The sequence below is a fragment of the Balaenoptera physalus genome (genome assembly GCF_965194825.1).
Source record: "Balaenoptera physalus genome assembly, chromosome: 10".
In the NCBI taxonomy this organism is placed as follows: Eukaryota; Metazoa; Chordata; class Mammalia; order Artiodactyla; family Balaenopteridae; genus Balaenoptera; species Balaenoptera physalus.
This window is the reverse complement of record NC_138889.1, coordinates 22,367,689-22,656,046: the sequence shown is the minus strand read 5'-3', so window position 1 is coordinate 22,656,046 and position 288,358 is coordinate 22,367,689. Positions and strand designations below refer to the sequence as shown.

Here is a 288,358-nt window from a genome sequence, read left to right as displayed (position 1 = left end):
GCATCAGATTCATGAAAATGTATAAAAATGAGGTGTTGCATTAGTTCTTTAAGAGTATTAATAATCTCAATAGTCTTTCCTCAAACTGCTTACAATCTACAGTTTTAAAGATTTAAAATGCATTTAAATAAACCCTGCAGTGAATAGAGAATGAATTACTATAGGAAATAGAATAAAGGAATGGAAAGAGCACTAGAGTTGGAGCCAAAAGACCTGAGTTTGAGTGCCAGCTCTGCCATTCACTTGCTATATGTGGTTAACTTCTCTGATCCTTGGTTCACTAATTTGTAAGGTGATGATGATAATAACTACCGTAGAGAATTAAGAAAGATAATGTACGGGAAAGGTCTTGGTAAACTGTTATATACAACACAAATATCCTTGGAGTTTTTGTATAAAAGCCCGTGATTCAATCATTTGATCATACAGTCATCCATTCAATAAATGTATATAGAGCACTCATTCAATGAATGGATGAAATGGTTCTACATGCCGTGGAGCATCCAAAGATTCAAAAGACCTAATTCTGGCCCTCAGGAACTGAAGGGGACTTTTTTTTGCTCATGTACATAAATAACTACAATATGAACCTGCATATGATAACTCCCTTAGGATTAGTACTAGGGGAAAAATGATGTAGGACTATAGGGCTGAGAGAGACCAGTTCTGATTTAGAGTAATAAGGAAACGCTTCCTACGGATTGCCATTGGGCCAGTTTTTAAAGAATGGGTAGAGTTTCTAAAAGAAGAAGATGGTATTCCAGGTGGATGGAAAAGCACGAGTGAGGGCATAGAAGCAGGAAAGCACACCTTTTAACATTTAACATTTGCCTTCTGTCTAGGCACATGATTTTGCACAAAGTCACTTCATTCACCAGAGTTCTTCCTTATAAATCTGCTAACCCCAAATAGACCATGAGTTCTCTGAATGCTAAGATGTCTCACAGAGCCCATGACAGTGCTGGGTCCACAATGGGGATTCAGTAAATGAATGGCGTATTTGGTGGCATATTTTTAAGGAAGGCTCATATATGCTTTCCAGATGGGAGGGTGGGGAATAGAAAAATCTGCACAGAAAATTGTTTCAAATTAACAAGACTATGGTATATGGTAACCAGTATGATTTCCCACAAACTTTGCCATTATCCCATAAATCCTATGTTTTGTATTTTGCAAAGCAAGAGTGATTAATTTGGAAAGAACACACACACACACACACACCACCAAGAAGAGGAGAGCAAGACTTAATCTTGAAAGCTGATGTGTGGCTTGTGTTTTGGATGCCAGTAATGATAAAACAGAGAACCTTTTAAGCTGAATTCATAGATACTCAGAGAAATAAGCTGAATGCCAATTTCATAGACATTGAAGTTTATGGCAACATCTTTCTCTTGGTTTGGGTTCTTCTTTTTATAATTATATTGCATTGTTATTAAAGAGCTCTTTGTCCTTCCTTGTCCTTCAAGCCAGATAGTTGAGAATGATCCTGATATTAAACCCAGAACACATGGTTTGAATTAGAAGCTGTAGGAAGATTCATCTCCAATATAAAGTCATTTGCAGGAAAAATATTCCAAGATACTGTATGTGTAAATTACTAACAAATGCATTCCCAGTGAATCTTTTCTCTCACTCTTTTGGTTCAGTGAAACAGCAGGAAAAAAATATATTGCCAATAGAAATATTTTTATAACTTTATTTTTATTCACTTTGAGATATATCTTAGAGAACGAGTTTTTGAGAAGAACTCCAGCAAAACATGACTATGTATATTATAGATGATAACAATTATTTTATGGTTTGATTTTGCACAAAAGAAGATAAAATCCATATATTAGAGAGTTGGTATTGATATTTTTGTAAAGAAAAAAATGTGAAGCCATCATCCAGTATTACTCTAGGGAAGTTTTCTGGCCTGAGGGTTTAAAAACATTTTTATTTGTGTAAAAGTACAAAGTAAGATCAATTTTGTTTCCTTTTCATTAAATAGCAGTAGGCAATTTGTCTGCATTGCATTTAAGAGATGCTTGTCTTCTTGCTTTTGGCAACATATGAAATTGTCTTGAAGAAGACTGCAATTGATAGGAAAGAAGACATCTTTTCATATTTGCGTCATATTTTGGATTCTAGAAAGAGTTGCTCTTTAAAAAGACTCAAAATTGATTTTTGACTTTTTGAAAAGCAATCTTCAGTGCCAGAGCAGAGTGATATCAGCCTTGGAGATACAGTGGGAACAAGATGGGCACAGCCCTGCCCTCTGGGTGTTAAATGACCCACTGAGGACTCCTGCTCTTCCCAGTCATAAGAAAATCATGTTCTGTGCAAGGATGGAGAGAATGCAAGCAAGAAAGCCAGCCAAAAAAATAAGGATAACAATAATAACAGTAACAGTTCTGTAAGGAGGCTTGTGCTTCGCATTATAAAATCACTTCCATCTTTACATTAGTCAAAAGATGTGCCTGAAAGCTTATTGCTTCTACATCAGGAGGCTTCAAAGTCAATAAAGCTGATTATTAAATGATTGTACTAAGGACATTCACCATTAATGTAAGTTCAAGTTTTCAAGGATAGCCTTATTGAATATTTTCCCATATATAGAATCCTTCCTGTTGGGGCAGCTGCCTGCATGGCAAGGCACAGGAAGCTGAGCAGAGCATCTAACCTGCTTTTTGCTGTTGATAATATACATATAATTTAAAGAAGACTGCCATATAGAGCAAGATCAAGGGAAACTATGGAACGTGTTTCTTTTATCACTAAACTTCAATTTATGATAAACTGTAGTCTATCTCTATTCAATTCAACCCTGATCTTCTCTACTTCAAAAAGAAAACACTGGCCTTAACTTTCTCTCGTGAAGTCAAAAAAATGCTCTTTGTACCCGCTCCCTGGAGACTGGAATCAAAGGGTTGCTGCTCCCATTCTTCGAGGCTGGCTCTGACTGGCCCCACAAAAGAAGCTTAACAGTGACAGCTGATCCTGGAGAGGTCCTAATCATGATTTCCTCTACCCTGATAACTAGCCTGTGTCTTTTTGCTTCCAATGGCAGAAATATAAAAATAAAATTTCCGTATGCCTTGAAGGCCTCATTTAGAAAATGGGATCAATGCGGATTCTTACCGCACCATGCATGGCTCTCCTAAACATAGTAAGAACTGCTGAACTAGAGAACTCTTGAGTACTTGGAATAAATGGTTGGCTAACACGAGGCTTACACCTCTCCAATAACCTTTCTTTTGGAGATATTTGTTGTGTAATGGCTGAAGTGTTATACAGGAGGTGGAGAAAAAATAGCGTTTAGTTAACACGTTTCTCATATTAATATCAGTGATATCAGTACACTACCTGTATAGACCTGTCCTAAAGTCAAACACTGTAGAGCAGTGCTGATTCAGAAGAGAACAGGATGACTTACTTCAGATAAAGCTGGACAAATCTTTACATAAAAGAAATATTTATAGACCCTAGCTGTTGACTGCTTTTTTAAAATAATAATAATAGTAGTAGTAATAATAATATAATGTAATGTAACATAATATAATTATAGCAATAGCAGCTAACATTCGTGAGCAGAAAATGTGGAACTCACTTTCTGTGCATGAGATCATTTAATCATCACAGCAGCCCTATTGAGAGGAAAATGCTATTATTACCTTCATTTTACATATCAGTAATTTGTCCAAAGTTATGTAGCTATAAGTAATGGATTCAGGACTCAAACCCAGGCAGTCTATTCACTATGCAACAAAACTAACACCCAGAAGAATAAAAACTTCTGGTATTATTTATTATAATTGAAAGAGTCAGGGTAAAAACTAAATAAAAGAAAGCTTATAGTCTGTGGAAGTGGGGAAGGAACTAAATGTAGCATCTCTCGAACATTTCTTCATAGGAGAAGACAAAACTCTTCTATGATTAAATAGGTTTATGAAATACTGGATTAAGCCAAGTAAAACAGTGTTTCTTGCTGGAGTGTGTCTCATGGTCTTAGTATGGAGATGTGCACTGAGAGTCTCTGAAATGGAAAGGTGGAAAGGAGCAGTCATTTAACCAAGAACACTTTTTTTTTTATGGGGCATGTCTGAAGAATTGAACTGATGTTTTCCAACACAGGCTTGAGAAAAACTGACCTAATGCGCAAACAAGGGAAGCAGAGGCTGGGCAAGGGGAAGGGCAGCAGATGCCAAGTAGAGAGCTTATCGGCAAGTGAGCTTGTTCACAGTCAACTTGTGGTTGGACTAAGTCACCTTATAATAGGCATTACTGAAATAGATAACATAATCTAACATAACACAACATAATATAATATACTTCCATTATTGAAAGTTCTGTAGGAATCCAGGAGATCAAGGAATCACTCTTTTGGCAGTTTCTTCTCCAAGGGGGAGGAGCGAGGCTGTTTACCCCACTTGAGCGTGATGATGGCCCGAGTCCACCAACTTACAGCCTAAGAGGTAGCAGCCTGGTACATCCCATGCTGGAGGGGACAAAGCAGCCACAGAAGAGGACTGCAAAGGCCTGGGCCGCTATCCAGTCAGGCTAACGTGGCTTGCTGTTTCCAAGGATCCACGGGACCAATATCAGAGGAGGAGAGGAGGCTGTGGAGAATACAAAATAGCAGCTTTGCTGGACATTTCTGGTGCATATGAGAGGCACCAACTGGAATGTGAATAATACAGTTCTCCTCAGGGCTTCCGGAACTTGTTGAGAGGAATTTAAGTGTGGCTAGAGTCTTCTCAATTCTGAAGCTGAGCCAGTAAAACAGTAACAGTTGCAGATATCATTCTATGAACCCTTAACCAGGTGCTGGGCACTCTTGTTAATGATTTTATATTATTTTATCCTCAAACAATCCTATGATGTAGGCATTATTATTATTCTTATTTTACAGTTAAAGAGACCAAGGCAGAGTTCAGTTACTTGTACAAGGCAAAGAACTAGGAAACCAGAAACAAATAGCAGTCAAAGGAAGCTTTAAAATGTAGTTCCTACACCTCTTGCTTAAACCCTCCTGTGGTACCTCGTCCATCTTAAGCCAAACTCTTTATCCTGGCTAAGGATCAAAGTAACCTGGCTTCAACCTGTCTCTCTGTTCTGGATATCATTTGCTGAGACACAAACTACCTTAAAATTTAGTGGTTTAAAACAACCACCATTGAATTCTATCTCATGATTTAGTATGTCAGGATTGGGCAAGGCTCAGCCAGATGGTTCTTCTGTCTCATGAGGCATTTACTGGAGTCACTCAGTGGTATTCAGCTGGCAACTAAGCTGATCTGGGATGGTTTCCCTCATTTGTCTGGCACCTTGGCAGGGACAACAGCTGGAAGGTTTGGCCCCATCCTCTTCATGTATTTATTCTCAGGGCCTCTCCAGGTGGTCTCTCCAGCAGGTGGTCAGCCGTCTCACATGTCAGTTCAGAGCCACAGAAGGACTAAGATGGAGGTGTCAGCCATCCTAAAGTCTAGGCTCAGAACTTGCCCAGCTTCATTTCTGCCACACGCTGGGGTTCAACACAAACAGTTGGAGGTCACTCCGGCTTCAAGGGGAGGGGAAATAGACCCACCTCTCTGTGAGAGGTGTCTCAAAGAAGGGGTGTTCATCTTTCATCTGCCATACTCTCCAACTTACCTCATCTTCCTCTCCCTCACTCTCAGTGCTCCAGCCTCATGGGCTTTCTTGTTCTTCAAATGGGCCAAGGTTATTCCTCTCTCAGGACCTTGTGTGCCTGTGCTGGGAGTGCTCTTATCCTCAAGGGTCCTTCATGTCATTCAGGTCTCAGCTTAAATGTCACTTCTTCATAGGAGCCTCCGCCTCACCATCTTGCATAGGGCTTCCCTCATTGCCCAGTCAAGCTCCCTGATTTACAGTAAGTCCCCTATATACGACCCTTCAAGTTGCAAACTTTCAAAGATGCAAAAGTGTGTTTGCATGTCCAATCACATGTTAGTTCACACGTCTGGCATATATTGTCACATGAGTGCATCCTCTACAAGTGGTTGTGCTTTTGTGTACTTTACTGTACAGTACAGTATAGAGTACAGTAGTACAGTATCTTTATTTCAAGCCCAGGATGTCTGGAAGCAAGCGTAAAAGCAGTGGTGATGTAGCTGGTACTGCTAAGAAGCTCCCAACGATAACGATGGCAACAAAAGTGAAAATAATTGAGAGAATGGAGTGAGGTGAAAAGATGGCAGACACCGCTCATTCTCATAACATGAATCGTTCAACCATCGGCCCGATTCTAAAGAACAAGGACAAGATCATGGAACATGTGAAGTCTGCTGTGCCGATGATGTCGACAATAATATCAAAGAAACGTGGAAATGTGATGGAGGAAATGGAGAAACTTCCCAGTGTGTGGATGCAGTATCAGCATCAGTGTCGAGTCCCACTCAGCTTAATGCTGGTTCAAGAGAAAGCTAAAAGCCTTTATGAAGACTTGAAGAAGAAACACGGCGAAGAATCAGAGGGCACATATTTTAATGCCAGCCATGGCTGGTTTCATCAATTCAAGGCTAGAGTCAACTTTCACAATGTAAAAGTAAGTGGCGAGGCAGCGAGTGCAGATATGGTAGCTGCCCAGGAATTTCCTGAAACACTTCGAGAAATTACTGATGAAGGCACATATTTACCCGAGCAGGTTTTTTATGTGGATGAGACAGGACTGTACTGGAAGAGGATGCCAGACCAAAGTTACACCAGTAAGGAGAAAAAGTTGATGCCAGGCTATAAAGCAGCAAAGGATAAGCTAACTAACTCTGTTGTTTAGTGGCAATGCTTCTAGCGATATGAAGCTGAAGCCTCTCTTAGTTTATCATTCAGAGAACCCAAAAGCCCTTAAAAACATAGCCAAGGGCTCTCTTCCTGTTGTGTGGAAGAGTAACCCCAAAGCCTGGGTTACACAGGCCATTTCCCAGGACTGGTTTTTCCACCACCTTATCCCTGAGGTAGAGAAATACTGCTTGGAGAAGGATGTCCCATTCAACATTCTTTTGCTGCTCAACAGTGCTCCAGGCCACCCCCCATTCATGGATGACTTTCATCCCAAAGTCAAAGTAGTGCATCTGCCAACGAATACTATGTCGCTCATCTAACCTATGGACCAGGGAGTCAAGAAATATTATTTTACATCATACTTTTCGTCGGGCAGTAAAGGCGAGTGATGAATCAAGAACAATCTTGCAACAATTTTGGAAGGACTATAATGTCTACGAGGGCATAAAGAACATTGACTTTGCTTGGTGTGAGGTTATGGCCATCACCACGAATGAGGTTTGGAAGAACCTTTGCTCGCAGTTTGTTCACGATTTTCATGGATTTGAGAAGGTGGATAAGGAGTCCAAAGAGGTCTTCAGCGACTTAGTGACCCTCAGCAAGAAGCTGGAGCTAGATCTGCAAGAGGACGACTTCATTGAACTCCTTGCTGTGCAACACCAGGAGCTTACTAATGAAGACCTGATGGAATTGGAGGCCCAGAGAAAGGATGAAGAGAGACAAGAGGAAGAAGAAGTAACTGAAGAACCGAAGAGATTCATGATGCAGGAAATGGCAAGGGGATTTTCTTTATTTGAGGAGGCACTCTTAGTTTTTGAGGCACAGGACCTGAACGTAGAATGGTACACGAAGGTTGCAGCAGCTGTTCAGAACGCAATCTAGTGCTACCGTGTCATCTATGATGAGAAAAAAAGAGCTACTACCCAGACATCACTGGATCGTTTCTTCAAGAGGGTAGATAGAATCGAATCCAGCAGGGAACCAGAACCTGTGCCATCAACGTCAGGAATGAGTGAAATTGCAGCTTGCCCTCCATCTCCAATTGCTAACAGTCCTTCAGCTCTACCATCTCCCATATCCTCTCCCTTCTCCAGTCAGTAACTCTTCTTGCTTGTTCACTCAATGCCAGCCCCTGGATGGCAGCTGTTGTACTGTACTACTGTGTTTTTCAAGGTACTGTACTGTAAGATTAAAAATGTTTTCTTTTTTGTGTGTGTTTGTTTTTTATGTATTATTTGTGTGAAAAGTATTATAAACCTATTACACTACAGTACTATATAGCTGATTGTGTTAGCTGGGTACCTAGACTACCTTTGTTGGGCTTACTTACAAACAAATTGGACTTACGAACACACTTTTGGAACAGAACTCGTTCGTATGCAGGGGACTTACTGTATTTTCAGGACATTACTGTCATCACTGTGAAATAATCTGTGTTCTCGTTTTCTTTTTTTCCTGTTTACTCCAATTAGAATGGAAGACCAGGGGAATAGGGGCTTTGTCTATCCTGCTGGTTCACTCATTCTCAGCACTTAAAACCATGCTTGGCACAAAATAAGTCTTTGGTAAATATTTGTCAAATGAAAGTATAAAGCAGAGAATTGAGGGTCAAAACTAGATCTGACTGACTTCAGAGATAAACCAAACTATCCTCACAACCTTTTGAATTCCAGGCGGATATGGTCAGTGTAGGCCCTAGGGCAAAATATTACGTAAAGAACATAGCTCATGGACACAGTGAAATAGAGATTCACCAGCAAGGAAGCTGCAGCCAGGCCAGACTATACTGAAAATTCAAAGAGAATACACCATTCCAGCAAAGCCCAAACATTTATTTGTCTGACTTAGTTTTAAGCAATTTTTGTTTTGACCTTTGGAAATGAAAGATCTCCAAGGTGTGGTGTTGCCTCAAGGCCTCCCGCAGCCCAGGTCTTGTCTCTGGCTAGACTCCTCCAACACTCTGCTTTGCCAGGGCTATACTACTGAGTTTCACCCCGTCCAATCTGGAATTGGGCCACAGCCATGTTTGTGCCGAGGCTTTAGGGAAACATGGTTTATAAACACTTGTTTCCTCTGAGTCACTGCACAGACTTGTCCCTTCAGTACAAACATTCTGTTTGGTTTTATAACTGGGGAAGGAGGAGGTGGGAGCCAAGGCTAACTGGATCATGTTTGAAAGGAAAGGGGAAGTGAGAAAATTTAAATAGATTTTTCTATATTGGTGAGAGTTACAAAGGAACCCTTATCTGGGTTTAAGAGGCATGCACAGAGTTTCATCTTTATTTATTTATTTGCCTTATTAAGAAAAAAACGTTCACAAGTAATTTTTTCCTCTTAAGCCTCCATAAAAATGCTGGAAACATGGCAAAAGTTTTACAAAAACAATTTAAGAACAATTGACGCACGCATAACCTTTTTTTTTAAGTTTATATTAAATGCCCTTTACTAAAGAAAAAGGAATTTTGCTTCTGATTTCCAGGCATTGTTGACTATATTATCCTTTAAATAACCACATATTAGCTTTTATCATTATAAGTTTTCTGTGACTTATGCATTTCAGATCAAAAGAATTAATTCTTTATTTTCTGCCTTTTAAACAAGACATTCTAACTCATAACTTAGTGCCAGGCTTCTCATCTGTAGAATTTGGCTTATAATAATAATACTTTCTCATAAATAACTCATAAAGATATTATGAAACCCAGATATAGTTAAATAATGAATATAAAAATACGATGCCTAATTTATTCATTTGGGGGAAATGTTTCCCACTATACCAAGCAACTCTCAGACACCAGCTGGGTGGCCTACAACTCAATTCTGACACTATCTACCAGGAGACAGCATCGGATCCCACAGGTTAAGGGCTCAGTCCTTCAAGACTGTCTCCCAGCCCCACTTCAGACACCAATAGCAAGTCCAGGTGGTTACCTGTGCTTCTGACTGACTGACTATAGATTGAAGGTTCCAATGACCCCCCTCCTTGAGTTCGATTAATTTAATAGAGCTGTTCATAAAACTCAGAAAATAATTTTACTTACTAGATCACCAGTTTATTATAAGAGCGTATAACTCAGGAACAGCCAGATGGAAGAGATGCACAGGGCAAGATATGTGGGAAGGGGCACACACTCTCCCTAAATATCCAGCGTTCACCAACCCAGAAGCTCTCCAAAACCCAACCTTTTTAGGTTTTCTATGGGGGCTTCATTACATAGTCATGATTGAATAAATCATCAGCCACTGGCAATTGATTTAAACTTCAGCCCCTCTCCCCTTCCTGGAGGTCAGGGGAGTGGGACTAAAAGTTCCAACCCTCTAATCACACACTTGGCTCCCATGGTGGCCAGCCTCCACCCCTAGTTTACCTAGGTACTTTCCAAAAGTCACCTCATTAACTTAAAAAAATCTTAAAGTTGTCTTACCCTTATCACTCTCATCATTTAAGAAATTCCAATGGTTTTAGGATTTCTGCGCCAGAAACAGTGACAAAGACCAAATATGTGTTTCTTATTATAGATCACAATATTTTAGCCAGTTATGTGTCTGTGGGTTTTTCCAGAAGGCTGCACTATAGCTTCCACCACCACCCCCAGACGCCTCCACAAGGCAGGCTGGAAGTACCAGGAATTAACTTTCTCACCCCCACCAGTCTGCAAGCAATGAGTGATGCGAATGAGTGCATTAATACCCCCTGCTCCTTCACCTCTCGAGTGGGATAATTCCAAGGCATGTGCTTTATAATTTTCCTGGAGTTTCTCATGGGAATAAGCTTCATTTACCCACTTTGGTAGCTGGTGAAATAACACACCTCTTCTTCCCTGTCTTCCCTTTTCTTTATCAATTCCTTTTTCCCCTGCTGGTGTTTCATGGGATATAGTATTTGCACTTGAATCCTGGCCTTAGGAATTACTTCCAGAGAAAAATCCACACTGAGATAGTTTTCTTCCTTACAAAGTTATGGTTATAATGCCCAGATGAGTCAGCTAGCTTTGTACAAAATAAAATCTCCATTTTATTACCACATCTAACTATCTTATTAATCTTGGTTATTGTTATTACCTTATAAATATCTAAAAATATAGTAAGAAAATGTATATTTTTAAAAGTTTTTTAATACACACTGCCTCAATTAATTTTCACAAACAGCCCTAAGAGATAGAGAAAACGGAGACTGGAAGAGGTTAAATGACTTTCCAGGAGTTACAGGGTCAGTAAGTAAGAGAATTGGATCTCCTACCTGATGTAGGAGGCCTTCAGGGAAGACTCTGGCTAGGTGGGCAAGTGACCAGAGCTCCCTCCAGGCATATCGGTCAATGGGTCAATGTAGCACAGTGAATTCTAGAATATAAAACCTGGTTGAGATGGGATGTAGGAGAGTGGGGTAGGAAGCCACCTAAAATACTCTCTACCTTGGACTGGATTATTTCAGGAATCTCCATGGAGATGAGCTGATATGTAGATTATAGTAAACAAGAGAGGGGAAGGAAAGAGCTTTGTGAGGACAACAGAGGAATATATGCTGTGGTCCCTGCTCTCAAGGAGCTGGCAATCCTGTTAGGGAGCCAAGCTATGCGCCCATTAAAGAATCAAGAACAGTATCAAAGAACTCTATAATTGAAGGACAAAATATAAAACCCGACGGCAAGTGATAAAATGATTAGTTTGAGCTGGAGTAACTGAAGTTGGCTTCATGGAGAAGATAGCTCTTTAGATTGGGCAGTCTTGGAAGCAATAGCTACAAAGTACATGATAATTACACTAAATAGCCTTATTTGCAAGCCTTATTGACATGAAGACTTGTGGAAAAGTAATTGATCTTGCTCACTGATGCTTCCTACCGTCACTCCCACCCACAGCTTCCTAAGGTATGCAGAGTGTCATTTAATATGTACCCTGTCTTTCCACCATCTTTTCTCCTGAGATCTGAAGAGAACCACAATGGAATGTTGGCTCTAAGACCATCTAGACTTGGCCTCAGACCACAGCTTTGGAGTGTGTTGTTGATTGCCCAGGTACAGGAAAAACTCTTAGGATGCACTCTGGAACAGCTCTTTGAGGCGGAAATGACAAGAATGCTATTGCCCTCATCGATCAGAAGACTTGATACTTGGAATTTACCAAGTGTCTCTTTGGGTTACTATGGAGACCCAGATCCCATCCACCTGAGTTCTCCTTAGCTTTCTCATATGAACACAATGTAGAGGAGCCTTTTCATTGTCATCTGAGCCATCCCAAGACCTGGTAGGCAGCATAGGGAAATGGAAACCCTAGGAGGAAGTGGAAATGCAGAAGCTCTAAAGTGCAGAGATCAGGAATCAAATTTCTGCTCAGCTGAGTGCCCTTAGGCAAATTACATAATGTCTCTGTAAAGTGAGAAAATTATTTACATCTGAAGTTAGGTAGGAGCATTAAGCGAAATAATTCAAGTAAGTATTATTGAGCAGGTTTTACATTACAGATTTGAGATTAGACACTGAGGATACAAAGATTAATTAATTCATTTATTCATTCACTCAGAAAATGTTGACTGAGCACCTACTATTAGCCTAGTGAATAAAACAAAGCTCCAGCTTATGTTGTACTGAAGGACATAAGCAAAAACCACACTTAACCCAATATTTATGTATAATATGTTTACAGCACAATTAATCAGTGCTATAAAGAAAAACAGAGCAGAATAAGGGGGCAGAGACTGATGGGAAGGTAGGGGGAGAGTAAGTTCTAAATAGAGTGGCTAGGGAAGACCTCTCTGAGAAGGTAACATTTAGCAGAAGTTGGAATGAAGTAAAGGAGGAAGCCAAGTAGCTGTCTGGGGGAAGAGCATTCCAGCAGAGGTGTGAGGCTTTGTAAAGCCCTGGGGTGGGGGTGTGCTTGGCATGTTCAAGGAAAAGCTAGACTGCCCTGTGGTTGAGGCAAAGTGAGCAAGGGTGAGTATCGCAGGAAAAGGGCTCAGACAGGTGGGAAAGGGCCAGAGTGTGTTGGGCCTTGGAGACATTGGAAAGAAGTTCTGAGTGTTGTGAGAAGCCACTAGAGGATTTTGACCAGGGGAGTAATGAGATATGGATTTATATTTTCAAAGGATCACTCTGACTGTTGCATGGGACTAGACTGGAGGAAGACAGATGAGAATGGAAGAAGGAAAAGTTAGGACAGGTTAGGAGAAGAATGATGACTAGGACTGGGAGGTAGTGATAGAGGTGTTGAGAAGTCACTGGATTTGAGATAAAATTTTGAAGATAAAATTAATAGAATTTTCTGATGCATTGGAAGTGGGTATGAGAGGACTTCAGAAAAGTCAGGAAGAACTCCCAAGACTTTTGGTCTGAGCAATTGGATGAATATTAGCATCATTCACCATGATTGGTAAGGAAAAGGTTTAAAGGGAAAGGAAGTCAGAAGTTCAGTTTTGTACAGGTTGGGTTTAAGACACCAAGCAGAGATGTCTAGTAGGTGTCTGGATATGTGAGTGTTCAGTGTTGAGGAGAGATCCAGGCTGATGACATAAATTTGGGAGCTATTGGGATACAGAGGGCATTTAAAGCCATGAGCTCATCCAAAAGTTAGTATAGATGGATAAGGGAAGAAATGTAAAAATCAAGCCCCATGGAACGTCACTGTTTAGAATTTGGGAGAAGAGAAGGAAGAGACAAAGGTAAATAAGTCCCACCCTCAAGGAGCTCACCAGTATATAAAGCACCATATCTGGGACATATCAGAGGATCAATATACAATGTTTTTTCTTTCTTTACCCTGGATAGAGTCACTGAACTTTAAGGAGAGGCAGCTAACCATGTGGATTAAAATGACACAACATCTATTTCTCATGGAGCATATCTGTGCTTTGGAGGAAGGCAGCTTGTGTACCCTGTTAAGAATCACGCTCCTTGTCACCCGGTAATTGACAGCCATAGAACACTCTGCATGGCCATCTTACTGCAGCATCTGTTCATTGCAGGGCAGGAGAACAAGATGAAGTGAGGGTGGGAAATGAATTGAAGGTGAAAATGTATGTTCACAGAAAACATTTCATTTTAATTTATGCTTCTTTTTAATGAGCCACAAAATTATGTAGGAAAAAGAGGGACATATTTTATATTCTTCTTGTGTTTGCTCCATAAGGACATCGGTATTGGAAAATAAAAAGTGGAAGTGGAGGATAAAACAGAGCACTAGTTTTGGAGGCACAAAGACTAGATTTGGCAAGTCTCTTAAGGTTTCTAAACCTCACTTTCCTACTTTTTAAAATGGGGGTAAGAATAATAATATCTTTTGCAAAGAATTTATGAGGTTCAAGGCATGATGTGGTGGTTTTAAAATATGTCCAAAAATTCTTTAACACTCTTCCTTCAAAAGGTAAAATCTAATCCTCCTCCCCTTGAATGTGTGCCAGACTTAGTGAATCACTTCTAATAAATCATATGCAATGGAAGTGATGTTATGTGAGTTCTGAGTCTAGATCATAAAAAGGAAGGCTTCTACCTCTTTCTCTCTTATATTTCATGATCTGGGGGAAAACTGCCACCATGTTATGAGGATACTCAAGAAGCCCTATGGAGAGACTCACATGGATGGAGAAAACAGAGGCTTCACACCAATAGCCAATACCAACTTCAAGCGTGGAAGTGGTTACTCCAGCCCCATTCAGCCACCATCCTGATTGCAACCTGAGAGACCATGAGCCAGAAATGATCAGTCAAGATGCCTCTGCGTTTCTGACTGACAGAAACTGTGAGAAATAATCAATGTGTTCTAAGTCACTAGGTTTGGGGGTAATTTGTTACACAACAATAGGTAACTAATATACATGATCACATTAGCCAAAATCTTGCTAAAGAATGAAAGGTGATATTTTTCAACAGTGGTTTGAATATACGGCTGGTTAAATTGAAGTGGAGAGGAAAGAACACTGAACTAGGACTAAAGCAACTTGGATTCTGGTCCCAGGGCAGCCATGAGGTAATTGTGACAAAGGCCTAACTTCACACTTTAGACTCTACTGTCTTCATCTCTAATAGAAAGAGTACTTTCTGGGAAGCCTCTAGCTCTCTGATTTCTCATTCTCTGAAGGCTAATTTGACTCCTGGGGTTATGACGAGCTGTCTCCTAATCAGAACATCATGTGTACACATGAACACTTTCTGCCCCTGAGGCCTTTCTAGTAATTCCGTGTCATGCAGCCAACCAGTCTTATAATCTGTGGATGTATTGGCCAAAATTTACCCCCTCCAACCAGCTTACAGATATAATTGAAATTCCACAATTAAGAATTGATTCCTTGGCTTTGTCTCAGATTAAAATGTACATTCCAGCAAGATCCCTTGTATTAATTTCCTATTGCTACTATAACAAGTTATCATAAACATAGAGACTTAAGACTACACAACTTTATTACTTTATAGTTCTAGAGATCAAAAGTCCAAAATCAGTCTAGAGGTCAAAAGCCCAAATTCAAGGTGTCAGCCAAGCTGCGTTTCTTCTGGAGGCTTCAGGGAGAATCCGTCTCCCTGTGTTTTGCACATTCTAGAAGACCCCTGCATTCCTTGGCTCCTGGCTCCACGTTACTCCAACTTCTGCTTCTGTCATCACATCTCCTTCTCTGACTCTAACCCACCTGCTTCCCCCTTCTAAGGACTCTTGTGATTACATGGGACACACCCCAATTGGAAAATCCAGGATAATCTCCCCATTTCAAGATCATTTACATCACATCTGTAAAGTTTCTTCTGCCACGTAAGATAACATATTCATAGGTTCTGAGAATTAGGATGTGAACATCTTTGGGGGCCATTATTCAGCTTACTGCTTTCAAATTCTTATTTTGAAGTTATTTATCTGTCACTCTCAATTATGCAAGCCCTAGCCAAGAACTTGAAATTAGTCAAAGGAAGCCTTTAAGACACCAAAATATATTCATAAAGTCCATACAATTTAATCATAAGAGAGCTCCCTCAGGCTGTCACTCAAATAAGTTCAATGAATATAGATAAGGCATTTACTATGTATAATATTACTAGATGCTCTAAGGAATACCAAGAACTCTAAAAATTAGTTCTGGTCTTTTAAAAGACTTGCTATCTAAGAAGTATAAGACAAGTGCATAAATATCTGCAATACAAGGCAAAATGTGGTCACGCTATCTCATCTATACCATATTCAGTAGAAAAGAGAACATAAGGAAGACTACTATCAGATGAAGATTTTAAGGAAAATGTCAGGGGGATTGAGGGGAAGGAAACAAAGTTGACACTAAGTATCCATGCCTAGGTAACTAAATAAAATGAAGAAGTCGCCATCAACTTGATCATGGAAGCCAGAACGGCCACAAGGGTGTGGGGGGCTGGTCTCAGACATGCGATGGGCACGGTGGTTCAAGAATTATTCTAGACTATCTAGATCAGGATACCCAGCAGGTATTTGGAAATAAGATATGCATTTTGGAGCCAAAAAGAGAAGCTAGTATTGGAGATATAAATGAGAAAGTCGTTTCTACAGAGATAGAAATTGACACTTTGGAAGTAGGTGAAATACAAAATAAGAGAATTTAAGAGGACCAAAGAAAGAACTTCTAAAAGACAGGAAGATGGAGAGGAACAAGCAAAGGAAAGAGAAATAGTCAGAGAAACAGGGAAATCAGAACAATGAATACCACAAAAGCTAAGGAGGAATTTCAAAAGAGAAGAAAGTGAAAGCAGAACCTAACACACAATTGTAAAGCAATTATACTCCAACAAAGATGTTAAAAAAAAAAAAAAAAAAGAGAAAAGAAAGGGTCAGCACTACAGGCAATTGTAAGATACCAATGTGAAGGCAGAGTTGGAAGAGAAGCTCACTTTTAGAGACTCAGTTCAAAGTTATCCCATGATTGGTGCCACAATGAAGTATTTACGTGGTGGTGACACAAGGAGAGAATGACTAACTTGACAGAGGAGACCAGATGTTTGCCTTAAATTTTAAAGAATGAGCAGGAATTCACCAGACAAAGGCACAGACCCTGAAGAAGAACGTTGTGCTCAGAAAACTACAAGCACTTCATTTTCATTTGAACACAGTGGGGGAAACACTAAAATAAGAACACCATTCAGAGGCAATAAATGAAATAAACACAAGGGCATAGGTAATAGTAAAATAATTAAGAAATTATGAATTTTGACAATGTGCTACCTTTGCTTTCAATATAATGTATTTAATTATATGTTTATATAATTTAATTTTTAATAATGGTTGTGTTTAACAACAACAGATAATTCCTAAAAATGTAAATGACTGGCAATTGCAGAACAGAAAGGGCCTGTTGCAGGCTGGCTTAAAAATTTACAAATTCATCCAATAATTCATTCATTCACACTGATTTCATCTCTGCACTTTGCTAGAGCCTGTGTTAGTCATTGAGAAGATAAATATAAATAAGAGACAACCTTTACCTTGAGAATCTCAGGTTGATGGAGAAGACATACTTGCAAACACACCCTAGAAATAAGTATAATGAATGCTGTAATAGAAATATGTACAGGTCTGACAAGAGTACAGAAAAGGGAATAATCAGTCCTGCTGCACTAAAAAAAAAAAAAGCCATACTCTTTAGCAGGAATTATAATCTACCTGGTAGTAAAACATAACGAATAGGGCCTCTGGCTATGCAGTCAGGTGGACCTGGGTTCAGATACACTTCTGCTGCTTATCAGTATTCAGTGACTAAGTAATCTTCATCTGTAAAATGGGGCTAATAATACCTATCTCACAGGTTGTTGTGAAGACTGATGGAGATGATGTCTACAAAACATTTAGCAAGTACTCAATACCTAGCTTGCACTACATTATATCAGGTGTTCTTATTTTAGTGTTTCCCCCACTGTGTTCAAATGAAAATGAAGTGCTTGTAGTTTTCTGAGCACAACGTTCTTCTTCAGGGTCTGTGCCTTTGTCTGGTGAATTCCTGCTCATTCTTTAAAATTTAAGGCAAACATCTGGTCTCCTCTGTCAAGTTAGTCATTCTCTCCTTGTGTCACCACCACGTAAATACTTCATTGTGGCACCAATCATGGGATAACTTTGAACTGAGGATCCCTTGAGGGTGGGGACCATGTTTTGTTCCTCTTGGTCTCCCTAGTCCCTGACACAAAGTAGACACAAGATAAATGATCAATTAGTGGGCATATTAAATAGGAAAAGATAAAAATTTAAGTGAAGGAAAGATGTAAGATTCTAGAGACTTTAAGTTTTTTAAAAGTTCTTGCCGGGCTTCCCTGGTGGCGCAGTGGTTGAGAGTCTGCCTGCCGATGCAGGGGACACGGGTTCGAGCCCTGGTCTGGGAAGATCCCACGTGCCGCGGAGCAGCTGAGCCCGTGAGCCACAACTACTGAGCCTGCGCGTCTGGAGCCTGTGCTCCGCAACAAGAGAGGCCGCGACAGTGAGAGGCCCGCGCACCGCGATGAAGAGTGGCCCCCGCTCGCCGCAACTAGAGAAAGCCCTCGCACAGAAACGAAGACCCAACACAGCCATAAATAAATAAATAAATAAATTAATTAAAAAAAAAAAAAAGTTCTTGCCATTTGATCAGTAATTCTAACTCGAGGAGCTAATTAGGAAATAATCCTAATTAGAGAAAATGTACAAATATAAAAAGGTTTTTGCAGTGTTATTTACAATGTCACAAACCATAATAAAGAAGGTAAACGTCTAATAATGGAGACATGATTTACATTGAAAATATTTATAACTACTTGACAAAATATTATGCAATCATTAAATATGATGGGTAGAAAAACTATACACTGACAAGGGAACATGCCAATGATATAAATATATGTAGAAAAAGAAGAATGCAAAATTAAAAGTATTATCTAAATGCACACAAACACACATGCATGTGCACATATACACACAAAAAAAGGATTGAAGAGAAATACACCAAACTGCCCAACGAAGCTTGTGTTTGGGAACATAGGTGTTTAGTGATTTATTTCCTTTACTGGAGAAGAGACCATCTCAAAATTCATCTTCTACATTTCTATAAATAATGTATTACTTTTACAAAATTTTTAAAATCATAATGTACTATTCAACATGGGCCCCTGAATTTCCCTAGGAATGTTCAGCAGCCTGGGGGCAGGATCAGAGGAACCTGATGGCTGGGCTTGCTCAGAAGTGAAGCAACTGGGGGATCCTAATTAAAGCACTGTGGGCTTGGCTCACAACAAGGTCCAGTCTGGGTATGGAAGCGTATTAAAAACCAGAAAAGAGTCATGGTCTGAGAAAATGCGGTCAGAGAGGAGACTTTTAAAGCTTTATATCTTGAAAATAAAGTCATTCTGAAAGCCAAGCTGAAACAAATGGATAGCTTTGTTTGGTCTTACTTTAAGACACTATTTTAATAAGTTAATTCATAGAAGCAGTTAGTTGAAGGAGAAATAGTAAACCAGGATGGATGGTCAAAATTGCTGGATACTGGTTCTCCAGCAATGAGAAATAGGAGCTGACTCTACAGAGGTGGCAAGCACAAAGACCCAGAAAGAGCTGCAAAAACACGGGGACCCTGGGAAGGGGCAAATGATATACACTCATGAAAGATATCATTGCATTACATTGCGGTATGAATTATAGCATAGCAACTTGTACTTGAAACAATGATTCGTATACTACAAACATGAACCTAATATCTTCCTTTAAAAAATGTCAAAATCAATGGGAAAATGTAAGTGAAAACACTTTGTAGTATGTAAAATGCTACACAATTGGTCAATTATTATTGTTAATACCCTTAGCATATGAAGATAGTTATACACATAAGGCATTTTAAAATGTATCTATCCAAGCCAATTAATTTTTCATTGGCACTTAAAAGTATAATCTTCATTTATCTGGAAATTTTATTTATGTAGAATGCTTCATTTGCTAATACTGCTGAATAAAAAAGACATTATTGTCCCAAAGGGATGATGTCTCATAACTTAGAACAAATGAGTTATTCTGATTCTTTCCAGAGCAAATTTTGAGAGAGAGAGTGAACATAATAGCTTGAGGCATCTGGGAGAAGGGATGCCACAGATGTGGAAAGAAGGAGCAGAACAAGGCAGTGGGGTTGTCTAAAATCAACTTTCCTTACTCCTCACTTTTTGCTAAGTGTTGGCCAGTGACTGGCTTCCAGGCTGCAGGCCAAATTCCAAAAGGACAAGTAAATAAACAGTTAATGCTAGTTATTCTGCAAATTTGCACATGCCCACCCACACAGCACTAAATTAAACTTTCCCCAACTGAAATCAGGCTGCAGGCAAATAAGAATTGTTACCTATTCTTTCCTCATTAGGTATCCTTACTGTGACTTTGGCTCTGGGGAACATTTTGGTTATCAAGCAAGCAAGTAGTTAATTTGAGCCCTTTTTCTCAAGTCAGATCCCTTCCTGACTACAGCAGCTGTACTTGCTATCCTTGAGGAGAAGTTACAGACAGTAGTGTGGTCAGATTTATACTTGTAGAAAAAAACAAGCGCACGTTCTCTGAAATGTCTTAACTTGGACCAACTTAAACTGGATTTTATTGCTGCTTGATTTCCAGAGGGCCATGTGCCTGACTGCCCAGGGGAATAGATAGTGTTCAGAATGAATATTGAAATACCGAGTCATTATTTGCTCTGGGGGACTGCCAGAGCTGCCTGCTGCCTGGGTTTTAGGGGAGCAGAATAAAGGGTACCTATTTTAAAGACCCATAGTAAAAGTATTCTCCATAATCCTTTCCAGCAAGAACAAAACGAAGCCACTGCAAACAGTGATGAATCAAAATAATATGTATGATGAGAAAGAGCATCTTTTTATTGTGACCAAAATGTTGGCGATGGGGCCTAGGACCAGTCATTCTGAGTGGATCCCTCACTTCCCCTGCCTAAGACTTGTATGCAGATTAAATTAGTAAACAATGAATGTCAAGGGCAGTTTGAAAAGGGGACAGGGAGTACATTATCAGCCTTCCCAACAACCTCCAACCTCCTGTCTGAGTAGCTTGAGCAGAAGGGCAACTGTAGATGTGTAAAGTACATGCTTGTTTTAAATCTCACAGCATCTGAGCTGGCGCCCTCTGAATGATTAATTTATCAAAGGCAGAGGCAGCTAGGCATCTGATCGGAAGAATGGGCTAAGGCTTCCCCAGGCACTTTTCTGAAGGCTGGCAGTTATAAAGGTCATCCTGCTATCGTGGGAAGTAATTTCACGGGCCAGTGGCGATTCTGCCTTGGGTGATGATAGACAAAGTTGCAACCAGTCATGATATTGGGGATCCCCCACTATGTAGTGATGAAGGAGAGTAATTCTGTTGAATTCTGATTACTTTGGAGGAGTAATGCAAAGAAAACTAATTTTCCCCGTGGAGGTACAATGTGTACCATTTGAGGTAAATGGCCCTCACCTGAAGTGGATCCCAGGCTCCTATTAGGAAAAAATATCCTGTTTTCCTTTCAGAAGGTAGCATTTCACTTAATTATAAAAGTATATCATAAAACATTTTTTTAAAATAAGGCCCCCTTACCTAACCCCCTGCCCTTGAAGACTACAACATGAAGTTATGGGTCCCTGTTTGGATGGGACCAAATTGGAATGTTGGGTCAGAGTGCAACATTCACGATGTATAAAAGATGGGACCTCTGATTTGAGTGAAAGCCAACACTGCAAGTGTCTGTAACCATAGTAACCAAATCAGAAGCACGTATTAATGTTAAGCAAAAACAACTGGCAGTTTGCCTAGGCATCACTTAGAAGCATTAACTTCCTAAGGTGAGCGCTGCAAATAAAACGTCTATAGAATGATGGTTCTGCAACAGGCACCCGGTTCAGCAGCACTCATTTGTTCTCCCTGAGAAAACCACTTCATGGGCCTGCCACAGTACTGGGGGCTGCAACAGGGGCTGCAGATATAGAAGCATCACGTGAGAGCAGGGAGCAGAACCCATTCCTGGACTGATTTCTGAGATTCTGTGCCTCTTTCTTATTGAGTGTATTGCAATTACGGATTTACATCTCCCTAATATGGCCTTTATTGTAATCCAGATGCACAAGTCCACCGAAATGTTGTAATTCCCACTGTAAGTAATATCAGGGTAGGCTCAGACCCCTGTAAGGACAAGGCATTGCCTTCCCACAGAATGTATAGGGTTTCAGGGACCCTGCGATGGAAGTTTACAGATCCCCAATCCGATCAGGACTGTCAGCAAGATGTGAGGAACAGAACACAAGCTTTTAGCTTCAGAAGACCTGAGTTCAAGTCTAAGTTTACTCACTCACTTCCTGCATAACTTTGGGCAGCCTGTTTCAGGCTCAGTTACTCTATCTCTCAAATGGGGATAGTTTCCACCTTAATGAGTTCACAGGATTAAATGAGATACTATATCACAGGGTACTTGCCTTGCCCCACTAGAAATAAGCACTTTTTTCTGTGCCCTCATAGCCCATTTTATTACATTTATATCTCTTAAAAGGCACCCTGCAGTTTGGCTCTTCATACTTTTACATATGTCTAACTCATTAAATTATGAGCTCTTTGAAGGTAGAAGTAGTACCTTATATTCATTTCTTGTATCTCTAATCCTGAACCTAGTTCATTTATATGAATTAGCACATTTATATAATTTGTATTATAAGGAGTTCAATAAATACACATTTAACTGAGTTTAATTCAATTGAGTTGAATTGAACTTGCTATCTTATCTTCCCCTCAACTACCACTTCCAGCTGGGAGTATCTTCACTGAGAAGTAGGCAGTGCTGAGCAGCTTGGGCAAGGGGCAATCTGGAATGGATTCAATCAGAGTTTGGGGTGGGGTTGAAGCAGCAAACCATAGCATTGTAGGAGCTGTGTCTGCCATGACTTTCTGTACAGGCTGAGGGAGTAGAGTCAAATCCAAACATTGGAGCCATGCTTATGGTGCCGTTACTATTTTCCTTACCTAGCTGAGATGACCCTTTCAATAGTTCCACTTTTCCTAATTTGTTTCTCAACTTCTAGACCCAGGATGTTTTCTCTCAGAAAAACTGTATCCATTGGATAAGAGGTGAAAGATTGGAAATGACTTTGGGGATGATAAGTAAATTTGTATCATCCTCTTAATACTAATTTTTATATTATGAATTTTTTAAAGAAGATATATGCCCTCTATCTTTCACTGGTGAATCACTGAGATTTTATACTGGAAAGAGTATTTGTAAACTTCAAAAGACTTTACTGAGTTAAGTTGCTATTATAAGAATAAAAGTGTAGCATGGGTTCAGTTGCCTCTGTTCCATCACTTTTAACTTAAAGAATTTGTAAACTTGGATTCAGGTCCTGGAGCCAGCTCCTGTGTGCAGCTGTCAGGAATGTCATAGCTGAGTCCGGGTGTTCTGCTGGGCCATCCTCCCATCCCCAGGATCTCCTCTCCATTGCCTGGGCCACCCATTAATTGGATCTTTGCCTGCCTCGTACCGATTATGCTCTCAAGCATAGGACAAATCTAAACCAAGTTCCTTTTGGTGTTTTTAGGGGTTAGATATTCTTGACTTTGCAATCATGTGGTACTTCATTATCTTGTATGAGCACTGCTTTTGTGGCCAGCATCACCTCAGGAAGTGCAGAGCACCCTGGCTAAAAGTGAGTCCTGGAGTGTTTCCAGTTCTTCTGAAAGGGAAGTTGATGCTGTAGTAGTATCTGGCATTCCAAACTCTGCAATGCAAGAAATTCTATCTTTCAAAAACAGGGGTCATAATAACAGCAAACACTTCTATAGTACTTTCTATGTGCCAGGAACCATTCTAAATTATTTCTGTCATACCTATTTAGTTAATTCATACTAGGACCCTGTGAGGTAGGTTATTTTTAGTAACCCAGTACTATACATAAATGAGTCTGGGGTACAGAGAAATAAATGCCTTGCGCAAGGTTATATAGCTATGCAGTAGTAGTGGCAGCATCCGAACCCAGATAGGAAGGTTCCAGACTCTTACTTACAAGGCTATTCATTGAAAGGGGGTGTAGAAAAGCAAAAGACACAAATTCCAAAATCTCATTATAGCAAGTAATTTCAACTATTTCCCCTCATTAAGACTTTTTCTGTCTCCGGACTTCTCTGGGGCCAGCAGCTGGCCGGCCAGGGGCCCGGGCCCGCGGGCTCAGCCGACTACCATGGGCTCTGGGTCAAACCAGCAGTTTGCAGGTGGCGGCGCCGAGGCGCCTGAGAAGCCACAGGAGGATGCGGCCAGGGCGCCCGTGGAGCCGCAGCTGCTGCACGGCGCTGGCATCTGTAAGTGGTTCAACTTGCGCATGGGATTCGGCTTCCTGCCCATGACCGCCCGCGCGGGGGTCGCACTCGACCCCCGGTGGATGTCTTTGTGCACCAGAGTAAGCTGCACATGGAGGGCTTCCGGAGCCTGAAGGAAGGACGGTGAGGCCGTGGAGTTCACCTTTAAGAAGTCCGCCAAGGGCCTGAATCTCTCCGAGTCACCGGCCCTGGTGGGGTGTTCTGTATTGGGAGCGAGAGGCGGCCCAAAGGGAAGAACATGCAGAAGCGCAGATCAAAGGGAGACAGGGGCTACAACTGTGGAGGTCTAGACCATCATGCCAAGGAATGCAAACAGCCACCCAGCCCAAGAAGTGCCACTTCTGCCAGAGCATCAACCATATCGTAGTCTCGTGTCCACTGAAGGCCCAGCAAGTTCTCAGCTCACAGAGAGGGCCAGCCTACTTTCGGGAAGAGGAAGAAGAGATCCACAGCCCTGCCATGCTCCCAGAGGCCCAGAATTGAGCCACAGTGGGTGGGGGCTATCCTTCTGTGATCAGAAAGTTTTGAGGAACAGGCCTCAATTGGCAGAGTGGAGAAAGTGGGGACAGGGTGGGGAGGGGCAGCTGGCACTGCTGTATATCTCAGGCTGGGGGCCAAAGCGTCACCCCCTCTTCCCTCTTGGTGGGAAGGGGTGAGGCAAAGGAACTCCAATTATACTCTATCCAAATACACCTGAGGGCTTTGGGAGGTAACCCTCCCTGCATGCTTTATCTGAGTCTCCAAGCCCAGAATCTCCAGCTTTTGAAAGTGGCCTGGATAGGGAAGTTGTTTTACTCTTAAAGAAAGATAGGGAATAATATTCCCCATGCTAGAGTGAAAAGATTAAGCATGAGACCAGATTGATGGATCCAACCCACAAGCCACTACCTGCTGGGGGAGGAAATACCTCAGGGGTAAGGCAGGGTTTTCCGCATCTTGTCTCCTCATAACCCCCTCCTGGGATAGAGTGCTGAGAACTGTCCCAAGCAGTGGGTTGTGATGCTAGGCAAAAGGGGGGTTGAGGGAACAGCTGCAGACCTGCTGCTTCTAAGCTCACTCCCACCCCATTCTGGGCCAATACAATTTTATTTATTGGCTCCCTTGGATGACTGTACCTTGGGTCTCACTTTCTCCAGGATGCCAACTGCGCTAGCTGTGTGCGAATGACGTATCTTGTGCATTTTAACTTTTTTTTTCATAATATAAATATTCTTGTTTTGTATTTTTGTGTATTCTAATCTAAGGCCCTCATTCCTGCACTGTGTTCTCAGGTTCGTGAGCAATCTCAGGGATAAGTCGGCAGCAGCTCCGGGTCTGCACAGCGGGAATACTTTTTGTTGCTGTATCACCAGAGGGAACAACTATTTGGAGCGTATAACCTATTGAACTACCTCATTTTTGCCAATTAGAGCTGGATTTTCGGCCATAGTGTCCTCTTTAAACCCCTCCATCTTCAGTGTTTCATGGGAGACTAGGTTTTCACTTGGTTGCCCCATGACTGGTCTCCTTCTATTGAAAGACTGGAAATTGGTCTGAACAGGAAAAGGTGATGCAGAGAGGTTAGGAGAGGCTGGGCCAGGTAAAAGGTGCAGAGAGGGGAAGCCAAGATTAGGTAAAGGTCATCTGTATGTGTGATAAAGGATTCCTGTTCCAGACCTCTAGTCCCAGGGCACAGGGCTCTCCGTACATACCAGATCCATCCTTCACTGGATTGGGCTAGGCCTACCATGCACAACAGGGTGTACTGTGGCCCATGCCCATACCATGCAAAGTTTTGTCACCTAAGTTTTTTCTCCTAACATCCTTCTGGTGGTGATCAGTAATCAAATGGCAAAAGGAAAAAAATTCTTCCCCTCTCCCTTTCTTCTTTACTCCTTACCATGTTTATTTACTGAATCTGAATTTTTACTAGGAATTGAACTCATAATGGAATATGAGCATAAATAATGTCCACAAACAATTCACAGCCTATAGGGGACAATAGACATATAAGTAGTAGGTAATGTATTAGAGTAGAAATACAATATAAAGAAAATTGTTCTTTGCAGAAGCACTGAAGAAGCATGGTTAATTCTGCCTGGAGTTCCAGGAAGACAGAAAGACAAAGAGAAGAAACAAGGATTTGGGAAAAGTTCAGAAGTAGATACGAATTAACTCCCAATAATTGAAAGTCCTTTCACTTTAATAGGTGTTTACACAGAATCTATTATGAAACTAGCATCATGTTAGCGGCGAAATGAATATGAAGAATAATATGACAAGGTCCCTACCTCAATAAGTGTACAATCTTACTGAGGGGATAAAAGCTGTAAAGTCGTCCCTCAGTATCTGCAGGAATTGGTTCCAGGACTCCCCTCGAATCCCAAAATCCACAGATGCTCAAGCCCCTTTTATAAAATGGCATAGTACAATCAGCACTTTATATCTGTGATTTTTGACCCACGGTTGGTTGAATCCAGGGATGTGCAACTCACAGATAGGGAAAACAGATTATATACATAAAATTATCAGAAGTCTATGATAAAGTGCCAAATGCATCATGTAAACAAGAAATGCAATAGAAGATGAGAGAAGGGAGCTGTAAGTATGGAGTTAGGCAGTCACAAAGAATTTCATGGAAATAGGACCTCACTATGTGTGTTCTGTGTACTAACCTTACTATGACTCCATCTTATTTACCTATCTTAATTTTCCCTTCACTGAAACTTTTCCTTTTTTTTTCCATTTTGGTACATTTATTTTTATAAACCAATTTAAATCCTTTTTTTTTCTTTTATAAAAGTGTAAGGAAGGAAAAGAGAGAGAGGGAGGGAGAGAAGAAGAAAGGGAAGAATCTCTATTGGCCTTTGAACCTTATGATGCTCTGAGCCACTCAATCCAATAGCATATTGTTATGTAAACACTATAGTAAAGCAAAGTGGATAAGAACCTAAGCTTAAGAGCTTGACTTCAGGGGTTCAACTCAGCTCTGCCACTTATAGGTGTGTGACCTTTGACAAGTTATTTGTGTCTTGAAAAAGTCTTGAAGAGAGAAGTTGGAAACTATTTTCTATATTTAGATTTTGAAAGTTTTTGTGTATTTTGCTTTTCTGTGCCCCTTATTTCATAAACCACATATTGAGGACCCAGTTTCCTCATCTATAAAATGGAAATAGTAGTAGTACTTTCCTCAATAGGTATATTGAGAGGATTAAATGAGTTAATTACATTAACAAGCTTAGAGCAGCCTCTACACAAAATTATTATTCATTAGTCATTTGACAGTTGTTTCCTGAATATTCACTATATTCCAAGAACTGAGCTACATCTTGGGAATATGTAAATAAACAACTTACAAACCCTGTACTCAAGGATTTCACAATCTATTGGGAGGAACACTAAACAAATAATTTTAATATAGCTTGATATTTGCTAAATTAGCTGCATGCACAAGCATATCTTCATATTTTACTTTTACTAATGTAGCATAAAATGCATTAACTTTTTACTAGTTAAAACTGAGCTTGCGGTCAACTGAAACTTCTGGATTTTCTCATATGAAGCATTGCTTATTCAAGTCTTTTCCTTCCTGTACTATGCAATCAAAAATTTTATATACATAATTGTTTTCTGCATTACATTTTATCTGCTTTAAGCTTATTTTTTCAACTTGTTAGGAATGCTTTAAATCTAAGTGTCATCCCTGCCCTAAGTCTTCCTCCCAGGTTTGTATTATCTGTAGATTTGATGAGCATGCCTTCCACATCTTCACTAGGTTTCTGGAAGAGGACAGACATGGAGACAGCCTGTTGGCACCATGAAATAATTCCCTTCATGCTAGTACCTAGTTATTAATCACCTTTTTTATATACAACCAACTGTAAATTTTAGCTACTGTGTTATCATTCAGGTTATGTTTTTCCCCATCCCACCCCCTTCCTAGCTCCTAAATTGTGAGCTCCTCCAGGTTAGGAACACAAAACTCTGTGTCCATAGGGCCTAGTATAATTCCTGACATATAACAGATGATCAATAAATAGTTGTTGAATAAATGAATGAAACCATCTATTCTATTTGGTTTGGGTTCAAGTTTTATCCAGGATATTCCTTTGCTAAATTGCAATAACTATTCCAGGCCAAGTATGTGATCACCCTTTAGAATCTATTAAGTTATGGGTTAATGTTATTAATAATAATAATTTTAGACATTAACTTAAGAAAGATAGTGTAATGTTCATGGATAACAAAGAGAAAATAGAGCTTAATTTCTGTTTTACTTTTGTCTTTTCAAGGAAAATTATCTCCATGATGAGAAAGATAGAATAAAATGGATGAGGTAGATGCAGATATTCTAAGAAATCATCTGGCTGCTCTCAATCAGTTCAAGTTCCTCAGCCAGGGATTAAAGCCAGGGAACTCAGAAATCTTGCAAGCAAAATCATTGTGTTCATACCAGTGAGCTCTAAGAGAAGTAGAGAAGGGGTCTTAAAAGACATAGTAAGTGAAGGTAAGTAGCATTCTAGTTTTCTAAAGGGGAAAGAAAGTGGATTGGCATTTTGTTTATTTTTAATTTATTCTCTTTGTCCAAATTTGATATCAAGGTTATTTAATATTATAAAATGACTTGGGAATTTTTCTCTTTTTTTCTATTGTCTTGAAGACTTTGTATAAAACTGAAATGATCTGTTCTTTAGAGTTTTGTAGAACTAATAAAATCATCTGGTAAGATGTCTTCAATCAAGGGAGGTGGTTGATTACTGATAGAATTTTTTTTAAATTACAGGACTATTTAGGTTTTCTATTTCTCCTTGAGGAATATGGTCATTTTGTATATGTTTAAATTTTATGGGCAAAATGTAAATATATTATTCTTTCACTAAGTCTGCTATATTGTATTATAACCACTTTTTATTCCTAAGATTTTGTTTGTTTTACCTTTTTTTCATGATCAGTTTCAGCAGAGGCATGTTTATTAATTTTTGGTTACATTAATCTAAATTATTATATATTTATGCTCTGTTTTTCTAGTCTCTGCTTTTATTATCTTATTACTTTTACTTTCTTTAGATTAGCTCTGTTGTTCCTTTTCTAACACAAGATTTACCCTTAGCACATCCAATTTCACTTTTTTTTAATGAAGTATTTAAAGCTATAAGATTCTCTATGCCCCCTATTTTAGCTATATCCCACACATTTTAAATTATATTATTTTTATTATTATTCAGTTCTAAGTGTTTGATAAGTATTTGGGGGGTAAGATTAGTTTGTACTTTAATTACACTGTAGACACATGATATACTCTGTATGATACTGATCCTTTGATAGTTGAGGGTTTTTGTTTTTTGCTTTTGTTTTTTTTTTTATAAATTTATTTATTTATTTATTTATTTCTGGCTGTGTTGGGTCTTCGTTTCTGTGCGAGGGCTTTCTCTAGTTGCGGCGAGCGGGGGCCAGTCTTCATCACGGTGCGCGGGCCTCTTACTACCGTGGCCTCTCTTGTTGCGGAGCACAGGCTCCGGACGTGCAGGCTCAGTAGTTGTGGCACACAGGCTTAGTTGCTCCGCGGCATGTGGGATCTTCCCAGACCAGGGCTCGAACCCGTGTCCCCTGCATTGGCAGGCAGATTCTCAACCACTGCGCCACCAGGGAAGCCCTTTGCTTTTGTTTTGCCTAAAGTGTGGTCAATATCTGTAAATGATCCATATCTACTTGAAAAAAAACACAGTTCATCCTCCTTATTTGCAGATTCTGCAGTTGTGAATTCACCTACTCACTAAAATGTACTTGTAATGCCAAGATCAATACCTATGGTGCTTTCACAGCCATTCGTGAACATGCACAGAGCAGTGAAAACTTTGAATTGCACAATGTGTACGTTCCGACTTGAGGTCAAACTAGGTGACACTCTGCCTTCTTATTTCAGCTCCCATAGTCTAATTATCTTTTCACTGTCTACTTAGTGTCACGTTTTTGCATTTTAGTGCTTTTTGGTGGTGATTTTTCTATCTAAAACAAGCCTCCAAGCATAGTGCTAAAGGGCTGTCTGGTGTTCCTGAGGACAAGAAAGCTGTGATGTGCCTTAAGGAGAAAACATGTGTGTAAGATAAGCTTTGTTCAGGTGAAAGTTATAGTGCTTTTGCCGTTGAGTTCAATGTGTATATTAAATAAGGTGTCTTTAAACAGAAACACACATAAAACAAGGCTCTGTATTATTGATCAGTAGATGAAAAAGTCATGATCAGAGGTTCTCAGAACTTAACTGTGGAAGCCTCGTTGATAGCCTCATCCACCAGAGGGCAGACAGCAGAAGCATGAAGAACTACAATCCTGCAGCCTGTGGAATGAAAACTACATTCATAGAAAGATAGACAAGATGAAAAGGCAGAGGGCTATGTACTAGATGAAGGAACAAGATAAAACCCCAGAAAAACAACTAAATGAAGTGGAGATAGGCAACCTTCCAGGAAAAGAATCAGAATAATGATAGTGAAGATGATCCAGGACCTTGAAAAAAAGAATGGAGGCAAAAATCGAAAAGATGTAAGAAATGTTTAACAAAGACCTAGAAGAATTAAAGAACAAACAAACAGAGATGAACAATATAATAACTGAAATGAAAACTACACAGAAATAATCAATAGCAGAATAACTGAGGCAGAAGAATGGATAAGTGACCTGGAGAAACAGAATGGTGGAATTCACTGCTGTGGAACAGAATAAAGAAAAAAGAATGGAAAGAAATGAAGACAGCCTAAGAGACCTCTGGGACAACATTAAACACAACAACATTCACATTATAGGGGTCCCAGAAGGAGAAGAGAGAGAGAAAGGACCGGAGAAAATATTTGAAGAGATTATAATCGAAAACTTCCCTAACATGGGAAAGGAAATAGCCACCCAAGTCCAGGAAGCGCAGAGAGTCCCATACAGGAAAAACCCAAGGAGAAACATGCCGAGACACATAGTAATCAAATCGGCAAAAATTAAAGACAAAGAAAAATTATTGAAAGCAGCAAGGGAAAAACGACAAATAACATACAAGGGAACTCCCATAAGGTTAACAGCTGATTTCTCAGCAGAAACTCTACAAGCTAGAAGGGAGTGGAATGATATACTTAAAGTGATGAAAGGGAAGAATCTACAACCAAGCTTACTCTACCCGGCAAGAATCTCATTCAGATTCGATGGAGAAATCAAAAGCTATACAGACAAGCAAAAGCTAAGAGAATTCAGCACCACCAAACTAGCTCTACAACAAATGCTAAAGGAACTTCTCTAAGTGGGAAACACAAGAGAAGAAAAGGACCTACAAAAACAAACCCAAAACAATTAAGAAAATGGTAATAAGAACATACATATCAATAATTACCTTAAACATGAATGGATTAAATGCTCCAACCAAAAGACACAGGCTCGTTGAATGGATACAAAAACAAGACCCATATATATGCTGTCTACAAGAGACCAATTGAGACCTAGGGACACATACAGACTGAGAGTGAGGGGATGGAAAAAGATATTCCATGCAAATGGAAATCAAAAGAAAGCTGGAGTAGCAATACTCATATCAGATAAAATAGATTTTAAAATAAAGAATGTTATAAGAGATAAGGAAGGACACTACATAATGATCAAGGGATCAATCCAAGAAGAAGATATAACAATTATAAATATATATGCACCCAACATAGGAGCACCTCCATACATAAGGCAACTGCTAACAGCTATAAAAAAGGAAATTGACATTAACACAGTAATAGTGGGGGACTTTAACACCTCACTTACACCAATGGACAGATCATCCAAACAGAAAATTAATAAGGAAACACAAGCTTTATATGACACAATGGACCAGATAGAGTTACTTGATATTTATAGGACATTCCATCCAAAAACAGCAGATTACACTTTCTTCTCAAGTGTGCATGGAACATTCTCTGGGATAGATCACATCCTGGGTCACAAATCAAGCCTCCATAAATTTAAGAAAATTGAAATCATATCAAGCATCTTTTCTGACCACAATGCTATGAGATTAGAAATGAATTAAAGGGAAAAAAATGTAAAAAACACAAACACATGGAGGTTAAAAACTACGTTACTAAATAATCAAGAGATCACTGAAGAAATCAAAGAGGAAATCAAAAAATACCTAGAGACAAATGACAATGAAAAGATGACAATCCAAAACCTATGGGATGCAGCAAAAGCAGGTCTAACAGGGAAGTTTATAGCTATACAATCCTACCTCAAGAAACAAGAAAAATCTCAAATAAACAATCTAACCTTACACCTAAGGGAACTAGAGAAAGAAGAACAAACAAAACCCAAAGTTAGCAGAAGGAAAGAAATCATAAAGATGAGAGCAGAAATAAATGAGATAGAAACAAAGAAAAAAATAGCAAAGATCAATAAAACTAAAAGCTGTCTTTGAGAAGATAAACAAAATTGATAAACCATTAGCCAAACTCATCAAAAAAAAAAGAGGGAGAGGACTCAAATCAATAAAATTAGAAATGAAAAAGGAGAAGTTACAACAGACACCACAGAAAGACACCTAAGAGACTACTACATGCAACTCTATGCCAATAAAATGGACAACCTGGAAGAAATGGACAAATTCTTAGAAAGGTATAACCTTCCAAGACTGAACCAGGAAGAAACAGAAAATATGAACAGACCAATCACAAGTAATGAATTGAAACTGTGATTAAAAATCTTCCAACAAACAGAAGTCCAGGACCAGATGGCTTCACAGGTGAATTTTATCAAACATTCAGAGAAGAGCTAACACCCATCCTTCTCAATCACTTCCAAAATATTTCAGAGGAAGGAACACTCCCAAACTCAGTCTATGAGGCCACCATCACGCTGATACCAAAACCAGACAAAGATACTACAACAAAAGAAAATTACAGACCAATATCACTGATTAATATAGATGCAAAAATCCTCAACAAAATAATAGCAAACAGAATCCAACAACACATTAAAAGGATCATACACCATGATCAAGTGGGATTTATCCCAGGGATGCAAGGATTCTTCAATATATGCAAATCAATCAATGTGATAAAACATATTAACAAATTGAAGAATAAAACCCATATGATCATCTCAATACATGCAGAAAAACTTTTGACAAAATTCAACACTCATTTATGATAAAAACTCTCCAAAAAGTGGGCATAGAGGGAACCTACCTCAACATAATAAAGGCCATATAGGACAAACCCACAGCAAACATCATTCTCAATGGTAAAAAACTAAAAGCATTTCCTCTACAATCAGTAACAAGACAAGGATGTCCACTCTCGCCACTATTATTCAACATAGTTTTGGAAGGCCTAGCCATGGCAATCAGAAAAGAAAAAGAAATAAAAGGAATACAAATTGGAAAAGAAGAAGTAAAACTGTCACTGTTTGCAGATGACATGATACTATACATAGAGAATCCTAAAGATGCCACCAGAAAACTACTAGAGCTAATCAATGAATTTGGTAACGTAGCAGGATACAAAATTAATGCACAGAAATCTCTTGCATTCCTATATACTAATGATGAAAACTCTGAAAGAGAAATTAAGGAAACACTCCCATTTACCATTGCAACAAAAAGAATAAAATGCCTAGGAATAAACCTACCTAGGGAGACAAAAGACCTGTATGCAGAAAACTAGAAGACACTGATGAAAGAAATTAAAGATGATACCAACAGATGGAGAGATATACCATGTTCTTGGATTGGAAGAATCAGTATTGTGAAAATGGCTATACTACCCAAAGCAATCTACAGATTCAATGCAATCCCTATCAAATTACCAATGGCATTTTTTACAGAACTAGAGCAAAAAATCTTAAAATTTGTATGGAGACACAAAAGACCCCGAATAGCCAAAGCAGTCTTGAGGGAAAAAAACGGAACTGGAGGAATCAGACTCCCTGACTTCAGACTATACTACAAAGCTACAGTAATCAAGACAATATGGTACTGGCACAAAAACAGAAATATAGATCAATGGAACAAGATAGAAAGCCCAGAGATAAACCCACACACCTATGGTCAAATAATCTATAACAAAGGAGGCAAGGATATACAATGGAGAAAAGACAGTCTCTTCAATAAGTGGTGCTGGGAAAACTGGACAGCTACATGCAAAAGAATTAAATCAGAACACTCCCTAACACCATACACAAAAATAAACTCAAAATGGATTAGAGACCTAAATGTAAGATTGGACACTATAAAACTCTTAGAGGAAAACATAGGCAGAACACTCTATGACATAAATCACAGCAACATCTTTTTTGATCCACTTCCTAGAGTAATGGAAATAATAACAAAATTAAACAAATGGGACCTAATGAAATTTAAAAGCTTTTGCACAGTAAAGGAAACCGTAAACAAGATGAAAAGACAGCCCTCAGAATGGGAGAAAATATTTGCAAATGAATCAAAGGACAAAGAATTAATCTCCAAAATATATAAACAGCTCATGCAGCTCAATATTAAAAAAACAAACAACCCAATCCAAAAATGGGCAGAAGACCTAAATAGACATTTCTCCAAAGAAGACATACAGATGGCCAAGAAGCACATGAAAATCTGCTCAACATCACTAATTATTAGAGAAATGCAAATCAAAACTACAATGAGGTATTACTTCACACCAGTTAGAATGGGAATCATCAGAAAATCTACAAACAACAAATGCTGGAGAGGGTGTGGAGAAAAGGGAACCCTCTTGCACTGTTGGTGGGAGTATAAATTGATACAGCCACTATGGAGAACAGTATGGAGGGTCCTTAAAAAACAAAAAATAGAATTACCATATGATCAAGCAATCCACTACTGGGCATATACCCAGAGAAAACCATAATTCAAAAACACACATGTACCCCAATGTTCATTGCAGCACTATTTACAATAGCCAGGTCATGGAAGCAACCTAAATGCCCATCAACAGACGAATGGATAAAGAAGTTGTGGTACATATATACAATGGAATATTACTCAGCCATAAAAAGGAACGAAATTGGGTCATTTGTTGAGACATGGATCGATCTAGAGACTGTCATACAGAGTGAAGTAAGTCAGAAAGAGAAAAACAAATATCGTATATTAATGCATATATGTGGAACCTAGAAAAATGGTACAACTGAACTGGTTTGCAGGGCAGAAATTGAGACACAGATGTAGAGAACAAACCTATGGACACCAAGGGGGGAAAGCGGTGGTGCGGTGAGGGTAGTGGTGTGCTGAATTGGGCGATTGGGATTGACATGTATACATTGATGTGTATAAAATTGATGACTAATAAGAACCAACTGTATAAAAAAATAAATTAAATAAAATTGAAAAATTTTAAAAAAAAAGAATGGATAAACAACAAGGTCTTACTGTATAGCACAGGGAAGTATATTCAATATCTTGTGATACACCATAATGGAAAAGGATATGAAAAAAATTATATATAGGTATAACTGAATCACCTTGCTGTATACCTGAAACTAACCCAACTATATGTCAATAAAATAAAATTTTTTTAAAAGTAAAAGAAAAAGAACCTTGTATTTCTCCTAGGACCAATGATTCAGTATTCACTAATTAAGTGTTGCTGGAACTTTACAGAACACAACTACCAAGAATAATAAGAATCAACCATATATACACTATAATTGTTGGGTAAATATTTCTAAATATACCTATTAAATTTTCTAAAAGGAAGACATGGCCATAGTGTCAAAAACATGGTGGACCTCAGGCTTGCATGATTCTCGCTGCAAAGGACCTCAGTATAGTGAGGGAGCAGTCCTGGGGCATTTCTTCAGTGCTATCTCCTAATGTATAGGTGACTAAAATACACACACACCACCACCAACAACAACAACAATTTGTAGGTGACTTGAAATTGGAAGAGAGAGCAAATATATAAAGTGAAAGAGTTAGAATCCAGTTCCCAAAGGTTTCAGGTTTGGAAACTCTCTCATGACATTTAACGCAAGCCCCTTTGTCACCAGGAGATTGCATTTCATAAGGATGGACTAGGGATGGAAGCATATGGGGGCCTGAGATAACAGGCCCCTTGATAAAGTAGATGCCCTTGCTGACTGCAATAAGCCACAGCTGTTAGGTTAATTTTGTTTTCCAAAAATAAAACTTAGGTGGGACCAACCAAAGCCTAATCAGCCATTCCATGGAAGAACTGCTGCCGAAAACAGACTGACTTTTTTTCCCAAACCATCATTAAGTCGTCATGTGCTTTTCCAGTATTTCCTTTCCCATCACTTCTAACAAGCAAGATGCATTTTAAAAAAAAATTGGCTCAATAATCAAATGTTCCTTTCATCTTCTTGTTAATTTAAAACTGTCAAAAGCCAGTGTTCATGACATTTCAGTCCATTACATGGGAGTGATGATCCACACACTGGAACTGGCTGATATCAAATAGCCAGATATGAATGGAAAATTCTGCCAAAGGATTAAGTAACCAACATATGGGTGAGTGGTACAAAGGGAGTGTGATGGAAGTCGGTTTAGAGATATCTTGTGAAACTAGACTAGTGTTAAGCATTTGAAACTTTCTAGTATCTTTAAATAATCTGGATGACAAAGCACTTGCCTACAGATTCTGACTTTGTAGGATTAGAAGAGGGCTATTTATCATCAGCTGTGGTACAGTCCTGCCCCCTGTGCTCTCCCCTGAACAGTCACACAATCCTTAACATGGGAAAGACTAGAAAGGATTCCAGGACTGTGTTTTGCCTATAAAACTAATTTATAACATTTATCTTGACAAGAGTGGCTGAAGACAGCCCTAAGACCTAATAAGAGTTATTTAGCAAGTGTCATAAGACCCGATGGTTAAATAAATCACTTATTCTGAAAATTAACTTTCTACTCCCCCAGGCATCTATTTCAAACCTTCTCTTCTCTCTTCAAATCTCTAATTTCTCCTCCTCTTCCTCCTTATACCTAAGGATCTTACCTCATACTTCACAGAGAAATATAAATCCAGTAGAAAAAGAACCACCTCGTTGCCTAATGATCCTTCTGCCAACCTCCTTACACCTTCAATCTTTTCCCTTCTACATAAATTTCTCCCTTTCTAATGGATCATTCTCATTGACATACAAACATGACTTAATTAACGTCTCCTGTCTTAAAAAAACAAACTGGACTCCCTTGATCCTACATTTCTCTAGCTCCACTGTTTCTCAGCTTCCCTTAGCAGCAAAACTACTCAAAAGAGTTATCTATGCTCCTTTCTCTACTTAACCTGACTCTCATTCACTTCTTGACCTCCTCTAATTGTGCTTTTGTTCCTGCTACTCATCAGTGACCTAACCTGGTCAGCGTCCCAATTCTCCATTTTCATCTTTTGTGGCCTCTCAGTAGCATTGGATGTGTTACTGAACCTCTTTTTCTACACATCTTTCATACCACAATCACTTGATTTTTCTCCTGGTAAGATCCTCTCCTTCTACCAAATTTTAAACATTGAGAATATATGGGGCTGTGTCCTCCACTCCCTAATCCTCTCTGTCTACACTCTCTAGGTGATCCCATCCAGTTCTATATGTTTTAAGATAAAGGCTGAATTTTTTAGCTCTAGTCCAGGGATTCTTAAATTTCGGTGCCATGAACACCTCTGGCACTCTGATAAAGCCTAGGGACCCCTTCATAGGAAAACGTTTTTAAATGTCTAAGTAAAATACAGACTATTATAAAAGAAATACATTGTGCTGAAACACAGTTATCAAATACAAGAAAATAGATTTATGATATTATAATAAGAGGTTCTACTTCTTTAACTCAATGAGTAATATGATATAGCAGAAAGTGTAATAACCACGATATATAATACCAATGCAGTAGTGAGTATAAACTATATTCAAGATATCTGTATTAATTGTAATGAAATATGAAAACATCTCATTTTTACTGGTGACTATATCACAAGCATCAATAGTATTATTGTGGTTTGTTGTCTACTAACATAATGGATGGGAATACTAAATTTCAATAAAAACCAAATTTAGTAGTACTAAGATAATAAATGATGAAGTGGGATTTATTCTAGGAAAACAAGACCAGTTCACTATTGGGAGAACCAATAACTGTAACTTACTACATTAAAGAATAAAGGAGAAAGTTACGTGATCATCTCAAAAGATTTTTTAAAAGGATTTGATAAAATTCAATATCCATTTATGATATAAAAATAAAACTCTCATCAAACTAAGAATAGAAAGACATTTTCTCAATCTGATAAGGGGCATCTTTCAAAAAAACTACAAGTAACATCATACTAAATGGTGAAATACTGAACCCTTTCCTGACCAGAGAGAAGGAAAGAATATTTACTGTCATCACTTTTATTCAATGTTATTTTGGAGATCTAGCAAGTGAAATAGTCAATAAAATTTTTTAAAATGCATAAATGTTGGAAATGAAGGAATATAACTGTTTTAATTCACAAATGATTGACTTATATAGACAATCCAAAGAAATCTACAAAATTAATACCAAAACTGATAAGTAAGTTTAGGAGGGTCACAGTACACAAGGTAAAAATACAAAAATTAATTGCATTTCTGTATACTAGCAACAATCAATTTTTTTAAATTTAAAAATTATTCCATTTAAAATAGCACAAAAATATGAAATGTTTAGAGATAAATTTAACAAAATATGTATGAGACTTGTAGAATAAAAGATACTAAAATGTTCTGAGAAAGTTAAATAAGACCTAAATAAAGGTAAAGATACCCCATGCTCATGGATTGAAAGAATTGAGATTATGTATTAAAAGATTAATTCTAGTGTCCTTAATTGATTTATAGGCTCAATGCCATCTGAATTAAAATCCAAGCAGGCCTTTTAAAATTTTTTATATTTTTAGAAAATGGGAAGCTAATTCTAAAATTTTATGGAAATAAAAAGGACTTAGAAAAGCCAAAACAATCTTGAAAATGAACAAAATTGGAAGGCTTATCTACAGGATTTCAAAACTTACTATAAAAAGAGTAATGAAGACAGTATCCAACTGGCATAAAGATAGACAAATAGATCAATGTAACAATTAAAGAACCTAAAAATAAGCCTATATATAGATACACATATATATGTATATAGATACACATATATATGTGTATATATATATATATATACACACATATGTATATGTATATATATACACATATATAATCAATTGATTTTTATCAAATATATCAATGCAATTTAAATGTGGAAGGTCTTTGACACAATTGGATAATCATATATTTTTTAAAACCACATGCACACAACCTCTACTTCTCTCTCTTACATCATACCCAAAATTAATTTGAGAAAGATCAAATTACAAACTACAAAGCTTCCAGAAGAAAACATAGGAGATTATCTTTGTGACCTTGATATAGACAGAGTTCTTAGACAAAATGCAAAAGCACTAACCACAACAAAATTCATGGAAATTTAAAACTTCTGCTGGAGGGGTGTGGGCAAGATGGCAGAATAGGAAGACCCTGAGCTCACCATCTCCCATAGCCACACAAAAATTTCAACTATTTACAAAGCAACTATCTATAATAATGAACTGAAGACTAGCAGAAAAGATTTTCCACAATTAAAGATATAAAGAAGGAACCACAGTGAGATGGGTAGGAGGGGCAGAGATGCAGAATAGTCAAGACCCATACTCCGAGATAGCTAACTCACAAAAGGGAAAATAATCACAGTCACAAAGTTTCTCCCCAAGGGGCAAGGAGTCTGAGCTCCACATTAGGCTCCCCAGCTTAGAGGTCCTGCACTGGGAAGACAAGCCCCCAAAACGTCTGTTTCTGAAAGCCAGCAGGGCCTAGGTGCGGGAGAGTCAGAGGGCTCTAGAAACAGAGACTCTGCACTTAAAGTGTGCATGCAAAATCTCTCATGTTCCAAGTCCCAGTTCAGAGGCAATAATTGGAAAGTAACCTGGGCCAGACACTCTTGCAGATCTTGGAGAGCCTCCTGGAGAGGCAAGAGGCCACTGGGATACCCCCTGGGAACAGAGATACTGGTGGTAGCCAATTTGGGAAGATTGTTCTACCATGAGGACACTCTAGTGCTGTCAAGCACCATTTTGGAGTTCCTTCTCTAGCCTATTAGCACCAGGAGCTTACCCACCCACCAGTGAACAGGCATCAGTCCTGGGACCCCTCCAGGCAGAGTAGGCAGTCATGCAGGGACCCAGCATTTTACACTAGCAGGCTGGAACCAGGCACTGGAAGCCCCAGGCCAAGCAGCCAGCCCCACAGAGACTCAGGCCCACCCACCAGCAGGCCAGCAGCCATTGCACAAGGCAAGGCCTAGCAACTAACCAGACCAGGGGCCAGCCCTACCTACCAGCAGGCCCATAGTGGTCAGCCACACAACAACAAAGGCCCATGAAGCCCAGAGGGGGGCACCCCTGGAGCATATAGCTCTGGTAACCAGAGACGAGTGTGCTGCTAAGCTCTATAGAATGTCTTCTACATAAGGCCACTTCTCCAAGATTGGGAAATGTAACTGACCTACCTATTACATAGGTATAAACAGAGAGAATTAGACTAAATGTGGTGAGAGAGAGAAATATGCTTCAAATGAAGGAATAAGACAAAACCCCAGAAGAAGAACTAAGTGAAATGGAGACAAGAAATCTATCTGATAAAGAGTTCAAGGTAATGATTATAAAGATGCTCAATGAACTCATGAGAAGAATGGATGAATACAGAGAGAAGTTTAACAAAGAGTTAGAAAATATAAAGAAGAACTTAAAGGAACTAAAGAGTATAGTAACTGAAATAAAAACACACTAGAAAGAATCAAGAGTAGATTGGGTGATACAGAGAAACATAGAAAACTAGAAGACAGGGTAGTGGAAATCACCTGAGCTGAACAGAAAAAAGAAATAAGAATTTTAAAGAATGATAGTTTAAGAGACCTCTGGGACAACATCGAGCATGCTAACATCCCCATTATAGGGGTCTTGGAAGAAAAACATAGATAAAAAGGGACAGAGAAATTATTTGAAGAAATAATAGCTGAAAACTTCCCAATCTGGGAAAGGAAAGAGAAATTCAGGTTCAGGAAGCACAGAGAGTCCTAAACAAGAGGAAACCAAAGACGTTCACACAAAGACACATTACAATTAAAATGTCAAAAATTAAAAATAAAGAGAGAATCTTAAAACCATCAAGAGAAAAGCAACTAGGTAAGAACAGAGAACTCCCATAAGATAATCAGCTGACCTTCCATCAGAAACTTGGCAGGCCAGAAGTGAGTGGTATGATAAATTTAAAATGATGAAGGGGAAAACCTACAATCAAGAATACTCTACTTGGCAATGTTATCATTCAGATTTGAAGGAGAGATAAAGAGTTTCACAGACAAGCAAAAGCTAAAAGAGTTCAGTACCACTAAACTGGCTTTACAAAAAATGTTAAAGGGACTTCTTTAAGCATTAAAAAAAAAAAAAATGGCCATGACTACAAATATGAAAATTATGAAAAGAAAAATCTAAGGGGTAAAAGCAAACATATAGTAAAGGTAGTAGATCAACCACTTAGAAAGGTTAAAAGACAAAAGTAGTAAAATCATCTATATCCACAATAAGTAGTTAAGGGATGCACAAAACAAAAGTATAAAATGTGATATCAGAAATATTAAATGTGGTGGGGCGAGTAAAAATGCATTCAAACAAGAGATTATCAACTTAAAACAATAATGTATAAAAGTTCGTAACAACAAACCAAAAATGTATAACAGATACAGACAAAAAAATGAAAAGTAAATGCAAATGTAACACTAAAGATAGTCATCAAATCACAAGGGAAGAGAGCAAAAGAAGAAGAAAGAAACAAAAAAGAACTACAAAACAACCCCAGAACAGTGAACAAAATGGCAGTAAGTACATACCTGTTAATAATTGCTTTAACTTTAAATGGACTAAATGCTCCAACCAAAAGACATAGAGTGGTTAAATGGATTTAAAAATCAAGACTCATATATATGTTGCCTACAATAGCCTCACTTCAGAGCTAAAGAAACACAAAGACTGAAAGTGAGGAGATGGAAAAAGATATTTCATGCAACTGGAAAACACAAGAAAGCTGGGGTAGCAATACTCATATCAGACAAAGTAGACCTTAAGACAAAGTCAACAACAAAACTCAAAGAAGGGCATTATATAATGATAAAGAGATCAATAAAGAAGAGGATATTACATTCATTAACATATATGCACCCAATACAGGATCACCTAAATATATAAAGCAATTGTTAACAGATATAAAGGGAGAAATTGACAATAATACAATAACACTAGAGGACTTTAACACTCCACTTACATTAATGGACAGATCACCTAGACAGAAAATCAATAAGGCAATGTAGTCTTTTTTGTGTGGGGGTGGGGGTTAAAAATTTTTTATTGTGGTTAAATATATATGACATAAAATATGTCATTTTAAGCATTTTCAGTGTACAATTCAGTGTACTAATCACATTCACACTGTTGTGCACCCATCCCTGCTCTGTGTTTCTAAATCTTTTCCATCACCCCCAAAAGAAACTATAAACATAAGAATACATCTCCCATCCCCCTCTTCTCCCAGCCACTGGGAAACTCTCCTCTACTTTCCGTCTCTAAGAATTTGCCTATCTAGATATTTCATATAAATAGAATCATACAACATTAATCTTTTTGTCACTGCCTTATTTCACATAGCATATTTTCAAGTTCATCCATGTTGTAGCATATATCATAAATGTATTCCTTTACATGGGCGAATAATATCCCATTGTATGTATAGACTACATTTTGTTTATCCATTCATTTGTTGATAGACACAAGTTGTTTCTACATTTTGGCTACTAGGAATAATGGTACAATGAACACGGAAATCAAAGTGACTTTTCTTTTTTTCTTTTTTTGGACGTTTGTTTTTATTTCTCTAGAAGTGAATTGCTGGGTCATAGGGAAGGTGTACATGTACCTTTTTTTTAAAAAAACATCTTTATTGGAGTATAATTGCTTCACAATACTGTGTTAGTTTCTGTTGCGCAAAAAAGTGAATCAGCCATATGCATATACATGTCCCCATATACCTTCCCTCTTGAGCATCCCTCCCCTCCTCCCTATCCCACCACTATAGGTCATCGCAAAGCACTGAGCTAATCTCCCTGTGCTATGCTGCTGCTTCCCACCAGCCAACTATTTTACATTCAGTAGTGTATATATGTCGATGCTACTCTCACTTCACCCCACCTTCACCCTCCGACCCGTTGTCCTCAAGTCCATTTTCTATGTCTACCTCTTTATTCCTGCCCTGCAACTAGGTTCATCAGTACCTTTTTTTTTTTTTTTTTTAGATTCCATATATATGCGTTAGCATACAGTATTTGTTGTTCTCTGTCTGACTACTTCACTCTGTATGACAGACTCTAGGTCCATCCACCTCACTATGAATAACTCAATTTCGTTTCTTTTTATGGCTGAGTAATATTCCATTGTATATATGTGCCATATCTTTATCCATTCATCTGTTGATGGACATTTAGGTTGGTTCCACATTCTGGCTATTGTAAACAGTGCTGCAATAAACATTGTGGTACACGTCTCTTTTTGAATTATGGTTTTCTCAGGGTATATGCCCAGCACTGGGACTGCTGGGTCATATGGTAGTTCTATTTTTAGATTTTTAAGGAACCTCCATACTCTTTTCCATAGTGGTTGTATCAATTTACATTTCCACCAACAGTGCAGGAGGGTTCCATTTTCACCACACCCTTTCCAGCATTTATAGTTTTTAGATTATTTGATAATGGCCATTCTGACTGGTGTGAGGTGATACCTCATTGTAGTGTTGATTTGCATTTCTCTAATAATTAGTGATGTTGGGTATCTTTTCATGTGCCTCTTGGCCATCTGTATGTCTTCCTTGGTGAAATGTGTATTTAGATTTTCCATTTTTTAACTGGATTGTTTGGGGTTTTTTTGATATTGAGCTCCATGAGGTGTTTGTATATTTTGGAGATTAATCCTTTGTCTGTTGTTTCATTTGCAAATATCTTCTCCCATTCTGAGGGTTGTCTTTTCATCTTGTTTGTGGTTTCCTTTGCTGTGCAAAAGCTTTTAAGTTTAATTAAGTCCCATTTGTTTATTTTTGTCTTTATTTCTGTTACTCTAGGAGGTGGGTCAAAAAATATCTTGCTATGGTTTATGGCAAACAGTGTTTTTCCTACGTTTTGCTCTAAGCATTTTTAGTGTCTGGTCTTACATTTAAGTTTTTAATCCATTTGGAATTTATTTTTGTTTGAGGTGTTAGGTAGTGTTCTTTTTTTTTTTTAACATCTTTATTGGAGCATAATTGCTTTACAATGGTGTGTTAGTTTCTGCTTTATATAAAGTGAATCAGTTATACATATACATATACCCCCATATCTCTTCCCTCTTGCATCTCCCTCCCTCTCACCCTCCCTATCCCACCCCTCTAGGTGGTCACAAAGCACCAAGCTGATCTCCCTGTGCTATGTGGCTGCTTCCCACTAGGTAGTGTTCTAATTTCATTTTTTTACATGTAGCTGTCCAGTTTTCCCAGCACCACTTATTAAAGAGGCTGTCTTTTCTCCATTGTATGTTCTTGCCTCCTTTGTCATAAAATAGTTGCCCATATGTGCATGAGTTTATCTCTGGGCATTCTATCCTGTACCATTGATCTATATTTCTGTTTTTCTGCCAGTACCATACTGTCTTGATTACTGTAGCTTTGTGGTATAGTTTGAAGTCAGGGAACCTGATTCCTCCAACTCCGTTTTTCTTAAGATTGCTTTGGCTATTCAGAGTCTTTTGTGTTTCCATGTGAATTGCAAAATTTTTAATTCTAATTCTGTGAAAAATGTCATTGGTAGTTTGATAGGGATTGCATTGAATCTGTAGATGGCTTTGGGTAGTATAGTCATTTTCACAATATTGGTTCTCCCAATCCAAGAACATGGCATATTTCTCCATCTGCTTATGCCATCTTTGATTACTTTCATCAGTGTTTTATAGTTTTCAGAGTACAAGTCTTTCTCCTCCTTAGGTAGGTTTATTCCTAGGTATTGTATTCTTTTTGTTGCAGTGGTAAATGGGAGTGTTTCCTTAATTTCTCTTATTGATTTTTTGTTGTTGGTGTATAGGAATGCCAGAGATTTCTGTGCATTAATTTTGCATCCTGAAACCTTACCAAATTCATTGATGACTTCTAATTGTTTTTTGGTGGCATCTTTAGGATTTTCTATGTATAGTATCATGTCATCATCAAACAATGACAGTTTTACTTCTTCTTTTCCAATTTGTATTCCTTTTATTTCTTTTTCTTTTCTGATTGCTATGGCTAGGACTTCCAAAACTATGTTAAATAAGAGTGGTGAGAGTGGACATCTTTGTCTTGTTCCTGATCTTAGTGAAAATGTTTTCAGTTTTTTCACCATTGAGTATGATGCTTGCTGTGGGTTTGTCATATATGGACTTTATTATGTTGAGGTAGGTTGCCTCTATGCCCATTTTCTGGAGAGTTTTTATCATAAATGGGTGTTGAATTTTATCAAAAGCTTTTTCTGCATCTATTGAGATGATCATATGGTTCTTATTCCTTAATTTGTTAATGTGGTGTATCACATTGATTGATTTGCGTATATTCAGGAATCCTTGCATCCCTGGGATAAATCCCACTTGATCATGATGTATAACTCTTTTAATGTGCTGTTGGATTCTGTTTGCTAATATTTTGTTCAGGATTTTTGCATCTATGTTCATCAGTGATATTGGTCTATAATTTTCTTTTTTTGTGATACCTTTTTCTGGTTTTGGTATCAGGGTGATGGTAGCTTCATAGAATGAATTAGGGAGTGTTTCTCCATCTGCAATTTTTTGGAAGATTTTGAGAAGGATTGGTGTTAGCTCTTCTCTGAATCTTTGATAGAATTCGCCTGTGAAGCCATATTGTCCTGGATTTTTGTTTGTTGGAAGATTTTTAATTACAGTTTCAACTTCATTACTTGTGATAGGTCTGTTTATATTTTCTAATTCTTCCTCGTTCAGTCTTGGAAAATTGTACCTTTCCAAGAATTTGTCCATTTCTTCGTGGTTGTCCATTTTATTTGCATATAGTGGTTTGTAGTAGTCTCTTATAATCTTTTGTATTTCTGCAGTGTCAGTTGTGATTTCTCCTTTTTCATTTCTAATTTTATTGATTTGCATCCTTTCCCTTTTTTTCTTATGAGTCTTGCTAAGGGTTTATCAATTTTGTTTATCTTCTCAAAGAACCAGCTTTTAATTTTATTGATCTTTGCTATTGTTTTCTTCATTTCTATTTAATTTATTTCTGCTCTGATATTTATGATTTCTTTCCTTCTACTGACTTATGTCTTTCTTTGTTCGTCTTTCTCTAGTGGTTTTAAGTGTAAGGTTAGATTGTTTATTTGAGATTTTTCTTGTTTCTTGAGGTGAAATTGTATTGCTAGTAACTTCTGTCTTAGAACTGCTTTTGCTGCATCCCATAGGTTTTGGGTCATCGTGTTTCCATTGTCATTTTTTTCTATGTATTTTTTATTTCTTCATTGATTTCTTTAGTGATCTCTTGGCTATTTAGTAGCGCACTATTTAGCCTCCATGTATTTGTGTTTTTTACAGTTTTTTTCCTGTAGTTGATTTCCAGTCTCATAGTGTTGTGGTCAGAAATGGTGCTTCATATGATTTCAATTTTCTTAAATTTTCCTAGGCTTGATTTGTGACCCAAGATGTGATCTATCCTGGAGTATAGATTTTCTGTTTGGATGATCTGTCCATTGGTGTAAGTGGGGTGTTAAAGTCCCCTACTATCATTGTGTTACTGTCGATTTCTCCTTTCATGGTTGTTAGCATTTGCCTTATGTACTGAGGTGTTCCTATCTTGGGTGCATAAACATTTGTAATTGTTATATCTTCTTCTTGGATTGATCCTTTGATCATTATGTAGTGTCCCTCCTTATCTCTTGTAAAGGTCTTTATTTTAAAGTCTATTTTATCTGATACGAGTATTGATACTCCAGCTTTCTTTTGATTTCCATTTGCATGGAATATCTTTGTCCATTCCTTCACTTTCAGTCTGTATGTGTCCCTAGGTCTGAAGTGGGTCTCTTGTAGACAGCATATATATGGGTCTTGTTTTTGTATCCATTCAGCCAGTCTGTGTCTTTTGGTTGGGGCATTTAATCCATTTACATTCAAGTTTATTATCAATATGTATGTTCCTATTACTATTTTCTTAATTGTTTTGGGTTTGTTTTTGTGGGTCTTTTGTTCTCTTGTGTTTCCCACTTAGAGAAGTTTCTTTAGCATTTGTTGTAAAGCTGGTTTGGTCTTGCAGAATTCTCTCAGTTTTTGCTTGTCTGAAAAGCTTTTGTCTTCTCCATCGAATATGAATGAGATCCTTGCTGGGTAGAGTAATTTTGGTAGGTTTTTTTCTCTTTCATCACTTTAAGTATAACCTGCCACTCCCTTATGGCTTGAAGAGTTTCCACTGAAAAATAGGCTGATAACCTTATGGGGATTCCTTTGTATGTTATTTTTTGTTTTTCCCTTGCTGCTTTTAATATTTTTTCTCTGAATTTAATTTTTGTTAGCTTGATTAATATGTGTCTTGGTGTGTTTCTCCTGGGGTTTATCCTGTATGGGACTCTGTGCTTCCTGGACTTGGGTGACTGTTTCCTTTCCCATGTTAGGGAAGTTTTTGACTATAATCTCTTCAAATATTTTCTCAGGCCCTTTCTTTTCCTCTTCTTCTTCTGGGACCCCTAAAATTCGGATATTGGTGCATTTAGTGTTGTTCCAGAGGTCTTTGAGGTTGTCTTTGATTCTTTTCATTCTTTTTTCTTTATTCTGCTCCTCGGCAGTTATTTCCACCATTTTGTCTTCCAGCTCACTTATTCATTCTTCTGCCTCCATTATTGTGTTATTGATTCATTCTAGTGAATTTTTCACTTCAGTTATTGTGTTGTTCATCTCCGTTTGTTCTTTCCTTTTCTAGATGTTTGTTAAACATTTCTTGTATTTGCTCAATCCATGCCTCCATTCTAGTTCCGAGATTCTGGATCATCTTTACTATCATTACTCTGAATTCTTTCTCAGGTAGATTGCCTAGTCCCTCTTCATTTATTTGGTCTTGTAGGTTTTTACCTTGCCCCTTCATCTGTAAGATACATATTTTGCCGTGTCATTTTTTTTTCTTTTTTTATGAGTGGGATTGTGTTCCTGTCTTACTGGTTGTTTGGCCTGAGGCCTCCAACATATGAGTTTGTAGCCTATTGGGTAGAGCTGAGCTTGGTGCTGAGATAAGGAACTCTGTGAGACCTCATTCTGATGAATATTCCCTGGGGTCTGAGGTTCTCTGTTAGTCCAGTGGTTCGGACTCAGAGCTCCCACTTCAGGAGCTTCGGCCCAACCCCAGGTTTGTGAACCAAGATCCCATAAGCCACCTGGGGCAGCAAAAAAAAAAAAAAAGAATAACAAAGTAAAAAATAAAATTAGACTAGGAAACTAACAGATATGTTAGGAAGAATATAAAAATAAAAATAAGATGAATCATCAAGTGGAAGGTACATCAGTACCACAATAGTAAAAAAGAGGAGGCGGGAAAAGAAAAAAAAAAGCGGGTACAGGCCTTGGCTGTGGATGGTGGCGCCTAAGCAAGGGTGATGTTTGGGCGGTGGGCGGGGCCAATGCTCAGGACTCACAGGGCTGGAAAATGCCCTGGGGGCTGTGGAGGGTGGGGCTTAGGCTCAAGGAACAGAAGGGGCCCAGGTGTGCCCCCAACCCCAGGTCTCAGAGGGCAGGGGACCTCACCTGGGAGCACAGCAGGCTTCCTGGGCTCGAGTGAGTGGGGCAAACGCCCTTCTCTCCTCTCCTGCTCCTCTTATCTGGGAGGGCCCCTCCCACCTGACTCTCCTGATCTCCCCAACCTACCTCCTATGCTTGCAAGGACCTACGCAGCCTGGAGGGGGCTCTGGAGGGCAGGGGGCCAGCCTGGGAGCTTAGCAGGCACCTGTGCCCAAGTGGGCGGGGCAGTCGCCCTCGGCTCCTCTCCTGCTCCTCCTGGATGGCTCCTCCCCCCTGCCTCTCCTGATCTCCCCAGCCTCCCTCCTATGCCCCCAGGACCCACGTGGCCTGGCTGGGGCTTTGGAGGGCGGACACTGTCTTGGTAACTCAGCAGGCTCCCTGGACCGAGTGGGCAGGGCAATCGCCCTCCACTCCTCTCCTGCTCTTACTGGAGAGTCCCTCCCCCCTGCCTCTCCTGATCTCCCTGGGCTCAGGGGTGCTGATCCTGTCTGGCCTCCACTTCTCCCCCCTCAGTCCCCCTATGTCCTACTGGTTCACTTTGGGGTTTCTCCCGTCTCCTTGGGCGTCAGAGTTCCCCACCAGGGGCTGGCAGGCGCCTCAGTTCTGGGGAGATGCTAACTCCGCGTCTTCCCACACCACCATCTTGACTCCACCTCTCAGGCAATGTGGTCTTAAGTGACACAATAGATCAAGTGGACTTAATAGATATCTACAGAACATTCCATCCAAAAATAGCAGAATGGACATTCTTTTCAAAAGCACTTGCGATATTCTCCAGGATAGATCACATGCTAGGCCACAAAACAAGTCCCAATAAATTTAAGAAGACTGAAATCATACAAAGCATCTTTTCCAACCACCACAGTATGAGACTATATCAAGGACAAGAAATGAAACTACAAAAAATACAAACATGTACAGGCTAAGCAATATGCTACTAAACAACGAATGGATCATTGAAAAAGTTGAAGAAGAAATCAAAAAATACTTGGGAGACAAAACAAAATGAAAACACAATGATTCAAAAGCTATGGGATGCAGCAAAAGCTGTCCTGGGAGGAAAGATTATAATGATACAAGCCTACCACAGGAAACAAGAAACATCTCAAATAAACACTCTAACCTTACAACTAAAGTAATTAGAAAACAAAGAACAAACAAAATCCAATGTTAGTAAAAGAAAAGAAATAATAAAGATTGGAACAGAAACAAATGAAATAGAGACAAAAAAATAGAAAAGATCAATGAAACTGGTTCAAGAGTTGGTTCTTTGAAAAGATAATCAAAGTTGATAAACCATTAGCCAGACTCATTAAGAAAAAAAAGAGAGAGGGACCAAATAAATAAAATCAGAAATGAAAGAGGAGAAGTTACAACACCACAGATATACAAAAGATCACAATTGATTACTACAAAAAAAGTATGTGCCAACAAAGGACAGTCTAGAAGAAATGGATAAATTCCTAGAAATGTACACTCTTCCAAGATAGAATCAGGAAGAAATAGAAAACATAAACAGATTGTTTACTAGTAATGAAATTGAATCAGTAGTCAAAAAAAATCCTAAAAAAACAAAAGTGCAAAATGAGATTAATTCATAGGTGAATTCTACCAAACATTTAAAGAAGAGTTAATGCCTATCCTTCTTAAACTATACCAAAAAGTTGAAGAGGAAGTAATGTTTCCAAATTCATTCTACCAAGCCAGCATCATTCTGATACAAACACCAGTCAAACACACAATGAAAAAAAAATTACAAGCCAATATGACTGATGAACATTGATGCAAAAATTCTCAACAAAATTTTAGCAAATAAATTCAACAATACATTAAAAGGATCATACACCATGATCAAGTTCGATAAATGTCAGGGATGCAAGAATATTTCAATATTCACAAATAAATCAATGTGATACACCACATTAACAACTGAAGAATAAAAATCATATAATCATCTCAATAGATCCAGAAAAAGGTTTTGATAAAATTCAACATCAATTTATAATAAAAATTCTCAACAAAGTGGGTATAGAGATATTAACTTTCAATGTAATAAAGGCTATATATGGTAAACCTACAGCCAATATCATGCTCAATGGTGAAAAGCTGAAAACATTTCCTCTAAGATCTGGAACAAGACAAGGATGGTAACTCCCAATACTTTTATTCATCATAGTATTGGAAGTCCAAGCCACAGCAATCAGACAAGAAAAAGAAACAAAAGGAACCCAAATTGGAAAGGAAAAAGTAAAATCATCACTGTTTGTAGATGACATGATACTATACATAGAAAATCCTAAAGACACCACCAAAAAACAATTAGAAGTCATCAATGAGTTCAATAAAGTTGCAGGATACAAAATTAATATACATAAATCTGTTTTTGTTTCTATACACTAACAAAAAACTATCAGAAATAAAAATTAAGAAAACAATCCCATTACAATTGCATCAAAAAGAATAAAATACCTACGAATAAATCAAACCAAGGAGGTAAAAAATCTGTACTCAGAAAAGTATAAGACACTGATGAAGGAAATTGGAAATGACACAAACAGATGGAAAGATATAACATGCTCACGAACTGAAGGAACTAATGTTGTTAAAATGACCATACAACCCAAGGCAATCTATAGATTCAATGCAATCCCTATCAAAATACTGATGACATTTTTCACAGAACTAGAACAAATAAATAGTCCTAAAATTTATATGGAACCACAGGCAACCCAGAATAGCCAAAGCAATCTTGAGAAAAAAGAACAAAGATTGAAGTATCACACTTGCTGATTTCAACCTATACTATAAAGCTACAGCAATCAAAACAGTATGGTACTGGCCCCCAAACAGACACATAGATCAATGAAACTAAATAGAGATCCCAGAAATAAACCCATACGTACATGGTCAGTTAATCTAGGACAAAGGAGGTGAGAATTACAATGGGGAAAAGACAGCCTCTTCAATAAGTGGTGTTGGGAAAACTGGACAGCTACATGCAAAAGACTCAAACTGGACTACTTTCTCACACCATATATAAAAATAAACTCGAAATGGATTAGAGACTTAAAAGTAAGACCCAAAACCAGAAAATTTTTAGAAAAAAACATAGGCAGTAAGCTCTTTGACATGGATCTTAGCAATATTTTTTGGATATGTCTCCTTAGACAAAGGAAACAAAAGAAAAAATAGACAAATGGGACTACATCAAACTAAAAAGCTTGTGTACAGCAAAGGAAAGTATCAACGAAACAAAAAGCCTGCCCACTGCATGGGAGAAGATATTTGCAAATGATGTATCAATAAGGGGTTAATATCCAAAATATAAAAATAACTCATACAACTCAAAAGGTGAGAGTGGGAGGAGACCTTCAAGATGGCAGAGGAGTAAAATGTGGAGATCACCATCCTCCCCACAAATACATCAGAAATACATCTTCATGTGGAACAACTCCAACAGAGCACCTACTGAATGCTGGCAGAAGACCTCAGACTTCCCAAAAGGCAAGAAAATCCCCACATACTTGGGTAGGGCAAAAGAAAAAAGAAAAAACAGAGACAAATGAATAGGGACAGGACCTGCACCTCTGGGAGGGAGCTGTGAAGGAGGAAAAGTTTCCACACACCAGGAAGCCCTTTTACTGGAGGAGAGGTTGGGTGGACAGGGGGTGAAGCTCAGAGCCATGGAGGAGAGCGCAGCAACAGGGGTGCAGAGGGCAAAGCACAGAGATCCCCACACAGAGGATTGGAGCCAACCAGCACTCACCAGCCTGAGAGGCTTGTCTGTTCACCTGGCGGGGCGGGCGGGGGCTGGGAGCTGAGGCTCAGGCAAAGGAGGTCAGACCACAGGGAGAAGACTGGGGTTGGCTGCGTGAAGACAGCCTGAAGGGGGCGAGTGCGCCACAGCTAGTATTCTCCTGGATAGGTCATACCTTGGGTCAGAAATCAAGCCTTGGTACATTTAAGAAAATTGAAATCATATCAGGTATCTTTTCCAACCACAATGCTATAAGAATAGATGTCAATTACAGGAAAAAAATCTGTAAAAAATACAAACACATGGAGGCTAAACAACACACTATTAAATAACTAAGAGATCAATACAGAAATCAAAGAGGAAATCAAAAAATATCTTGAAACAAATGACAATGAAAACACTACAACCCAAAATCTATGGGATGCAGCAAAAGCAGTTCTAAGAGGGAAGTTTATAGCAATACAATCCTACCTCAAGAAACATCTCAAATAAACAACCTAACTTTACACCTAAAACAATTAGAGAAAGAAGAACAAAAAAACCCCAAAGTTAGCAGAAGGAAAGAAATCATAAAGATCAGATCAGATATAAATGAAAAAGAAATGAAGAAAACAATAGCAAAGATCAATAAAATTAAAATCTGGTTCTTTGAGAAGATAAACAACATTGATAAACGAATAGCAAGACTCATCAAGAAAAAAAGGGAGAAGACTCAAATCAATAGAATTAGAAATGAAAAAGGAGAGAAGTAACAACTGACACTGCAGATATACAAAGGATCATGAGAGATTACTACAAGCAGCTATATGCCGATAAAATGGACAACCACAAAGAAATGGACAAATTCTTAGAAAAGCACAACCTTCCAAGACTGAACCAGGAAGAAATAGAAAATATAAACAGACCAATCACAAGCTGAAATTGAGACTGTGATTAAAAATCTTCCAACAAACAAAAGCCCAGGACCAGATGGCTTCACAGGCAAATTCTATCAAACATTAAGAGAAGAACTAACACCTATCCTTCTCAAACTCTTCCAAAATATAGCAGAGGGAGGAACACTCCCAAATTCATTCTACAAGGCCACCATCACCCTGATACCACAACCAGACAAAGATGTCACAAAGAAAGAAAACTACAGGCCAATATCACTGATGAACATAGATGCAAAAATCCTCAACAAAATACTAGCAAACAGAATCCAACAGCACATTAAAAGCATCATACACCATGATCAAGTGGGAATTATCCCAGGGATGCAAGGATTCTTCAATATATGCAAATCAATCAATGTGATAAACCATATTAACAAACTGAAGGAGAAAAACCATATGATCCTCTCAATAGATGCAGAAAAATCTTTCGAAAAATTCAACACCGATTTATGATAAAAACCCTCCAGAAAGTAGGCATAGAGGGAACTTTCCTCAACAAAATAAAGGCCATATATGACAAACCCACAGCCAACATCATCCTCAATGGTGAAAAACTGAACCATTTCCACTAAGATCAGGAACAAGACAAGGTTGCTCACTCTCGCGACTATTATTCAACATAGTTTTGGAAGTTTTAGCCACAACAATCAGAGAAGGAAAGAAATAAAAGAATCCAAATCAGAAAAGAAGAAGTAAAGCTGTCACTGTTTGCATGCAGATGACATGATACTATACATACAGAATCCTAAAGATGCTACCAGAAAACTACTAGAGCTAATCAATGAATTTGGTAAAGTAGCTGGATACAAAATTAGTGCACAGAAATCTCTTGCATTCCTACATACTAATGATGAAAAATCTGAAAGAGAAATTAAGGAAACACTCCCATTTACCATTGCAACAAAAAGAATAAAATGCCTAGGAAACAAACCTACCTAAAGAAACAAAAGACCTGTATGCAGAAAACTGTAAGACACTGATGAAAGAAATTAAAGATGATACAAACAGATGGAGAGATATACTATGTTCTTGGATTGGAAGAATCAATATCGTGAAATATTACCAAAGCAATCTACAGATTCAATGTAATCCCTATCAAACTATCACTGGCATTTTTCACAGAACTAGAACAAAAAATTTCACAATGTGTATGGAAACACAAAAGACCCCGAATAGCCAAAGCAATCTTGAGAACGAAAAACAGAGCTGGAGGAATCAGGGTCCCTGACTTTAGACTATACTACAAAGCTACAGTAATCAAGACAGTATGGTACTGGAACAAAAACAGAAATATGGATCAATGGAACAATATAGAAAGCCCAGAGATAAACCCACGCACATATGGTCAACTTATATTTGATAAAGGAGGCAGGAATATACAATGGAGAAAAGACAGCCTCTTCAATAAGTGGTGCTGGGAAAACTGGACAGCTACATGTAAAAGAATGAAATTAGAACACTCCCTAACACCATACACAAAAATAAACTAAAAACGGATTAAAGACTTAAATGTAAGGCCAGACACTATAAAACTCTTAGAGGAAAACATAGGCAGAACACTCTATGACATACATCACAGCAAGATCCTTTTTGGCCCACCTCCTAGAGAAATGGAAATAAAAACAAAAATAAACAAATGGGACCTAATGAAACTTAAAAGCTTTTGCACAGCAAAGGAAACCATAAATAAGATGAAAAGACAACCCTCAGAATGGGAGAAAATATCTTCAAATGAAGCAACTGATAAAGGATTAATCTCTAAAATATACAGGCAGCACAGGCAGCTCAATATCAAAAAAACAAACAACCCAGTCCAAAAACGGGCAGAAGACCTAAATAGACATTTCTCCAAAGAAGACATACAAATTGCCAACAAACACATGAAAGGATGCTCAACATCACTAATCATTAGAGAAATGCAAATCAAAACTACAATGAGGTATCATCTCACACCAGTCAGAATGGCCATCATCAAAAAATCTACAAACAATAAATGCTGGAGAGGGTGTGGAGAAAAGGGCAACCTCTTGCAGTGTCGGTGGGAATGTAAATTGATACACTCACTATGAAGAACAGTATGGAGGTTCCTTAAAAAACTAAAAATAGAACTACCATATGACCCAGCAATCCCAGTATTGGTATATATCCTGAGATAACCATATTTCAAAAAGAGTCATGGGGGCTTCCTGGTGGCGCAGTGGTTGAGAATCTGCCTGCCGGTGCAGGGGACACGGGTTCGAGCCCTGGTCTGGGAAGATCCCACATGCCGCGGAGCAACTGGGCCTGTGGGCCACAACTACTCAGCCTGCGCGTCTGGAGCCTGTGCTCCGCAACAAGAGAGGCTGCGATAGCGAGAGGCCCACGCACCACGATGAAGAGTGGCCCCTGCTTGCCGCAACTAGAGAAAGCCCTCACACAGAAACAAAGACCCAACGCAGCCAAAAATAAATAAATAAATAAATAAATAAATAAATAAATAAAGAGTCATGTACCACAATGTTCATTGCAGCTCTATTTACAATAGCCAGGATATGGAACAACCTAAGAGTCCATCGACAGATGAATGGATAAAGAAGATGTGGCACATATATACAATGGGATATTACTCAGCCATAAAAAGAAAGAAAATTGAGTTATTTGTAGTGAGGTGGTTGGACCTAGAGGCTGTCATACAGAGTGAAGTAAGTCAGAAAGAGAAAAACAAATACTGTATGCTAACACATATATATGGAATCTAAGAAAAAAAAAATGGTTCTGAAGAACCTAGGGGCAGGACAGGAATAAAGATGCAGATGTAGAGAATGGACTTGAGGACATGGCGAGTGGGAAGAGTAAGTTGGGACGAAGTGAGAGAGTGGCATGGACATATATACACTACCAAATGTAAAATAGATAGCTAGTGGGAAGCAGCCGCATAGCACAGGGAGATCAGCTCAGTGCTTTGTGACCACCTAGAGGGGTAGGATAGGGAGGGTGGGAGGGAGATGCAAGAGGGAGGAGATATGGGGATACATGTATATGTATAGCTGATTCACTTTGTTATAAAGCAGAAACTAACATACAATTGTAAAACAATTATATTCCAATAAAGATGTTAAAAAAAAAAAAACTGAGAGTGGATGCCAGAGAGACCTGACTCAAAGAGAGCTAAGGTAATGGTTAATATAATTATTTTCAAACTTGAGCATGCACCAAAATCATCTGGAGAGTTTCTAAAACAGAACTTGCTGGACCTCACCCTCCAGATTTCTGATTCAGTAGGTCTGAGGTGGAACTTGATAAACTGCATTGTAAATAAGCTCTCTTTTGATACTCATGCTGGTAGTTTGAAATCACAACTTGAGAACCACTAGGTTAATAGAACATGGCACCCCTATGGGTAATATGAATGGACAGCCAATAAAGATATTGTTAAATTTTGTAAATCAAAAGAAATCATGAATGGATAATCAGGGCTAACAGCCTGATTACCCATCCTTGACTTGTTTTTTAGAGTGAGGCTTATGGGGTCCAGATAATAAACAGGTTTGACTCAGAGTGCATCTACTTGATCCATGGTCATCTCCTCAACATTGGTTCCTTGGCCTATGAAGCAAGAACTATGACACTAGAGAAGGTCAAGTGGAAGCCTCTGAAATTTCTCAGTTGAGAATATAAAATTGCTTCCCAGGAATGGAAGAGAAGATTGCCAACTTAAAAAACCTGAAGGATACAGAAATGGTGCTCCACATTGAATCTCCATTAATTCACTAGTCTGGGTCCTACAAAAATTAGATGGATCCCACACAATGAAAGTGGGATAATGCAAAATCAACCAAGTAGTAGGCCCAATTGCAGCTGTTGTGCCATATGTAGCTAAAACTGAATACCATGGCCTTGGGTACTTGGTATAAGGCTACTAATCTGAGGAATATGTTGGTTTTTTTTTTTTTTACCCTATCTGGAAGGAGGGCTAGAAGCAATTTACATTCATGTGGGACAAACATCAGTATAAAGTTATAGTTGTGCCCCAGGGATGTTAACTATCCTGCTGTCTGTCTTAATACAATCCAAAGGAACCTAGAGCATCTAGACACTCTGCAGAATATCTCAGTGGGCAGAAGAGATCACATTAATTGAACAAAATAAGAAAGAACCTTGGCAAGTACATTGGAGGCCTTGGTAAGATATGTGTGCTCTAAAGATGGAAGACCTGCCAGATCAGTGAAATGTTCAGGAAACTAGTGGGGGAGCCTAAGATATCTTATCGAAGTAAAGTACAAATTATTACATCTTGTCCCTCTGACCATGAAAAAAGAAACATAAAACTTCTTTATTGAATTCTGGAGTCAGCATGTTCCCCAACTGGAAATACTACTCTGCCCGTTTACTGAGTGACCCATAAGGCTGCCAGCTTTGAGTGAGACCTGGAGCAAGCACATGCCCTGCACAGGTCCAGGCTGTGGTGTCAATAGCCTTGCCACTCGGGCCATATGACTCATACAACCCAGCAGACCCTACTGTACCTCTGGTGGGAAAAGACACTGTGTGGAATTTATGGAAAGCAGCCATAGGAGAATCACAAGTAGATCCTAGGGTCATGCCATCTATAACACAAAATTATACACCATTTGACAAACATACTACAATATATGTATCCCAATATATACGGGGCCCTAGTAGAGATGGAGATTTGACTGTGAAACATCAGGTGACTATGAGGCCAGAACAGTCCATCATTCTGTCAGACCTACCAAGACTGGTCTTTCCCAGCATCAATCCATCTTAAGATAGAAGGGGTATATCTGGAGTTGAGCATAAGAATAAGCAGAGAACGTAAGCAAGCTAGTGATGGGGAATCTTTGGATAGTGTACTGGTCATCCACTTTGTATGAAAAGAGCAGTAGGCCAAGGAAAGAATATAAACCCATGGCAGTGATGACTGACTTGGCAGGGGCATGAAGGAGAAAGATTGGGAGATTGGGTACAAGTTTGGGGAGGAGGCATGTGGACAGACAAATGGGAGAGAGTACAAACGGTAAAGATCTTTGTGTCACATGTTATCGCCACCAGAGAGCATACACCCACAGAAGAGGCACTTAACCCCCAAGTAGACAGAATGGCCTAGCCATTTGATGTCAGCCTACCTTTGCCACTGGAAAAATAAGTGCTACTACAATTGGTTTATATAAAGAAAAGCCACAGAGGATACTCATGGGCCCAATTGCACAGGCTCCCAATCACCAGGGTTGATTCAGTTACTACCACCGCCAAATGTTCCCCCTGCCAACAACAGAAACCCATGCGGAGCCCCTGTTACAGCACTATCTCTTGAAGAGATCAATTAGCCGCTTAGCAGATTTATTACAGTGGATTCCCTCCACACTGGAAGGGGCAATAATTCATCTTGACTAGTAGTGCCACATATTCCAGGCAGGGTTTGCCTTTCCTGCCCACAAGGCCTCAAACAGTATCACCAACTGAGAGCTTTCAGAGACAATACCCTGCAAGTGCCATTCTCTGGGCCAGTATGCAGTCTATTTAGGACCCCAGATGACCAACTGGGGATTTTCTTGGTATTCTTATGCACAGTTTTGATGGTAAATGGACAGATGCTACAGCCATAGCCTGAGGAGAGCATGGTGGTTAAAGAGAGCTACCTTGCCCAAGATTATGCCTATGTCTCCATAGGCAGCCCACCTCTAATGACAGTTCTCTGTGGGATTACAAGGGCCCAGCCCCCTTGCCTCAATTGTGGATATCTCTGAAGGTCCAGCCCTTCAGAGTTCCCTGTGGAATTGGTTAAGGCCTCTGTTGCAACTACGTTGCAATTTTACATTTCCATCTGCCCAATCCTGCTTCCTTTACTCCCTCACAGATGTTTCTGAGCACTTTCTGATAATCCTCCTACACACAAATCACAGGATCTGTAGGGATGGTTGGACATGAAGAGAATGGAGGTACGAAGACCAGCTTGTAAGAATCCAAGCAACAGGTAATAAAGGCCTGAGAAGAAGAGGACTGTGTGTGTGTGTGTGTGTGTGTGTGTGTGTGTGTGTGTGTGTGTATGCGCGCGCACTAGCTGAGGTTAGAAGAAGATGCATGTTTGAGCATTCCTTACTGATTTAACATGGAGATTGAGGAAAAGGTAGGAGTCACGTTTTTACTTTTGGGGGTTGACAGAAAGGTAGTAAAACTGAGAGAAAAGAAGAGGAGCCAGTGTAGTGGGGGATGAGGAAGCGTCCACCTAGACCTGTTGCATTTGAGTGTATACCTGAAGGAAATGCCGTAACTTTAATACATTTAATGGAAACCATTGAGTGGGAAGGGACAGCTCCTCAGCCATCCTTGTGAAGAGCTTTTTTCCTACACCAGACCTCGTTAAAAAGAAATTAGTGCGGCTTCCCTGGCGGCACAGTGGTTAAGAATCCGCCTGCCAGTGCAGCGGACACGGGTTCGAGTCCTGGTCTGGGAAGATCCCACATGCCGCGGAGCAACTAAGTCATCTTAACTGAGTGCTACAATTACTGAAGCCCACGCGCCCAGAGTCCGTGCTCCACAACAAGAGATGCCACCGCAATGAGAAGCCCGCGCACCGCATCGAAGAGTAGCCCCCGCTCGCTGTAACTAGAGAAAGTCTGCACATAGCAACAAAGACCCAATGCAGCCAAAAATAAATAAATAAATTAAATTTAAAAAAAAAGAAATTAACGCCCCAAATAAAGTCATTTGCTCCCTACCCACAGCAAATCAAGATTTAATTGCAGTTTTAACCCTTCCCAGAAATGTGACCTTTAAAACAATCAACCTGAAACTTCCTGATCCACACTAGGTAAACTGCATGATAAAACCTTTGTTCCCTTCCCCCACAAAAGAAGATGACTTGACCCCCAAATAACCCTTTCTTTTCTTTTGCTAAGTCTTCCTTGGCCCATCCTCCTTTCTGTAAAAGCCTTCCTTCTTTTTTTTTTTTTTAACGTTTATTGGAGTATAATTGCTTTACAATGGTGTGTTAGTTTCTGCTTTATAACAAAGTGAATCAGTTATACATATAAATATATCCCCATATCTGTTCCCTCTTGCATCTCCCTCCCTCCCACCCTCCCTATCCCACCCCTCTTGGTGGTCGCAAAGCACCGAGCTGATCTCCCTGTGCTATGCAAAAGCCTTCCTTCTTATAGCGCCTTCCTTAGAGAGTGCCCTGCTAGTTGCTAGATGGGATGCTGCCTGGTTCATGAATAGTTGAATAAAGCCAAGTAGATCTTCAAATATACTCTGTTGAATTTTGTTCTTTTAACAGCCTGTAAGTGATGAGGGTGAACTTCACTAGACCACAACTGGAAGGACAGCACAATGCAAGAGGTTTCTCCTCTTCATTGTTCCTACCTCCAGACTTGACGTATGGAATTCCTCCAGCAGGAATGCTTTAAGAGATGATCAATCTTTATAACATTGTTTCTTTCAAAAAATAAAACGGGGGGTTTCCCTGGTGGCGCAGTTGTTGAGAATCTGCCTGCCAATGCAGGGGACACGGGTTCGAGCCCTGGTCTGGGAAAATCCCACATGCCACGCAGCGACTAGGCCCGTGAGCCACAATTGCTGAGCCTGCGCGTCTGGAGCCTGTGCTCCGCAACAAGAGAGACCACGATAGTGAGAGGCCCGCGCACCGCGATGAAGAGTGGCCCCCGCTTGCCGCAACTAGAGAAAGCCCTCGCACAGAAACGAAGACCCAACACAGCCATAAATAAATAAAGAAATAAAATTAAAAACAAAACAAAACATAAAGGGATCAGGTTTTAAAAAAATAAAAAATAAAAAAATAAAACGGGATGGAACATAATTGTATCTACCAGGTGGAGAGATTCGTAAAATAAATAGGAAAATCTTTGACATACGAGACTGTATCTTCAATGGAGAGATACATAAAAATATTTCCCTGAAGTCAAAGTAGAATGTCTTTATTTTGCAGAGAAATTTTGCAGAGAACTATCAGAGGCATACAAACCATATCAGTCTATAAGAAAAAGACTCTATACGAAAACTTGATCAAGTCAGCCTATCCTATTATAAATTATTTTCCTGGTTTGAGAAAACACTGTTTTTTAAATTTAATTATGCAGAGCTCCTCTCTCACATTATCTTTTAAGTCACTAAACTATTCATCTGCAATAGATTTCCTTCCTTAGGAAAGGCAGCAGCAGTAGTTAGAAAGGATATTCTAATCAATTTGCAGTTTACTGCAGAGGAGGATGTAAAGTTCTTGGGTGTGTTTCTTCACTGTAGGCTATTTCTAATGAATGCAGTTAGGCCTAATCTTTTTCTACCTTCCAATCGTAGGTCAGTCCTTCACATACTTAGAGATTTGGCAAACTAATGCTTGTTTGCACACAAGATCTTTTCTTTTCTTTTTCCTTTCCTTTCCTTCCCTCCTTTTCTTTCTCGTTCCCTCCCTCCCTCCCTCCCCATTCCTCCTTTCCTCCTCTCTCTCTCCACCCCCCAGTCCCTCTTTCCTAAACATAGATCTGGATACTTGAAGGGCAGCAAGTTAACTATGACAATTCAGGGAATGTGATTGTGTAGGTGGGGGGACATGTGTCTCCAATTCTGTGTTGGTGCCTGTGTAAACAAGACACATGATAAATGTGTAAAGCACCAGCCAATAAAATACTTAAATTGGGAATCCCCCCAATTTTTCTACTTGTATTTCATTAGCATTTGGGAAGAGTGTTAACATTTGGTTAAGCTAAGTCCTGCTGCTGTTCTTGTCAAGATAACAAAAAAGTGCAGTATCTGCTGTAATTTTATCTTGTCCCCTCAATATCTCTCTACAGAGCAACAGTATGCCTATAGCAACACAGTCTGTGATACAATGAAGCTTTCTTCACTTGGTCTTTTCTTTCTAGAAAGCATTATTTTCTTACCTCGTCCATGGATTCAGTGTAGATGGTGCCTAATGTTTCTTCCTAAACAAAAGACTTAGCAGAAGATATATTACTGCTCTAACTCACACATCCTATGTTTCTTGAAAATGAATGTGTATTTCTCTCTCTTCTTTGCCACGCAGGGTATGCAAACAAAAGACTGTCTGATCACCTCACCTGATGGGGCTAGCCCTTAGCAATGCCACATGTTTAAGTATATTTCTGCAAAATTTAATTTGCTAAAAACCCCATTAAACATTCATGTATACTTTATTTCATTCCATTCCTTGCTGATTACTAAAGGATTTCTATATGTCAACATAAGCATTTTCTTTTCTCATTGCTCTCCTATTCCCCCTCCGTTCTTTGAGTTATGGTGTCATTCAGTAATTTAACATTGAAGTATTTTACCACTGGAACTATGGACAAAGCTTTCAGTGCCTTAATGATTAGCTCACAGAAGAGAGAAAAGTCTTCTCAAGTTTAATTTACAGGAGAGTGAATTCCCATTGTTTCACTCTTATTTGCATACTCTCTTATTTTGTAAGGCCTTTTTGCATGGCTTTGGAAAGATGAAAAGAAGATCATTTCTCTCCTTCCCACCCCACCCTCTCCTCTCAGACCATAGCCAGTGCCTATCACAAGACTTAGTCAAGAAACTGCAAAATTAACTTGAGGCTCCCACCCTAGAGCTAAGGTTCGGGGAAATTCATGTCTGTATTAAACCGAAGATAACAGTAAATACCACCTGTGTCGTGCTTTACATTATTCAACAGGGTTTTACCTACATCTCATATATGCCAAGCCAGCAAACCCTTGAGGTAAGTGTTAAATATATCTGAATTGAAGTGCAGAGCAGTTAAGTAATTTGCCTGTGTTTACTCAGTTGGGAAGTGGAGCCAGGAAGCAAACTTAGATCCTCGATTCCAAGTGGAGTTTCTCTGCTTAATTCCATGCTTTGTGCTAATGGTTCTTACTGATTTTCTGCATGCTGGATCTATCCCTTTATGAGACAGAAAGGGAGAGAGGGATGTTGAAGTCTCTAACTATGAATAATGAATTCATCTATTTCTCCTTGCAGTTTTTTGCCTCACATAGTCTGACACTCTGTTGTTCGGCACTTACATGTTAATAATTGTAACATCTTCTTGGGGAATTGAGTCTTTTATCATACGTAATGCCCTCTTTATCCATAATAACTGTCCTTACTTTGAAGTCTGCTCTGTCTGAAATTAATATAGCTACTCCTACTTTATTTTGATTAGTGTTAGCATGGTATATTTTTCTCCATCCCTTTACTTTTAATCTATATGTATCTTTATATTTAAAGTAGGTTTCTTGCAAATAACGTACAGTTGGGTCATGTTTTTTGATCCAGTCTGAAAATCTGTTTTTTAATTGGTTCATTTAGACCACTGACATCCAAAGTGATTGCTGATATAGTTGGATTAATGTCTACCATCATTGTTACTGTGTTGCATTTGTTGCCCTTATTCTTTGTTCCTATTTTTCTCTTCCATTCTTTTTCTGCCTCTTGTAGTTTTAATTGACCATTTTTTTATGTTCATATTTTCTCTCTCCTCTTAGCACATCAGTTATACTTTTTAAAAAACTATTCTTAGTGCTTGCCCTAGAATTTGCAATATACTTTTATAACTAATCCAAATCCACATTTAAATAACACTACACCACTTCACAGGTAGTGAGTACCTTATAGTAACAAAATATTCTTAATTCCTTTCTCCTGTCATTTATTTCTCTTATAGATAAGCATACATAAGCATATGTATGACATATTCATAAGCATACGTAACCAAATACATTGTTGCTATTATTATTTTTAATAAGCTGTTATCTGTTAGACCAATAAAGAATAAGAAAAAAGTTTTTATTTTATCTTCATTTATTCCTTCTTTGATGTTCTTTCTTTTTTAAAATGTAGAACTGAATTTCTGATCTATATTATTTTCCCTGTCTCTAAAGAACTTCTTTCAACTTTTCATACACGGCAGGTCTACTGGCAACACATTCTCTCAATTTTTGTTTATCTGAGAAAGTTTTTATTTCTCTTTCACTTTTGAATGATAATGTTTTTCAGGGTACAGGATTCTAGGTTGTTGGCTTTTTTTTTCTCTCAACACTTTAAATATTTCCCTCCACTCTCTTATTAGCATAGTTTCTGAGAAGTCAGATGTAATTGTTATCTTTGCTTGTCTATAAGTAAGTTTTCTTCCTCTGGCTTCTTCCAGGATTTTTTTCTTCATCATTCATTTTCTATAATTTGAAAATAATATGCTAAGTGTCATTTGTTGGCATTTATTCTGCTTGGTCTTCTCAAGCTTCCTGGATTCCTGGTTTGGTGTCTGACATTAATTTGGGGAAATTTTCAGTTATTATTGTTTCAAATATTTCTTCTATTCCTCTCTTTCTTCTCCTTCTGGTACTCCCATTATGTGTTTGTTGCACCTTTTGTAGTTGTCCCACAGTCCTTGGATATTCTGTTCTTTTTTTTCAGTCTTTGTTTTCTTTCCTTTTCAGTTTTTAAGGATTCTATTGATCTATCACCTAGTGTAGAGGTTCTTTTCCCAGCATCATCCAACCTACTAATGAGCCTGTTATGGTGGGTTTTTTTATCTCTAGCATGTCTTTTTGGTTCTTTCTTAGGATTACCTACCTCTCTGCTTACATTGCCCATCTGTTCTTACATGCTGTCTACTTTATCATTAGAGCCCTTACTATATTAGTCATAGTTGTTTCAACTTCCTGGTCTGATAATTCCAACATCCCTGCCTTGTCTGGATCTGATGCTTGCTCTGGCTCTTCCAATTGGGTTTTTTGCCTTTTGTTATGCCTGGTAACTTTATCTTGATAGCCAGACATGGTGTACTGGGTAAAAGGAACTGCTGTAAGTAGGCCTTTAGTAATGTGATGGTGAGGTGTGTGGGAAGGGAAGTGTTCTATAGTCCTATGATTAGGTCTTACTGTTTTAGTGAGCCTATGCTTCTGGACTGTGAACTTCACAAGCATTCCTCAGGTTTTTTTTTTTTTTTTTTCTCCCCACTTACGTAGAATAGGATGGCTAGAGTTGGCTGGAATTGCGTATTTCCTTTCCCAGGTCACTTAAGCTCTGATAATACTCCACCAGGCTAGGCTCTGGTTAACTAGTTTTCCCTGAGGGCAGGCCTTATTAAGAAGAACAGAATGCTCCGGCATATTTCAAAATGATTCCTTTTCCCTTCTCCCTGGTGGAAACCCTCAGGGATTTCACTCCAATACTTAGTATGGGAACCTGATTGAGCTCCTGGAAGTAAATATCACAATATGTGAGACACCTCCTATGTCTAAGATCCCTAGAGTTTTTAATTTTCAGAGTTATCCGCATTGAGCCTCCAGCAATTAATCAATTACAGTTCAGGTTTTCCTACACTGGCACTGGTTCCAGTGGCAAGTTTCTGCTTGTGAGTCCTTGCTCCAGTAAGCTGTGGCTCCCTGCCTGTATTTGCCTGCCTGCCTGCCTCTCAATCTTGGGGGCAGCCATTTGCCTTGTGTCCTCCCTTCTTGTGGATCTAAGAAGGGTGGTTTACTTTTCAGTCCATTCAGCTTTTTATTGGTAAGAGCTAGTGGTGACTCCTAAGCTCCTTATAAGCAAAACCAGAAATTCAATAATTTGCTTTTTATTCCTGAATAAGTGAAGACATTTTTCTTCATCCTTTCATTCATTCAACAAATATTTACTGGGCACCTACAACTTCCCAGACTGGGTTCCAAGCACTGGTATTATAACAGTGAACAAAACATCATGCCTTCATGGAACTTGCATGATAGTGGAACCTTGAAGTTGAATACTTTAATAAGAATATATCTTTGTGTTAAGCATTTTATTTTAAATTTACCAAGAACAGAGTGTGCTTTTTTGATCTTAAAATTAAATTTTTGTGTCAAATTTATTTAATTTTTCTGTAATGACATTGGTTCCGGTCATTTTATTTTCTTAAGCACGCAACCTCTCTTTTCATCTTTGAGCTCTTCTTCATTGAATACTGGTTCATATTAAGTTGTTCTATAGAATGCAGCATTTATGAATTTTCTGTTCCTTTATTTTATATTTTCATTTAGGTTGGACTCTATCTTTTGCATCTAATTCATGATTTCATGTTGTGCTGTAGTATTTTTGCATTGTTGACAAGTCATTTGTTTCATCTTGTTCATTCTCTTATCTCTTTTGAGATTTTGTTATATATTCTGTATTAGGATTCTCTGCTTCTAGTTGGGGTGGAGGCCATTCCAGTGAGGGAAGACCCTTAAGCTTTAGATCATTTCTTGAACGGTAGTTATGGAGCCTCTCTGGCCATAAGGAAGAGGCATTATCACCTATTTCTCTCCAGCAATAGTTCCTGCTAATCAACGATCAGAAAGAAGGGAGAAAAAATAAGGATACTTACCCATTTTGCTTCTTTCTAGCTTTAGTGATACTAGGGAGAGTTCTATTTGGCCAGTTCAGAAGTTCATCCTCTAGGATTTGTAGTGAGGTAAGAAATACAGCCCTACTACTCTTTTTTACTACTCTCCAGAATCTTTTTCACCCCCTCAATAACCAGGTTTTGAAATGTTTTACTTAGGTCAATGTTTCCTAACCTTGGATGCAGCTATGGAGCTTTAAAAAATTCTGACATTCAGGCTGCACCCCAGACCAGTTAAATTAGACTCTTTGGAGACAAAATCCAAATACAAGTATAAAAAGCTCCCAAGGTGGTTTCAATGCTTGAGACCCGAGCTTAAGAACCACAGGCTTAGGTTATGCTCCTTTCCTTCTTTGGTGACAGTTGATAATTTTTTTAAAAACCCTTTTTGCTCATTTTGTGATATGCTTTGGGAGAGAAGTTCTATGGTAAACTTCTAACCTGCCATCTTCCTAATAACTTCTTAACAGGAAATTGAATAGTTCTCAATAACTATTTGCTAATTGCTTACATTGTCTTTCTCCTATGTATGATACAGTCCTCTGAAATCCACTTCTGCCTTTCCCTCACTCAACACAGAACTATTTATCATGGGGGAAAAAGCCTCCTCCTCATTCCACTTGTGGGTCATATAACAATCTACATTTTGAATAAAAATAACAATCTACATTTTGAATAAAAATAACAGCAATATCCAGTATTAGGAAAATCATAAATTCACTTATTTGACAAACATTTGTAGGATCAAAAGTCATGACACTTCAACAGGGGGGGCAGGGAGAGAAAGAGAAAGAGAGACTGCATGTACAAGTGTATGTTGGAAAAAGAGAAATGATAGGGGCTTGGGAGATGCATATATTAAACATATGAGTAGGAAAAGAGGATCCAGTGAAGGTAACTTAGAGAATTCAGAGAAATAGGAGAGCAACTGGAATGTAAGCTTTGGGAGAGTAGAAAGCATGTCTAAATTGTTCATTTTGTACCATCAGTGCTTAAGATGGTAGCAAGCACAACTGGGTAATTGATATAGATTTGTGAAATGAATGAATGAATGAGAAGTACAGTGTCATAGCTGCCAAAAGAAGAGTGGCCGGTCATATGCTACAAAGAGTTATCCTTGAATTGATTATAGAAGCTATTTGCATTTGATCATTGGGAAATCATGGAAGGTATCTCATATTTACAAGGAAGGCAATGAAAAAGTGGAGGCAGTTCACACGGATTCCCTTCTCCAAAAGTTGGCAGTGAAGAAAAAAGAAAGTTGGGGGGAAGGGACCGTAGTAAGTGCTAATACACATTAGCAGTATTTCCAATGAAACCCTTCACTACGGAACCCTTTTTTCCCTAAAAGCATCTTAAGGGACTAGTGTTGCACATACGATGCTTTGAAAATTATGCTTTAGAGTAAAAATTCTTTCAGAATGTTCACCTCTAAGTTCTTTTTATTTGACATAAGCACTATTAAAAAATAAGCCAAATTTTTGTTTAATTACCAGTACCATTTTCTGTTATTTTATATTGCAAGTATGCAACAGGTGATTTTCATTTATAATTTAAATAGGATTTAAGGTTAAGAATTTAAGTCTCATAGTTTTGAGAGTAACAACTGGACTAGAATGCTGTTCCACCACTTATTAGTCGAGCAATCTTGCACAGCTTCCTGAAACTACTGAGCTCCCTAACTCTACCATATCAGCAAGACAATAATCAACTGTGCAGCAGATCTAGCAGAGAAACAGGAGTATAATTAAAAGAGCTAGTTTCCACAAATCTCTGGAGAGGATTATAACATAAACATGTAGACAGAGCTAAAAAACATTCAGTCAATTGAAATGCCTAGGAAAAACAAAGACAAAAAAAATTTTTAAACCCAAAGTGATTTGTGGGGGAGAGAAGTGTCACAGACTGTGCTTACCTTTGAAGGACGGGCAAGAACACGAGGCATGTGGTAGACAATAAATGATCATTAGTTAATTAACTTAGTCTGGCTTACAGAGCAACCTAAACTTAGAAGGAAAACACCTTTTTCTTCCTTTTTTTGCTATTTATTAAAATATCAAGTTGCTTTGTAAAACACATTTTTTAAAATGATTAAGTTAAGCCTCTGACCAGCAAGCAAGCTTACCATGGACTAAGCAGAAGGGTTTAGGGTCATATCTAGTTTCATCTCACATGAAATGGATGCAACACAATGTATGATGCTCTTCATTCATAAGGAACAAAACTAAGACAATACCATTAAGTGTAGCAGTTAAGAACATAGGTTTGGGGGTCCTGGGTTTAATTCTGGCTCTTGGACTCAATAGCTATATAATCTTTGACAAGTAGCTTGATATCTCTGAGTATCAGGCTCTTCATTGTATGGTGGGCATAAAGCCCTTAGTTTTGTTTCGAATATTTTGATAGTGCATAAAACGCTTAGCATAGTGGTTGACTACCTAATCCATCTTTCTACAAAGCTAACTCTCAATGAATGGTATTTATTGTTAATAATATTATAATACTGTTCACATCATAAGCATATGGCCTTTGGATTCAATCAGATCTGGCTTCAAATCCTGACTCCATCACTTTTTGGTTGTGTGACTTCAGAAAATTGCTTAACAATTCTCTGAGCCTCATCTTCATATTTAAAGTGAGTATAATAATACCCACATCTTTGGTGATGGTCAAGGTTGAATGAGATAATGTATTAAGGTATACCTAACACATGGTAGGCATTCAACAGATGCCAGTTCCCTTTCTACCACTTTCCCTAGGAAATAACCAAATTTTTACCATAGCATCTAAGGTCCTTCACGGTCTGGTCCCTAGCTCTTTTTCTATCCTGAACTCCTAATATCCTCTATCTCTTCCTTCCTCCCTTCCCTAACTCCCATGTCTTCCACTTCATAAGCTTCCACTCTTAGAATTGGGATTATGTTCTGTAAGGAAACAGCCCCTTTTGAGATTCTAAACAAGGATGATAAAGAAAGCCCCACATCTGATCTTGATAATTAAGTAAAGTCAAAAGCTCTCTTCTATCAAGGCTCCTAGTCACCTCGGAGAGGGCTTGATCTCTTACAATATTAGACACTGTCGATCTTTTCTCTTGTTGAAAACCTCTTATTACTTTGGCTTTGAACACACACACACACACACACACACACACACACACACACAGTGTTTCTCATTTTTCTCTGCCCTGTTCTCTCCGTCTCTTGCCAGTTTTTCATTTTCCATTGCCTTACCTGTTAGTGGTTCCCCAGCATTAGGGACAGGGTGACAGGACAATCATAGGGTTGTTGTGAGCATGAAATGTAATAACAGCTACAACTCAGTTTTAGCTGATTGTTGCCTTGCAGAAATTGAGCTGAGTGCTGCTAATATTTTCTGATTTTTTTCAAGAGGACAGAGATTTTTATGTAAACTATCTGGATCTTTAAGGTTGGCAACAAGTTTGAAAAAAAGAGTGTATACGTTGAAAAACATGCCTGAATTCACTCTGTGGGCCATCTGTTTGCAGCTCGGCTCTAGGATATTTGGATAGCACTGCCAATGATTCTTGTGTGCATTTTGGGGCTTGCAAGGACTATACCTGTGGACTCGACCGTATTCCAAGTGCCTGGCATGTTGTCTGGCACATAGCAGGCGCACAATAAATATACATTGAACGAACACCTTGCACAGACATCTCCCTTTACAGCTAACCTTATTCACTGTTATTCAATCTAATGGTTGGCAAAACATTTTGGTTTCATTCTTAGATTGGTTCCTGTTAAAGGTCTGCTATTGGTATTTCCCAGCTGTTAAATGTTGCTATTCTTAGTACTTTGCTTTATGGTTTGTTTCAAAATCTTCTGGATACATCCTGCTTGTGTCAGACATGGCCATCACACTCCTTCAACTGCCTTGTCATCACTTTTGTTTTTTGGCATCACCCTTTTCTACAACATAACATTCCCAGTGCAGGGAAAATGGTTTTTACTATCTAAGGGATGACAGAACTAGCCTAGGACTGTTTCTTCCCCATCAGAGCATCTTCCTTATTACTGTACAGCATAATGAAGATGGTTGTTTCTAATACTTCATTCATTCATTCCTTCAAAGGTAAGTCATTGAAAAAAAAATCATTGAAAGCATACTTCTGTGCCTGGCACAAAGAAGACAAATAAATATAACCTTCAATTTCAAGGAGCTTACAGGCAAGTAAAACAGATAATAACAGTATAGTGTAATACATGCTATAAGGAGAAGAAACCACACACAGGAGAGATAGTACAGCCAAGTTGTTAAGAGCACTGGTTCTGGAGCAGACTCCCCAGGTTCCAAGCTTGGCTTCACTACTTACCAGCTGTTTTAACAAGTTATTTAACATCTCTGTGGCTTGGTTTTCCAATTTGGAAAGTAAGGTGTGAGGAAATCTACCCTGTAGGATTATTATGAAGATTTAAGTAAATTAGTATGTGTAAAATGCTCAGAATAGTGTCTGATATGAAGTAAGCACTCAATAAACAAGTAAGCACTCAATAAATGTTATCTGTTACTACTACAGAAGGTGCACTTAACCCTGTGTGTGTGATTGGTGTGTGGAGGTAGCTAGGTAGAGTAATAAAGTCAGGAAGATTTCCCTGATTTAATTATTAACATAAGTGTTGAAGATTTATTTCCTCAACAAATATTTATTGGATATTTACTATGCACCCTGCACTAGATAGTAAGTATAAAGCAGTAGGTTGGAAAATATAGAAGGAAAATTTCCCAGGCAATGGAAACAGCAGGTTCAAAGCCACGAAGATGTGAGAGGTCAAGACAAGTTCTTGAAGTGCAAATAGTTCAATGAGAGGGAGAAAAGGGTGAGAGGTGAAAAGGGGTAAGACATGAGAAAAGAAAGAAGTGAGGGCAAGGGTGTCAGATTGTACTGACATTTGTACTATAGCATTTGAAATTTATTCCATAGACACAAGGAGCCAAAGAAGGTTTTAAGCAGAGGAGTGATGTGATCTGTGTTCTTAAATCATTACACTGGTAATCATATTAATCTGAGCAAACTCAGTTTTATTTAGGAAGTGAGACCTCCCTCAAAACTCCTTACAGAAGAGGGGTAGGACGGTTTTCTATGCAAATCAGAACTAATGGATTTTGAAATAAAAGCACTTAGAAATTAAGAAGTGAAAGTGGGTTTTCCATGTATGCAGTATAAATAATACTTTGATTTGGAGCATGAGGTATTTATCTCAAAAAGAAACAGCTGTTAATACACGAGGCTCTGAAATAACCAACTCTAGCCTGGCCCTTCTGGATCCATCTCATATCCTTTTTGCGTGTCATTCATTCATTGAGTCAACAAATATTTATTGTGCCAGACACTGGTCTAGGCACTTGGGATGAACAACAATAAGGAGTCTTGTTCTCTGGAAGACAAAGATAATAAACCTTAAACATAATAAGTGAATTACATGAAATATTCTTTAAAAATTATTGAAATTAAAAAATGAAGCAGAGCAAGAAAACTGAAATCATCCATTCATGATAGGAATCACAATAGCATGATTTCAACAAGGAATGAAAAGAGCTGTAAAGCCCTCTGCAGTGTAAAATTCATGAAAAACTCTAGGGTGAGTGCAAAGTCCTGTCTCTGGACATGGATCTAAGCAGCAGAGAGTCACCCTGAAAACGTGTGTGTGTGTGTGTGTGTGTGTGTGTATATGATTTATAAAATTATATATATATAATGCATGCATGATTTACAAAGCCTGTGTAAGCCTACTTTAAACAATGTGATATGGACGAGGCTTAAATTGGGCTGCAATATTTTCTCCCCACTACTTCCACAATACAATTCCGGGGTTTGGTGGTGGTGGTAGTGTGTGGGTGTGTTTTGGACAGCAACTTCTGCTTGGAACAGAGCTGGCCAGAACCCTATTCTTCTACAACCTGACCTGATAACAGCCCAACCCAGCAGGAGCCTCAATCTGTTATTTCTTACCAGAAAAACAAACAAACCTCTTCCACAAGCTAGTATCATAGAGCGGTGTCCTTCATCACTACTCCGCCCTATGGAGTCCTGACTCCAAGGGAAGAATGCCACCTACCGAATCATCCGCCCCACTCAGCCAGTCCTGCAAAGTGAGGCAATACTCAACTCAGCCCAGGTCGGCTCCAAATCCCCTCCCTCTGATTATTCTTTAGCCTTTAAAAAATTTGCCACTATTTGGGCTGACAGGAAGTTATGCTCTCGGCGCAGATATCTGATAAACACTTCCACATATTGTAGCTTTCTCAATAGCTAAGCCAAATTTCAGAGTCCTCTCTCTGCCGCATTTTCCTTAATTGCGCTTGCACGTCTGCAATGCCCGGGTCTCTGCAGCTCGCAGAGAAACCGCCAGTGCAAATTGCGCGGCGGCTGCTGCCGGGCGGCTGCAGAGCCACCGCGGGCAGGCTAACGTGCGGGACCGCACGACAGGTCAGGCGGCGCCGCGGGCTTCGCATGTGCGCGGCCGCGGCCCTCTGCAACGTGCGACTCCGTCCCCGGCCTCCCGGGCAGGGAAGGGGCGGGGGCGGGGGACCCCTCGGCGGTCGGCCGAGAGCTAGGCAGGAATCGCTGCCACTCTTCTGTTCAGGCTGAGGTCGCCACAGCTGCGCCGCTCCACGCGCTAACGCGGCGCCTTCCCCACGGGCGCGGCGCGGTAAAGGATGGGGTCGGGTGCGAGTGGGCTGGGCAGCGGGAGAGGCGCGCGTCCACGCTAGAGGCCTGCGTTCGTGACACCGCCCGGTGAGCTCCTTCGGGCTGGCCCCACTCGGAGGCGCAGACCGAGAAGGTCGGTCGGGCGCCCGTGCCCTAATATATATCTAGAAGGGCGCGCCTCAGGCTGGACCGGCGCGGGGAGGGCCGCAGCCGGAGGAGGGCGGCCGGGGGAGGGCCCAGCGCGGGGCGCCTGGCGCCGAGGGGCGGGCCCGAGGCGGGGCGGCCGCGGCGCTGACGGGCGGTCGCCGCCGCAATCGCCTGCAGCTGCGGTGCCGAGCGGGGGCGGCGGTACATGGCCCCGACGGGAGGCGCGCGGCTCGCACCCGGAGCCCGGCTCGCCGCCTGAGCTCGGCGCCCGCGTTGGCGCCGCGCGTCCTCGCCCGTCCGGCCGCCGTCCCACGGACATGCCTGCGTAGCCTCCTCCTGGGCTGGGATTTGCTTGAAAGTCCTCTTCATGGAAGCGATGTCCCCCCAGCAGGAGACTCTAGGGGGGCAGCCGGGGCGCTCCTCTTCCCTGACAGGAGTGTCTCGGATCGCGGGCGCCCCCGGAACCAAGAAGGTGAGGACGCCGAGCGGGGCCTGGCGCCCGCCGCCGCCGCGCGGGCCGGACGCCGCAGGGATTTAACACTCGAGGCCCGCGTCATTCGTCCGAGGCCATTCCCGCCTTCCCGTCTCCCAAGTCACCCCGTCACCCCCGGGTTTTTCGCGTCTGGAGTCTCAGTCGCTCTCGGAGCGGACCCGGCAGCCTCCCTCCCCGTCTCCATCCGCCGCGGGACCCGCGCCCCCCTCCTCCCTCAGGCGGGGCGCGCGGCCCGGGTTTGGGGCATCGCCCTTTCCGGCCCCTCCGGGTGCCCGGCCCCGGGGTTCCCTGAGGTCCCCCGGGAGCTCACCGTCCCTTGACGGGGTCAGCTCCGAGGTCGTCAGGGCAGCTGCGTCCGCCCGGGTGCGGCTACCGCGCTGAGGAAGGTAGGCGGCCGGGCTGCGGCGCCTGCGGGGCTCAGCCCCTCACCTGCACGCGGTCTCTCCGCGATATTTTGCTGGGGGTGGCCGGGAAGAGGTGCTTGCGCCCCACAGAACGACTCCCGGTCGACGCCCGGGGACGCGGAGGGCCGGTTCGGCTTGGAATTGGGCTGGGTGGGGCGGGTGGGCTGCGGCGGAGGGGCCTTCGCCCTACGCTTGTCCCCTGGCCCTCGGGGCTCGGCGGGGCTGGAGAGGGGTCGGGTGTCGGTGTGGGCGTGCGTGCGGGCGGCGCGCGTGGCCCCTGACAAAGCTGGGAGGAGGGATGCGGGCAACAACTTGTAGCGTTCCTTTCGGATAAACACGGCCGCCGAGCGGCGTGCCGATTCCGATGGGGTCAGGTTTCTTTGGAACGGTTCTCTCAGCAAGTGCACGTGGCCGCGAGCTGCCGGCCTCTGCTGCTCGGCTCTCGGAGGAATTGATTTGGGTGTTTCTAGCCGTGTCTCCTTTCGCTCCTCCCCTCCCCCAAAACCTGATATTTGGCTGTTTTTTCTCTGTCCTGGTGGTGCCCTTCCAGCTTCTGTGGAAAAAAATTGGGATTAGAGGGATAACCTAACTCATCCTTAAGAAATGTCTTGAGGCATTGCATTTGTATCATTGGAACCTTAAGGGGCTACGCAGGCTCCCCTGATTGTCCGGATCTTACTGCCTTTCATGACTCTTCCCAACAGGATCCTGGGTTGGCTAGAGGTCAGTGGAAGAGTGGTGAGATCGGTGCAGAGTACAAACTGTGTGTGAGCTCCCAGAGACCTTGACCGTGTCGCGGAGCCATCTAGGAGTGTCAGTGAACTTGATGTTGTATCAGCTGTAGTGCTGGCTCAGCCTTTGATGTATGGAGGCTGCGGCTTGTCCTTGTCGCTTTTCCCCTTCAGAGATGCAGGGAGAGAGAGAGAGGGAGAGGGAGGGAGGGAGAGAATTTACTAGGTTAGTGCTGTATGAATGTTCAGTAATTAACATAGGTTTTAAAGCAGTTTTTATTCCTGTAAACTTAAGGAATTGGGGGAAATAAAGTATTTGTATTCCAGAACAGATCTCATCCTTTTTTACTAACAGTAATTAAGCGAGAAAGCATGAGAGTAGCTTGCTCAATCAAGAAGTACTTGTCCAATAAATGAAGGGTTGCTGTGCATCTTAAGCCATTGTCCTTAAGATGCTGTCCTTCGTTATAAAATGTAATGATTTGTCACATTACCAATCTAGTCTTTTCCTTTTAAAATTTTGCCTGTCTCGTCTTTCTACAGCTTTTTACTCCCTTTAGGGCGAGAGTGAGGTTGAAGAAATGTTTTATTTTGCTTTTAATATTTTTTACAGAAAAGTGGATCTCTGCCTGTTTTAAATGTTAGTAAGCATAGAAAATAATAATAATAAAAGAGTATTTCCAAATTGTAGCTCACAGAATCATTGCCATTACACTCTCATGGACCACAATCTTTTTGTATCCCCAGTACTCAACAGATGGATCTTTTATGTTTCATCTTGCCTTTTTAGTGCTTGGTAGTCCTAGTGAGTCATGAGACTTATTTCTTAAAAAGTCTACTATATGGTTGTACTGTTAATTACTAAGACTTGGATCAGTGTTGTTTAAACTGCCAGTTACAATCAACATTTTAAAAAATGAAATAGAACAGAAAATGTTGGCACAGTGGTAAGGGTAAAGACTGCTTTGTGTAACTTTTTTCTCTGTTTCATTTATATATATGTGCATTTTGGGTAGCGATGTAAAATGTGTTTCTTACTGAACGGTCAGAATTTTTTTTTTAACATCTTTATTGGATATAATTGCTTTACAATGGTGTGTTAGTTTCTGCTTTATAACAAAGTGAATCAGCTATACATATACATATATCCCCATATCTCCTCCCTCTTGCGTCTCCCTCCCACCCTCCCTATCCCACCCCAGAATTTTTACAGTTTCCTATTTGTGAAATGAAAAATAACAATAGTACCTAAGTCCTCAAGATAGTTAGGAAAATTCAATGTGAAATTGAGTGAATATTAATATATAATAGCACTCAATAAGTGATAGCTCTTATTGTTTGTACTTCCCCACCGTGTCTGTCATTCACACTACTATGTCCCAATTGTTCAAGCTAAAAATCTAGAATTTGTTTTCGACTACTGGTATTTATTTCCTCAGTCTACAACAACCATCAGAAAGGCCAGTCGACTATCACTTCAAAACATACCTTGAATTTCTCCACTTTCATCTCCACTGCTGCCATTGTAGTCGAAGCCAAACCACCACCATCTCTCACTTGAACATTTGCAGAAATTCCCTAACTTGTCTAACACCTTTTTTGCTTTTCCCTGACCCAGTCTCCATTTAGAAGCACCAGAATGATCTTTAAAAATTTAAATTGATCATATTCCTCACTGCTTAAAATCTTGTGGTGGCTTTCCATCATATTTAGAATAAAATTCAGACTCCTGTCCTTAGCCCTCCCTACTTCATTCTCCTCATCTGCCTTTTCTGCTTTGTTTGTGTATTCTCCAGCCGCATGGGCCTTCCTTTTCACACATTGAGTCATCACATTCATTCTGTTCTGAGGCTTTGGTGTTGCTATTCCCTTTTTGTCTTTTTTTTTTTTTTTTCCACACATCTTTGCAGCGTTGATTCTTTCTAATTGTTCTGATCTTAGGTTCTCCCAGAGGCCCGTCCTGACTACCTAAGTGGAAGTTGCCTCTCAGTTATGTTCTGTACCTTCTGTTTTATTCTCATTTTAGCATTCAGCCTTGCCTTATGTATTATTATTTACTTCCTTGTTGTGTTACCTGACCTTCTCACCAGATTGTGAAAACCATGAGAATAGGGACATTATCTGTATTGTTCAAGGCAGCTGCCTCAGTGCTGAGGACAGTGCTACATATTAGGTACTCATTAAATATAAACTGGGTTACATACGGCAGTGAACAGGGACAGATATGGCCCCTGTGTTCAGAGTTTATGATTTGGAGCAAGATCAGCAAACCTTTTCTTTGAGAGCCAGCTAGTGAATAATTTAGGTTTGTAGACCGTAAGGTGTGTCTGTTGCAGCTACCCACTATGCAATTGTAGTACTAAAGCAGCCACAGACAATATGTAAATGAATGGGCACAGCTATGTTCCAATAAAACTTTATTTAGAGAAACAGGAGGTGAATCCCTGGTGTTGTTTGCTGACCTCTAGAGCATGGCTGTTGACTAGAACTTTCTGCAGTGAAAGAACTGCTCTTTATTTACAGTGTCCAATTTGTTGCTTTGGATAATGCATTATGGATAGAATTCTGGATAATTCTTCTGGATAACATATCCTTGAGCATATCCGCGTTTGGGCAGAACAGTTTTTGTGAAATGAAATGGCAGCACATATTAGAATAATTTCATTAAGGGATGATTTGTGTCATTTTCAAGCCCCCAACCCTTTGGTTTCACATACTAATTGAAAAGTCTTTAAATAAGATAGGTGTTGGGGAGGGAGGAGAGACTTACAGGCACAGAAAATCAGTCAAAGCAAAAGGATTTTAAAATAGCTCCAACATTTAAAAATGTAACAGCTACTATTATACACTTCATTCTGGCTTTTCTTTCTACATTCTCTGGGTCCAAATCTGTTTATAGCAGTTTATGGTACAACACCCCTGAGAGCCAACTTTAAGCCATGTGTGTGTCTTGCAACTGGGGTTTGAATGAAGCATCTTTGTGTGTAAGACTTGGTTTTATTCTTTAATACTGAGAAAAATATTATGCTCATGGTTAAGCCAGTATCCTACTGAATACTTTTCTGATGTTATTCACAAGGTGAGTGGCATAAAATCAGGTACATGAGATTGTTTTGGCTGAGAGCAGTCTGGAATTATCAAAAACTGAATTAGATCAGAAAGAGCCTGTTATCACCGGTGTGACCTCTGAACTTCTGGCTGTACTTTGTTTCTTTGTTTGTAAAATGGGGGTAATAATCCATATTCTGTATATCTCACAAGGTTGTTTTTTATGGGTCAAAAGAAGAAAGAATATAAAAACACTTTCGAAAAAAGTGCAGAAGCCATTAGTAATTTTTACCAGGTGATACCTGTAAAGCAAAAAAAAAAGTTTTATTTCATTGGATTTAATACAAGAACATTTACATGCAAATGAGTGAATGCTATTTGTCTTATTCAATTCAGGTTGCCGTAACAAAATACCATAAACTGGTGGCTTAAACAAAGGACATTTATTTCCTGCAGTTGTAGAGGCTATGAATTCCCGTGATCCGTGTGCCAGCCAATTCAGTTCCTGGTGAGAGCCCTCTTCTTGGCTTCCAGTTCTTGCTGTGTCCTCAAATGGGAGACAGAGTGAGAAGAAAGAGGGAGGGAGGTGAGGGGGAAGAAGAGGAGGGAGAGGTAGTGAGAGAGATGGAGGTGGAGTTAGATATCTTTGGTTTCTTCTCATAAAGGCACTAACGTTGTCATAGGGGCCCCATTCTCATGACCTCATCTAAGCCTAATCACCTCCCATAGACCCCACCTCTTAATACCATTACATTGGGGGTTAGGGCTTCAACATATGAATTTGTGGGGGGCACAAGTATTTGGCCCATAACACTAATCATCAAAGCAGTCACGCTTGACTGTCATAAATATCAAATATTGTAAGGTAGAAACTTGAGGAAAAAGATAAGAGTTTACTGTTTATAATATACGGAAAAGTAAAGGAAATTTTTCAAAAACTTCTTTAAGTAAATGCCTAACTATACATAATACACATTGATTATAATACATGGGGTAGGCATTATTAATGCACTCTCACAGAGGAAGGAACTGAGCCCTGCCAAGGCTGCATGTAGTAAGCAGCAGAGCTGGAATTTGAACCCAGATCTTCCAACTCTATTTCTCTTTCCAACTAGATTATAGATGCATTTTTTATTGTTTATAACATAAGATGTAGGGGAGAGTAGATTTGAATTTTATATAAGCAGTTGAACAAGTCATATTTGAGAAGTTTTTCTCCTGAGAGATAATTTCGTTCTTCAGGGAGCAGAGTCTCTACCTTCTCCGTGTACCACAGAATATTATGTTCACTGCTGCCATTAGGTAAATGTTAGGTAAATGTATTAGTCAGGGTTCTCCAGAAAAACAGACCAGTAGGAGTCCCATGGTTGCCATCTGCAGAAAAGTCAGTGGTGTAATTCACCACCATCTTTTCCTGAGGACAAGAAGAAATGAGATGTTCCAGCTGGACAGTGAGGGAGGAAAAAGGGGCAAATTCCTCCTTCCTCCACTTTTTGTTCTGTAAAGGTCCTCAAGGGATTGAATGATGCCCACCCGCATTGGGGAGGACAACCTACTTTACTGAGTCCACCAGTTCAAATGCTGATCTCATCTGGAAATGCCCTCACAGACACACCCAGAAATAATGTGTAATCTGAGCATGCCATGGACAGTCAAGTTGACACATAAAATTAACCATCATAGTAAATATTGACTAATAGTGACAATCAGTGACACAATCATTGCTATAATTTCTTTGGAAATTTGTGATCTTTATGTCTTGGTATCTGTCCTCTGTCATTTTCAGATGTTTTATATAAGGCACTCATATTTCAGGAGCTCTTTAGCCAGGCCTGCTTTCTACGTTGATGTCTCAGTCCTGCTTGCTGTTGGAAAACTTGGCATATCCTCCAAACTCATAGAACTATATTTCAAAGTTATGTGTGGGTGCACAGAATCCTATGCCTCAGTTGTTTCCACCGTGGAAAATTGTGTGTGGGAAACCCAGCTGAAACTCTCGATTCAGTAAACATTTTAATATCATGAATCTTGAGTGTAGGAAAAAACTTGCTTCCATAGTTATCTTCACTTAAAATGTGAACGCAGCAGTGCATTTTAACGTAGCAAAAGAAAAATTAATTTTTGTGACTCTGACATTCATATATTAGAACAGAATATGTTGTTTTTTATAAAATGAAAGTTAAAGATGTTTTATTTTTACACATTTTTTATACATTTGTGTAAAAAGTAATTATTAATTTTGAATATTGAGTCCTCCAAGTTAAATAGAGAGTTGTAACTTATAGACTGAAAATTCACAAGTCACAGATACCTAGATGGTGCAGTTGCTTTTTGGTTCTGAAATGAAGTTTGTTGTGAAGCAATTTATAACTCTTTCCCTTCACCATTCTTCTGATTTAGGGTTTGGTGAAAGGTCTATGGGATAAGAGGTGGAACGTATTCAGTAGACTGGGAGAAGTGAGACAGCTGATAGTATCTTCAGAAAGTGAAAACTTGAACTTCAATAATTTGGGTGTCTGAATTCTTTCACTGTTCTTATCCTGCCATCCAGGACTTGGTGGTTCTTCTTTTCAAAGTAAAGATGTCTTGTGCCTTATAGGACCACATACAACTTAACAAACATCTGTGATTATAAAACTTGCCTTCTTAGAAGATATTAGTAGCTGAAAATACACTGGACTTCAATTTAAATTGCTGCTAAAACATGTTATAAACTATAGTGTCACAAAAATAAATAGGTATATAATATCAAGGTTAGATATATGTGTGTTTACAAACATATGTACATACACTCATATATACAGTGCTTTGAGGACATATATGTACATTTTATTATTGTGATTTGATGGAGTTTCATGACTCATACCCCTCAGTCTCCAGAGTATTTGGCAAAAACCTCTGTTACAGGCTGAATGTTTGTGTCATCCCGAAACTCAGATTTTGAGGCTGTAACCCCCAGTATGATAATACAGTTGACCCTTGAACAATGTGGGGGTTAGGGGTGCTGACCCTCCACGCAGTCAAAAATCCACTTAGAACTTTACAGTGGGCACTCTCTATCCACGGTTCTGCATCCACATGTTCGACCAACCTCATATGGTTTAGTACTATAGTAAGTATTTATTGAAAAAAAATTCATATGTAAGTGGACCTGCACAGTTCAGATCTGTGTCCTTCAAGGGTCAACTGTATTTGGAGATAGGGGAAATAATTAGCTTAGAAGAGGTCATGAAGGCAGAATCCCCATGATGGGATTACTGCCCTTACAAGAGACCAGAAAGCTTGATCTCTGTGTACCGCATGTGAGGGTACAACAAAAAGGCAGCTGTCTGCAAAGCAGGAAGAGGGCTGTCACCAAGAACTAAATCTGCTGACACCTTGACCTTGGACTTCCTAGCCTCCAGAACCATGAGAAATAAGTTTGTGTCATTTAAATCATCCAATCTGTGTTATTTTGGTATAGTAAGTAGCCTGAGCTTGCTGACTACCTTTATTATTATTTTTTAAGATTTATTTATTATTTATTTATTTATTTAATTTACTTTCGGCTGCATCGGGTCTTAGTTGCGGCACATGGGCTCTTCGTTGAGACGTGCAGGATCTTTTGTTGCAGGGTGCGGTCTTCTCTCTAGTTGTGGCATGCGGACTCCAGAGCACGTGGGCTCTGTAGTTTGCAGCATGTGGGCTCTAGTTGAGGCCTATGGGCTTAGTTGCCCCATGGCATGTGGGATCTTTGTTCCCTGACCAGGGATGGAACCCATGGCCCCTGCACTGTAAGGTGGATTCTTTACCACTGGCCACCAGGGAAGTCCCCGGACTACCTTTAAAATAAACTTTCATTGAGGTGAAAGTTTGCTTTCCTGTTCTATTGGTATAGCAAGTGTTCTAGATCACAGGGACTCTAAGGTCCTAATGTGTGCAGAAAGCCTTCAAGGTGAATGCTCAATTCAATAGTGGCCACAGCAGCAGTTTTTTGAAGCAGCCTAGGATGGGGTGATGTTTAGCTTTTGTTTACTTATGGAAGACTTAGCCACAATGTGGGAGGCTGGAAAGGGATCAGAGGAAACTGCCTTTTGTCAGCCACCAATAATGGGGCTTGTAGGCAACATAGCCAGTTTATTTTATAATTTTGTTTCAGTCTGATTTTCTTTATGCAGGACAAGTTTAGATTAGAAACATCCAACTGACAGCAGAAATAGCTCTATCAGTATGTCACTGCTGTGCTGAACAGCCTTGACCTAATTTTGACAGACAGCTGTCACATGGCACAACTGAAAGGTAAGGCCTGTTTCTGGATGTCTGGTCACTTGTGTGTGGACTCTGAAAATGGAATGTATGTGTGCCCACATCAGCTCATATTTCAAAGATCTGGAAAACCCAACTGCTCTGTGGCCTTTTGCTTTCCCTGTTTACCTTCGTCCTAATTTATACCTAGGAGAGTGTCTTTATTTCCTCTTCTACCGCTACATTCACCGTCTGGAACCTCAGCTTCCACAGTAGGCATTATGAGGTTACAGTATATCTGAATCTGGTCAGATCTTGGCCTGTTTTTTATTCTTATTTGATACACTCTGGTTTTTACTATTATGGTTTTTGGATTTGATCACTGTACTCTTCCCCTCTGCAGGAGGAAAGTGAGAGGTTGCAGAGTTTTCCAACAATGTCTGATACATTCAAGCCTCTTAGCCTTCATGCAGGTGGATGGGCACTAGGGAACCAGAGAACCCCTTTGTCACAGTGTGCCATGGATGTAGAAATAATAGCACTTCGTATGGACTGTGGAGTGAAAAATTTAGTGAAGCCCTGCCCTGTAAGGGAATATTAGGGAGAGACCATTGGTGATCAACCTTGCCTACTCCAGGGTGCTACTAAAGGGAATCATGACAGGAGGTTGAAACTGGTAGCTTTGCCAAAGAAGAAAGTCCAGCCAACCTGAAGGCCCGTAGTGGTACTCCAGAAGTCTGCATGGGTAGGGTAGAGACAGAGGAACAAATAATAATGTAGAAGGGGAGTTCTACTATCCTCATATTTATTACATACAGTACTTATGCACTCTAAAGCATTACTCTGTATGTTATACTATCATGGTGCTTTCCCTGTCAAAGGACTTTCACATATATAATCATATTTGATTCTTTGTGGTAGGTCAAACAGTCATGTCATTTTACAGAGAAGACTCTGAGAAGTGATAGAACCAAGATCCAGAATTTAGGTCCAATGTCTCCTAGCCCAGTGCTGATTCTTCTACATTACATAGATTCTCAGGTTTGTTATTTTATTTCAAAGTTCTTATCTCACAGAAAGAGGAAAGATAGCCCAAAGTAGAAACATTTCTTTCTTAAATTCAGAAAGAAATTATATCCCTTTATAATAGTCTGTGCTGTGATGACATTTGTTTTAATTAAATGCTCAAACATTCTGGCTGGGATGATTATGAGTAAATAGAAGATCAGACTCATCACAGACAAAAGTGACAATAGTGGGAAGCTTCAGCTCATCCAGTGGTCAAAACCTTGTGATAATAGGACATAGAAGCAAGGGGCAGGGGTAAAAATAATTTCCTTGTTCCCTTGCAGGGCCAATGTCTTTGAGATATGTCTCTGCAAATAAATGCTGCAGACATGTAGGGAAGACAAGAAAGAAGTAGTTCATTGCTCACTAAATTGTACAGATTAGCCACAAAGGATTAAGAGTCAAATTTGAGTAAGGTAATTTGTAAATGTGATTAAACATTTTTTTTCTATCTTTGAAAGTTTAGAGTTCTTAAAAGCTTTCCTCAAAGTCCTTATTTTAATGTTATGCTAATTTTAAATGTTTGAAAGTGACTTTAGTACATTTGACTTAAATTCAATTGAAATGCTTGAATTTTTTTCTTCATAAAGTGACTGGAACAAAGCAAAGTATGAAAAATTGTAGTTCATCTGACTTAACTCTTTCATCCTGGTCCTTTCTTTTGATAGGCTTTTTTTCCTTTAAATCTCTATGAGAACTGAGAATGACCAGATTCAGAGTGATTTAGAGGTTCCAAAAATAGTTCTGTATCTCCTGGTTGACATGAAGTTAAAATTCCAGTGAGAGACTACATATAGGTTTTTTTTTTTTAATTTTTTAAAATTTATTTATTTTTGGCTGCATTGGGTCTTCATTGCTGCACGCAGGCTTTCTCTAGTTGTGGCGAGCGGGGGCTACTCTTTGTTGTGGTGCGTAGGCTTCTCATTGCGGTGGCTTCTCTTGTTGCAGAGCACGGGCTCTAGGCGCATGGGCTTCAGTAGTTGTGGCATGCGGGCTCTAGAGCACAGGCTCAGTAGTTGTAGCGCACGGGCTTAGTTGCTCCATGGCATGTGGGATCTTCCCGGACCAGGGCTGGAACCTGTGTCCCCTGCATTGGCAAGTGGATTCTTTTATTTTATTTTATTTTTTTTATTTTTGGCTGTGTTGGGTCTTCGTTTCTGTGCGAGGGCTTTCTCTAGTTGCGGCAAGTGGGGGCCACTCTTCATTGCGGTGTGCGGGCCTCTCACTATCGCGGCCTCTCTTGTTGCGGAGCACAGGCTCCAGACGCGCAGGCTCAGTAGTTGTGGCTCACGGGACTAATTGCTCCACGGCATGTGGGATCTTCCCAGACCAGGGCTCGAACCCGTGTCCCCTGCATTGGCAGGCAGGTTCTCAACCATTGCGCCACCAGGGAAACCCTGGAAGGTGGATTCTTAACCACTGCACCACCAGAGAAGCCCTACATATAGGTTTTTAATATAAATAGTGTTTTATGCGTTGTTGAAAATAAAAGAACAAAACTTTTTTTTCGATAACCTGCTTAAAATTTTATTTTCCTACATAGGCACACTTGCATTACCACCTTAAACTCTCAGGTATTGGTAACGTTAATTCATTGATTTAATACACAGCTATTGAGAATTTACTATGTGGAAATACTGAGTAGGGCACTGGAGGAATAGGGAAGGAATAGTGGCAAACCACAATAGGCAGGTGGGCATATTCCTCAGATCTCTGAGGAATTCAAATGGAGAGCCACTCAGATATTTTGTACAAAAACATGTTGGACAAAAAACAAATAAGTAATTTCCATTTTAATGTAAATTACTTCAGGTGATTGTTATATGAGTAAGGAAAATTATAGCTTCTGGCTATGAACCAGTTTGCTGGGCTGGAACCCAGTGGTTTAGTTATTTGGTAGTTAGTTTTTGTTGCTGTTGTTTTTGTTTTTTTCATTTTAACAGCTTTGTTGAGATATAATTTATATACCATTTACCCACTTAAAAGTGGATTCAGTGGTTTTTAGTATATTCCTAGAATTGTGCATTCATTTCCACAATTTTAGAACATTTTCATTACCACAAAAAAAAACACTGCACCCCTTAGCCATTACATCCCAATTCCCTCATCCCCCAAACCGCAGGCAAGCACTAATCTATTTTAAGTTCCTATAGATTTGTTTATTCTGGATATTTCATTTAAATGGAATCATATAGTATGTGGTCCTTTGGGACTGACTTCTTTTAATTAGCATGATGTTTTCAAGATTCATCCATGTTGTTGCACATTTCATTGCTTCTTTTATTTTATTGGCAAGTAATATTCTATTTTATGGATGTACCACATTTTGTTTATGCATTCATCAGTTGATGGACATTAGGGTTGTTTCCACTTTTTGACTATTATGAATAATGTTGCTGTGAACATTCACGTACATGTTTTTGTGTGGACATATATTTTCCTTTCTCTTGGTTATATACCCGAGAGGAATTGCAGGATCATATGGTAACTCTATGTTTAGCCATTTGCAGAACTTACAAACTGTTTTGCAAAGTGACAGCGCCATTTTACATTCCCACTAGCAGTGAATAACAGTTCAATTTATCCACATCCTCACACTTGTTATTTATTTGTCTTTTTTATTGTACCCATCCTGATGAGTATAAAGTGGTATTTCAGAGTTTTGATTTGCATTTCCCTGATGGCTAATGATGTTGAGCACCTTTTCATGTGCTTATTGGCCATTTATATATCTCCTTAGGAGAACTGTCTATTCAGATCCTTTGCCCATTTTTAAATTAGCTTACTTGTCTTTATTGAATTGTAACAGTTCCTTAAATTTAAATATTCTGGATACAAATCCCTTATCAGATATATGATTTGCAAAAATGTTCTCCCATTCTGTGGGTTTTCTTTTCACTTCCTTAATAGTGTCCATTGAAGCACCGAATTTTTAACCTTGATGATGTCCAATTTATCTGTGTTTTTTTTGTTGTTGTTTGTGCTTTGGTCATATCTAAGAAACCATTGCCTAATCCACGGTCACAGATATTTATGCCTATGTTTTCTTCTAAAATTTTTATAGTTTCAGCTCTTTTAGATCGTTCATCCATTTTGAGTTAATTTTTGTATATGGTGTGAGATAGGAGTCCACCTTCATTCTTCTGCGTGTGGATATCCACTTGTTCCAGCACCATTTGTTGGCAAGAAATTAACTTGCCAACAAGTTAAAAGAATCATCAGACAGATGTTTACCATGAAACTCAATGGTAATGTAAATGTCAACACTATGTCAAAAGATGTAGTTTGCAATGTACAAGGATGATTCTACCATCCAGTTCCATAGCAAATGCTTATATTTCCTTAGTGACAGCATTCCAGTAGAACCCCTTTAAGTAAGTTTGTTTATGTTTCTGTGTGTGGGTTTGGGCGCAGTAGTGTAGATGTGGACAATGAGTGGATTTCTAAATTCACTTAAAACCTTCATCTATTGAGTATATAGTTTGTACCAGGTATTGTATCAGGCTCTAGGAATGCAAAGATAGGTCTGCTACAGAGTAGAATTTCAGTAGTTGTTGAAGGACGGGAGAAAGTTTGGAAATAAGATGTAGTCCTTGCTCTCTAGAAAGGGGCAGAAAGATAATTATAATATAATCTGAAATGCTATAACTGAGGCATAGCTGTGAAGCAAGTTAGGAACACAGAGAATTCAACATTTAGTTCATCTAACTGATTAAAAAAAAGAATTGAAGTGGAAAGCACCTGCAGGTTAGCTGGTAAAGTTGCTACAGTTTTGTGTTATTATTGAAACATGAAAGAAAAATGAAGTATAGGCATTTGGGTCTCATCTTCACTTGTGATCTCCATTCATTTACTCTTTGGCAGAATAGTTTTTTTGCCTCTGATACTGAATATAGCTGCAGAGAAGACAGCTTAGAAAATGAAAGATCTAATTTCTCTCTAGTGCTTAAACCTTGGCAAATGGTACAAAATCAAGAAAATCATTTCTAAAAGATTCATGTAGTTGATTTTTTCCCTAATGTTTAGTTTGTCAATTTAGAAGATTACCTTTTAAAAATTACTCAGTTTCAGAATGGCATCCATTGTTTATGAGGTAATCTCAATATAGACATCAAGGACTTGGGCATTCTGAAAAACCACACTGTGGATTACGATTTTTAAGCTAACAAAGAAACCTACACTGTTTTAAACCTATCTTCTGTTTCCTGTGAGGCAAACGATCATAGTTTTCACTGTCACTGAACAACTGGGAAATTTGTTGGTGCTGGTACAATATAAGTATAGCCTCAGTCTGTCCTGACAAGTTTGTAGTATTGTACATTCAGAAAGGAATCGATAGTCTCCTTCTATTTCCATGTATTGTATTTCACACAGTTGTTATAAACAAAAAGGAAATCCAAGTCTTTATTGCCTGAGAACAGATTCTTTGATAGATATGTGAATTTTTTTGAAGTCACCATTGGTTCTTTGTTTTGCTATACTTTTGAGCAAAAGAAAGGGATATGTATTTTGAATGAATTAACACCTAGGCTCCCATTATATTGACAACTCTTAAGACTTTTTATTACTTACAAGAGAAATGAATCCTATGAATTCTAAATTGATTTTGTATATAATGTTTATTTTCTAGCATATCCAGGGTGAATCTTTGGTAGACACTTAACATGAGAATATCAGAAGTAGAAGGAACCTAAGAGACTATGTAGTCCAAATTTTCTCATTTTCTAGATACAGAAATGGAGGCCCAGAGGGGTGTCTGAATTACCTTAGGCTGCATGTCTCATTAGTAGTGGAGTAAGTCTCAGTACAAACAATAGGACCTCAAATAAAAATAATATTTTGCCTGTAGTTTGATTGCATTCTCTGAATATGAGTCTACTAGATGATGTAGATACACTCAGCATTTGACTTCTCCACACATCTGCCAATTTTATAACTAAGAAAACACAATCTAATTACTATATACAGATATATACAAATGGTACTCTACATTAGGTCTCCATGAAAAACTCCTATTTTAAAAGAACGTTTACAGAAGAAAATTTGTCACTCTTCTTTGATTATCCATTCTCATGTTTAACAGCCGTCACTCTCAGAAAGATTTCCTTGTATGGGAAGGTTTCAAATTTGGAGTCCATGGATCCCTCAAGAATCCATGTTGGGGATTTCTGAACCCCTTGAAGTTATGTTCATAATTTCATTCACAGCTTTTATAAATATCTTGAGGGATTAACCTGGATTCTCAGTCTATAGTATAGCTGCATTTCTTTTCGCCTTATCTTCTTTGGAAGACCCTTGCTATCCTCTGTATTATAACTGCATTACTTTGGAGATTTACTGTTTCCAAATGAAGAATTTAAGATCATTTTAACTTGTCTTAAGGCTCTTTCTTTTTTTCACATTTTTAAATCATTTTTATGGCTGTCTTTTGAACCCCTTCCAAATTCTTTGTAAACCTGAAAGCCAAGGAGCTCAGAATTAGAAATCATATGTTAATGAAGATCTTGTTTAGGCGCTTGGATCTGCTGAGAGTAGTGTCAGAGGATTAGGAGGAGCAGAAGTAAGACTGCTGAGATAGGTCCAGGAATGTGGCCCCTGCTCAGGTAGACTAGGCAGACCCTCAAGGTCAAAACGGATCGAGGGTAAGGGGCCCAGGTCAAGCTTAAAGGATTGGGCACATTTCAAAGTTCAAAGCATAGTAAATAGATCCTGAGTAAAGGGATTCAGGATAAGGAGTAGGAATCAAACCTAGACCTGAAGGTGAAACAGAATCCTGCAGAAAATTTGCATAGGAACAAACTGCCACCTTTCTAAGTAAAATCAACCTAATCTTCCAGAATTGAGACTCTTCATATGGGAACAGGCCGCTGGACTTTGCAATACAAATACTTGTCTCCTAGATTTCCCTTCACCCTGCAACCTCTACATTCACACTGGCCTAAGGATGTTAGATTCCTGAGAGTTGGGTTCCCAGGAGATGTGACTAATGGAAAACAGTAGGATAGGGCTTACGAGCTATAATATATAAAGTAGTTTATCAAAATCACTGGGGTTTGGAGGGATTACAGATTCTTCTGGGAATCTGATGAAAACTGTGGGCTTTCTCTTCAGAAGGAAGGCACCAAATACTATCATGTAAAAAATTTTATACAATTTAACCTGCCCTGAAACTGATTCATGGTTAATAACTCCTGATTGAGAAGTATGGTGTTCTGTATTTCTTACCCATTTGTTTCCTGTTCTTTATTAATCTTTTACATAATTGTTTCTGTTGCTGTCTGAGGTATACTGAGGAGGTTTGGGCATTTAGTTTTCACATGTGAGCCAAAAGATTAATGGAGGGAACAGCAACACTGAGGCCATGGCACAGCTGACAACAATAACGGGAGAGATCCATGGGGGCATGGTGAAATTGGGGGAAAAGAACTGTGCCAAAGAAGTCTAGTACCCCCTTCTCATTAGATGATTTTTCTTCTCTTCCTTAGGATGATCTAGGTTTTATTAAGAAGCAGTTCCTTTATGAATCATGTAATGAGATACTGATACTGAGCCACTTGGTTTTATATGGGGTTTTTTTAGAGCAGCATCCAGTCCCAAGCATGGCTGGCTTAGGCCCTCAGGCAGTGGGTGAGACTTCTGGCCAGGAAAGGGTGAGAGGGTAGAGCAGGAAGAATGCTTTGGTGACACAGCCTGAACTTCACTCATGGCTATTTGTGACTGTATTGTAAATTTTCACATTTATATCCAGTGGCAGTTCCTCTGACTCTATCTAGAGGTGTTAAATCTGTAAGATTGAAAATTTAGGGAGTAATTGTCGGGTTAATTCAAGTTGAATAAAACCTCACCACAAATTTTAGGTCCTGTAGAACAGAGTACCTGAATTATCCAATTAATCCTATATTTATATACCACTTAGAAAAGAAAAAAAAATTCTTTTTTTTTTTTTAAGTTACAGCAAAAAAAAAAAAAAAAAAATCTCTTTGGAAAAACAGATTCCCCAATGTGTAAATATTTAAATTTAAATGTCTATTAAATGTGTAAGAAATCTAGTCTCCATCTTGTGCTTTAACTACTTATCTTCTCCGTTTACTTGATCTCTTCAAATTCTGTCTGTCCCTGAAGCCCAGTTTGGGGCCTAACCTACCAATGAAATAGAACTAGTAGAACCTACTCTGATGACGTTTTAGAGTATAAAGTACATAATCCAGTCCTGCCTTTGGCATAGGGCCTGGCACATAATAAGCAGTAAAGCTGCAGTTGATGATAATGGTTATGAGCTGTTTTCCCAAATACTCTAGTCACCATTTAACCACCTTGTTCTCTGACCATAAAAAATACTTAACTGCCTGTACCACTTTTTGGCACTTACTATCTTAGTTTAGATGTTATAATTTTATTTCCAGAATAAGATTGCAAGCTCCTTGATAGGTAAGGATGGATAGACAATACAAAACTTGCTGAGTTGGATTGAAAATTGGCATTTACTTGCTTTACAAGCTATGTGGTCTTCATTGTGATCTTTTTTCCTCTACAGAAAATGAAAACACTAGCAGAAAGGAGGAGGAGCGCTCCGTCTCTTATCCTGGATAAAGCCCTGCAAAAGCGACCTAGTACCAAGTAAGTGAAAAGCTTTGTATTACACATTTGGTATGTGCTTCATTTCTTTTACCTGTGGGGTTTGTTTGCTTTTTATCAAGACCAGAATTCTCTGTTAAATAGTAGAAAATATTACCTCTGAGTTTATTTAATAAGGCCTATTCTTTATGTGAAACTTAAAGCCTTTTAAGAGCTGGTGATCAATTGCTTTAAAACTGATTCAGAAGTGAATCTTACATCACATGGTACACAAACGTGCATGTTCCACACATTGTTAAAGTTTATTTATGGAAACAATTAGAAATCAGTATACTAAAGATAAGTTATTTTAACCACTATACATGTTTGGTTATGCACAAACTTTTGCTTACTTTTTATCATAAGGTGATGCCTGTGTATGGGTAAAAGGCAAGTTTTTACCAATTTTAGATATGAAGAAAGATAGCCAGATTAAGATTATTAAAAAATTGAGTGTTGATTTCTTTTAGGCATTATTGGTTAGATTAATTAGTGATTAATTAGTGAAATTTAAAGTGGAAAAACAGGCTGTGGACATTTTAAGAGAGTCTTTCATAATACTTAGAAATTGAATGGCTATTCAATCATTAATTTATTCAATAATTTTTAATGGTATTTTAACTCAGAGGTATTTTATGTTCAGAGGAAACCTGTGATGATTTTCCTCTAATATGTGAATCCTTTCATGTAAAGTGAAGTCCTTATCACTTTTTTAAAAGTGAGGGTATATCTGATATTTCTATGAATGGTGTGCTAATTTAACATAAAATCTATGTGAAGGCATGGAATTTTTTTTTCAGTGTCCAAAATAAATTATATAGCCAAATCCCAAAGAGTGAAACTTTCAAAATACCTAAGTCCCTCCCCTCTTAGTACTCAGCAAGTTCTCAGGCAGCTCCCCCAGCTGCCCACAAACGACACACGCTTTAGTCATTGGGTTGATCAGAAAATGTAAATTACTTTTAATAGATGCCTAATCAAAATTTAATTAGGAAGATATTCTTCTGCCAAATGAATGATACAGTAATATACTTCAGTGCCATATATAAATGACTTTTAGATTGTTTACATTAGTATATCTTTGCATTCATGTGGATAAGAAAAGAATGGTTATATCTTCACAGTTTGACCTTGATTACCTAGAAAACTCAGGAGAAATTACTTTTTAGGGGAGGTAGACAGAGGAGGCAGAATTGTCTTTAATTCTACTATATATGTAAAAATAGCTTTATTATTCACTTTTTTAAAAACAGGTAAACAGTTTTAGGTAAAATTTTTTATTGGAAGTTCCTGGGATGAACATGTGTTAAGCTTTTTAATTAAAAGTAGCCCTTATTTATATCAGAGAAGCTTTAGCCCCAAATCAGGGGTCAAATAGTGGCCCACTTACCTGCTAACCCAGGGTGAGGATTTACAACAGTATACATGTAGGTACTGAAAGTTCATATAGACCATTGGTTCTCAACAGGGTGGTACTAACCTCCAGGGGGCATTTTGGAATTTTGTGAAGCAAAATGATTTAGGGGGCAGTCGCCAGAGTTACTAGACATCGCATAATGCACAGGACATCCTATACAACAGTTTTGTGGCTCCTGCATAGTTTTTGAATGTCGCATGTACTTGTGAAGGGGGGGAAAATAACTTTATATAATTATCTATGCCTATAACTGTGTTTTATATACAAATACAAAGTATTTTATATCCTTTTATGTAGATTTAATGAACACTAAAGTTTCCAGAAATGTAGCTACCTTGCATACCAAGAGATAATTGCACTTCGTGTTGTTTGGAATCATTTCAAAAAATCACTTGGCTTTACTTCATTTTCTCATACTTGTTTCATGGAATAGTTTCTTATCATCCTACTTATCTTAAATCTAAATATATTCATTATAAGTAGGTGTAAGCATCTGACTACTTCATTGTCTTTTAATATAGTCATGAATGAGCATATACATATTGAAATACATAATTTATTATTAATTACTTTCATTTCCCTTTATATTACTATCAAGGTATTTTATCGACACTTTTGAAATTCTGTTAAATATCTGTGAATTTTGTTTCAGGATAGAAAAGGAGGAATTGGAATAAATGTATATGCATTTGTCCTTTATATAACAAAGGGACATTGGATCTAGGATTGAGAATGACTGATAGAGATTAAGTGCCAAGTTAGGGAAAAAGCTAACAGTTACCTGACTTACTGGGGTTGTTTTGAGTTAGAGAACCAATATGATAATATACAGCCATGTCCTTCCCCACTCCTTCCTCCCCATCACCTCTGCAATAATTGGTGCTTACATTAGAGTCAGTTTCCCAAATTCCTGCCTCAGAAATAGGGAAATATGATGGTTTTTTGGCAAAATAAAAAAGGAAAAAAGTATATTTAAGTTGAAGATGGATATGTTTTAATCTTCAGTTTATTTCCTGTGAGTTTCTCCAGGTCAGTAGTGTGAGTGCATAGCGCAGGGGAACAGGACCTTCACCTATCTTTTAGAAATAATGCTTTTATGCTATGTAGTATTGGGTGGTTAATGTGTGTACAAAAAAAAAAAAAAGCTATTGGGTGTTGAATGTGTACAAAATATTTGTAAGTAGTGTAATCTCAGGATTGGAAAGAACCTTAAAGGTCATCTAGTCTGGTGGTTTCCGAAGCTTTTAAAGTCAGTATTCTGCAGAGGGACACAGACATCTACATATTTTTCAAAAACTCTTCATAGTTGATTCTGATACACTCTTGGTAGAGAACCACTGTGACAGGCTACAAAAGAATCCTTTCATAAAAGAATGCTTTTAAAAAGGGAATACTGAACCAAAATTTTAAGGAAGTACAGAATTATAATATGTATTTCTTATAAAATAGTGTGGACATTATAAAACCAAAAGCAAAGTCCCCTCTCCATCCCCAGGGGTAACCATGATTAATCATTTGTATGTCCTTCTAAACCTTGTCTATGCAAGTGTGATTAGAATTTTTATTTGCTTTCTGTAATGTTTAAATTCTCACGTTTATATAGATAAATTAGTTCTTTGCATTTTCAAGTCTTGCAGTTTTTTAAAAAAATTAAAGATCAAATCCTATTACAACAACCATTCAAGAAAGTCTTTGAATTTTGACCATCTTTATATAATGTACACTCCTGAAAAGTTACATCAATCAGTTAATGAACTTGCTATTTTAAAGAAACTTTGTAGTGAATTGTTTTATAAAGTAAATCACTTCTTTTTTCAAAGTTGTTAAAAATAACTCAAATTTTCATAGTTGGAATTTTGCTTTTCCATAATTTATACCCAGGAAACAAGGAAAATTTCTGAAGTCTAAGCTGAGCACACCTATTTGAAGTAGAACTTTATGCAACAAAATTCGAGTACCTAAAAAGAATCTTTACTATCTCTTTGCATGTAATATCATGGGAGCTAACCTATAAAAGATTTGTACACAGGGTGTGGACAGACAGCAAAGAAATTGAGTGTTTTATTTATTAGCGTTGCATATTTCTTGAGTTAAATAAAGCCAGCATAGCATTTCATATTTCTTGAGTTAAACCTATATTTGATTTTGGCTTTGCAGTAGAACGTTATTTCTACTGTTGTCCCCTAGTTAAGGTGTTATTTAGTAATTAATGACTTGTAGGTGATAAAGCTTTTGTCCAAAGTTTAGCAAACATCCACAGAGGATTTAATGGAATCCTTTCATTTAACAGCTGTTGCATCTCAATTTTTATTGAATTTAATTAATAAGAGCTAGGTTTAAAAGAGGAGGAAATAGGTTAAGCGGTGACTTAAATGTGTTTATGTGTTAAACACAGTTTTATCTCCAAAATTCTTTGTTCAACCCATCGAGTTCATAAGGAAGGGGCAATTTAGAGATTTTAACTTTTTGGGGGGTTATCTGGACACCATTGATCAGCTGGAGGTGATTCCTCTAAGTAATTATTATATTAGCTGGTATAGCAGATGACACGTATCTTTCACACTAAGAAGGTTAGTGATTTTCCAACATGGCTGCACTCAGCTGCTTTTACTCTCAAACACGATAGTGTTCAGTTCTGTGTTTAAGGATGACCTCACCTCATGTAATAGACATCCTCCTGGTAAGACTCTGGGCACCTATATTAGAGGGCTTAGTTTCCTTAAAAGTAAAATGAGAGTATTGAAGTTATTATCTGTTAAACCCTTCTACTTCTAGTTCTATTGCTATATAATTATGATTTGTTGAAATTCAATACTTCCTACACTTACTCGGACTTCTAAATCATTCTTAATTACTTGCAGTTTCCTAAACACAGTATACTGTCTAGCATTGTCTCAAATGTCACTTCCTTCAGGAACTCCTCTAAGCCTTTAAATAACATTCGTGCTCCTATAGCACCTTGTATATCTTGAACCACAGCACTCATCCCACTGCACTGGCATTACAGTTTATGTCATGTTCCCTTTAATGTCGCTGACATTTGTTAATAAAATAATGCCTTATAAATAATATCTGGTGTTCAATTATTATTTGTTGGATGAATCAGTGAATGAGCAAGTGATTCCATTTCCAAACTACAATAGGAATTTAATAAGTTAGCACAGTAGTTTCTGACTCTCCTGCCCTCCTTTGAGTAGCCAATACATAAAAGACCTTCCTTGTTCATTGGTATTATTTGTGAAATTCTGGCTAGGGAAAAAGGAAGATTACTTTTAACAAAATGATTCTGAGTTATTGTTAGGAAGTTATTTCATGCAGCAGAATACCACAAGAACTCATGTATGTGGTCTGTAAATACCACATATAGTGGCATTCTTGTGGTACTTCTTCATCATTTACTTAGGGATAAGTTCAAGTCATACAAACTTTTCTTCCAGAAATTCACTTGTTTTGATGTGGTATTCAGCCTACCTTGTAGAAAAATACACAAAAATATACCCACTTTTGTTTTAAGTTACAGTGTTAGCACTTTCAAGTTAGTATTCACCCATCTCCATCCTTACCTCCAAATCAATTTATTGTGTGTGTGCTGCTTGAAAGACTTTGTAGTAGGTACTTTACATATATTACATTTTAAATCTCTGCTTATTGCTGCTGAGAGGAGAGAAAGGCAATGCCAAGGAAGTGTTGTGGTGCAGCAGGAAGTGCTTGGGCTTTGGCTGCATTCAAATGCTGGCTCTCCATCCTGATTTTCTGTGTGACCTCAGATAAATTACCTAATCTCTGAGTCTCAGGGTCTTCCTCTGTAAAATATGAATCTAATGCTTTCATAGAATATGAAATGAGAAAATAAGTGAAGATGTTTAAAAGATTGACTTAGTTATTATTAGTTGCCTCTTTCCTTCCCTTAGATATATTTCATTTTCAAGCTTTAAACCTCCTGAATTATCCAGTACCATTTGTTAATGAAAAGCACCTACTTTATTATCACAGCATTGTATGACTAGAAACGAATCATTGAGCCTGGCTCATTATATAGTAGAAATTGAGTCAAAGACTTGCCCTAGGTCACACAATTGATTAACATTAGAGATAGGAATGGAAATCCAGGTCTCTGATCTTGATGGAATATTCTTTGCATTACACAAACAAAAGGAATATGATATAGTATCTAAGAGCATGGATTCTGGAGCCAAACTGCCAGGTTTGAATCCCAATATTGCCCCTTACCAGTCATGTGATCTTGGGTAGGTTTTTAAACCAGGGATAATAATAAACCCTACCTCATAAGGTTGTAAGAAAGACTAAATAGGTATTATATATGTAAAACTTTTAATGTAGTCTCTAGCACATAATCAGTGCTTTTATATTTGAAGGCTATGTTGTTGTTATAGTGGTAATAGTAGTAGTAGTAGTGGAAGCATTAATAACAGAAATAGAAGTTCATATTATCCTGGTAAAGAGACTCTTTGAGGACCATAATAGATGGAAAATTTTAAAAGATGAAAGATGCAGTCTGGAAGCCAGCTAGACTCTAGTATTAAATTCATTTTAGCAAGATAATTATATTTCTAGGCCTGGCCTGAAGCAAGATTAGCTCAGAATATTTGGGATTTATTCCTGGTAGACCCTGACAATTCTTGAGGTCTCCCTAGGCAAAAATTCAAAGTATACCTAGGATGATTCTGGGAAATAAGGGCTTGAGACATGGAGGATTGACCTGCTTTGCTTGGCCACTTGAGATGAAGGGGCTCCAGGAGCGTCATATGTGCCAAAGCTATGAATCAAGATTAGACACATATAGAATTAGCTAGTTTGGGGTAAGGATACTAGGGTGAGAGAGCCAAAGCAGAAGCCATTCGAGACTAGGAAAGCAGCTGTTTGCTAACTGACTTCTTCCTTTTGGTCAGTTCACTCCTGTTATGTATGACTCTACACACACACACACACACACACACACACACACACACACACACACACACACACACACAGACTCACTCACTCACTCATATACACGCTAACATCGTCCTACTCAGAATGTCCCACATTGTGTTCTGCAAATTCCTCATCATTCCATTTCCTTTTTCTCTGTCATGTTAGCATCTAACATCTAATTAGTCTAAAGTGGATGATAACTTGCCATACTTTCAAATACAAGGAGAACATTTATACTCTGGAGTAGTTTACTGAGGATTGGGGTCAAATCTGCTTTCATAAGAGAATGAAAACCTGCTTCTACCTGTGATAAGTGTAAACTTGACAGATATGGTCATTGAAATGAACTGAATGATCTCATAAAGGCCACCGTCATGCTGAGACTCTAAGATAGTTATGGTAACTGTTTGATAGAATTTAAGGGAAAAGTCAATTTAAAAGGGAAGTTACTAGACTTTCCTTTGGAATTCTATAAACCTTCTGTACCTAGATATAATTTTTTGATACAAGACTTTTAAATAAAATTTTAAATTTTAGAGGAATTTAAAAAAACATCTTTAAGACCTTTTCAAAATTACAATAAACTATACTGTTATATTACCTTAGATAAAAACCTGTATTCAGGGTTTTTTTTTAAGAAAAAAACACTATTCATTGTGCTGCCTTGCATTACATGCCAGTTGGCTGTAAATAAGGCCTATTCCTACAGTTTTGGACAATGTGTTCTGAGGTTTGAGGACCTGTAGATGATTCAAGGTATGTGATGAGCAGAACATCAAGTAGAAATTTAATACACGAAGATTACCAGCAGTCTACAGGGTCCCTCCTTTCCTTGCAAGGAACATTTTCCAAAGTAAAAATCAGATGTAAAGGAAAGAGATGGCAGCAATTGCTTTGTAAAGTGGCGAAGCTGGCAAATTTTTACCAAAATGGAATTCATTGCTTTGTTAAGCAAAAGGTTTCCCAGGCCCACATATCACTTTATTCTCTTCAAACTACTTTTCGTATTCTTTAAAAATGATCAAATACATCTGTTCCTGGTGTAGTATGCTATTTTCCTATCGTATTCTGGGAGGAAATCTTTAGAAGATGTAAGTCTCTCCACATTCTAGTGAGCTTTGATAGGGCCAAATTAATTTATTTCTGCACTTGCAGAACAGTGCATCCGTTTAATTTCTTTATTCCAACTATAACCTAATTTGTTAATTGCAGTTATGATTCAGTTTTATCTTTAATTTTGGCACCAGGAAAGCACTGTCTCATTAGTGAATGTTTATTCACTTTTCCTCACCCCTCTCCACGGGGTTAGCAGGCTGTCCTAAGACATCCTTACTATATTGGGCTAAATACTGCCTTACCCTGTACATCTTGAAAGATTTCTCAGGGGAGCTTTGGAATTTCATGATTGACTTTCCTTCAAAGCCTTTAAAAAAGCAGAAGAATAATTGTTAGTATTATTGAGAACCTTCATACTATTATGGTTAAGAAAGTATGGACTATGGAGCCATTCTTCCTGGGTTTGAATCTGGCCCTCCTTATTACCAAGCATGAGAACTTTGGCAAGTTTCATAACCTCTTCAGGCCTCACTTTTCTCATCTGTAAAATGGGGATAACCTCATAGGGGATTAAAGGAGTTAAAATTGTAATATATCTGGCACATTTTAAGCATTATATAAGTTTTTTGTTAAATAAAATTATCAAAAATATATAAATCCTTGTGCTGCCATGTCACATAATGTCTAATTCTCTTAATGTTCAGGTATAGGTTTTTCTTCTACTTGACTACCTGCATTTTGAGTGAAAGGACCATGTTTTCTGCTCTTATATCTGCATATTTAGTGCTAGGTATAGAACAGATATTCTATAAATATTAGCTGAGCTGAATGAGTGATTCTTCCCCTAGCTAAGTAAGTCAACTCTCAGCTGGAGTAGAAAGAGGGATAAGAGTCCACTGCTGCCTGAGAAAGTGACACAGCCAGCGTCGAAAAGCTACACAAAGAAATGCCAATTCTGGAGTGACCAGCAGTTTAATGTTTGTTGATTTAATGCTCACATGTTTAACGTCTCAGCTGTATAATGAGCCACTGCCATTGATTCTCTGATGCATAGCTCCTGGTGTAATGAGAAGACACAGGGAATGGATTCTAGTTTCTGCTCTGTCAGTAATGACCCTGGTGGAGTCACCTAGCCTTTCTTCAACCAGGACTCTTTCCTTACCTTTCAATGGTGGGAGGAGTGGGAGGGTTCAGTTGACTAAATCCTTTATATACTTTCTCCCACCAGCCCCCAACTGTACAATTTTGTGTTTCTTTAGGCTAACCATAACTCAGTCACAAGGAGAATGGAAAATAGTATGAATGCTTCTTACAAACCCTTTTATCACAACTCTTAAAACATGTCCAAGTGTGTGCCTGTCACACTACTAAGAAATGAGTATCCTCCTTATCCTCTTTTAGTGCAGAGGTCAAGCATTTGCTTATGTGGGATCTTTGGTCAGTTTATTGTCATAATGTCATTTTGGTAGCCAGTTCTCCGTAATGGCCCCAATGATTCCTACCTCCTGGAATTCACATACTTGTCCAGTCCTCCCACACACATTGTATCTGAATTGATCTCTGTAACCAATAGGATATTGCAAAAATGATGATTTATCACTTCTGAGATTAGGTTATAAAAGACCAAGCTTCTGTCTCGATTGCTGTCACGGTTTCTCCATCTCTGTAATCATTTTCTCTGGGGAAAGCAATGTCCTAAGTAGCCGTCTACAGAGAGGCCTATAAAGGGAGGAACTGAAGCCTCCAACCAACAGCCACGTGAATAACCTTGCAAGTAGATTTTCAAACCCCAGTCAACTCTTCAGAGATTGCAGCCCTAGCTTTACTGCCACCTCGTAAGAAACCTGAGCCAGACTCACCCAGCTAAGCTACTCCCTGGTTCCTGACCCTTAGAAACTGTGTGGGATAATAAATGTTTGTTGTTTTAAGTGGCTATGTTTTGGGGTAATTTGTTATGTAGCAAGTGATAACCAATACAGTCAGCTTCAAGTCATGAAACTAGCTTTCTAGAACGCGTCTCCTATATATCTTTTATGTATTCTTACTGCTAGAAGTGGAAAGATGGAAACAGATACTGTTCCCATTTATAAATGGGAATGAAAACACTCATTCCCCAGATCATGTAATTTGTTGGAAAAGGGGCCAGTTGACATTCTTTCTTTAAACAGCTTTATTGAGATACAGTTCATACCATTTAATTCACCCATTTAAAGTGTACAGTTCAGTGGTTTTTAGTATATTCACAGAGTTGTGCAGCCATCACAACTTTTAAAGCATTTTCATCCCTCCTAAAAGTAACCCCATAGCCATTAGCTGTTATTCTTCATTCTCTCCCATGTCCCTTCTTTCCCTATCTCTAGCTTTAAGCAGCCACTGACTTCCTTTCTGTCTCTATAGCTTTGCCTCTTCTGGACATTTCATATAAATGCAGTCATGCACTATGTGGTCTTTTGTAACTGGCTTCTTTCAGTTAGCATGAAATTTTCAGGGTTCATCTATGTTGTAGTTTGTATCAATACTTCATTACTTTTCTTTGTTGTTAATATTTCATTATATGGATAGATACAACAGTTTTGTTTATTTGGTCATCAGTCGATGGACATTTGGGTTATTTTCACCTGTTGGCCATTATGAATAATGCTGCTGTGAACATTCATGTGCAAGTTTTTATGTTTCATTTCTCTTGCATATATCCAGGAGTGGAATTGTTGCATCATATGGTAACTCTATGTTTAGCTTTTGGAGGAGCCAAATATTTTCCAAGGCAGCTGCACCATTCCTACCAGCAATACATGATGGTTCTGACTTCTCCACATCCTTACCAATCCTTGTTATTTTCCGTCTTTTTACCTATAGCCATCTTGGTGAGTGTGAAGAGGTATCGCTTGTGGTTTTCATTTTCATTTCCCTTATGACATTGAGCATCTTTCGTGTGTTTATTTTCCATTTGCATATCTTTTGGGTGGGAATTTTCCATTTAAAACTTAGAACATTTTTAATTGGGTTATTTGTCTCTTTATTAATGAGTTGTAAGAGTTCAGTATTCTTAATATTATGTGTGCATATGCAAAGCAAAATACAGGATTGTAGCATTAATTTGTAGCTTCCAAGGCTCCCAAAGCACTTGAGCCTGAAACATCTGGAAGATGAACCAAGTTTCAGTTGTCTAATTCATTTTGTATCCATATAACTTTGGCTTGGTCTTTTTTTTTTTTCCATTGAGACTAACCCTTCAGTTTTTGGAAAAAAATAATTTCTGCAAGGTGAATCCAAAATGGTCCTGTGGCAGGTTTCTGTGATGCATACTCTATAAATTAACATTAATTTAGGACATTTAATAATCCTAACTTTTTTGATAATTATGGTTTTCTAGAATAGCTGCTTTTTTGTTTATTTTCTACAAACACATTTTTTAATAATTATAAAGTTAATATACGTGTATTTTAGAAAATTTGGAAAATGCAGAGAGGTACAAATAAAATTTTGGTCTGCATTCCTAGATATCAACCTTGACACCTTTTTCTGTCATTTGACTTCAAATTTTATGTATTTTATGACTGAATCATCAACATGGTCATAAATAATGCTTTATACGGTAGAAACATTCCATACTTACCATATTTGTCTTATATATGTAAACATTGAAGTAGAAAGAGGAAAACAAAGCAGCTGCCTTAAGGCATGAAAGAAGGCTTCAAAGAAGTGATACAGTATATGCTGAGTTTTAATGGATGAGTAGGAGTTCTTTAACATAGGAAATGGGTGACATAATATTCTAACAATGAGAACTTAAGTTAGAGCTCAAAGTTTCTAGAAAGGAGTGGAGATGGGGCTAGTACAGTAAATAAAGATCAGACTGGGAACAGCCTTTGTCAGGCTGAAGACTTTAGATTTCTGGGTAGTAGGGAAATAATATAAAAAAATCAGTCAATTATGTGATTTAACTTGTGTTTTTGAAAGAAAGCGCTATCAAAGAATTGATTGGAAGAGAGAGATGGGCAAGGCAGGTAGAGAGATTATTTAAGAGACAGTTGAAAATAATTCAGGTAAATGATAATGAAGTATTATACAGTGAAGGGAAAATTTTTAGAGACATTTAGGAATGAGAATCAATAAGATTTGGATGTAAGGAAGTGAAAGGAGTTAAGAATGAAGTTTCTAGCTTTTGAATACTGGATAGATGGTTTCGAACATAGTAAATTTTGAGGTGTATGACAAAGTGTTAGTGTTAGCAATACTGATAAAAGGTATAATTTAAACTGAGTGCTTACCAGGTACCAAGTTCTTAGTTAAGTATTTTATGCATACATTTTGGGGTAATTTTTTCATTTTACAAATAAGGATATTTAATCTTAGAAGTTTAAAATAATTTACTTTAGATCTCACAACTATTAAGTAATGGAGTTTAAATTTAAATCTACTTCTCTCTGGCTTTAAAATTCATGACCTTACCCAATATATTATACTGCCTCAATAAAAGCGATTCAATTTTGAGAATTTCCTATCTCATAAGATATATAAAGAACATTTCTAGAAGCTAAGTTTATAAACTTCATTGTAACTATTATAATCTCATTGTAACCATTAGGTTCTGTCTGGTGTGGCAGATCAGAGATTATCACTTTAAATGAAAATGATAGAATGGTTCCGAAATTATTCTGCCACTTAGCAAACATTGATTTTTATCTAACTGAGGCTAAAAATTCCTATAAATTACAAATTTATAAATTTGTAAAAATTATAAATTATGTTATTCTTTTTTTACTTAATGTTGGATATTTTCTAGTGTAAAGCAGGAAGTTGAAATGTTATATATTTTATTTTGTATTACTTGTTTTTGTTTTCATTTGGACTCGATAATTTTTTTTTTAAACATCTTTATTGGAGTATAATTGCTTTACAATGATGTGTTAGTTTCTGCTTTATAACAAAGTGAATCAGTTATACATATACATATGTTCCCATATCTCTTCCCTCTTGCGTCTCCCTCCCTCCCACCCTCCCTATCCCACCCCTCTAGGTGGGCACAAAGCACCGAGCTTATCTCCCTGGGCTATGCGGCTGCTTCCCACTAGCTATCTATTTTACATTTTGGACTCTAATTTTTAATGTTAACTTGTTTATTGCCTATACCAGAGAATATGGTTGTATGGTATTTGATTTTTAAATTTTCTTTATGATTTGACACATAGATTTTTAGGAGTTTTACATGTATGTTGAAAAGTATGTTACCAGTTATGTAAATCATCAATACCTTCCTAATATTTTGTCCTCATCTTCTGTCACTTGCTAAAAGAGGGGTGAAATGTTTCCCACTTCAGTTGTGAACTTATACATTTCTTCTTGTTAGTCTATTAGTTTATTGCTTTATGTATTTTGAACCTGTATTGTGAGGTCCGTAAAGCTCAGGGTAGTTATATCTTTTTGGTATATTGTAACTTTTATCAAGTGGAAATATCTCTGTTTTGTCCTATTTATTTCTTTTGGGTCTGTATTCTTTAGCTAAGTGAAATGTTTTTGAGATTCATCATTGTTACATTTATTAGAAGTTTGTTCCATTTTCTTGTCAAGTAGTATTCCATTGTATGGATGTACCACAGTTAGCTTATTCACTCACGTGTTGACGGGCATTTGAGTTGTTTGCAGTTTGGAGCTATTATGAAGAAAGCTTCTATGAACATTTGTGTGTAGGTCTTTATGTGGGCATATGTTTTCACTCTGTTGGGTAAATACCTAAGAGTTGAATTACTGAATCATATAGTGTTTGTCTAACTTTAAATTGCCAGACTGTTTTCTATAGTGGTTGTACCATTTTACATACCTGTCAGTAATGTATGAGAGATTGAGTTGCTCACATCTTTCCCAAAACTTAGTAAATGACTGTTAAAAATATCTTTGGTCTTTCTAGTGGGTGTGTTGTTGGTATCTCATTATGGTTTACATTTGCATTTTCCTGAAGACTAATAATATCGTGCATCATTTCATGTAATTATTGCCTATTCATATATTTTTCTTTGTGAACTGATCTGTTTAAATCTTTTGCTCATTTCTTTATTTATAAACCTAGGGAGTTGAAAGAGTTCTTTATATATTCTGGTTAAGTGTTTTGTCAAATATACATGGTGAAAATATTTCCTCTAAATCTGTCTTTTCACTTTCTTAACATTGCTTTTTGAGGAGCAAGAAGTTTTTTTATGATGAAGTCTAATTTTATCAAGTTTTTTCTTGGTTTATACACTGTGTGTCTTATCTAAGAAATATTTGAATGCTTGAAAGTCTCAAAGATAGTATCCTATGTTCTCTTCTCTTAGGCCTGTGATCAAGTTGGATTTAATTTTTGTATATAGTATATAAGGGTAGAGGTTTATTATTTTTCCTAATGGATATCCAGTTGTTGCCATACCAATGATTGAAGAGAGTTTCTTTTGCCAGTTGGATTGAGAAGAAGGGCATATGTTTTCATTCTGGAACCTCTGTCAAAAATCAATTTGCCATATATGTGTAAGTCTACTTAGACTTAATTTTGTTCCATCAATCTATATGTCTGTCCTTACCAGTATTATAGTATCTTGATTCCTGAGCTTTCTAACAGGTCTTTTATGTTTTTTATTGATATTTTAACTCTTTTTATTACATGTTCCATTTAGTCATTGATAATATATAGAAATACAGTTGATTTTTTGTTTATTGACCTTTAATCCCTTGATCTTATAAATTTACTTATTAGTTCTATTAGCTTTTTTAAAAGATTCTATTAGCTTTAATGTAGATTTCTCAGGATATTCTGCATACACACTCATTTCCTATGTGAATAAAGACATTTTTACTTCTTCCTTTCCAATCTGTTCGATTTTTTTAAAAATTTCCTTTTCTTGCCCTAATGTACTGGCTAAAACCTCTGGTATATAGTTGAACAAAAGTGGTGAGAGCAGACTTACTTTTTTGTTCCTCTTCTTAGTTAGGAGAATACTAAGTCTTTCATCATTAAGTTTGATATTAGCTAGCTACAGGGTCTTTTTGTAGATGTCCTTTATTAAATGCAGGAAGGTCCCTTGAATTCCCAGTTTTTGAGTGTTTTATCATAAATGAGTGTTGAATTTTGTCAAATGCTTTTCCTGCAACTTTAAAATGATCATATATTATGATTTTCTTCTTTTAGTCTTAATAAGGTGGACTACATTGATTTTTTTAAAATGAACTTTTAATTTTAGAATATCTTTAGATATACAGAAAAGTTATAAAAACATTACAGCATTTCAGCATATCCTCCAACCAGTATACCCTACTGTTAACATCTTACAGTACTACAGTGCATTTGTCACAAATAATGAGTCACTATTAATACATTGTTATTAACTAAAGGCCATACATAATCAGATTTAGTTAGTTTTTAATTAATGTCCTTTTTCTATTCTAGGATTTCATCCCAGATACCATATTAGATTTAGTCATTATATCTTCCTTAGGCTCCTCGAGACTGTGACAGTTTCTCAGACTTTTCTTGATTTTGATGACCTTGAAAATTTTGAGGAGTATTGGTCGACAATTTTGAGGTATTTTGTAGAATGTTCTTCAATTTGGGTTTGTCTGATATTTTCTTGTAGTTAGAAAGGGGTTATGGGTTTATAAAATATTTTCAGTCCATATGCATGAGGGATAGGGTCTGCAGTTTTCCTGTCTAGTTTGGGCATCAAGGTGCTGGTGACCTCATATAATGAGTTGAGAAGTGTTACCTCCTTCTTTGAAAGGGCATGTAAAGGAATGTCATTATTTCTTTCTCGAATGCTTAGAGTAGAATTTACTAGTAAAGTTACCTAGCATTTGAGTTTTCTTTCTAGGTTTTAAATTATGATTTTAATTTTTTAAATAGATGTAGAACTATTTGGGTATTTTATTCCTTCTTGAGTCAGTTTTGATGATTTGTTTCTCTCAAGGAATGTGCCCGTTTCATCCCAGTTGTCAACTTAATCACAACAAAGTTATACGTAATATTCTTTTATGTTTTTAATGTCTGTAAGTACTGTAATGATATTCTTTCTTTCATTCTTGGTATTTGTAATTTCTAAATTCTTTTTTTTCTTAGATTAATCTAGCTAGAAGCACATCAATTTTATTATCTTTTCAAAAAAATCAGCTTTTGGTTTTATTGCTTTTCTCTGTTGTATGTTCACTTTCTATTTCACTGATTTTTTTGCTTTTGTTTTTGTTTTTAAAGATTTATTGGAGTAAAATTATGTACAGTAAGGTACCCAGATTTAAAGTGTGCAGTTCACCCATTGAACCATCACTACAATCAAGATAATGAACAGTTCCATACCCTTCAAAAGTTTCCTCGTGTGCCTTTGTAATTCATTCTTTCCTGCTACCCTACCAACCTGTCCTCAGGCAATCAGTGATCTATCAATATTGATGTCACTATTAGGTTAGTTGGCATTTCTGAGAATTTTATATAAATACTATGTTCCATTTTTATTGCTGACTAGTATTGCACTATGTGGGTATACCACAATTTATATATTCCTTTTACCTGCTGGTAGGGTTTTTTCCAGTCTTATGATGAAAAATAAAGCTGCTTTATACATTCATGTACAAATATTTACGTGTACTTGTATTTCATAGTTTTTTATTTCTTGGTAAGTATCAAGAAGTAGAATAGCTTGATTGTATGGTAGACGTATTAAGAAACTGCTGAATTGTTTTCCAAAGTGGTTGTACCATTTTATATTCCCACTAGGTTATGAAAGTTATCATTGCTCCACATTTTCACCAACATTTAGTATGGTCATTTTGTAAATGTTCAGCTGTTTTTGTATGTGTGTCATATCTCTGTAGTTTTAATTTGTATTTCTCTGGTTACTAATAAATTTAAGTGTCTTTTCATGGGCTTATTTGGCTTCCATATATTATCTTTGGTAAAGTGTCAGTTCAAATCTGTTTATTTTGTATTGGGTTGTTTGTCCTCATTGTTGAGTTTTATGTATTCTTTATAAATTCCAGATCTGTACTGCTTAGTATGTTAGTCAGTAACCAGTAAGAATTTACATTTAAATTAATTAAAATTAAATATTCAATACTATAAATTTGGTTCCCTAGTCACACTAGCCACATTTCAAGTGCTCACTTAGTCATATATGAATAGTAGCTACCTGTTGGACAGTGCAGATATAAAATAGTTCCATAATCTCAGAAAATCCTCTTGGCAGTGCAGTTCTAGATATAAGTTCCTTTTTGAGCATATGTTTTGGGAATATCTTCTCCTGGTATGTAGCTTGCCTTTTCATTATAATAACACTGTCTTTCAAAGAGCCAAGTTTTAAATTTTGATGAAATTATCATGTTTTTTCCTTTTATACATTTGTGCATTCTGTGTTCTATTAAAATATTTTCTTTTTAGATCCAAGGTCAAGATTTCCTCCTATGTATTATTTTAGAATTTTTATAGTTTTAGATTTTACATTTAGGGCTGTGATCCATTTTGAATTAATTTTTGTATGTCAGATGAGATCAGGGTTGATGTTCATTTTTATTGCATATGGCCAACCAGTTGTTCCAGCACCATTTTTGAAAAGATTATCCTTTCCTCACTTACAGTCTTTGCACCAGTGTCAAATAATCATTTGGTTATGTAAATGTGTGCCTACTTCTGGATTCTATTCTGTTCTCATGATAGTATCACACTGTCTTATTGTAGCTTTAAAATATGTTTTAAAATCAGGTTGTGCAAATCCTTTAACTTTTTTTCTTATTTTTCAAAATTGTTTTGGTATTAGGTCCTATAAGCTTCCATATAAATTTTTAAATCAGCTTAACAATTTCTTCAGTAACACTGCTGGGAATTTAATGATGATTGCATTTCATTGACATCAGTGTGGGTAAGATAGATGTTTTAGCAATATTGACTCTCCCCATCTGTGAACATGGTATCTGTTCATTTATTTCATCTGCTTTTATTTCCCTCAATGATATTCTACAATTTTCAGTATCTTGCACATATTTTGTCAAATTTATCCCTAGGTATTTTATATTGTTTGATGGTATTGTAAGTGGTACAGTTTTTAAATTTCAACTTCCAATTGTCCTTGCTAATATATAAAAAAAATCATATATATAGATATATATATACATGTATGAGAGAGAGATTGTATCTAGCAACCTTATTAAATTCACTATTAGTTCTAGTAGTATTTTTTGGTAGATTGATTAGGATTTTCTACATAAATAATCATATCATTTTTCACTCAATGCCCCTTATGTTAATGAGGTTTCTCCATTTTGGCTGTTGGAAACATGAACTGTTTGCACCCCTCTGAATTCAGGGTATTGTTCTACCTGCCTTTTCCTGGTGATTATTTCCCCAGCCCCGGGTCATTTCCTCACACATATACACTGATCAGTTCTCAGATGAAACCCTTTGCAGATCTCTAAGCTCTGTCTATGGACAGCTCTTTCCTCATTGGTACTCTGAATTCTAGCCACTCTGGCCTCTTCGAATTCTCAACTCCATCTCCTCAAGCTGGGCTGTATTTGGCTTCCTCTTCTCTGCATTGTGGAGCGTAATCTGTCTTTCGGCAGCAATCTGGGACAATCTCAGGGCTCACCTCATTTGTTTCTCTTCTCTTAGGGAATCACTGTTCTGTGTTCCTGTTGTCCAGTGTCTGAAATGGTTGATTCCTTTTTTCTTTATCTTTTCTCTTCTCTTCCCTTCTCTTCTCTCTCTTTTTTTGTTTGTTTGTTTGTTTAAATTATTCTAGGATGATAGGGAACAGAAATCTCTGTTTTGATGACTTCTGCTCTTATCTTTATTATTTTCTTCCTTTCACTTATTTTCAATTTTATTTGTTCTTTTCCTAACTTCTTAAAATGGAAGCTCAGATTATTGATTTTAAACCTTTCGTCTTTTCTAAAATGAGATATTTTTCCTAAGCACTGGTTTAGCTGCATTCCACAAATTTCGATATGTTGTGTTTTCATTTTCATTTAGTTCAAAATGTTTTTCTAGTTTCCCTATGATTTCTTCTTATACCCATGGTTATTGTTTTGTGTTGTTTAATTTCCAAATATTTCAAGACTTTCCTGATGTCTTTTTGTTATTGATCCTAATTTAATTCTGTCATAATTAGAAAACATACTCTGTATGATTTCTGCAACTTATCTATTAGGATTTTAAATGGTATTGTACTGGGTCTATAGAGATCAATTAGAATGGAATTGATATCTTAACAATATTGAATTTTCCAATACATGAACCAGATATATTTCTACATTTATTTATACCTTCTGTAATATCTATCAGCAGTGTTTTATAGTTTTCAGTGTACTAGTATTTTACATATTTTGTCATATTTGCCCCTAAATATTTCATATTTTAATGCTATTTGTAAACAGTATTTTTTATTTCTTTTTTCAAGTGTTTGTTGCCTGTGTGTAGAAATACAACTGATTTTTGTAGATTGTACATTGTCTATCCTGCAACCTTGCTAAACTCATTTATTAGTTTTAGTAGATTTTTGTTGATTCTGTTGAACTTTCTACATAGACTATTATGTTGTCTATGAAAAAGATAATTGTACTTCTTCCTTCCAATCTAGATGCCTTTTATTTCTTTTTCTTGCATGATTTCTCTGGCCAAAACCTGCAGTACAATGTTGAAGAGAAGTAGTGATGGTGGACATCTTTGTCTTATTCCTGATAATAAGAGGAGAGAGGAAATTATTTTCTGTTCCTAGATTGCTGACTTTTTATTGTGAATGAGTATTGAATTTTGTCAAATGCCTTTTCACCATCTATTGCGATGATCGTTTTTTTTGTTTGTTTTTAGTTTGTTAATATGTGAATTGTACTGAATGATTTTAAAATGTTAAAGCAACTCTGCATTCTTAGGATAAACCCCACTTTGTTGTGATATAATAACCTTTGCATAATATAGTAATATAATATCCTAAAACTACTGGTCTGTAGTTTTCTTTACTTGTAATGTCTTTATGTGGCTCAGGTACCAGGGTAATGCTAATCTCTATGAATGAGTTGGGAAGTTTCTCCCCTTCAGTTTTCTGGAAGAGTTTGTGTAGGATTAGTATTCCTTCTTAAATTTTGGTAGAATTCACCTCTGAAGCTGTCTGGGCCTGGAGTTTTGTTTTGTTTTGTTTGTTTGTTTTATGGGAAGGCTTTAACTACATATTCAGTTTCTTTAATAGGACTATTAATTTATTTATTTCTTTTTAGTAAACTGTGGTAGATTATGTAGTTCAAGGATTTTTTCCATTTCAACTAAGTTGTCAGATTTATAGCCATATTATTTTTCATAGTATTCCCTTATGATCTTGTAGAGTCTGTAGTGATATTTACTCTTGAATTTCTTATACTAGTAATTCTAATACTAGTGTACTATATAATAGGAATATTAATGTCTTTTCTCTTTTATTCTTGGTCAGTGTAGCGAAGGTTTAACAATTTTTATCATTATTCTCAAAGAACCAGCTTTTGGTTTCATTAATTTCTCCTGTTGCTTTTCTGTTTTCTGTTTCAATGATACCTACTTTGGTCTTGAGTATTACCTTTCTTCTGCTTATTTTGGATTTAATTTGCTATTGTTTTTCTCAAGTTTCTTAAGTAGTTGTGTTAAGGTCTTTCTTCTTTTCCTAATATGGGCATTGAATAGCATAAATCTCTCAAGTGCTACTTTAGTGGCAACCCACGAATTCTGGTATGTAGTGTTTTTCTTTTTGTTTGAAAACACTTTCTAATTTCCATTTTGATTTATTATTTGATATATGTGTGGCTTAAATGTATAATTTTTAGTTATGACAAGACGTTCTTGGTTCGACTTAAGTACTTTCTTCCTCAGAACTGGAACCAGGTATTTCTCCAAGACTATAATCTAAGCACTAAGGGCATTCACTGCTAGTAGGTTGGTCATCATTTCTAGGTCTTTTCTAGTGGATATCATAAAGAGAATATACCTTCTTTAGAGACAAAATATGTCATAACTGAATATAAATTTATTTCCAACTCAGATTCAGGACTACAGGTGTTTTACTTAACCTAGTCTATGTTGATATCTATGTTTCCTTTCATGCTGAGAATACCACTTTCAGTGACTCTGGGAATGTATGAAATGGAATATCATATAATTATATTATCTTACAATATACACACAACTGTTTCAGAATAACATCAACACTACTACCCTCAATATGATTACTGGAAATAGTTGGATTTTTTAAGCAATTATCTTTATCTCTATGGCATATCCCAGTAGTGATGTACAGTAATATTACTGTTTTTTAAAGTCACTTGGAATAGTTTTTCTCTATGTGATTATTTTGGCTAATTTGTTTTGATTTTCCTTTTATAGTTTTATAGTATTTAAAAACTATACAGTTTTATAAAAGTTTTATAGTTTATACTTTATAATTTTATAGTTTATAGTTTTGTAAAATTTTTTAATAAAATTTGTACAGTTATGTAAATATTTACATAGTACCAGTTGAATCTCTTTTAAAACAAGATATATTGAAAGAAGCTTAGTTTCTGTTTCTGTCTCCTCAACCTTGGTTTTTTCTTCCCTTTACCATTGGTAACTTTTAAAACATTCAAATTTTTATATAAGCAGATATGAATATATATGTATATATCCTCTTTCTTAAACAATAATATATACTTTCCACCCCACTTTTTTTATATAGCACTATATCTGTGTGGTCGCTTCATACTAGTATATAGAGATATTTTTCTTCCCTTTCTACAGTTTCCTGGTAATCCATTGCTTACATATGCCACGGTTTATTCAGCCAGTCCCTTACTGATAAATGTATGATTACTTTGTTTTTACTCTTTGCTGTAATTGATACTCCAGTGATAAACTTGTACTTATCAGAAGTGGGATTACTGTATATAATTTTGCTAGATATTGACACGTTTTCCCTTTGTAAAGTTGTGCCATTTCCATTTTCACCACTGATGTAGAAGAGTTCCTGTCTCTGCCATAGCCTCACTAACAGATTATGTTGATAAGATGTATCAGGGTACTTTTAATATAAATTTCTATTGGTGTGAAGTAAAACTTATATTTTAAATTATATACCATTCTAAATAAATGTAAACTAAATTTTGAAATATTTACTCTGCTCTGAAAACATAATCAGAAATGCATGACAAAACAAAAACTCATCAGTGCAATGTAGAAATATAAAATGTTCTTTACATAAAAATAAATGCTGAATTATTGTTTCAGCTATGTCAGTTTTTTAAAAGTATAATTTGGTTGTGTTAATGATGAGAGTGTCACTGAATTTTTCTTAAACTGAGAAGTTACACCCAGACAATATTTCAATATCAGTATTACAGTAAGAAGTAAAATTTTACTAAACTTTCACATTAACTCATTGGTTTTAAAGGACCTTTTTCAATTAACTTCTGGACGTGAATTCCTTGTCCTCCTGCTGTTGTTTTTCCCCCACTGCGTTTTTCCCCCAGTGTTTTGGATAAACACGTTTTTTATTTATTACATAAAAATGAGCTTATGGTTATGTTTGTGCACCTGGATACTGAAGTGGACTCATTCCTCTTGGACTTAGTAATTGTCTGCTTTTTATGAAGAAGAAAATAAGATGAAAACAGGAAAAGAAGACAAAGGAATCAGTATCAACTTTTTTTTTTAACCTCCCACAAACACTGGATAAATAGGATAACTTTTAAGTGGAACTACTGGTTTAACAATGGCCCTCTGATATATTTGTTTCAGAATTGTGTAAACTTCTGAACTGAATATCAGCAATCTGTAGTGTAGAAATTTGGACTCAGTTTTTACTGGGCTGAAATTTTTTAATCTAATGACAATTAGAGATAATGCTAATCTGGTGGGGGTAACATTAAATTGTTTTCTAACATTTTAATTAGGAAAAATTTTAACATAAAGTTATAGAATCGTACACATATTCACTACCTATACTTTATATGTAATTGTTAACATTTGCCCTATTTGTTTCATCTGTATTCATCTAGGTATTTCCATATCTATAATTTTTCTGAAACATTTGAAATTAAAGTACAGACATAGTGCTTTCACAGAATACTTCCTATAAAACTCCTAAAAATAGAACATTCCTCTAGACAAGAAAACCATTATCACATCTAAGAAATTTTAAATTTTCTTAATATCATCTAACACACGTTTATATTCAAATTGTCCTAATAGTCCCTACATTTTTTAATAGCTGTCATTTTTAAAACCAGGATTTAAATCAAGGTTTACAATTTCATTTGGTTGTTATGTCTCCTTAGTCTCTTGTAATATAGAACAGTCCCTAAAACTTTTGTTTTTAATCCTTAGTCCTTAATTTTTTTAAGAAACTAGTCCTAAATTCTGGATATGTCTGTAGAAGAGCTGACATATTAGTTATCTACGTCTATATAACAAATTATCCCAAACTTAGAAGCTTAAAACAACTAACGTTTATTATTTCACACAGTTTCTGAAAATGAGAAATTTAGAAGCAACTTAGCTGGATGGGTCTGGCACAGATATTCTCATAACGTTGCAGTCAAGATGTCAACTGGTGCTGCAGTCATCTGATGTCTTGACTGATGCTGGAGGATCCACTAACAGTAACACTCACTCATGTGGCTCTTAGCAGGAGGCCTCAGGTTTTTGGCATGTGGATCTCTCTATAGGGTTGCTAACAACATGGCAGCTAACTTGCCCCATCCAAGAGAAAGACACACACAGAGAAACTGACCAAGATGAAAGCTAGAGTATTTTTATAATCTAATCTTGGAAGTGACATGCTGTCACTTCTGCCATATTCTCTTGGTCATAAGGACTAACACTAATACAGTGTGTGGGGGATATAGGGTGTGAATAACAATAGGCAGATGTCATGGTGCACCAACTTAGGGGCTGGCCACTACAGCCCACATTCTGGATTTGTCTGATTTCTTTGTCATTTAATGTGTTCCTTTATTTCTCCCATATTTCCTATAAACTGGAAGTTGTGTCTAATTGCTTGACTATATTCAAGTAATCATTGTGTGCAAGAATGTTTCTTAGATAATACAGTGTATTTCATATGCATCACTTCAGGATGTACATGATGTCAAGTTGTCATACTTGGCTAAGGTGATCTGATATCCTTTATAAAGGTGTTTTTTCCCTTTGCAAAGTATCAACTTACCAGATACTTTGACACTTGCCAGTTATCCTGTTTTGGGGGCAAGAATTTGAATTTCCTGTGATCTTTAACATTAGTAGCTAACTTTTTTGTGTGTTTGTTATCTGCTAAGTGCTTTTAAATACATTTATTCATTTTAACTTTTACAGTGCCATGAAATAAGTGCTCTTAATTATCCCCATTTTAATAGGTGAGAAAAGTTTAAGCTCCTAGAGTTTAAATGTTAAGGTACACAACTAGTAAATGACAAAGCTGGTATTTCAGTTCAGGTATGTCTGACTCAGAGAGCCCATGTTGTTGACAGTACTGCTTATAGAAAGAGTGGGAGCACTTATACATAGTGCTCTTGAAAATACAGGTAGGAACCCAGGAATACAAGGGATAAGCTATCGAGTTTGGTAACTATGCTTCAACTACCTGACATTTTAGACAGAATTCCATAGCTTAAAAACAGAATCATACTTAAACTATTCTAGGCAAATGAGAAGCTATACTATTTTAAAGATTTCTAGAGGCTATTATACTACTCAAGAACTCATTCCTTGGCAAAACTCATTTTCTATTCTAGAAATAGAATTTTGTTGTAGAGTTTCATATATCTGATGCATAGTTGTTGTTAACAACTATAACATAAAATTAAGGTTAAGGCAAATATTTAAATGATTCCAGACAGAGTTTTATTGGTGGGGGTGAGGTAGTAGGGGGGGAGGGAAAAAAACAAGCTTCAGTGGAAAAGGAAAGAGAATCGTTTACTCTTTTATGGTTAGACCTCTAAAGCAATGCTGATAAATAGTGTTCTTTCAGTAGTGGAAGTGTTCTATCTGTGGACAGAAGCTACTGTATTGAGTTATGCAACTTTAAAGGGTAATTGTAAATTCAAGTAGAATTTAAAGTTCCTTTATTGTATTTCTTTATTTCAGATACAGATATTCCTCTTTTTGTACTAGTAAAGAAATGTGGAATCTTAAAAATCATGGAGAATTGGAAAGACTTTTCTAAAATAATCATATAGATCTTTCCACCAGTCTTTTTATTTTATGAACAAGGAACCTTAAGGTAAGAGAGATTGAATGCCTAAGGTTACAAAGCAAGGGAGTGTTAGAACTAGGGCTAGGGCTAGGGCCCAGGTGTTCACTGTCCCCACTCTAGCCTCAATTTTTCTCTCATATCTGACCTTAAAAATAAGAGAGTGGATAAAAAAGAGGCCATTATAATCAAACACAGGATATTCATGAAGAGAATAGCAGAAGTGCTGCTTGTTTTCTAAGGCATTGAAAATAGGCACCTAGAAATGTGGGTAACCTCTTTTAATTCTGAGGGGGAAAGATCAGGATAATTGTTCTTAGAGATTGTGTTCCTGAGGATATCTACTCCCCACTGGTGTAGGAAGTAGAGAAGTAGGGTAGAGCTACTGTTGACGGGTGTGGATAAATTGGCTCTGTGCTCCCACGAGCTAATGAAGATATTATAATATGAAAACAGGCTGACCTGCCGGCACTCTCCACTTGCCCCCAAGTTAAGCCTCAGGATTCAACCCCTTTCAAAAACTTATGGAAGAATAGTTTATCGCTCTTTCTTTTTAGCCCTTCCCACTCCCTGTTGTTATTTATTCACTTTTCTCTCATTCTCACAGTTCTCTCTATAAGCCGGCAACAGTGGTGTCTTCTAACACATACCTCAGGTAACTAGAAGGTATACTGCTCTGTGAAAACAAAAACCTCTGAGGACAGTGGTCCACAAAGTCTGCTCCTGGGAATCACCTGGGAATATGTTAGAAATACTGAAAAAAAGGTCCTACCCCTTACTGAATCAAAAATTCCAGGACTAGAGCCCGGCATACTACATTTTAACAAGTCCTAAATGTGATTCAGATACAGGCTAAAATTTGAGGTTATTCTCTAGATGAAGTCTTATTCTCAGAGGTAATTAAGCCATAGCCAAGTAGCATAGCCCAAGGAGTGAAATTCAGGTAACGTAGTTAATCCTTAAGCAATACTAGAAGGGCAGTTTCCAGGCCTCTTCAGGATTACTGAATGTCTGCAGAGAGCTTCTGCAGACTCTGGTAACCCAAAACAAAAACAAACAATAAATAGCAACAACCTGAGCGTAGAATGTTGTAGCCATGGGCCAAACCTGAGTCCTCCGACAGAAATGGAGTCATTACTGAGCAATATCCATGTTTCACTGTATTGCATTATGTGAACCAGAGTTTAACTCTGCCCTGTAAGTAAGAATGTTTTTTCAGCACATACTTTTTTTTAATCTGCTTTTCCTCCCACATAGGAACCGTGAAACAGACGAAGTTAGTAATTCTTCCTATTGCCAGGTATAAGTTGTTACTAGATGTCTCCAGTAGGAGGGACTCTCTGCTTGAGCTACTTTTAAATATGTTTTCTAGTTTTTATGCCAAGGAGGAGATAGGAACTGTAGTGTCTTAAGGAAGAAGAGGATTATACAAAGGCTACAGGGAGACAGTTGTTTTCCTAAAGCAAGTGACTGTTTAGGCTTCTTAAGGTTTCTACAGAAGTCCCAAATGAGTATTGCTACAGAGGATGTTGGTGCCTCTGCTGTGATGGGGAACCACTGCTACTAGTAGTAATAGCCATTATGTATTGAGCACATGTATTCCAGTTGTGCTTAGCTAGTGCCGTAGGTGGATTATCTCATTTAATCTTCACAACTACTCTGAGAGGTAAGCATTAATACTTCTATTTGACAGACTGGTAAAATACAGTTTAAAGGGCTTAACTAACTGGCCAAAGCCCCATAGTCTTGAAGCAAGCAGACCAGGTTTCAAACTCAGGTCTGTCTGACTCCAGAGTTTATGCTCTTAATCGTCATCTCTTAGCGCTCCCTCCCCACACCTTCAGCCCTAAACACTTCTATGGTTTATTTACCTCTCTTTGCCTTAAATATATTTCCCTTTTGCTTCTCCACTTAGAGAACTACTTCAGGGCTCAGTTGAATTTGTGCTTTTTGACACCTTTCCTGGCCAGATTTTCCTATCTTCCTTCTCCAAGCTCCCCTGACTCTTCACACGAAATTCCCATCATGATTTTTCATTTAAGCTATGTTATATCTCTCTCACCACACATGGTAATATAATCATATCTTATCGTCTCTCTCAATGGCCAGTGACTACCTCACAGACAAATTTAATTTTTTATTCTTTTTCCCATTGCTCCAGCCTACATTTATAGTTCCCTTCTATGATATTCTCAAAATCTCAGAAATTTAGAACTGTGATGGACTTAACACAAAAAAAGAAGAAGATTTAACTCACATCTTTGAGGACCAAAAGTTGAAAAACTATTACATGACTGGTAACTGCTGCTTTCCTTAATAAAATAAATCCTGAGGAGACTATCATTCCCATTATAACAATGAGTAAAAGCCATATAATCTTCATAATTATAACTTTTCTTGAACCCATTAGTGAACTGAGTTTGTAAGACAACCAAGTGAACTAAATTCCAAAGAGTGACAAGTCCCTCTGAAAAGAGATAGGACTCACAAATTGTTTCACTTTTAAAAGAGGTAAGATGAAGATATTGACCATCATCAAAGTGGGTAAGAAGAAATCTACTAAAAGTTTAATGCATTTCTTAAAGGCCAAGTTTGGGCTAAAGTATCAGTTTAAAGAACACAGAGGGACTTAACATTCACTTGTAGGCTCTTTTTCTTGAGCCTCCACTAGTTTTCTCACAAGAAAGATTAGAGGTAGGTCAGGAGACGGAAAAGAGCCCACCTTAGTAGCACAGGCATACAAAAGTTGATTGGTTGCCTCTAGGAGATAGGTATGAAATACTGCCTTCTTCCTCAGAACCTCTTTTCATATTAAGCAAAAGCCTTAAGCCACCGAGGGAAAGACAGAAAACCCTCTCACCCTCAGGGACCAGGTGAAATTCCATTGGTTCCTGGGGAGGGATATAAGCAAAACCCATCTGCCTCTTAGAATTGAACTTCTCCCTCACCTATGGGACTCAAGCAGATATCCACTGCTTCTGGATCATCTACCCATATGAAAAAGGCAGGAAAACTTCTTGGTCCCAGGATTCTGCACCAATACAAACCAAAGGTCTGCTGTCACTGAGGGAGAAGCTGGAAACTTGTTCAAGAGCTATCACAGATTCAAGGCAGAATTTGTCTGCTATAGGGATTGAGGAGGGACAGGAATATGAGAAGACCCTACCTCAGAGGCCCGGGTGCATAGACTTTGCCTAAAATTGAGACAAATCAGAAGGACTGAGAATCCCGCATGCTCTTACCAAGAGCCTGATGCTGAGTAACAAGCAATAGGAGTCTACTGCTAGGACAAGAACAAGAGCTGGCAAGATCCCCACCCTCCCTCCTCCCCCCCAACCCCCCGCCACAAACTGCAGGAATTCAGGGACTGCTAAAAGATGACATTGGAGCAGGAACACTGAGAAAAACTCTCCAGTATTCCAGGCCTCACACTAAGCACAAGGCAATAGCAGTCCATCACTGGAAGAATCTGAAGCCTGTGGTACACTGAGTTTAAAGATAGCAACAACAAAACCCAAACCCAACTCAATGACTGACTAAATTGACCCAACCTCCCATGCTAATGGCCTAACAGAAGAAGAGGCATGTCCATTTATTTCCATGAGAAAACTCTAGATTTCTCAGTCTCTATTGTTCTTCTATTAAAATGTCCAGTATTCAATCAAAAATTTTACAACACATTAAGTAGCAAGAAAAAAAGCCACTGTTGAAAGATAAAGCAGTCAACCGGACTTAGAGATGAACCAGATGTTGGAACTGTCAGATAGGGACATTTAAAACAACTATGATTAATATGTAAAGGATCTAGTGGAAAAGGTGGACAACATTCATGAACGGATGGGAAATTTTAGCAAGGAGTTGGAAACTGAAAAAGAGTCAAGAGGAAATCTTGAAGATGAACATGTGATATTAAAAGTGAGGAATTCTTCAACAAGTTTATCCACAGACTTGACATAGCTGAAGAAAGAATCAGTAAACCTGAAGATGGATTAATAGAAATTTTCCAAAGTGAAACACAAAGAAAACACATGTGAGGCATCCAGGAGCTGAGGAATAATACCAAATAGCCAAACATACATGTAACTGGTCCCATAAGAAGAGAGAGGAAAATGGGGCAGAAAAAATACTTGAAGATACAAATGGCCAAGAGTTTTACAAAATTAATAAAGAAGCTCGGAAACTCTTAAGCTGAATAAATAAACCCAAATCCTTCTACATTGGTAGTCAAAGGAGAATATCCAGGCAGGGAAGGATGGCTGGAACTCTCAATTCAGTGTCTTAACTCTTTACTTGCAAAAACCATTGAGGATCTTTCTCTAGTTATCACTGCTATCATCACATTGGCAGTTTAAGATTCGGAGCCATTTGTACATGTAGAAGTCTTCCTTTAGTGCCAGCATCACAGCAAGGGCAGACTAAATGGGATTACTTAAGCAAGACACAGGAATTCATTTCTCCATCTGTGTTCAATGTAAATGGGAAACATTTCTGCTGTCAGATGTTCAACTGAGGGGAAGAAATGTTCTTCATCAGTTTTCACTATACATACAGCATAGTAAAAGCGCTGGAAAATAGGGAAGTAAAGAAACCTCTTCAATCTCATATTTCCCTTAGGTTCCTTTTTCCTCATCTTCACAGAACATAAGCTCTAGTAGGGATAGGTATTTTGTTTGTCTCATTCACCTCTTAGAACAATGCCTGGTAACTGTTAATATATTCCAGAAATATTTAAGTGACAACTATGTGTCAGGCACTTTTCTAGGCATTTGGTTATATAGTTATAAGATCCTTGCTTTCATGGAGTTTACATTCTAGTGGGGAGATGTGGATAGCAAAACACACAAACAAATCAGGGTATTGGAAATTAGTACCTAGTATGGGGAAAAAAAAAAAACAACAGGGCAATTAGAGAGTGACTAGGTAGGATAGAAGGGCAGGCCTCCCTGAGCTGGACACCTGTTAACGTCCCATGGAAGATAATCAGAGAAATGCTGGGCCCTAAGGGAAATAACATAGCATTAGAAAATATCATTTCTAAATTAGAACTTTTTCTTTCCTCCCTTTCTCCTGGTCATCTCAGTGCCAACCCCAAGGAGCTCCACGTTTTTATAAGGCACCAGATCAAAGAGTGAGAAGTCAGAGTCAGGAATTCTCATCCACTTCAGAGACCTGCCTCTTCCCATGTCACTAGCCTTGACAGTATCTGCCACCTTCAGAGAAGACCCACGACTGTCTATAAGGGGCTTTACAAGACCATAACAAAATAGACATTCATCATCATAATTCATTCAGCAAATATTCATTGAGTTTCCTGTGGCCAGGCACTGCTAGGAACACAGCAGTGAATAAAACAGACAAAACCGTCCTCATGGAGGGCGGGACCCTGATTTTGTTCTTAATATTTGGGGTACTTTAAGCTCTGGTTCTAGAAGAGAAGAAGGCTTGCTCCCCACCTCTCCTTTTGTTTTCTTCTCTTTCCAAAGTCTGTCTACTTAGCTTCCTGGTTATAAAAAGAACAGAGTATAGATAGCTCAAATGCAGTCAGTTTGACTCTGTTTTTTATGGGATATTGACACTCCCTATAGATCTCCAGAGTTGAGGTCACTGGGGGAGCTTTTTCTGAAGAATGAGAAAGATGAAACTTCCATTGGAATTTGTGTTCTGCTTAAAGCTTTATTCTCAAACCTTCTCTGAACCCCTATAGACAGAAACCTCTGGAATTTATTTCCAATATAATTTTATTGGGAATGATAGAAACAGTAGAGCACTTTCCCAGTAACCTCTCTTTCAGTGAGACCTCTATGACAGGGAACATTGTTTTAGCACTTGTGCTGTATGGTCAGAGAAACACCTTTAGCAGTGCACTAAAATTTTCACAGTCTGGACATAAATCAGGCCACATGTGTGTTTGCTCAGCTCTACCAACACAGATGCAATGCGTGCTTTCTGCTTTGTTAAGGCAATGATGTCATTTTAGCTGTGTGAAAAATGACTTTAAAATGTGGTTTGGTTTTAGTTGAGCTGTCGAATTTTATTTTGTCTGGCTTTTAGTTTGTGGGTTTCACACTTGAACATGCACTAGCAGTTATTTATAAGTATTCCGTTTATTACTAACATTTTAAAAGACTTTGAATAAAATATAAATTAAGACATTTGTTACTTAGCATTAATTTATGATCATTGTGATTAATCTCTTGATGATTTGATCATGAGAAAAAAAATTTGAGAATGATGAAAGGATTTTTAATATGATGATTTCAATATGATGGTTCCCATTAGTGTCCAGTTGGTGAGTACTTTAATGTTTCTTGTTTTTCGTTAGTCCAGTTTGGATTTCAGTTCAGTAAACATTTGTTCAGTGTATGCTAGGCTTTGTATTTTGTAAGGAGCAAAACTGAAAGATTCACCCTTGCGTGGGGGTTTAGAATTCCGAAACCACGCTGGGCATCTTAACATATGCTTTTGTACATGTGCACACACCCGAAGTCTTCGAGTTTGAGTTAGAGTCAGTTAATTTGGGCAAGAAAAACAGTTGGTTAAGGCTTTTTCTAATATCTTTTAGCTTTTTCTCACTTTTTGGAATGCTTTGATCACTAGAAGCCCCTATGACTGAAATTGCGTGAAGTCAAATATTCATTTTTCTGGAATTCTCCTCCCTTCGTCTTTTATTTTTATTTAGGAGCATTGATGGAAAAGAATTCCAGAAATAGAGTGATGTGGATATAAAAGTGAGACTACAATCATATAGTAGGTAGGGAACAGGAACATAAAGTAGGGAACAAGAACAAATAAGCAAATGGGTCTGCCTTCCCTCGGGAGAGTTAGTTTCTTTATGCAGTGCTCCACTGGGTTACTGGAACTGTGGTCATCATCCGCCAGAGGAGAGCAGAACCTCTCTTTCCCATTCCTACCCTACTCCAGCTAAAGAGTATTAGTATCAACATAGATTCAGAGAAAAGTGGCTTTAGGGTTTGGTTTTGGTTTCTGAATGATCCAGGTAAATTGAGTGGTTTCTCCACTTTACTTTTGTTGGTGGAAAAGAAACTAAAGACACTGTTTTGTTTGTTTAGCTGTTCATTCCACAAACATTTGAGTCCTCTGTACCAGGCACAGTTCTAGAAACAGGGGATTAGAAATAAGACATGGATCCTACCTTGCTACACAGTGTAAAGTGCTCACTGGGAGCTCCATCCAGTTGGGGAAACTTGGCATACAGATACAAAATAAGTAGAGAACATGAAGGATAATATATAATTAAGTGTTAAGTAGCACATTTGTAGTACTTCAGTCAACGAATAATAATAACACCTGTTATGAGTCAGATACTGCTAATATACCAAGATACAGATTTTTTTTAAAGTTTCACATAATTTCTGTTTAGAGAGAAGAAGGATCAAGTAATGTAGGTAATTTAAACATAAACTATAAAATTTTTCCTGTTCTCAGTGACCTTTTAGCAAATAGTGTTTTCATTGTGACCAATTTCAACCAGAAAAATGGAAAAATAGACAAAGATCATGTACTATGAGAAAAACTAGATGAAAAGTACTGCCAAAACTGCCACTTCTGTCCAAAATTTAATGCCTAATCCAAAGCCTACTTGCTTTTAGGCATCAGGAAACCATTGTTCCAGGCCTGACTTTTAATAAGTAATTTTGTGACCTTTAGCAAATCACCTGATCTTTTTATGCTGAAGTTTTTCTCTTTTGTCCTAAACCTAACTCTCTGAAAAACTCAGATCAAATGCTGACTCCTCTGTGAAGCTTTTTCAGATCTCCTGTCTTCCTCCTGGTCCACCCTCTTCTTCCCACTTCACCACCTACTTGTTTTGAAGGACACTTTCTGACTCCTAAATTCCCTTAACATTTGAGTTATACCTCTTTTCTATGATACATACCACTTGAGGCCTTATAGTGTATCATTTTTACATCTAATTTCACTACTTTCAGTACATCTAGATGCCAACCAATGGTGCCTGGTCAACTTAAGGGATTTTTTATGTTTGTCTTGTTTGTTTTTTGTTTCAGTGACAGATGCCAAAGTTTTACAGGATAAAAAGAGTGTTATATTTCATTCAGGTATTTGCACCAGTGGTGACAGTCCCAGGTGAAAATTATTAATAATTGGAAATTAGACAATTTCTTATACAGCAGTAAATATAAAAATTGTTTCTCTTAACAACTTAAAAATCTGTATCACAACATTTGTTGACAGTATATATTGTATATGTTCCACATAAAGCTTTTATTTTAAGACTTGGGTTAACTTTTGTTTGAAATTGGAAAGTGTATTAGATTTTCATGCTTTCAAGAGTTAATGTCAGGGGACTTCCCTGGTGGCGCAGTGCTTAAGAATCCGCCTGCCAGCGCAGGGGATGCGGGTTCGATCCCTGGTCCGGGAAGATCCCACATGCCACGGAGCAACTAAGCCCCGTGCACCACAAGTGCTGAGCCTACGGTCTGGAGCCCACAAGCCACAGCTACTAAGCCGTGTGCTGCAACTACTGAAGCCCGCGTGCCCAGAGCCCATGCTCCACAACAAGAGAAGCCACCGCAGTGAGAAGCCTGCGCACCCCAATGAAGAGTAGCCCCCGCTCACCGCAACTAGAGAAAGCCCACGCACAGCAACAAAGACCCAACACAGCCAAAAATAAAAATAAAATTGAAAAAAAAAAAAAAGAGTTAATGTCAGGATTAAATATCCCAACATAGGCTTTCTTGAAGCACTTGAGATATATTAAGTCAGCCCTATCTAAAACAAACTGCAGCATTTTTAAGTGTTATTGTTTTTATTCTACCTACAATAAGTAAATTTTAGCACAGTAAGACAAACAACCAGGTTATCTGGAAAGCTCAGAATCTGGGGCACTTTTATCAAAAAGAGACAAATGAGAATATTGCGACTGACAGCAGAGATTTACTTATTTATAAAGCATTTTGTGTTGTGGTATGGGACCTGCAAGCATATTCCTTTGTCTGGAATCTTAATTACTGTTGTCCATAACAACTGCTAGATCCTATTATCAAGGATTTAGTCATATATATGTACATATATGACTGAGTTTGGTAGACAGGATGGTTGTTCAGTCACAAAGATTGGAACAAAAAGCATGTTGGGCTTTTTGGTAGTTTATTCAAGACTTTCATGTACAATGTACTTTTAAAACATATTCTTTTTGAAAACTGAAATAGACTGGCTGTCAAAGAAAGTGTTCCGACATCTTTTCCCTATAACATATTAACTGATTCTTGACTTCAACATTGATTTTATGAAAAGCTGCCAGTGTTTGATAAAAAATACTGCTGCTGAGCATAAGAAAACATACTTTGCATCCTCAGAGGGAAGGCACTTTATTGGCACTGTGGGGAGAATTTTCTGGAATATATGAAAATATCTTCTCTAATTATGATAGCTTTTATGTTCTACTCAGTTTAGTTTTTATCTGTTATAGTGAGAGAATACTGTTAGAACTTTGTAATACCTCTGCCAAATAATGGCTAAGACCATTTTATTAGCACTTCTTTGGATATGTTTCCAGTTTTATTTGGTATCTTTTTAACAATTTTTTCCCAAAAATTGTATATGGTTTTAGACAAGTTATATGATGATTCTTGTGGAATCATCAATTACCTAAAATTTGATGTAAACCAAATTGGAATCGTTTCTTCATGAATACCCACCAGAATTGTTCTTAGCAGGGTCACTGGTGACTGCCGTAATGCCAAGCCCAATGGTCAAATCATCTTCCTTGACCTTTGTGATGTTGGATAACCCCTATCTCTCCATTCTTCCCTGGGCTTCTTAGCTCTATTTACTGACAGCTAGGTTTCTCCTTTCCCAACTTCTAAATGTTGAGGTGTCCCAGGGCACAGTGCTTGAACCTGTTCTCTATCTATACTAACTCCCTACATGAGCTGATCTCATTCATAGTTTTAACATCTTCATTTTATGTCTAACAGTTATTTGAAATTTGTATGTCTAAAACAGATTTTCTTATCTCCACCCCTACCCCCATTACTCATGCCAGAAATCAGTCTATCATCAAATCCTATTAAGTTCTACCTTGAAATATATCCAAAATAGAACTATTTCTTACCACCTCCACAGCTACCAAACCATCATTATTTCTCTCCGAAGTTAGTATATTTCAAAAAGTTTTTATTTAAGGAATTTTAGTCAACTCACTACTGTGATTTTCCTTTAAATTTTCTTTAAGCAAGTATTTATTACGTGCTTCAACTTTTGCCTCCTTCCATTCTGTTCACCATATAGATCCTGTCACTTCTCTGTCCAAACCACCAATGCCTCTTCTTATCTCACTCAGAGTAAAAAAGGTGAAATTCTTTGCATGGCCCCTGGCTACTTCATTGACTGCTATATCCCCAGTGCCTTGAATAGTGCTTAATGCATTGTCGGCAATCATTTGTATGTAAGTGACTGAGCAAATTATTTGTAAATATGGACCATGATTAGGATTTAAAAAATAAAAGTTAAACTTCTTCAAATAGTTTATCCATCTCAATATAGGAAAACAACACATTGGATTAAAATACTCCTTTAATATTCAACTTTATATTTAGCATCCACTAAAAAGTTTATTTTCTCTTTTATTTCCCAAATGATTTAAATTGAAATAAATTTATCAAAACCAAGAAGGTGCTTAAGAATGTATTTCAAAGTTTCTGAGTTTTTTGAGACTTCAACCAACTCATCGGTATGATTATTTTTTTTTAAATGTCTTAAAGTAAGTATTAGGTTGTTCTTCCTTGCTCTGAAATGTATTATGTAGGTAGTTTGGTAAAATTGCACACTTGACCCTTGAACAAGGCAGGGGCTTAAAGGGCACTGACCTTCCATGCAGTTGAAAATCTACATAGAATTTATGGTTGGCCCTCCATATTGGTGGTTCCTCTGCATTAAAGGATTCAACCATGGGTCGTGTAGTACTGTAGTGTTTACTATTGAGAAAAATCAGTGTATTAGTGGACCACCACAGTTCAAACCCATGTTGTTCAAGGGTCAGCTATAAAGTTTCCTGTCAATGCTAAGTCTTCTCTATTACTTATGAATCAACTAATTGAGTCAACTCATTTATGCATCAGCTTGAATATTGACATTTTGTTGTAAGTGAGCTGTAGGTAGTGGATAACTTAAGTCACTGCCTTGAGTACACAGCCTTGAGGACTTTATAATTCATATTTCTTAATTTCTTAATTAGAAGTTATGAAATAATATTTTTTAACTTCAGCAGACCCAGAAATTATAGATAGAACTACCTTTAATCAGGTATGCTCCTTTTGTTCCTTCCAGTATACCATTATATAATTATTACCTGAACCAAACTACTCAAACTGCAGGAGTGCCAAGTTGGCATACTGGTGACTTGGTTCACTGTTGAATCAGTAAACAAACAAACATATAACCATATCACATTGTAATCACTACACATAAGTTTCCTTGAGTAGGTTAAATATATTTGGCATCCTTATCTGATTCAAGAAGGTGAACCAAACCAATTTTACTTAGTTGATAATTAAGATAAACAATATTTTTAAGTCAACAAGCCACACAAGTGACTAAATTGGTTTGGAGGCTTCTCCATGCTTAGTTGGAATCTGTCTGTTCCTACTCATTCTTTCATAATGAAATAGAGCTATTCTTCTTGAGGAGGTGTCATTTTCACTGGAACGTTTCAAGTTCTAAAGCTCAGGTTTTTCTCTAAGTGGATTACCTTATTGTATATAATTTGTATGTATTTTTTTTAAGTTCTCAGAGACAGTGCTCATAAGACCTTGTTCTCTCCTTTCTTCTTACAATGTCTCGACAAGTGTTTTGTACTAAGTGAATTCCTAATAGATGTTGTTGAGCAACTTCTGTGTCGGGGTTATGAAGAAGTTATGTAGTTTACTCACTTCTTTGGAGATAATATCCCTTTGTGTATGGATCTTGCTCTGTTACTGTAACTGTTCATTACAGTAAGTCCCCCACATACGAACGAGTTCCATTCCGACAGCGTGTTTTTAAGTCCAATTTGTACGTAAGTCCAACAAAGTTAGCCTAAGTACCCAGCTAACACAATCTGCTATATAGTACTGTACTGTAATAGGTTTATAATACTTTTCACACAAATAATACATAAAAAACAAACACAAAAAATAAAGAAAATACTTTTAATCTTACAGTACAGTACCTTGAAAAGTACAGTAGTACAGTACAATAGCTGGCATACAGGGGCTGGCATTGAGTCAGTACGCAAGAAGAGTTACTGACTGGAGGAGGGAGAAGAGGTGGGAGATGGTAGAGGTGAAGGATCGTCAGCAGTAGGAGATGGAGGGCAAGCTGCAACTTCACTCTCACCTGACGTTGATGGCACAGGTTCTGGTTCCTTGCTGGATTCAGTTCTATCTACCCTCTTGAAAATATGATCCAGTGATGTCTGGGTAGTAGCTCTTTTTTTCTCATCATAGATGATACAGTAGCACTGGATTGTGTTCTGAACAGCTGCTGCAGCCTTTGTGTACTGTTCTACGTTCAGGTCCTGTGTCTCAAAAACTAATAGTGCCTCCTTAAATAAAGAAAATCCCTTTGCCATTTCCTGTGTCATGAATCTCTTTGGTTCTTCAGTTACTTCTTCTTCCTCTTGTCTCTCTTCGTCCTTTCTCTGGGCCTCCAATTCCATCAGGTCTTCATTAGTATGCTCCTGGTGTTGCATAGCAAGGAGTTCAGTGAAGTCGTCCTCTTGCAGATCTAGCTCCAGCTTCTCGCTGAGGGCCACTAAGTTAGTGAAGACTTCTTTGGACTACTCATCCACCTTCTCAAATCCACGAAAATCATGAACAAACTGCTGGCAAAGGTTCTTCCAAACCCCATTCATGGTGATGGCCGTAACCTCACGCCAAGCAAAGTCAATGTTTTTTATGGCCTTATAGATGTCACAGTCCTTCCAAAATTGTTGCAAGATTGTTCCTGACTCGTCACTTGCCTTTACTGCCTGACGAAAAGTGTGACATAAATAAAATTTCTTGAAAGTTGCTATAACTCCCTGGTCCATAGGTTGGATGAGCGACATAGTACTTGGTGGCAGATGTACTACTTTGACGTTGGGTTGAAAGTCGCCCATGAATGGGCGGTGGCCCAGAGCATTGCCGAGCAGCAAAAGAATGTTGAATGGGATGTCCTTCTCCAAGCAGTATTTCTCTACCTCAGGGATAAAGTGGTGGAAAAACCAGTCCTGGAAAATGGCCTGTGTAACCCAGGCTTTGGGGTACTCTTCCACACAACAGGAAGAGAGCCCTTGGCTATGTTTTTAAGGGCTCTTGGGTTCTCTGAATGATAAACTAAGAGAGGCTTCAGCTTCATATCGCTGGACGCATTGCCACCAAACAGAGTTAGCCTATCCTTTGCTGCTTTATAGCCTGGCATCAACTTTTTCTCCTTACTGCTGTAACTTTGGTGTGGCATCCTCTTCCAGTACAGTCCTGTCTCATCCACATTAAAAACTAGCTCGTAAATACACGCCTTCATCAATAATTTCTCGAAGCATTTCAGGAAATTCTTGGGCAGCTACCATATCTGCACTTGCTGCCTCGCCACTTACTTTTACATTTTGCAGTTTGGCTCTAGCCTTGAACTGATGAAACCAGCCATGGCTGGCATTAAAATATGCGCCATCCAATTCTTCACTGTGTTTCTTCTTCAAGTCTTCATAAAGGCTTTTAGCTTTCTTTTGAATCAGCATTAAGCTGAGTGGGACTCGACACTGATGCTGATACTGCATCCGCACACTGAGAAGTTTCTCCATTTCCTCCATGACTTTTCCACGCTTCTTTGATATTATTGTCGACATCATCAGCAAAACAGACTTCACATGTTCCACGATCTTGTCCTTGTTCTTTAGAATCATGCCAGTGGTTGAACGATGCATGTTATAAGAATGAATGACATCTACCATCTTTTCACCTCACTCTACTTTCTCAATTATTTTCACTTTTGTTTCCATTGTTATCACTTGGCACTTACTAGCAGTACCACCTACATCACCACTGCTTTTATGCTTGCTTCCAGACATCCTGGGCTTGAAATAAAGATGCTGTACTCTATACAGTACTGTACAAAGTACACAAAAGCACAACCACTTCACATGTGACAGTATGCGCCGGACGTGTGAACTAACTTACGTGATTGGACATGCGAATACACTTTTGCATCCTTGAAAGTTTGCAACTTGAAGGTTCATATGTAGGGGACTTACGGTAGTGTCCTCTGTGTTTCACTCTTCCCTTCCATATAGCTATTCTGTGTTTGCTTATTTAATGTTTATGTTTTCCTTGCTCTTTAAATATTAGCATCATTGATATAAAATTGTTGTTCTCACTATATCACTTATGCTGCCTGTTCTAATCAGCATTTTGATGATAATTTAAAAGTTCTTCTTTGTATATTTCTTAGCCTCACTCACTTTGTTTATCCAGCCATTCATTGATGTATCCTATACGCCCTTATTTTAGCTTAGTTCATTTTGATCCTGGTATTATCACTATCACTAAGTTCTGTTTTAATAGCAAGTCAGAATTCAGACTGTATAATATGAACTATGTGATGTGTCATTTAATCATCGATGTTAATTTGGAAGTGGAAATAATAGCACATATTGTGCACAGCCACATCATACACAGTTTTCTTTGGTAATTTGAATGTGATTTTACCTAGATGATGACTATTGAAATGTAATAGTACTTTTTCATGTTTTATCCCATCAATAAGACAGATAATTGCTTTAGACTAGATTTCCTGAAAATGTGCTTTTAATGTCTGAGATGTTTGAGATAGTCATGAATATTTAATGGACAGATTGGTATTGTTGAATAAGATAGAATTTTGATGTTGGTAGTGTCTTGTTTTGTGTTTTTGGCCACACAGCTTGTGGGCTCTTAGTTCCATGGCCAGGGATCAAACCCCAGCAGTGCAAGTGTAGAGTCCTAACCACTGAACCATCAGGGAATTTCCTTGGTAGTGGTTTTTTGTAGCTTCATTTCAGTAGTTATTTCTTTTTGTTCTAAATTACTTCTGGACAAATTTATTCTCTAAGACTCACCAGGGTTACCTTTACACAGGCAATATAGAGATTCCTAACCTGATATAGCATCATAACCAGGTAGGGTACAATAGATGCTAGAACTTGAGTGCTAGGTTAATGAGTTGGGCTTACTCTTTAGACAGTGTACATGGCATGCATTGATAATATACATCAAGAAGATTAATATGATAGAAGGAGGAAGTAAGTAGTATAGATTGAAGAAGTGAGAACAAGGAAGTAGCAAATCCAGTTAAGGAATTTATTACAAACTATAGGAGAGTTTATGAGGATCTAGACTAAGGAAATTATCTTTTTTAGTTAGAATGCCCTTAAACATAAGATGTGATTATATGTGGGGAACAAAAGAGAGAGGAATCAAAAGTAACAATAGGACCTTTATACATTGCTGGTGGGATTGTAAAATAATACAGCCACTGTGGAAAACTGTTTGGTTGTTCCTCAATAACTTAAACATAGAATTACCATATGATCCAACAATTCCACTCCTGGGTATATACTCAAAAGAAAAAAAAAGATGTTCAAACAAAAATATGCACATAAAGTTTTGTAATAGCACTATTCACTATAGCCATAAGGTGGAAACAGCCCAAATGTCCATCAACTAATGAATGGATAAACAAATATGGTATATTCATACAATGGAGTATTATTCATCAATAAAAAGGAATGAAGTACTAATTCATGCTACAATATTGATGAACCTTGAAAACATTATGCTAAGTGAAAGAAACCAGACATGAAAGGCCACATATTATATGGTATAAAATATTCAGAATAGGCAAATCCATAGAAACAGGAAGAGGTTACTAGTTGCCAGAGACTGGATGGAGTGGGGAGTGTGGAATGACTGTTTAATAGGTACAGCTTTTCCTTTGGGATGATGAAAATATTCAGGAACTAGGTTGTCGTGATAGTTGTACAACATTGTGAATATACTAAATGCCACTGAATTATACATTTTAAAATGGTTAAAATGATAAATTTTATTTTATGTGTATTTTACCATAATTTTAAAAAATAACTTAAAATTAAGCTTTTTTATTTAATTTTAAAAAAGAGTAACACTAGGACAAGAATCACCAACTTAAATGCTTTCAGGTCCCTGGGAGGTGCAGGAAACAGAGTAAAGAATTAGCAAGAGAAGGAATGTGGTGAACTGAACAATCAAAATCACGTTTTTGAAACCTCTGTGTGGGCCAAATAAAACATGACTGTGGGTTATGGTTTTCAACCTCTGTTACAGATTGAACAGAGCAACAATGACAGGTGATGTCAAGCAGATAGCTGACAGTAGAACTAGACTCATGATTCCATAAAGGTTAGGAAGAGGATAAATCTAAATTGTTTATCTCATAAGTTCACCATTTAGCGCGATGCCAAACCAACACATATAGAGGCTCACCAGGCATTTGTTGGATGAAAAATAAATTAAAAATAAGTAAGTAAATAAAGGCTGGGCAGTACATCTGTATTCCTTTTCTTAGTCAATTCTATCTCCATCTACCCGCCCCCACAGCTAATCAATTTGCAAATTTTAACAATCTTTATTTTTAATATCTCTTGAATATGTTTTTTCCTATATTTTCTATCCTTTTCTCACTGCCAACTCAGGTCCATGACACTTCTTGACTTAGATTACTGCAATAAATTCCTAAAGATCTCCCTTCCTCTAAGCTTGCCTTCCTCTAGTCTCTTCAACATATTGCAAAACACAGTGTCCTGCTTAAAATCTTTTAGTGCTTTCAGATAAAGGCTAAATGTGCTAGGAGAGACATCTCTAATATGGCCCCTTCCTCGTCTGCTGCTGCTCTTCTTCAGGCCTTCGTCACTCCAGCATTTCTGAACTTCCACAGTTCCTGAAGCACACCATGCATATTATGTTTGGCATGCTCTTCTTTCTGTAGAGAATGCCCTTCAGCCTTCATTGTTCTCTCCATCCTTTAAGACTTCAATTCTTCCAAGAAACTTTCCTAACCAATTTAGTCTCAGATAGGACCTCCTATTTATGTTCCTCCCTGTGCCCTCAATATGCTACATTTTTTTATTGCACTTACCTCACTGGTTTATCAGTGTTTACTGTCTGATTCCCCTATCACATTGCTAGCTCCTTGAGGCTAGGGACCACATCTATCTCCAGTGCCTGGTGCATGGCAACCACCTAGCAAAGGCAACCCTTATCACTACTACGAATAACTAATTTATTATATGGTGATCATATACTCAATATATGTTAAATGAGGATATTTAAGAGGTACGAGGTAGGATGTAAGTGCCAGATATATGAGATACCAATCAAGGATTCAATTGAGAGAAAATTTTCATGGAAGAGATGGTATTTGGAATGAGCAGTGACCAAGTGCTAGGCTTTGAGGTTATCAAGATCCTATCTAGTACTTGTGACAATAATCACTAATTGATTACCACTTATAAACATAGACATTTCCAAGAATCATTCTGAATTTTAGTTTATTTTCTTTTGTAATTTAAGATCAAGCAACACTACCTCTAAAACTGTACCTAAAAGTTGACTCACTTTTACAATGAGCCTTAGTAATAAATATTTTTTAAGGCTATTTTATTTTATTTTTCTATGCAGCAGGTTCTTATTAGTTATCTGTCTTACACATATTAGTGTATATATGTCAATCCCAATCTCCCAATTCCTCCAACCACCCCACCACCACCCCCTACTTTCCCCCTTCATGTCCATATGTTTGTTCTCTACATCTATGTCTCTATTTCTGCCTTGCAAACTGGTTCATCTATACCATTTTTCTGGATTCCACATATATGCGTTAATATATGATATTTGATTTTCTCTTTCTGACTTACTTCACTCTGTATGACACTCTATAGGTCCATCCACGTCTCTACAAATGACCCAATTTTGTTCCCTTTTATGCCTGAGTAATATTCCACTGTATATATGTACCACATCTTCCTTATACATTAGTCTGTTGATGGGCATTTAGGTTGCTTCCGTGACCTGGCTATTGTAAATAGTGCTGAAGTGAACATTGGGGTGCATGTGTCTTTTTGAATTATGGTTTTCTCTGGGTATATGCCCAGTAGTAGGATTGCTGGGTCATATGGTAGTTCTATTTTTAGTTTTTTAAGGAACCTCCATACTGTTCTCCATACTGTCTGTATCAATTTACATTCCCACGAACAGTGCAAGAGGGTTCTCTTTTCTCCACACCCTCTCCAGCATTTGTTGTTTATAGATTTTCTGATGATGGGTATTCTAACTGGTGTGAGGTGATACCTCATTGTAGTTTTGATTTGCATTTCTCTAATGATTAGTGATGTTGAGAAACTTTTCATGTGCCTCTTGGCCATCTGTATGTCTTTGGAGAAATGTCTATTTACGTCTTCTGCCCATTTTTTTGGTTGGGTTGGTTTTTTTTTTATATTGAGCTACATGAGCTGTTTATATATTTTGGAGATTAATCCTTTGTCTGTTGATTCATTTGCAAATATTTTCTCCCATTCTGAGGGTTGTCTTTTCATCTTGTTTATAGTTTCCTCTGCTGTGCAAAAGCTTTTAAGTTTAATTAGGCCCCATTTGTGTATTTCTGTTTGAATTTCCATTACTCTAGGAGGTGGGTCAAAAAAGAACTTGCTGTGATTTATGTCAAAGAGTGTGTTTTTCCTATGTTTTTCTCTAAGAGTTTTATAGTGTTTGGCCTTAATTTAAGTCATTAATCCATTTTGAGTTTATTTTTGTGTATGGTGTTAGGGAATGTTCTAATTTCATTCTTTTACACGTAGCTGTCCAGTTTTCCCAGCACCACTGATTGAAGAGACTGTCTTTTCTCCATTGTATATCCTTGCCTCCTTCGTCATAGATTAGTTGGCCACAGGTGCATGGGTTTATCTCTAGGCTTTCTATCCTGTTCCATTGATCTATATTTCTGTTTTTATGCCAGTACCATATTGTCTTGATTACTGTAGCTTTGTAGTATAGTCTAAAGTCAGGGTGTCTGATTCCTCCAGCTCCATTTTTTTCCCTCAAGATTGTTTTGGCTATTCAGGGTCTTTTGTGTCTCCATACAAATTTAAGATTTTTTCTTCTAGTTCTGTAAAAAATGCCATTGGTAATTTGATAGGGATTGCATTGAATCTGTAAATTGCTTTTGGTAGTATAGTCATTTTCACAATATTGATTCTTCCAGTCTAAGAGCATGGTATATCTCTCCATCTGTCTGTATCATCTTTGATTTCTTTCATCAGTGTCTTATAGTTTTCTAAGTACAGGTCTTTTGCCTCCTTAGGTAGGTTTTTTCCTAGGTATTTTATTCTTTTTGTTGCAATGGTGAAGGGGACTGTTTCCTTAATTTCTGTTTCTGATCTTTCGTTGCTAGTGTATAAGAATGCAAGAGATTTCTGTGTATTAATTTTGAATCCTGCAAGTTTACCAAATTCATTGATTAGCTCTAGTAGTTTTCTGGTGTCATCTTTAGGATTCTGTATGTATAGTATCATGTCATCTGCAAACAATGAGAGTTTTACTTCTTCTTTTCCAATTTGTATTCCTTTTGTTTCTTTCTCTTCCCTGATCGCCGTGGCTAGGACTTCCAAAACCATGTTGAATTAGAGTGGTGAGAGAGGACATCCTTGTCTTGTTCCTGATCTTAGAGGAAATGCTTTCAGTTTTTCACCATTGAGAAAGATGTTTGCTGTGGGTTTGTCATATATGGGCTTTATTATTTGAGTTAGGTTCCCTCTATGCCCACTTTCTGGAGAGCTTTTATCATAAATCGGTGTTGAATTTTGTCAAAAGCTTTTTCTGCATCTATTGAGATGATTATATGGTTTTTACTCTTCAATTTGTTAATATGGTTTATCACATTGTTTGATTTGCATATATTGAAGAATCCTTGCATCCCTGGGATAAATCCCACTTGATCATGGTGTATGATCCTTTTAATGTGTTGCTGGATTCTGTTTGCTAATATTTTGTTGAGGATTTTCGCATATACATTCATCAGTGATATTGGCCTGTAATTTTCTTTTTTGTGTGATATCTTTGTCTGGTTTTGGTATCAGGGTGATGGTGGCCTCATAGAATGAGTTTGGGAGTGTTCCTTCCTCTGCAATTTTTGGGAAGAGTTTGAGAAGGATGGGTGTTAGCTCTTCTCTAAATGTTTGATAGAATTCACCTGTGAAGCCATCTGATCCTGGACTTTTGTTTGTTGGAAGATTTTTCATCACGGTTTCAATTTCGTTACTTGTGATTGGTCTGTTCATATTTTCTATTTCTTCCTGGTTTAGTCTTGGAAGCTTATACCTTTCTAAGAACTTGTCCATTTCTTCCAGGTTGTCCATTTTATTGGCATAGAGTTGCGTGTGGTAGTGTCTTAGGATGCTTTGTATTTCTGCAGTGTCCATTGCAGTGTCTCGTTTTTCATTTCGAATTTTCTTGATTTGAGTCCTCTCCCTCTTTTTCTTGGTGAGTGGCTAAAGGTTTATCAATTTTGTTTATCTTTTCAAAGAACCAGCTTTTAGTTTTATTGATTGTTGCTATTGTTTTCTTTTTTCTATTTCATTTATTTCTGCTCTGTTTATGATTTCTTTCCTTCTATTAACCTTGGATTTTGTTTGTTCTTCTTTCTCTAGTTCCTTTAGATGTAAGGTTAGATTGTTTATTTGAGCTCTTTCTTGTTTCTTGAGGTAGGATTGTATTGCTATACACTTCCCTCTTAGAACTGCTTTTGCTGCATCCCATAGGTTTTGGTTCATCATGTTTTTCTTGTCATTTGTCTCTAGGTATTTTTTTATTTTCTCTTTGATTTCTTCAGTGATCTCTTGGTTTTTTAGTAACGTGTTGTTTAGCCTCCATGGTTTGTGTTTTTTCCCTGTAATTTATTTCTAATCTCAGCGTGGTCGGAAAAGATGCTTGATATGATTTCAGTTTTCTTAAATTTACTGAGGCTTTATTTGTGACCCAAGATGTGATCTATCCTGGAGAATGCTCCATGTGCACTTGAGAAGAAAGTGTAATCTGCTGTTTTCAGTTGGAATGTCCTATAAATATCAATTACATCTATCTGGTCTATTGTGTCATTTAAAGCTTGTGTTTCCTTATAATTTTCTGTCTGGATGATCTGTCCATTGGTGTAAGTGAGGTGTCAAAGTCCCCCACTATTATCGTGTTACTGTCGATTTCTTTTTTTATAGCTGTTAGCAGTTGCCTTATGTATTCAGGTGCTCCTTTGTTGGGTGCCTATATATTTATAATTGTTATATCTTCTTCTTGGATCGATTCCTTGATCATTATGTAAGTTTCCTTCCTTGTCTCTTGTAACATTCTTTATTTTAAAGTCTATTTTATCTGATATGAGTATTGCTATTCCAGCTTTCTTTTGATTTCCATTTTCATGGAATATATTTTTCCATCCCCTCACCTTCAGTCTGTATGTGTCCCTAGGTCTGAAGTGGGTCTCTTGTAGACAGCATATATATGGGTCATGTTTTTGTATCCATTCAGCGAGCCTGTTTCTTTTGGTTGGAGCATTTGGTCCATTTGCATTTAAGGTAATTATCGATATGTATGTTCCTATTACCATTTTCTTAATTGTTTTGGGTTTCTTTTTGTGGGTCCTTTTCTTCTCTTGTGTTTCCCACTTAGAAAAGTTCCTTTAACATTTGTTGTAGAGCTGGTTTGGTGGTGCTGAATTCTCTTAGCTTTTACTCGTCTGTAAAGCTTTTGATAACTCCGTCGAATCTGAATGAGATCCTTGCTGGGTAGAGTAATCTTGGTTGTAGGTTCTTCCCTTTCATCACTTTAAATATATCATGCCACTCTGCTTTGGCTTGTAGAGTTTCTGCTGAGAAATCAGCTGTTAACCTTATGGGAGTTCCCTTGTATGTTATTTGTCATTTTTCCCTTGTTGCTGTTAGTAATTTTTCTTTGTCTTTAATTTTTGTCAACTTGATTACTATGTGTCTCGGCCTGTTTCTCCTTGGGTTTATCCTGCCTGGGACTCTCTGCACTTCCTGAGCCTCGGTGGCTATTTCTTTTCTCATGTTAGGGAAGTTTTTGACTATAATCTCTTCAAATATTTTCTCAGGTCCTTTCTCTCTCTCTTCTCCTTCTGGGACCCCTATAATGCAAATGTTGGTGCGTTTAATGTTGTCCCAGTGGTCTCATAGGCTGTCTTCATTTCTTTTCATTCTTTTTTTCTTTATTCCGTTCGGCGGCAGTGAATTCCTCCATTCTGTCTTCCAGGTCACTTATCCGTTCTTCTGCCTCAGTTTTTCTGCTATTGATTACTTCTAGTGTATTTTTCATTTCAGTTATTGTATTGTTCATCTCTGTTTGTTTGCTCTTTAATTATTCTAGGTGTTTGTTCTTTAATTGTTCTAGGTCTTCCTTAAACATTTCTCACATCTTCTCAATCTTTGCCTCCATTCTTTTTCCGAGGTCCTGGATCATCTTCACCATCAGTATTCTGAATCCTTTTTCTGGAAGGTTGCCTATCTCCACTTCATTTAATTGTTTTTCTGGCGTTTTGTTCCTTCATATGGTACATAGCCCTCTGCCTTTTCATTTTGCCTCTTTTTCTGTGAATGTTGTTTTCGTTCCACAGGCTGCAGGATTGTAGTTATTTTTGCTTCTGCTGTCTGCCCTCTCGTGGATGAGGCTATCTAAGAGGCTTGTGCATGCTTTCTGATGGGAGGGACTGGTGGTGGGTAGAGCTGGGTGTTGCTCTGGTAGGCAGAGCTCAATAAAACTTAAGTCTGCTTGTCTGCTGTTGGGTGGGGCTGAGTTCCCTCCCTGTTGGTTGTTTGGCCTGAGGTGACACAGCACTGGAGGCTACAGGCTCTTTGGTGTGGCTAATGGTGGACTCTAGGAGGGCTCATGCCAAGGAGTACTTCCCAGAACTTCTGCTGCTACTGTCTTTGTCCCCACGGTGAGCCACAGCCACCCCCGCCTCTGCAGGAAACCCTCCAACACTAGCAGGTAGGTCTGGTTCAGTCTCCTGTGGCGTCACTGCTCCTTCCCCCGGGTCCTGATGCGCACACTACTTTGTGTACCCTCTGAGAGTAGAGTCTCTGTTTCCCCCAGTCCTGTCAAAGTCCTGCAATCAAATCCCACTAGCCTTCAATGTCTGATTCTCTGGGAATTCCTCCTCCCATTGCCAGACCCCCAGGTTGGGAAGCCTGACGTGAGGCTCAGAACCTTCACTCCAGTGGGTGGATTTCTGTGGTATAATTGTTCTCCAGTTTATGAGTCACCCACCCAGCAGTTATGGGATTTGATTTTATTGTGATTGCGCCCCTCCTACTGTCTCATTGCAGCTTCTCCTTTGTCTTTGGATCTGGGTATCTTTTTTGGTGAGTTCCAGTGTCTTCCTGTCAATGATTGTTCAGCAGTTAGTTGTGATTCTGGTGGTCTCACAAGAGGGAGTGAGCACACGTCCTTCTACTCTGCCATCTTGAACCAATCTCCTTAGTAATAAATATTAAGAGATATTACTGTGGCCCAGTTTCATGTAAGCTATTATCTAGTTTTAGTGAAAAATGATTAAGGTCCTAAAACTCCTTTTTGCCTTTCTGAAGTGGCTTCACAAACCTATTTGAAAATGGAATGTTAATACATAAGATGCAGGCAGCAGGTTAATTCTTAGACTCTGATTGTATTTGTTAGATCATTTTAGAGCTTTGTTAATTATAACTTGTAAAACCTAATCAAGCTATATTAAGAGGCTAAATAGAAGGTTATCATCTTGCCCTCCTTCCCATTTCCATACTCAAAGAGACTAAAATAAACACATCTACACTGCACTCGGGATAAAAAATAAACAGTTCAGAGTCACATAATTGAGAAATACATTTTTAAGTAGGAAACACTGATTAAGATTGCAGTTTTAAAAAAACAAAGGTTGTTTGTGTTTTTGTTTCCTTCTACAAAAGATTTTTTTCTTTTTAAATTATGTGAGTACTGAGATGTTTATTTTTACTGTAGAGTGCTGTCAGAATGTTGGGGGTTTTTTTAACCAATGCTTAGCTTGCTAAAATCACGAGGCGTCTCTTGCCATACTTATATGTAGACCTTTAAAATGAAAGACTGTAGACATGTACATTGATAAATCTACACTGAAAAAGCAAGATTTTTAACTTCATTGTGAGTTATCCCCCACACCATCATCAAATCTACTTATTTGAAAGTATTATTGTGAGATGGAAAATGAATTATTATGTACTAAAATCCTTTGGAATTGCTTGAAAACACAAACCATTTTTGAAATAACCTAATTAACCTTTAGTCGATGCTAACCCCAAGCCAAAAAAAAAAAAAAAATTCTTTTTAACTCCCTAATTACTTCAGATTAGTCTTTATTTATAAGCATTTAAATGTTTTAGAAGTAATATTATTTCAACTAGGGTCAGCAAACTATGGCCCAGGGAGGCTGCCTGTTTTTATAAATAAAGTTTTTTTGGATCATAGCCACACCTGTTCCTTTAGGTATTATCTATGGCTAATTTTGCCATACAATGGCTAGTTGAATATTTGACAACAGAGATCACCATATGGATGGCCTACAAAGCCTAAACTATTTACTATCAGACCCTCTGAGTAATAGTTTGAGGATCCCTGGTTTAAACGATACTACTATCTAATGGTTTATCATTGTAATCAGAAAGCAGTTATTCATTGAATACGTAAAGCCAAAATGCAAAAAATGATTTTCCCCTTGCAAAATTTTCCTGCCAGGCAATTAAGAAACTAGAGCTATGTAAAATGCTGTTAGCCATTTCTTCATTCATTCATTGCTTGCTAGCCTTGTCCTTGCTCCGTTTTCACAAGAGTAAGTTAAATTTTATTCTTGTTTTCTATAAATTTGAAAATCACTACATAATACAAGATGCTATTATGCCTCCTCCTATTCCCCCACCCCAGAAGATTTTGAAATAGGAAGGATTTTTCTCTGTGATGGTGGATCTGGGTCTTTCTCTCTGTTTAATTCCAATCTATAATATTAAACATAGTAACTCCATTTCCCTTTTATTTCTGAGGACTTCAGTTGATTTATTTGCCTTGTTATTCACTTCTGCATCTCTGCAAATTATATATAGTATGTGCTTAATTAGTAATTAGTGAGCATAACAGAATTCACTTATTTGGAATGGTAACTATAGCTCAAAAAGCACAGGAAATGATGGAACAAATCTTAAAAGTTCACTTTACCTTTAGAAATAAATGCTATTTATACTTAGTTTAAAAACACAGTTGTAGAATTTTAGAATGTTAGAACCAGTGTTAGAGAGTCGGAAGAGAACAGTAGTTTTCAAACTTCAGCGTGCGTTAGAATAATCTGAGTGGCTTGTTAAAATACAAAATGCTCAGGCAACCCTCCAGAGTTTCTGATTCAGTAAGTCTGAGGTGGCCCTGAGAATCTGCATTTTTAAGAAGTTCCTAGTTGTTGCTGATGCTACTTGTGGGGAAACCACACTTTAAGAACAACTGTAATAGAGGAAGGGATGGCTGATTACTCAGATATTACCTCAGAGAGTTATCACGATAGTGTGTGGTTCTCAGCCCTTTAGTATACCCAGGAGAGATCAGACACTGATACCCATACTATTCAAATCCAAGAAACATAGATAAGCCAGAATCTCCATTTATTGCAGCTGCCATGTGAGCCAGATACTTGGAATGACAGAGCATGGTCTCTTATACCCTATACTTTGATGGAGACCCTGACAAATTCTTGTTCTTTGAGCTCCTTTAAAAATTAGACTAATACAAGAAATATCTCTTAGTTCTTGTCATTATTGTTATTACTGTTGCTTGGATTTTACACTGGCTTGTTTCCCTGAGGCCACTTTCATGTATGCTTATCCTTGCCTTTATAAACTATACTTTAGGATAGGGTTGTTTTCACAGAGTTTCCCTCTCATCAGTAATCTTATTGTTTTCTTTTTAATTTTCTATTGACGCATAGTTGATGTATAATATTATGTAAGTTACAGGTGTACAATATAGTGATTCATAATTTTTAAAGGTTATTATCCACTTACAGTTATTATAAAATATTGGCTATATTCCTTTGTTTTACAGTATATCCTTATATCATATTTTATACATAATATCATGTACCTCTTAATTCCCTACCCCTATGTTGCCATTCTCACCTTCCCTCTCCCCACTGGTAACCACTAGTTTGTTCTTTGAATCTGTGAGTATGCTTCTTTTTAATTATATTCACTAGTTTGCTGTATTTTTTAGATTCCACATATAAGTGATATCATACAGTATTTGTCTTTCTCTGTCTGATTTATTTCAATTTACATAATACCCTTCAAATCATTCGATGTTGATGCAGATGGCAAAATTTCATTCTTTTTTATGGCTGAATAGTATTCCATTGTGTATATATATATATATATATATATATATATATATATATATATACCACATCTTCTTTATGCATTCATCTGTTGATGGACACTTAGGTTGCTTTCATATCTTGACTATTGTAAATAATGCTGCTGTGAACATTGGGGTGCATGTATCTTTCGAATTAGTGTTTTTCATTTTTTTTGGATATATAACCAGGAGTAGAATTCCTTGGTCAAATGGTAGTTCTATTTTTAGCTTTTTGAGAAACCTCCATAATGTTTTCTACAGTGACCGCACCAATTTACATTCCTACCAATGGTATATGAGGATTTCCTTTTCTCCACATCCTTGCCAACATTTGTTACTTGTGTTCTTATTGATGATAGCCATTCTGACAGGTGTGAGGTGATACCTCATTGTGGTTTTGATTTGCATTTACCTGATGATTAGCGATGTTGAGCATCTTTTCATGTGCCTTTTGGCCATTTGTGTGTCCTCTTTGGAGAAATGTCTGTTCAGGTCTTCTGACCATTTTTTAATCAGGTTATTTGTTTTTTGATGTATGAGCTGTGTATATATATTGGATATTAAGCCCCTTATCAGTCATATCATTTACAAATATTCTCTCCCAATCAGTAAGCTGTCTTTTTGTTTTGTCAGTGGTGTCCTTTGCTGTGCAAAAGATTTTAAGTTTAATTAGGCCCCATTTGCTTATGTTTGCTTCTATTTTGTTTGCTTTAGGAGATGGATCCAAAAAATTATTGCTACAATTTATGTCAAAGAGAGTTCTGCTTATGTTTTCTTCTAGTAGTTTTATGGTTTCCAATCTTACATTTAGGTTTTTAATCCATTTTAAATTTATTTTGTATATCAGTGTTAGAGAATGTTCTAGTTTCATTCTTCTACATGTAGCTGTCCAGTTTTCCCAGCACAACTTATTGAAGAGACTGTCTTTTCTCCATTGTATATTCTTGCTTCCTTTGTAATGGATTAATTGACCAAATACATTATTATTGACCAATACATTATTAATTAATAATTAATTAATCTGGTCTCTCCAGTTCCATTCACCTATGTGTATCTTTTTATACCAGTATCATACTGTTTTGATTACTGTGGCTTTGTAGGATAATCTGAAGTCAGGGATCATGATTCCTCCAGCTCTCTTCTTTTTTCTTAAGATTGTTTTGGCTGTACAAGGCCTTTTGTGTTTCCATACAAATTTTTAAATTATTTGTTCTAGTTCTGTGAAAAATGTCCTTGGTGTTTTGATAGGGATTGCATTGAATCTATAGATTGCCTTGGGAAGCATGGTCATTTTAACAATATTGATTCTTTCAATCTAAGAACATGATATATCTTTCCATCTGTGTCATCTTTAATTTATTTCATCAAGGTCTTACAGTTTTCAGAGTACAGGTCTTTTGCCTCCTGAGGTAGGTTTATTCCTAGTATTTTATTCTTTTTGCTGTGATGGTAAATGGGATTGTTTCCTTAATTCCTTTTTCTGATTTTTCATTGTTAGTGTATAGGAATGCCAGAGATTTCTGTGCATTAATTTTGTATCCTGCAACCTTACCAAATTCATTGATTAGTTCTAGTAGTTTTCTGGTGGCATCTTTAGGATTTTCTATGTATAGTATCATGTCATCTGCAAACAATGAGAGTTTTTACTTCTTCCTTTCCAATTTGGATTCCTTTTATTTCTTTTTCTTCTCTGATTGCTGTGGCCAGGACTTCCAATACTGTGTTGAATAAAAGTGGCAAGAGTGGGCATCCCTGACTCGTTCCTGATCTTAGAGGAAATGCTTTCAGCTTTTCACCATCCAGTATGGGGTTAGCTGTGGGTTTGTCATATGTGGACTTTATTGTGTTGAGGTTTATTCCCTCTATGCCCACTTTCTGGGGAGTTTTTGTCATAAATGGATGCTGAATTTTGTCAAAAGCTTTTTGTCAAAAGCATCTAGTGAGATGATCATATGGTTTTTATTCTTCAGTTTCTTAATGTGATATATCACATGGATTGATTTACAGATAATGAAAATTACTTGCATCCCTGGGATAAATCCCATTTGTTCCTGGTGTATGATACTTTTAATGTGTTGTTGGATTTGTTTTGCTAATATTTTGTTGAGGGTTTTTGCATCTGTATTCATCAGTGATAGTGGTCTGTAATTTTCCTTTTTTGTGTGACATCTTCATCTGGTTTTGGTATCAAGGTGATGCTGACCTCATAGAATGAGCCCAGGAATATTCCTTCTCCTGCAATTTTTTGGAATAGTTTGAGAACGATAGGTGTCAACTTTTCTCTAAATGTTTGGTAGAATTCACCTGTGAAGCCATATGGTACTGGACTTTTGTTTGTTGGGAGTTTTTAAGTTATTGATTTAATTTAATTACTGGTAGCTGGTCTGTTCAAATTTTCTGTTTCTTCTTAGTTCAGTCTTGGGAGATTTACCTTTCTAAGAATTTGTCCATTTCTTCTAGGTTGTGCATTTTTGGTATATAGTTGTTTGTAGTAGTCTTTTGTGATCCTTTGAATTTTTGTGGTGTCAGTTGTAACTTCTCCTTTTTCATTTCTGATTTTAGTGATTTGGGCCCTCTCCCTTTTTTTCTTGAGTGTCTGACTAAATGTTTATCAATTTTGTTTATGTTTTCCAAGAACCAGCTTTTAGCTTCATTGAACTTTTCTATTGTTTTTTTTAATCTCTATTTTATTTATTTCTGCTCTGATCTTTATAATTTCTTTCCTTCTACTAACTTTGGGCTTTGTTTGTTCTTGCTCTAGTTCCTTTAGGTGTAACGTTAGATGGTTTATTTGAGATTTTTCTTGTTTCCTGAGGTAAACTTGTATTGCTATAAAATTCCCTCTTATAACTGCTTTTGCTGAGTACCATTGGTTTTTGGATCATTGTGCTTTTGTTTTCATTTGTCTCTAGGTATTTTTTTATTTCCTCTTTGATTTCTTCAGTGATCCATTGGTTGGTTAGTAGTGTATTGTTTAGCCTCCACATGTGTATGATTTTTGCATTTTTTTTCTTGTAATTGGTTTCAGTCTCATAGCATTGTGACCAGAAAAGATGCTTGATCTGATTTCAATTTTCTTAAATTTACCAAGCCTTGTTTTGTAGCCTAGCATGTGATTTATCCTGGAGAACATTCTGTGTGCACTTGAAAAGAACATGTATTCTGCTGCTTTCAGATAGAATGTTTTACATGCATCAATTAAGTTCTTCTGCTCTAATGTGTCATTTAAGGCTAGTGTTTCCTTATTGATTTTCTTTCTGGATGATTTGTCCATTGATATAAGTGGTGTGTCAAAGTCCCCTATTATTATTGTGTTACTGTCGATTTCTCCCTTTATGCCCGTTAACATTTGCTTTATGTACTTAGGTGCTCCAATGTTGGGTGCATATATATTTATAATTGTTCTATCTTCTTAGATTGATCCCTTCATCATTATGTAGTATCCTTCTTTAACAGTCTTTACTGTATAGTCTCTTTTGTCTGATATAAGGTAGCAATACTTACATTACTTTCTTTTGATTTCCATTTGCATGGAATATCTTTTTTCATACCCTTACTTTCAGTCTGTGTGTGTCTTCAGATCTGAAGCAAGTCTCTTGTAGGCAGCACATATTTAGGTCTGGTTTTTGTTTCCATTCAGTTACTCTGTGTTTTGATTGTAGAATTTAGTCCATGTACATTTAAGGTAATTATTGATATGTATGTTCTTCTTGCCATTTTGTTACTTGTTTTGGGGTTGTTATTGTAGGTCTTTTTTCTTCTTTCTTCTTTTATTCTCTTCTCTTGTGATTTGATGACTGTCTTTAGTGTTATGTTTGGATTCCTTTTTCTTTTTTTGTGTATATCTATTATAGATTGTTGGTTTATTGTTACCATGAGGCTTTTATGTAGCCGTGTGTGTGTGTGTGTGTATACACAATTATTTAAAGTCGCTGATCTCTTAAGTTTGAAAGCAGTTTAACAACCCTGCATTTTTACCTGCCCCCCGTGTTTACTGTTCGTGACATCATATTTTACATCCTTTTGTGTATCTCTTAACTACTTGCTGTATATATAGATGATTTTACTACTTTTGTCCTTTAACCTTCCTACTAGCTTTATATGTGGTTGGCCTACTACCTTTACTGTATATTTGCCATTACCAATGAGATTTTTCCTTTCATAATTTTCATATTTCTAGTTGTGGCCTTTTCTGTTTAGAGAAATCACTTTAACATTTTTTATAAAGTTGGTTTTGTGGTGCTGAACTCTTACCTCTTGCTTCTCTGTAAAACTTTTGATCTCTCCTCCAAATCTGAAGGAAAGCCTTGCTGGGTAGAGATTTCGTGGTTGTAGATTTTTCTCTTTCATCATTGAAAATATATCATGTCACTTCCTTCTGGCCTGCAGATTTTCTGCTGAAAAGTCAGCTGATTGCCTTCTGAGAGTTCCTTTGTAGGTAAGTTGTTGCTTTTCCCTTGCTGCTTTTCATAAGTATTCTATCTTTATTTTTAGCCATTTTAATTACAGTGTGTTTTGGGGTTGTCCTCTTTGGGTTGATTCTGTATGAGACTGTTTCTTTTCTCAACTTAGGGAAGTTTTCAGTTTTCATGTCTTCAAATATGTTCTCTGCCCCTTTCACTCTCTCTTGTCCTTCTGGCATCCCTGTATTGGGAATATTGGGAATATTAGTGCACTAGATGTTGTCCTAGAGCTCTCAAACTGTCCTTATTCCTTTTAATTCTTTTTGCTGTTCAGCATCAGTGATTTCCACTACCCTGGCTACTAGCTTGCTGATTCATTCTTCTGTATCATTTAGTCTACTGTTGATTCCTTCTAGCGTATTTTTCATTTCAGTTATTGTATTCTTCATCTCTGTTTGTGTGTTCTTTAAATTTTCTAACTCTTTGTTAAAAACTTCTGACTTCTCACTCTGTGCATCCATTCTATTCCCAAGTTCTTTGATCACCTTTACAGTCACTACCCTAAACTTCTTTTCATGTAGATTTCCTATCTTCACTTCACTTAATTCTTTTCTTGCGGTTTTTATCTTGTTCCTTTGTCTGGAACATTTTCCTCTGTCGCCTCATTTTGCCTAAGTTGCTCTATTTTTATATATCTGGTAGATTGGTTATGATTACTAACCTTGGAGAAGTTGCCTTTTGTAGGGTATGTCCTATGTGTTCCAGTAGCACACTCCCCTCTCATCACCCAATCTATATGCTCTAGAAGTTTCCCCTATGAGGGCTGCATGTATCCTTCTGTTGTGGCAGGCTGACTATGTAGATGGTCTGGAGGCTTGGATGGCCCAGGGTCTTGCCTTGTGCAGAGGCTGCCAGCCACTGATTGTTAGGACTGGGTCACAAAGTGGCTGACTGTGGAACCCCAGGGGGCCCCGGGGCTTATGCTGTCTCACTGGTTTGCAGAGTCAGGGTCCAGAAGACTCCAGGGCTATTGCCTACCCACTGGTAGGTGAAGCCAGGTCCTGGGGTTCATGCTGGACTATTGCCAGGCAGAGCTGGGTCCTGGAATCTGGTTGCAGAGCCCAGGGATCCCAGAGTTGGTGTCAGGTCACTGGTTGGGGGAGGGTTTCCTGATACAGTTGGGTATGGGGTCCAGGGTGTCTCAGAGCTTGTGTCAGCCTGCTAGTGGGCAGGGCTGAGGCCCAGCTGGTCTCACAGCAAAGTCTGGCCTGCTGTGAGCAGGCCAGGTACCATAGGCTGCAGGATAGTTGTTTACTTGTGTCTGCCCCCTGGTGGGTAAGACTGGTCTAGAGGCTAGTGCAGGCTTCCTATAGGGCAGTGGGGGACCCAGGGGCTTCCAGAGATGGTGCCTGCCCAATGGTGAATGGAGCTGTGTCCAGGGCCTTCTGGTGGTCAGGGCCATGTCTAGAGGCATGTCTAGAGGTGGCTGTGGACTCAGGAGGTCTTCAGGCAGCCTGTCTGCTGATGGGTGGAACTTTGTCCCCACCCAGTTAGTTGCTTGGCCTGAGGCATCCCAGCACTGACACCTACAGGCTGTTGGGGCTATGTCTTGGCACTAATGAGCGAGAGGGAGCATCCCACAATGTCACCTGCAAGCACCAGCTTCCACGTAGTAGAAGAAGCTTCCAAGAATGGTTGCCACCAGTGTCTATTTCCCCAGGGTGAGCCACAGCCACCCACCCCCTGCCTGTCTGGGGGACTCTCCAAGACCAGCAGATAGGTCTGTCCCAGGCTTCTATCAAATTACTGCTTTTGCCCTGGGTCCTGGTACATGTGAGATTTTGGGTGCACCCTTTAAGAGTGAAGTCTCTATTTCCCCCCAGTCCTGTGGGGCTCCTGAAATTAAGCCCTGCTCCCTTCAGAGTTGAATGCTCTGGGGGCTTGTCTTCCTGGTACAAGACCCCTGGGCTGGGGAACCTGATGTGGGGCTCAGAGCTGTCACTTCAGTGGGATGACCTCTGCAATGTAATTATTCTTCCGTTTGTGGGTCACCCACCCTAGGGTATGGGACTTGACTATATCACAAGTCCACCCCTCCTACCTATCTCGTTGTGGTTCCTTCTTTATGTCCTTAGTTGTAGAAGATCTTTTCTGATAGGTTCTGGTCTTTTTCAGCAATGGTTGTTCTGCATATAGTTGTGATTTTGGTGTGTTTGTGAGAGGAGGTGAGCTCAAGGTCTTTCTCTTCTGCTGCCTTGGCCCAACCTCTCTCATCAGTAATCTTAATTCCACCTTTTGAGTACATGTTAATATAGTTAGTCACGTATACAAATTATAAAAGGAATTTAAAGACCTTCTACTCCAACTGCCTTACTTTACAGTGAGGAAACTGAGGCAGCCAAAATAACTCACCATGTCACACTACTTAGGAAAAAGTCTTAGATTAGCCCACACCCTCCCCTACCCCCATCAAGTCCTAAACTGCTGAGCTCAACTGCCATGGGTGGAGGAGGAATCTGAGTCAGTATGAATGAAGTTCTTTTCCTTTTGAAAGGCTACATGGAATTTTTTAAAGTAAGTGTTTTGAACATACTTAACTTGTAAGTCCCCTTCACTTAATAGCAGTGTGTTTTAACTGCTATGAACATCAGCTTCCAAATCTGTAAAATAAGGGATGATACCTACCTTCAGGGCTTAGGTATTGTTTCTCTCTTCTTCCTCCCTTTCCTCTTAAAGTCACCTTCTAGTGTTAAGCTGTTGAAAAATAACCAGATTTACTGCTTTAATTCTTCACTATTCTTTTCACTCCTCACCTCAAACCCTAGACCATTTGAGTTCTGCCCTCACCATTTTCCTGGAACTGCTTTGTTGAAGGTCTTAATGAACAACTGATGACTTTTTTCCCAGACATCTTCTCAGTCTTCAACTTGTTATCCCCTTCACCAGTTTCAGTACTACAGACCACCACTGCTTTTTATTATTCTTTTTCTGCTGCTTTATTCACTTACTCTCCATCTTGTTCACAGATTCTCCTCCTTTCTTCACCCCTTCAGATTACATTTTTTTTCAGGGATGTGTTTCTGCCTTTTTTCTTATTCTTTGCCCCTTTGGGCAGTTCTAGTCATTCCCATAGTATTTGTATGCAACTGTCTTTGTATGATAACAAATATGACATCTCTTTTAAGTGCTGGCTGCCTGCCTTATCGCCCCATGGCACCTAGTCCCCTGGTAATTTCACACTCAGTACATTTGAAGCTGCACTCATCTCTTCTTCCCCAGCCACAATGTGTTTTCTCTCCTGTGTTCTTCATCTTCATTAATCTCAACAATGTGTATGTGAATATAGGAGACTTAGATTATCCAAAGCAATTTTAAAAAAGAGAAAGTTGGTAGATTTATACTACCTAATTTCATGATTTACTGTAAAGATAGAATAATAAGGCAATGTGGTTCTGGCATAGATTAATTCTTAAAAAGATCAGTGAAACAGAATAGACAGCCTAGAAATAGACCCATGGTCTACAGTCATGTGATTTTCAACAAAGGTACCAAAGCAATCCACTGAGGAAAGGAAATCCTTTTGTGCATATGGTGCTGGAACAATATGGTATTCGTATAGAAAAACAAAATGAAGTTTAACACCTACCTTATGCCATAAACCAAAATTAATTTTAGATAGATCATAGACCTAGATGTAAAAACTAAAATCATACAGAGTTTAGTGGAAAACATAGGAGAGTATCTTCATGACTTAGGGGTAGGCAAAGATTTCTTAGAAAGGACACAGAAAACAAATACCATTTTAAAAATGATAAATTAGACTTCATCAAAATTAAAAACTTTTTAAGTTTTAAGAAAATGTACAGGCAAATCACAGACTGGGAGAAAATATTTGCAAAACATTTGACAGAGGATATATATATGTGTATATATATGTATATGTATATAGGTGTGTATGTGTATATGTGTATATGTGTTTGTATATATGTATATCAGGAGATAGATAGATAGATAGATCCAGGATATATAAAAAAAATTCCTACAACTCAATAATAAAAAGATACATAACACAATCTTTTTAAGTAGGCAAAATATTTGGAGACAATTCACAAATTAATATATACAAGTAACCAATAAGAACATGTGTTCAACATTATTAGTCATCAGAGAAATGCAAATTAAAATCTTAATGAGACGCTACTATATATCCACTAGAATGGCCAAAATTTAAAAGATTGATAATGCAAATGTTGACACAGTTGTGAAGTAACTAGAATTATCCTGCACTATTGTTGAAAATATAAATTGGTACAACCACTTTGGAAAACTTACTGGTAGTTTTTTTCTAAAAATAAACATAACACCTATTCTGTGACCCAGCAGTTCCACTGTGAGATATTTCTCCAAGAAAAATGTAAACATAGGTCATAAAAAAGACCAATAGAAGTTTAATAGCAGTTTTATTCATAATAGCTAAAAACTAGAGAGAGCCCACGTGTCCATCAGTAGGAGTATAAATAAGCAAACTGATATATTTATACAGTGGAATACTGTTCATCAATATAAAGGAATGGATTACTAGTAAACGTAACAAAAACATGCTGAGTAAGAAATATCTTACACGAAAAGAGTACATACTAAGGTTTTGTTAATATGAAATTCTAGAATAGGCAAAACTAATCTTCAGTGGGGAAAAAAATCATAATAATGGTTGCCTTGGGGTTGATGGAGTAGGGATTGACTGTTGTAAGGAACTTGAGGGACTTGGGGGCTGATCAATGAAAAAACTATGACCCTTGGACAGGTTTGCATAAGAAAGGAAGTCCCTTACAGCATGAGACAATCTAGAGGTTTATGGCCAAAGGACCACCATCCAAAAAAGGAGGAGGGCAAGGGAATTCCTGAGGTGAAGGAGATTGGAGTGGGTGACTCTGGAGATTACATGTCTAAATGATGTTGCTCAGTAGCACGGTGGGGAGTCTGGGTCAGAGAGCTCCAAAGGTAGTAGTGACTTGGGTCTTATAACCACAAGGCTCTGTCTTATCAATGGCTAGCAGGTGTGGGTGTAGTTTTGTGGAGTATACAAAGCAGGCAAGCTATAAAATGGTTAAAAATCTGCTTGTTTTGGGATATTTTTTAAATAATTGGGTGTATAAAAATGTTAGTTTAGTTCCAGCAGACTTTGGAGCTAATGGATCTCAGCCTGCAACAAAGAGATAAACAACTTGAGCCAATACATAGAGGCCGTCTTCATCTAATTAATATAACAACTGAAAAGGGATAAGAGGAAATTTTTTGGAGTGATAATAATGTTCTATATCTTGATAAGGGTTTAAATTACACAAGTGAATACATTTGTCAAAACTCAGAAAATATACATCTAAGAATTATGCATTTCATTGTACATGATATGCATGCTGAAGTATTTAGGGGGAAATGTACTGCTGTATGCAGTTTTTACTGAAATGTCAAAAATAGAATGGGTTAATTGAGAGAGAGTTAGATAGGTATCTGATAAAGCAAGTACAGTAGAATTTTAATGGTAGAATCTAGTTTGGGATATACATATGTTTATTATAAAACTTTTAATTTTGCTTTTTGTTTAAAAAAATTTATAATAAAATATTAAGGGCTACCATGTGGAGACAGACTGAGGGACCTGTTAGAAAACTGCCATTGCCTTAAAAAAATTATAGAGCTTTATATTTCTTGACCAAATTTAACCTATAATTTTTTGTAGAAACTCAATCCTATATTTGATCATTTGACTAAAGATCTGTGGTGTTTGATCTGTTACAGGGAAAGTCCTTCTGCTAACGTGGACACATGTGCATTTCTGTCATCATTTTTGTGCTCCAATAGGACTCTGTTAATTGATGGCCGGGTAGAACTGAAAAGAGGTCTGCAGAGGCAGGAGCGACATCTTTTCCTGTTCAATGATCTGTTTATCGTGGCCAAAATCAAGTAGGTATACTGGACACTCTCTCCTGGTTATCATAAAATTGCATTTCCACCAACAAAGGTAACCTTTCTATTCAATGTTCACTGTAAGAATATCTGGCCTCTGTTACCATACTAATATCTGAAGTGAGTTTTATGTTTGTTTTGTTTTGATTTGGTTTTGAAAAGATGTTGCAATTATTTATTCATTCAACAAGTATTCATTTAAGTCCCACTCTGTGCCATGCTCTGAATAAATAAAGGGGATACGGTGAAGAATGTGATGGGTACAGTCCCTGCTTTTTGATGCTTTCATTCTAATGTGTGTAGGGAGAAATGACAAATTGTTCTTAATGCTGTGAAGAAAATACGGTGAAGTGAAATATGGGATATATGTTAGGTAGGTATAGTCGGGGGGAAAAAAAATCAATGAAGAATGAAAAACAACTAGCCATTCAGATATTAGGAAGATGGGTATTCTAGGCAGAGGGAACAGCAGGTACAAGGGTGGTAGGGAAAGTTTGGCCCTTTGGAGGAGTTAAAAGAAGGCCAGCATAATAAGCAGGAAGAGAGTAATATAAATTGAGATTGGAGAAATAGACAAGGATCAAGTTATCAGGACCTTTGTGGGCTGCATTAATTATCTATTAATTATCTATTGCTGTATAACAGATTACCCCAAAACATAACAGTTTATGATTACAAACGTCTTATACATTTTCTCTGAGTCAGGAATCTGGGAATGGCTTAGCTAGTGGTTCTGGCTCAGGGGCCCTCATGAGGTTGCAGTCAAGCTGTTGACCCAGGGTTAGAGTCCTCTCAGAGCGTAACTGGAGAGAATCTTGAAACTTCCCAGATCACTTACATGGATCCTGGCAGGCCTCAGTTCCACAATGGCGGCTTTCCAGGGTTCTTCTCCATGTAAGTTTCTCCACAGGGCTGCTTGTAACATGGTATTGTTTCCTTCAAAGTGAAAGATCCAAGAGAGTGAGGAAGAGAGTGTTAAAGGGAGAGAACACCTAAAATAGAAGCTGCAGTCTTTTATAACCTAATTTTGAAAGTAGCATACCATCATTTCTGATGTAGGCTATTGGCCACACAGATCAACCTTGGTACAATTGGAAGGGAACTACAGAAGAGTGTGAGTATTAGGAAGCTGGGATCATTGGGAGCCATCTTGGAGGATGGGTACCACAAAGGCTATGATAGGAGTTTGGATTTTATTCCAAATGGTTTTAATTAGGGGAGTAGAATAATGTACATATTTTTAAAATATCGTTCTGGCTATGATAGGTAATGGATTAGAGGACAGAAAAGAGTAGAAGCAAGGAGACTGGACAGGAGGTTATTGTAGTAGTCCTGATGAGATATACTGAAGACTTTATCTGGGGAAATGGCAGTTAAAGGAAGGACGCAGACTATTTGGAATATACTTTAGAGGTAACCAAAAGAATTCACTTTTCGCTCAACACTAAATGCCAGTGCAGTTATCATCCAACCTAGAACACGATAGTTACAACTTGCTCCATCCCCCATTCTCACTGTTTATGAAGCATCATAAAAGAGTAGTTTAACAAATCCAATCTCATCAAAGAGATTTTTTGTCACTAGAGAATAGTAAACTTTTTTCTGCTATCCGTACCCTCACACCTAAGTTATGCCATGTCACAAATAAGATGTGGGTGGGGAAGGAGATCAAGATTGTGGAGTAAGAGGGTGCTGAGCTCACCTCCCCCCACAAACACATCAAAAGTACATCTACATGAAAATAAATTCTCACTGAAAACAAACTGGAGACTGGCAGAAAGACTCTTTGGCAACCAAGGCTGTAAAGAAAGATCCACAGGGAGTCAGGAAGGAAGGGAGGAGAAGCAATCAGGTCAAGACTCACATCCCTAGGAAGGGACAGAGAAGAGGAGGGAGATATCATGGGCTTGCAGATCCTCCCTGGGGAGGGAGGGGTTTGAACCACATATTGGGCACCCCAGCCAGCACTAGGAAGACAAGTCCCCTTAGTTGGTTTGAAAACCACTGACTGACAGGAGGGCTGTAAGAAACCGAGACTCCACCCGTGAAGAAATGGACACACTCTTGCTTACTCCCAAAACAAGGCAGAGGAAGCAGATTAAAACTGCCCAGGGCTTTGACAATAGTGAACACCCCAGCCTCGCCTCTAACTCTGGCGCAATTACCAACTAAGATGAAGGCTAATGTTGCCGAGGCAAGTGAGCACTTGCAGGGGATGGAGCCAGCTCAGACCCAGCACTGCAGTTAAATGCGGCAAAGATGTTTATTGCTGGCATTCACAGAGGGCAGCAGATCAGGAGCTGTCTGAAGCTCTGACTGACATGCTGGAGCCGTCCCAGTGTGCGCCCTAGCTGCACCAGGTGCCTGCTCCAAATCCCTCTTGCTGCATCGCTACTCCCCTCTGGGGTGAAGGTACCATGGCTGGGAGAGGGGAGAGTGCATACTTAGAGGAACAGAACCAGCTCATATCTGACCCTCAGGGCTTCTGCTCCAACAGTATGGACCTGACCCTGCCACAAATAGGGTGGTGACAGCTACTGAACATAAGAGAAGCTCTAGTTTACACCTGGCTCTGGCTCTAGGCCTCTGTCTCCAGCCCTACCTCTCACCAAGGTGATAGCTGCCAACACACCCTGGGGGAAGATATGACCCACGCTCAATTCAGATCCAGCTCTCCCACCAAAGCCACTGAGAACACACATACTTGAATAGGAATACTCCCACACAAGGACACTGCTTCAAGACTGGGATAGGTAAGTATTCACCTAATTTCATAGAGACAGAGAAAGTTAAACGAAATGAGAAGAAAGAGGAATTTGTTTCAAACAAAAGAACAAGAAAAAAACCCTGAAAAAACAACAAATGAAACAGATAAATAACTTATCAGATAAAGAGTTCAAAGTAATAGTAATAAAAAAGCTAATTGAACTTGGGAAAAGAATAGATGAACACAGTGAGAATTTTGACAAGGAACTAGAAAATATAAAAAGTACCTGTCAGAGCTTAAGAATACAATAACTGAAATGAAAAACACTCTAGAAGGAATTAACAGACTAGATGATACAAAAGAATGCATAAGTGATCTAGAAGATAGAATAATGAAAATCACTAATCAAAAAGAAACTGTAGGACCACATCAAGCATACTAACATTTGTATTATACTGGTGCCAGAGGAGAAGAGAGAGAGAAACGGGCCAAAAAGGTATTTGTGGAAATTATGGCTGAAAATTTCCCAAACCTGAAGAAGGAAACAGATAACTAGGTGCAGGAACCATAGAGAGTCCCAAACAAGATGAAACCAAAGAGACCCACACCAAGACATACCACATTAAAATGGCAAAAGTTAAAGATAGACTTCTAAAGGCAGCAAGGGAAAAACAAAGTGTCACGTAAGGCAATCAGCTGATTTTTCTACAGAAACTTTGCAGGCCAGAACAGAATGGCATGATATATTAAAAGTGCTGAGAGGGAAAAACCTACAACCTAGGTTACTCTACCCAGCAAGGTTTTCATTCAGAATTGAAGGACAGATAAAGAACTTCTCAGACAAGCAAGAACTAAAAGAGCTCATCAGTACTAACTTGACCCTAAAACATGTTAAAGGGTCTTCTCTTAGTAGAAAAGAAAAGGCTACAACAAGAAGTAACAAATTACAGAAAAGGAAACATACAACTAATAAAGGAAAATATACAGTAAAGGCTGTGGATCAATGACTTAAATAAGACATTATGAAGTCTAAAGGACAAAAATTGTAAAAATCAGCTATAACTAAAATAAACAGTTAAGGGATAAATATGAACTTGTGAAATAGGACATCAAAAACACAAAATATGGGGGAAAGAAGAAAAAATGTAGATTTTTTTAGAATGTGTTTGAACTTAAATGACTATCAGTTTAAAACAAGTAGATATACGTCAACATATATGAACCCCATGGTAATCACAAATAAAAAAACCTACAATAGATACACGAAAACTAAAAAGAAAGGAACACAAACATTCCACTAAAGAAAATCATCAAACCACAAGAAAAAAGGAAACAGAAGAAAAAAAGGAACAGAGAGGAAAACAAAAACACCAGAAAACCAGTAACAAAGTGGCAATAAGAGTACCTATCAATAATCACTTTAAATGTCATTGGAAAAAAATACGTCAAAAAACATTGATTGTATTAAAAAGTCCAAGATCCATCTATATACTGCCTACAGGAGACTTACTTCACAGCTAAAGACACATACAGCCTGAAAGTGAGGGGATGGAAAAAGATATTTCATGCAAATGGAAAAGACAAGAAAGCTGGAGTAGCAATACTCACATCAGATAAAGTAGGCTTTAGAACAAAGGCTATAACAAAAGACAAAGATGGGCATTAGGTAGGGATAAAGGGATCAATACAAGAAGAGGTATTATACTCATTGACATACATGCACCCAGTACAGGAGCATCTAAATATATCAAGCAAATGTTAAAAGAGAGAAAATGTTAAAAGGGAGAAACTGACAATAATACAATAATAGTAGGGGATGTGAGCACCCCACTTACATCAATGAACAGATCATCCAGACAGAAGATCATTAAGGCAACAGTGTTCTTAAATGGCTTAATAGACCAGGTGGACTTAATAGATAGCTACAGCACGCTCCAACCGAACCCAGCAGAATACACATTCTTTTCAAGTGTACATGGAACATTCTCCAGGATGGATCACATACTAGGCCAGAAAACAACGTGTCATCAAATTTAACAGGGTAGAAATTATATCAAGCATCTTCCAATCACAACTGTATGAAACTGGAAATCAATTACAAAAAGAAAAATGGGAAAGTCACAAACATGTGGGGACTAAACAACATGCTACAAAAAAACCAATGGGTCAATGAAAAAATCAAGGAAGAAATCAGAAAATACCTTGAGACAGATGAAAGTGGAAACAGAACACTTCAGAGTTTATGATATGCAGCTAGAGTGGTTCTGAGAGGGAAGTTTATAGCAATACAGGCCTTCCTCAGGAAACAAGGAAAATCTCAAATAAACAACCTAACCTACCATCTAAAGGAGTTAGATAAAGAAGAACAACGAAAGCCCAAAGTCTTTCTTTCTTTGGCTAAGGTATTTTATTTGCTCCATTTTATGCTGAATGTTGACAATGTTTGCCTAAAATTGTTTTGAGTTTATTGTCATTCTTTTCCATACTGAATTAGAGCAAGTATTAAACCTGGATGTGACCTTAGGGACCACTTTTGATATTCATTAGAAAGCTGAATTAAAAGTTATTTTTCCTATAGAATTAGGGCTTTACATTTTTTAAAAACAATGTTTATGAGCATCAGAGTATTTAGAAAGAAGCTGATATTATCTCTGTTAATAGCCATAGAGCACCTATTTGGAATTTACTAAAAGGAAATGAAAGTAGTTATTTCATACCCTCTTAAGCCGTCACTATTCTCATATTTTATTTCCTAAACAAATAGGGAAGTAATTATGAATTCTGTGTAGGTCAAAAAGATGAGGAGAAAAAAAGTTCTGATTATTAATTCATTACCAGTAGAATTACCATCAGATACTTGTGGAATATACCATATTCTCTACCCCAAAACGTATTTAATAGACCATCTCCATCTTAGAATGAAGGGAAATCTCTCTAGAATCCTGTGTATTTCAACGGTTCACTGGAATTCATACTTTTAAATTTCCATTGGAATAGTCTAATACTGTTAGAAATTGAGAGTGAAAAATCTGAAGATACACACTGACCCTAATACTATCCATCTTAATATAAAGCTTTATTGGAATACTTGTTTTAAATATTTTTAAACTAGTACCTCTAGCTTTATGGACATAAATGTTCATGAGATTTCTCCCCTACTTCCATAATAAACAGTCCCATCAGAAAGCCTTGTAGGTAAGGAGATTTGAAAAAGTAAGTCTTAAGATAGTAAAGCTGAAGGAAACTTCATGGATACAAAGTCACCTCCAGGTGCTTTGTAAGAATGGCTATATCCAGGGCTTTTTATAGATACCTAATGGTTATGAGCATAAACAAGCTCAAGAGTCAACCCTGCTCAGGTTCGGATTCTAGCTCTGCTAGTTAAGCTGTTTGACTTTTGGCAAATTACTTAACCTCCCTGTGACAACATTTCCTCACCTCTAAAATATTTGAGGATTAAACTTAACAATTTGTGTAAAGTGTTAACAGTGACTGGCAAATGGTAAGTTCTCAATAAATATTGGCCATTAGAATGGAAGTATTGTTTACACTTTGGGACAGTTCCTTGTTTTTTGTATAATGAGGTGGAAATCTTGGTACTTTATTGATCTAGGGAAGGAATCGTTGGAATGGCTTTTTCCAAATCAATAGGTATACAAGTTCCCACATGGTATTTGAAGTATCTAATATAAAGAGAGGCCTGCATTAAAAAACTCAAAATGTATGAAAACAGATATGGAAACATACTTTTCCTTGGAAAAGATTCATAGTTTCAGTTTTATATTACCTAGATAGCTGCCATCAAGAAATAAGATTTTTAAAAGAAAAAAAAAGAAGTAGGATTTTACTTTTTAAAAAATTGAATGATTTATAACAATAGGGTGAAAAATACTGAAATGAAATATGGAATGAAGGCATTGTGCCTCAAGGCACTTTTCTATTGTACTTATATTGTGTGCCCTACAGGAAGCATAGATGAGGCTTTGAATCTAGATTATTCTTCATGTATAGTTCCTGAAAAATCCCTTTACATTTTATAAATCCTACTGAAGAATTTTAGCTTTAAATGTTCCATGAGGAGTTTTAGGGATACTTCCATATGAAGCATCTTTGATTTCATTTTAGCTTTTAATGTTTCCATAAATGGCTCTGAATGATAGGAAGTACCAAGGTTTCCCTGGGCATTCTCTTTATCCTTACCAGTGCCTTCTAACTCTTTAAATCTCAGGTCCATTATGAGCATTAAATCTGTAAACTAGGTCAAGAGATAGGATAGTGTCAATATCAGGGTTGTAGGGGGGATTAGATAGAAATTATCAAAAAGCAATTTCATTGCCAGCTTAAAAGTAAATCACCTTCTTTGTACCCAGAGATAAATATTAATTGTATCAACTCTACTTAAATATAATACTTCCTGGCATCTTTTTTTTTTTCAGCTTAGTTTAGGGTCTATTTTTAGGCTACAGCTTTTTCAATTTTAGCCAAAATATAAGGGGAAATGGTTTAAAAAGGAAATTTAAAATAATCTTTGCTTCTAAAGACTAGAAAATCATAACCACTCAGTTGGAAATGCATTGTAAATTTCTCTAATTAATTCCAGTTTATATTTTTTAGTGCATATAAAGTGAAATTTTTATAAATATTTTAATAAATAATGTTTATGTTTAATCTTTTATTCAGCCACTCAAATATTTTTGGAAATAAGCAAATTGTAAATAATAAAAGAATTAATTTTTTATAACAGCAGTAAGTTTAAAATTAGGTTTTTGATCCAAATGCAATGCTTAACGTATAGAAAAATAAAGTTGCCAGTTTATGGCTATTTGCTGCCATAAATGGAGGCATGAGGACCAATACATCAAATGTTTCAACGGCCTTTTTGGGCTAAGGTAGCCAAACGTTACAGTTTACTGTGGTAGGCACTGAAGGTAAGAAAAATGAATAAGACGTTCTTTGCCCATGATTAGTGAAAACTGTCCTCTTATAACAAGTATAGAAGTTCTCATAAAATTTAAGAAACAGAATAACAAAAAATCCTGTCTGGTTTTTATCTTTCTAGATATAACAACAACTTTAAGATAAAAAATAAAATAAAATTAAGTGACATGTGGACGGCAAGCTGTGTGGATGAAGTGGGAGAAGGCAACACCAATGCCCTGAAATCCTTTGTCTTAGGCTGGCCCACAGTGAACTTCGTGGCCACTTTCAGGTGAGAACCATAGCTTGTCCTGTATTCACATGGGTTAGCTACTGTGAAATACAGTCAGCTATGTAGTTTCTAGGATGGAGAGAAAAAAAGTTAATTCAGTTTTGTTCCCCTAGTTTTTTAAAGAAAAATATTTTATTCTGATTGATCTATTCTGTTTTGCCAATAAGTTCATTTGTATTCTGAAGCCAATAACTCATCTTTTGGCACACCCAATAAAAACACCTATATGCCTTATGTTTCTCCCAAAGAGTTTTTTATTAAAATATGTGAAATGTAATGGTAAATATTGAGAACTCTTGGAATCATTTACCTTGGTTTAAGCTGTGATTTTTAAAGGGGCTACTGAAACACCTCAAAGACCATGGAAGAGGAATAGAGTGGTCAGAGCTCTAGGACCCCCCCCTCTCCAACATCCCCTTCCCTCATGTTTAGGTATTTTCTTTGTATATTGAGCTTTCAAGTTGGCTTTTTAAACCACTGAAACAGACCTTTTACTGAAACAAATTTTATAAAATACCCCAATTAAGCTTGAATAACTGGTTTACACTCCCAAATTTCTTAAAAACTAGTTTTTAATTATAGAAATAAATTTAATGTCATGAAATAATGTGCTTCCTAAACTGTACATCATGTTCTAATTTGCTATCTATAGAGATGTGACAATCAAAAGCAAATTTATGACTCAAGGAGTGAAAGTCAGTTTCCTAAGACTCACTCCTTGGCTGGGATGGAGTTGGAGAATGTACAAACAGAGAATCTTTGTGCTCTTATCTGAACGTGCTGATTGGCACTTTTCAGTTCAGAGTGAGCATACCAAAACTCAAACTTATGATTTTGAACGATTGCACCCTCAAGTCCAATATTTGTTTTACACTTAAAAGAGCTGGTCTTTATTTCATGCACACATTTTTCTTTCTACTTCTCTTCTCACTACCATCAGACTCCTCAGGCACCATCCTAAAGCCAGATAACTAAATGTTTTAAGCTGTTAATCTTCTAATAAAGGAAAGGCATGCCATTAAATTCTATTATGCACTATTGGCCTACCACAAGATATTAAGAACTTATATGGAAGAAACATGTATTTGTATCATTCTCTGCATATCTTCTTTTCCATGACAGACTTCTCTAGATATTATCAATTCCTATTGTTTAATCTTAGAGTTTACAGCTGAAAGGAAGCGATTTCAAGTGAGGGATGGGACTACATGACGTCTTTAATCAAGGAGTTTCCATAAAACTTTTTTAAGAAGAAGGGAAAATGTAGAAACAAGTTTTGCATACAGTGTAATTCCTCAAAAAGTATAGTACTTTAACTGAGTGATTAACATCACCAGTGATGTTGTGTGAGTATCATCTATGCTTTGATAGAATGTAATGAGGAGCAATTCACTTCTGTGGTATTTCTCCCCCAACCCCATAACCCCAGTCTAATCCTGAGAAAAATATCAGACAAGCCCAAATTGAGGGATGTTCTGTGGGGTTACCTGACCAGTAAGCCTCAAAATTGTCAAGGTCAGAAAAAAAAACAACCAGGAAAAGACACAAAAAAGGTCACTAAGGAGCCATAATAACTAAATGCTATGTGGAATCCTCGAATGCATCCTAGAATAGAAAAAGGACATTAATGGAAAAGCTGGTGAAATCTGAATAGTCAATAGTTTAGTTAATGGTAAGGCACCAATATTGGTTTCTTAGTTTGACAAATGTGCCTTGATAATGTAAGAGGATAACATTAGAGGAAACTAAAACTAGGTGTGAGGTATACAGGGATTCTCTGTACTCAATCTTTGCAACTTTTCTGAAAATCTAAAATTATTTCAAAATTAAAAGATTACTCTTAAAAAAGGAGTGTTGAAGAGTTTGGACTCTGGTACGGCAGAGTGAGGTCTTAACAGACTGACCACTCTATAGATAACAACTGTAAACTCTGAACAAAACACAAACAACAACTCCCTGAAGGTTCTGGAAAGTGAACAAAAGTTGGCAGATTTTGGAGAAGAATTGAAACTTCTTTTTTTTTGTAATTTTATTATTTATTTATTTTTGGCTGTGTTGGGTCTTCATTGCTGCACGCGGGGGCTACTCTTGTTGCAGAGCGCAGGCTCTAGGCACGTGGGCTTGCCCAGTAGTTGTGGCTCGCGGGCTCTAGAGCGCAGGCTCAGTGGTTGTGGCATACGAGCTTAGTTGCTCCGTGGCAAGTAAGATCTTCCCGGACCAGGGCTCGAACCCGTGTCCCTTGCATTGGGAGGTGGATTCTTAACCATTGTGCCATCAGGGAAGCACCGGCACTGGGCAAGTTTTCTGTTTTTAAGGCATTATTAGCCTGAGGAAAGGCTGCAGTCAAATCATCGTGCAGAGCAACTAAACTGATGAAAACCCAGTCTTTCTGGGCTGAAACACCAAAGTACAGAGTCTGGGTCAGCCACAGCCACAGGAACGTGAGGGAGGAAATCTCAAAAAGAAGAGTATCAGAGAAACGAAGCTCCAAATTTTTTGTTTAGACTCTGCGTAAGTCTCTGGCTGAATGCTGAACCACACATGCGTGGAACAGACTTTAAAGGAGCTTGAAGCTAAGGCTAAAAGAATTGAACTGAGGTGCTGCTCAACACAGGTGAAATAGAGTTTGCAGCTTGAATCTAATAAAGTTAGTTGTCTGTTAAAACAAAAACATCATTATTTTGCAAATATAACAAAACTCAGAGTCTCTAAAACACAACATTTATAATGTCTAGAATGTAACCTAAAATTTTTTAACATATGAAGAACCTGAAAAGGAAAAAGATAACAAATAGAAGCCAATCCTGAGATGATCTATTTGTTGAAATTACTGTAAAAGAACTTTAAAGCAGCTCGTACAACTGTGCTCAGTAGGTAAAAGGAAAAGCCAATTGAAATGAATGAAAAGATAGGAAATCTCAGCAGAGAAATAGAAAATATTCTTTAAAAGCCAAATGAAAATTCTAGAACTAAAAATTGTATCTTAAATTTTTAAAAATTCCCTCTGTGGCTTTAGTTGCAAAATGGAAATGAAAGAGAAATGAGTCAGTGAAATTGAAAGTATATCAATAGAAGTTGTCCACTCTGAGGAAGAGAGGAAAAAAAAGATTTTTTTAATGAAAAATACATCAGAGACTTGTAGGAAAACCAAAATGTATAACATACATGTAACGGGAATTCCAGAAAGAGGAGAGACAGGGAACGTGGCAGAATAAATAATGGTTTAAAAACCTCCCAAATTTGGTGAAAGACATAAATGTAAGCTCTGTGAACCCTAAATAGGAGTAATGTGAAGAAAACTTCACCTATTCATGTTATAGACAAACTGCTATAAACCAAAGATAAGAGAAAATCATGAAAGCAGCCAGAAAAAAACAACACATTACATATAGTGGAACAACAATTTGCCTCAACACATTACATATAGTGGAACAACAATTTGCCTCACTGTGGTTTTTTTCATCAGAAATTATGGCTGTTTCAGAGGTCAGTGAAATGACATCTTTAAAGTGTTTAAAGAAGACTCATTAGATTGATCAAGATGGCAGAGTAGGAGGATGTGGAGCTTACCTCCCCCCACAAACACATCAAAAATACATCTATGTGTGGAATAATTCTCACTGAAAACTAACTGGAAACTGGCAGAAAGACTTCTGTACAACCAAGGCTGTAAGAAAGATCCATACGTAATCAGGTAGGAAGGGAAGAAAAGTGATCAGGCCGGGACCTTGCCACTGGGAGGGAACTCAGAGGTAAAGGGAGATTACACAGGCAGAGACCTGCCCTGGGGAGTGAGCAGTTCAAGCCACAGATTGGGCATTCCACTCCCGGCGTCCTACACAGGGGAGACCAACCCCCTTGGCTGGTTGGAGGACTGCTGGAATTAACAGGAAGTCTGTGGAAAACTTAGACTCTGCTTGCACACGTGCCCACACTCATACCCAGAAGCACACACACACACACACACACACACACAAGTTGGCTTGCCCCTGAGGCAGGTTGGAGAGGGCCAATAAAGGATCACTCTAGTGGCTGCCAGTTTCCTGTGACCACCTCAGTGTGCGCCTCAGCTCTGGCAGAGTGAACGCTCAAGCCCCACTTACTCCACGTTGCAGCTCCCCACTGGAGCAAGGGCTGCCATGACTAAAGACAGAGCTTGGACCACCAAAGGCAACTTGGTCCCAGGGTGGCATCTGGGTGGCGTGGCAGTGTCCACTGTTGGTACTTACTTAAGTAGTGCATCAGAAGCAGCCCAGAACTCTATACAACAACCAGTTCACCACTGCTCATGCCCCGATATATGGAGAGAGTTCACATGGACCCCACTTGCCCTGCAGTACAGCTCCCCAGTAAGGTGGAGAGGAGGGAGAAGGACAAAGGGAACTTGGACCCAAGGCTGCCTATGAGCAGATTAAGGAAAATAATTGCAGATTCCTGCACAGGCAACAGATTAGAGACAGCTCAGATATCTGTCTGAGGCCAACATTAGCCAAGGGCCAACACAGGGTCCCCTTGCATCAGCACTGCCCCCTCTGGAGCAAGGCTCCCAGTGCTTGGAGAATTGAAAGCACACACTTAACGGGAACAGAGCCAGCTCAGGACTGAATCTCAGGGTTTCTTCTGCAGCAACTTGAGACCTACTGAGCAGAGAGGAAGTCCTGCCTCACACGTAGCTTCAGCTCTAGCCTATCCATCTCTAGCCACACCCACTACCAAGGCTATAGCTGCCAACACACACTGAGGAAAAATGTGACTTGCATCCACATCAAATCCAGCTCTCCCACCAAAGGCACCAGGCACACACAGTCTGTATAGAGATGCTCCCACATAAGTACACCAGTTCAAGATTATCATACGTAAGTGTTTCACCAAAATTCATAGAGGCAGAGAACATTAAGCAAAATGAAAAGGCAGAGGAACTGGTCTCAATTGAAATAAGAGAAAACCCCTGAGAGAAATAAATAATGAAACAAATAAACAATGTATCAGACAAAGAATTCAAAGCATTTATAATAAAAGTATTAGCTGGATTAGGGAAAAATAAATGAACACAGTGACAATTTTTAACAAGAATCTAGAAAATATGAAAAGACCCAGTTAGAAATGAAGAATTCAATAACCAAAATAAAAAACACTAAAAGGAATAGCAGACTATGTGACCTGGAAGATAGAATAATAAAAATCACCTGATCAGAACAGAAAAAAAAATTTTAATGAGAAAAGTTTAAAAGATCTCTGGGGTAACATTAAGCTTACCAACATTCACATTATAGGAGTCCCAGAAGGAAAAGAGAGGAAGAAAGGGATTGAAAATATATTTCATGAAATTATGGCTGAAAACTTCCCAATCCTGAAGAGAGCAACAGATACCCAGGTATAGGAAGCACAGAGGATCCCAAACAGGACAGGAAGGAGTGACATGTTGTATTCAAAGTGCTGAAAGGGAAAAACTTTCAACCTATGATACTCTACCCAGCAAGATTATCATTTGGAGTCTTAGGAGCGATAAAGGACTTCACAGAAAGCAAAAACTGAAAGAATTCATCAGTACTAAACCTACCCTAAAATAAATGTTAAAGGGTTTTCTCTAAGTGGAAAATAAGTAAGAATCTATATAGGAAAGGGAAAATTCCACTGGGAAAGGCAAATAATAGTAAGAACTGAGGATCAACCACTTAAGTAAACTAGTATGAAAATAAAAAGACAAAAAATTGTAAAAGTAGCTATAACTACAATAAACAGTTAAGGGATAAACATGAAAATGTAAAATATGACATCAAAAACAAACTGTAGGAGGGGGAGTAAAATATATAAATCTTTTAGGATGTGTTTGAACCTAAATGACTACAGTTTAAAATAAGTAGATGTAGTTGTAGGTCAACATATATGAACCCCATGGTCACCACAAATGAAAAACCTACCATAGATACTCAAAAACTAAAAAGAACACAAGCATACTACTAAAGAAAATCATAAAACCACAAGGGAAGAAACAGAAAGAGAAGAAATGACAAGAGAAGAACTACAAAAACTACAAAAAACAACCAGAAAACAAGTAATAAAATGGCAATAAGTACATACCTACTAATAATTACCTTAAATGTCAATGGACTAAATGCTCCAATCAATAGACGTATCTGGCTGATTAGATTTAAAAAAAAAAAAAGCAAGACCCACCTATATGCTGCCTACAAGAGACTCACTTCTGAGCTAAAGACACACACAGACTGAAAGTGAAGGCATGGGAAAATATATTTCATACAAATGGAAAAGACAAGAAAGCTGGAATCTCAATACTCATAGCAGACAAAATAGATTTTTTAAAAGGGTATAACAATAGACAAAAAAGGGCATTATTTTATGATAAAGGGATCAATAAAAGAAGAGGATATTATACTCATTAACATATATGCACCCAATACGGGAGCACCTAAACATGTAAAGCAAATATTAAAAGACATAAAGGGAGAAACTGACAGTAATACAGTAATAGTACGGGATGTTAACACCACACTTACATCAATGGACAGATCATCCAGATAGAAAATAATTAAGGCAACAGTGGTCTTAAATGGCATAATATACCAGGTGGACTTAATAGATAGCTACAGCACACTCCAACCAAACCCAGCAGAATACACATTCTTTTCAAGTGTACATGGAACATTCTCCAGGATAGATCACATACTAGGCCAGAAAACATGTGTCAGCAAATTTAACAGGATAGAAATTATATCAAGCATCTTTTCCAATAACAACTAGAAAACAATTACAGAAAGAAAAATGTGAAAAGCACAAATACTTGGAGACTAAACAACATGCTACTGAAAAGCCAATGGGACAATGCTAAAATCAAAGAAGAAATAAGAAAATACCTTGAGAAAAATGAAAATGGAAACACAACACTCCAAAATCTATAGGATGCAGCAAAAGCAGTTCTAAAAGGGAAGCTTATAGCAATACAGGCCTTCCTCAAGAAACAAGAAAAATCTCAAACAACCTAACCTACCATTTAAAGGAATAGAAAGAAAAGAACAAAGAAAGCTAAAAGTCAGCAGAAGGAAGGAAATAGTAAGGAACAGAAAGGAAACAAATAAAATAGAGACCAAAAAAAAATAGAAAAGACCAATGAAACCAAGAGCTGGTTTTTTGAAAAGATAAACAAAATCGATAAACATTTAGCCAGGCTCACCAAGAAGAAAAGGGAGAGGACCCAAAGAAACAAAATAAGAAATGAAAGAGGAGAAATAACAACTAATATCACAGAGATAACAAAAATCATAAAAGAACTCTGTGAACAGTTGTCCAACAAATTGGCAGCCTAGAAGAAATAGACAAATGTCTAAAAATATACAACCTGCTAACAGTGTATCAAGAGGAAGCAGACAATTTGAGCAGGCTGATCACTAGTACTGAAATTGAATTTGTAATTTTAGAAAACATACTAGCAAACAAAAGTTCAGGACCAGATGGCTTCACAGGAAAATTCTACCAAATATATAAAGAAGAGTTAATTCCTATCCTTCTCAAACTATCCCAAAAAGTTGAAGAGGAGGGGGCACTCCCAGACTCATTCTACGAGGCCACCATTACCCTGATACCAAAACCAGGCAAAGACACTGCAAAAAAAGAAAATTACAGGCCAATATCTTTGATGAATATACATGCAAAAATCCATAACAAAATATTAGCAAACGGAATCCAACAGTATATAGAAAGAATCATACGCCATGATGAAGTGGGATTTATTCCAGGGACACAAGGATGCTTCAGCATTTGCAAATCAATCAGTATGATATACCACATTAACAAATGGAAAGATAAAAATCACATCATCATCTCAATAGACGCAGAAAAAGCATTTGACAAAATTCAACATCCATTCATGATAAAAACCCTCATCAAAGCTGGATTAGAGGGAACATATCTCAACATAATAAAGAGCATTATGACAAACCCAGAGCTAACATCATATTCAATGGTGAAAACCTGTTGTTCCTCTAAATTCAGGAACAAGAGAAGGATGCTCACTCTCACCACTTTTATTTAACATAGTATTGGAAGTCAGTGCCACAGCAGTCAGACAAGAAAAAGATATGAAAGACATCCAAAGTGAAAGAGAAGAAGTAAAACTGTCACTATGCTGATGACATGGTACTATGTATAGAAAACCCTAAAGTCTCCACCCAAGACTATTAGAACTAATAAATGAATTCAACAAAGTTGCAAGATATGAGCTTAATATACATAAATCTGTTGCTTTTCTATACACTAATACTGAACTATCAGAAAGAGAAAGCAAGAAAACAATCCCGTTTAAAATCACATCAAAAAGAATAAAATGCTTAGGAATAAACTTAACCAAGGAGGTGAAAGACCTATACACTGAAAACTATGAAACACTGAAGGAAATTGAAGATGATACAGAGAAATGGAAAGATATCTCATGCTCTTAGATTTGAAGAATTAATATTGTTAAAGTGACCATACTACCCAAAGCAATCTACAGATGTATTGCAATCTGTATGAAAATACCCATGATATTTTTCACAGAACTGAACAAATAATCCTAATATTCATATGGAAATACAAAAGACCCTGAATTGCTGAAGCAACCTTGAGAAAAAAGGACAAAGCTGGAGGTATCACCCTCACAGACTTCAAACTGTACTACAAAGCTACAATAATCAAAACAGCATGATACTGGCACAAAAACAGATACATAGATCAATGGAATAGAAGAGAGAGCGCAGAAATAAACTCACACACCTACAGTCAGTTAATCTACAACAAAGGAGGCAAGAATATACAATGGAGAAAATAAAGTCTCTTCAATAAGTGGTACTAGGAAAACTGGACATCTACATGTAAAACAATGAGATCGGAACATCCCCTCATACTGTATACAAAAATAAAGTCAAAGTGGATTAAAGGCCTAAATGTAAGACCAGAAACCATAAAACTCATAGAAGAAAACATAGGCAGAACACTCTGACATAAACAGTAACAATATTTTTTTGAATCTATTTCCTAAGGTAAAATAAATAAAAGCAAAAATAAAGAAATGAGATCTAATTAAACTAAGAGCTTTTGCATAGCAAAGGAGACCACTGACAAAACAAAAAGACAACCTACAGAATGAGAGAAGATATTTGAAAATATGATCAACAAGGGGTTAATATCTAAAGTATTTAAACAGCTCGTGCAACCCACTATCAAAAAAAACAAACACCCAATCCCAAAATAGGCAGAAGACCTGAATAGACATTTTTCCAAAGCTGACTTACAGCAGGCACATGAAAAGATGCTCAACATTGCTAATTATTTGAGAAATGCAAATCAAAACAATAATGAAATATCACCTCACACCTTTCAGAATGGTTGTCATCAACAAGAACACAAATAGCAAATGTTTTCGAGGATGTGGATAAAAGGGAACCCTTGTACACTGTTAGTGAGAATGTAAATTGGTGCAGCCACTGTGGAAAACAGTATGGAGGCTCTTCAAAAAAAACTAAAAACTACCACAGGACCCAGCAGTTTCACTCCTGGATATATATACAGAAAAAAAAACGAAAACACTAATTCAAAAAGATACATGTACCCAATGTTCATAATGGCATTATTTACAATAGCCAAGATATGGAAGCAACCCAACTGTCCATCAACAGATGAATGGATAAAGATGTGGTGTATATTTACATATACATACACACACACACACAATGGAGTATTACTCAGACATAAAAAAGAATGAAATTCTGCCATCTGCAGCAATGTGAATGGACCTTGAGAATATTATGGTTAGTGATGTATGTCAACAAAAGACAAATACTGTATAATATCACTTATATGTGGAATCTAGAAAGTAAATCGAATGGATATAGAAAAACAGAAACAGACTCAAAGATACAGAAAACAAAGTAGTGGTTACCAGTGGGGAGAAGGAAGGGGGGAGGGGCACGTTAGGGGTATGGGATTAAGAGATACAAACTACCCTGTATAAAATAAATAAGCAACAAGGATATATTGAACAGCACAGGGAATTATAATTATTATTTTATAATAACTCTTACTGTAATATAATCTATAAAAATACTGAATCACTATACTGTACACCTCAAATATAATACTGTAATTCAACTATACTTCAGTTAAAAAATTAAGTATTTAAAGAAAAAGCTTTCAACCTAGAATACTATATCTAGCAAAAATATCCTTCAAAAATATTTTTAAACTCTAAGAATTTATCACCAGCAGAACTGTACTACAAAAAAATAAATGCTGACAGAAATTTTTCAGCCTGAAGTGAAATGATATGAGAGAGTGGCTCAGATCTTTACCAAGGAGTAAAGAACATCAGAAATCATTTATATATCAGGAAATATTAAGAAAATCTAGTTCATGATCACTTTAAAATGCTGTCAGGCTAACAGCTCAAGAAGCAGTCTTTCATAGCCAGTCACTCTAATATCTATAAAGAAACAAAAATGTGGACTAATAGCTTTGAAATCTAAGACTGACAATCAACTGTCAGAATCTGTAAGGAATTCCCAGTTAAGTCAGATTGGGGGAAGAGCAGCCAATAAATGTGAACTTCCCATGCTTTACCTTTGGAAATGGGGTAGACAGCACATCTTGAAAAAGGCTGAAAGGAATGTCATATCTCTATCACTACTTGGACCCTGATTCACAAACCTAGGATCTATATCTGTCAGAAAAATAGGAACTGGACCTTAATTTTAAGATAACTATACAGTAAAATGGGAACGTTGTTTAGAAGATACAGAAAGTATTTAAATCTGACGATGATCTATCTACAGGAAGAATCAGAAGAAAAATATTTTAAATTAGGTACCTAGTATGAATCCTATTCTGCAAACTCAGGTATGCAGCAAAAGCCTGTTTATGTATAGATCAAATTAAAACCTACCTTGAGCCCCCATTTTGCCAGGCTTTTAGGAAATTAAATTTTCTTCTTTACTGGAACCCCTGTTTTCTTAGGGTAGAACTAGGATATGGGAGACTTCTGTGATGTCTTCAAAACAGATGAACAGTCTGACCTTCAGTCTCTTTGTGGCCACTGCTGACATTATCTCTGCTATGCCCAGAGTTGTTCTTTGACATCCGAAATGCTCTGATTCCTTGCCACTTGTGGGCTGCAGGTATCTTAGCTGATGTAAAAACCTTGGTGCCTACGAACAAGCCTCCCCACTTGCTCCTTATAACCATTTCCTCTGGGGACTTTCTGTTTCTTAGGCACCTCAACTGAGTGACATATGGTTCCCAGCTAACTCTTAGGGATAACAGACTCTATCTCCTCCCAAGTTAGAGGGAATCTTTCCAATCTGTCTTACCCTTTTTCTTTCTCTAAGATATACTGCTTTCTTCTCTACTGGCTCTTATCATAGGTGTTTATTAAACTCAGAGCTAACCTTGATTTTGGAGTACTTCCGTTTTTAGTTCTGTAAAAATGCCTGAGATGAATAAGTACTAAGGAAAGAGAAGCCCTGGATTCTTGCATAGAGCAGGAGATGGGGAAAATACAAGAAGATTACCAAATCAATGTCAATGAATTAACCTGATGCACTTCATAATTTGTTTATTTTAAAGTAATTGTATGCTACATATTCAAACAATGGAACACTATACAGCAATGAGAATGAACAAGCTAAAACCACATGCAGTAATATGGATGTCTCACAAATATAATGTTGAATGAAAGAATCCAGATACAAAATAGTACATACTATATGGTTACATTTATGTAAAGTATCCAAACAAACAAAACTATTCTATTTTGTTAGAAGTCAGTAGTGGGAACTAGTGCCTGAAAAGGAACACAGGGAGACCTTCCAAGGTGGTTTTCTGTTTCATAATCTGGGTGCTGGTCACATGGGTGTGTTCAATTTGTGAAAATTCTTCAAACAGTACATTTAAGCATTGTACAGTTTATGTGTCTTACATATCAATTAAAAGTTCAAAAAATACTAAGTGTCTAAAGGGGTAATTTTCTTTAATTGCTTTGAAAAAAGTTTTAAGGTCTAAAGAAAACTCATCTATTTTTCAACACAGATTTTTGCTAAATAAGTGTAATATTTGACATAAATGAACCTAGAAAATCTTCTGTTTATGAAAGGAGAAGACATCAAAGATTGTAAGGAGTTGTGAAAGATGAAAATTGGTCAGTGGCAAAGGAGATATAATGCACTTTCTGATTACCAATTCTGGGAGATTGCTTATGGAGAAAATTGCTAAGCTACAAAGAAACAAATTACAAATATTTGTTAAGTATATTTTTCTGGAACAAGAAAATAACTAGGGTTTCCAACTTCTTTGAGAAGATTAGAAACATGATTTTTAAAGCTAATGAGCAATAATGCCATATAGAAATAAACTTTATTTTTAACTTTAAGAATTAAATGCAGCAGTGACTTCAGCAGTAAAATTAATAATAGTTATTTAGTTGTTAATGAATTGATCTTAATCAGAGGATTATAGTAATTAAGAATAAGTTCTGTGAACTCATTGGCTAAATTATAGTTCTGCCATATGTATAGAGAAATAAGTGTTTCTTTTCCTGACAACCAACTGGTTTCTGGGCCAAGATATTTCCATCGATGTGCCAGATTTCTCCTTAACCTCTTTAATCTCAAATGAAGCATATTTTCTATTTGCATGGCACTTAAAACTACAAAAACACTCTGAGATAATTAGCCCAGTTTTACAGATGTGGAAATCGAAGCTTAGCGATGTTAAGTGATTTGCCCATGATGATATATCTTGCATATATTTTTGAAACAAGGTGTTTGGATTCCAAATCAAGTACGCTTTCCACTATCTGGATACCACTTGTAAAAGAGCCATAAAGAAAGTAGGTCTGTCTTGGATCTGTCCAAGAGGTTTTAATAAAACTACGCTTAACTGTGTAGTTCTGCCTAATGGACATTTTCACTTCAGGGTTCTTCAGAACACAATCATGCCAGGGTTGCAGTTGTGTACACCCACATCAATAACAACAGGTTGTTGATATTTCGTTTGGATTGACAATCTTAATTTGTTAGAAATAAGTATTTTATGTGGTTTAATTTTGTCTCCCATTTTCTTTCATTGTAGTTCTCCAGAACAGAAGGACAGATGGCTCTCTCTCCTTCAGAGGTATTTTTTCCAGTATTTATATATATATATATATATATACTTTAATCTTTAAGTTGTAGTTGAATGAATTAAATTTTTCTCTGCAGAGATGTGCCCCAAACTATCCCCCTTTGCCTTAGTAGAAATTGTTCATTTGTCCTCAAAATAAGCTGTTTAGACTGTACACTAACAACTACTTACTGTAAATAATGTTCTGTCATTACATGTATTTCTTTCTTACTAGGAAGGAGAACACTGAGGTCTGGTTAGATCATTCTAGACAGAAATTAGTCAGTAATCTCTCCCATCTCTTTCGGTGTCTCCAACCTACCATGTGGAGCTAACAGTTTCCTCAAAGCATGTATTAAGTTTCCATACATGGAGGTTTTCTGCTGAGGACCTCAAAATTCAATTATTTTCCCTACCTTTGAGCATTCAGACTAAAATGGTCAATTGAGGTTCATCTCTTATTCCCATAGTCCTTCCCTGCTCTCCCTTCCCAAGCATGGAGACGACCAAGATATATACTGCACTGGAGAGCTCAATGAGAAATAAAAGGCCATTGTTTTGGTTTGGTCTAGTAAAGTATTATATATGCTCCTGTACTTATCACTAAGATTCTGGGCCTGTCCAGAGAAGGTAGGGAAGCTTTGAGGGTAAAACACCACCCAGAGGTGCCTTAACCCGACTGTACTTCTCAAGCCTCAGTTGAAATGGATCTCCTCTTCTTTTTTGTGCCCATGCCTAATGTCCTGAGAATTTTTTAAAATTCTCTTCCAACCCATAATGTAATCTGACTTTGCTGAGTCTCTCCATCTGTCTTTTTAAAAATAGCATATAAGTATATTGAAAATAATAGCAAAATAGATTGATTTAAAAATAAGCCATTGGCAAAATCCATCTGACTCAGTGTTGTTTTGGGTTGTTGTTGCATTTGATTAGATACATCAATCTAGAGAAAGAGAAGGACTACCCGAAGAGCATTCCCCTCAAAATCTTCGCCAAGGACATTGGGAATTGTGCCTATGTAAGTGTTTCTAAGCCAGAAAATTAAATTCCAAGTCCCTGCATAAGGCAGTACACCATGAATAAAAAGAGAGACAGGCAGGCAGACAGACAGACAGTCTGTGTATGTGCTGTGGAAGGTAGGCATTTAGAAATACCATTATGAGAAAGTGCATTTTCTGGGGTATCTGTGTATCTTTGTTCATATGAAAAGTAACCCTAGAGAAAATGAAGCAAGAGAAATTCATATTAATTACAGTATTTAACATTTACACTTGGAAAGAATATTGCCTGTCAGATGTCTCTTTCCTCCCTCTGGCATTAATGTTTCTCTGGATCCCTTCAGTAGCAGCTGCAGAGGCTTGTAGTAAAGACATTTCCACAAGGAGATATTTCCTATTAGTATTAAGCAATGTTTTCCAACTTGTCACTTCTTAAGTAGAGAGTGGGTTTTGGAATGTTCTTCATTCTTTGAAGAACTTTGGAAAGTTCTTCATTCAAGTATTGAATTCCTCAGATTAATAAATGGATGAGCTGGGAGAGAGAACGTTTTTAATGGATCAGCATATTCTACCTCATGGTTTTTATCATTTTGGTCAATAAAAATTAAGTTTGTTTAGCCCTAGTTATTATGTGGAATTTTATGACTGAAATATCATGCCAAGACGTTATCAATGATGCACAAAGTGGAAATGAATATTTTTATGATACTGTGGTTTGCCACACTTCATAGCAGCCCTAGATCACACAGAATAGTTTTGTGTGTGGAAAAATATGTAGTACAAAACAGCTATGTTTTGGGCAAAAGTCATGCAAATGTTCTAACATGTGTGCTAGATGTCACTGCCTGAGGGAAATGCTCAAATGTGTATGCTATGAGACTACAGACATCTTCTGTCGTAAAGAGGAAAAAATCACCACTGTTTTTCTGCCGGCTTTGATTCGGTTGTTATGGCAGTTGGTTACGTTCAGGATTTTCATGGAAAAACCCTTGAATTTTTTCCAACACTTTCAGTGTATGGAAAGTGTGTGCTTGAGAAAGGACTGGTTTTGGAAAAGAAGACGAGATGTGGTTGAATTGGGTGCTCTGTTTTATCACTGGTACCCTGGTTAAAGTCCATGATGCTATGACACACGGTCCTCTGCTCTCTGAAGTTGTTCTGTGGCAAGAGTCTCCTTTCAGGGAGCCCTGCTTGCAGAGTGATTCCCCCCAAACAGCAGTGCATGTATGAGAAGCATTCTTTATCCTTGGCCTCTAGTTATGCACAACCTGTTAGTGAATTCTGCTAATATGGGAAAAAAATAGCCACATTCTCAGTTTTGTCTCTTTATTTTATTTGTTTACTAGGCAAAGAACACTTATCTGCTAAAATTCATTTGTTTTGTCTACCCGAGAGGCATGCAGGAAAAAAAAAACACATCCTATAATTATTATTTTGAACATATATACCTAATATTAAGAAAAATCATTATCTTAGAAACCAGGTACATTGGGAGTGATTATTAGTATTACAGGATAGATCCTTCACTTTACAAAAGACTTTATAGAGTGTTTCTTTAAATTAAATGAAAGGGTTTTCAGACTCAAAAGAAAAAAGCAGAAGCCTTTCATGATATTTTATCTCAAGTTAAAGCCCAGTATGTAAAACATCTCTGCCATTCTGGTAGAAGACAAACACTGAGCCTTCCCTGTTCATTTCTGAGATACTTTTGCTTAATCCTTGGAGCTATAAGGAACACCATTTGAAATCAGTTAACAAACTTGAGGCAATTTGTCATGTCAAGTAATAGGCTTACAGAGAATAAATACTGTAATGGAGAGATAAGTGATGAGTTATCAGTAGATTTAGCTTAGCTTTATTTTTAGATCATTTTGTTTCCGTTTATGTTACTTATTTGTGCCATTTAAGCCTTATCAGGGACACAGCACTAATTGCTCATTTATCCAATAATTATAATATGTAAAACCTACCCTATGTGCATAGTAAATATTTTTTTTTAATTTTTATTTTATATTGGAGTATAGTTGATTAACAATGTTGTGTTAGTTTCAGGTATACAGCAAAGTGATTCAGTTACACAGTACATATACATGTATCTATACCTTTTCAAATTCTTGTCTCGTTTAGGTTATTACAGAGTATTGGGCAGAGTTCCTTGTGCTATACAGTAGGTCCTTGCTGGTTATCTATTTTAAATATAGCAGTGTGTACATGTCAATCCCAAACTCCCAATATTTCTTTTTTGATAGCATAGCATTGTCTTATATTTAAATAATGTCTATTTAGAGTTCAGTGAACTCTATAGATATCTCGGAATCTCGTTAATTCCATTTCTCTTTCTTGTGAACTCTTTATTTTTAAATAGTAATTTCTCAATGTAGTTTAGCATTTAGCACAGGGCTATTATAGATACCCTATTCAGTGGCAGAGTTGGTAACAGAATTGAGCTTTCTAAAATTTTCCATTTGTTTGCTAGGCTCATTGGTTTTAAGGCCTCTACAGATTTCAACAATGAAAATCTCAGCAGCCACAGTGCCTGACATACAGAAAGTGCTCAATAAATAGTGGGGGTTTTTTAAAGATGTCTTTTGTAACCATTTCTTATTCTCATTTTACCTGAACTGACTTTACCATACAAAGAAATGAAAACCCACACTGTGAAAACAGTACTCAGAAAGAAATAGAAAGTAATCTAATGCTCTCCCTTTTTTACTGCACAATGCTTAATGGAAATAGTCATGGACATGATGCAGAGGACCAACCTCACTGATTTTTTTTGTTTGTTTGATTGGGAGGGTGGTCCTGTCTCTCTGAAATATATTTATTCTTTTTATTTCTGGCTTAAGTTCTTATATTTTTGAGTCATATATTCTTTATTTTAAGAGGAAGAGATGTTTTATTAAAAGGCATAATATATAATGTAATGAAAGTAAATTATCAAGGGTTTGTGTTCTTCTTAAGTTGTGCTTTACTCTGTCAACACTTGAAATCAGGATTTGCCTATGGATAATCATTTGACAATAATTATTTGTTCACCTGTTTTAAAATTCTTTATTTATAGCTGTATTTCTTATTTCTTTTTTTTCCACAGTCTAAAACTATAACAGTAACGAATTCAGATACAGCAAATGAAGTTATCAACATGTCACTGCCAATGTTAGGGATAACTGTAAGTTACTCTGCTAGATATTCTTAATTAAAAACAAACTTTGATACTTTGATTCTTATAAATATTATCCCTTCCATCATAAGACAGCTGATTATTAGAGATACCAGTCATATTTTGTCCCCAGAAATGTAGAAAAGAAGGACAGTAAAGTTTTTTATTCTTTTTGAGGGTTTGGTTTGGTTTTGTTTTGTTTTGTTTTTAACTGAAGTGTAGTTGAATTACAACATTATTGGGTTGGCCAAAAAGTGTGTTTGATTTTTTCAGTAACATCGTATGGAAAAACCCAAACTAACATTTTGGCCAACCTAATAGTTTCAGGTGTACAACATAGTGATTTGATGTTTTTATAGATTATACTGCATATAAAGTTATTATAAAATATTGGCTATATTCCCTGTGCTGTACATTACATCCATGTATCTTATTTATTTTATACCTAGTAGTTTATACCTCATAATCCCCTTCACCTATCTTGCCCTTCCTCCTACCCTACAACTCACTGGTAACACTAGTTCTCTGTATGTCTGTTTCTGTTTTGTTATATCTGTTTGTTTGTTTTATTTTTTAGAATCTACATATAAATGAATACATACAGTATTTGTCTTTCTCTAGTCTATCCATGTTGTTGCAAATGACAAAATTTTCATTCTTATTTATGGCTGAGTAATATTCCACTATACATATATACACACACACATACACACACACACACACACACACAAATACACACACACACCACATATTCTTCATCCATTTATCTGTTGATCGACTCTTGGGTTGCTTCAATATCTTGGATATTATAAATAATGCCACTGTGAACATTGGGGTGCGTGTATCTTTTCAAATTAGTGTTTTTGTTTTCTTTGGATATATTCCCAGGAGTGGAATAGCTGGATCTTATGGTAATTCTATTTTTAGTTTTTTGAGGAACCTCCATACTATTTTCCACAAGGGCTGCACCAATTTACATTCTTACCAACAGTGTACAAGGGTTCCCTTTTATCTACATCCTTGAAAATATTTGTTACTTGTGGTTGTTTTGATGATAGCCATTCTTAAAGGTGTGAGGTAATATCTCATTGTTTTGATTTGCATTTCTCTGATGATTAGTGATGTTGAGCATCTTTTCATGTGCCTGTTAGCTAGCCATCTGTAAGTCGTCTTTGGAAAAATGTCTATTCAGGTCTTCTGCCATTTTGGGATTGGATTGTTTGTTTTTTTGATATTGAGTTGTATGAGCTGTTTAAACATTTTGGATATTAACCCCTTGTTGGTCATATCATTTGCAAATATCTTCTGCCATTCTGTAGGTTGTCTTCTTGTTTTGTCAGTGGTCTCCTTTGCTCTGTAAAACCTTTTACTTTAATTGGGTCTCATTTCTTTATGTTTGCTTTTATTTGTTTTGCCTTGGGAGATAGATGCAAAAAAATATTGTTACTGTTTATGTCAAAAAGTGTTCTGCCTGTGTTCTCTTCTAGGAGTTTTATGGTTTCCAGTCTTAACATTTAGGCCTTTAATCCATTTTGACTTTATTTTTGTACATGGTAGGGGAAATATTCTAATTTCAGTTTTTATGTGCAGCTGTCTGGTTTTCCCAATACCACTGTTGAAGTGACTTTATTTTCTCCATTGTATATTTTTTCCTCCTTTGTTGTAGATTAATTGACCATATACATGTGGGTTTATTTCTGGGTTCTCTATTCTGTTGCGTTAATCTATGTGTCTGTTTTTGTGCCAGTATCATACTGTTTTGATTACTGTAGCTTTGTAGTATCATTTGAAGCCAGGGAGCATGATACCTCCAGCTTTGTTCTTTTTTCTCAAGAATGCTTTGGCTATTTGGGGTCTTTCATGGTTCCATACAAATTTTAGGATTATTTGTTCTAGTTCTGTGAAAAATGTCATGGGTATTTTGATAGGGATTGCATTAAATGTCAGTTGCTTTGGGTAGTGTGGACATTTTAACAATATTAATCCTTCTAATCAATGAACATGAGTTATCTTTCCATTTATTTGTCTCATGTTCGGTTTCTTTTATTAATGTTTTATAATTTTCAGAGTATAGGTCTTTTGCCTAGGACAGTAAAGCCTTAATATTAGCTTAATATTGAGTGCTCTTCTTCCACTCCCATTTTATAACCTGTGTGAACTGAAAAGCATAATAAGATTAGACTATAATTTTAGAGTGATAATAATATGCATTTTAATTTTATATGCTATACATATACAGTTAGGGGGTTTTTTGGTATAAAATTCTCCTTTCAACTTCCTTTCCCCCTTCTCACTTGTCACTATATGACTATTCTTTCCCTATCTCCTCTCCTGATTCTTCCTTCTTACCTAATTATTCACTTATCCCAAGAGTCAGTCAGTCTTAGGATGATGAATTCTGAAGGATTTGCTCTACAGTAGAATTTTTACATAAAGAACATATAGCTAATAACCATATTCACTGGCTGCAGGTCCAGAGGATAAGATAGATGGTACCTCCTATTGAATCTGTAAATTTAAAAGTAAGCTTTGAATTAGATCATGGATTTAAAGATTTTTAGTATGGACACCACATTTTCCCCAGTTTTGCTTTTAGCTTCTGCTTCTTTCTGTTTCATGCGGCAATGGTGAGTTTTCGAAATTTTATTAATAGGGAAGATTGGAATGTTTGAGGATGAGGTAGGGAAAAAGAATCGGAAAGTTCTCATGTCCTCCCTACCAGTATATAAAAACCACACAGTAGGTACTTGTATTAAAGGGAATGACTTTCAGAAGGATGGAACTAAAGGAAGCACTTGAACAACACCATTTCTTGAGTGAGATTCTCTATAAGTATGAAAACATGGTGTTACTAAGATGTGACATAACATATATTTAAGATATGCCATAGTCTTAACTGTATTTCAGTTTGCTTTTACACATTGCTATTATAAGCCCTTAAGAACTCAGGGCAACCACAATTTAGAATAATAAATCTGATTTATTTTAGTGAAATTTAATAATATATTTAAGATGTAAATAAATATATATGCACTGAATAAAGCAGGCACCTCTGCATTGATTTCTAAGCTTATATAATTATACATTGGAAGAGAATGAGTAGTTTAAGGGAAGGGAGATTATTAATGACATGACTCATTTTCTTATTTATGCTTTCCTTTTGGATAAAGTGATTAAATCTCATCATACCAAAAATATTTCTGTTCAATATAATTAGGAATTGAGGCTGTTTGGTTGTACTGTTCTAAGGGATTATTAAGGTGTTTTCAGACACTACAAAAAAAAGAAATGATCATTATTAGATTGCTCTTCCTGTTTGCAATAAAAATTTTTTGACCAGAGGATAGTGAAGGAAGTGACAGAGTAGGGGAGGGTATTGAGAGGGGTAATCTCCTAGCCAGGACCCTTCATTACAAGGTCAAGGTCCTGATTTTTAATCAGAAGATAAAGGCAAGAATATTAAATATTGTCAGTCTGTTGTAATTTCATTTAAAACATTTTTGCTTTATCTTCTGGAGGATACAGCAAAGTCTGTATAATTTAGTATTATTTCTTTCAAGTGGGAGTTTCAATATTGCTGGGTTGTAATTCCGCTAGTGAACAGTTTCATTGTTCCCCATAACTGGGCCTATTCTCTAGACAGAATTCTTGTCCTTTCTGTCCCTAGGCCTGGACTTGCCCAAAAATAAAGCCAGTGTGGATTGTGCCAGCTACCTATCTCCTCTCCTCAAAGCCCGTTGGTCATTCTTCTTCCACTCAGAAGCAGCTAAGCTAATAATCAGCCTTTGAGACTTTACTTTTTCATCACAGACACAGCAGTGTAGTGGCTTTCTGGATAACAAGGTTGTCTTTGCAGGGACATGTTGGAGATTAAGTCCAATATTCTCTGAGAAGTTTAGAGATAGCAGAAGGCAGGACTCTGAAGAAGATAGATTTATCTTTTAGAAAACCAGGAAGTTTCTGCTTACTTTGTAAAAAGGCATATATATGATTTCATATTCTGTGGGCTACCCATAATAGTGAGGGCCTGATTCTGTTGCAGTTCATGAATCCCTAGTCATCCCTAGGGAAAAAGGGCAGGATTCCTTAGTCCTCTGTTGGAGATTAGAGAGGGAGAGATGGTTTGTAGGAATCAGCACTGCCATCTTCAAAGGCCATATCCACCCCCATGAACCTGAAAAGCATTTATATTGTCCCTGGTTTTTCTTTTTTGCAAAACATAAAATTGCCAAAAAAAAAAGTATCCTCATTCATTTACCAAATGTGAAAGAATTATAGTTAATTATTTTATCTCCAAGGGCTCTGAGAGAGAGTACCAGTTATGGGTCAATTCTGGCAAAGAAGAGGCACCATACCCACTTATTGGTAAGTTTCTATGAAAATATAAGATAGGATTGATTGTGTTTTAATTATAATTCTAAATGTCTCAGAGAATTGGTCATATGGTCCTAAATTTCAATACTATTAAATATTAATCTTCTATAATATTCATATATTAATTTCATAAATATCAAATATTTCCTATGTGCCAGACAAATATCTCTTCATTCAAGAAGCTAATGGTATAGTTGGGAAGAGAAATGTAAATTTTCTTCTTTCTTTTTCACTTTACAAAAGTACTATCTTGTCAACATTTTTAAATTTTTTTCTAAAATAAAGCAATATGTATTGGTATTCCTTTTTCCCTATATATTTATTTTTCATATTTAGTTTTTGAATTCCCTGTTCCCTTTCCTACCTACTACTTGTCTCTATGGAAGACTGTCTATAATCCAATCATGCCTCAATCTATCAATATCAGTGAGTTTTTAACACCTGCCCTGCGCCCAGCACTTTCCTAGCCATCATAAAGACAATGAAATTAAACCATTTAGATTCTTAGTTAGTCTTCACTGACTAACTTAGCAATAACTACTACTTTACTAACTACTTTGCTATTTCTCTAGCCAAATTTTCCAGCATTTGTTTTGAAGAATTATTGGTAAATAGGTTACATCTTCACCTTATTTAAATCATTTAGCTAAAAAATATTCTTGATCAGTGAGGCCATTCAGTGTGGTTAACAGAAATAAACCAATTACAATAAGGGACAGTATCTGTAGCAGATCCTGAGATGATGGCATTGATGATTGATGGTGATGATGATGATTTCTGTTAATAATTTTTAAATGCTTACTATCCTGCCAGAATTGGGCAAAGCATATCATATGAGTTATCTCATGGAATCCTTTCATTTACCTGTGAGATCACTACTGTGTAATTCAGGTTTCAAATAATCTGAATAATCTAAAACCAAACTTTTCTATGAAATGTATATTCTCAGACTTAAAGTAAAGCAAGTCATTGTGCACATGGCTGGGGACAAAATTCACTGCATTGCCAGTTTCTTAATGTTGTCATTTTTGTAAAAGTCAATGAGCAACAATTAAAGCTGTGTTTAAAAACCAAATGAGTACATAAAATAATTGTTTTAATAAAATATATTAATTTAATTAAAACTGTATAGATGGTAACTCTCAGACTTAAACAGCTTCAAGCTCATTTCTAACTCTCACTAAAAAAATACATGGAAAAAAAAATACATGGGACACGGGACATGATTGTTACTTAGCAACAATTCTCCATTGCATATTTTAACATGCCTTGCAAACTTCAATTGTAGATTAGCTATTGGCTATTTTGATAAATTGATTTTGCTTTATTGCTGTCATAGAAGTCCTTTTTTTGCCTTAATCCCTGAAAGTTGCTGTAGTACTTGATGTTAATGGAATATTGACATTGTATGCCTATGCCAGATGGAAAGGAAATGGAAGAGTTCACTGAATTACATTCAGTGATAAATCAGGAATAGAAGAGAATTTACCCTCTTTAAAATGTAAACTAAGTCTACGGCAGAATGGTACATGAGGATTAATTTAAAAAATGCAATTACTTAAGAGTACTAAAGAGCAAAAAATCATGTTGCAGTCAGATGTCCAGGGTTTAGTTTTTCTAGTTTGAAAATTCCTTTTTGAATCTTGTCTCTTTTTCTAATACCCTGCAGTCTTCCTTCTAATTATTGCCTATGAATAACAACCTCAGAGGGCAGTGGTGGGAGGGAAGCATAAATCAAACAAACCAGTCCTAATGAGTCTCGGGTAACTCTAATTATATAACTAGTAAACAGTATAAGATGTCTTTTTCAGAAAGATACCTTGTGTTGAATAATAGTAATAATAGTGATGCTTGAAATATGTAGTTTTCTGCCCTTATTATTTAAATAATATTAACTACTGATGTTTACTTATTTGATCCTTATAATGCTGTGTGATAGGTAGGGTAAATATTTTAAATCAGAGGTCAAGGATTGGCTGAAGATTTACAAATATAGTTAGTGTCAAAGGAGAAACTAGAATACCTTTAAATACTCTCAGATGTGAACATAGGAAAAGTCAACATTATGCAACATACAGACAATCTGTGCATTCCCAAACAAGATATTCTTTAAAGATTTTTTTCCTCTTTGTTTTTTTTTCTCCCCTCTCCAAAAAAAAAAAAAGACTACTCTGGTTGGGCTGCTGCATTATGCACTGGTCTCCAACTGTAAGAGTGTGCATGGTGATCATTAAGTCAAAAAAAGGATTCTTTATACCAAAAGTCCCAGGAGCAAATTGCAGTACATTCCAGTATGTAGCACACACGCTCTTGGTGTCAGTCAGCCTAAAGTCTATGTTTAGATTTTTTCTCTGAGTAGGGCATGAATATCCCTATGGAATTAAAATGAGCCATCTTCGAGACACTGCACTCCTGACGCAGGGATCAAAGGATTCCCCCACACCTTCCAACTTCCAAGAGCCCTTCCTCATGGAACAGCTGCCCCGAGAGATGCAATGCCAGTTCATCCTGAAGCCCAGCCACCTGGCTGTGGCCCAGCAGCTGAGTGGTGAGTTTTCTCCTCCCTCATAGAGCCTTTTTTTAGCAAAACTTTTCATTCCTGAAAGCAAAGTTTTCAAAGTTATTTGCCTTTATACAGACAAAGACCCAAACTTCCAGCCAGTTGAAGTATTTTTTCTTTTGAATTTGCTAAGTGTTTTGAAAGGAAAGATGGAGTTTTAGAAGATGGTTTTATAAATCAGCAGTAGGAGTGACTGACTTGTAATCAGCAGTTACTGACTGCAGTAGAGTCTGTTCCTTCTTTCTTCACTTTTCTTTCCCCTTTAACCTATGCCCACTGCAGAGTCAAAGGCACCAGGCAGTGCTGCAGGTGCTTCAATGCTTTCTTTGTACTGTAATACATTGCATTGTGTGTTTCCCCTAAATGGTCACATTATAAAAAGGAGGCTGTCAGTGATGGGTGTCAGGAGACTCTGATGCCCTACCTGGATCCTGGTACTGGTAAGTATGTTAAGATTAAGATGATTTCCACAGAAATCTCTCCTTTGTCTACTAATCTATTCTGATCCCTGTGAACGTAACCATCCCTTACCCACACCATAATAAAGACTCCAGAATGATAAAAGTGATATTCAACATAGGAGGACCATCATTAATTACCCTAACCCAAGTTGGAGCTTTACGCCCTCAGTCTGAGAATAGATTGTGTAGAAAATAGAAGAAAATATATCACACCAAAAAGTGTGAGTGGGGTAGTAGAAAATTGATGCTGAATTTTTGTAGCTGCTTTTGTCAGTTTGAACAAACTGGGGGACCCAGTGAACAGTGGCCATTGTTTTATACTCATCCCCCCACACATGCATGTCCAACCCTGTCACTTTCTGTTGATGACCTAGCCTCACACTTTATACTTTATTGAAGTCATTGGTCAGGACTCCCTAATCTTGCTAACACCAACTATAAAAACTTATCTTGCATTTGCACTAGTCCTCCTCTCTCCTATAGCGGTAAATCGAGGTTTTGAACCCTAAGGCTATTTACTCACATCTTTGGACCATTTGGGAGGGGTATTATAGAGATGCTATAGTTTTCCATCCACTAAAATGTGAGCTCCATGAAGGCAGAGAGTTTGGTCTGTTTTGTTTACTGCTATATTCCCAGCACCTGGAACAGTGTCTGCATATATATAAAAAAGCATCCAATAAATATTTGTTGAATTAATTTATTAATAGGTCTGTTGTTAGTATTCATTAAAGATATAAAGGGAATGTTGCCTTTATAATTAAGTCGAGGAGAATAATATTTTACTCTTCTACCTTTATACTCATGTTTTTCAAAATTGTTTCTCTGGGTCCCTTGTCAATAAAATAAAATAAATGTGTTTTAATTAATTGGACCAAAATAATCAGAGATCAAGAATCCTAAGGGTTTTACCCAGTTTTGCCAACGATCTGCTTATTAAATTGTAGGCATCCTCTACTTATTAATCCTCTGTTTCTCCCTGTTAAAAGTTAAGATAATAATGGTTGCAGTTGTAAGGTGATTCATGATAAATGGGATCAGGGATGGAGTAACTATAGACCAATGGTGACAACCTACCTGTGTAGCTAAAAAATTAACAGATGAACCAGTTTTGTATTTTTTTAATACAGGGGATTTTGGTGAACAACTGCTTTGGAAACCACTGACTGATCAGGGATCAACAGACTTTCTCTGTAAGGGACCAGGTAGTAAAATTTGCAAGTCAGCAGACAAAATTGAGGCTATTACGTAGGTACTTACATAACGAGAGAAAACAAATTTCCACAAATTTTTCACTGATGATATTCAATATGTAGTAGTAATTGAGTACCGTTTTATGTAGTACAGATATACTAATGAGAAGAATTGAATTCTTTTTTCGAAATAACGTTTTGCTTAATTAGGGTTCAAAATTAGTATTCCTATGATAATAATTGAATGCAAAACGTTCTGATCTGTAATGAGATTTTATATATTTCATGATCTTTGAAAATATCTTTTCACACAGATAGGTACTGCCAAATACTAATATATCATTCTACAAGCATATAATTTTAATTGAGCATATTCCTCTCTTTGGAGGCATTTATAGAATTTTGTTAGATTCTTCCTTTGATATTTGCCTTTTGGCATGTCATTTCATTGCAAATTAATCACTTCCAATTGAAGGTTAGGTGGAAGTTAAAGGATTTTGGAATATGGAAATTTCTTTTTGCACAGTTCAGTTGCACAAATGATTTTGAAACATAGAAAATTCCTTTCACTTGCATTAAGGTTGGTAATACTGCTGGAACTGTAGTTTGAGCCCAGGAAATACATCTGCTATAAGTTTTTATGGAAATGGAGCTCTCGCTTCTTGTTTTAACTTTAGACAGGAGGAGAAGGGTAAAAGTAGCTTGACATGACTTGTCCCTTAAAGGTCTTAAATGTCAAATTAGTGTTTTCGTTTTCTTCAGATAATTACCCAGAAATGGAAATGCTGCATCCTATGGTTGTACTATTTTTAGTTTTTTGAGGAACCTCCATACTGTTTTCCATAGTGGCTGCACCAAATTACATTCCCATCAACAGTGCACATAAGGTTTCCCTTTCTCCACATCTTCACCAACACTTGTCATTTTGATAATAGCCATTCTAACAGGTGTGAGTTGATATCTCATTGTGGTTTTGATTTGCATTTCCCTAATGATTAGTGATGTTGAGCATCTTTTCATATGCCTATTGGCCATCTGCATTTCCTCTTTGGAAAAATGTCTTTTCAGGTCCTCTGCCCATTTTTTTAATCAGGTTGTTTGGTTTTTTGCTATTGAGTTGTATGAGTTCTTTATATATTTTGGATGTTAACCCCTTATCAGATACATGATTTGCAAATATTTTCCCCCATTCAGTAAGTTGATTTTTTATTTTGTTGATGGGTTCCTTTGCTGTGCAGGGGCTTTTTAGTTTGATGTAGTCTTTTGTTTATTTTTGCTTTTGTTGCCTTTGTTTTTGGTGTAAAATCCAAAAAATCATTGCCAAGACCAGTGGCAAGTAGCTTACCCTCATGTTTCCTTCTAGGAATTTTATAATTTCAGTTCTTACATTCAAGTCTTGATCCGTTTTGAGTTAATTTTTGTGTATGGGTGGTCCAGTTACGTGTTTTGCATGTTGCTGTCCAGTTTTCCCAACACCACTTATTGAAGAAACTATCCTCTCCTCATTGTATGTTCTTGGCTCCTTTGTCATAAATTAATTGACCATAAGTGCATGTGTTTATTTCTGGGCTCTCTATTCTGTTCCATTGATCTGTGTATCTGTTTTTATGGCAATATCATACTGTTTTGATCACTATAGCTTTATAATATAGTTTGAAATTAGGAAGCATGATGCCTCCAGCTTTGTTCTTCCTTCTCAAGATCACTTTGTCCATTTGGGGTCTTTTGTGGTTCTATACAAATTTTAGAATTGTTCTATTACTGTGAAAACTGCCATTGGAATTTTGATAGGGATTGCACTGAGTCTATTGACTGCTTTGGATAGTATGGAGATCTTAACAATATTAATTCTTCCAATCCATGAGCATGGAATGTCTTTCCATTTATTTGTGTCTTCTTCAATTTCTTTCATCAGTGCCTTATAGTTTGCAGTGAACAGGTCTTTCAGCTTCTTGGTTAAATTCATTCCTAGGTATTTTATTCTTTGTGGTGTAATTATAAATGGGCTTATTTTCTTAAATTCTCTTTCTGATAGTTTGTTATCAGTGTATAGAAACACAACAGATATCTATATATTGATCTTATATCTTGCAAATTGACTGAATTCATTTAGCAGTTCTAAAAGTTTTTTTGGTGAAGTCTTTAGAGTTTTCTGTATATAGTATTATGTCATCTGCAAATGGTGACAGTTTTACTTTTTCCTTTCCAATTTGGATATCTTTTATTTCTTTTTCTTGCCTACTTGTTTTGGCTAGGACTTCCCATACTGTGTTAATTAAAGTGGTAAGAGTGGACATCCTTGTCTTGTTTCTGATCTTAGAGGAAAAGCTTTTGACTTTTCACCATTGAGTATGATGTTAGCTGTCATATATGACCTTTATTATGTTGAGTTACATTTCCTCTGTTCCCACTGTCTTGAGAGTTTTTAATCATAAATGAATGTTGAATTTTATTAAGTGTTTTCTTTATCTATTGAAATGATCATATGATTTTTATCTTCTGTTTTGTTAATGCGGTGTATCATGTTGATTGATTTGCAGAATATGAACCATCCTTGTATCCCTAGAATAAATCCAACTTGATCATGACATATGATTCTTTTAATGTATTGTTGAATTCAGTTTAATGATATTCTTTTGAGAATTTTTGCCTATATGTTCATCAGAGATATTGGCCGATAATTTTCTTTTCTTGTGGTTTCCTTGTCTGGTTTGGTATCAGAGTAATGCTGGCCTTGTAAAATGACTTTGGAATCTGTTTTTTGGAAGACTTCAAGAAGCATTGGTATTAATTCTTCTTTGAATGTTTGGTAGAATTTACCAGTGAAGCTATCAGGTCCTGGACTTTTGTTTATAGGGAGTTTTTAAATTACTGATTCAGTCTCCCTATCAATAATCAATCTGTTCAGATCTTCTGTTTCTTCATATTCAGTCTTAGAAGTTGTATGTTTCTAAGAATTTATCCATTTCTTCTAGGTTGTCCAATTTGTTGGCATGTAATTGTTCGTAGTAGTCTCTTATGATCCTGTATATTTCTGTGGTATCAATTGTAACATCTCTTTTATTTCTGATTTTATTTATTTTAGCTCTTTCTTATTGAGTCTGGCTAAAAGTTTATCAATTTTGTTCATTTTTTCAAAGAACCAGCTCTTAGTTTCATTGATCTCTTCTACTGTCCTTTAGTCTCTATTTCATTTACTGCTGCTCTAATATTTGTTATTTCCTTCCTTCTAGTAACTTTGGGCTTAGTTTGTTCTTTTAGTTCCTTGAGATGTAAAGTTAAGTTGTGTACTTGAGTTTTTTTTGTTTCTTGAAGTAGGCATTTATTGATATGAACTTCTCTCTTAGAACTTCTTCTGCTGCATCCATAAGTTTCGTATATAATATTTCCATTTTCATTTGTCTCAAGGTATTTTTCTATTTCACTTTTGATTCTTTCATTGACCCATAGGTTGTTAACAGTAACATGTTGTTTAATCTCCACATATTTGTGAATATTCCAGTTTTCTCGTGTAATTGATTTCTAGTTTCATACCATTGTGGTCAGAAGAAATGTTTGATATCATTTCATCCTTCTTAAATTTGTTAAGACTTGTTTTGTGGCCTAACGTATGATCTATCCTGAAGAATGTTCCATGTGCACTTGAGAAAAATGTACGTTCTGTTGCTTTTGGATGGAATGTTTTGCGTGTGTGTATGTATACCTTAAGTTCATCTGATTTAACTTGTCATTTAAGGCCGATGTTTTCTACTGTTTTCTGTCTGAATGATCTATCCATTTATGGAAATGGGTTATCAAAGTCCCCTACTATTATTTATTGCTGTTTATTTCCACCTTTAGGTCTGTTAACATTTGCTTTATGTGTTTAGGTGCTCCTATATTGGGTGCATAAATATTTACAAATGTTATATCCTCTTGTTGGATTGACATCATTATGTAATGCCCTTCTTTGTCTGTTATTACAGTCTTTGTTTTAAAGTTTATTTTGTCTGATATAAGTATAGCTACTCCAGCTTTCTTTTGGTTTCCATTTTCATGAAATATCTTTTCCCATCCCTTCATTTTCAGTCTGTGAATGTTCTTAGGTCTGAAGTGAGTCTCTTGTAGGTAGCATGTAGATGGGTCTTGTTTTTTTATCCATTCAGTCCCTCTCTGTCTTTTGATTGGAGGAATTACTTCACTTATATTTAAAGTAATTATTGATAGATATGTTATTGCCATTTGTGTTGTTTTCTGGCTGTTTTGTGGTTCCTCTGTTCATTTCTTCTCCTCTTGCTTTCTTCCTTTGTGGTTTGATGACTTTAGTGATATGCTTAGGTTCCTTTGTTATTATCTTTTGTGTATCTACTTTAGGTTTTTGCTTGTTGGTTACCATGAGGCCTACATGTAACAACTTGTATTTGTAACATTCTTTTTATGTTGATACCAACTTAAGTTTGAACACATTGTAAAGCTCTACATATTTATTCTCCTCCCCAACATTTTGTTTTCTGATGTCACATTTTACATATTTTTATCGTGTATATCCCTTACTTAAATATTGTAGTTACAGTTATTTTTTTACTATTTCTGTCTTTTAACCTTCATATTAGCTTTATAAGTAATTAATTCACTACCTTTACCATATATTTACCTTTACCAGTGAGATTTATACTTTTATATATTATTAATTAGTGCCCTTTCTTTTCAGCTTAAAAAAGTGCCTTTAACATCTCTTATAAGGCCGGTTTAGTGGTGATGAACTCCTTTAGCTTTTGCTTGTCTGGAAACCTCTATCTCTCCTTCAATTCTGAATGATAACTTTGCTAGATAGAGTATTCTTGGTTGGAAATTTTTGTCTTTCAGCACTTGGAATATATTGTGCCATTTCCTTCTGACCTTTAAAATTTCTGATGAAAAATCTACTGATGGTCTAATGGGGTTTCCCTTGTACATAATAAGTTGTTTTTCTCTTGTAGCTTTTAAGATTCTCTCCTTGTCTTTACCTTTTGACATTTTAATTATAATGTGTCTTGGTATAGATCTCTGGGTTCATCTATTTTGAACTCTCTGGGCTTCCTAGATCTGAATTTCTGTTTCCCCAAGTTAGAACACTTTTCAGCCATTATTTCTTCAAATAAGTTTTCTTCCCCTTTCTCTTCTTTCTTTTTCTGGGACCCCTATAATGTGATGTTTAATACATTTGATGTTGTCTCATTTAAGCTATCTTCACTTTTTTTCATTCTTTTTTCTTTTTGCTCCTCTGATTGGGTGAGTTTCTGTGCCCTGTCTCAAGTTCACTGATCTTTTCTTCTGCTTCATCAATCTGTTGTTGACCCCTCCTCCCGGGTATTTTTCAATTCAGTTATTCTTTAGTTCTGTGACTTCTGTTTGGAGCTTTCTTATATTTTCTATCTCTGTTGAAGTTCTCGCTGTGTTCATCCATTCTTCTCCCAAGTTCAGTGAGCATATTTATGACCATTGCTGGAAATTTTTATCAGGTAAATTACTTACCTCCATTTCATTAACTTTTTTTCTGAGGTTTTATCTTGTTCTTTCATTTAGAACATATTTCTCTATTTCTTCATTTTGCTTGATTCTATATTGGTTTCTGTGCATTAGTTGAAACAGCCACCTCTTCCAATCTTGAACCATTGTCCTTGTGTAAGAGATGAAACTTTTCATTCAACCCTGCCCTAGCTCTTGGTTTTCTCTCAACCCTTTGTAATTGTCCAAGCAGGCTATTTTATTTTTAATAGCTCCCAGTAGTTGAGGATGTACCAAGATCAGTCAGTGTCCCAAAGGGGAGAGAGCTCAGTCAGTACCTTTATTCAGGCTGATTGGAAACCAGGTCCTCAGGCAGCAGCTTTTCAAGAATGCAAATATATGCAGTCCTCTAGGGCTGCAAGCATAAGCCTGCTGGCCCCCAGAGCCAAGCTATCTGGAGGTGTCCCCTGGCAACAGTCACAAAAATTGGGACTCCAAGTGGGTGTATAAACTCCTTTCTGGGAGATACCACTGTTCTGTAGTCATGCATAGGGGAGTGCAAAGATGGTGTCCCCTGGGTGCCTTCTTTGAGAGCACCTCCATAACCTCTAGGTGTGTGCCAAACCTGAAGCCTGCCCCCAGGGCTGAAGTTCCTGGATGAGCAAATAGGCCACTTTTACAAAAAGATTGGGGGTGTGTTTCAGTCTGCTGCCTATGCAATACCCTAGGGATGGTAGTCTTCTAAGAACTGTCTCTATAATTGTTACAGTCCTGTGGGACCCAGGAATGCAAGCCCCCCTGGCCAGGTGATCAAGGGGCATTCCCTGGGTGACAGCTGCAAAAACGGTGTCAGCAAATGTAAAAACCAGTTCACCAGAGGTGTGTAGAGCCTCCCCTCCAGGAGACAGAGGCACTCTGGAGCACAGCAGAGGGAGAGCACAAAATTGGTGCCCACTGGCTGAAGCAGGGCAGAGGGGGAGTACAAAGATGGCATCCACTGAAAAAAGGAAAAGAAGAGAAAGAAAAAGAGAAAGAAGAAAAAGAGGATGGGAGGAAATGGAAAGAAAGAAGAAAAAGAAAAAGATGACACCCACCAGAAAGCGGGTGGGAAAAAGATGGTGCCTGCAGTCTGTAGCAGTGCAGAGGAGAGTAAGAAGATAGTGTCCACCAGCCTCTGTCCTGGGGAGTATCCCAGCAGACCCCTGCCCCTCAGACCACTGCTTTAAAATTAGTAAATGAATCTCTTTCACATGAAGTCTGGGTGCTTTTCAAAGGGCTGCTTGTGGACTGAGCTCTGGAGTGGGTGAGCCTGGGCATAAGCCCTTTAAGAACCCTCCCTCAGGGCTTCACTGGTGGCGCAGTGGTTAAGAATCCACCTGCCAGTGCAGGGGACACAGGTTCAAGCCCTAGACCAGGAAGATCCCACATGCCATGGAGCAACTAAGCCCGTGCACCACAACTACCGAGCCTGTGCTCTACAGCCCACGAGCCACAACTACTGAGCCCGTGCACCTAGAGCCCATGCTCCACAACAAGAGAAGCCACTGCAGTGAGAAGCCCGTGCATAGCACTAGCCCCCACTCTCCACAACTAGAGAAAAGCCTGCGTGCAGCAACAAAGACCCAGTGCAGTCAAAAATAAAATAAATTTTAAAAAGGAACCCTCCCTCAGTTCCACAAAGCCCCACATGTCTCATGGCATGAGACATGTTGGTCTTCAAAGTGAGATGTTTTGGGGGGCTTATCCCTCAGATGCCAGATCTTAAAAGTTGGGGTGACCTATGTGGGGTGTGAACCCTTCAGTCTTTCTGGGGAAGCTCTGGGTTTTGAGTTTCTTCCTGACTATGGGTCATTGCACGAGGGGTGGGGTTTATGGTGAGATGGTGTCTCAGCCTTTTCTACCCACTTGGATGTAGTTTCCTTCTCATTTGCCCGATGTAACAGGGTCTCTCCGCCAGTTTTGAGGGGTTTTTCAGAGGAAATTGTTCCGTATATAGCTGTAGATACAGTGTATCCATGGGAGGAGGTGAGTTCAAGATCTTCCTACATCACCATCTTGCTAAAATTTCTAATTAAGGGGTTTTTGTTGTGGTTATTTATTACTCTTTAATAATCTATAAGCACAAACTTTTAAGAATTACAATTTTTAATATTCAGTTCCATAAGTTAAGCATGAAGAAACTCTAGCTTGAATCTTGCCAGAATTGTTTAGGAAAGCTGGATGTACATGAATTTCATTTGCTTTGCATTTACATCATCCTAATCGTTTTTATAACAATTGCATGTTTTTTCATCAGCCTTTGACATTTAGAAGGTAAGAGCTATGCATTAAAACCTCTGCAAGAAAGTAAACTTTAATGAAATTTTTTTTCTCTCAGTCCCAAAGGGAACATGAACTCTAAAATTGACTGTTGTACATAATAAAAGGCATGGCTGCAGCTGAAAGCATTTATAATAAAATACAGAACTCAATTTCTACTTTATCCTCTGTCTACATTCATCAGATAGCTGGGTATATAACTTTATGATAGAGCATTCTTCCTAAGAAGTGTGTGAAAGCTAAAAAATCAAATAAACCTGGTTTCGAAATAGTGAAACCAGATTAAATGTGAGGAAACTAGACTGAGTACAACTACTCAACATATATAAAGATACATATTAAACAAACATTTGCACAGATTGACGTTGCTGGCATACAGGAACCCCCTTCTGGATTTAAGAATAAGGTTCAGTTTCCTTTTCTGTTTTTTAAAATGGTGGAGGTTGGGAATGTCAGGGCAGAAAGGAAACGCTTTAGTTAAGCAGAGTCTGGTATTCCTTCCTGTCTGCATACTTCCTGAAGGCTGTTACCCAGATGGAGAAAGGGTGTGGGGAGGAGGTCCTCTTTGTGGAGAGGAGATTGGTGTCTTAGCAGCTTTAATCAAGATTGCTATGACCTATGCCCTGAGCAAAGTAGCACTTTTCATACACTATCCTATTTAATCCTCTCAATAAGGCTTTGAGGTGTAGGTAATTTTCTCATTTTAAAATTGAAGAAAAAGGGTAAGTAACGTGCACAAATTAGTGTTTGAGCCGGGAGTCTAAGTGGGCTCCTGACTCCAGATCCAAAGACCTTTACACCTGGATGTATGCACATTAATGATGCACTGACTGTATCCCGAGGAAGCCAAGGGTGGATGATGGTCTGAAGGCTTTTCAGTAAAATGTTACTTATTTGATTATCCTCCCACGATTTGGCTTTTTTAGTATTTGGTTTAAGTTGGTTATGCTAAGGAAATAAACAGTATAAAACACTTGTTTGAAATGAGCATTTGACACTGCCGATCGTGTCCTCCCTGAAAAGATCATCTCCTTCATTGTTCCATTGTCAGGGAGTGCTGAGTAGCTGAACGTCATCTCTGGCATCTTGGTTGCATGTCAGGACCACGCAGCTGAAGTGTATTGACTAATCCCGTGCACTGTCCCTAGAGAAAATGGAGTCTAACCCTGTGTGGTCGCCACCTGGGAGTTATGGCCTTTCAAATCTCAGCCCTGTTAGCCTTAACCGCAAGCTGTTTTGAATCTGCCCCACACACGTGCATGCTTCGGGGATCAGCCAGAGATTTGGGCAGAATTTATACGCAATGTTTGGGGCTCCCACTATTCAGTTTTCTCCTTTCTGGGATCCCCCACCCCTCACTTTCCAGCTGCTCTCGTTACCTCCATCTCTCTTCTCTAGTTTTTTCAAGCCAGTAAAAGTGCAGGTTTCTCTCCCAATTTTAGTCACCCCTACACCCTGGGGCCCGTCCTCTGGCTGAAAGCTGTAAAAATAGGAAACTTACCCAGTGCCATGCCATTCCCTTCTTCTAAGCATCAGACTTTTACCTCCACTGTCCGTCTTCTTTTGGTTACTCTTTAGTGCCTTCAGGTAGGCTTTTTTTTTTTTTTTTAAGATTTTTTTTTTTTTAGAAATTCACGTTCTTTTATTTATTTATTTATTTATGACTGTGTTGAGTCTTCGTTTCTGTGCGAGGGCTTTCTCTAGTTGTGGCAAGTGGGGACCACTCTTCATCGCGGTGCGCGGGCCTCCCACCATCGCGGCCTCTCTTGTTGCGGAGCACAGGCTCCAGACGCGCAGGCTCAGTAATTGTGGCTTACGGGCCCAGTTGCTCCGTGGCATGTGGGATCTTCCCAGACCAGGGCTCGAACCCGTGTCCCCTGCATTGGCAGGCAGATTCTCAACCACTGCGCCACCAGGGAAGCCCCAGGTAGGCTTTTATATTTTGTAATTTTGTCCAGAGTTTATAGTTGTTACCTGTGCGTATGTGTTGAGGGCCAGAGGGCACACACGGCAGAAAGGTCCAAAAGGAACCTTAATGAGCTGTCTTTTTAAGTATCAAATTCTGTGCAAGTCAATCAATTTTCATGTTAAAATTAGATACAGCTGACATCAAAAATGTCTTAGAATTATGATCTCACAAAATCATGATTCACTGTTGACCTTTCTTACTTCCGCCTGTTTTGTTCATACTATCTTTTACCACCTAAATGTCTCCTTAGTTCAATTACTGTTTGAGAATGATTTATTGAGTAGTTAACTTCACGCAAGTCGTGGTGCTAGATCCTCTACCTATTAAAATCGTGTTCATTCAAAATTCACATCAAATGCACATGCCTCCAGGATCACTCCCTCACTCCTAGTTGGTAGATAGATGTGCTTTATTGTTCTTCTGAATACCTTTGATGCTTTGTTCCCCCCTTATGACATTTTATTTATTAATATACTTGCTTTTCCCTCACCCCCCCCGCCATCACCAGCCTTGTTCCCCCATTAGATTGTAAACTTTACCATGGCAAGGGCAAGTCTCACTCATGTTTGTATCCATCCATGCTTCCTTAAACATGCTTTTTAAAGTCAGGAACCAAAAAGATACATAAAAGTCTTTGCAGTTGGAAAAAAGGGGGGGAATATAGAACATTAATTTCCTATATCTCTATCCTCAGTAGTAGAGTGGAACATCAGATAATAAAGCATTCTTGTTTCTAGAGAGCACCTTAATAGAGACAACTCTTCTTCCCCTAATTCTTCTTCTTCTTCCTCTTTGTTTACCTCCTCCTCCTCCTCTTCCTCTTTCCCCTTCTCCTCTCCTCTCTCCTTTTCTCCTTCTTCCTTTCTTTTTCTCAGTATTTAATCGTGATCTAATTTAATCTTCAACTTTTTTTGTATGCTTAGTCTCCGCTTCAAGATGGGATATGTGTTGGTATGAAACCCTTTTGCTTTAATTTGTTATAGTTCAGTAAGGGATCCCTTCTTTTACCTATGAAACTTTAGTGCCAGAACTTAACTAAATAGCACAGTAATGTCTCCAAGATAGATAGGTGAATAACCCAAATGTTTGATTCTTCCTTAATTTATAAACTACTGAGCCATAGTAATGAACGTACTGTAAAATGAGAACTGTAGAAATAAGATTAAGTGAATTAAATTATTTTCCCTAATAATCTCACTTCTTCCTTAGATTCAGGTCAGAAGACATATAAAAGGAGAAGATCTATCATAAACTGGGCCTTCTGGCGGGGCTCTAGCACTCACCTGGATAACTTGCCCATGTCACCAACATCTCCTGTGCCAGGACAGCTCTTTGGGGTTTCTCTGCCAAATATCTGTGAGAACGACAATCTGCCCAAAGCTGTCTTGGTAAGTCTCATTTTGGCCTGTAACACTAACAGGAAAGGAGGTTTGGAAAGGAGGGCTCGGGGAGGTAAATCTATCCCCAAATGGAAAATTATAGACACCCGTGGCTCTGGCTGAGAATCTTTATTATTACTTCAAAGAATAAAAATCTGATTAAGCTATTGCAGAGTCATAAGGCAGACATAATGGGGAGAGATGATCTAGTCTACTGGTTTCAGGGAAAAGCCACATAAACCTGCTCAGATAAATTAGAATCTGCTCTGTAGACAGAGAATCCACATTAGCCCTCACATTTCTCCCACAGCCTTTCTTGAACCCTACATTGTTCAGAAAGTCTCATTTAATCACTTTAGCAACAGAGACTAAATCTTATATTTCTATACTAAATCTTATATTTTTATTTGTATTCCAGGTCTTTAAGCATAAAGATACACCTGCTGGCATTTAATTATCTTTTGTATGTAGAAGAGATCAAATGAAAGCCACTGAGTATTATTGTCTCTGGTTAATATAGTAAATGATCACTGTTAAGCAACATTTATTGAGTGTCCAGTATCCTCCAAGCACTATGCTAGATGCCTGGCACTTTTTCCTGTATTGTGCATCTAATGTACTAGGCTAGCCACTTTATTGCTTATCCGTCACAACAGATTATTTAGAGGGTAGTTACCTTCATCATCATCATCATCACCATCATTCCTACTTTACAAATGAAAGGAAAATAAACCCTCGAGTTTACCAAAGGTCACACAATAAATGCGTGTCATAGCTAGGTTCCAGATCCCATGGGTTGCTCGTCTCCAACACCTATTCTCTTCCTACATGGCAAGCAGAGGACACACAGAAAGAAAGAAAGCAAAATGAAAGATTGAACAGAATGGAATGGAATGGAATGGAATGAAGAAAGCTTACTGGAAGAGATGATTTTGGAGGCTGATTTTAAACGAAGGAAGTAAACACAGGAAGTAGAATAAAATGTAAAGTCACATGAAAAGAAAGACAAGCAAATGGAGAGTGAATTTGGCAAGAGCATTTCCATATTAGGGGAAAAGGGTCCGTATTAGAGAATAATGGGGAAAGGGTAGTTAGGGAGGAGAGAGACAAGTTAACAGGTACCTTGAAGTGACTGTTGGTTCACTGAAAAAAGACAGTCTCATTAAAGCAAGCGTTTAAAGTAAAGTGTTTTAGATGTTGAATATAGCAAGAATAAATAGGAGAAAGAGATTTAGAGATAGCAAAAAACAAATTTACTTTAAATCTCTAGGAGGCCATCTAGCCCCAATCCTTCAGGGCTTCCCCCTGTTATACCCTAGCCTCTGGCAGCTGGAGAGGGCAAATATATGTTCCCTTGCTTGTTATGCATGAAGTGCCATTTTGATTTTTTTTCCCTTGCTTCCCCATAGGATATGCTTTTCTTTCTTAACCAAAAAGGACCCCTCACAAAAGGCATCTTCAGACAGTCGGCCAATGTGAAATCCTGCAGAGAGCTGAAAGAGAAACTGAATTCTGGAGCTGAAGTACAACTAGACTGTGAATCTATTTTCGTGATAGCATCTGTCTTAAAGGTAGGGGAAGTTCTCCCTTCATCCACCCCACAGCATAGCTCTGGAGAAAGACAACTGGTTTCTCTCATTATAACATTATCCCCATCTGCAAAGGACCATAATAGAATTAGAATCTTAAAAAGTGTTAAATAACACTTCACAAAGTCACATTGGCCTTTAAAAGCCACTGCTAATGATGTGGCATGTCAGATAGGCTTTTTAAAATTTTTTCATCCCACATCACTCTCCTCATCTTCACATCTGCCAATCCCATGCAAAAAAATTAAATTAAATAAAAATTAAAAATAATCATAACACACAGCATATTTACCAAAGTAAACATCCTGATGACTTTCTCACAATCTCACTATATTCCTAATAAAGGCAAAATTTTCCAAAGTAAACTTTTATTAAACTTTGAAACAGAGTTTACCAGAGTAAACAAACATTTGCCTAACAACTGAAAGAAAAAATTGCTCACTGAGACCACTGGAAATTCCATTCATTTAAACAGTCACCCCCTAATGCCTTTTAAAAGTAAAGTTGGAGTAGGAATGACTCCAACATCCAGTCCTTCTTTTATGAAATCCTTACCACATTTGGCATTCTTAAAGTTTCTCACCCTTCATCCCATGTGTGTCTGGTATTTCACAGTAAGCTTCTTTGCTGCAAATATTTTTGCCACATAACTAATTGGCCACAGGTCAACTTTGCCATAAAAAATAAAATAACTGGTTGACAGTTCGTTTTGACATACACAATATAAAAATCATGACAGATGATGATGATTGGTCCCAAGAGTTGGTTTCATATTTTGAAACACTACATTGGAGGTGAAGGAGGCCAAGGGCCTTGAAGGCATAGCGTGAACCCACATTTCCCCTAGAACTTTGGAACATTTATCAATGGACAAATGACAGTATGCCAAAAACATACAATGGTGTGGAAGGCTTTCACAAACACTCAGGCACAAATATGCATCCTAGTACCTAGTATTTGAAACCTGGTGCCTCTCTTAATGAAGGAAGAAATTTTAGCAAAAAAGAAAAAGTGTGATGCTGAACAAGAGACGAATCAACAAGCAAAAAAAATGTATAAAATACTATGAACGAAAGACTTTGGAAGACAAGTGCTTAAGTACAACCCACAAAATAATGTCAGTTAATTGTGCAGTATTGCCATGAATCTACACACATTTTAAATGTGTTCAAATATTTTGCATTTCACAATAAAATCTTTAATTTTGTTATTCTCATGTTTCATTATATCCTTTTCAATGTCCCTCATTTATTTTTTGTTATTTTACCTTTTATGGTAGAATTGCCTTACAGCCAATTCATTATTTGGTAAAAGTTTTTGCAGCAAAAATGCTTGTGGCAGATAAGCTTACTTATGGCAAAAAAAACCTAGAACCCACCCCTGTGGTTACTTAACTCACATCCACAGTTGAGTTAGACTTCTAAAATGTTTTCCTCCTCACATTCTTGAAAATGCCTCACATTTTTGGAAAACCTAGAGTCAAAACCAGCTTTTAGCAGAGCTTTTGACCTCAGCAATAGCTTCTGCAGACCAGCATCAGGCTCCCATCTCCCAGCAGGGTTGGAATGCACCAGAGCTAGGGGTGGAGACAGTGCCCCAGCCTGCATCCCAGGGCCTGGGGCATAAAAACCAAATTAAGGAAAACATGGTGAAGAAGACTCTTGCATATCCCTACTGCTGGTCAGTTGCTTACAGAATCATACTTTATGACTTAATGAACAATCAGATGTCTCTTGGTAAAAGGGCCATGTCTGCTCTTAAACAACCCCTGCCATGGACTTTCATAATAAAGTGTCACTCAAAAGAACTGGAGAATTGGAGCTAGGTTCATCTAATTTATTTTACACAGGATTTGTGATTACCCTTCAATCCTGGAGTACAATAAAAGTATGTATGGTGTGCTTAGCCACATACATGTCATACATGCATATATATGCATGATGAATTTTTCTTTTTTTATCATATAATTACGCTTTCTTCCATCTCTTAATTTCAGAAGTTAAAGCCTATGTTTTAGAAAATTTTCCTTACTATGCTATTCATCACAGCACTATGCTTCTTAAAACTTTGTACTAAATTGTTGAGGCTATTACAAAGAAGTATGGTTCTAGAAGAGTTAAACTGTATTTCAGATTGAAGAAATTGTACTTATAGAAGAATAAACAAAAGACAGAAAGTAATCCAAATGATTGGAAAGTCTGGTTAGATGGATTCCAACTAATTAAAGTTTCATAATCGTATAACTGTGTTTTACTCTCATTTCTTCCAAGTGGTTGCAGGAAAGGGAAACTTTTTGCCGAAAGTTTTTGAGCTTTTGTTTTGTTTTGTTTTGTTTCTTGTTTTTAAGACTATTTGGAAGTGATACTTAAGTTTTCCTTTAATTTTTTGCTTATACTGGTTTTGTTTAAATATAAGCTTAACCTTCAAACTATAACTGGAAGAGAATTGCTTGAGATACTGTAATTTTGATCCATCAGACCTTTGAGGAAAAGTTCATTTTTAATCCTAAGAATCTCATCTCAAATTAATATGGGCATTCTGCTGATGGCCTGGGTTCTGATTTTGGAGGGGAGGAGGCTTTCCGTTGAGTGCTAAGAGTTGGTGATTGCAATTCAGAACCAGCTCTCACATCCTTTCTCAGACCGATGGTGGTTGTTATTTCGTAACTTGTTATTCCAGCTGTGGAGAGTTCATTGAGATGTTACAAGTTATTATCTTTCAAGTGTAGGTTTTAAGATTTAATGATGTTTTTCTTCAAAACAGATGATAAGTATTTTTTCCACTGAGACTTAAAAAGAGAGGCATTGTCACTGCCCCAGTTTGAAATAACAGATTTTGGCTCTTCTGACTCTGACTTTTAAAGTAGGTGCAGCAACTAAAATTAGTCTGAAATTATGAAAATTCGGTAGCTTTACCCAAAAGAAAGAGGTAACTTTTGTGATGACACATCTGAATCACAAGTATCCAGGTACATTTCTACTGAAAAATATAATAGAACAGAGAAAGACTTTGTATCAATCATCTTCCTACTTGTTAACTACTCTAAAACAAATGTATGATAATAGGTAACATGACTACAAAGAGGTTTATAAAAATTATTTTAGAATCTCAGTTATAGTTAGTTGACCTTCCCTTGTCCTTCACTAATATTTGACCATATGAGAGATAGCAACAGTTCAGTAATGACCTCGACTATGTCTGGGACTGTGTGTGTCATTAAGGTGTATGATGTAGAAGGTGAGGGTCTGACCCTGCCCTGAAGGAGCTAATAAGCTAGTGGGAGACATGCTCACCTAATTAGCTAACTGCAACACTTAGGTATCACAGCTTCCATCTTAGTAATAAAAACATGACATATAAGTAACAAGTTGTGCATTGCCGTTTTAAAGCACATAGATGAAGTTGCTGATTTGATTTTCCAGCAAGGATTAAAATTATTCAATTGCAGACTTTCACCTATCTCCATGTTGTAGGCAGGAACTTGCAAGAGGATAGTCAACCATGGGTACAGTGCTTAGACATGAAATTGAGTTTTGTCTGCCTGAAGTTTACTAAGGTGGAGATCAGACTTTTCAAGCTTGGCTTGTTAGAACCATGCCAAAAGCAGCAGAGAGAGTTGGCCTAGATCAGAAAGGAACATAGGACCAGGACCAAAATTAGTTCATTTTTAAGCTTTTTATTAACATATGTCAAACAACAAACTCTGTTGATTATATCCTACTTGTGTCATAGTCTGGTTTCACCACACCTAGCCCTGCCAGTGGTCTCAGCATAAAAGGCTCTCAAAGGCCAGAAAGGATAATGTACCAGGGACATATTATTTAATGTACATTAGGCATGGGGTGCTGTCCTAGGCTCCCAGAGCCCAGCCATAGCCTGGAGTGCTTTCTCCCCATGATACATGAGAGCCCTTCTATGGGGAATATAAGGAGAAACTCTAAGTACCTCTGGATGGAATTATTCACCAATGCCACTGGAATATAAAGTTCTAAAATAACAGGGACTTGGTTTTATTTACTACTCTATCCCTAGCACCTTAAACAGTGCCTGGCACATATGAATAAATATGTATAGAATGATTGGACGACTGATTACCACATTATGAATCTCACAAATATCTTCATGCATTTCTTTTAACTAGTGAAATAAAAAGGATTTAGGATGGTTTGCCAGACCCTGCCATGTTTTTTTTTTTTTTTTTTTTTTATAAATTTATTTATTTATTTATTTGTGGATGTGTTGGGTCTTAGTTTCTGTGCAAGGGCTTTCTCCAGTTGCGGAGAGCGGGGGCCACTCTTCATCGCGGTGCGCGGGCCTCTCACTGTCGCGGCCTCTCCCGTTGCGGAGCACAGGCTCCAGACGCGCAGGCTCAGTAGTTGTGGCTCACGGGCCTAGCCGCTCCGCGGCATGTGGGATGTTCCCGGACCGGGGCACGAACCCGTGTCCCCTGCATTGGCAGGTGGATTTCTAACCACTTCGCCACCAGGGAAGCCCCAGACCCTGCCATGTTATACTAATTTGCTAAAATGTACACACACAGGAGGTTTCATCCCAAACAGGTTGTCCATTATCTTTACCACTATAGTCCAGAATCCAATTTCCCTCTGGTTTTTGTTAGAAAAATATCAAAGCATGCATTTCTATGTGTGCACATCATTGAAGGGTTGGCACAGAGCTCTGCGTATTCCAAAGAAGGGACAACTTAACTGTACTTTCCAATAATGTGTCTTCTTTGTAATTTCTCTAATACATAATTAACATGAGAATAACAATTTAAAATATTTATTTTTCCCTCTATATAAGGATTTTCTACGAAATATTCCAGGAAGTATTTTTTCGTCAGATCTCTATGATCATTGGGTCTGTGTAATGGATCAAGGAAATGATGAAGAGAAAATAAATGCAGTTCAAAGGTAATTATTCTAATTTGGTCATTTATCAAAAATACTTTTTAGAAAACTTATATTTTATAAGCTTGTCTATTAATGCAATATGACTATCAAAGTCAAATCCATGAGGACCAGTTTAAAAATAGATTTATGCTAGCTACTGTCATTGTTATTGTTTTTTTCCCTAACCTTATTAACATAGAATACTCGACCATTGTACACCTTCTGTATATCTGAATCTGATAGGAGCTGAAACCCATTAGACCAATAGCTAACACAGTAGACCCAATCTACAATTTATGATCTTAGTTTTGGTAAATATTTAACTAACCAGACAATTCCTTATATACTTCACTTAGCAACTGAATTCATATAGAGAAAATTCCTTCCCCTCAAGGAACTAAGTCTAGTCGAATAGATAGAATAGATAAAACAAAGAATAACAGTGTAGTATAATCAGTGCTATGAAAGAGACATATGGAGAAGTGTATGTGGGAATACTACAGAGGGAAAAGTATATTGTCTGTATTCATGCAAAGAATACATTGCCTATACTCATGCAAAGGTAAGTTCCTGGCAGGACTCGCCACCCTGATTCCTGAATATTTCCTGCATTATAAGAGAAGCAATACTTCCAGTTCTGTGAAAACCCAAGAATCCCAATATCATTTATTTGCCTATGCTTGTTTAGTACAGGTTTTTCTTGAGCAGCTTTCAAATACAAATTATTATCTACACACTACTATTGATAGACACCTTTTATCAGTAGAAGAAAATAGTATAACTGTTGAAGACACCAGAATCAAAGCCATGTAACAAAATTCTATCTCTGCTTCCATTAAGGTTTGGTGGAAACCATTCAGAGGGAGTGAACCTCAGATTCTGTATTTTGTTGCTCATTGTCTAAAACTTTATATTCTACAGACTGTTAAATGGGCAATTTTTTTTAAAGAGGGTAGACTTATGGCTTTCATACAAATACAAAATGAACACATGAAAGATTTTATTTAAAACATTAATTAATGAGAGAACTAGTAAGATATTACTGCCAGTTCAAAGGAGATTTCAAACTATCAATACCACAGCTTACATAGTTAAATCAGAAATGCTGAAATGAATTTACACGTAGATGCAAAACTGACTTTTACTACTGGGTCACGGGGGTGTGTGTACAAATAAACCATTTATCTCTCCACCAGACAGAATTTTCCAGTCTATAGACAAGTGTTAAGTGCATTGCTGTCAGTAATCTACAATTTTCAGAGTTGTAAAATAACTCAAAGGTTTAGGGCCCCCATAGAATCAGATACCCTAGAGCATGGGTCCCCAACCCCTGGGCCGTGGACCAGTACCAGTCTGCGGCCTGTTAGGAACTGGGCCACACAGCAGGAGGTGAGTGAGCAGTGGGTGAGCGAGCGAAGCTTCATCTGCCGCTCCCCATCACTCCCCATCGCTCGCATTACCGCCTGAACCAGCCCCCCCCACCCCACTGTCCATGGAAAAATTGTCTTCCATGAAACCAGTCCCTGGTGCCAAAAAGGTTGGGGACCACTGCCCTAGAGTATGATAGACAGTGCCTTACTTTCCACTGAATACATTCAGTAATCTTTTGGTCCATTTCAGTATCTTTCATAATCTGTCCCTACAAAACTGTACTCATTGTCAGTCCATAGTGCTGAAGAAACACCTCTCTGCTGTTTATGCAACAGGAGTCAGATTACCCAATGTAACCCCAGGTTACAGATTCTTGTTGGAAAAAAGCAACAACCATGACTATCAACATATGTTTTCTGTATGGTAGTAAAAATCATTTTTAGTGAATGATCATTTAAAATCCCTTATCAATGACAAAATAGGAACAGTAGGAAAAATACTATCGTAAGCTTGACTTACGTGTGAAAGTAATACCAGTGAGATGAAGAGATGTGGGACAAAACTGACCTCGGAAGCTGTTGGAGCAGAGCATAAGCTCTCAGAATGGACCTGGGAGTCTTTGTAGCTGAAGTTTGGGTTTTTACCAAGAGACAGAATCCTTGTGTTGCTACTTGGAAGTAAAGGAGCATATTAAATATAACTGTTTAATTTCATCAGAAAGTTTTTTGGGGTTTTGGTTGAGAATATTCTGGAATGTTACAGGATTTGCATGAGACACATTGCACCAGTTTCGGGTAAATATTTCAGGCAGCATTTTTCTATGAACCATTTTTCTGCATTCTTTCACATTTTCATTGGCTTGTGAAGGCAGTGTACAAAATAAATAAATAAATCTCCAGTGCTCACTTTCTCTGCTATGTACAGGTAGTCCTCACTTTGCATGTACCATGTTAACGCACTCTCCTGTACATCTGAACTGTGAAAAGCAAGGGCTGCCTGGCTATACAAGTTTTCTATGAAATGTTTGCTTAAAGAGTGCATTTTTCTGTCTTTAGGCTATTAGACCAGCTTCCAAGAGCCAATGTTATTCTCCTAAGGTATCTTTTTGGGGTATTATACAACATTGAGCAACATTCCTCATCCAATCAGATGACTGCATTTAATTTAGCAGTGTGCATCGCTCCAAGCATTCTTTGGCCTCCTACTTCCTCCAGCCCAGAACTAGAAAACGAATTTACAAAAAAGGTAATGAAGTTTTTCATTTTTATGCTGTGAGGGACCAAGTCCCCATTTTGAACCTAACATTCAGGGTATTAATTCTGAAAGATATTTTCTTAAATAATTTCAGTACATACCCTTATAAATTTGAGTTCCTTGAGTGTTTTATCCTATCCTGGTAGACTGTAGAAAGGTGATTTCTTGAGCAAATAAAGTGATAGCAGTTGGATTACTTCCCTTTTCCCTTTCAGGAGGAAAACCAACTATGACTGACTGACTTAAACCATAGAGTGATAAGAAAGCAGTTGATATGATTTTAAAAAGAAATAAGGACTTTGGAATTTGACAGGTCAGGGTTGGATTCTCTGCCCTACCACTTGCCAGATGTACAATCTTGGGCAAAATTAGTTACATTGATCCACAGTTTCCTCATCTAAAAAATGGAGGTGTTGATAAAACATAGTTCATACAGTAGTTACTTGAAATCACACTCGTGTAGGGCCTGGTGGTTAGTACAGGGGTGGGGGTATCGGTTCCCCTTGCTCCCAGCATTCTGCCTGCTCCTTTGCCTCAGCTATTGGGGCAAGAAAACTATGTAAAGGTTCCGGTATATCCCATGGAGGCACAAAGCTCCCTAGTAAAATCTTACCTCTTCCCCCAAGCACCTCCAGTTAGGGAGCCTAAGGGAAGGAAATGCATAGGAAGAGACTAGTCAGGCAAAATGCAAGTTTTCTCTCCAGCTGTCTCTCTCCTTCACAATAAATCCACAGAGGATACCTACCCACTTCCCACGCTTATGACACCTGCCTTTTACATAAGAAATGCATTTTATAAGTGTTCATCTAATGATGCTTCATGAATTTTAATGAGAAGGTATATTTCTTCACCCCAAATGCCCTATAGAGAATACTTAAAATTACTCTAATTTTAAAGACAGAACTATTGGCATAAAAATGTTAGCATTAAGCCAAGGCCACACATAATAACAAATAATAACTTTAGTCCACTGATTAAAGTTAATTTCTATACTCAGACTACTCTTGAAAGCATCATAGTTTTTTAGAGGAAACTGTATTGTATACTTTTAAAGCAGACATGAATTTTTCTCAGGATTCTTTTGCATTTTTTGTTAGAATCAGGATTCATATATGAAATGTGATCTATAGACATGCTGTATGAGAAGTAGCAGTTCATTTTTGTCCCTTTTTTGTGCAGGTTTCTCTTCTTATACAATTTCTGATTGAAAATTGCTGTCGGATATTTGGAGAAGAAATCACTTCCCTCTTGGGAGAGGTTTCAGTGAGATGTGATACTAGAGAGAATGCCTCAGGTATTGTGAATAATTGGATTGTTTTTTGTGGGAAACAGACACACATCTGTGAAGATCAGCTGGGACAGTGGTTATCCTGGAGCCCACAGCAGCTCAGGTGAAGGGGGCCTCTCACCTGGGTTAGTGGGCCTAGGACTTCTGCTCCTTCCTTAGAAGGCCTGCTAATAGGTCAGGGTATGTTAACACTGTGGTAGGGTTAAGAAATAAGACAAGGTCCCAAACTCCAAGAAGTTGTTAGTGGAAGCATTATATGGTATGATGTTTTTAACCTTTCTTTAAATAAAACTTTATAGGGAACTCCAATATGAATAACACAGCCGCTGTGGTTGAAACTGTAGTAGAAGGCCCAGAGGCAGTAGAGGCAGCCCTGGTTTTTTTACTCCTCACCTTCCTCCTAGAGGTCCCTGAGACTTCTCAGAATTCTAGTGCACTGCAAAAGCACTTTAAAAACAACTAGCATCATGGGGCAGGCCAGGGTGTGTTAGGGGTAAAGACATTCAACGTTCCAGATTATGAATTGCTGTACCACCAATTACTAGTTATGTTACCTTTGGCCAATTATTCTATGCCACTGAAAATCATTATCTTCGTTTATAAATATGGATAACCATAATATTTAACTGTGATGGTTGTATTAAAGATTAAATAAAGGATAGTAAAAAAAACTTTGTCAAATAGAAATTGATAGGGTTAGTAAATGGTATCTCTGAGACTAGAGTTAATTATGTATATCCACCAGCTAATCCATTTAAAAGACAAGAGTCTTATTCAGAACCTGGGTATATCTGGCATTAATTCCTTTATATTTTTAACTGTTCCTTGGTATCTCCTCATTGCTTTGAGGAAATCTTACTTAAGGAAAGCCCATTTCTTCAGGAACTGAGGTAAATCAAGTATACCCCAACAGTTTATTTTTAATTCTGCACTTACAACTGGGAAGATTGTGAAAGATCCTTTCTTTCTTTAGAGTAGGAATTTGAACAATCTGCATGAAAACAGAATTAAGCTAAACATCATCACAGTTGGGTAAGTAAAAACAATAATCATGATTCACTTTTTCAACAGATATCTCTTGCTTCCAACTGAATGACTCCTCCTATGACAGCTTGGAGAATGAGCTGAATGAGGATGTTGACGCCCCGTGTAGTGACTTGGTAAAGAAACTTGGTCAGGGTAGCAGAAGCATGGACTCCGTGTTAACCCTCAGTGACTACGACCTCGACCAGCCTGAGGTAGAAGGTCTTTTAACCCTGAGCGACTTTGACTTAGACCATTCTAAAGATGAAGACGTTCAAATGGAGCAGCCTCTTGAATCCAAGCCAGTGAACATTGCAGTGTACACAAAGGACCCCCTGCAGGATCACGCCAGGGCCCCCTCTGGCATGAGCACGCCCAGCCACCTGTCCACAACTGCAGCAGATGCTCCAAAAAGCTTGAGGCGACACCGGCGCTGCTCAGAGCCCAGCTATGACTATCTAGATTCAAAGCTTTCCTATCTCAGGGAGTTTTATCAGAAAAAGCTACGCAAGTCCAGCTGTGATGCAATTCTCTCAAAAAAAGATGAGAGCCATCTGAATCAGAATCAACCCCTCCAGGAAGAGGGTAAGACATGTTTTAAAAAGAGTTTAGTCATAGGCACTGATATCAAGAAAAATGCCACTAATAAAAATGTTAAGAAGAAAAGCTTGTCTGATAATGAAGGAAATCATGTAAAACTTTTTCCTAAATCCAAGCCAGTAGCTATTTCCATGGCATCTTATAGTCACATGTCCTCATGTGATCATCCCAGGAACCAGACCTTTGATACAGATACGTCTGGATTCTCCCCACCACACACAACAGATGCCCTCAAGAGTTCAAGGAGGCACCGGCGATGCTCAGAGCCCAACATTGATGACCAACACTGCAAACTGACCTATCTCAGGGGGATTCATTCAAAGAAACAACATAAAGCCAGCTATGAAGCCAGTCTCTTGCATGGAGAGGAAGATTATCTCAAGCGGCACAAGTCTTTGCAAATGGAGGGGCAAAAGCTTATTAATCAGAGTTTGGTCATGGGGATTGAGGTGGGCAAGACTAGTGCCACAAACCAAAACACTGATAAGGTTGTACCCCCAAGATTAAACATTTGCTCAAGGACTAGCTATTCCAGCTTGTCCTCCCCAGGCACTTCTCCATCTGGCTCATCAGTGAGCTCCCAAGACAGTGCTTTTTCTCAGATTTCTGAACACTCCGTGTTTACACCCACTGAAACTTCCTCTCCAATAGATTGCACTTTTCAGGCTCAAAGAAAACAGGAAGAGCTTTCTTCTGACTTTAGCAGTTCCAGCCTCATTTCTGGAATTCCTGGTCCCTCATCAGGGCAGGCCAGCGGCCGCCTAGCTTATACAAAAAAGGACAGTGTAGAGTGGCATTCACAAATGCATTCTGTAACTCTTCACCCCAGCACATGGTTGAGAAATGGAGTAGCCAGTTTGAAAAACTGGTCCCTCAAAAAGAAGGCAAGGGCACCCAGACCAGAGGAAAATAAAATAGGTTCTGTAAAAGGACACACGGAGCCTCCTCCACATGCTTCTGGTGTTTCAGAAGCCAACGCACTGGATGAGAGACAGAAAGACATGCCCCGAAGGGCGGCTGAAGGGCTTGGAGCTGTGCAAACAGCCCGCTGGTATAGTTCTTACCCCAGCCAGGACTCAGAGAAACACTGTAGCTCTCCAGTCAGCCTAGCGGAAGACAGACTCGGGCTTTGTATGAAGTCACCCGAGGAAGGAGAGATTAGTGGGCAGTGTTCTCCTGGTACTCTGCCTCACAGAAGATCCTCACCCAGCTCTTTGACTGTGGGTCATGTGTGCAGCCCAGACTCAGGGCCTACAGTGGTTTGTGATGTTGAGGACAGACATTTGACCAAAGACATTTAACCACAATAAGAATCTGATGCCTACAAGAACAGAAACTGGGCTAATCATGATATAAAGATAATAATTATTATGACCTCTTTGTGTAAAATACCTGGGATGGGTAGCATAAGGATAATCATTGCTAATACTTAGGACAACAAAAGAATTCTCTTTATTGAGACTATTTGGCAAAAAGTTTAGACTCAAAAATTTTGTCACCTAAGTGTTTGGGAGGCTTTTCCTTATTAGAGCATGGTTTGGTCCTGTCATGCGTTTTAAGAGCTACAAGCAGAGGGCTAGAGAAAGCATCTTCTGTAGAGGAAACATGCCATGTATGATGAAATTAGTAACCTGAGAAAGCCAGGATGTCAAAAGTGAAGAATAGGAACTGTAGAGAGAGAGGGAAGGGTGCAGAGAAACCATCCACATTCCATGGAATGTGTTTAATAAGGAGGCAAGAAAAATGCCACTAATCAAAGCTACAGAAGGAAAACATGTTCAAGAATAAAGAAAATTATTTGAAACTTTTCCCCAAATCTGAACCAGTGGCCATTTCTGTGACATCTTATAGTCAGTCACATGCCCTCACAACATCATTTCAGGTGTTAGCCCATTGATGCAGCTAGAGAGGAAGAAAACTGCAGTGATTCAAAAGCCATGAGTACCATGATATAATAGTTTTTTGTTTGTTTGTTTTGTTTGGTTGTGTTGGTTGTGTTTTTCCATTAGTATTTCATTGCTCCGCAGAGGTTCCAGGACACAGAACTATGAGGAGAAAGAAGAAGATGGTTGCTCATTTCAGTGTCCTTGCAAGGTGCCTGAGCTAGAAACGTTCTCCAGAAATGCATTTTTCCTATTACAAGGTGACCTTCTGACTGTGTTTGCTGTCTTAGTGTGGAGGAAAAAACTGCCACAGCAGTCCTTTCTCTATTACACGATTGCTATTGCCAACATGTGATCAAAGCATGGCTCCTCTTTGCTGAAATGTTTTTCTGCTCCTTGCCTCTTAGATTAGTCAGCCAGAAAAAATTACTGGTAAATCATCCCTTTTCTGATTGTCACTTGGCAGTTGAGAACAGTTTTGAGGTTGGCAGGTTATAAAGAGTCACAGAATAGAGGAACCATAAGAGTGGCTGTCAGGCCTTCTTTCAGACAGTCATCGGCTTTGGATTTTCTTACCTCCAGAAGTTTTTACATATTATTTGTCCCAAATGATTCATGGTTTATACCCATTGGTTTATTTCATATCCATGGACATTTCTCCTCTCTCTTGCCTTAAAGTTTATACCAGTACCTCTCCTGGATTATTTCCATGGATTATTTGGTCTTGTCAGCCAGTGTGAAGGGGTAGAATCAGAAATGGATGTGCATCTTCCTTCATTTTAAATACTTACTTATAAGAAGTTGCTTAGAGCCCATTTGGTTTCTTTAGTTCAGTATCAGATGGACCTTCCTCCCACAAATTTGCTTATTCCAAATTATTTTTCTCAGCCACCCAGAAACTTTCATGTCAAAATGTTCTTTCACTGTTGTCCTAAAGGTTGCATTTTTCAGTTATAGAAAAAACAATAATGTTTTCTGTAAGATAGAAGAAGTCCTTTCAGTATTAGCTATAGGTGCTACCTACCTCTAGGGGACATGGCCCTGTTTGTCCTAAGCATTATAATTAACTTTTAGAACCCTCTCCAAAGAGCTCCTTTATGACACTGGCCATCTCAGTCACAGATGTGAAGTAGATTTTACCTTATAACTAACCACTCCTATATTTAGACTCCTAAGTGTCCATAGGCATCTTTTGTGGTATAATATATAAAGGCAACAGGGATTCCCCTCACCCTTAGGGCATACTACTGCAGAACCACAAGATGTGAATGAAGCTCTTACGGCTTGGAGTGTCTTTCCAGAAGAAATTGCTTCTCTACTTAACAAAATAATAGTTCTATCCTCTTTGCTTTCATATTGATGGATAGGAAATCATCCACTCAGTTTGAAGCATGGAAGAAAATAGATGCTGAGGTTCTTCAATAACCATTCCTACTCTCTGTGTTCCCTTAGATACTCCTGTAACATTTAATGTGAATAGTTAATATTGCTGTAAAGTATTATATTGTATGATTTGAAGACAGACTACATGTCATTTTATTATACTCTGTCAATCTATAATATATTAGACCAATGCTTTATCTAAAATGCTTTTGAGTTTGTATAATATATCTTGACAAATTTTACTACCATATGTTATGTAATAAATGTGTATTTTTGTACTTGCAGAAACTGCTGCTAAATTTTAAAGTTGTTTGGTTTTAAAGGCACTGATAATGGATATGTATGAAGTCCATTTTGTCTATTAAATAAAACACCATTCTTCAGAGTTAACAGTCCCACCAGAGCAATATTGCCCTTTGTAGACTCGTTTTAGCTAATGAGCCCAATTTCTGCTTAACATTGGAAATTTCATAAAATGTAATTAATGTTGAATTGGAACTTTGAGCTTTTAGTCATAGGCCATGGTCAGTCTCTCTAGAAAAAGAGGTTTTTTCTTTTATAGTTTTCTAATCTTACTGTTTACCAAACAAGTTATGCTTCAGACACAAAGTCTTCATTTTTCTTAGATACTATATTTACACTGCGCTCCTAGAATCAGATACGTATTAAGTCTATATTCTCATATCAGAGAACCATCAACTCAGTTTAATTGATTGTATGAGATTTTCGTGTCTAAATTTGAACCATTCTGACCAGAGTATCCAGTTGATTCCAGACACGTCCAGACATTCCAAGATGTCTGGATCCAGATACTACAAGACATCAGTACTTAATGAAGTTGTGTAAACTTATCAAATATTCTCATTTCCCATGACTGCTGCATCTTTGCCTTCTCAAAGTTCATGGAAGTTCACTCTGTGTAAGTTTAAGCACCATTTCAAGAAGATTCAAAAAAATATACTACCTTAGTCCAGAAAAAAATGGTTTGCTCTGAGCAAAATGCAAAGATGATTTTTGCTTTTAAAGAAGAGGCTTAATCTACTAAAAACATTGGATTCAATAAATTATCTCACTTTGTGTTTTTCTACTTTTCATGGCATGGCATCGAATTGAAAGGATCTAATGTATCCTTGAACCAATGGCATATTTTGTCTTTGAAAATAAGAATATTATGTATCTTAATCCAGATTATGGTAGTAAGTGTTTCACTGATCTTTTCCTACCTGGTCATGTTTTAATGACTTGAGAGGAAGTCTTTGCAAACTGTTTATTTCAATACAAAGAAAAAAATGAATAATAAAGCTGAGTAAAATGTTAACTTCTTTAATATCTAGTCTGTTTACAAGGATATCTCATAAGCTAAGTTTCCTGCTGAAAGGAAGAGTACTCTTGAGTTCTGTGCTTTCTACCCCAAGTATGAGTCTACTCTGTTCCTAAGCCACCTGTGAGTATAAATCCTTCATTTGTATTATTTTTAAAAAGGGGAACTAAGTAAACTTTAGTTCTGTATAATGTCAGATATGTGGTAGAATTGGCAGAAGGCTCTGAGGTGTAATTTGGAAAATTTTGTTTCCAAGTCCCAAAGAAATATGCACAGGGTGGTAATAGATGTATATTGTTTCTTAATTTGTACAGTGTGTGTTCTCATTTTGCAATGTCAGAGGGCATGTGCATTTGTAGATAGTTCAAAGTGTTTTTCTAACCTATTTAATTTCTTAAGGCAAAGTAAATATGTTTTCAGGAGTTTGATTTTATATGATAATAGAAGATGCGGGTTTGGGAGACATTAAGATTTAAATGCTAGTTGTTTTCATTCATCTAGGTTTAATTTTTAGATTACAGTAACTTGGAATTAAATTTAGAACTTCTTACAGCCTCTTGATCTGCTATGAGGAGTGAATAAATTAGCTAAAAACCTGTACTTGTGAGGTAGGCCCATTACTCTGGGCCAGTAAAATGGATGCTGTAAAGAAATACTCTGTCTCTACCAGGTCACAGGGACTGATGGTTACTGCCTAAAATTTTCAGAAGGAAAAAAGACATTTTATATCTTTGCCCCAAGAATGAGATGACTGAGAAGCAGAGAATCATCAAAATACATGAACACAGAGAAGCTTACTGCTTGAATCTTACAGCAAATGAACAGAGAGGGAGGAAAGCTGTAGATGAGCTAATTCACTGAGTCACAAAGAGTTCAAGGAAAATTAAGAAAAGGGAAAGAGTATGGCTAGGGAGAGATAGAGATGTTACAAATGATATGTATGCTAGTCAGGCAGTTTAATTTTTATTGCCAGGTACTATTCTAGACCCCAGGATAAAGGTAAAAAAAGATAGATTGTTCCTGTCCTCAGGGACCTTAAAGAACTAAGGGAAAATTTGGGCTGTGTAGAAGAAGGGGAGCAGTAACATTGGGCACTCACTGTTGCCTGCATGCACTGGCAACCAGAGCATTATTAGTTTTATATCATTTAGTGCTCACAATAGCCCTATGTTCTAGGTACATTCAGCTAGAAGCTCATTCTGACCACAGGCACGTTTTTTTCACTTTCACCTTAAAATAGGGATGATGATAATACCTCTTCCATAATAAAGCAGATACAAGTTATGTATGAGGACCAATCCGAACTTTGCTAATTATTGTGTCTCAGCTAGATATCTCTAAGAGAATCATTCAGGATCAGAAATAATTCAGAAACCTATGATAAATGTAAAAATATTTGGGCTGAAAGTTGGTCCAAACAAAATGATATAGACTTGTATCTCCCTGCTCCTTCTAAGTACATCTATATATCCTGAAAACAATGCAAAGGACAACCAAAGGAGAACCCTAAAAGATGGGTGAATTGGTTCAGAACCCTAGGACTGGAAAAAAAACACAGTAACAGAGCATCTTACATCCCCTCAGCCAACAGAAGAAGGAGAGCCAGGCCCGGCCTTTTCCAACCCAGCAAAAGAAGGCAGCAGAGATATGTGCATTCCTCTCCCAGATCAGAGGGAGTCCTTCTGACACCATTGGGTAAGCCAGGCACCACCAGCAAGAGGGAGAGTTGAGCCACACTAAGTGGCCAGGCCTGAGACTTCCCTCCCCCACTGGGAGATACTGGAGTGGCCAGGCAACAACAGAAAGGACTCAGTCACAACAAGCAGTTCAGCCTGGGAAGCATCTTTGCCCCAGCAGGCATAAGACTCCCCCCCACCCAACCACCCAAAGACACTAGGATGGCCAGAAGCCATGGAAGGGAGGGATTCTATACCACAAAAAGCACTCAGCCTGGGGAGTCTCAGGGCAAAGAACAAATAGGCTTCTCTGGCTGAGAACAGATCAAAGTAGTACCACAAAGGCTCTGAAAAACTATCAATGGACCTACAATGCCTGGTAGGCCAGGGCCAATGTGCTAAAGCTAAACAGGTGACTGCCTACTAAAATAAAAGATTTAAATAGGGCCCAGAGTCTCCTAACCTAACAGACAAAATGTCCGGGATACAATTTGAAATCATTTGTCATACCAAGAACCAGGAAAATCACAACTTCAATGAGAAAAGACAACTGACACCAACATCAAGATGATTTAAAAGCAGCCATCTTAAAAGTGTGTCAATGGGCAAATAAATACAAATTATCTTGAAACAAATGAAAAAAAGAAAAAAGAAAATCCTACCAAAGAAATAGAAGTTGTACAAAAGGGCCAAATGAAAATTGTAGAACTGAAAAATACAATAACAGATTTTAAAAACTCACTGTGTAAACTCAGTAATAGAGTGGAGATGACAGAGGATAGAATCAGTGAACTTGAGGACAGATAGAATTTACACAATCTGAACAACAGAGAAAATAGACTAAAATAAATAAATAAGAATGAACAGAGCCTCAGAGACCTGTGGAACAGTAACAAAAGATCCAACATTTGTATCATCAGAGTTTCAGAAAGAGAGAGGGTAGGGCTGAAACAGTATTCAGAGAAATGATATCTAAAAACTTCCCAAATTTGATAAAATACACAAACCTACACATTCAAGAAGCTGAGTGAAACCCAAATTGGATAAATGCAAAGAAAGACACATCACAATTAAATGTTTGAAGACTAATGATGAAAAAAGTGTTGAAAGCAGTAAACAACACCTTACCTATAGGGGAACACCAAATTAAATTATCATCTGAAACTATGGAGGCCAGAAGAAAGTGGCACATTTTGCAAGTGCTGAAAGAAAAGAACTGTCAACCCAGAATCCCATATCCAGTGAAACTGTCCTTTGTAAATGAAGGAAAAATAAAGACCTTCTCAGATGAAGGAAAACTTTAAAGAATTTGTCACTAACAGACAGACTCTTAAAGACTGACCAAAGGAATTTATTTAAACAGAAAGTAAATGCTAGAGAAAGGGAATTTGGTGCATCAGGAAGAAAAGACAATGGAAGGGAGAAATAATAGTATATAATGGTTGACTGTCCACATGAGTTTTAGAAGTCATATTTGATGCTTGAAACTAAAATTATAACACCATTCGATACTCAAGACAATGATATTTGAAAGTGGGAAAAATAAAGGGACCTAATAGAAATGAGGTTTCCATACTTCACTTGAAGGGGTAAAATGTTGATAACAGTAGAATGTAATACACTATATATGTATATTGTAATAATTAGGGCAACTACAGAAACTATATATTTGGAGAACATTTCTTTCCAAAACACCATAAGTAAATCAGGATGGAATCCTTAAAGAATGTTTAAGCCACAGGAAGACAAAATAGAGACAGAAGAACAAAAAGTAGAGGAAAAAACAGAAAACAGACAATAAAATGGCATGCTTAAACTCCAACATATATTACCTTAAATATAAATGATCTGCATGTATCAATCAAAAGGCAAAGATTGACAGAGTGGATTAAAAAAGCAAACAAAAAAAACCTTACCTAACTACGTCCTATCTACAGGAAACTCACTTCAAATTCAATGACATAGATAAGTTGAAAGTAAAAGGATGAAAAAGATATACCATGCAAACATTAATCAAAAGAGAGCAGGAGTGGCTATATTAAAATTGGATAAGGTAAACTTCAGATCAAGGAAAATAACCAGAGACAGAAAGGGATATCACATAACAATAAAAAGCTCAATCCATCAAGAAGATATAACAACCCTAAATGTGTATGAACAAACAACAAATCTTCAAAATATGTAAAGCAAATAATGACATAACTGAAAGGAGAGATAAAACCACAATTACAGTTGAAGTCTTCAACACTCCTCTCTCAACAATTGATAGAACAACTAGACAGAAAACCAGCAAGGATATAGACCTCACGAGCACCATGAATCAAAAGGTTATAATAGGCATTTATAGAACACTTCACCCAACCATAACAAAATACACATTCTCTTCAATTGCCCATGGAACATAAACCAAAACAGACCATATCCTGGGCCACAAAACAAACATCAACATTTTTTAAAAGTCAAAATCATGCAGAATGTTTTCTGACCACAATGCAATCTAACTAGAAATCAATAACAGAAAGATAACAGGAAAATCTTCAAACACATGGAAACCAAACAACATACTGCTAAATAATCCATTGGTCAAAGAGGAAGTTTCAAAGGAAATTTTTTTAGATGATAGAAGTAAATGAAAATACAACATATCAAAATATGTGGTATACTGCTAAAGCAATGTCAAGACGAAAATTCATAATACTAAGTGCTTACACTAAAAAAGAGGAAAGGAGAGGAGTCAAGGTGGTGGAATAGGAGGACACGGAATTAGTCACTCCTCATGGGTACAGCAGGAATTCATCTACGGATGGGACAATTCCCACAGAGCACCTGCTGAACGTTAGTGGAAGACTTTGGACACCTAAAAAAACGAAAGAAAGAAAGAAAAAATAAAAGGAATCAGGAAAGGGACCAGCAACCCCAGCAGGAAGCTGAAGGTGAGTGGAGGTCCCCAGACTCAGAAAAACTCACTCATGGTGGGAAAATCAGCTGGGACAGAATAGGACCTTCATGGGGATCAAAGGAGAATGCAGTATGGTCTGTGGAAGGCAGGACAAAGTAAGAACTGCAGGCAGGGTCTACACTGCAGCTCTGCACATTCCCGAATTGAGTTGCCAGTTGTGAAAAGGAGCTGGGCACTGGAAAGTAGGCTTTGGAGCAGGGACCCAGGGAAGGCACAGCTGTTGGCTGTGAAAATACAGACTGAAGGGACAGGAGTAAGAAGCCCCACAACTGGGAAAGTCTCAGAAAAAGCCTGAGATACCATAAAATAAGACATCAGTGTTGAGTGGCACACAAGGGGCAGAGCCGCCATTATAACCCCTTTTCCCAACCACCTGCTTCTTCAGCCTCCGTGGGCACTGGGAGGAGCTCCCATCTGAGCAAGCCCACTCCCCCCCACCCCGATCAGGTTCTCCTCTGCCCATGTGGGCTCTGGGGACCTGAGTGCCACCCATCCCAAAACCTCCTTGGGAATCAGCCTGGGCACCCCTGCCTGGGACAAGAATCTGCCGATACTGCTGGGGGCTGAGTTCTAAAGCATGGGGCTGGGGGAAAGGATCCAGGGAGAGGAACACTGTGGGCTGTGTGGATACAGCAGAGGGGACGGGAATGAGGTGGCACGTGGCCGGGAATGCCTCTAAAGGAAGCTTAGTCTGCCTAGAAAGGGAGTCACCATTGTTGAGAGGTGCATGAGGGGCAGGGCCGCCACCACTCCCATTCACCAGAGCCACAGTCTGTTCCAACTACCTGCTGGACCCACTGCCGCAGGCAAATTGCAGACACTCCAATTGTGGTCGCAGTACTCAGGCCCCGGCATGAGTGAGTAAGTGTGCCCCAAGCAGCCTCTGCTTTCGCTCCCTCCCACCTGGGCAAGGAAAAGAGCCTGAGGGCAGCACACACGCAGAGGTAGGGTCAAAACCAAAGCTGAGCCCCAGGGGTGGTGCGACTAAGGAAGAGGAACAGAAATCTTTCCATGCAGCTGCACAAGCTGTGGATTAAATCCCTGAGATCGGCTGGACAAATCCTGCATCTCTGGAATACCTGAATAGACAACAAGTGTTTCAATATTTGAGACCAGACTGCCTTGGCAGCACTGGACTCTGGGGACAAGTGCACGTGGGAATCGGGCCAGGTCAGAGTCTGTGCTGGCTCCACAGTGCCCACAGCAGGTCCAGAAACCTACCTAGAGGTATTGGGGGCTTCCTGGGGAGGCGGGATTGGCTCTGGCTCACTGTGGGAGCAAGGACACTGACAGAGGAGGCCCCAGGAAAATATTCCTCTTACTATTATTCTTATTTTGTTTGTTTTATGTTGCTTAGTTGTTGGCATTGTTACTTTTATTTTTTGCCTTTTATTTTTGGTATTTATTCTTTTCAATCTTTTTTCAATATATGTAATTTTTTATTTCTCTATTTTTAATTTACTTTTTGTTTCTTTGTGGTTTTTTCCTTGTTTTTCTTCTTCCTTATCTGCTTTTTATTTTATTTTTCTTCTTTACGTTGTTTTTATGTGTATATTTTATGTTTTCTTCACTTTTTATTTTGTCTGTTTGCTTTCTGTTTTGTTTTATTTTTCATTCTTTGTTTTTGTTAGTTTAGCCCTTATTGACTGTTCTCATATTAGAATTCTTTTGTTTGTTGGTCTGTTCCCTTGTTTTTTTAATTTTCTTTTTTTTTTATTTTTTCTCTTTTTTTCTGAGTGTGTGTGTGTGTGTTTCCATGCTGTGTTGTTGTTGCTGCTGTTTGATGCTGTTTTTGCTATTTGTCTTGGGTTTTGTTCATCTGTTTTCTTTTCATTTTTTTTCCTTTCCTTTTCTTTTCTCTCTTTTCTCTCAGGTCACACTGTGTGGCTTGTGGGCTCTTGGTTCCCCAGCCAGGTGTCGGACCTGGGCCTCTGGGGTGGGAGCGTAGGGTCCAGGATGCTGGACCACCAGAGAATTCCCAGGTCAGGGAATATTAATTGGTGTATGTGCTCCTAGAGGTATCCATATCAACACCAAGACCAAGCCCCACAAAACCGCCTGCAGGCTCCAGTGCTACACACCTCACTCCAAACAACCAGCAAGACAGGAACACAGCCCCACCCATCAGTAGACAGGCTGCCTAAAGTCGTACTAAGCTCACAGACACCCTAAGACACACCAACTAATGAGGACCTGCCTTTCAGAGGGAAAAGACTCACTCTACCCACCATAGCGCAGGCACCAGGCCTTCCCACCAGGAAACCTGCACAAGCCCCTGGACCAACCTCACTCACCAGGGGGCAGACAACAGAAGCAAGAGGAACTATGACCCTGCAGCCTGTGGAAAGAAGAACATAAAAACAGTAGGTTAGACAAAATGAGATGACAGAGAAGTATGATGCAGATGAAGGAGGAACATAAAATCCCACAAGACCATATAAATGAAGAGGAAATAGGCAATCTACCTGAAAAAGAATTCAGAGTAATGACAGTAAAGATGATCCAAGATCTTGGAAATAGAATGGAGGCATGGATCAAGAAGATTAAAAAGGACCTAGAAGAACTACAGAACAAACAATAAGTGAGGAACCACACAATAACTGAAATGAAGAATAAACTAGAGGAAATCAACAGCAGAATAACTGAGGCAGAAGGACAAATAAGTGAGCTGGAAGATAGAATGACAGAAATAACTGCCAAGGAGCAGAATAAAGAAAAAGAATGAAAAGAATAAGGACAGTCTCAGAGACCTCTTGGAAAACATTAAATGCACCAACATTCAAATTATAGGGGTCTCAGAAGACGAGGAGAAAGGAAAAGGGCCTGAGAAAATATTTGAAGAGATTATAGTTGAAAACTTCCCTAACATGGGAAAGGAAATAGTCAATCAAGTCCAGGAAGCACAGAGAGTTCTATACAGGATAATCCCAAGGAGAAACATGCCAAGACACATATTAATCAAAGTAACAAAAATTAAATACAAAGAAAAAATGTTAAAAGCAGCAAGAGGAAAGCAACAAATAACCTACAAGGGAATCCCCATAAGGTTATCAGCTAATTTTTCAGCAGAAACTCTGCAGGTCAGAAGGGAGTGGCAAGGCATTTAAAGTGATGAAAGGGCAAAAGTTACAAACAAGACTACTCTACCCAGAGAGGATCTCATTCAGATTTGACAGAGAAATCAAAAGCTTTAAGCAAAAGCTAAGAGAATTCAGCACCACCAAATCAGCTTTACAACAAATGCTAAAGGAACTTCTCTAGGCAAGAAACACAAGAAAATAAAAAAGGACCTACAAGAACACATGCAAAACAATTAAGAAAATGGTAATAGGAACATACATATCTATAATTACCATACATGTAAATGGATTAAATGTTCCAACCAAAAGACACAACTAACTGAATGGATACAAAAACAAGACCTATGTATACACAGTCTACAAGAGACCCACTTCAGGCCTAGGGATACATACAGACTGAAAGTGAGGGGAAGGAAAAAGATATTCCATGCAAATGGGAATCAAAAGAAAGCTGGAGTAGCAATACTCATATCAGACAAGATGGACTTGAAAATAAAGACTATTACAAGAGACAAGGAAGGACACTACATAATGGTAAAGTGATCAATCTAAGAAGAAGATATAACAATTATAAATATCTATACACCCAATATAGGAACACCTCAATACATAAGGCAAATGCTAAGAGCCATAAAAGGAGAAATTGACAGTAACACAATAATAGTGAGGAATTTTAACATCCCACTTACACCAGTGGACAGATAATCCAGACTGAAACACAAGCTTTAAATGACACAAGAGACCAAATAGACTTAAATGATATTCATAGGACATTCCACCTGAAAGTGGAAGATTACACTTTCTTCTCAAGTGCTCATGGAATATTCTCCAGGATAGATCACATGTTGGGTCACAAATAAAGCCTTGGTAAATTTAAGAAAATTGAAATCATATCAAGAATATTTTCCAACCACAATGCTAGGAGATCATAAATCAATTACAGGAAAATAACTGTAAAATACAAACACATGGAGGCTAAACAACACGTTACTAAAGAACCAAGAGATTGCTGAAGAAATCAAAGGGGAAATCAAAAAATACCTAGAAAAAAATGACAATGAAAACACGACGACCCAAAACCTATGGGATGCAGCAAAATCAGTTCTAAGAAGGAAGTTTATAACAATACAATCCTACCTCAAGAAACAAGAAAAACCTCAAATAAACAACCTAAACTTACACCTAAAGCAACTAGAGAAAGAAGAAGAAACAAAACCCAAAGTTAGTAGAAGGAAAGAAATCAAAAATATAAGAGCAGAAATAAACAAAATACAAATGAAGAAAAGAATAGCAAAGATCAATAAGACTAAAAGCTAGTTCTTTGAGAAGATAAACAAAATTGATAAACCTTTAGCCAGACTTATCAAGAAAAAAAAGAAGAGGACTCAAATCAATAAAATTAGGAGTGAAAAAGAAGTTACAACTGACAACACAGAAATACATAAAATCATAAGAGAGTACTACAAGCAACAATATGCTAATAAAATGGACCACCTGGAAGAAAAGGACAAATTCTTAGAAAAGTACAACCTTCCAAAACTGAACCAAGAAGAAATAGAAAATATGAACAAACCAATCACAAGTAATGAAACTGAAACTGTGATTAAAAATCGTCCAACAAACAAAAGTCCAGGACCAGATGGCTTCACAGGTCAATTCATCAAACATTTAGAGAAGAGCTAACACCTATCCTTCTCAAACTCTTCCAAAAAATTGCAGAGGATGGAACATACCCAAACTCATTCTATGAGGACACCATCACCCTGATACCAAAACCAGACAAAGATACCACAAATAAATAAAACTACAGGCCAATATCACTGATGAACATAAACGCAAAAATCCTCAACAAAATACTAGCAAACCGAATCTAACAACACATTAAAAGATCATACACCATGATCAAGTGGGGTTTATCCCAGAAATGGAAGGATTCTTCAATATACGCAAATCAATCAATGTGATACACCATATTAACAAATTGAAGAATAAAAACCATATGATCTCAGTAGATGCAGAAAAAGCTTTGGACAAAATTCAACACCAATTTATGATAAAAACTCTCCAGAAAGTGGGCATAGAGGGAACCTACCTCAATATATTAGAGGCCATATATGACAAACCTGCAGCAAACATTATTCTCAATGGTGAAAAACTGAAAGCATTTCCTCTAACATCAGGAAAAAGACAAGGGTGTCTCACCATTTGTCTCACCACTCTTATTCAACATAGTTTTGGAAGTCCTAGCCACAGCAGTAGAGAAGAAAAAGAAATAAGAGGACTTCAAATTGGAAAAGAAGGAGTAAAACTCTCACTGTTTGCAGATGATGTAATCCTATACATAAAAATTGCTAAAGATGCCACCAGAAAACTACTAGAGTTAATCAATGAATTTAGGAAAGTTGCAGGATACAAAATTAATACACAGAAATCTCTTTCATTCCTACACACTAACAACAAAAGATCAGAAAAAGAAATTAAGGAAACAATCCCATTTACCATTGCAACAAAAAGAATATATCAAAATATTTAGGAATAAACCTACCTAAGGAGGAAAAAGACCTGTACACAAAAAACTATAAGATACTGATGAAAGAAATCAAAGATGACACAAACAGATGGAGAGATATACCATGTTCTTAGATTGGAAGAATCAATTTGTGAAAACGACTATACTACCCAAAGCAATCTACAGATTCAATACAATCCCTATCAAATTACCAATGGCATTTTTCACAGAACTAGAACAGAAAATTTTACAATTTGTATGGAAACACAACAGACCCCGAATAGCCAAAGCAATCTTGAGATAAAAAAACAGAGCTTGGTGAATCAGACTCCCTGACTTCAGAATATACTACAAAGCTACAGTAATCAAGACAGTATGGTAGTGGCACAGAAACAGAAATATAGATCAATGGAACAGGATAGAAAACCCAGAGATAACCCCACACACCTTTGGCCACCTAATCTATGACAAAGGAGGTAAAAATATACAATGAGGAAAAGACAGCCTCTTCAATAAGTGGTGCTGTGAAAACTGGACAGCTACATGTAGAAGAATGATACTGGAACACTCCTAACACCATACACAAAAATAAAATCAAAATGGATTCGAGACCTAAATGTAAGGCCAGACACTATAAAACTCTTAGAGGAACACATAGGCAGAACACTCTTTGACATAAATCATAGCAGGATCTTTTTGACCCACCTCCTACAGTAATGAAAATAAAAATTAAAATAAACACATGGGACCTAATTAAACTTAAAAGCTCTTGTACAGCAAAGGAAACCATAAACAAGATGAAAAGACAGCCCTCAGAATGGGACAAAATACTTGCAAATGAAGCAACTGGCAAAGGATTAATCTCCAAAATATATAAGCAGCTCAGGCAGCTCAATATCAAAGAAACAAACAACCCAATCAAAAAATGGGTGGAAGACCTAAATAGACATTTCTCCAAAGAAGGCATACAGATGGTCAAGATGTACATGAAAAGATGCTCAACATCACTAATTAGTAGAGAAATGCAAATCAAAAGTACAATGAGGTATCACCTCACACTGGTCAGAATAGCCATCATCAAAAAATCTAAAAACAAGAAATGCTGGAGAGGGTGTGAGCCCTCTTACTGTTGGTGGGAATGTAAATTGATATAGCCACTATGGAAAACAGTATGGAAGTTCCTTAAAAAACTATAAATAGAACTACCATATGAACCAGCAATCCCAATACTGGACATATACCCTGAGAAAACCATAATTCAAAAAGACACATGCATCCCAATGTTCTTAGCAGCACTATTTACAGTAGCCAGGACATGGAAGCAACCTAAATGTCCATCAGCAGAGGAATGGATAAAGAAGATACGGTACATATGTAGAATGGAATATTACTCAGCCATAAAAAGGAACAAAATTGGGTCATTTTTAGAGATGTGGGTGGACCTAGAGAGTATCATACAGAGTGAAGTAAGTCAGAAAGAGAAAAACAAATATCGTATATTAATGCATATATGGAGAATCTAGAAAAATGGTATAGATGACCTTATTTGCCAAGCAGAAATAGAGATACAGACATAGAGAAAAAAATGTATATATACCAAGGGGGAAAGGGGTGGGGTGGGAGGAATTGGGAGATTGGGATTGACACATATACACTACTGATACTATGTATAAAATAGACAGCTGATGGGAACATATTGTATAGCACAGGGAACTCTACTTAATGCCCTGTCATGTCCTAAATGGGAGTGAAAGCCAAAAGGGAGGGGATATATGTATATGTATGGCTGATTCATTTTGCTGTGCAGTAGAAGCTAACACAACATTGTAAAGCAACTATACGCCAATAAAAATTAATTTAAAAAAATAAAAAAAGAGGAAAGATCTCAAATCAATAAACTAACTTCCTACCTCAAGAAACTATAATAAGAAGAGCAAAATAACCCAAAGCAAGGAGAAGGAAGGAAGCAATAAGGATTAGAGCAGAAATCTATAAAATTGAATTTAGGAAAACAATAAAGATTATCCATAAAACAAAATGTTGGTTCATTGAACAAAATTAATAAAATTGATAAACCTTTATGTAGACTGATGAGAAAACAACCCCATGAACCACCAATATCAGGAATAAAACAGGATATCATCATAGATCCTGCAGCCATTAAAAGGATAGTAGATAATACTACAAATATTTTTTAACACTCATAAATTTGACAGCTTAAAAGAGACGGAAAAATTCCTCAAAAACCACACATTACCAAACCTCAATCAAGGTGTAATTGATAATCCGAACAGTCCTAAGGCAGAACTAGAACCTCAACCTAAACCCCACACATTATACAAAAATTAATTGAGGGCTTCCCTGGTGGCACAGTGGTTAAGAATCTGCCTGCCAATGCAGAGGACACGGGTTCGAACCCTGGTCCTGGAAGATCCCACATGCCACGGAACAACTACGTGCATGCACCACAACTACTTAGCCTGCGCTCTAGAGCCCACAAGCCACAACTACTGAGCCTGTGTGCAACAACTACTGAAGCCCATGCCCCTAGAGCCTGTGCTCTGCAACAAGAGAAGCTCCCACTATGAGAAGCCCATGCACCTCAACGAAGAGTAGCCCCCGCTCGCTGCAACCAGAGAAGACCCTGCATGCAGCAACAAAGACCCAACGTGGCCAAAAATAAAATAAATAATTTTTTTAAAAAATTAATTGAAAATGGATCATGGACTTAAATGTAGATTTTAAACTATAAAATCTTCAGGAAAAAGACAGCTGAAGATCTTCAGGATCTAGAGCTAGGTATAAAGTGCTTAGATTTAACACTAAAAGCATGATCTATAGAAGGAAAAAAATGATAATTTGGACCTCATCAGAATTTAAAAATTTCCTTTGTCATAGAACACATGAAGAGGATGTGGTGCTACAGACTGGGAGAAAATATTTGCAAGCCACATATTTGACAAAAGACTGGTATCTAGAATACATATAAAAAGAACTCTCAAAACTCAACAGGAAAAAAAATTTTTTTAAGTCTAATCTGGCATGTAAGGAGCTTGAAAGTTATCACTCATCCTCACAAAGAAAAAGCTAAACAAACAAAACCAAGAACTCTTCTCAGATTCATCAAAGAGTGGAGGTTACAGGGAAAACTGCTGCCCCAAAATTAGAAAGACAGACAGGTGGATACAGAGAATCACAGCTTACCAGATCAGAAGCCTCTGCTGGAACCAGTCCTGAATAGGAATGCTTAACCTACAGTTGATGGACTGCTGAGGGCTCAGGGCAGACAAGAGCGAGAGTTAAGAGCTCTAGGGTGCCCAGATTTGAGGAACACCACACTTTTGCCAGTTTTACCTCCAAGAGCCCTAGCAGGTTCTCACAGTGAAGATAAGAAAAGATCCCCTCAAGCTCTCATCAAGGAGAGGAGAAAAGTAGCCATTTCGAAATATGCCCAGAGCATTCTGTTCTCTTCCTGTTAAAGTCCTGTCCTCAAGGAAAACTATTTTACCAGAGCCTAACAAACAGAGAGGAAAGGTTATACTCAACTCCAGCCCACTCTAGACTTCCATGTGGAGGAAGGGAAATACCTAACTTCAGCACCCATAACCTTCCTGTCTCACCTGAGGGATATTTAAAAAAAAAAACACTGAAAATCTTAGTCATCAGAAATGTTTATTTTTCAATTTTTTTGTACAGTGTTAGGAGGGGTTCTAATTTCATTCTTTACACATAGCTGTCCAGTTTTCCCAGCACCACTTATTGAAGAGGCTGTCTTTTCTCCATTGTATATTTTTACCTCCTTTGTCAAAGATAAGGTGACCATATGTGTGTGGGTTTATCTCTGGGATTTCTATCCTGTTCCATTGATCTATATTTCTGTTTCTTTGCCAGTACCATACTGTCTTGATTACTGTAGCTTTGTAGTATAGTCTGAAGTCAGGGAGCCTGACTCCTCCAGCTCTGTTTTTCTTTCTCAAGATTGCTTGTGCTATTCTGGGTCTTTTGTGTTTCCATACAAATTGTGAAATTGTTTGTTCTGGTTCTGTGAAGAATGCCATTGGTAGTTTTATACGGATTGCATTGAATCTGTAGATTGCTTCGGGTAGTATAGTCATATTCACAATGTTGATTCTTCCAATCCAAGAACATGGTCCAGACACTATATACAGCTCTTAGAAGAAAACATAGGCAGAACACACTTTGACATAAATCGCAGCAAAATCCTTTTTGACCCACCTCCTAGAGTAATGGAAATAAAAACAAAAGTAAATAAATGGGACTTAATGAAACTTAAAAGCTTTTGCTCAATAAAAAAAACCATAAACAAGATGAAAAGACAACCCTCAAACGGGAGAAGATATTTGCAAATGAAGCAACTGACAAAGGATTAATCTCAAAAATATACAAGCAGCTCTGAAGCTCAATATCAAAAAAACAAACAACCCAATCCAAAAATGGATGGAAGATCTAAATAGACATTTCTCTATGGAAGACATACAGATGGCCAGCAAACACATGAAAAGGTGCTCAACATCACTAATTATTAGAGAAATGCAAATCAAAACACAATGAGGTATCACCTCACACTGGTGAGAATGGCCATCATCAAAACATCTACAAACAATAAATGCTGGAGAGGGTGTGGAGAAAAGGGAACCCTCATGCACTGTTGGTGGGAATGTAAATTGATACAGCCACTTTGGAGAACAGTATGGAGGTTCCTTAAAAAGCTAAAATAGAACTACCATATGAGCCAGCAATCCCACTACTGGGCATATACCCTAAGAAAACCATAATTCAAAAAGAAAGAGAGGAACCAAGGTGGTGGAGTAGAAGGATGTGCTCTCATTCCCTCTTGTGAGAACAACAGAATCACAACTAGCTGCTGGACAGTCATCGACAGGAAGACAGTGGAACTCACCAAAAAAGATACCCCACATACAAAGACAAAGGAGAAGCCACAATGAGACGGTAGGAAGGGTGCAATCACAGTAAAATCAAATCCCATAACTGCTGGGTTGGTGACTCACAGACTGGAGAACACTTATACCACAGAAGTCCACCACTGGAGTGTAAGTTCTGAGCCCCACGTCAGGCTTCCCAACCTGGGGGTCTGGCAAAGGGAGGAGGAATTCCTAGAGAATCAGACTTTGAAGCCTAGTGGGAATTGACTACAGGACTTTGACAGGACTGGGGGAAACAGAGACTCCACTCTTGGAGGGCACACACAAAGTAGTGTGCACATCAGGACCCAGGGGAAGGAGCAGTGACCCCAGGGGAGACTGAACCAGACCTACCTGCTAGTGTTGGAGGGTCTCCTGCAGAGTCGGGGCATGGCTGTGGCTCACTGTGGGGACAAGGACACTGGCAGCAGAAGTTCTGGGAAGTACTCCTTGGTTTGAGCCCTCCCAGGGTCTGCCATTAGCCTCAGCAAAGAGCCCAGGTAGGCTCCAGTGTTGGGTTGCCTCAGGCCAAACAACCAACAGAGAGGGAACCCAGCCCCACCCATCAACAGTCAAGTGGATTAAAGTTTTAATGATCACTGCCCACCAGAGCAACAGTCAGCTCTACCCACCACCAGTCCCACCCATCAACCCTCTTACATAGCCTCATCCACCAGAGGGCAGACAGCAGAAGCAAGAAGAACTACAATCCTGCAGCCTGTGGAACAAAAACCACATTCACAGAAAGATAGACAAGATGAAAAGGCAGACGGCTATGTACCAGATGAAGGAACAAGATAAAACCCCAGAAAAACAACTAAATGAAGTGGAGATAGGCAACCTTCCAGAAAAAGAATTCAGAATAATGATAGTGAAGATGATCCAGGACCTCGGAAAAAGAATGGAGGCAAAGATCAAGAAGACGCAAGAAATGTTTAACCAGGACCTAGAAGAATTAAAGGACAAACAAACAGAGATGAATAATAACTGAAATGAAAACTACACTAGAAGGAATCAATAGCAGAATAACTGAGACAGAAGAACGGATAAGTGACCTGGAAGACAGAATGGTGGAATTCACTGCTGCAGAACAGAATAAAGAAAAAAGAATGAAAAGAAAGGAAGACAGCCTAAGAGACCTCTGGGACAACATTAAATGCAACAACATTCGCATTATAGGGGTCACAGAAGGAGAAGAGAGAGACAAAGAACCAGAGAAAATATTTGAAGAGATTATAGTTGAAAACTTCCCTAACATGGGAAAGGAAATAGCTACCCAAGTCCAGGAAGCGCAGCGAGTCCCATAGAGGATAAACCCAAGGAGAAACACACCAAGACACATAGTAATCAAATTGGCAAAAATTAAAGACAAGGAAAAATTATTGAAAGCAGCAAGGGAAAAATGAAAAATAATATAGAAGGGAATTCCCATAAGGTTAACAGCAGATTTCTCAGCAGAAACTCTACAAGCCAGAAGAGAATGGCATGATATACTTAAAGTGATGAAAAGGAAGAACCTACAACCAAGATTACTCTACCCGGCAAGGATCTCATTCAGATTCGATGGAGAAATCAAAAGATTTACAGACAAGCAAAAGCTAAGAGAATTCAACACCACCAAACCAGCTCTACAGCAAATGCTAAAGGAACTTCGCTAAGTGGGAAACACAAGAGAAGAAAAGGAACTACAAAAACAAACCCAAAAGAATTAAGAAAATGGTCACAGGAACATACATATCGATAATTACCTTAAACATGAATGGATTAAACACTCCAAGCAAAAGTCACAAGCTTGCTGAATAGATACAAAAACAAGACCCATATATATGCTGTCTACAAGAGACCCACTTCAGACCTAGGGACACATACGGACTGAAAGTGAGGGGATGGAAAAAGATATTCCATGCAAATGGAAATCAAAAGAAAGCTGGAGTAGCTATACTCATATCAGATAAAATAGACTTTAAAATAAAGAATGTTACAAGAGACAAGGAAGGCCACTACAAAATGATCAAGGGATCAGACCAAGAAGAAGATAAAACAATTATAAATATATATGCACCCAACATAGGAGCACATCAATACATAAGGCAACTGCTAACAGCTATAAAAGAGGAAATCGACAGTAACACAATAATAGAGGGGGACTTTAACACCTCACTTACACCAAAGTACCGATCATCCAAACAGAAAATTAATAAGGAAACACAAGCTTTAAATGACACAATAGACCAGATAGATTTAATTGATATTTATAGGACATTCCATCCAAAAACAGCAGATTACACTTTTTTCTCAAGTGCGCACGGAACATTCTCCAGAATAGATCACATCTTGGCTCACAAATCAAGCCTCAGTAAATTTAAGAAAATTGAAATCATATCAAGCATCTTTACCGACCACAATGCTATGAGATTAGAAATGAATTACAGGGAAAAAAAACGTAAAAAACACAAACACATGGAGGCTAAACAATATGTTACTAGATAACCAAGAGATCACTGAAGTAATCAAAGAGGAAATCAAAAAATACCTAGAGACAAATGACAATGAAAACACGACGATCCAAAACCTATGGTATGCAGCAAAAGCAGTTCTAAGAGGGAAGTTTATAGCTATACAAGCCTACCTCAAGAAACAAGAAAAATATCAAGTAAACAATCTAACCTTACACCTAAAGGAACGAGAGAAAGAAGAACAAACAAAACCCAAAGTTAGCAGTTGGAAAGAAATCATAAAGATCAGAGCAGAAATCAATGAAATAGAAACAAAGAAAGCAATAGCAAAGATCAATAAAACTAAAAGCTGGTTGTTTGAGAAGATAAACAAAATTGATGAACCATTAGCTAGACTCATCAAGGAAAAGAAGGAGAGGACTCAAATCAATAAAATTAGAAATGAAAAAGTAGAAGTTACAACAGACACCTCAGAAATACAAAGCATCCTAAGAGACTACTACAAGAAACTCTATACCAATAAAATGGACAACCTGGAAGAAATGGACAAATTCTTAGAAAGGTATAATCTTCCAAGATTGAACCAGGAAGAAATAGAAAATATGACTCGACCAATCACAAGGAATGAAATTGAAACTGTGATTAAACATCTTCCAACAAACAAAAGTCCAGGACCAGATGGCTTCACAGATGAATTGTATCAAACATTTAGAGAAGAGTTAACACCCATCCTTCTCAAACTCTTCCAAAAAACTGCAGAGGAAGGAACACTCCCAAACTCATTCTATGAGGCCACCATTACCCTGATACCAAAACCAGACAAAGATAGTACAAAACAAGAAAATTACAGGCCAATATCACTGATGAATATAGATGCAAATATCCTCAACAAAATACTAGCAAATAGAATCCAACAACACATTAAAAGGATCATACACCACGATCAAGTGGGATTTATCCCAGGGATGCAAGGATTCTTCACTATACGCAAATCCATCAGTGTGATACACCATATTAACAAATTGAAGAATAAAAACCATATAATCATCTCAGTAGATGCAGAAAAAGCTTTTGACATATTCAACACCCATTTATGTTAAAAACTCTCCGGAAAGTGGGCATAGAGGGAACCTACCTCAACCTAATAAAGGCCATATACGACAAACCCACAGCAAACATCATTCTCAATGGTGAAAAACTGAAAGCATTTCCTCTAAGATCAGGAACAAGACAAGGATGTCCACTCTCACCACTCTTACTCAGCATAGTTTTGGAAGTCCTAGCCACGCCAAGCAGAGAAGAAAAAGAAATAAAAGGAATACAAATTGGAAAAGAAGAAGTAAAACTGTCACTGTTTGCAGATGACATGATACTATACATAGAGAATCCTAAAAACGCCACCAGAGAACTACTAGAGCTAATCAATGAATTTGGTAAAGTTGCAGGATACAAAATTAATGCACAGAAATCTCTTGCATTCCTATACACTAATGATGAAAAATCTGAAAGAGAAATTAAGGAAACACTCCCATTTACCACTGCAACAAAAAGAATAACATACCTAGGAATAAACTTACCTAGGGAGACCAAAGACCTGTATGCAGAAAACTGTAAGACACTGATGAAAGAAGTTAAAGATGATACCAATAGATGGAGAAATATACCATCTTCTTGGATTGGAAGAATCAATATTGTGAAAATGACTATATTACCCAAAGCAATATACAGATTCAATGCAATCCCTATCAAATTACCAGTGGCAATTTTTACAGAACTAGAACAAATCATCTTAACATGTGTATGGAGACACAAAAGACCCCGAATAGCCAAAGCAATATTGAAGGAAAAAAACGGAGCTGGAGGAATCAGACTCCCTAACTTCAGAGTATACTACAAAGCTACAGTAATCAAGACAATATGGTAGTGGCACAAAAACAGAAACATAGATCAATGGAACAAGATAGAAAGCCCAGAGATAAACCCACACACCTATGGTCAATTAATCTATTACAAAGGAGGCAAAGATATACAATGGAGAAAAAACAGTCTCTTCAATAAGTGGTGCTAGGCAAACTGGACAGCTACATGTAAAAGAATGAAATTAGAACACTCCCTAACATCATACACAAAAATAAACTCAAAATGGATTTGAGACCTAAATGTAAGACTGGACACTATAAAACTCTTAGAGGAAAACATAGGAAGAACACTCTTTGACATAAATCACAGTGAGATCTTTTTTGATACCCTTCCTAGAGTAATGGAAATAAAAACAAACATAAACAAGTGAGACCTAATGAAACTTCAAAGCTTTTGAACAACAAAGGAAGCCATAAAGAAGACGAAAAGACAACCCTTAGAATGGGAGAAAATATTTGCAAACGAATCAATGGACAAAGGATTAATCTCCAAAATATATAAACAGCTCATGCAGCTCAATATTAAAGAAACAAACAACCCAATCCAAAAATGGGCAGAAGACCTAAATAGACATTTCTCCAAAGAAGAGGTACAGATGACCAAGAAGAACATGAAAAGCTGCTCATCATCACTAATTATTAGAGAAATGCAAATCAAAACTACAATGAGGTATCACCTCACACCAGTTAGAATGGGCATCATCAGAAAATCTACAAACAACAAATGCTGGAGAGTGTGTGGAGAAAAGGGAACCGTCTTGCACTGTTGGTGGGAATGTAAATTGATACAGCCACTGTAGAGAACAGTATGGAGGTTCCTTAAAAAACTAAAAATAGAATTACTGTATGACCCAGCAATCCTGCTGCTGGGCATATACCCAGAGAAAACCATAATTCAAAAAGACACATGCACCCCAATGTTCATTGCAGCACTATTTACAATAGCCAGGTCATAGAAGCAACCTAAATGCCCATTGACAGACGAATGGATAAAGAAGCTGTGGTACATATATACAATGGAATATTACTTAGCCATAAAAAGGAACGAAATTGAGTCATTTGTTGAGACGTGGATGGATCTAAAGACTGTCATACAGAGTGAAGTAAGTCAGAAAGAGAAAAACAAATATCGTATATTAACGCATGTATGTGGAATCTAGAAAAATGGTACAGATGAACCAGTTTTCAGGGCAGAAGTTGAGACACAGATGTAGAGAACAAACGTAAGGACACCAAGGGGCGAAATCCGTGGTGGAGTGAGGATGGTGGTGTGCTGAATTGGGCTATTGGGATTGACATGTTTACACTGAAGTGTATAAAATTGATGACTAATAAGAACCTGCAGTATAAACAAACAAACAAACAAAACAACTAATGCTAAACTTTCTTTGGGTTATTTGTATGGAAATATATTAATATAAATGTTTCAGACATTACATGAAATTTCTAAAAGTCTTATATGTTTTGGTATAATGTTATAAGTCATAATTCTAGTTATTACTTTAAAATGTATATCTTACAAGAAATTGTCAATTGCATTCCTGTGAACTTTCATCAAATCTTTAACTGTGGTCATTTTTAAGTCTTTTGTCATTTACAGACAGTTCTGCGTGTACTCTGATGCTTTTGCAAATATGTTCCTATAAAAGGGTTTCATATTCAAGGAATTCATGGAAAAGACTCTGACAAGTATAGGTTTCTGGTAACTGACTATACTGCTGAACTGAATGAATAAGCATTTTCAGAACTCTAATGGAAAACTGATGAATTCATAAAAGTGCTAACAAAAGATCAAGATGAAAAAACAAAAATACATGGGACTGAGTGAACTGATGAGGATGATTATACGTTTTGTGACTTTCTGTTTGAATTTAAAAAAATCACACAGGGACTTAGAGGAAAAAAATATACAAATCAATTTTCACTGCAAAGTAAAGGAGCTGTTACAGTGGAGGATTACTGGACTGAATGACAATATTATGACATAGTATGAGTGTGTTTCGTGTTTGGTAATTGCAATCTTTGTTCCTTTTGTTGTGGTCATCCATTTACAATGCTTGGTGTCAGTTTTTTTATCTCTTGTAAAAATAAAATACAGTGTGTGTGTGTGAAAAAAAAAAAAGATACATGTACACCAATGTTCATTCCAGCACTATTTACAATAGCCAGGACATGGAAGCAACCTAAATGTCCATCAACAGATGAATGGATAAAGAAGATATGGTACATATATACAATGGAATATTACTCAGCCATAAAAAGGAATGAAATTGGGTCATTTGTAGTGACGTGGATGAACTCAGAGAGTGTCATACAGAGAGAAGTAAGTCTGAAAGAGAAAAACAAATATCGTATATTAATGCATATATATTGAATCTAGAAAAATGTTACTGATGAACTTATTTTCAGGGCAGGAAAAGAGATACAGACACAGAGAACGAACTTGTGGACACAGTGGGGGGAAGGAGAGGGTGGGACAAATTGAGAGAATAGCATTAACATACATACACTGCCATGCATAAAATAGATAACTAGTGGGAAGCTGCTGTACAGCACAGGGAGCTCAGCTCGGTGCTCTGTGACGACCTAGAGGGGTGGGATGGGGGGGAGGTGGGAGGGAGGCTCAGGAGGGAAGGGATATATGTATACATATAGCTGATTCACTTTGCTCTACAGAAGAAACTAACAAAACATTGTAAAGCAATTATACTCCAGGAAAAAAAATAGTCTTTATTTTGCAAGAAAAAAGAAATATTTCTTTTTCAAAACCCTGGAGGTCAGGAGCATGGAGACACTCTGCCTCAATGTCCTCAATTGTAAAATGGAGATATCTGCTCTACTTAAAGGACAGAAGGCAATTACTAACTCATTCAACAGATATGTATTGATCATTCACTCTGCACCAGGTGCTGTCCTGGCTGCATACAACAGTGAACCAGCAGGGCGCATGGAAAAACTCCCTGCCCTCCTGGAGTTTACATTCTAGGGGGGGGAGGCAGACAACAGATAAGACAAATAAGTAAATATTTAGTGTGTTAGATGATGGTAAATGCCAAGGAGAAAAATAAAGCAGGGAAGGGAGATGGAAGTGGCAGGAGCAGAGGGTGATGGTGAAGTTTAGACCAGGTGTCCAGGAAAGTGTCTCTGAGAAGGACCACTTAAGTGGAATTGAAGGAACTGAGGGGAGGCAGGTGGTGAGTTTGTGGGTATCTAAGAGGGCAAGAGCTTTCCTGGCAATGTGATGACTGGGAAACCTGTCAGAAACTTTAAAACACTGTGTGTGTGCAGGAGAGGGAAAATTAATCTGATATCTTAGATATTTTGTGGTCTTTTTCCTTGTTTTCTCTAGATTTTGTCAAAAGATTAAGCTGTGACAAAGTGAGAGAGTGGCATGGACATATATACACTACCAAACGTAAAATAGATAGCTAGTGGGAAGCAGCCACATAACACAGGGAGATCAGCTCGGTGCTTTGTGACCACCTAGAGGGGTGGGATAGGGAGGGAGGGTGAGAGGGAGGGAGACGCAAGAGGGAAGAGATACGGGAACATATGTATACGTATAACTGATTCACTTTGTTATAAAGCAGAAACTAACACACCATTGTAAAGCAATTATACTCTAATAAAGATGTTTAAAAAAAAAAGAATATTATCTAAAATCAGAGCCATTTGATGGGACCCAAGAAATCAAAAAGCCAACCTCAAATGACCCCCAGAGAGGCCACACCTGGCACAGGTTCCACAGCAGGAAGTGGCAGGTGTTTCTCTGTGTCTCCCATGGTCCACATTCATCCCTGGAATTTGCCTACCTGAGAAGCTGCTCATTCGAGACTTGCTTAGAACCCACAAATGGGTTAAGCCAAGTCCAGGTTGTGATTAGTTTCCCTAACACTGTTAGCTGAGCATCTGTCCCTGTTCAGCTCTGGTTTCCGTCCTCTTGGTTGCAAGCACAGTGCGTTGTTCCTTCACCTCTCTCCCATCTGTGATGTGTTCCATTGAAGGACACCTACTGATACCACGTGTACACTCAGAGCTGTGGCAGTGGACAAAGCAACACTTGGTCCTGTAAGAGGGGGACACACAAACAGAGCCCATCTCAGTCGGGCTGGGTCTGAGAGATGCTCTGACCTACTGCTCTAACCTTCCCTCCACGTGGTGTGAAATGCAGGCTATGGGCGATGCACAAAGTCAGAGGAGCTGATTTCAGTCAAAACAGCTCTTGGCCCCATGTGGTACCAGTGTAAACAGCTGGGTGTTTTGGTGTCACATAGACAAAGCAGCTCTTTGATGGACTGGTTTTTCACTTTTCACCCAGCTCAAGTTGGCATGAGTCTAGAGTGCTGCCTGCCAAGTATGCGGGCAGGTTGGGGCCTCATACGCGTTGCTGTTGCGGTGCTGGCGGCAACCCCATTTCCCCACTGTCCTCTCAGGTGCTTGGTTTGGAGTTGGGGGCAACAGAAGGGAGCTAAGTTTGGGAAGATGATATCTGGGATAGGGCTGAGTGTGTCAGTTCCCTAACCTGAAAGTTTCAGATGTTTCCCAAGTTTACCCTCTTGTCCAGAGTAGGATTTACCGGGACTTTGACATTCACCTCAGCCTGTGCCTGTGTGTGACTGATCAGGCTACAGCAAAGGCTTTCTTGGAATCTGAGGTTAAGAAAGATGAAGGGCCAGTGCCGCCTGTCTGTCTGCAATGGGCATATTACATAATAATAGCTCTCTCTGATCTTTCTTTTGCCTGTTCTTGGTTTCGCCACTTCTTCCCTTCAGCTTTGTAATGTGACCCCCAGCCGCTGGCTTATCTTTGCTGCCTCCCCTGACCTTCCAACTCTCCTCTGTCAGATCCACACAGAGAACAGAGACCACTCCTGCTTTGAAGCCTTGAGGATCACGCCACTTCCCTTAACACCCTCTGTTTGCTGGATTCATTGTTTAATGATGCTGTAGCCAGGTGAGGACCATTTATCCTGCCTTCATTTCCTTCCTCTCCCAATTTAGTCTCAGGTGACTTAGGCAGGTCACATGCCCTGGTAAGCCCTGGAGGTCCCATCTCAGAGTGGGGAAAAGGCCTAGATTCAAAAATTTGGTCTGGAGTTTTTCCACTCCTCCATAAATTCAGGAGATGAAAAACAAGACTGTTGACTTTCTTAGACAGATTTATGCTTTAAGCATCTTCTGGAGGAAGATAACAGAGACTGACCCTTGTATTATCAGGCCCAGCCCAGAAGAGACAGCATTTTCCATCTGTGGGGAAGCTTCGAGGGTTACCACAGTCTGGTGGGCCCCAGGTTTGGCCAGTGGGTGGCCGCGTGAGGAGCTCTGGTGTGTATGTCCCAGCTCAACACTTCTGGGTCTAAGGAGCCCTAAGCCACCAGCTCAGCAGGGGTGTAATGAGGGTGTTTTCCAAGTATCCCAAGCTTGGAAATAGATCATTACCATCACAAATTGACAGATTACTTCGTAAAGAGATTCCCTGCCTGCTTTCTTTGCTCCTTCTAAGAAGGAAAACTGTGCCTTGAAGAAAAAAAAAAAAAAAAAAAATGCCCTCTATGTAGCTTTTCTGAAAGACACCAACTGTGATGAGCAGAAACTCCCTGTCAGGGTCCCTAACTGCCTGGGCCCCTCGGAGGCAGGAATGGAGATACCCACATAACTTCAACATTAAAAGAGCCAATTATAAAAATGCACAGGCTAATGGTAGCAACAGCAGCAGCACCCTTTACTTTTAGTTGTAATTCATGAACTTAGTATGTTAACTTAGGGGAAATAAGGTCTGTCTCCTGACAAAATAATTACCTACAATCACATAAATGAGATTTTCTTTTGGTGGAAAAGTATGTTAAAAATTGAGATGTGCAGGCGGAAAACAACAAGAGGAGACATTAGAGGTGAAAAGGCAAGACGGCATGGCAGCCGCTCGGGGTTTGCCCCATGGGAATCTCCATCATTTGTCAGCCTCTCAAGCCCTCGCATGGCCCTCCTATTGCAGAGCCCAGCACGGCCCCATGGGACTAACAGACCTCAAGGACTTTTCCTGGAAATGCAAACAAGAGATGAGATGGGGGGCTTCCCTGGTGGTGCAGTGGTTGTGACTCTGCCTGCCAATGCAGGGGACACGGGTTCGAGCCCTGGTCTGGGAAGATCCCACATGCCGCGGAGCAACTAGGCCCGTGAGCCACAATTACTGAGCCTGCGCATCTGGAGCCTGTGCTCCGCAACAAGAGAGGCCACGATAGTGAGAGGCCCGTGCACCGCAATGAAGAGTGGCCCCCGCTCGCCGCAACTAGAGGAAGCCCTCGCACAGAAACGAAGATCCAACACAGCCATAAATAAATAAATAAATAAAAATTTTTAAAAAAAAATAAATAAATAAAGCAAATAATTAAAAAAAAAAAAAAAAAGAGATGAGAAGCGTTTGAGTTTTGCAATCTTTCCTTCCTGCCTGTCCCCTAAGAAAGATGCTCTTGAGCAATGAGGTGCTCAGGAGTGAGGGCTGGGTGGAGAGGAGGGATAAGATAACACAGGCAGGGTAATGGGCTACTGGAGGGCTGAGGATAATAACAGTGGTAATTATTGATATTGATATTATAATACTCATGACCGCCTATGGAGTACTTTATGGCTTTCAGAGTTTATTCAAATTCCACTATTCAAAGCCCACTATGATGTCATGAGCAAGCATGATTACCCCCATTTTGAAGATGAATAAATTGGTTACTCAATTAGTAAATTGCTGAGCCAGGGCTTGAACCCAGATCTCCTTATTACGCACTAACCTGGTGCCTTTTCAAAGCAGCAAGCTGTGGGGCTGTTGTACCCTTAGTAGGTGAAGGGTCTATATCTCCCACCCACTCCCAATTATCCAAGACTCTTTTTTGGGCTCCTAGACATACAGTGTCTCATGGCTAAAAACAACCTCTCACATGAAAATTAAACCACCCTGCACTAACAATAAAAGAAAAAAATTGATATCATCAAAATTAAACCATTCTCCTCATCAAAAGAAACCATCAAGAAAATTAATAGATAGTCCATAGACTGGGAAAAAAATATGTACAGCACATATCTTACAAATCCAGAATATATAAAGAAATCCTACAAATCAAGAATAAAGATGCAAGTAATTCAATTTATAAAATGGGCAAAAGATTTGAAAAGATACTTCACCAAAAGAGATATAAAAATGGCCAAAATGCATGTGAGAAAACACTCATCCTCATTAGTCATAAGAAAATGCTAATGAAAACTACAGCGAGGTAACACTACAGACCCACTAGAATGGATAAAATTTAAATGACTGACATCACTAAAGGATGTGGAGCAACTGAATGCACATACTTTGCTAGGACATGTATAAATGGCTCATTCACTTTGAAACTGTTAGCCAATTTCTCATAAGGTTTAAATACATTCACTGTGTTTCACTACCTAACAAACAGGAGTTGCAACTTTTATTGCAGCTTTTATTCATAATAGCCAAAAACTTTAAACAATGCATTGACGGGAGAATGGATAATATATATGACCTACTCATGAAATGGAATACTATTCAGCATCAAAAAGGAATAACCTACTGATATGTACAACAATATGATAAAATTTCAAACACATTATGTTGAACAAAAGAAGACACACACAAACATGCCTACTCTGTGATTCCAGTTATATGGAGTCCAAGAACAGAAAATACGAGCTGATAGTGATAGAAGTCAGAAAGTGGGCAGGAGGGTGGTGGAGTTGATTGGAAAGTGGCACAAGGGAAATTTGGGAGCTAATGGAAATGTTCTATCTCTTACTTTGAGTAGTGGTTACACAGGTGTCTAAAACTATCAAAACTCTTCTAATTGAATTCTTAAGACCTATGTATTTTATTGTACATTAATTGTATCTCAACTTTTTTTTAATGGACCTCGTTGGGTTAGCTACAGGGTTACGGCCTTGCTTTTTGGAGGCCACTTTCCTTCCCTCTGACTGAAACCTGAGGTCTGCATAATGAACTCCCCAAGTAGCCTGGCCCTGAGAGGTAAAGACAAAGGAGAGTTTCAGCAAAACAACTTCAACCATTCTGCATAGTGGTGCTGAGAAGGCTGCATCTCTCACCCACACCCCCGGAGTATACTGACCCCTTATTTATTATCTTCATCTGTTAAAACTCAAAGGGGGAATACCAGAGGTTCCTGCCAGTCATCTCCCTCTGTTGTCCAAAAAGGAATCAAGCACAACTCTCCGCAGAGTGCAGCTTGTTTAACAGGCCCAGGGTCACCGTCATGCTGGGCAGGGAGGTGTCTCACTGTTGGCACAGAAGTCAGCTCCAATGACAGACTCACTCCTAATTTTAGGATTCAGTTGACCTCACACAGAGCTTGACTTTAAAACTTTGGGAAGGGGTGATAAAGACAGGGCCTCAGGCCATACCTATATTCTTCTAGACCTAGGATGCCTGGATTCCCCGTGGAGGCATAGTCTGATGCTGTCTAAACAACCCCTAGGGTGAAAGAGTTCCCATCCCAGGGAGATCAGGGTATCAGGGGGCTTGGAAACCAGTCATATGAGGGACAGTTACAAACATCATCACTTGCTTTTACTGAGGCGAGAGTGTGGAAGACACCACAACCATTCGAATATTTGAAGGGCTATGTAAAGGAAGAACAAATAGGCTTTATTTATTCCAAACTGCAAAACTTCAACCAATGTATAGACTTCACAAGAGGCTGGGTTTTAATGCAACGTGAACAGGACCTTTGCAACAGCCAAAGCTGCTTGGCATTCCATTCACATGTCCATTCATTCAGCCTGTGTTGTGCACACACCAGGATAGATGCAGACTTGGTCCTGAAGAATGTTCACTGCAGGACAGAGACAAGATGTGACTGTAAATAACTCAGACACAAGGCAGCCAGAGATGAGTGCAGGTGAGAGGGCCACTCAGGAGAGGGAAGGATTACTTCCAGCCTCAGCTGGGTCCTCCGTGATTCTCACCAGTCATTCTATTCCTCCTCTTTCATCCATTCAATAAATAGTCATTGAGCCCTACTATGTATCAGACACTGTTGTAACTTCTGGGGATATAAAGTGAATAAGAACAACCTGTTGTCTGCATGGAGTTTATATCCCACTGAGGAAAGAGAGCCAAAATTCAGACAGATACTGTAGTAGGTCAGTTGGTGGCTGATACTATAGAGAAAGAGGGTTGCTCTGGATCTTTAACACTCTCTTCAAGCAATCAAACAGCCCCTCTCCTCTTGTTTCTGACTGCAATGACTGCCTACCTCACTGAGAAAATTGTGGCCTCAGACCGCTCCCTGCACATCCCAACCTCTATCATCTCTCCCTACCTTAACCAATTACTTTCTGATTCAGAGGAAAGGAATATTCTTTCTCCAAGACTGACCTCTCCATTTAATGCTCTCCCCCACCTCAGGGCACTTGCTCCATCACCTATGCCAACGTTCATGCTCCCCACCTTTTCTCTCCTCGTTCATTAGCTTGTCCTTAACTCACAGACTTGTTCATTTCTCAGAGTCCTAAAGCAACATTCCTTGGTGACCCCCAAATGGCAAGTAGTTGTTAGTCAAGAGCTATTTGGATAAATTGGTAGCAGCTTCTTGAGCACAGTGGCAAGAGGAGTTCCCAGGATCGTGTGTGGATGCACAAAAAAGATATACCTGAAGGGTAGTATGTGTGTCCATGGTCACAGGAAGAACCAGGTGTCCTGGGCTTTTGATGAGTACTGCAGATCCTATCCCACCCTGACTCTCTCTCAACCTTTGTTGCCAAACTTCTCAAAGGCTCATGTTATCCGTCTTGCCTTCACTGCTTCTCCTCTCTTTTTTTACCTCACCTGCCCCACCAAGCTTCTGTCTACTGACCTACTCCTGCAAAGATCATACAGTGAATACCTTACTGCAGTACAATAAGTTTACCTCTCGTGTTTGATAACTTGGCAACATTAAATGTGAATGTTCCCAAGGTTATGTCTTCAGCCTTCTGTTAAACTTTCTGTCACTTCTTGGACAATCTCATCCATCCCATAGACTCAAATGTAACTTGTATTCTGGTAACTTCTCCATTTGATCTCCTGCCCAGAACACTCTCCTGAGCCACTGCTCACCTCTACTTGGATCTATTGCTAAGCCTCTCAAACTCATGGTGTCCAAAATAGGACTCATTGTCCTCTCCCCAAATGTCTCTTTCTCCTGAACACCATTTTATAGTTTGTAGGATTGCTGATCTTGCAAGCACCCAAGCCAGATAGTTGAAGTGATATTTGAGTCTTCCTCTCCCTTCCCTTCTATATCAAATCCATCACAAACACCTTTCTGTCAAGTCTACCTCAGCAATATCTCTTGAATCCATTACCTCCTCTTCACTCACTGCCACTTCCTTAATTCCAGCCCTCATCTCTCTCTCCTACTATTAAAATGACTTCCTATTTGTCCCCCTTTCTCTTCTTTATGTTAACTCTCATTTCAGTCCAGTTCCTCCTCCCCCTGCCACTAGAATTCTTTCCTTAGAAGACAAACCTCAGCATGCTATTCCCTTAGTTAAAAATCTTCTGGAAACTGCAAATGTCTTATGAAAGCAGAATGGTCAAACAAACATACTGTGGAACACTACTCAGCAATGAAAAGAAATGAACTTCTTAAAAAATTATTAAACATTATAATCTATTTACAGTTATTACAAAATATTGGCTATATTGGCCATATTCTAAATATTGGGTATATTCTGTTGTACAACACATCTTTGCAGCCTGTCTTACACCCAATAGTTTGTACCTCCCACTTCCCCATCCCTATATCACCCCTCACCTCCCGCTGGTAACCACTACTTTGTTCTCCGTATCTGTGAGTCTGCTACTTTTTTGTTATATTCACTAGTTTGTTTTACTTCTTAGATTCCACATATAAGTGATATCATACAGTATTTGTCTTTCTCTGACTTATTTCACTTAGCATAATGCCCTCCAAGTCCATACTTGTTGCTGCAAATGGCACTATTTCATATGTGTACACGTGTGTGTGTGTGTATATACCACATCTTCTTTATCCATTCATCTGTTGATGGACACAAGTTGCTTCCATGTCTTCGCAATTGCTGTGAACATTGGGTGCGTGTATCTTTTTGAATTATTGTTTCTGTTTTTGTTTTGGATATATACCCTGGAGTGAAATAGCTGGATCATACGGTAGTTCTGTTTTTAGTTTTTTGAGAAAACTCCATACTGTTTCCCCCAGTTGCTGCACCAATATACATTCCCACCAACAGTGTACAGGGTTCCCTTTTCTCCACATCCTCACCAACAAACGTTATTTTTGTTCTTTTTGATGACAGTCTTTCTGACAGGTGTGAGGTGATATCTCACTGTGGTATTGATTTGCATTTCCCTGGTGATTAGCGATGTTGAGCATCTTTTTGTGTGCTTGTTGGCCATCTGCATTTCCTCTTTGGAAAAATGTCTATTCAAGTCTTCTGTCCATTTTTTTTTTTAATTTTTATTTATTTTATTTTATTATTTTATTTATGGCTGTGTTGGGTCTTCGTTGCTGTGCATGGGCTTTCTCTAGTTGCAGCAAGCAGGGGCCACTCCTCATCGCGGTGCATGGGCCTCTCACTATCGCGGCCTCTCTTCTTGCGGAGCACAGGCTCCAGACGCGCAGGCTCAGCAATTGTGGCTCACAGGCCCAGCTGCTCCGCGGCATGTGGGATCCTCCCAGAGCAGGGCCCGAACCCGTGTGCCCTGCACTGGCAGGCAGACTCTCAACCACTGCGCCACCAAGGAAGCCCTGTGCAAAAGCTTTTAATTTAAGCTTTTTTAAGTTTAATTAGGTCCCATTTGTTTATTTTTGCTTTTGCTTCCTTTACTTTAGGACTGATCCAAAAATGTATTGCTGTGATTTATGTCAAAGTGTGTTCTGCCTATGCTTTCCTCTAGGAGTTTTATAGTTTCTGGCCTTACATTTAGATCTTTAATCTATTTTGAGTTTATTTTTGTATATGGTATTATAGAATGTTCTAATTTCATTCTTTTACATGTAGTTGTCCAGTTTTCCCAGCACCACTTATTGAAGAGACTGTCTTTTCTCCACTGTATAGTCTTGCCTCCTTTGTCATGGATTAATTGACCAAATTATTATTGACCAATAGATTATTAATTAATAATTAATTATTTCTGGACGCTCCTATTCTATTGATCTGTGTCTATTTTTGTGCCACTATCATATTGTTTTGATTACTATAGTATTGTAGGATAGTCTGAAGTCAGGGAACATGATTCTTCCAGCTGCGTTTTTCCTTCTCAAGATTATTTTGGCTATACAAGATCTTTTGTGTTTCCATACAAATGTTTAAATTATTTGTTCCAGTTCTGTGAAAAATGCTCTTCGTATTGTGATAGGGACTGCCTTGAGTCTGTAGATTGCCTTGAGTAGTATGGTCATTTTAACAATACTGATTCTTCCAATCCAAGAACATGGTATATCTTTTCATCTGTTTGTGTCATCTTCAACTTCTTTCATCAGTGTCATAGTTTTCAGAGTACAGGTCTTTTGCCTCCTTAGGTAGGTTCATTCCTAGGTACTGTATTTTTTTGATGCAATGGTAAATGGGATTGTTTCCTCAATTTCTCTTTCTAATACTTCATTGTTAGTGTAAAGAAATGCAACAGATTTCTATATATTAATTTTGTATCCTATAACTTTACCGAATTCATTAACGAGCTCTAGTAGTTTTCTGGTGTTGTTGTTAGGATTTTTCTATGTATAGTATCACGTCACCTGCAAACAGCGACAGTTTACTTCTTCCTTTCCAATTTGGATTACTTTTATTTCTATTTTTTTTTAATTGCTGTGGCTAGGACTTCCAAAACTATGTTGAATAAAAGTGGTGAGAGTGGACATCCTTTTCTTGTTCCTGATCTTAGAGGAAATGTTTTCAGCTTTTCACTGTTGAGTATGATGCTAGCTGAGAAATGGACTCTTGATACACACCACAACTTGTTTGAAACTCAAGGAAATTATGCTGAATGAAAAAAAGCCAGTCTCAACAGGCATGAGATAGCATGATTCCATTTATTTAACAATCATGAAATAACTCTCTATTTAAAGAGATGAAGAACAGATTGGTGGTTGCCAAGTATTGGGAATGAGTCAAGGGAGTCTTGTGGTGATAGCACAATTATCTTGATTGTGATGGTAATTACTCAAGGCTACACGTGATAAAATTGCTTAGAGCTACACAAACACACACACAGATTAGTGCATATAAACTGATGAAATCTGAATAAGCTCTATGAACTGTGCCAATGTCAATTTCTTGGTACAATTTTTGATATGGTACTGTGGTTTAATATCTTATATGACCATAGTTGTATAGAAGGAGGCTGGGGGAATTGTACATGCGACTTCCCTGTACCTTTCTTTGTTAACCTCCTGGGAACCTGTAATTATCTCAAAATCAAAAGTTAAAAAATAAATAGATAAACAATTACATAAAAAATAATAAACTAAAAACACCACAAGATAAAATTTCAATGGCTCCCCATTTTTTACAGGACAAAATATAAACTCCTTTGTTCAACATCCAAGGACCTTAACAATGAGGCTTATATCCAACTGCTCTTCCTTTTAGACCTTTTATTCATTCCATAACTGTTGGGAACTCACAATGGGCTGGAACACTGAAAATACAGTGGTGAGCTACATAGCCTCAGAAACAAAATCTTTGGGAAAATAGCCAACTAGGCAAGCAATTCTAATGAAATGGGCGAAGTGCCACAACTGGGGAGTACGGAAGGCTTTCTAACCACTCTCCTCATCATTTCTTTTCATTTGTGCTAGTCCCTTTGCCCAAAATGCCCTTCCCTGCACTAGTGAACTTCTCTTATCAACTCTTCTATGAAACCTTCCCTTTTGTTCATTCAACAAATATTTACTGAGTGCCAACTCTCCACCAAGCCTTGTTCCAGGTCTTGGGGCTACACTGTGGACAACATGGCACAGCCTTTGTCCTCTTACAGCTGATATTAGTGAGAGAGATAGATGATAACTAGCCAAAAAAGGAAAAATGGCAGCAATAAGCTGGAAGAGAGTAATTGAAGAGCTGATTTAGACTGGATGGGTCAGAGAAGTTCTCATCAACCAGGTATTTAAATTGATACCTAAATAACAGGAAAGAGCAGGAAGAGTTATTGTAGATAAAGGAAAGGGGGGAAATTGATGCCAAGTCTTAAGAAGGGAAATATTTGGCCAGCTTAAGGAACAGAAAGGTTAGTGTGGTGGAGCAAAGTGGGAGGGGAAGATAATGGGGTGAGAAGGTCAAAAATGTAGGCAGGGTCCTGTTTCAAAAGGCTAAGTCAGGGTGATGAGTTTGGATTTTATTCCAAGCACAATAGCAAAGCTCTGGAGGATTTTAAGTAGAGGAAAATCATATCTGATGAACATTTAAATGATCATTCTGACTGTTAGGTGCAGAAGGAATTGTAAGGTTGGGAGTGAGCAAGCGAAGAATCAGACAAGTTAGGAGGCAAGAGATGATGGGCTCCTTGGTGGCCTTGCAGGTCCTTGATCACTTTGCTGATGTCTCATTTGTAACTTGGTTTATGTACCTGCCCTCCTAAATACATGGTAGCTGATGGAGGAGACAGACCATATGTTATTCCTTTTTGTCTCCCTCATGCCTACTTAGCTCAATAGTTTCTTGAGTAAAATGGAATTGAATAGTTATGTCCAGCTAGAGGAGAAAGGGAAGCATATCCAGGAAAATTCTAGAAAACAAATGGCATTAAGTAGATCATGAAGAATGGGCAAAGTTGGACACGTAGTAATGGGAGGAAATAGATGAAGGGAACAGCATGTTGAAAGAAGCAAAGATGGGAAAACAATCAGTGAGTGTGGGGGAATGGCAGAATATGGTGATGTAGCAATCAATCTGGGGAATGGCTGGTGAATAGAAACAGGAGAAAATAGGTTGGATAGATTAGAAGGATGGGTTCAGGTAAAATTATGGTGTTTCTTGAGGCTTGAACCAAGGAATTGGTCTTAAATTTTGAGGACAAAGGGGGAGCTATTTAATGGAGGGATAGAAGATGGGGAAAGTGCTTTGGAGAATAGAAAACAATTTTCAAGGTAAAAGGTTATGAACGTTGTTACCTTGACCAGCCTTTGTTCTCCACCTGAAGCAATGAGTTATCTCTGAATGCCCCCACACCAGTTTCAGGATTTTTATCAGTATAAGATTTTGTAAGGTCATCACAGTTTATGCATTCCCTGAAAGCACAGGTAGGTTAGATGTTTCTGTAACTGAGCAGGACCCTATGGAGCCTTCCTGAGATGGACCCCTTCCCCCTATCCTCTCCTTTAGCTCCTCTCTGATGTACCTAGATAAGAGTATCTGATGCACATTTCCTGAATTGTTTTATAGATGCTAAAGCCCCCGCCAAATGGAAGACTAACTACTTGATGATCACGAGCACGTAGCCCCCAGACCTACTGGTGCCCAAGGATTGATAACGTTAACCCCAGTGACACCACCCTGTTACCTCACCATCAACCAATCAGAGAATTGTGCACAATCTGATCACATTTACTGGGACTCTCCTCCCTCACCTGGCCTTTAAAAATGCTTTCCTGAAACCCATTGGGGAGTTGGGGTATTTTGGGCACTAGCTGCCTTGGACTCCTTGCTTGGTGTCCTGTAAATAAAAGCTGCACTTTTCTTCACCACAACCCAGTATCAGTAGATTGACGTTAGGGCGAGTGGACCCAGGTTTGATTTGGTAACATTTCCAGAGAAGCATGAGCCATTATATTCCATTGGTTTCCAGACAGAAACCTGAGTAAAACTGAAGAGGGTTAAGAAAGATATAACCTACAAAAGGTGGACCCAGGGGCTGGGAAGCCCTTAAAGGCAAGGCAGGGATGCAGGTCAAGCCTGCTCACTCCAAGTCTAGGGATTTTTTTTTTTTTCCACTTGCATTTACTTCCAAGAGCACAAATGTGTTTTCTTCTCTTGGTTTCCAGTTTACCTGCTTCCCAGCTCATTCCACTGGATTGGGCTACCCGCTCAACTGCGTTGGGTTGTTTTCCCCTGAATGCTTCCAGCTGTTTCACTCCCTACCTTCTGCTTGTGTGTGCTTTCTCACTCATGGGGTTCTTCTCACCCATTATGCTATTCCCAGGACCAGTTGTGAATACAACACTGATTTGGCTTCTTCCCTGCCCTCCCAGCCTGTCATTTTCTACTCCTACCCATTTCTATTTATGTTTCACTAGCCTCAGTAGGAAGAAAGGAACTAAAATTTAATATTTATTCAACACATCTTACAGATCAGGCAGGCACTGTGCTAAACAGTTTACATATATACTATAATTCAATCCTCACAGCAAGTCTGTAAAATAGGCATTATTATTGTTTCCATTTACTAAATGAGGACACTGATGTTCAGGGAGTTTACACAACTTGGCCTGTGGCTGTAAAGTTCAAATCCAGGATTTGACCCAGGTCAGCGGGACCCCAAAGTCACCTGCAGCATCTAGTACTTTAATAACTATTATTTTTTCTTTTTTTAAACTCACATAAATAATTTCATATCAAGGCATATCTTTTTACAACTTGCTTTTTTCATTCAATGTTATATATTTGAGATTTATCCCTTTTGATCAATCTTACCTACTTAACTTATTTTAATAACAATATTTCATTTTATGAATATACTACATTGATGGATGTTTAAGTCATTCCCAATATTTTGTTACTACAACATACATTCTACTACTTAGGTCTATGTGCTTCTGAGAGACTTTATTTCAGGTGCACACCTAGAAATGAGATCTCTCAGTTATAGGTGTTGAAAAAAAATAAGGGTTCCAAAATGGAGCCAGTTGTGCTAAGTCCCACATCAGCAAACCAAGACTTAATATCTAACTTACTTGCAGGTCTAGCCTCTCCCAGGAATGTGATGTTTAACTAGTCAGTCTGGGATTACCTGATCAGCCCTAGTGAGGTTATCTGCTTGATAGGCCCCTACCTATCCCTGTAAGTGGGAACAATACTAATAATACCTATTTTACAGACGCTGTGAGGATTGAATTATATAATATGTATGTAAATTGTTTAGCACAGTGCCTGATCTGTAATATGTGCTGAATAAATATTAAATTTTAATTCCTTCCTCCTAACTGGGGGTAGTGAAACATAAATACATAGGCCCCTTCCCACAAAGGAAGTTGAACTTGCCTGAAACAATCCACTCTTTGCTAGAAATTTCTGTCTTCCACCACTTTCTGCCTATAAGAACCTTCCATTTTTATACAGTTCCTTGGCACTCCTTTCTATCTGCTAAGATGGGATGCTGCCTGATTGGTGAACCATTAAGTAAAGACAATTAGATCTTTAACTTTTCTTAGTTGAATTTTGTTTTTTAGGGTATGGATGTCTCCATTTTTAACTCTATTTGAATCGCCTATGGTATCTCTTCAAAGTGGTAGAATTGAGGCAGGAAAAAAGTGGACTTCAGGCCGGACAATTACAATAGGCTTCTGTTTGCATATCCTGAGACAGGAGGTAGGTGGGCTCCAGGTTAGGCGTTTACAATCAGCCTCCTGTTTGCCCTCCAAAATGGAAGTAACAACAGACGCAGGGTAAATAGTTAGGTTTGGTCTCTCTTTTTTTTTTTTTTCTGATCTCTTTTTTTTTTTTTTTAATTAATTAATTAATTTATTTTTGGCGTGTTGGGTCTTCCTTTCTGTGCGAGGGCTTTCTCTAGTTGCGGCAAGCGGGGGCCACTCTTCATCGCGGTGCGCGGGCCTCTCACTATCGCGGCCTCTCTTGTTGCAGAGCACAGGCTCCAGACGCGCAAGCTCAGTAGTTGTGGCTCACGGGCCCAGTTGCTCCGCAGCATGTGGGATCTTCCCAGACCAGGGCTCGAACCCGTGTCCCCTGCATTGGCAGGCAGATTCTCAACCACTGCACCACCAGGGAAGCCCTAGGTTTTGTCTCTTGTGGACACCTTAAGATAGCAGTCCTGGCAAGAACAAAGAGGGGCAAAACCTTGTTTGAGTAAAGGATCAAGAGAACACCGCTTCCCCCCACCCCCCGCCCTTCCCTGGGGCAAGGGAGACACTACACATGAGCTGGAAGGCTCCTTGGGGGACAAAAGTCAGGGGACAACGCCAGGCCATAATGAGTCTTGCTTCTTCCAGATGCCTTTACATCATCAAGATCCATCTTGGCTGAAAGGTGTATGCGCACCTAGGGGGAGAATCCTGAAACAAATTAGCCAGGGAGGACAAAACAAGATGACTGGCCAGAAGAAAAACAAAGACCCAGAAGAACTGACTTATATACATGACGTTAACTGCCTCTCCACTGTGCTCCTCCTCATTGGAGAGGACGTCCACACCCTTTCCCTCCAGGTGTGCATCTTTACCTTGCTTCTATCTTAATGAAACAAACGTTTCTCTGTGTGCTCTCCCACTTGTTGTTGTGCTATGTCTCTAATAATAAACTTTGTACCTGTTTTTATAGTTTTTGCCTCCATGAGAAATGCATTTTTCACTGGGGGCAAGAGCCAGGGGGTCTGATGACTAGGATTCCTGGTTTTCATCCAGGCTACGCAGGTTCAATTCCTTGGCAGGGAATTAAGATCTCACTTCACACCACCACTCACTGCTGCCTCTCTGAGATCAGTATCAGTTTATTCTCCCACGAGTTTCCCACATTCTCACATGACATTATCAAATTCAAAAGCAAATATGGCAAAATCTGGATGGTAGAAACATGGATGAGTTGTGTTATTTTATTTTCTGTACTCCTCCATACATTTGAAATATTCCATAATTAAAATTAAATAGTTATAATTGCCTAATTTTATGAGTGGCTTGGGTGAAGACTTAGAATTCTTACTGATGGCATCTACGAATAATACAAAATTTAGAGGAGAGATATGTGATATTGTGATTTATAATAAATATGTATTTGGTCTTCTACTGTTCCTGGCACAGATATCCTAAAACCCTTGGAATTTCCTGTGATGAGAGCAATAAAGATGTCTTGTTATGTGAAGGAGGTGACATTCAGAAAGCACCTATGAACGGAGGCTGGTTGCCAGGGCAACCAACCTTGTGAATAGAGGGTTAGAACTTCCAGTCACAGACCCAGACCTCTGGAGGGGAAGATGGCTGGAGGTTGGCCAATGATTTAATAACGCATGCCTTCGTAATGAATCCACCATAAAAACTCTAAAAGGACTGGGTTCGGAGAGCTTGCAGGTTGGTGAGCACGTGGAGGTGCTGGGAGGGAGCATGGATGCTCCACGCCCCTTCCTCATGCCTTGTCCTGGGCGTCTCTTCTATGTGGCCGACCTTGAGTTATATCCTTTTGTAATAAACTTGTAATCTAGTAAGTAAAAAGTTGCTCTGAGTTCTGTGAGTCCCTCTAGAAAATTAACTGAACCTGAGGAAGGGGTTGTTGGACCTCTGGTTTATAGCCCCTGGTCAGAGCACTGGTAACCTAAAGTGGGGTGGGGGACAGTCTTGAGACAGAACCCTTAACTTGCAGAATCTCATGCTGTCTCCTGGTAGATAGTGTCAGAATTGAGTTGAATTCTTGGACAGTAGCAAGGTGTCTGAGAATTGCTTGTTGGTGTGGGGAAACTCCCACCTCCTACACACACACACACACACACACACACACACACACAATACACACACACACACACCTTTGAAATGGTTATTGATCAATGGTTAAAAATAAAAGATCACTTTCATAAGTGCAAGAAAGAGAGATCTAGCTTAGTGACAGCATTGGTATTGTTAACACAAGTTCATGTCCCCTACGCACAGTGAGTCCAAACAAACTGAAACGTCAGGGTTTGGAGCACAGAAAGGTTTATTGCAAGGCCATGCAAGGAGACGAGGTGGCTCATGCCCTAAAAAGCCTTGAGCTCTGCAAAGGGGTTTGGTAAAGCATTTTTAAAAGCCAGGTGAGGGAGTGGGGTCACAAGGTGTGTGATCAGATCGTGCACAGTTCACTGATTGGCTGATGATGACAGAACAAGTTGGTGTCACAGGAGTTAACTTTATCAGTCCTTAGGCTCCAGGAGGCCTGGGGCTATGTGCTCATGGTCATCAAGTAGTTAACATCTTCCCTTTGGTGGGGGCAGGGGGGGGTTCACATCTGCAAAATAACTAGGAAATTGGCATCAAATATTATTATCTAGGTACTTCAGAGAGGAGCTAAAGCAGAGGATATGGGGGGGAATGCCTGTCCCAGGAAGGGCCCATAGGGTCCTGCTCAGGTACAATTTCCCCCTTTACTTTGATACTCCTCAATCTTGAGGAGAACAAGTTTTGAGTAAGAAAAGGAATAAAGTTTCAGATAAGGAGGTTAATCATAAACTTGACAGAGGTGCCCACAGTCCAGCAGACACTGCTTTGAGAATGGTTGGTGGCATCTGAGTCTGACACAGCCAATCCATTTTTACTTCCAAATGCATTTCTCTCCTCAATGGCCAAAGCAGAAGTCACCATTAATGATTTTAATGCTTTTCTAGATATGAAAAGATGCAAGAATTGGGGGTCATAAGATCTTCTGAAAATATCTAACTATCTGAAGGCCTGTTCTGCCAGTTTTTCCCAGAGCACAGAGTGCCTCATTCCTGATCTCCACCCTGAATTCCTTTCAGGGGGTGTTGAAGGTCAGCAGCTGCAGTGGAGAGGTAGATGGCAAGTGCCAATTCTCAGCCAGCAAGACCCCTTCAGGGTCCTAAATTTGACCATAGTTTAGGGGGCATTTCATGACCATTTCATCCCATGGTGCTAGGAATTCTCATTCCCAGGTCTGGCAAAGACTTCATTCGTAGGCCACTCAATGTGCTATCACTGGACTAGGCCTTAGTGCCAAAAGTCTCTGGACCACTTACCTTACTAGTCTCTTATGGTCCAGGAAAATATTCCCTCCTGTTCTTCTTCCCATATTTAGAGTTACATTATTATAATCATTGATCTCATATGGAACTATATATTATCATTTTACCAGAGGCTCAGTCACACATTTGTTAATGCAAGAAACAACAAAAAAGGCAATATAGGTTATAAGTTATTTCAAATATCTCCTGATTTCAGCCAGACTCAGGAGGGGATGTGTTAATTTCTTCTTTCCTGCAGCCATTCACAGGTGGGCTGGGTCAGGATGTTCCCTGTGAGCTGAACAAAGGTATTCTAGTTTAACATTCAAGCATGGGGACAGGGTTCCCTGAGATGGGCCATTATGTATACTTTAAGTTATAGGCAACATCACTTTAGTGATTAACTTGTAGCAAAAACAATAGAATACAAAGTTTAAAGTAAAAGAAACAGATCTAATATGGAGTCAGATTTGTTCTTCACTATTACAATTCCTGACTGTCAATGTCCATCCCACAGTCTTGTGGCGAAAAGGGCGACGACGGCTCTTGGCTACTTCTGGCTGTACAGGGATAATGAAGGGTGATTGTAGAATGGATTGATCAGCCTTGGGCAGGGAATATTGAACCCCTTAGTCCTGTTATTATCTAATTTGTCATACCTATACTTAGAGGAAAAGATTTCCTTATATCTGGGAAAACACAGATTAAAAGCCATTAATATTTCAGGCAAAAACTTGCAATCATATTCATCAGTTTACTCAGTCCTATATAATTAATCTGTTTTACTGACAGATTTATGAAATCAGAGTTTCTATTAGACTTTTTTTAAAATTTTGTTAAATTTTATTTTATTGAAGTATAGTTGATTTACAAAGTTGTGTTAATTTCTACTGTACAGCAAAGTGATTCAGTTATACATATTTTTCATATTCTTTTCCATTGTGGTTTATCACAGGATATTGAATATAGTTCTCTGTGCTATACAGTAGGAACTTTTTGTTTATCCATTCTCTTTGTTTTTTTTAATAAATCTTTATTGGACTATAATTGCTTCACAATACTGTGTTTGTTAGTTTCTGTTGCACAACAAAGCAAATCAGCCATATGCATACACATGTCCCCATATGCCCTCCCTCTTGAGCCTCCCTCCCATCCTCCCTATCCCACCCCTCTAGGTCATCACAAAGCACCGAGCTGATCTCCCTGTGCTATGCTGCTGCTTCCCACCAGCCAACTATTTTACATTCGGTAGTGTATATATATCGGTGTTACTCTCACTTTGCCCCAGCTTCCCCTTCCCACCACAGGTCCTCAAGTCCATTCTCTATGTCTACCTCTTTATTCCTGCCCTGCAACTAGGTTCATCAGTACCATTTTCTTTGTTCGTAGATTCCATATATATGTGTTAGCATATGGTATTTGTTTTTCTCTTTCTGACTTACTTCACTCTGTATGACAGACTCTAGGTCCAACCAGCTCACTACAAATAACTCAATTTCGTTTCTTTTTATGGCTAATATTCCATTGTATATATGTGTCACATCTTCTTTATCCATTCATCTGTCGATGGACATTTAGGTTGGTTCCATATCCTGGCTGTTGTAAATAGTGCTGCAGTGAACATTGTGGTACATGTCTCTTTTTGAATTATGGTTTTCTCAGGGTATATGCCCAGTAGTGGGTTTGCTGGGTCATATGGTAGTTCTATTTTTAGTTTTCTAAGGAGCCTATACACCAACAATGAAAAATCAGAAAGAGAAATTAAGGAAACACTCCCATTTACCATTGCAACAAAAAGAATAAAATACCTAGGAATAAACTTGCCTAAAGAGGCGAAAGACTTATACTCAGAAAACTATAAAACACTGATGAAAGATATCAAAGATGACATAAACAGATAGAGAAATATTCCATGTTCTTGGATTGGAAGAATCAATATTGTGAAAATGACTATAGTACCCAAAGCAATCTAGAGATTCAATGCAATCCCTATCAAACTACCAATGGCATTCTTCACAGAATTAGAACAAAAAATTTTGCAATTCATATGGAAACACAAAGGACCCCGAATAGCCACAGCAATCTTGAGAAAGAAAAATGGAGTTGGAGGAATCCGGCTCCCTGACTTCAAACTATACCACAAAGCTAGAGTAATCAAGACAGTATGGTACTGGCACAAAAACAGAAATATAGAACAATGGTAGAGGATAGAATGCCCAGATATAAAATCATGCACATATAGGCACCTAATTTACGACAAAAGAGGCAAGAACATACAAGGGAGAAAAGACCGTCTCTTCAATAAGTGGTGCTAGGAAAACTGGACCACTACATGTAAGAGAATGAAATTAGAACACTACCTAACACCATACACAAAAATAAACTCAAAATGGATTAAAGACTGAAATGTAAGAACAAACACTATAAATCGCTTAGAGCAAAACATAGGAAAAACACTCTGACATAAACCACAGCAAGATCTTTTATGACCCACCTCCTAGACTAATGGAAATAAAAACAAAAATTAACAAGTGGGCCTTAATTAAATTTAAAAGCTTTTGCACAGCAAAGGAAACCATAAACAAGACAAAAAGACAACCCTCAGAATGGGAGAAAATATTTGCAAATGAAACGACAGACAAAGGATTAATCTCCAAAATATACAAACAGCTCAGGGAGCTCAATATCAAAAAAACAAACAATCCAGTTAAAAAATAGGCAGAAGACCTAAATAGACATTTCACCAAGGAAGACATACAGATGGCCAAGAGGCACATGAAAAGATGCTCAACATCACTGTTTATTGAGAAATGCAAATCAAAACTACAATGAGGTATGACCTCATGCCGGTCGGAATGGCCATTATCAAAAAATCTAGAAACAATAAATGCTGGAAAGGGTGTGGTGAAAAGGGACCCCTCCTGCACTGTTGGTGGGAATGTAAATTGATATAACCACTATGGAAAACAGTATGGAGTTTCCTTAATAGACTTTTAAAATTTCTTACCTAGTTTATGATTTAAAAGTTATCAGAAACCTGTTTTTGTCAAAACATCCTTTCTATGACTCTTCTTGAAGACATGGCAGTTTTGCAAAACATCAGCTTAGCTGTCTGTGAATGATAAAGGTCTTAAAAAGGCAAGGTTAAAGATCTGATTACAATTCTTGGCAAAGAAGCTTATCCAAGTTGTTACATTCAACATTTTAAGATAACTAAAATTATAACATTATACCAGGACATACACAAATTTCAGAAACTTTATATAATTTCTAGAATGTCTACATTAATAATATTTATTCATACTGTATAATCTGAGGAGGTTTATCACTCATTTGACAATGCTTTCCATATAATTTAGCATACAAACCAATTCTAATCAGTTTAACATATATATATATATATATAGTTTTTTTCCTGAGGTGCCTCAGGGGCCCTCTGAAGCATCCCAAAGTTAGCTGAAGTCAAAATAACTTTAATTAGAATTTGATAGGAAGTTCATCAAAAATATCAAAAGTTTTTAAAAAACATTTGGTCAGATAGAATCATAGGTCACTGTGAATATTTAAAAACAAATACAGACCACTGAAAGGCAAGGAAGTTCACACAATCTGTCATCAAAAGCAGCACTCTAAGGAAACATGTTCTCTTAGCAGAGAGGAACAAAGTCTACTCCTGCACCAGCCTACTATTAATAACAAAATCCATTTACCCAATTAAGTTTAATCTAATCTCACCCTGACCATGCACAAAACTCCTTTTTATTCAAAACATATATCCCACTTTCTTACTGTATAGTGAAATGTTTTATTATTTTTAGTAGCTTTAACTACATATTTAAATTAGAATCTCCAACTCTTAAAAACCTTAATTTCTAGTGAAAACCAAGAGGCAAGTAATAGTTACCAAAATCTGGAGAGACCATTTTAGATAATTTTCAGAATATAATTATTCCTATAGAGTTTACCTAAAAGCTCTTATCTCATTTGCATTTAATTCACTCATAAAAATTTCATCATACCAAGTTATTTTTCTTGCTGACAAATTTGCAACAGATATAACAAGATTTCATTTAAATTCTATTAAACGTAGGTGCAGTAAAAGTACTATACTTAATGTTCATGACTCTAAAGACGGGTCTATATTAATTAGATCAACAAACAAACTAACCTTAACACCAGATATTAACTTAATAGAGTATTTCCCCATTCACGTGAACCTGAAACTCATTCTGGCCAGTTTTATATTCCTGAGTATTTATATAAGCACTTAATTTCTTTTAAATCAATTAAGTAGACCTCTTTTATGAATTAATTTTGGCAATACCATACATCTACAACACATATAGACACATACAGACACACAGACAAACAGAGAGACCTCATAGTTCTCATTTTAAAATTTCAGCCCAGAGTCAGGTACAGCAATGCAAAACCCATCAGTTTACAAAATAGGTTGGATTAGAATTGGGTTTCTGGCAGATTGAATGAATCAAGCTCACTTGTCTAGATAGCTAGATCTTTTAATCAATATTTACAGAAAAGACACTTAGGATTTTTACTTATCCTTGACAAGTCTAGTTCTAAATTATTTTGCCCTATTTCAAAATTTTCCTTTTATTTAATTAATTAATTAATTAATTAATTTATTTATTTTGTCTGTGCCAGGTCTTAGTCATGGCAAATGAGGTCTTAGTTGCAGCATGTGGACTCTTAGTTTCAGCATGTGGACTCTTTAGTTGCGGCATGCAGGATCTAGTTCCCAGTCCAGGGATTGAACCTGGGCCCCCTGCATTGGGAGCATAGAGTCTTACCCACTGGACCACCAGGGAAGTCCCCAAAATTTTCATTTTAAAAGATGGCAGAGATAAGTATTCCTGAGAAGACCAGAGAGGACATTTGTATCTCAAAGGTACAGGAAAGTTTCTTCTAGGATGACTCTGTTTCCCCTTTGCTTAATACTTACAAGTCTCTCTTAAGATAAATAGGGAAGGTGTTGGGAGTGGTAAAAGGATTGGTGGTCTTTGGATCATTTTTGGAACAACACCTCTGGTCCTGTAAAGACTAGATTTGTGTGGAGGACAGGCTCTTAGTGCTCCAGCCAGGCATCAGGGCTGTGCCACTGAGGTGGGAGAGCCAAGTTCAGGACACTGGTCCACAAGAGGCCTCCCAGCTCCACGTAATATCAAACGGGGAAAATCTCCCAGAGATCTCCATCTCAACTCCAAGACCCAGCTCCACTCAACGACCAGCAAGCTACAGTGCAGGACACCCTATGCCAACCAACTAGCAAGACAGGAACACAACCCCATCCATTAGCACAGAGGCTGCCGAAAATCATAATAAGGCCACAGACACCCCAAAACACACTACCAGACGTGGACCTGCCCACCACAAAGACAAGATCCAGCCTCATCCACCAGAACATAGGCACTAGTCCCCTCCACCAGGAAGCCTACACAACCCACTGAAGCAAACTTAGCCACTGGGGACAGACACCAAAAACAACGGAAACTACAAACCTGCAGCCTGTGAAAAGGAGACCGCAAACACAGTAAGTTAAGCAAAATGAGAAGACAGAGAAACATAGCAGATGAAGGAGCAAGGCAAAACCCACCAGACCAAACAAATGAAGAGGAAATAGGCAGTCTACCTGAAAAAGAATTCAGAACTATTATAGTAAATGTGATCCAAAATCTTGGCAATAGAATGGAGAAAATACAAGAAACATTTAACAAGGACCTAGAAGAACTAAAGAGCAAACAAACAGTGAAGAACAACACAATAAATGATATTAAAAATATTCTCGAAGGGATCAATAGCAGAATAACTGAGGCAGAAGAAAGGATACGTGATCTGGAAGATAAAATAGTGGAAATAACTACTGCAGAGCACAATAAAGAAAAAAGAATGAAAATAATTTAGGGCAATCTCAGAGACCTCTGGGACAGCATTAAATGCACCAACATTCGAATTATAGGGGTCCCAGAAGAAGAAGAGAAAAAGAAAGGGACTGAGAAACTATTTCAAGAGATTATAGTTGAAAACTTCCCTAATATGGGAAAGGAAATAGTTAATCAAGTCCAGGAAGCACAGAGAGTCCCATACAGGATAAGTCCAAGGAGAAACAAGCCAAGACACATATTAATCAAACTATTAAAAATTAAATACAAAGAAAAAATATTAAAAGCAGCAAGGGAAAAACAACAAGTGACACATAAGGGAATCTCCATAAAGTTAACAGCTGATCTTTCAGCAGAAACTCTGCAAACCAGAAGTGAGTGGCAGGACATATTTAAAGTGATGAAAGAGAAAAACCTACAACAAAGATTACTCCACCTACCAAGGATCTCATTCAGATTCGATGGAGAAATTAAAAGCTTTACAGACAAGCAAAAGCTAAGAGAGTTCCGCACCACCAAACCAGCTTTACAACAAATGCTAAAGGAACTTCTCTAGGCAGGAAACACAAGAGAAGGAAAAGACCTACAATAATAAACCCAAAACAATTAAGAAAATGGTAATAGGAACATAAATATCGATAATTACCTTAAATGTAAACGGACTAAATGCTCCAACCAAAAGACATAGACTGGCTGAATGGAAACAAAAACAAGACCTGTATACATGCTGTCTACAAGACACCCAGTTCAGACCTAGGGACACATACAGGCTGAAAGTGAGGGGATGGAAAAAGCTATTCCATGCAAATGGAAATCAAAAGGAAGCTGGAGTAGCAATTCTCATATCATACAAAATAGACTGCAAAACAAAGACTATTACAAGAGACAAAGAGGGACACTACATAATGATCAAGGGACCAATCCAGGTAGAAGATATAACAATTGTAAATATTTATGCAGCCAACATAGGAGCACCTCAATACATAAGGCAAATACTAACAGTCATAAAAGGGGAAATCGACAGTAACACAATCATAGTAGGGGACTTTAACACCCCGCTTTCACCAATGGACAGATCATCCAAAATGAAAATAAATAAGGAAACACAAGCTTTAAATGATACATTAAACAAGATGGACTTAATTGATATTTATAGGACATTCCACCCAAAAACAACAGAATACACATTCTTCTCAAGTGCTCATGGAACATTCTCCAGGATAGATCATATCTTGGGTCACAAATCAAGTCTTGGTAAATTTAAGAAAAATGAAATCTTATCAAGTATCTTTTCTGACCACAATGCTATGAGCCTAGATATCAATTACAGGAAAAAAATCTGTAAGAAATACAAACACATGGAGGCTAAACAGCACACTACTTAATAACCAAGAGATCACTGAAGAAATCAAAGAGGAAATCAGAAAATACCTAGAAACAAATGACAATGAAAACACAATGACCCAAAACCTATGGGAAGAAGCAAAAGCATTTCTAAGAGGGAACTTTATAGCTATACAAGCCTGCCTTAAGAAACAAGAAACATCTCAAATAAACACCCTAACCTTACACCTAAAGCAATTAGAGAAAGAAGAACAAAAAACCCCAAAGTTAGCAGAAGGAAAGAAATCATAAAGATCAGTTCAGAAATAAATGAAAAAGAAAGGAAGGAAATGATAGCAAAGATCAATAAAACTAAAAGCTGGTTCTTTGAGAAGATAAACAAAATTGATAAACCATTAGCCAGACTTATCAAGAAAAAAAGGGAGAAGACTCAAATCAATAGAATTAGAAATGAAAAAGGAGGAGTAACAACTGACACTGCAGAAATACAAAGGATCATGAGAGATTACTACAAGCAACTCTATGCCAATAAAATGGACAACCTGGAAGAAATGGACAAATTCTTAGAAATGCACAACCTTCTGAGACTGAACCAAGAAGAAATAGAAAATATGAACAGACCAATCACAAGCACTGAAATTGAAACTGTGATTAAAAATCTTCCAATAACCAAAAGCCAAGGACCATATGGCTTCACAGGCGAATTCTATCAAACATTTAGAGAAAAGCTAACACCTATCCTTCTCAAACTCTTCCAAAATATAGCAGAGGGAGAAACACTCCCAAACTCATTCTATGAGACCACCATCACTCTGATACCAAAACCAGACAAAGATGTCATAAAGAAAGGAAACTACAGGCCAATATCACTGATGAACATAGATGCAAAAATCCTCAACAAAGTACTAGCAGACAGAATCCAACAGCACATTAAAAGGACCATACACTATGATCAAGTGGGGTTTATCCCAGGAATGCAAGGATTCTTCAATATATGCAAAGCAATCAACATGATACACCATATTAACAAACTGAAGGAGAAAAAACATATGATCATCTAAATAGATGCAGAGAAAGCTTTTGACAAAATTCAACACCGATTTATGATAAAAACCCTCCAGAAAGTAGGCATAGAGGGAACTTTCCTCAATATAATAAAGGTCATATATGAAAAACCCACAGCCAACATCATCCTCAATGGTGAAAAACTGAAACCATTTCCACTAATATCAGGAAGAAGACAAGGTTGCCCACTCTCACCACTATTCTTCAACATAGTTTTGGAAGTTTTAGCCACAGCAATCAGAGAAGAAAAAGAAATAAAAGGAATCTAAATTGGAAAAGAATAAGTAAAGCTGTCACTGTTTGCAGATGACATGATACTATATAGAGAGAATCCTAAAGATTTTACCAGAAAACTACTAGAGCTAATTAATGAATTTGGTAAAGTAGCAGGATACAAAATTAATGCACAGAAATCTCTTGCATTCCTATACACTAATGATGGAAAATCCGAAACTGAAATTAAGAAAACACTCCCATTTACCATTGCAACAAAAAGAATAAAATACCTAGGAATAAACCTACCCAAGGAGACAAAAGACCTGTATGCAGAAAATTATAAGACACTGATGAAAGAAATTAAAGATGATACAAATAGATGGAGAGATATACCATGTTCTTGGATTGGAAGAATCAACATTGTGAAAATGACTCTACTACCCAAAGTAATCTACAGATTCAATGCAATCCCTATCAAACTACCACTGGCATTTTTCACAGAACTAGAACAAAAAATTTCACAATTTGTATGGAAACACAAAAGACCCCAAATAGCCAAAGCAATATTGAGAAAGAAAAACGGAGCTGGAGGAATCAGGCTCCCTGACTTCAGACTATACTACAAAGCTACAGTAATCAAGGCAGTATGGTACTGGCACAAAAAGAGAAATATAGATCAATGGAACAGGATGGAAAGCCCAGAGATAAACCTATGCACATATGGTCACCTTATCTTTGATAAAGGAGGCAAGAATATACAGTGGAGAAAAGACAGCCTCTTTAATAAATGGTGCTGGGAGAACTGGACAGCTACACATAAAAGAATGAAATTAGAACACTCCCTAACACCATACACAAAAATAAACTCAAAATGGATTAAAGACCTAAATGTAAGGCCAAACACCATCAAACTCTTAGAGGAAAACATAGGCAGAACACTCTATGACATACATCACAGCAAGATCCTTTTTGACCCACCTCCTAGAGAAATGGAAATAAAAACAAAAATAAACAGATGGGACCTAAAGAAACTTAAAAGCTTTTGCACAGCAATGGAAACCATAAGCAAGACGAAAAGACAACCCTCAGGATGGGAGAAAATATTTGCAAATGAAGCAACTGACAAAGGATTAATCTCCAAAATTTACAAGCAGCTCATGCAGCTCAATATCAAAAAAACAAACAACCCAATCCAAAAATGGGCAAAGACCTAAATAGACATTTCTCCAAAGAAGATATACAGATTGCCAACAAACACATGAAAGAATGCTCAACATCATTAATCATCAGAGAAATGCAAATCAAAACTACAATGAGATATCATCTCACACCAGTCAGAATGGCCATCCTCAAAAAATCTACAAACAATAAATGCTGGAGAGAGTGTGGAGAAAAGGGAACCCTCTGGCACTGTTGGTGGGAATGTAAATTGATACAGCCACTATGGAGAACAGTATGGAGGTTCCTTAAAAAACTAAAAATAGAACTACCATACGACCCAGCAATCCCACTACTGGGCATATACCCTTTGAAAACCATAATTCAAAAAGAGTCATGTACCAAAATGTTCATTGCAGCTCTATTTACAATAGCCAGGACATGGAACAACCTAAGTGTCCATCAACAGATGAATGGATAAAGAAGATGTGACACATATATACAATGGAATATTACTCAGCCATTAAAAGGAATGAAACTGAATTATTTGTAGTGAGGTGGGTGGACCTAGAGACTGTCATAAAGAGTGATGTAAGTCAGAAAAAGAAAAACAAATACCGTATGCTAGCACATATATATGGAATCTAAAAAAAAATTTAAAAAAAAAAGAAAATGGTCAGAAGAACCTAGGAGCAAGACGGGAATAAAAATGCAAACCTACTAGAGAATGGACTTGAGGATATGGGGAGGGGAAAGGGTAAGCTGGGACAAAGTGAGAGAGTGGCGTGGACATATATACACTGCCAAACGTAAAATAGATAGCTAGTGGGAAGCAGCCGCATAGCACAGGGAGATCAGCTCAGTGCTTTGTGACCACCTAGAGGGGTGGGATAGGGAGGGTGGGAGGGAGGGAGACGCAAGAGGGAAGAGATATGGGGACATATGTATATGTATAATTGATTCACTTTGTTATAAAGCAGAAACTGACACACCATTGTAAAGCAATTATACTCTAATAAAGATGTTTAAAAAAAAAAGACTAGATTTGTAAAACAAGGACAGTTTGGTTTTCCTTTTTTTTTTTTTCAAAGAATTGGGTGGCTCCTCATTTAGCTTAAGGGAGAAGGCCTCCCCCCAAAATTCCTATCAGGCTCCGAATTTCAGGTATGATTAGTTACTTAGACCAGTGGCCTCCCATTTTGGTAACCTACTTGCAAACACTTTTGGGGATCTTCCCTAGGTTTAAGAAATTTATACCTTATATTTAGACACTCTATAACACTTTTTATTTAATAATCGTTGGCTGGATATCTTCAGCCAAGGCCAGAACCTCAATATTCCACATTCCAGGGTCTATTAAGGCTTCTATTTCAGCTTCAAATTTTATCTGTTCCATTCAGCTTTCTGTTAGAACCATTTGGTGATGAGGATGGTTCCCTTGCCCCTCGAGAAACAAAGTGACCCGTTAGTTAAGAAATCTCTTCCCACTGAAGGGATGGGACAATCAGGCACAAACAGAAAAGAATGTAAAAACAGTTGGCCATTGATCTTGCACAAAAGGCATTCCAGGAAAGTGTGCCCCTGCCTTTTCCCTGACACGCCCATTACATACTCTTTGTGGTTGTTAAGGCTTCCAATCTTTTGGGTTAAGACCAAGAAGGTTGCAAGAGTATCCTTTCACATATTTCTCCAGGTGCGTTCAGCCTTTTCGGCTATATCCCTATTATTGACAACTGAATAAGCCAATTGGAACAAATCATTCATCAGAGTCAGTATAGCCAAAAGTGCCTGCCCCTGTTGGACCTCTTTTACCCCTTTATAATTAACAGATTTTACTGTAAGTTTCTTCATACCCTTATGAAGCTTATGAATTAACATTTGGCTGAGGGAATATTCCCAGCAGTTTCGAATGTTATTTCAGCATCACTTTTTCCAGTACCAAGCAACACAGACTGATTAGTTAAGCTCCAGAGAGCCCAGGTAGATCATTTACATCTCAAAGGCATAGGAAGAGAAATGCAAATTCCTCTTCTAACTACTTACACAAAACCCAGCCATCTTGGGCTATTTTCAGGGAGTTTTCTTTTTTCCAGTTCCCAAATATTCACCTCACTTCAAAGAAACAAATACAATAATACATATTATTTGTTCACATTTGCATGCCCCTCTTTCAGCAAAACCAGGAAGTGGAAAAGGGATTTGGACTCAGGTACCGAGACACTCATTCACATACACACACATACCCCCAATATAAAAGCAATTGCAAAAGACCCACTTTGATATAATAGCCAAGACATCAGGGGCCTTTGTCCTCCAGATCTCAGGGAGTATTGAGGCATTTTTTTCATTTAGGGAGTATAGCTAAAGATCTCTTAGTTTTGCAAAAGTACCCCTGGGGATTATAAGGTGAAACAGAGATCTGATCATCCATACTTAATTATCCACGGCTAGGGTTATCAAATATCAAGCGAACTGCAATTCAAATCGGTCTCTAAGGGTCACAGTTCCCTAGCCCCAAAAAAAGGAAGATTCCCATCCAATGTCCCATCTGAGATGAAGCTGAATGAATGACTAAGGCTAGTTTAAAAGGGAAATCCCAACCACCTCTCCTCTGTAGGCAAAACCTATGCAGTAGGAAAGGATACCCTGGTGTCATCACACACAAGCCCCTTTATTCACCAAAGACGTTTCAACTGGCCAGTGCAAGTACTAACACACAAACAAACAACAAACACATGGTCCCACAAACAAAGAATCAAGATGAGGCGTAGCTCAGAAAGAATGGACCATGAGTGGCTCACCCCAAAATGATACACACAAAAACCCAAACAACAACTAAGCTATGGTCACACAGAAAATCAGAAGTGTAGTCTAAAATTCCATTTCCACTCGCAAACGGAGGCCTCCAAACAAATTGGCAAGCCTGGCTCTCAAAAAGCAAATGAACTGGTTCCCAGATCAGGTAGAGTCCAACAACAATTCCCTTCTCCAACAGGGTACCGCAATCAAATGCAAAACAAATTGGCTTGTTCCATAGAGGGAAAGCCCAAATTGAGGGGGGAATATGTTCCCGGTGTGCACACCGGAGCGACTTACCCTCAAGTGGCTCACTTCCCACAAGGGAAGCAGCCCAGATGGATTGGAGAGAATTCCCTGCCTGCGCAAGCTGGAGCGACTCACCCAGCGACACCGAATGTGGACCACAGCTCCAGACATTTTTCGGCTCCAACAGCCTCGTGCCATGGGCGGCCGGCGCCGGTCGGGGACAGTCCCTTTGAGATCCCCAGAGTGAAATGGACTCTGGAAGCTTCTGCGGGCTTTGGGAAGGGGCTGACCCAGGCCAGGGTCGGCCTGCCATGGACACGGACTCCTAGATTGGCTTCGCCAAAATTGTTAACGCAAGTTCGTGTGCCTGACACACATTGAGGCCAAACAAACCGAAACTTCTGAGTTTGGAGCAGAGAAGGCTTATTGCAAGGCCATGCAAGGAGGCGAGGTGGCTCGAGCCCTAAAAAGCTTCAAGCTCCCCGAAAGTTTTCAATAAAGCATTTTTAAAAACCAGGTGAGGAGCGGGGTTGTTGCAGGGTATGTGATCAGATTGTGCACAGTTCACTGATTGGCTGATGATGACAGAACAGGTTGGTGTCACAGGAGTTAACTTTATCAGTCCTTAGGCTCCAGGAGGCCTGGGGCTATGTGCTCATGGTCATCAAGTAGTTAACATCTTCCCTTTGGTGGGGGGAGGGGGTGGTTCACATCTGCAAAACAACTCAGGAAATTGGCATCAAATACTATTATCTTGGTACTTCAGAGAGGAGTTAAGCAGAGGATATGGGGGGAAGAAAAGGCCCCGTAGGGTCCTGCTCGGTTACAGTATGAAATTTTCAGGGGTGCTGTGGTGAAAGATACACTTGGATGACCAGAAACTCAACATGTTGCAAGAAGGGGGACCCCTTCCTGGGACCGAGAGTGGGCTCTTGTCTAACACTCAGAAATGAATTGTCCGAAGAGACACGTGCTGACAAAGCAAGAGATTTTATTGGGAAGGGGCAGCCGGGTGGAGAGCAGCAGGGTAAGGGAACCCAGGAGGACTGTTCTGCCACACGGCTCACGGTCTCGGGTATTATGGTAATAGGGTTAGTTTCCGGGTTGTCTCTGGCCAATCATTCTGACTCAGGGTCCTTCCTGGTGGCACACGCATCGCTCAGCCAAGATGGATTCCAGCGAGAAGGATTCTGGGAGGTTGGTAGGAAATATAGGTTGGCATCTCCTGTCTCCTTTTGACCTTTCCCAAATTCTTCCTGTTGGTGGTAGCTTGTTAGTTCCGCATTCCTTACCAGGACCTCCTGTTGTTAAGATAACTCATGCAAGTGGCTACTATCTTGCCTGGCCAGGATGGGCAGTTTGAGTCAGTGGTTCCCCTAACAAATGTGAGCCATCAATGGGTTGTCTATTCCTAATAAAGAGGTGAGTGACATCTGTACCAGTCAGGGTTCTTTGGTTGCAAACAACAGAAACCAACTTTGGCTAACTTATGCAGAAAAGGAATTTTTTAGAAAATCATCTCTGCTCAGGAAATTGGCAGGAAGGCTACAGAGCCATGTTCAGAAATGGGCAGAAACCTGCAGGACTTAGGAAGCAGGAAACACAAGAGAGATGTGGCAGCAGGAATGGCAGGACCTGAACCCCCTCTGTAAACAGAGGCCTTGGTACAGGCTGAAAGACACATTATTCCTAGTAGGTTCTAAGCTGGCCAGGTCAGATCCCTCCTTGCTTTTTAAATCATTATACACAGTTGAAAATGGAACATGTTAAGACGAGGCATCTCTGGGAAACCTGGCTTTCACAGAAGATAGTCTAGAAGCCACTGCCAAGGGCACTCAGTAGTGATAAAATAGACCTCCCCCCCTTTGCCCCACAGAATAGAACTAGGAACAAAGTAAATGTTTCAAGGAGACAGAGTTGAGATCTGTATGGCCAGGGACTTTCTAATAAACAGAGCTATTCAACAATGGATTTAACAGACTTCCATGGTGGTGAGCTTGCTGGCCGCTGCAATTTTTCAAGGAAAGACTGAATTCCCTCTGACAGGATATGAAAGGGAACCCTGCCTTAATAGGAAATAGATTAGGATCCCTCTCAACTGCTTGATTTGTGATTTCAAACAAGACTTTTACAGCTATTTGCTGGAAATGAACATTCTTTATAGCCATTCCTCATCCCCTCCCCATAATATTATGGATGCAAAATCATCTACGATCATTAGTATTATCTGCTTAGAACAATTTTTTATTCATGTTTCCTATTGTAAATTACATAATCACACCACAGAAACTCTGGGGGGGAAAAATGAAAAGAGAAAAAAGGCATCTATAGTCCCAACAACAAAAAAAAGTGACCATTTGTGGGTTTTCTTCCAATTTTTTACTTATGTGCATTTTTCAAAAATGAAAATAGTTAATTTCTTCTGATTGTAAAGATGACACAGTTGGTATGTTCAATTAATATGGAAAAGTATAAAAAAAAAGTAAAAGATTATCTAAAATGTTGAACATCTTGGAACACATCCTTTGTGATATTGCTCTATACATAAATATGCATATGTTACGTATATTTAACGTTTTACATAAATGGGATCCTACCATAAAAGGGGGGTTGTTGTGACCCTATATCACTCTGTGTTATGTTATAGAGCTCATCTTATGCCAGTGAATATATAAATATTGTCTTCTAAGTGGCCACATAACATTCCTTATATGGCTGTTTCATAATTTAATTGATATCCTATTAATGAATATTTTGAACATTTAGGTTGTGTCCAATTTTTACTCTTATGAACAATACTGCATTGAACACCCTTGTACATCTGTCTTTAGGTATTTTTCTGCTTATCTTAGGCTATATTTTCTTCAAATAATTCTAAGGGAATAACAAACCAAAGGCAGATTAAAGTTGTTAGCTGCATAAGAGAAAGCTGGCTATCTCCTGAAGTAGATGTAAAACGAGTACATTTGCGTATGGGCAAAAAAAACAGCAGTTCCCTGACTGGCACAATACCCACCCATAAAATGTTCTCTGACATATCCCCAGCAGAAGACTTACAAAACTCACCACTGGTTATCCAGACTGCTAGAGGTATTCCCTCCTCCCACCCCTAACCCTAACAAAGCTCTGCCTTTCCCTACCTCAGTCCTGCCCTACCCTGTTTCTAGACCTTCTTTCCCTCTGAGAACCCGTCACTGTTACACATGCTTTTTTCTTCTGTGAAATGTGAATAAAGGAAGCAGCTTTCTGCCCTCAAGTCCAGTTTGTCTCTCTATCAAAAGAGCAGAGAAAAGTCACACCATGTCAGGCTGGGGCTTGGTGCCATCTGGGTTAGCCCAGGTCAGCACATCTGCCCTCCAGGAATTAGCAAGTCAGAAACACCCAGGAGGACTTAAAGGGCTGTGAGTTAACTTTGGAGATCTACCTTACATGGAGGTTGAATTTTGAAGTCAACTCATAAGCAAAAACTCACCATGGCAGAGATGGCTATTTGCCTCCTCAACACTTATTCTCCCCTCCTTCCACACTAATAGAAACCTAATTTTATTCTGAGTAACAATATGCTAAGCTAAAGGATTATATTTCCCAGTCTTCCTTGTGTCCAGTGATATATAAGCTAAAGTCACTGAATGGGGCTGCAGGGAAAGCATTTTAGAGGATTTACCTGGCTGGGAGGGTCACCTTTTTGCTCTTTCCTCTCTTCTTCATTCTTCTTGCCTGGAATGTGGACTCTAAGATGTTTTTGTAGTCCTCCTGGGTCTTGAGGTGACCTTGAGTTAGAAATGTGTGCCAGTAAGAGCCAAAACATAGGCAGAGCCTGGGTCCCTGATGGCCATGGAGTCACCAGCCCTGGACCACTTTTATCTCTGGACACTTTTTTGGTTGGAAAGAGATAATCTTGTTTAAGTCACTTATTTGCTTTTTCTGTTATATGCATCTAAAGCTAAACTTAGAGAAGTAGATGAAGATTGCGGAGTAGGAGGGCATGGAGCTCTCCTCCCCCTATGAACACATCAAAAATATATCTAGATGTGGAATAATTTTCACTGAAAACTAACTGGAAATTGGCAGAAGGATTCCTGTACAACTAAGGCAGTAAGAAAGATACATGTGTGGGTAGATGACAAGGGAAGAAGAACAACTGGGTCTGGACCTGTGCCCCTGGGATTGGACTCAGAGGAAAAGGGAGATTGCGTAGGTGGACACCTGTCCTGGGGAGAGACTGGTTTAAGCCAGAATGCACGCCCAAGTCCTGGGATCTTATGCAAAGGAGACAAGCTCCCTTAGCTGGTTGGAGGACCAGCCACTGGCCACTGTTGGCAGCTCTCCAGAAGCCACCCAGTTCTCTGAGGGTGGCCTCTCCACCATTGCTCTGATACACACAGAGAGCCCACATAGGCCCTACCTGCCCTGCACAGTGGTCCCACAAGATGGCAGGAGTGGCAGAGGCTGGAGACAGTGATCAGCTGTGAGACACAAAGAGGACTTGCCCCTGAGGTAGGGCAAAGAGAGGCAACCTGGTCCCAGGTAGGAGCCCAGGTGGGGCAGCAGCGGCCATTGTTGGTATTTACTCAAGTGGCACCACAGAAGTGGCCCAGATCTCTGACACCAGTCACTCAACAACGGCTCACCTCCCAGTAAACACTAAGAGTTCATGCAGCCCCTGACAGCCCTGCTGAATGTTCCACAACAGCATAGGGGTGGTGGAGACTGAGGGCAGTCATCAGGGGTAAGGGACAAAGAGGACTTGCACCCAAGGCTGCATCTGAGTGGAGACATGGGCACCTACACAGTCAGTGCTTTGGATCACTGTCTGTGCATGAACCCCACACTCTTCAGCAACCCCCTTCTCTGGGACAAGAGCCTGGTGTAGGGAGAGGGGAAAAACACACTTAAAGGGAGCAGAGCCAACTAGGCCCAACCCTCAGGGCTTTTGCTCCAGCAACTTGGGAGCAGACTCTCCCACCAATAAGGTGATGACAGCCACTGAGCAGAGAGAAAGTCTCACCTCACACGTGGGTCAGCTCTAGCCCATTCATCTCCAGCCACACCCTCTACCAAGGTGCTGGCTGCTAGTACACCCTGAGGAAAGACATGACTTGTGTCCACATCAAATCCAGCTCTCCCAGCAAAGGCACTGGGCACATGCAGACTGTATAGGAATGCTCCCACATAAGAACACTGTCTCAAGACTGTAGGAAGTAATTGTTTCACCTAAATTCATAGAGGCAGAAAAACTTAAGCAAAATGAAAAGACAGAGGAACCGTTTTCAATTGAAAGAGCAAGAGAAAAACCCTGAAAAAATAAATAATGAATCAGAAATAAACAATTTACCAGATAAAGAATTCAAAATATTGGTAATAAACATGTTAACTGAATTAGGGAAAAGAATTGATGTAAACAGTGAACATTTCAACAAGGAACTAGAAAATATAAACAGACCCAATCAGAAACGAATAACTGAAATAAAAAATACACAAGAGGGAATGAATAGCAGACTAAGTGATCAGAAGAACTCATAAGATAAGAACTCATAAGATAAAGTAATGGAAATCAAACAATCAGAACAGCAGAAAGAAAAACAAAATTTTAAAAAGTGAGAGCAATTTAAGAGATCTCTGGAATAATATTAAGCATACCAACATTTAGATTATAGGGGTCCCAGAAGAGAAAGAGAGAGAGAGAAGGGGATCAAAAAGGTATTTGATGAAATTATGGCTGAACACATCTCAAACCTGAAGAAGGATATATATCCAAGTACAGGAAGCTCAGAGGGTCCCAAACAAGATGAACTCAAACAGACCCACACCAAGTCATATCATAATTAAAATGGCAAAACTTAAAGACAGAATTCTAAAGGTAGCAAGAGAAAAACAAAGAATCATACACAAGGGAATTCCCATGAGACTATCAGCTGATTTCTCTGCAGAAACTTTGCAGGCCAGAAGTAAGTGGGTGAAAGGGAAAAACCTGCAACATAGGTTAGTCTATCCAGCAAGATTATCATTTAGAATAGAAGGAAATAAACTTCTCAGACAAGCAAAAACTAAAAGAATTCATCAATAAGAAGCCTACCCTAAAAAAAAAATGTTCTCAACATCTCAATAAAACTGTTAAAATTTTTTTAAAATTAAAATAAACGTATACAATTACAAGTGATTAAAAATACTTTTGAAAATTCCAAGGACTGCTCCCTGTGGGAGCCCACATCTCTCAGTAAGTCCAACAGAGCCAGCTTTCCCCCATGGTTACAACAGATCTATTTCTTCAGTTGAGTTTGAAATGGAGTAGATGGGTCATGTTAGAAAAATATATACACACACACACACACACACACACACACACACAAAGAAAGAAACAAAAACACAAAAACAAAAACAAAAAACATTTCAACACCAAGTAAAAAACACTCTCTCTCTGTAAGGCTTATAAACACTGCTACCAACTGAAGAAAGGACATACTCTAATTTCCCATATATGCTCAGTAGGTCTGTAAACACTGAGTAGATTGGCAGGGAGAATGGCCCAGATCATTTAAGTGTGTATTTGTGTGTTTGCATGTGTGTGTGCATGTACACACAGGCATCTTTCCCTCCTTCATCTAGCAAATTGTTGAATTTCCATATATTAAATATGTGTTTGATGAAATTACATTTGTTTTTGGAAATCGTTTATTCATTTACTCAAAAGGTTGTTTTTTGAAGTCCCCTGACAAACCTCTTAATATCTGTTCTTCACAAGTACTCAGCAGCTATAGTTTTTAAGATGGCATCTCCCGGTGGTCGACTCCCAGGCACTGAACCGGCAGCCTTGCAGCTGAGACCCTGGCCACAATGATGAGCTGGGAATGGGCCAATCTCCATTCCAACAGAGTAGTCTAAAAGGTATGAACACAGCGCAAGAGGAATTCCCATCATCAGATCTAAGGGGTACATTTAAAGCCTTGTTCAGGCCATGAAGCAAGGGGGTAAGAGGAGCTGAGAACCCCAAGAACTGACCTAGAAATGGCGCCAACATGAGAAGAGGTACCTGGCAGACCTGGCACAACACAGTGGTCCCAGGGCTGGATGTTCCCAAGGCAAAAGCCATGCCAAATACTGCTCTGAATTAACGTAGGCCTATAATGACAAAAATAATGATGATTAAAACTGTATTTTCCTAAGAGTTCATTATGTAGCAGGCACTGTGGTAGGTGCTTTACAAACATCACCTTTATTCCTCAGGACAGAATTGGAACCTAATTTTCAGGTAAGGAAACGAGGCCAAGCCAAAGGACACAAGCGCTTTTCAAGCCTTTGCTGTGTCCTGTCGGGGGACCAAGCTCAACAGGGATGGGGAGGGGAGGAAACTGCTCTGAGCCAGAGGCACCGAGCTGCAGGACAGCAGGTGTGGATGTATAATCCTGTTACCAGGGAATGAAGAACTGGAACCATTATTCCAACCTAACACATTTCCTATCAAACAATAAAGCCAGTAAGACCGCGAGCTTAAAGGCCCCCATTTAAGAAACACTGCTCTACACAAGTGCTACTCAGTACTAAGGTGATATAAAAGTAATTAGCATAGCCAAAAATAAAAATGACTCGTCTTCACTCTGTTCCCTGAGAGGGCAAAATGCTAGTTTATACAGAACTGACATTTTTGTTTACATTTATTTTGTTAATAAAAGTAAGTTTCCATCTCCACAGAGAGGAGAATATTGAAGCATATAAAACCTGAAAGCATCGCCACCAGCACTTCCCTTTGCTTGCCTTCCCCAACCAGACATTCTGCTTTAACCCCCTTTTCCAATACACTTGGTTGTACCAAGATGCGATCTTTTTGAAAATACTGAATGAACGTACTTCAAAACCACTGAGAGGATCAAATGAGGCGATACATGTAAAGCACTTATCAGGATACCAGGCCCAGCTCCCAAGCTCAACACCTGAGAATGGACCAGTCAGAATGGCCAACATCAAAAACGTACAAATAACAAATGCTGGAGAGAACGTGGAGAAAAGGGAACCCTCCTGCACTGTTGGTGGGAATGTAAATTGGTATAGCCACTATGGAGAACAGTATGGAGGTTCCTTAAAAAACTAAAAATAGAGCTACCATATGATCCTACAATCCCACTCCTGGCATAGATCCAGAGAAAAACATAATTTGAAAAGATACACGCACCCCAGTGTTCATAGCAGCTCTATTTACAATAGCCAGAGATGCAAGTAACCTAAGTGTCCATCGACAGATGAATGGATAAAGAAGATGTAGTATACACACACGCATGCACACACACACACACACACGATGGAATACTATTCAACCATAAAAAAGAATGAAATAATGCCATTTGCCGCAACATGGATGGACCTAGAGATTATCGTACTAAGTGAAATAAGTCAGACAAAGACAAATACCATATGATATTACTTATATGTGGAATCTAAAAAAGGATACAAATGAACTTATTTACAAACCAGAAATAGACTCACAAACATAGAAAACAACTTTATGGTTACCAAAGGGGAAAGGGGGTAGGGAGGGATAAAGTAGGAGTTTGAGATTAAAATATACACACTACTATATATAAAATAGATAACCAACAAGGACTTACTGTATAGCACAGGGAACTATATTCAATATATTATAATAACCTATAATGGAAGAAAATGTAAAAAAGAATATATATATTTATATATGTATAATCACTTTGGTGTACACCTGAAACTATCACATTATAAATCAACTATACTTCAATAAAAATAAAAAATAAAAAATCAGCCTCTCCTTTCCATTCCCCAACAGCCCAGCACAGTGTTGGGCCCATGGTTTCATTTAATAAGTGCTCGCTGAATCTACCTTATCATCAACTGCATGTCCATGACCTCTTCCCCTCTCTGCCCAAGAAGGTGCTGAGAGGCCAGAGGTAGAGTCCAGCTAAGTGGGAGTCAGAGGCAGTTGCTCATTAAAACTCTGGGTAACAAAGTCAATCACAAATGCCTGGGCCTTATTCACTTTATCTTTGCCTTTGTTTGACCCCATCAACAAAGACAAGGAAAGGTTATCTTCATCTCACTCATTTGGCAAACTGTACTAAATGTTAGTAGCTACCAAGCCAGGAAAAGCATTGAAGAGTGGAGAGACCATGATTATGCCAAATGAGCAAAATCCAATCTCTTTCCTTGTGTTGTTCACAGGCTAGTAGGAAAGACCACAAACAGTCTCAAAATATCACGGTGGGTGCTCGACAGAGGGGCAGGAAGGGGTGCTCTGGGGGCCCAGGTGACTTATGCCTTGACTGTATTTGTTTTACAAATAATAGAAATTGAAAGCATTGTTCAGTATCAGCATGTATCATTAAGTACCTTTTTTAAGCAAATCTTGGTTGAATAAATAATTGATCTTTGGGAGCCTCTATATGTCTTGGTCTTTCTCAGGTGACTACAGATTCTGGGCTATCTATTCCCACATGGAGGGGCTTGGTAAATATTTGCTGCTGAGGTGAAGGTGGCTTTGTCAAGTAGCATCCATTCTACCGAGTGCTGGTGACCACACAGCTGTTCCCCAGACTCTAATTTGGTGGGTTTCACCTGCAGAGCCTGAAAGGGGCGGATGGTGCTTCACTCTGCCTTCCCCTTCCTGCCTACCCCAGATTTGGCCCAGACTGTGTCCCTAAATCGTACGCTTCTCTCATCTCCCTATTGTGGGTACCTGCTCCCCACTTTCCATCTCCCCTCTTAGGAGGGAGAGAGGTGCTGCGTTCTGCTCTGGACAGGAAGCAGCCCACATAGCCAACATGAATTGGCTGCCCTTTCCCAGAGCACTGAACATCTTGAAGATATTTGTAATTTTACTCTCAACTGGAGGATATAATTCATTGCTTGCTGAATCAAAGTCCACCGGCTGCCAGAGGATTCCAGAGACCGTGTGTATGATACTTAAAGTAAAAATAAAATGAAATGGTTCTACTCTCCCCCTGCCCTCCCTCACACACAAATAGATACACTCACAACCAAGTCATGGGCTCTTGCTCTCAGACAGAATAAGCCCACCACCTCCTGTTGGCCCCTGCCTCCCACCCCTTGATCTCTAAGGAGAGATGGTTCAACTCATATTTGGGATAGAGAGATTTTGTGATGCAAATCAGGCCTAGGCAGATTGCAAGTTTAAGAATGAATTACTGTCAGCTATAAGGGGCTCAAGGGATAGAGGGAATCCTGGCCAAGGAGAGGGATGCAGACTTGCTCTCCTATGCAGTTAATCATCTGTCAGTGCAAAGGGATGGCCGCTGGGAGGGTCAGGTGGGACTCTGCAGCTTGCTCATCTCTGCTTTCCAACTGGGCCACACGATCAGAGCAGTTTGACCAAGACCTCCCCCTGGTCTGCACCTTGGGGGACAGGGAAAAAGCAGATTGTCATCTGCCAGGTGGGACTGTGGGGACTGCCCATCCCGGGCACAGGTACTCTGGCCTTGACTCTCCCCATGGTTTCTACCTGCAGAAGCTGAGTGAATGCCAGCACCCAACCACATTCTCCAGACTGTTCAATAGTGACAATTGCTGCTATTGTGTCCTGTGCCTTGTTAACCTATACACACAGTCTTATTTAATACTGCCTGCAGCCTTTTCAGGCTGGGCACCATGCTGATCCCATTTTGCAGATGAGGAAAGTAAGGCTCGGAGAGACTCAGTGACTTGCCCAAGGTCACACAGTTGTTGAGTGACAGACACAGGATTTGAGCTCAGGCCTGTCTGATTTAGAAGCCACTATCTGGAACCACCAGACTGCTGCCTCTCCCCAGAAACTGAAGGAAGCCTCATGAGATAAAGTCTTTTTTGAAATGAGAACAAGAGAAATGTATTCTCTGAATCCATGGTAGATTGTCTGTACTTCAGTGAAGGTAACTCTAAAAATAACTGGAAGACAAATGTATGGCTCCACTGTAACAGCAACCAGCCATGTTTTTCCAACATATTCTGAGCTTGATTTCCCTACACCCATTCTCAACCTCTTGGCTTCCTACACCTTCCATATCCTGTGTGTGTGTTTGCTTGTTTTGATTATGGTGGGTGTTTTCTGCAAATCTTTTGTAGAATGAGATGGGAAACAGAAAAATGGAAAGAAGTTCAGGTGGATGCACAGATAGATGGGAGACGGATGGCTGGACCGATAGATGGGTGGATGGATGTACACAGATAGATGGATGAAGAGATGGACAGACAAATAACAAACATGTGGACAGATAGACAGATGCACAAGCAGATGGATAATTGGGTGGACAGATAAACAAATAGACAGATGGACAGACAGGGAAATAGACAGAACTGCCCTGACCCATGTATAGACTGACTCTGACTGACACCCACACCAGCTGCCTGGGCTCTCTGAGAATGACAGCTGACCACAAGGAACATCACCCTGAGGGCAGAGAGGCCTGGGAGGTTCTCCGGAGTCATATCAAATTGGCACCTGTCACTGAGTTGACCCTCTTATACCTGGTCGGTAAGGAGGGTTAGCAATGGCTTAATACAAACCCAGGATCACTGTTCCATCCATATCCTCTGTCAGGCCTTGCTCTGTTGCGCTGGTTTTTGTCTCCCCCATTCTTCATACACTAAGGGAACCCATGTGGCCAACATGATCTTATCTGGTTTTTATCTTTTATGCATGGATTTTTGCATTCCTTCCCCACCTGCCACCCCCAGCCAGATTGCAGGTACCCTGAAGGCAAGAAATACGTCTCTTACCTCTGTTCATCCAGCACTTACCTCAATGAACTTCAATGCCAAGATGGAAAATTATCTCATGGATCACATCATAAGTAAGTACAAATCACCAGCTTCTATACTTAGGGAAGCTTCTTCAGCCTCTTCAAGCATGGTCACAAGTACATGCAGTGCTCAGTAGTACCCTCAAATAGCACCCACAGTTTATGAAAATATCCCAGCATCCCCACAATGGCTCTTTACTGAGTGTTCACTGAACACATGATATAATAACAATTAATAACTATAGAGTGCTTAGTACTGATGTAAGCACTTTACACTGAATGACTCAATCTTCATCAGTAATGGGGCTTAGAGCCACGGTTTCCAGATGAGAAGACTTAACACTAGGAAAGGTTAAATAACCTGCCGGAACCACTTTAGGTGGGAGCAGTGGAGTGAGCCCGCGTGACCTTTGTGCAGTCGTTAGAGAGTGTTAGTGGGCACCTTCTGACAAGTCCTGACCGCACAGCCCTCTTCTCTGGTCAGACGAGCACTGCCGGGGTCCAGCACAGAGACAAAAGCTGGCAATGGCTCGTGGGGGCATCTCCCAACCGGTTAATGACCTGTCACTCCTGCTCAGCACCCAGAGCCAAAGGAGGGAGGACACCTGACTGAAAAGTTAAGGCTGGGTTTGTGACAGCCATTCAATGCTTTTCGTGACTTTGCCCAAGTCACTTAACCTCTGTGAGCTTCAGTTTCCTCATCTGCCAGTGGGAATAGTAACACTGACCCGGGATACTGCACAGGGCTGTTGTGAGAATCCGATGAATGACACTGCCTTGTAGAGGGGGAAGGGGGCTCTGCTCAGCTCTGCCAAAGCGCTTGGCAGTATTTCTGAATCAAGGCCCCTTGGAAAACATGATCTAATTGGATGATTCCAACGGGCTTCTCAAATGCATTATAGATTATTGCTGGGAAATACCAGGAGGTGTCTGGGAGTTCAACCATCCCCAGAGGTTACCCTCAAGTCTGGTGAGTAAACCACTGTTATATCACTTTGGGCTTCTGGCCATTTGGCTGCAGTGCTAGAAGTGCTTCAGGCTTGCTCTGTTCGGACTTTGTTTGACCATAATCGTATTAAATATTAAATCATCTAGTGGCACTGGCATAGAAAAGCACTATGTCAGGCGTCAGCTATTCTGTCTTTTGTTACTATCCATAACAATTTCCTAAGCATTTCGAATGCTCCAACTTCAAGGCTTAAAAATAAATTATATCTAGCCTAAAGGAATTTTGTCCCAGTTTCACTGGAAATTAAAACTCAGCCCCCGGACACTGACACTGTGTTTCTTCATGATCTTGAGAAGCAGACGCCTCCATGACAAATGCAGGCCCTCTGCCCTTGAGGGAAACGGTGGATCTTCAGGGCTGGGACTCAGGGCCCCAGCACACCGGCCCCGCAACTCCTTCCTGTCCCATTCATCACAACAGTAACTCCGGGCCCTGTCTCCTCTCCTGAGGCCCTCAGTCTACCCTCTCTGGCAGCTGATGGCACTACCTTCTACTTCAACTAGAGCTGTGCTTTTCAGATCGTGGGTCATCATTGTAACCAAGAAATCCAACTCAGCCTCACCAGTAGAAGGACAAGCTGACATGAGCCCTCTCCTGGTAAGCAAAAGAAGTACTCAAATCACCCCGTGGGGCAATCCTGCAAAAAGGTTTCACCAGCTCAAATCACGAGGAAGCAATCAGACAAACCTAGAATGTGGAACATTCTAGGAGACAATTGGCTTGGCATCTACACAAGTATCAGTGTCATTTTTTTCAAAAAAGGTGGGAGACTATTTTAGATTAAAGGAAGCTAAAGAGAAATTCATAACTAAATGCAATGTGTGAACAAACCTCGACTGGATTCTGGTCCCCTAAAATTGCTCTTAAAATTCTCGAGGAAAATTAGTGAAGTTTGAATATCAGATGATATTATTGGATGAAAATTAGTTTCCTGGGTGGCATAATGGTAATGTAGTTCTGTTGGAGAATGTCCTTACTCTGAGGAGATGCATTCAGAGGTGAAGAGATAACAGTGTCGGCAACTTTCAAAAATGTATACAGTCAATCCTCATTATTCGCAGATTCTGTATTTGCCTACTTGCTAAAATTTATTTGTAACTCCGAAGTCAACACTTCTGGTGCTTTCATGGCTACTTACAGACATATGCGAAGTGGTGAAAAAGTTGAATCACTCTGCATGCACATCCCCAGCTGAGGTCAAACAAGGCGACACTCTGCCTTCTTATTTCATTATTTCAGACTGTAACAAGTGTCCCTTTCATGGTCTATTTACTGCTACTTTTTTCACTTTTTTTGGAAAGTTTGCTTTTTAAAATGGCCCCAAGCACAGTGCTATCTATTGCTCCTAAGTGCAAGAAGGCTGTGATGCGCCTTACAGAGAAAATACATGTGCTGGATAAGCTTTGTTCAGGCATAAGTTACATTGCTGTTGGCTGTGAGTTCAATGTTAATAAATCAACAACATATAGTAAATATGGTATCTTTAGACAGAAACATGCATAAAGCAAGGTTAATGAAAATGTGATCAAAAGCTCACAGGAACCTAACCCTGTATTTCCCCTAGAAACAATGGTTTAGCATTTGTTAATTCAGTGTTCGCTGCAACTTTATAGCATACAACTACTGTGGTTAATGGGAATGGATGATGTGTGTGTACATATATGTGTGTTTTATATTCACACACAGAGAGTGTGCACTAATGCAGTAAAATGTTAACAACTGATGAATCTAGATGAAGAGTACGGTCCTTTATTTTTCTGTGGATTTAACTTTTTCAAAAAACGTTGGAAAAGAACATATACACACAAACTGTGACTGGTGGCATGTTAATGGTGAGATCAACTTAGAGAAGCCAGTCAGCGTCTTTTTAATGAAAGAAAATGAGTGGAGTGGAGTGGAGTAGAGTAGGTTGGATTAGAAAAGAAAATATCATTGCTTCACGTGCATATTTCGTGAAACTTGTTTTCAGAGAGGTGTGATGTGTGTTTGTTGGGTTGTAAAGTAAAATGTCTGTCTTATTATGAGTTATGGTTCAAAAACATTTGCAACTCATGATCCTATAGAACCAAAGACATCCATTGGCACCCCTCTTTCACCTTCCCTTCTGTTCAGTGCTTGTGTGTCAGGGTCCAGCTCCGTCTCTAGAGGGAGTACTTTTCCTTCCCAGGCTGGCCCCCTGCAGGCTATGGGTCCTTCCCCCCTGCTCTCACTCCATCCGTTATCCTCTGCTTCTCCATCGCTCCACCCCTTCCCACATGCTCCTTCTAGACCATCCAGAATCAGGCGGTAATCTCCCCATCGTCATACCCTAGGCCCTGATACTTTTCACTCTATGCTTCTGCTAAGGCACGACTCCTCTATTATCAAGCCCTTGAACTTGCTTCTGATCAGTGTACCATGGGGGTGGTTGTGGAGTCTATGAGAGCAGAGGGGAAGCACGTGGAAGAGGGGGATGGCAGGGAATGCTTCCAGGGGGAGGTGCTAGCTCAGACATTAGAATTTTATTTTACTAAGTGACTAGCAGAGTTCTGTATGGAAAATCAAGCATTTAGTCATGTCCAGGAGAATCAGGAATTCCAGACAGGAATCAGCATAGTAAAAAGTTTCAAGGACAAGGGCATTCAAGGTAGCAGGGACAACTAGACTAGAGGCAAGATGGAAAGAAGCAGCAGCAAGATGTGAGTGGAAAAAGTGGAATAATCCAAGAATCAGAAATGTGTGTCACAGAGAGCAACTCAAAAGGATATTGTAGCTTCCCCCTTGTTACGGAAGTCACGAGTTAGTAGGAAAGAAATCACAGGCCGATGGTTTCTGTGCTCACGGCTCTGAGGAAATAGAAGGTGTCTTGCTAATAATTAAGGAATATTTTCTTTCTCATTTAGGCTTGAGATGATACCAGCCAGCTTCCCTGAAAAGTGCCCATTCTTGAGATAGGTGTTTTCATTAATTATTGGACTCAAAAAAATAAAAAACGTGAGCCTACAGCTGCAAGGAAAATTGGACAAAATGAATGCATCCAGGAACCCCAGTTTCCCTGGAACTCCTGTCAACAGAGTCCTCCATCCTTCAGCAGAGGCCCAGGACGCTCTTCTAGTCTAAATGACTCAGAGTGGGAGAGACAGGTGGAGAGGAGGGGAGTGAGGTCCTCCCTGTTGGAAAAACTGAGGACTTCAGGGGTGGGTGGAGCTTCTCAGGGAAACAGCTTGAGGAAGGAAACACAGGGGCAGGGGTGGGGGAGGACCTGACATGGCCCCTGAGAAAGGCTGAATTCTTCCTGCTGTCCCTTTGAGACCCAAGGAAAGTCCAAGGTGTAAAAACCAGACCATTACTTCTTCCCCCTCTGTGCTAGGATGCCTTCTGTTTTGTCCCAGCTCCTCGAGAAAAACTCCTGTATATATTGATACTAACAGAGGTAGTCTTGGGGCAGAGAAAGGACAAGTTGTCAATGGGAAGTGGAGGGATTGTGGCCTGGGAGAGAAACTGTGCTGAGTGGTGGCATCAGGAGGGGAGGGGGCACGTGCAGCTGGCAGCAAGAGACAGTCTCCCCTGAGGACACCCCTAGGGGACACCATGCTGCTACCCTTGTATTTCAGAGACAGTCTCTCTCTAAAAGGGTAAAGTTTTAGCAGCAATATCTGGGTTTCAAAACCATGAATTCTGAGGCAGGACTTGGGGAAAGAGAAGGATAATGAAGGTGATATGGACCTGCAAGGTGCTGGGACTTTCTAACTTGGGGCAATTTTCTTGGCTGGTCTTCAGAATTGTGAAGGGGAATCTTTTAAAATACACCATTCTGGAAATTCCCTGGCAGTCCAGTGGTTAGGACTCGGCGCTTTCATGGCCGGGACCTGGGTTTGATCCCTGGTTGGGGAACTAAGATCCCACAAGCCATGTGGCATGGCCAAAAAAAAAAAAAACCACACCACCACACCATTCAGTTCCTTTCCAGACTTGCCAAATTAGAATCCACAGGTATTCAATTACATACTTTATCTGCACTGTTAGGTTGTGAGCCTATTCAGAGAGGGCACTCTGCCAGATGGGTCGGTTGGTTATGAGAAACAGCTGGCTCAAGTAGCGAGGGCTCATGCAGGCCCCAGACAGCTGTGCTCTCCTTCACCTAATCTGAGCCATAAGGTCTCTGCTGCTGCTTCCTTCTACAGGTTGGCCCTCCCCCTTTCCCAACTCTACTTTTCTTTTTGTTGTTGTTGTTATTTCTGAGGTATACATTTTAAAGTAATAACTAGAATTATGACGTATAACGTTATACTAGAACATATAAGATTTTTAGAAATTTCACGTAATGTCTGAAGCATCTATATTAACATATTTCCATAAAAATAACCCAAAGAAAGTTTAGTATTAGTTCTTTTTTGTTTGTTTGTTTGTTTGTTTATACTGCAGGTTCTTATTAGTCATCAATTTTATACACATCAGTGTATACATGTCAATCCCAAACGCCCAATTCAGCACACCACCATCCCCACCCCCCCGTGGTTTTCCCCCCATGGTGTCCATACATTTGTTCTCTACATCTGTGTCTCAACTTCTGCCCTGCAAACTGGTTCATCTGTACCATTTTTCTAGGTTCCACATACATGCATTAATATACAATATTTGTTTTTCTCTTTCTGACTTACTTCACTCTGTATGACAGTCTCTAGATACATCCATGTCTCAACAAATGACTCAGTTTCGTTCCTTTTTATGGCTGAGTAATATTCCATTGTATATATATATACCACATCTTCTTTATCCATTCGTCAGTCAATGGGCATTTAGGTTGCTTCTATGACCTGGCTATTGTAAATAGTGCTGCAATGAACATTGGGGTGCATGTGTCTTTTTGAATTATGGTTTTCTCTGGGTATATGCCCAGTAGTGGGATTGCTGGGTCATATGGTAATTCTATTTTTAGTTTTTTAAGGAACCTCCATACTGTTCTCCACAGTGGCTGTATCAATTTACATTCCCACCAACAGTGCAAGAGGGTTCCCTTTTCTCCACACCCTCTCCAGCATTTGTTGTTTGTAGATTTTCTGATGATGCCCATTCTAACTGGTGTGCGGTGATACCTCATTGTAGTTTTGATTTGCATTTCTCTAATAATTAGTGATGTTGAGCAGCTTTTCATGTGCTTCTTGGCCATCTGTATTTCTTCTTTGGAGAAATGTCTATTTAGGTCTTCTGCCCATTTTTGGATTGGGTTGTTTGTTTCTTTAATATTGAGTTGCATGAGCTGTTTATATATTTTGGAGATTAATCCTTTGTCCATTGATTCGTTTGCAAATATTTTCTCCCATTCTGAGGGTTGTCTTTTCATCATGTTTATAGTTTCCTTTCCTGTACAAAAGCTTTGAAGTTTCATTAGGTCCCATTTGTTTATTTTTGTTTTTATTTCCATTAGTCTAGGAGGTGGATCAAAAAAGATCTTGCTGTGATTTATGTCAAAGAGTGTTCTTCCTATGTTTTCCTCTAAGAGTTTTATAGTGTCCAGTCTTACATTTAGGTCTCCAATCCATTTTGAGTTTATTTCTGTGTATGGTGTTAGGGAGCGTTCTAATTTCATTCTTTTACATGTAGCTGTCCAGTTTTCCCAGCACCACTTATTGAAGAGACTGTCTTTTCTCCATTGTATATTTTTGCCTCCTTTGTCATAGATTAGTTGACCATAGGCGTGTGGGTTTATCTCTGGGCTTTCTATCTTGTTCCATTGATCTATGTTTCTGTTTTGGTGCCAGTACCATATTGTCTTCATTACTGTAGCTTTGTAGTATAGTCTGAGGTCAGGGAGTCTGATTCCTCCAGCTCCATTTTTGTCCCTCAAGACTGCTTTGGCTACTCGGGGTCTTTTGTGTCTCCATACGAATTTTAAGATGATTTGTTCTAGTTCCGTAAAAAATGATATTGGTAATTTGATAAGGATTGCGTTGAATCTGTAGATTGCTTTGGGTAGTATAGTCATTTTCACAATATTGATTCTTCCAATCCAAGAACATGGTATATCTCTCCATCAGTTGGTATCATCTTTAATATCTTTCATCAGTGTCTTATAGTTTTCTGCATACAGGTCTTTTGTCTCCCTAGGTAGGTTTATTCCTAGGTATTTTATTTTTTTTGGTGCAATGGTAAATGGGAGTGTTTCCTTAATTTCTCTTTCAGATTTTTCATCATTAGTGTATAGGAATGCAAGAGATTTCTGTGCATTAATTTTGTATCCTGCAAATTTACCAAATTCATTGATTAGCTCTAGTAGTTTTCTGGTGGCGTTTTTAGGATTCTCTATGTATAGTATCATGTCATCTGCAAACAGTGACAGTTTTACTTCTTCTTTTACAATTTGTATTCCTTTTATTTCTTTTTCTTCTCTGATTGCCATGGCTAGGACTTCCAAAACTATGTTGAATAATAGTGGTGAGAGTGGACATCCTTGTCTCGTTCCTGATCTTAGAGGAAATGCTTTCAGTTTTTCACCATTGAGAATGATGTTGGCTGTGGGTTTGTCATATATGGCCTTTATTATGTTGAGGTAGGTTCCCTCTGTGCCCACTTTCTGGAGAGTTTTTATCATAAATAGGTGTTGAATTTTGTCAAAAGCTTTTTCTGCATCTATTGAGATGATCATATGGTTTTTATTCTTCAATTTGTTAATATGGTGTATCACATTGATTGAGTTGCATATATTGAAGAATCCTTGCATCCCTGGGATAAATCCCACTTGATCGTGGTGTATGATCCTTTTAATGTGTTGTTGGATTCTGTTTGCTAGTATTTTGTTGAGGATTTTTGCATCTATATTCATCAGTGATATTGCTCTGTAATTTTCTTTTTTTGTAGTATCTTTGTCTGGTTTTGGTATCAGGGTGATGGTGGCCTCATAGAATGAGTTTGGAAATGTTTCTTCCTGTGCAATTTTTTGGAAGAGTTTGAGAAGGATGGGTGTTAGCTCATCTCTAAATGTTTGATAGAATTCACCTGTGAAGCCATCTGGTCCTGGACTTTTGTTTGTTGGAAGATTTTTAATCACAGTTTCAATTTCATTACTTGTGATTGGTCTGTTCATATTTTCTATTTCTTCCTGGTTCAGTCTTGGAAGGTTATACCTTTCTAAGAATTTGTCCATTTCTTGCCGGTTGTCCATTTTATTGGCATAGAGTTGCTTGTAGTAGTCTCTTAGGATGCTTTGTATCTCTGCAGTGTCTGTTGTAACTTCTCCTTTTTCATTTCTAATTTTATTGATTAGAGTCCTCCCCCTCTTTTTCTTGATGAGTCTGGCTAATGGTTTATCAATGTTGTTGATCTTCTCAAAGAACCAGCTTTTAGTTTTATTGATCTTTGCTATTGTTTTCTTTGTTTCTATTTCACTTATGTCTGCTCTGATCTTCATGATTTCTTTCCTTCTGCTAACTTTGGGGTTTTTTTTGTTCTTCTTTCTCTAGTTCCTTTAGGTGTAAGTTTAGATTGTTTACTTGAGATTTTTCTTCTTTCTTGAGGTAGGCTTGTATAGCTATAAACTTCCCTCTTAGAACTGCTTTTGCTGCATCCCATAGGTATTGGATCATCGTGTTTTCATTGTCATTTGTCTTTAGGTATTTTTTGATTTCCTCTTTGATTTCTTCAGTGATCTCTTGGTTATATAGTAACGTATTGTTTAGCCTCCATGTGTTTGTGTTTTTTACATTTTTTTCCCCGTAATTCATTTCTAATCTCATAGCGTTGTGGTCAGAAAAGATGCTCGATATGATTTCAGTTTTCTTAAATTTACTGAGGCTTGATTTGTGACCCAAGATGTGATCTATCCTGGAGAATGTTCCATGCACACTTGAGAAGAAAGTGTAATCTGCTGTTTTTGGATGGAATCTCCAATAAATGTCAATTAAATCTATCTGGTCTATTGCCTCATTTAGAGCTTCTGTTTCCTTATTTATTTTCATTTGGGGTGATCTGTCCATTGGTGTAAGTGAGGTGTTAAAGTTCCCCACTATTATTGTGTTACTGTCGATTTCCTCTTTTATAGCTGTTAGCAGTTGCCTTATGTATTGAGGTGCTCCTATGTTGGGTGCAT

The 288,358-nt window shown here is 38.3% G+C and overlaps 1 protein-coding gene, 1 long non-coding RNA gene and 1 pseudogene across 6 annotated transcripts in view; all 3 read left to right on the top strand.

The window, feature by feature from the left end:
• Positions 1 to 18,320: 18,320 nt before the first annotated feature.
• Positions 18,321 to 29,493, top strand: LOC309636482 (protein lin-28 homolog A pseudogene; annotated as a pseudogene). Its single transcript has one exon. The product of its transcript is annotated as a protein lin-28 homolog A pseudogene (transcript).
• Positions 29,494 to 73,939: 44,446 nt separating this feature from the next.
• Positions 73,940 to 223,497, top strand: ARHGAP20 (Rho GTPase activating protein 20). Of its 4 annotated transcripts, none has more exons than XM_082476851.1 (15): positions 73,940 to 74,249; positions 91,280 to 91,362; positions 152,702 to 152,803; positions 160,573 to 160,722; positions 173,839 to 173,880; positions 174,802 to 174,886; positions 177,958 to 178,035; positions 182,325 to 182,391; positions 184,760 to 184,948; positions 197,578 to 197,756; positions 199,157 to 199,318; positions 204,140 to 204,249; positions 206,655 to 206,844; positions 208,033 to 208,147; positions 209,213 to 223,497. In XM_082476851.1, exons 1-15 carry the CDS (start codon positions 74,145 to 74,147, stop codon positions 211,063 to 211,065), a joined length of 3,510 nt encoding a protein of 1,169 aa, XP_082332977.1. In that variant the 5' UTR covers positions 73,940 to 74,144; the 3' UTR covers positions 211,066 to 223,497. The 4 variants fall into 4 exon arrangements, with proteins under 4 accessions (XP_082332977.1, XP_082332976.1, XP_082332978.1 ...); XM_082476850.1 differs by having other exon boundaries at positions 152,639 to 152,803; XM_082476852.1 differs by lacking the exons at positions 73,940 to 74,249; positions 91,280 to 91,362; positions 152,702 to 152,803; positions 174,802 to 174,886 and having other exon boundaries at positions 160,589 to 160,722.
• Positions 223,498 to 260,845: 37,348 nt separating this feature from the next.
• LOC309667926 overlaps positions 260,846 to 288,358 on the top strand; it is a 614,088-nt gene continuing 586,575 nt past the window's right edge. Inside the window, exon 1 of the long non-coding RNA XR_014268002.1 lies at positions 260,846 to 261,007. This is a non-coding gene — a long non-coding RNA (uncharacterized lncRNA). The remainder of the gene's footprint in view (positions 261,008 to 288,358) is intronic.

Excerpts from the sequence above, each read along its gene's own strand:
- ARHGAP20 (XM_082476850.1), top strand. The coding sequence starts at position 74,145 with ATGGAAGCGATGTCCCCCCAGCAGGAGACTCTAGGGGGGCAGCCGGGG. Across the intron at positions 91,363-152,638 it reads CAAAAGCGACCTAGTACCAA|GGAAAGTCCTTCTGCTAACG; the intron begins GTAAGTGAAAAG and ends GATCTGTTACAG. Across the intron at positions 160,723-173,838 it reads AACTTCGTGGCCACTTTCAG|TTCTCCAGAACAGAAGGACA; the intron begins GTGAGAACCATA and ends CTTTCATTGTAG.